At 38.4% G+C, this 288,358-nt stretch overlaps 1 protein-coding gene and 1 non-coding gene across 2 annotated transcripts; one reads left to right on the top strand and one right to left on the bottom strand.

The window, feature by feature from the left end:
* Positions 1-27,203: 27,203 nt before the first annotated feature.
* Positions 27,204-28,204, top strand: LOC140173651 (secreted RxLR effector protein 161-like). Its single transcript, XM_072198151.1, has 2 exons — positions 27,204-27,833; positions 28,130-28,204. Exons 1-2 carry the CDS (start codon positions 27,204-27,206, stop codon positions 28,202-28,204), a joined length of 705 nt encoding a protein of 234 aa, XP_072054252.1.
* Positions 28,205-100,779: 72,575 nt separating this feature from the next.
* On the bottom strand, positions 100,780-100,886 carry LOC112699707 (small nucleolar RNA R71). Its single transcript, XR_003152649.1, has one exon. It is a non-coding gene; the product is annotated as a small nucleolar RNA R71 (small nucleolar RNA).
* Positions 100,887-288,358: the final 187,472 nt, after the last annotated feature.

The following is a 288,358-nucleotide window of genomic DNA, read 5'->3' as shown; positions in this document are numbered from 1 at the left end:
GATTTATAGTATATTCTCTTCTTTTTATCCTAATTGATTTTCAGTTGCTTGGGGACAAGCAACAATTTAAGTTTGGTGTTGTGATGAGCGGATAATTTATACGCTTTTTGGCATTGTTTTTAGGTAGTTTTTAGTATGATCTAGTTACTTTTAGGGATGTTTTCGTTAGTTTTTATGCTAAATTCACATTTCTGGACTTTACTATGAGTTTGTGTGTTTTTTTGTGATTTCAAGTATTTTCTGGCTGAAATTGAGGGACCTGAGCAAAACTCTGATAGGAGGCTGACAAAGGACTGCTGATGCTGTTGGAATCTGACCTCCCTGCACCCAAAATGGATTTCCTGGAAGTACAGAACTTCAAATGGCGCGCTCTTAACGGCGTTGGAAAGTAGACATCTAGAGCTTTCCAGCAATATATAATAGTCCATATTTTATTCGAGATTTGATGATGTAAACTGGCGCTCAACGCCAGTTCCATGCTATATTCTGGAGTCAAACGCCAGAAACACGTCACGAACCAGAGTTGAACGCCCAAAACACGTCACAACTTGGTGTTCAACTCCAAGAGAAGCCTCAGCTCGTGGATAGATCAAGCTCAGCCCAAGCACACACCAAGTAGGCCCCGGAAGTGAATTTATGCATCAATTACTTACCTCTGTAAACCCTAGTAGCTAGTTTAGTATAAATAGAACTTTTTACTAGTTTATTAGATATCTTGGATTGTATTATTCAATCTTTGGACGTTTAGTTCTTAGATCGAGGGGCTGGCCATTCGGCCATACCTGGACCTTTCACTTGTATTTTCAACGGTGGAGTTTCTACACACTATAGATTAAGGGTGTGGAGCTCTGCTGTACCTCAAGTTTTAATGCAATTACTACTATCTTCTATCCAATTTGATTTATTCCTGTTCTAAGATATTCGTTGCACTTCAACTTGATGAATGTGATGATCCGTGACACTCATCATCATTCTCACCTATGAACGCGCGTGACTGACAACCACTTCCGTTCTACCTTAGGCCGGGCGCATATCTCTTGGATTCCTTGATCAGAATCTTCGAGGTATAAGCTAGAATTGATGGCGGCTTTCATGGGAATCCGGAAAGTCTAACCTTGTCTGTGGTATTCCGAGTAGGATTCCGGGATTGAATGACTGTGACGAGCTTCAAACTCCTGAAGGCTGGGCGTTAGTGACAGACGCAAAAGAATCACTGGATTCTATTCCAACCTGATTGAGAACCGACAGATGATTAGCCGTGCTGTGACAGAGCATTTGGACCATTTTCACTGAGAGGATTGGATGTAGCCATTGACAACGGTGATGCCCTACATACAGCTTGCCATAGAAAGGAGTGATGAAAAACTAGAAGGAAGAAGTAGGAAAGTAGAGATTCAGAAGGAACACAGCACATCTATACACCTATCTGAAATTCCCACCATTGAATTACATGAATAACTTTATCTTTATTTTCTGTTTTTTTTATTATCTTTATTTAAACCAACAATCTCTTAATCCAGTTAAGTCCGCCTGATTGGGATTTACAAGATGACCATAGCTTGCTTCATACCAACAATCTCTGTGGGATCGACCCTTACTCACATAAGGTATTACTTGGACGACCTAGTACACTTGCTGGTTAGATGTGCGGAGTTGTGACAAAGTGTGATTCATGTTTAAGAGCACCAAGTCTTTGGAGCCATTGTCGATGATCACAATTTCGTCTATCAGGTGTCTCTCCGGTAGTTGAATGAGGTGTAGTTCGGTAGGCCCATAATACTTGAGGAAGCTCCTCAGCCCAAGCCCCTTTTGCTTCTTGGAGCCTTTTTTTTCAATCCTGCCAGTATAACCTTGTTGGGTGCCTCGGCTTGCCCATTTTCCTGGGGATGCTCTACCGAGGTGAATTGGTGCTTGTTCTTCATGTTGGCTACTAAACTCTTAAATGTAGAGTCGATAAACTAGGTGTCATTATTGATGCGTGAGCATCTTGTCTATCTTTTCTTAGTGAATTTGCATCTAATTTGTTGAATTTAATTAAGAATTAATTATATTTTAGCCACTATGGATGCTATTTTGAGTTTTGTGCAATTTGATTGATTTTAGGTAGCATTCGGATGGAATTGATGAAGTTCTGCAGAGAAAGAGAAGAAACCAAGGAGATGACCAGCGAATACCGACGCGGACGCATGGCTCACGCGACCGCGCGGAATGGAGGAAGTCACAATGAGGCGATCGCGTGCCTGACGCGAACGCGTGGACTGAAATCTACACAAATGACGCGAACGCGTGGATGATGCGGACGCGTCACATGAACGATCTGGACAATTGACAGAAAACGCTGGGAGCGATTTTTGGGCTGTTTTTGACCCAGTTTCCAGCCCAGAAAACACATATTAGAAGCTGCAAAATGGACAATTCAAGTGGTCCCCATCCATCAATTGAAGATTTGATTATTTAAATTAATTCAAATTTAAATTCAAATTTTAATTCTAGGAAAAGATATTATTTTAATTTTTAGTTTTAGATATTAGATTTTAGATTATTAGGATTAGTTATAAAAGGGATCCCAACAGTGTGAAAAAAAAGGAGAACATTTTTTTCCACAATAATTTATTATCCTTATTTTCCCTCTCAATTATGAGCAACTAATCTCCCATTGTTAAGGTTAGGAGCTTTGTCTATTTGTATGGATTGATTTTATTACTTTTTCTATTTTAATTTATGTTTTAGATTTATATTTAAGAATTATTTTCGTTCTTTATATTATGAATTTGGGTGGAACGGAAGTATGACCCTCTTTCTATTTGAGTTCTTATATAACTTGGAAAAGCTCTATACTTGAACAATAGCTTGAAAACATATTCTCCTAAATTTTAATTATTTGGATTTAAGGGGATACGTGACATATAATCCCCTTATTTTTGGGTAATTAGAGTTTTTGTGGCATGAAAACTGAAAATTGATTTTTACCCTTTAATTGGAATTAATTGACCAAGGAATTGGCAGTTAATGAATTTTAGAGGAGACTAGGAAGGTCTAAGGAATTAGGGTCTAGTCACATATAGTTTGCCATAAATTAAATCCTACATAGTTAAAATAGTTAGTAAGAAAAGTTAATCCGGAAAAATAGATAACTCTGAAACCTTAACTATTTTCTACATATTTTATTCCCAACTCATTACTGCTTTTGCTTTCTGAAAGTCTAACATTACTGTTTAATGCTTTTGAACTTCCAACATCCTTTTCTGCTTGCCTAACTAATTCTATCAAATACTATTGTTGCTTAATCCATCAATCCTCGTGGGATCGACCCTTACTCACGTAAGGTATTACTTGGTACGACCTAGTGCACTTGCCGGTTAGTAAGTGTGGGTTATAAAATCCGCACCAGTTATCCGTGGTAATGTAGCGTGGGACCCCAAATCGAATAATGATATTCTTGTAAAGAAACTTCCGACTTCTTTGAGCTATAATGGTGGCTAATGGTTCTACTTGAACCCACTTTGTAAAATAGTCCACTCCCACTATTAGGTATTTTACTTCTCCAGACCCTTGAGGAAAAGGTCCGAGTAGGTCCAATCTCCATTTTGCAAAAGGCCATGGAAAAGTTATACTAATGAGCTCTTCGGTGGGAGCGACGTGGAAATCTGTATGCATTTGACAGGGCTGACATTTTTTAATTAAGTCGGTGGCATCCTTCTACAAGATCGGCCAGAAGAACCCGACTCATATCACCTTTCTGGCTAAGGACCTTACTCTGAGGTGATTTCCATAAATCCCGTTGTGTATCTCTTCCAAGACTTCTCCTGTCTTAGAGGTCGGGACACATTTTAACAGTGGTGTGGATATCCCTATTCTATAAAGGACGTTTTGTACCAAGGTATAGTTCTGCGCTTCCCTTCTAAGTTTTTGAGCCTCTTTTTGCTCTTCGGGAAGGATGTCAAATTTTAGATATTCGATTAGAGGTGTCATCCATCCGAGATCTAAGTCGGAGACTGGCAAGATGTCTAGCCTGTTATCCGTCTTTGCGACTGAAGTCTCCTTGAGAGTTTCTTGTATCAAGCTTCTGTTATTTCCTTCCAACTTGGTACTTGCTAGTTTGGAAAGAGCGTCTGCTCTACTGTTGAGCTCATTTGTTATATGCCTGACTTCAGTTTCAAAGAACTATCAAAGAAGCTCAATCTTTTTTTCCAGGTACATTTTCATGCTGGGATCTTCGCTTGATACTCTCTGTTAATTTGGGAAGTTACCACTTGAGGGTCGACGAAGATTATTACCTTGGAAGCACCGACTTCTTTGGCAAGTTTTAATCCCGCAATCAGAGCTTCATATTTAACCTGGTTATTGGAGGCTGGGAACTCAAATTTTAAGGATATTTCTTTTTGGGTTCCCTCCTTATTGACCAGTATGATACCAGCTCCACTTCCGACCTTATTGGAAGACCCATCCACATATATCTCCCAGATTGTGGAGGCCTCCTCTTGGTCACCTGCATACTCTGCTATGAAGTCGGTTAGGCACTGAGCTTTGATTGCTGTCCGAGCTTCGTATTTCAAGTCAAACTCAAATAATTCTATAGCCCACGGAACCATTCTGCCTGCAACGTCTATTTTCTGAAGGACTTGCTTCATGGGATGGTTTGTTCGAAATCTTATGGTGTGAGTTTGAAAATAGGGCCGAAGCCTTCTAGATGCTACAACTAAGGCATATGCAAACTTTTTAAGTTTTTGATACCTTAGCTCAGGACCTTGTAACACCTTGCGTGTAAAGTAGGTGGGATGCTGCACGACCTCGTCTTCCCGTATTAATGCTGACGCCACAGCTTTCTCGATGACAGCTAGACATAATACAAGTTCTTCCCTCGCTTTTGGCCGGGTAAGAATGGGAGGTTGGGTTAGAAATCTTTTAAACTCCTGAAAGACCTCTTCACATTCAGGAGTCCATTCAAACTGGCATCCATTTCTTAGTAGGGAAAAAGGTGGTAGGGATCTTAGTGCCGATACTGCAAAAAATCTAGATAGAGCTGCATGTCGGCCATTTAGCTGCTGGACTTCTTTTAGGCAGTATTCATATATCGGTTCGAGCTATAAAGGACCGGGTTGGCCGACCTCTTAGAAGGTAGGACCGGGTTGGCCAACCTCTTAGAAGGTTGGCCCATGACCAATCTCTTGGAAGGTTGGCCCATTACCGACCTCTTCTCAAAGAGTTCGGCCAAATCGCCATAAGAGACCCAAGCAGGCCTAAACAAAGGAATTTAGCTCAATCTAAAGGCAGCCAAAGCCTAGAAAGATAAAGGCTGGATAACTATCTTATCTCAAAGCAAGGTCACTCCACACTACTATAAATACACTGGAGCACCCATGTATAACTCATACTCTGATTCTACTAAAAACCTGCCTAAAGCACGTGCTAAGTTAAGCATCAGAGTCTCTTGCAGGTACCACCACGCTCCGGTGACGAAGGATCAGCAGCACCGCCAAGTCCAACAAGTCGAACACGGCAGCTCTAGCCACCAGATCCAACAAGTCAGACACGACAACTCTGACCACTAGATCCAAAAAGTCAGACGCAACAGTGCCGACTGCCACCACAGATCTCGTCCGAGATCGACCTACAGTTTCAGGTAACCCTCGGAACATTGGCACCGTTGCCGGGGAACCTGGAAGTCATCCCGTCACCATGGCAAACAACGATGATTCCGATTTGGAGAACAGAACGCCGCACAAAAATGCAGACAACACACCAAAAGATACATCTTAACTGAATAAAGATAAGAATTCGCAAAACAAAGAAATCATGGAGGCACTACAAGCTCAACAAGATCGTCTCAAACAGCTCGAAAAAGAGGCCGAGCATCAACAGAAAGCCAAGAAGGACCTTCGAAGAGAAACCAGGCGACGCCAAGAGCTAGAGGAGAAGCCCCTAAAACTCGAGGCTGATCTCAAAACTAAAACCATTCAATCTAGCCACAACGATAGCTCCCACAAAGATCAAGATCCCTTCACCAAAGAAATAATGAAAGCTAAAGTCCCAAAGGATTTTAAAGCTCCCGACATGAGCCCGTATGACGGTACCTCCGATCCAAGCCATTATCTCAGCAATTTTAGAAGCAGAATGTATCCCACGGACACTTTAAACGCTATTCGATGCAAAGCCTTCCTAACTATCCTAACAAAGACTACAATCAAGTGGTTTGACATTTTGCCTCCGAGATCCATCACAAGTTTTGACAACCTGGCCAAAACATTTCTTGTCAGATTCTCCATTCAAAAAGACAAAGTCAAATACGCTCCAAGCCTATTAGGGATCAAGCAAGGAGATCGGGAGAGTCTTTGCAACTACATGAAAAGATTCAACAAAGCATGTCTAGATATATAGAGTTTGCCAACAGAAGCAGCCATCATGGGTCTCATCAATGGCCTGTGAGAATGACCTTTTAGCCACTCCATATCAAAAAAGCATCCCACATCTTTAAATGAGGTACAAGAACAAGCAGAGAAAGACATCAACATGGAGGAAAACTCTCGATTAGGAGAGACCTCAAAATCCGGATTCTCCTACCCAACTCGAGACAGGGATAAAGAGTCCAAGAATAAAGAAGACCAACATAGAGAGAAGTCTAAAAAATACCACAATTACACCCCCTCTTAGGTTATCTCTTGTGAATGTTTACTGAGAAATATGCCACACTGAGAAGATCCCACCACCTCGGCCAATCAAAAGCAAAAAGGAGGGAGAAATCGGACAGAATACTGCGAGTACCACCGAATCTACGGACATCCTACCAACGAGTGTTTTGACTTAAAGAATGTCATAGAGAAATTGGCAAGAGAAGGATGACTAGATCGGTACTTGGCCAAAGCAGATGAGCCTAGAAAAAAAAGAGACAAAGAAGCCGAGTAGGCTAAGCGACACCCTCACACCCCCAGAGAGACATGTTCATATGATAAATGGAGGATTCACAGGAGGAGGGATCTCTAAATCATCTCGCAAATGATACCTTAAAAAAGTATATCATCTCTAAATCCCAGGACATGATGATCCCATGGTCATCACTATCATATTGGCCAACGCAAACCTTCACCGAGCATTGGTAGACCAAGGAAGCTCCGTGGATATTTTTTTAAATCCACCTTCAACAAACTCGACCTACAAGATAAAGAGCTCAGAGCATATTCAAACAGCATGTTCGGGTTGGGAGACACTCCCATTAAGCCACTCGGATTTATCTCACTACACACGACCTTTGGAAAAGGAACCCGGTCAAGGACACTTAATATAGATTACATCGTAGTTGACGTGAGCTCAGCTTACAATGCCTTAATAGGTCGGACAACACTAAACCAGCTCGCCGCAGTAGTATCGACAACACATCTATGCATGAAGTTCCCGACTCCAGAAGCTATCACCATGATAAAAGGAGACCAAAAAATTGTACGACTGATGAATTGGATTTTTGACGGTATAGAATTTCATAAATGAATTCTCGTTGCAAGTATAGTTTCCAAACCAATCAAAAATCCTTTCATACAAAAGATTGTTTGTCACTAGTACAAACCCCTAAAATTAATAACCGAAGTATTTAAACCTCGGGTCGTTCTCCCTAGGAATTACAATAAAGTGTCTTGTTATTGGTTGTGAGTTATTTTGGGGTTTTTGGATAAGAAGCATGAAGAGTAAATGGCAATGAAAATAAACCAACAACTATAAAAGGCTCTTGGCAAGGTATGAAAATTAGAAGTCCTATCCTAGTTATCCTTTTCAATTGTGATGAGAATTGTTCATTGCTACCACTTAGTTAACCCTTACTAAATAAAGGAAAGTCAAGTGGATGAATTGACTTGAGCCACAAGTCCTAGCCAACTCCCAAGGAAAGACTAGCTTTAGTGCACTCCAAACCAATTAGCAATCTCTCCAATTATCAATCAACAAGGGAATTAGATAACTCAAGTGTCACTAATTACTCTACCTAGGCCAAGAGGAACAAAATCTATACTATATCTAGAAGAGGCATTTCAACAAACACATAAAAGGCAATAAAAGTAAACAACATAAATTGAAAGAATTAAAGAGAGATCTAACTACAAAGGCAAGAGATCAACAATAGAAAAGCAAAGAAGAACAATTATTATGAATTACCTCTTATTGAATTGAAAGAAAATGGAAGGAACAATACTAGATCTACAACAAAATATAAGAACAACATAAAGGGAATTACAACAAAAGAGTAGAAGAAGATGAATGTAGCAACAAAGAATTGAGAGATAGAAGTGGAAGAAAGCAAAGATCAAAACCTAGATCTAAGAACTAATCATAATCCTAATCCTAGAGAGAAGTGAGAGCTTCTCTCTCTAGAAACTACTTCTAACTACTAAACTTAAGCTAATGGTAACTAACTTTTAAAGTATGAAAAGTATATTCATTCCCCCTTCAATCCTTGGCTTAAATAGCATCAGAAATGAGTTGGATTGGGCCCACAAGACTTCTAAAATCGCTGGCCACATTTTGCTTTAAGTGAACCAGGTGGCAGCAACGGTGCGTGCGCGTACTATGCGTGTGCGCGCCACCATACGTGTAGCAACTATGGCAAATCTTATATCGTTTCGAAGCCCCGGATGTTAGCTTTCTAACCCAACTGGAACCGCATCATTTGGACCTCTGTAGCTCAAGTTAGGGTCATTTAAGTGCGAAGAGGTCGGCTTGACAGCTTTCCGGTTCTTTCATTTCTTCATGAGTTCTCCAACTTTTCATGCTTCTTTCTTCATTCTCTTGATCCAATCTTTGCCTCCTAAACCTTAAATCACTTAACAAACATATCAAGGCATCTAATGGAATCAAGGAGAATTAGATTTGGCTATTTTAAGTCCTGAAAAGCATGTTTTCACTCTTAAGCACAATTAAAGGAGAATATACAAAACCATGCTATTTCATTGAATAAATGTGGGTAAAAGGTTATAAAATCCCCTAAATCAAGCACAAGATAAACCTTACAAATGGGGTTTATCAACCTCCCCACACTTAAACCAAGCATGTCCTCATGCTTAAGCCAAGAGAAAGCAAAGGGCATCAACATTTATTCAATGTAAATAAACTATATGCAACCTAAACTATATGCAACTAAATGCAAAATGGTTTTACCTTCTTGGTTAAAAATAAATCAATCCTCCAAGTGCATGTATAAATGGGTAGGGCTAAGATCATATGACGATTCATGAATCCTACCAATTCAAGTATGGAAATGAAGTTCAAATAGACTTGCGAGAAGAACGCTCATGAAAGCCGGGAATCAAGGAATTGAGCATCGAACCCTCACCGGAAGTGTTTGCACTCTAGTCACTCGGTGTTTGGGGTCGATTCACTCAATTCTCCCCTAATCATGCTTTCCAAGATTTGTTTTTCATCTAACAATTAACAATTATTCAATGTATGCATACATGTATCATGAGGTCTTTTCTTTAGGTTGTAATGGGGCTAGGGTTAAGGTAGGATGCATATTTGGTCAAGTGAGCTTGAAGTTTGAATCTTTGATAGGCTTAGACTTCCCACCTAACCTATGACATCCTATACAATTAAGTTCTAATCTAACTACCCATTCTTCACTTTTTCACATACTCATGCATTCTCTTTTCATTTCACAACACATATGCATTGACTTTTATTTGAGCTTTACTTTGGGGCATTTTGTCCCCTTTTTTGTTTTTCTTCTTTTTCTTTCTTTTCCTACTTTTTTTCTTTTCTTTTCTTTTTTTCTTTTTCACTTTTATTTCTTTTTCTTTTCATTTTTTATTTTTTTTCTTTCAAACTATACACAAGGACATCAATGCATAAGGTCTATACATTTAATCAATACATGAGTATGTACCAATTCCCCAATATAAAAATACAAAACACAAACACCCTTTTATCCCAACCAATGTCCCAAAGTTTTCCCACTCTTGGATGACACTCACACTCACTAGCCTAAGCCAATCAAAGATCCAAAGAAAGGACATTCATTGTTTTCCGCTTTAAGGCTTGTAATGTGCTAAAATAAGAACAAAGTGGGTTAAGCGTAGGTTTAAATTGGCTAACAATGGATGATAAAAGGTAAGGCTATTTGGGTAAGTGAGCTAATGAAATGATGGCCTCAATCATATAAATGCATGAATACACAAAATAATGGACATAAAGAATCAAACAAATCAAAGATTACAATCATAGGAAGAGAATAATGCACACAAGAAGTAAAAATAAGTGGTTATAAGATGTAACCACATCATTAGGCTCAAATCTCACAAGCTTGTGTTCTTAGCTCAAAAACCATGTTCCAAAATACATTCTTTCAAGCGAGTTCCACAAAGTATTTTTTTTTTCAAATTGGTAGGGTGCCCTAAAACAGTTTCTTGGAAAGGAAATCATCACCCTAACCAAGTAGTCCTAACAAAAAAAAGAAGTGGTAAAAATATGTACAAATTCTAACTAACATGCAACCTATCATGCAAATGCAATAACTAACTAACATTGGTGTTGAAAAAGAAAATTGTTACCCATGGAGATTGGTCGACGACCTCCCCACACTTGAAGATTGCACCGTCCTCGGTGCATGCAAAGAAGAGCAAGGTGGACGGGTTGCTACAATTGATGAGCTTCTTCACAAGGTTGTGCGGAGGACTTGTTTGTTGCCCCATTTAGAAACTTTTCCTTTTTCCCTTTCTTGGTGGCCAACCTAAAAGGATAGAAAAGGAAAGGAATATTAAGCCTATGACAAAGATATCAAAGCAATTAGAACATAGGCGGGGGCTAATGCCAAATAAGAGTATGGTTCTCTACTACATGGTAGCTACAACATGTAGAGGAGGAAACATTAAGAGAAAATGGCATATCAAGAGGCACCAAAATATGCAAGGAATCCTCAACAATTGAATAGAAAGATGCAACACCAGTATTAAAATGACTTAAAAAAACGAAAACATGCTGCAGAAACTAAATGAAAATGGGAAGAGTAGAAGTATACGACTTTGATAAGCAAAAGAAAATGGAAGGGGAGAAAAAAACTCTTTTTTTTTACGGACGCGTGTGCGTCATGCACGTTTACGCGTCAATGGGTAAATTGGTTGAAGGACGCGTATGCGCCAGGTGCGCGCACGCGTATGTCGAGTTAGGCCGGAGGCATAGTGTCGGCCCAAGTCGGGCACAACTCTCGGGTAAAAGTACCGGGGGTGCAGATTGTACAATCGACGCGCGCGCGCAGCGTGCGTGCGTGTGCATTGCGAACTTAAGATCGTTTGCGCGTACGCGCCGGGTGCGCGCACGCATGCATAGACTTGTGCCTTAGGCCCAATGTTCGCACAGTGCAGGCCTAACTCTCGGGTTTTTGGCTGGAGGTGAAATTTTGCATCCACGCGTACGCGTACAGTGCGCGTCCGCGTGGATGGTCGAAAAATGCTCAGGTGCGCGTACGCGTTATATGCGCGCGCGCGTGGATGGTGTTCTGTTTTTCAAAAAAAAAATTTTTTTAAGTTCTTGCACCAATCCAAGCCTTTCAATCCTCCAAACAGTTACCAAAACACCCTAGAACCTTATTCAACATACTATACCACTAACTAAACTCAATAAAACAATAAAAACAAGAGAGTAAACTAATTCTACCAATATGTACAAAGAAAGAAAATGAAAAGATGTTACCATGGTGGGGTGTCTCCCACCTAGCACTTTTGTTTATTGTCCTTAAGTTGGACTTATGGGGAGCTCCTCTCAAGGTGGCTTGTGCTTGTACTCGTCTTGGAACTCCCACCAATGCTTGGTTCTCCATTGTGCCCCAAGATTTCTCATGGATTGAACCAAGTGTTGATGGAGTTCTTCACAAGCTTGGGGCTCCCAAAGTTGATCCTCGTTTTCTAATCCGGGATCCCACACTTTATTTTCACACCCGTCTTGAAGTTGATTATCATTATTAGTCCATCCGGGTGGTAAGTAAGGTGAATTCTCTATATAGTGGCCAACAAACCTCCTAGACCTATCTATTTGAGCATTATTCCCACCTTTGTATTCAACTCTTGAAGTATCAACCAAAATGAGCCTTGATTTGCAACGCCAACCACGAAACATCTTTCGCTTACGCTTCATCCCGCAAAGCATCCGAAGTTGCCCATCCGTTTCAAGCAAGCCATACTCAAGTGGGACAATAAAGCTAATGGAAATGAATTTTACCCACTCAAGTGAAGGAGTAGATGACAACCTAGGCAAAGATGCTTCAAATGATCTTGACAAAGCGTATTCCACTCCCATCCTTCTATTTTTAAGGACTTCCACCTCTTCACAAGATTTCTCTAGTTCAATCCTTTATTTATTAATACTATCTAAGCCTTTTCCCTTAATCAAACTATAATTGGGAGGGTGGAAGAAGTTTACCTCCACAACATTTTCAAATGCACCGGGAGAAGGTTCTTCAAGTTCAAAGGATTCTCCACCACTAAGACTTGATGCTTGATCTTCATCACCAAGGGAACTCAATTCTTGCTCTATCCCATCCAAGTCTTCATATGGAATATGCCTTGGAAGGTGTGCACTTTCCTCCCTAGCATCAATTTCAATCATCTTAGAGGGGTTTTCTTCAGCTCTATGTTCCCATGGAGGCTCCGCATCTCCTAAGTCTTCTACCGCTTCTTCCTTGTCTTCAACAATTAAAGCTTCCTCCAATTGTTCCAATACAAAGCAACTTCCCTCATTTCCCACCGGAGTTTTCAATCTCTCCTTCATGCTATATTCTTCATTCGATTCTCCACATGTAGCCATGGGAGTTCCTTGAGTGTTCAAGCATTGGGAGGCTAATTGATTTGTTACCGCATCCAAGGCGGCCATGAAATTTTGCACATCCCTTTTTCATCTCTTCTTGCCCTTGAACAAGAACACCAAGGGTTTCATCTATTAGAGATTGGGATGGGTGGAAGGATTCATCATTTTGGGGGAAGGGTTCATAGTAGGAAGATGGTTCTTCTTGGTAGAGTTGTGGTGGTTCAATATTCTCCACTCTTTCCACTTGTTGCACAACACACTCCATGGTTGCTTGAAATTGATCCAATGCTTCCTTGAGGTGATCCCTTGACTCTTGTTCCTCTTGGATATCATGATAGGGATCATATGGATCTTGGATTGATGGACATGAGTATTCTTCCATGTGAGGTTGTGGTGAAAGGTAGAATTCATCTTGTGGTTGAAAATTTTCGTATATTGGAGGTGGTTCATCTTGGTAATAATGTGGAGGAGGTGGCTCTTGAAAATGTTGATGTTGGAATTGTGGTGGCTCTATATGTGGTTCATATGGCTCATATGGTTGTTGGTAGGATGGGTATGGATTAGGGTCATATGAAGGTGGTTGATAAGAAGGGGCTTGTGAGTATGGTTGAGAGTTATGTTGAGGATATGGATCATAGGCATATGGTGGTGGTTCTTGAAAGTCACAAAGAGATTCATCATAGCCATTTGATTGGTATGCATCATGGAATGGCTCTTCTTCATAGTGCATTGGTGGAGGTTGTTGCCAAGAAGATTGATCATATGCATATGGCTCCTCCCACCTTTGGTTGTCCCATCCTTGATACACATCTCCATTATAGTCCTCATCACCTACAACATAGTTGTAATCACACTCATAGCCAAAATGAGAATTCATAATGGAAAGAGAAAACAAAAATCAAAAGATAATGGAAAGTAAGAGAAATAAAATTCTACAACTAGCAAATAAAGCAAAAAGCAAGATATTCACACTATTCACATATATACAATAACCAATAACATAACACCATTGCAATTCCCCGGCAACGGCGCCATTTTGATGAATTGGATTTTTGACGGTATAGAATTTCATAAATGAATTCTCGTTGCAAGTATAGTTTCCAAACCAATCAAAAATCCTTTCATACAAAAGATTGTTTGTCACTAGTACAAACCCCTAAAATTAATAACCGAAGTATTTAAACCTCGGGTCGTTCTCCCTAGGAATTACAATAAAGTGTCTTGTTATTGGTTGTGAGTTATTTTGGGGTTTTTGGATAAGAAGCATGAAAAGTAAATGGCAATGAAAATAAACCAACAACTATAAAAGGCTCTTGGCAAGGTATGAAAATTAGAAGTCCTATCCTAGTTATCCTTCTCAATTGTGATGAGAATTGTTCATTGCTACCACTTAGTTAACCCTTACTAAATAAAGGAAAGTCAAGTGGATGAATTGACTTGAGCCACAAGTCCTAGCCAACTCCCAAGGAAAGACTAGCTTTAGTGCACTCCAAACCAATTAGCAATCTCTTCAATTATCAATCAACAAAGGAATTAGATAACTCAAGTGTCACTAATTACTCTACCTAGGCCAAGAGGAACAAAATCTATACTATATCTAGAAGAGGCATTTCAACAAACACATAAAAGGCAATAAAAGTAAACAACATAAATTGCAAGAATTAAAGAGAGATCTAACTACAAAGGCAAGAGATCAACAATAGAAAAGCAAAGAAGAACAATTATTATGAATTACCTCTTATTGAATTGAAAGAAAATGGAAGGAACAATACTAGATCTACAACAAAATATAAGAACAACATAAAGGGAATTACAACAAAAGAGTAGAAGAAGATGAATGTAGCAACAAAGAATTGAGAGATAGAAGTGGAAGAAAGCAAAGATCAAAACCTAGATCTAAGAACTAATCCTAATCCTAATCCTAGAGAGAAGTGAGAGCTTCTCTCTCTAGAAACTACTTCTAACTACTAAACTTAAGCTAATGGTAACTAACTTTTAAAGTATGAAAAGTATCTTCATTCCCCCTTCAATCCTTGGCTTAAATAGCATCAGAAATGAGTTGGATTGGGCCCACAAGACTTCTAAAATCGCTGGCCACGTTTTGCTTTAAGTGAACCAGGTGGCAGCAACGGCGTGTGCGCATACTATGCGCGTGCGCGCCACCATACATGTAGCAACTATGGTAAATCTTATATCGTTTCGAAGCCCCGGATGTTAGCTTTCTAACCCAACTAGAACCGCATCATTTGGACCTCTGTAGCTCAAGTTATGGTCATTTAAGTGCAAAGAGGTCGGCTTGACAGCTTTCCGGTTCTTTCATTTCTTCATGAGTTCTCCAACTTTTCATGCTTCTTTCTTCATTCCCTTGATCCAATCTTTGCCTCCTAAACCTTAAATCACTTAACAAACATATCAAGACATCTAATGGAATCAAGGAGAAATAGATTTGGCTATTTTAAGTCCTAAAAAGCATGTTTTCACTCTTAAGCACAATTAAAGGAGAATATACAAAACCATGCTATTTCATTGAATAAATGTGGTTAAAAGGTTATAAAATCCCCTAAATCAAGCACAAGATAAACCTTACAAATGGGGTTTATCAGCGACGATGTTACAACGAAAGTTTGAACCTTAAAGGAAAAGGAGAAGAAATCAACACTATCGAACTCGGGGGAGTCCGGGGTCGCGAAGAATTTCGTCCACATCTTAAAGGCAAGATCGAGGAAGTCCAGATTGGATAAGTCCCAGATAAAACAACAAATATTGGGGCAATCTTAAAGGGAGATATAAGGGAGTCCCTGATATAGTTCTTAAGGAATAATGCCGACCTCTTTGCATGGAAGGCCGTAGATATGCCGGGCATAGACCCCAAACTAATGTGCCACAGACTCGAAGTATACCCAGGATCTCGGCCGGTACAGCAGAGACGTAGGAAGCTCGGACCGGAAAGATCCTAAGCTGTGCAAGAACAGGTACAAGCCTTACTAGAGGCAGGATTCATAAGGTAGGTCAAGTACCCACTATGGCTAACCAACGTTGTCTTGGTGAAAAAATCAAATGGGAAGTGGCGGATGTGTGTACTGACTACACCGATCTCAACGAAGCCTCCAGATACAAATACCTCTCCTTTAAGGATGCTTACTCAGGATACAATCAAATCCTGATGTATCCATCTGATCAAGAAGAGACCTCATTCCTAACCCCAAAAGCAAATTGTTGTTATGTCGTCATGCCATTCGGACTAAAAAATGTAGGAGCTACCTACCAAAGATTGATGAACAAAGTATTCGCAAACCACATTGGGAAACTAATGGAGGTGTATGTAGACGACATGTTGGTAAAAACACAAAGTGAGAAATCTTTACTGTCCGACCTCACCAAAGTGTTCGACACCATAAGAAAGCATGGTATGTGACTTAATCCCGCAAAATGAACCTTTGCAGTAGAAGCTGGCAAATTCTTAGGCTTCATGCTCACACAAAAAGGAATTGAGGCAAATCCAGAAAAGTGTCAGGCTATACTTAACATGAAAAGCCCGACCTGCATCAAGGAGGTCCAATAGCTCAACGGAAGACTAGCCGCCCTGTCCAGATTTCTAGCTAGGTCGGCCATAAGATCTCTCCTCTTCTACGCCACGATAAGGAAGGAAAAGAGGTTTGAATGGACCACAGAATGTGAACAAGCCTTTCAAGATTTCAAAATATTCTTGGGGCAACCACCTATCCTTACCCGATCGCGGGAAGGAGAAACACTCATATTATACCTCGCAATGGGAAGTCGGGCAATAGCTTCAGCACTAGTCAGAGAGGACGAGCATGGGTAACAATCCATCTACTTCATCAGCAAAGCTCTACACAGGGCCGAACTAAACTATCAAAAGATAGAAAAGTTTGCTTACGCCCTCATTTTAACCTCTCAATGCCTTCACCCATATTTTCAAGCTCACACCATCAAGATTCGGACGAATCAGCCCATAAAGGGCATTCTACAGAAGACCGACTTAGCCGGAAGAATCCTACAGTGGCAGTCAAACTATCTGAGTTTGATCTTCAATATGAAGCTCGGACAGCCATCAAAATCATAGTATCTGGCTGACTTCATTACCGAGTATACTGACACCCCAAGAACTTCTACGAAATGGAACCTCTATGTAGACGGCTCTTCAAACAAGACCGGGAGTGGCACAAGGGTAATACTAGAAAGTGATCAAAGAACCCAAATCAAACTCCCCTTGAAATTTGAGTTCCCTGCTTCAAATAATCAGGCTGAATATGAGACATTACTAGCTGGTTTGAGATTGGCTAAGAAGGTTGGAGTTCAAAAGCTTATCATCTTCAGCGATTCACAAGTAGTCACCTCACAAATAGGAGGGAGTTACCAAGCTAAAGACCTTACCATGAAAAAGTACATGGACAAAACCAGAGAACAGCTTGGACAACTCGGAGAATACGAGGTCCACCATATACCTCAGGAACAGAATGCTCGAGCTGATGCACTTTTAAAACTAGCCAGCACCAAACCAGGGGGCAATAATAGAAGCTTCATCCAGAAAATACTGCAAAGTCCATCAATTGCGGATGAAGAAAAGATCCTAGCCATATCAAGTCAGGATCAAGGGTGGATGATCCCCAAAATCAAATACCTCTAGTCAGAGACGCTCCCCAAGATAAGAAGGAGGCAAAGAGGCTAAAGCGAGAAGCACAATACTACACCATAGTGGGCGATATCTTATATAGTAGAGGAATCTCAACTCCCCTCCTAAAATGTATACCGACTTCCAATACAAGAGAAGTCCTGGAAGAAGTACACAGCGGCATGTGTGGGAACCACTTGGGGGCACGAGCTCTCTCTAAAAAAGTACTCTGAGCTGGATTCTTCTTGCCAACACTGCAAAAAGAAGCGGCAGAATTCGTTAAGACATGCTCACCATGTCAAAAGCATGCTAACTTCCACATCGCTCCACCCGAAGATCTCATTGTGTAACGTCGCCCTGGCCATTTGCAAAATGGGGGCTGGACCTTCTCGGACCCTTCTCCCAGGGGTCAGGACAAGTCAAATTTCTCATTGTAGGGGTAGACTATTTCACAAAATGGATTGAGGCAAAACCCCTAGCCAATGCCACTTCACAAAGAAGTCAGAAATTCTTATACAGAAACATTGTTACGAGGTTTGGGATTTCTCACTCCATCACTACAGACAATGGCACTCAATTCACCGACACAGGTTTCAGAAAAATGGTAGCTGACTTGAAAATAAAGTACCAATTCACATCCATAGAACACCCACAAGCTAATGGACAGGCAGAAGCTGCCAATAAAGTCATTCTAGCCGGGTTAAAATGGAGACTACAGGACGCAAAAGGAGCTTGGGCTGAAGAGCTCCCACAAGTCCTATGGGCATATCAGATAACTCCACACTCCACCACAGGAGAATTACCTTTCCGATTAGCTTACGACATGGAGGCAATAATCCCAGTAGAGATCGAAGAAGGATCTCCTAGAATGATCCTCTACAATGAAGAGGAAAACTCCCAAAATCAACGGGAAGAACTTGACCTACTTCCGGAAGTCCGAGAAAGAGCTCGGATTTGAGGAAAAAAAAGCCTTAAAACGACAAATGGCCTCAAGATACAATCAAAAAGTAATCCAGCGAAGTTTTTCCAACAATGATCTTATCCTAATCCGAAATGACATCGGAAAAGGTCGATCAGGAGAGGAAAAGCTAGCAGCTAACTGGAAAGGACCTTACCGAGTTATAGAGGTACTGGGAAAAGGCTACTACAAGGTGTCCGACCTTGAGGGGCGAGAGCTACCAAGGTCATGGCACGCCTGTAACCTAAGGAGGTACTATAGTTAGGAGGTAATAAAGATCTTAGGTCAAGACGCACTCTTTTTCCTGAAAAGGTTTTTTAATGAGGCACCAAGCCAAGATCTACATAAATACCTGCATGTACATATTCTTGTTTATATTCCTAATTTTTATTTGAATAAAGTCTTTCAGATTCTCTACAAAGCTTTTCTTTTTTACCAAGACGCATTAATCTGAGCGCAAAATTCATCGCCCGATTACAAAGCTACAGGTCGACAAAGATGAGAAACAAACTCATCGCCCGATCACGACAAGGTCGGAAAGATGAAAACCAAATTCATCACCCAATCACGACAAAGTCGGCAAGATGAAAGCGACAAAACAGATTAATGCAAGAAGTTATAAAAAGTAATCCATAGAAAGAGGCCTAACGAGGTCTGAATAAAAATGGATTACTAAAAATAACTTAGAAAGGACCGACCAGAAGAAGTCGGACCAAACCAATCAAAGCAACAAAAGTTATAAAAAGTAATCCATAGAAAGAGGCCTGACGAGGTCTGAATAAAAATGAATTACTAAAAATAACTTAAGAAGGATCGACAAGAGAAGTCGGACCAACAAAAGCGTGTGCTAAAAGGGACATAGCTTTGCCCAAAAAGCCACGACTCCATGACAAGGCTATCAAAATTATTCAGACTAACTAAAAAGGTTCTACGAGAACACTAAAAAGTTGTCGAACAAGATAGCTCCAAGGATCATCTCACCCAAACAAGAAGATAGGCAAAACAAGAAGTGATCAAAAAGAGGTCAGACAACAAAGTACCAACACTCTACAAAGATTCACAAAAGGGACAAAGACATCTCGCAATGGCTAGAGGAAGGCCAGGAATGCTTTGCTGAAAGGTACGAAGTCTTGAACAAAGACACTACTTAAAAGGCAAAATCACAAATCAAAATGGCACTAAAAGGTCATCCAAACAAACTATAAAAAGGTTTCCCATCGGAATACTACCTAAAAAGTTGTTGGATTATGACTAAAAAGCCCGAGCAATGAAGACAAACAAGTCGGAAGAAGCCTGAAAAGTCCTCTCAAACAAGCTAAAAAGGGCAATACCAGACTCGCACAAGGAGAAACTATTCAAGATCGACCAAAGTCAGGATTCTTGAGTACGACTTCCCCAAAAAGATTGAAGCTTTGAAAGCACGATCTCACGGAAAGGTCCAAACTCAAGCAGGGGCACTGTTTATACATCGGTTCGAGCTATAAAGGACCGGGTTGGCCGACCTCTTAGAAAGTTGGCCCATTACCGACCTCGTAGAAGGTTGGCCCATGACCAACCTCTTGGAAAGTTGGCCCATTACCGACCTATTCTCTAAGAGCTCGGCCAAATCGCCATAAGAGGCCCAAGTAGGCCCAAAAAAAGGAATTCAGCCCAATCTAAAGGCAGCCAAAGCCTAGAAAGATAAAGGCGGTTCTCCTTAAAGATAAGATGAATTCACTCAAAGATAAGATAAGATAACTATCTTATCTCAAAGGAAGGTCACTCCACACTACTATAAATACACTGGAGCACCCAGGTATAACTCATACTCTGATTCTACTAAAAACCTGCCTAAAGCACGTGCTAACTTAAGCATCAGAGTCTCTTGCAGGTACCACCACCCTCCGGTGATGAAGGATCAGCAGCATCGCCAAGTCCAACAAGTCGGACACGGAAGCTCCGGCCACCAGATTCAACAAGTCGAACATGACAGCTCCAGCCACCAAATCCAACATGTCGGATGCAACAGCGCTGGCCGCCACCACAAATCTCGTCCGAGATCGACCTACAGTTTCAGGTAACCCTCGGAACAGGTAGGTTGGGCTCTTCATCTCCAAAACTGATCTACACTTATCGGGGTTAGCTTCAATCCCTCTCTGTGTTAGCATCAATCTTATAAATTTTCTGGCCTCCACTACGAAGGTGCACTTAGCGGGATTTAATCTCATCCAATGTATTCTTATGGTGTTGAAGACTTGCGAGAGATTGCTCAGGAGACGGGTGTCATCCTTGGTCTTCACTAGCATGTCATCTACATATACATCCCTCAAGTGTCAAAGGTGAGGTGTGAATACCATATTCATCAGCCATTGATATTTGGCCCCTACAATTTTTAATCCAAATGGCATGACCACATAGCAGTAATTCACTCTAGGCGTGATGAATGATGTCTTCTCCTGGTCCGTCTTGTACATCTGGATTTGGTTATATCCCGAGTAGACGTCCATGAATGACAAATATTGATACTCCAAGCTGGAATCCACTAGGGTATCAATACAGGATAGAGGGTACGGGTCCTTTGCACATGCTTTGTTAAGGTCGGTGTAGTCAACGCACATCCTCCACTTGCTATTCTGTTTCTTGACCAATACCACATTTACCTGCCAAGCTGGATACTTAACCTCTCTGATGAATCCGGCCTCTAGCAAGGCTTGTACTTGTTCTTCGACCACCTTAGCTCATTCTGGTCTGAGCTTTTGCCTTCTTTGCTGGACAGGTCGGGATCCCAGGTGGACAGCCAGTCTATATGAAATGAGCTCAGGATCTATACCAGGCATGTCAGAAGCTTTCTAGGCAAAGAGGTCAGAATTTTCTGGTAGGAGCTTTACGAGCTCTTGTTTCAACTCTTTCTTATATCGGCTCCTAAGTTGGTGGTTTTTCTGACCTCTTGTCCGATCTGGATCTCTTTCGTCTTACCTCCCGGATGCGGTCGTAACTCTTCTTTTGCTCGGACTCCTCTGAGCTCTAATGTATTAACTTCCTTGCCTTTACCTCTCAGGTTTAGGCTTTCATTGTAACACTTCTTTGCCAACTTTTGATCTCCCCTAATAGTAGCAATTTCCTCTGATGTCGGGAACTTCATGCAGAGATGATGGGTAGAAACAATTGCACCCAGCCGATTAAGAGTCGTTTTGCTTATCAGGGAATTATAAGCAGAGGCTACATCGACAACTGATGAATCCATATTTTACGATATATTTTGGTTTGATTTGAGTGGATTTCATCACATAAATCCACATTTATTCACCTACATAGTATGCTTTTGGGATTTCTTCCTAAAATTGCGTTGAAAGTGAAAACATGCTCTTTTGTGCTTAATTTAGTCAATTTTATTCACTTTAATCCCATTTGGTGACTTGATGTATTTGTTAAGTGATTTCAGGTTTTCAAGGCAAGTATGGGTTGAAGAAGTGAGGAAAAGAGCATGCAAAAGGGAAGAATTCAAGAAATGAAGGATTTGGAAAGCTGCCAGTCCTGACCTCTTTGTAATAAATTGGTCATAACTTGAGCTACAGAGATCCAAATGAGGCAGTTCCAGTGGCATTAGAAAGTTAACGTTCGGGGCTTCAAAATGATATACAATTTGCTATAGTGGAGATAAGTTTAAGTGTATGTATGCACACAACTTGTGCGTACGCACAAGTCAGAAAATAGCAAGTGTGCGTACGCACAAGTCATGGCACGTGACCTCATTAATTGAAACTCGCTGGCAGCGATTTCTGGGCCCCCAAAACCCAATCCAACTCATTTTCTGAAGCTATTTGAGGCCAAAGTGAAGAGGAATAAAAACAGGGGGGCAATTAGGTTTAGCTTTTATGATGTTTTCTCTTAGTTTCTAGAGAGAGAAGCTTGATGAGCGGATAATTTATACGCTTTTTGGCACTGTTTTTAGTGTGTTTTTAGTATGTTTTAGTTAGTTTTTAGTATGTTTTTATTAGTTTTTATTTAAAATTCACTTTTTTGGGCTTTACTATGAGTTTGTGTGTTTTTCTGTGATTTCAGGTAATTTCTGGCTGAAATTGAGGGACCTGAGCAAAAATCTGATTCAGAGGCTGAAAAAGGACTGCAGATGCTGTTGGATTCTGACCTCCCTGCACTTGAAGTGGATTTTTAGGAGCTACAGAAGCCTAATTGGCGCGCTCTTAATTGCGTTGGAAAGTAGACATCCTGGGCTTTCCATCAATGTATAATAGTTTATACTTTGCCCGAGATTTAATGGCCCAAACCGGCGTTGCAAATTAGCTTCAGAATTCCCGGCGTTTAACGCCGGAACTGGCACAAAAGTTGGAGTTAAACGCCCAAACTGGCACAAAAGCTGGCGTTTAACTCCAAGAAAAATCTCTACACATGAAAGCTTCAATGCTCAGCCCAAGCACACACCAAGTGGACCCTGGAAGTGGATTTTTACGTCGTTTACTCATTTCTGTATATCCTAGGTTACTAGTTCACTATAAGTAGGACCTCTTGACATTGTATCTTTACCTCATGACACTTTACACATTTCATACTGTACCTTCTACAGCATGAGCCTCTAAACCCCATGGTTGGGGGTGAGGAGCTCTGCTGTGTCTTGATGGATTAATGCAATTACTACTATTTTTTCATTCAATCACGCTTGATTCCATTCTAAGATATCACCTGTTCCTCAACTTGATGAATGTGATGATCCGTGACACTCCTCACCATTCTCACCTATGAACGTGTGCCTGACAACCACCTCTGTTCTACCTTAGATTGAGTGGATATCTCTTGGATCCCTTAATCGAAATCTTCGTAGTATAAGCTAGAATTGATGGCGGCATTCTTGAGAATCCGGAAGGTCTAAACCTTGTCTGTGGTATTCTGAGTAGGATTCAAGGATTGAATGACTGTGACGAGCTTCAAACTCGCGATTGTGGGGCGTTAGTGACAGACGCAAAAGAATCACTGGATTCTATTCCGACATGATTGAGAACCGACAGATGAATAGCTGTGCTGTGACAGAGCGCGTTGAACATTTTTACTGAGAGGATGAGAGGTAGCCATTGACAACAGTGAAATCCTACATACAGCTTGCCATGGAAGGAGCCTTGCGTGCATGAAGAAGAAGACAGTAGGAAAGCAGAGATTCAGAAGATAGAGCATCTCCAAAACCTCAACCTGTTCTCCATTACTGCAAAGCAAGTATCTATTTCATGTTCTTTTACTTTTCACAATTAAACCTGAGAATTATTGATATCCTGACTAAGAGTTACAAGATAACCATAACTTGCTTCAAGCCGACAATCTCCGTGGGATCGACCCTTACTCACGTAAGGTATTACTTGGACGACCCAGTGCACTTGCTGGTTAGTTGTGCGGAATCGCAAAAGTGTGATTGCGATTTCGTGCACCAAAGCTCCCCCCTCTCTCTAGAATTAGGGTTCTTTAGTTTAATTTCTTATAATTTATACTCTTAATTCTTGCTTCCATTTACTTTTTTCATTGTTATTTATTGTTATTGAATCTTTGTTCTTCTTCACTTCTCTTGTCATTTCCTTTATTTTTCTATTTTTATGTTCATGGATACTCTTGTTAACTTTAATTTTAATTAATGCAATTTATGTTTTCATGTCATTTATCACTTTCTTTAGTTGTCATTGTCATTTTCTTGCTTTTGGTATTTTAGAATTTATTTTTAATGCAATTTAATATACTTTATTTTTATGCACACCAAGTGTTTGATAAAATGCTTGGCTTAGTTTTTATTTAGTTTTTCTCCACTCTTGGATTGAAATTGATAACTTTGGTGACCCTTAAGTTATTGATGTCCATTCTTGTTTGATACATTAGAGTAGTTAGTTGATTTAGTCTCTATTGACTCTATGTGACCCTAAGTGTTGACATAGGACTTATGGATTTAAATCAACTATGCCTACTTGACTTATCCTCGATATAGGGTTGACTAAGTAGGATTAACTCTTCATAATCATCATGTGTTTGTGGTCAATGGCTAGGATAGGTAACCTTGGCTCTCAATTGCTTGCCAAGAGGTTTTATTGCATTTGAAGTTTCCTTTCCTTGCATTTAATTGCTTTGACTTTTATTGCTTTGATGCTTAAATTCTTGCATGTTTAGTTTCCACACTCTTGGTTTATTCTTAATTTGTGAATAAGTGTAGTAAAAAAAATCAACTGTCCGGGCATAGCATTATCCGGTGAATAAAAAAAATAAAAAATATTTTTGAAAAAAATAAAAAATTTTAAAAAATAAAATTTTTTATTTTTGAGTTTTTAAATTATATTATTAAATATTTTTTATTAAACAATAAAAATAAGATAAAGTCCAACAATATCTAATAAACAATAGATCTGTAAATTTTTTTTTTAATTTTTAAACTTAAAAAATATTTTTTGTAGTTGTAAAATATTAAAAAATTCCAAAAATATACAAAGAATAAAAAAATTAAAATTTTAAAATTTTTAGATAAATTTATTCTTAATTTGTGAACAAGTGCAGCTAAAAAAGTCAACTGTCTGGGTGTAGCATTATCCAGTGAATAAAAAAATAAAAAATATTTTTAAAAGATAAAAAATTTTAAAAAACTAATTTTTTTATTTTGAATTTTAAAATTATATTATTAAATGTGTTTTATTTAAATAATAAAAATAAAATAATGTCCAGCAAACTTCTTAATCCCTCAGCTCTCGCATAGAGTGTGCGAGCGCACATCTTCCCCTTTTCCACCTAGTGTGCGTACGCACACATGCCTGTGCGTGCGCACGCCCTTGTTCCTTTGCACTTGTAGCTCGAATGGAAGCCATTAGATTGATCCTAGCATATGCTACTCATTGCGACTTCAAGCAATTCCAAATGGGCATAAAGTGTGCATTCCTCAATGGTATAATAGATAGAGAGGTCTATGTGGCTTAACCTCCTGGATTTGAAAATAAAACTTTTCCTAACTATGTTTTCAAACTAGCTAAAGCCTTATATGGTTTAAGACAAGCTCCTTGATTAATCCATATTTGATGATAATTTTTTATTAGAATGGAATGGATTTTATCACATAAACTTGCGCTTATTCCCTAGAATAGCATGCTTTTGAACTTTCCTCCCAAATTGTGCTTGATTATGAAAATATGCTCTTTTATGCCTAATTTGATCTATTTTATTCCATTTGTCTTCTATTCGCTGCCTTGATGTTGTTTGTGAGTGATTTCAGGTGTATAAGGTAGGAATGGCTTGGAGAAAATGGAAGAAGAGCATGCAAAGTGGAGTAAACAAGAAGAATCAAAGGAGATGAGTTCAGAGACGTGTGCGTGCACACAGCCTCTTGTGCGTACGCACAGGAGCCCAAGCAGAACGCGTGGATCATTTCGAGCGCGTCGCGCGTCCAGCCAAGCATCGCCTGGTGTGCGTGCGCATAGCTACTTGTGCGTACGCACAGGAAGGGATTTTCGCAAAGTGTGCGGACGTAACATATTGGATTTGGAGGGCTTTGGAGGCCCATTTCTGAAGTCTTTTAGATCATATTGGAAGGGAAATGAAGGACATAACATAGGATATCATTAGTATAGTTTTGGAGTAGTGGTAGGAAGTTTTTAGTTTTAGTTTTCTCTAAGTTTTCTTCATCATCTCTACTAGGGTTTCTATTAGGGTTTTACATTCAAGTGCCATTTCCATTTTTGATCTTGGATTTTGCTAATTTCATTGTAAGTATTCTCTTGTTATTACTCCTTATAGTTACATTGTCATTACTCTTTCTTTTAATTCAAGCTATAGTTCAATTTTACTTCTCCTTTGTAATTTCAATTTCTTGTTGATGAATTTGATGTTTGATGTTTGTTTCATGCTTTCTTATGTTATTCTTGTTGATTGAGATCAATTGTTCCTTTTAGTTTCAAGTCTTTTCTCACTTTTCTTATGTTTAAGCTTTTTGCCCACCAAGTGTTTGACAAAATGTCAAACATGATTTTAGGCTAAATTTTTTTCTCTTGGCTTGGGTAAAGTGAGCAATTGGTTTCCTAGAGTTGGAATGTCCAACATTTAATGTCAATTCTTGGATTGTTAATTGTTCTTGTTCCTACTAACGCTAATTTGTTGCTAAGGCAATTAGCAAGCAATTTAGGATGTGTGGGTTAAGAACACTTATGCTCATTTAACTTACTTTCCGATGTAAGGGTTGATCAAGTGAGACTAATCCATCATAATTGTCATAGTTGGGGTTCCAACAAGGAAAGGACGCTTAGCTCACTCCAAGCTAAGGCTCTTTTTATGCTTTCAATCTTTCATACACTTCTATGTTAATCTCTTTTATACTTTACTTGTTTATATTACATAGTCGGTTCATATTTCTTCATTAGTTCAATCATTATAATTTTGCATGTTCTTTTATTGCTTTATATGTTTATTTCTTCATTGACAACCCCTTGATCACTATAACCGGAAATTGCACACCCATTACTCTCAATGATTCCTTGGGAGACGACCCGGAAGTCAAATACTCTCGGTTATAGGTTGGTTTTGAATTGTGACACATCTTTTGAACTTCCAATTTGATTGTGAGAGCTATTGTTGGTTTGGGCTATGCTACCAATGGATTGATTTCATGTTTTGATTGAATTCCAAACTGACACAAAATTCTCGCCTCATCACTCCTAAAGCTTGGTATGAAAGGCTTAGCTCATTTTTATTGGAAAAAAAAATCAAAGAGGAGCTATGGACACCACTCTATTTATTAAGAATTATCATGACCATTTTATTCTTGTACAAGTCCATGTTGATGATATCATTTTTTATTCAACTAATAAAGCTTTGTGTGCATATTTTATTAAGCTAATGACAACTGAATTTGATATGAGCATGATGGGAGAATTAACCTTCTTCCTAGGCTTACAAATCAAGCAAATTATAGGGGGCATTTTCATTCATCAAGAGAAATATGCAAAGGAACTTGTCAAGCAATTCGTGTTGGAGTGTGCCAAGCTAATGGGAACCCTTATGCATCCTAATATCAAGCTCGACAAAGATGAACATGCTAGAGATGCTGATGAGACACATTACAGAGGAATGATTAGTTCTTTAATGTATCTAACCTCCTCAAGGCTTGACATTATACAAAGCGTTGGTGTGTGTTCAAGATTTCAATCAAAGCCTAAGGAATCTCATCTCTCAACTTTCAAGAGGATCATCCGAAATGTGCTTGGTACCACAAACTATGGTTTATGGTATCCCAAAACTGATTCTTTTCAATTAGTGGGTTATTATGATGCAGATTTTGATGGGGACAAAATTGATAGAAGTACAAGTGGCATGTGTTGCTTCCTTGGCAAGTCTCTCAATGTATGGTCAAGTAAGAAGCAAGCATCAATGGCACTCTCCACTACCAAAGCTGAGTATATTGCAGCCTCCTCTTGTTGCTCTCAATTGTTATGGTTGAAAACTCAGTTACCTGATTATAAACTGAAAGTATCTAATATTCCATTATTTTGTGATAACATGAGTGCTATAAATATTTCAAAAAACCCTATTTTTCACTCAAGAACAAAGTACATTGAAGTTAGATTTCATTCTATAAGAGAACATGCGCAAAATGAAAATTTAGATATTCAATTTGTTAAATCTAAAGATCAACCACCTGATATTTTCACTAAACCATTGATAGAAGAGAGGTTCTGCAAATTATGAACTACTCTAGGCATTCTTGATTTAGCTATTTTTTCTTAGTCCTTCTGATTTTCTGGTTTAAGTGTTTTGTCTCATAGGTCAAGATAAAATTTTTCTGGGCAGATTATGATCAGGCTTCATTAACTCCTTGTGTTGCATTGCAGTCTCGTTAGAAGAAAGTTAGACTTGGTAGACCTGATATGTTTTCTGATTTATCATAATGGGCTATTTATGTCAAAGCTTTCTGGGCCCTCTCTAAACTTCCAATATCAACTTTTTTTGTCCCAAATCTAACATTTTTAAAGTGGGATTTCTTTTAAAATTGGTTTTCATGTATTTTTCAAATTGTTTTGAATTAAAGTTTCAGAAATAAATGCTGCCTTGGTTACAGCTGTGAATTTAATTAGTCTTCAAAGTTTTCATTTTTATCATCCTTTTCAAGCTGAGACCTTTACACTAACCAAGATCTATATTAACTCTCCACTCCTCTTAGTGGTGTGGTGCACGAAATTGAACTCCGCACAACTGAACCGGCAAGTGCACCACGTCATCCAAGTAATACCTCAGGTGAGTGACACTTGAATTCCATGGAGATTGTTGGATTGAGCAAACAATGGCTATCTTGTGAATCTTAGTCAGGTGATTAGAAAAGATGGTTGTTTGTTAAGAAGCATAAACGAAAAGTAAGGGAAACAAAATACCAGATTAGTGTAAAAGCAATGATAGATATTCAGTTAAGGCTTCGGAGATGCGTATTCTTTCTGGATTAACTTTTCCTACTCTCAACTTCAATAACGAATGATTTATTCAATGACAACCGTAATTGACTAACTCGTGTAGCATCCTCATTAAGTTAGTCTCTTCTAAACCATAGCAGTCCACCATATTCGAGCAACTCATGTAGCATCCTCATCAAATTAACTCATGGCTTCCCACTATGGCTGAAGGTGAAGACCTAAGCAATCTGCTTCCCTTCGCGATCCTACTCAAAATACCACAGACAAGGTCGGATCTTCTGGATCAGGGAACGCTGCTTCTTAGACTCTAGCCTTAATGCCACAGAAACCTAAGTAACCCACGGTCAACGGGATTATATGTCACGTATCCAAAGTCACCAAAGCACGCTCTTGGAATCTGCAGTGCAGTCTCTAGCTGTGGTTTAATGCTATCCGGGTCAGGACTCACACAGAACCCATGTAGAACAAGAATGATTGTCATGGGTCATCCTCAATTCATGAGATGAAGAACAAAAATGCACAAGAGAATGGAATCAAACCTGTATTAAAATAAAAACAGTAATATTATTAATCCATTAGAATTAGCAGAGCTCCTAACCTAACTTAGGAGGTTTAGTTGTACATGCTTTACAGAAAACAATGGAGAATGTACGAATGGTAAAGATGAGGCAGATGATAAACATGGGTGATCTCCTCCTTTAAATACTAATCTAATAACTAAGAAGTACAAAAAGTATGACAGACTAGACTAGAGGTGTGAAAATCCATCCTTGGGCCCACTTTGGTTGAGTACATAGGCTGAGTTTGGCATCCAACTTTGAGGAATGTCCATTGAACACCAATAAAGGTGGTGATTAGCACTTCCTTGCTTCTTGGTGGGCGTTGAACGCCCCAAAGGTGGTGGTCCTTGGGTGTTCAACGCTGGCTTTTCTCCATGTGGCGTTGAACGCCAGCCATGGGGTAGCTCCTTAGCGTTCAATGCCCAGTATGGGTAGGCTCCTTCGAAGAAAAGTATAAATTATTATATATTGCTAGAAAGCTCTAAAAGTTATCTTTCTAACACCGTTAAAAGCGTGTCATTTGAACCTTTGTAGCTCCAGAAATTTATGTTTGAGTGCATGAAGGTCAGATTCTGACAGCATCAGCTATGGTTTCCTTGCCTCTGAATCAGACTTTGCCAAAAGCTCCTCAATTTTAGCCAGAAATTACCTAAAATCATCATAAAACACAATAATTCAAATTAGAATCCAAAAATGTGAATTTTGCACTAAAACCTATGAAAATATAATGAAACTTAAACAAAACATAACTAAAATAATGTGAAAATGATACCAAAAAGCGTATAAAATATCCGCTCATCCTGATGCTCACTCTTCACATTCTCATCCCTCTTCTCCTACCACACTTCACTCAAAATCATCTCCTTCTCCCACTAACTCTCCTCCTCCATCTCCTCATAACACTGTTCCAAAAATGGCTCGCACTAAGACCACGGCTCGCCGTCCTGGCGTTACTCCATGCCTTACTCCCACTACTTCTAATGTCTCTCAGCCCAGCTCATCTCAACCCAGTTCTTCCTAGGGTAAGAGACCTCTTCATGAAGAAGACGAAGAGCTTCCCTCTTCTCAGGCTCGCCATACCTGTGGTACAGTTATCGACTTTCATCTTTGTTGTATTTCTGAACCAATACTCTCCAATCCTATTGTCTACAAATCTTTCTATGCTGACTTCCCCCAAAGAGTCGTTTGATAATTGCCATTTTAGTTCCCTTATGAACTATCTATTTTTCTGCAAAGACGTTTATAAGCGTACTCTCTATCCCTCTAAGCTTTTCAATTTAGATAAACTTCGTAGGAAAGGTTTGAACTTTACACCTGTATTTGCATGTCAAGGATGGATTCCCATCCTGTCCATTTGTGAGAAAATTTATCATGACCAGGTGAATCAGTTCTACAGCAACTTGTCCTACAAAGAATAGAGAATTGCTTCTTTTGTTAAAGGTAAAGTGATCATTCCTGACAAGTACCACATAAGCAAAGTCCTAAATTATCAGGGCCAGAGATTTGATGTGTATACTTCGGGTAAGTGGGACGAAACTCTCAATGTGTCATATTTTGAAGCCCTTAGTACTGTATGCGTTAATATTCCTCTCCTAGAAGGTACCACTTGATAAACCCCAATTTTGTGGTTTATCTTGTGCTTAATTTGGGGGAATTTTATCAACTTTTCTCACATTTAATCAATGAAATAGCATAGTTTTGTAATTCTCCCTAAATTTGTACTTAAGTGTAAAAACATTCTTTTTTGGCCTTTAATTTACTAGTTTTAATTCACCTTTGATTCCACTAGATGCCTTGATGTGTTTGTTAGTGAATTCAGGTTGAAAAGGCTAGGAATGGATCAAAGGAGTTAAGAGAAAAGAATGCAACATGGAGAATTCATGGAAAAACAAGGATTTGGAGTGCATACATTGATGCGCACGCATGATAGACAAGCACGCGTGGAGATGAGATCGCCAGGCGACACGTACGCATGACATGACGCGTATGCATGGGAAGTGAAATGCCAAGCAACGCGTACGCGTGACCCATGAGTAACCGTCACAGCTCGTTGATAAACCCCATTTTTAGGGTTTATCTTGTATTGAATTTAGAGAAATTTTATCAACTTTTCTCACATTTATTCAATGAATTAGCATGGTTTTGTAAATTCTCCTTTATTTGTGCTTAAGAGTGAAAACATGCTTTTAAGGTCTTAAAATAGCTAAATTTAATTCTCCATGATTCCATTAGATGCCTTGATATGTTTGTTAAGTGATTTCAGGTTTAGAAGGCAAAGATTAGATTGAGGGAAAGAAGGAAAAAGCATGTAAAAATGTGTAACACCCTACCATACAGAATCTTATGCTTAAGTCATAATTCAGAGATGGCAAGGTATTACGACCTCTAAAATAAAAATTTAGTACGTATAGTAGTATGAATAATTGATTATAACTAGGAGCCTTTGTAGAAAAAGGGGTAAACAAAAACCGCAACTCAAAAGCGCAACACTCCGATCGAAAACGTAACGAACAAGAATAACCAACGCGAGATTATATATATACAAAGGAGTGTCAAAAACAGGAATATCAAGACTCAAGATCCGGCTGCGAAGATAACCGGTCCGAGCATAACAATATATACATATGATAAAATAAGGAAAACCCCAAAGGAAACCCAAAGGGACACAAATACATAAAACCTATTCTCCAAAATCTCCCATAGGAGGAGTCATCACAGTCTGTATTATTAAATGGAGATAAAAGTATCTAAACAAAACATATAAACCAAAACATAGCCCCAAGAACAAAGGATCTTTGCAATAACAGAAGTCTCCAGCATGCATCAATGGGACACCTCACGTCCTGCATCTGAAAACCACAAAATCCGCATGGGTGAGAACCAGAGGTTCCCAGCAGGTAACAGTTTCCACATATATAATACATAATAATATAGGAAAGCCAAAGGCAATCCTAGAGCTTCCTCCAGATAATATCAAAGCTTATAAACAAGCTAAACCATATAAGGGCATCTGACTAAAGATTCTTCAGTCTAACTAATACTTCCCTTTCCAATTCCTTCAGACCTCCCAACCACCAGCAGGAGTATAATATAGCAAACACAGTTATATCAAACAAGGAATATACAAATAGGAGCAAGTAAGACATTTAGACAATTAGCAAGTTATATGCAGTCAAATAGGCAATCTCAAACAATTCACATAGTATGCATATGATGAATGCCTGTCCCTAGTGGCTGATGATATCATCTGTCGGTTATAGAGCCAACCCGACAAGTCCTGGTAGCTAACCATCAGACTGTCCCTCTGTCATGCATCCCCAACTCGAGTTATACTCGTCATAAACTTGATCATAATCATGATCTATATCCATCACCCTCACTGGTGAATATATACGGGGGCGAGCTCATCCGGGTCTTTCACAGTGCCCGGCCACACTTATGACATAGGGTCAGAAGAGTACCAAGTCTCAACCTGGAGCACGTGGTGGCTAGTCACTGCTACTACCCAGGGAAACTCGTAACTCTGAGAGTGGAAGTGCAAATCACAAATATCAATAATTCAGCATAAACATGCATGAATTCTCATCCATGGATCAACATCCATATCAGCCATCCGGCTCACGGTTAAATCCATAACCAGCCAATATCCATAGCATACACAGCTATTCCGGCTCACGGTTCAATCCAGAACCAGCCCATTCATAAACAATTACGGCCCTTCGGCCAATGGCATAACAAGCACTTCCACCACCATCCTCCAAATCTCACATATTCATCAATGATCTTCAATGATCATTCATTTTACCTTGTTTCACTCGCAAGTTACCACATCCACTAGCTCCTTCTCTCATAGCTAGGCATATCATACTGATTTAAGATATAAGTGGTGAGTTCGGAGGCTTAGAAGTATGAAATTTGGCTTTTAAAACTCAAAAATCAACTTTGAGATGAAAACAGGGCCACGCGTACGCGCACTCCACGCGCACGCGTGGATGGCCTTAAAAACTCATCGACGCGTAAGCGTCATGCACGCTAACGCGTGGATACCAAACTTGCCCATCGGCGCGCACGCGTCAACCACGCGTACGCGCGGGTGTTCTCGTGCCCCAGGCACAACACCGGCACAGTCCTGGCATAACTCTCTGGAAAATGGCTGGGCATTGGGTGCAGCACAATCGGCGCGCCCGCGCACATCACGCGTACGCGTGGATGGCACTTCTCGGAAGATCGGCGCGTACGCGCCAGGTGCGCCCACGCGCAAGGGGTCGTTCTGCTAAAAATTTTCTAAGTTAAAAGTTGCAGAATTTCACAGATTTACACCCCAATCTTCCAACGGACATAACTTCCTCATTTTAAATCGTTTTTCACCCGTTCTTCGAACGGCATGGACATCCCGGATCCAATTTCATTTCTAAACAGATTTGGTACAAAACGGAGATCTGTAGTCCAAGTTATGTCCCGTCAAAGTATGCCCAAAAACCATATTTTCATACAAAACTGCAATATGCCATTTTCAAAACAAACCATTTTCAACTCTTTCCAAAATCAACCAAAACATGCCAATTTCATCCCTTTTCTTTAAAATCAATTCAAACGTATCAAATTCAACATCAAGCCTCCTCAACTCACACATTGACACATAACCCACAATATACAAAATCACTATATCATCATTTTATCCCACTTCACCCAAGTGGCTCAAACTCAAACATATTGACATATCATATACTATTCCTCATGCCAATTCTCAACAACACCAATTCCAATAAATCATTATGGTACACAAACAACATCATACTCACCATCAACATGGTTCAACCCACAATTCAACCATAACCAATCATCAAGCATATATCACAACATGCATATTTCTCATACATCATACCACCAAGGCATCAATAATCATCATCACATATATGACCACATCATATATCTCAATCATTCAACAACATCAACCATTCAATGCCTATCTTAGGGCCTCTAGCCTAAGTATTTCCTACCACATTACATATTAGATACGGGAAACCGAAACCATACCTTAGCCGATTTTCCCAAGCTCCACCGGAGCACTTCCAAATCACTTATCCACAAGCTCTCAAGGCCTCAACACCTCCAAGAACGGATTTTTCACCACCAAACCCTTTCCAAGTTTTTCAAAATCACCAATCAAGCTCCAATATCCACACATACACAACCTAAGCCACAACCATCATACCCATACACAACATCTCAAAACCCAAACATCATAAAACAACAAAATACACTAGGGTTGAGAATCTTACCACACCCAAGGTCCAAGGAGACAAGATTAACCTTCTCCTTCAAGAGAGTTGGGTCCTATAACATCAAAGAACCCAAAATCTCAACATTTCACCCATAAAACTCGAAAATAGGGGCTGAGATTTCGAACAGCAAGGTGTGGCTTACCTCAAGATTGGTTGTATGGGTTTTGTAGAGCTCTCCACGGTGAACGCGTGGCCGCAAACGGGGCGGCAATCGGAGCTCTAGATCAAAAGTTATGGTGGTTTGAAGATCAACCAAGGGAGAGAACTTGAGAGAGTGTTCTTCCTCCCTTTCTTTCTAATTTCAGCTTGTGTGTGTAACAAATGAGGAGAGAGAGTGCTGAAAACTAGGGTTTTGGTTAAGTTATGTTGGGCCAAGGGCCCACTTTGGGTCCAATTGGCCCGGTTTGGCCCGTTCGGTCCAATCTTGGTCCGAATTCTATAAAATTGGTACCAAAATTCTCGTCTCAGTCTCCTCTATCACATTTAGCCATAAAAATCACGTTTTAGGCTTTCTAGAATAAATTCTCATTTATGGGTTAATTAGCCGTTAATTAACCGGGCTTTACAAAATGGAGAACTCATGAAGAAATGAAGGAATTGCCAAGCTGTCAACCCTGACCTCTTCGCACTTAATCGATCATAACTTGAGCTACAGAGGTCCAAATGAGGCGGTTCTAGTTGCGTTGGAAAGCTAACATCCGAGGTTTCAAAATGATATAAAAAATTTTATAGTTGCTTGGCATCTAAGGATGCGTACATGTCATTCCACGCGCACGCATTACAGGATCAACATGGGTCTATTTTAGCAATTCGTGGCCATTTTGGGCCCAATCCAACTCATTTCTGATGCTATTGAACCCAAGGATTGAAGGGAGATGAAGCAAGTAGTCATAGTTTATTTTTCATCATGTTTTAGAATAGAATTCTAGAGAGAGAAGCTCTCTCTACCCTCTAGGTTTTAGGGTTCTTAGTTTTATCTTCCTTTTTGGATCTAGATTTAATTCATGCTTTGATTTACTTTTCCTTTCTAATTTCTTGTTCCTTTACCTTTGCTTTCCTAGCTTAGTATTTTACTCTTTGTATTCGTTTTCTTTGTTGTTGATGAACTCTTGTTTCTTCTACTTTCCTTTAATGCAATTTATGTTTGATTTCTTTTATTGTTGATTTACTTTGTTGTTAATTTCCTTGCAATTGGTAGTTGTAGATTTATATTTCTTGCAATTTTTTCTTACTTTCTGATGAGCGGATAATTTGTATACTTTTTGGCATTGTTTTTAGTATGTTTTTTATGTGATCTAGTTAGTTTTTAGTATATTTTTATTAGTTTTTAGTTAAAATTCACTTTTCTGGACTTTACTATGAGTTTGTGTGTTTTTCTGTGATTTCAGGTATTTTCTGGCTGAAATTGAGGGTCCTGAGCAAAAATCTGATTCTGAGACCAAAAAGGACTGCAGATGCTGTTGGATTCTGACCTCCCTGCACTCGAAGTGGATTTTCTAGAGCTACAGAAGCCCAATTGGCGCGCTTTCAACGGCGTTGGAAAGTAGACATCCTGGGCTTTCCAGCAATATATGATAGTCCATACTTTGCCTAAGATTTGATGGCCCAAACCGGCGTTCAAAGTCACCTCAAGAAATCCCAGCGTTAAACGCTGGAACTGGCACCCAAATGGGAGTTAAACGCCCAAACTGGCATGAAAGCTGGCGTTTAACTCCAAGAAGAGTCTCTGCACGAAAAATGCTTCAATGCTCAGCCCAAGCACACACCAAGTGGGCCCGGAAGTGGATTTTTATGTCATTTACTCATTTCTGTACACCTTAGGCTACTAGTTCTTATAAGTAGGACCTTTTGCTATTGTATTAGAGACTTTGGTAGCTATCTTCATTTTTATGCTATCTTAGATCATTGGGAGGCTGGCCATTCGGCCATGCCTAGACCTTATGCTTATGTATTTTCAACGGTGGAGTTTCTACACACCATAGATTAAGGTGTGGAGCTCTGCTGTACCTCGAGTATTAATGCAATTACTATTGTTCTTCTATTCAATTTCGCTTGTTCTTGTTCTAAGATATCACTTGTTCTTCAACTTGATGAATGTGATGATCCGTGACACTCATCATCATTCTCACCCATGAACAAAGTGACTGACAACCACTCTTGTTCTACAAGCAACTAAGGCCATAGTGAATGTCTCTTGGATTCCTGATTGCATGATGCATGGTTGATCGCCTGACAACCGAGTGCTCGCCTGACAAACGAGCCAACCATTCCGTGAGATCAGAGTCTTCGTGGTATAGGCGAGAACTGATGGCAGCATTCAAGAGAATCCGGAAGGTCTAACCTTGTCTGTGGTATTCTGAGTAGGATTCAATGACTGAATGACTGTGACGTGCTTCAAACTCTTGAGGGCGGGGCGTTAGTGACAGACGCAAAAGAATCACTGGATTCTATTCCGGCCTGATTGAGAACCGACAGATGAATTCCGCTATGCTGTGACAGAGCATATGCAATCGCTTTCACTGAGAGGATGGGAGGTAGCCACTGACAACGGTGAAACCCTTGCTTAAGCTTGCCATGGAAAGGAGTAAGAAGGATTGGATGAAGGCAGTAGGAAAGCAGAGAGACGGAAGGGAAGGCATCTTCATGCGCTTATCTGAAGTTCCTACCAATGAATTACATAAGTATCTCTATCTTCATCTTTTATGTTATTTTCGTTCATCACCATATACATTTAAGTTTGCCTGACTAAGATTTACAAGATGACCATAGCTTGCTTCAATACTAACAATCTCCGTGGGATCGACCCTTACTCACGTAAGGTTTATTACTTGGACGACCCAGTGCACTTGCTGGTTAGTTGTGCGAAGTTGTGTAATGCCATGGTATTGAGCTACCACGTTTTTGGAGCCATTACCGGGGATTATGAGAGTTGTGAAAAAGTATTGTTCACAATTTCGCGCACCAAGTTTTTGGCGCCGTTGCCGGGGATTGTTCAAGTTTTGAGCAAGCTTTTGGTAACATCAGTGCCAAGATCCGGAAACAACACCAAGTTTTTGGCGTTATTGCCAGGGATTGTTCAGGCTGGACAACTGACGGTTCATCTTGTTGCTTAGATTAGGTATTTATTTTTTCGAAATTCTTGAAGATGAATTCTAGAGTTTCATGATGATTTGTTGAAATCTGGCTGGCTGAGAAGCCATGTCTAATTTCATTGGACCGAGGTTTCAACTTATCATCACAAGAGCTTGTTGATTTCTTATCAATCTTGCTTTTGGAGCAGTGATCTGCTAAGGCTTGGCTGGCTTTTGGCCATGTCTAGTGTTTTGGACCGAAGCTTTCTCTGAAAGCTTGGCTGGCTGTGAAGCCATGTCTAATTCCTGGACCGGAGTCTTAGACTAACATTGCACTGATTCCTGGAATTCTCATTAAGAATTTTGATATCTTTTTCCATTTAATTTTCGAAAAACACAAAAAAATTTTACAAAATCATAAAAACCAAAAATATTGTTGTTTCTTATTGAGACACTAGTCTCATCATAAGTTTGGTGTCAATTGCATGCATTCATATGTCTTAGTGATCTTCAAGATGTTCTTGATGATTTACTTGCTCTGATCTTTGAATTCTATTGACTTGAGTGTTTTGAGTGTCTCATATGCATTTTCATTTTGTTAGTGTCAGTAGTATACAAACTGCTAAGTTTGGTGTCTTGCATGCATTGTTATTTGATTCTTGTTGCATTTTGATTTTTCCTATTATCAAAAATCCAAAAAAATATTTTTAATTTGTGTCTTTTCAAGTCAATAATACAGAGAATTGAAGATTCAGAACATACAGCAGAGGAATTGCACAGAAAAAGCTGGGCGTTCAAAACGCCCAGTGAAGAAGGACAGACTGGCATTTAAACGCCAGCCAGGGTACCTGGTTGGGCGTTTAACGCCCAAAAGGGTAGCATTTTGGGCGTTAAACGCCAGAATGTGCACCATTCTGGGTGTTTAACGCCAGGATGGCTAAAGGGGAAAGTTTTTTTTTCAAATCAATTTTTTTTTAAGTTTTCAACATCTTTTCAAAATCAAATCTTTTTCAAATCAATTTTTCAATCAAATATTTTTCAAAATTAACTTCTTTCCTTTTTCAAGGATACTTACTATCAATTAATGATTTGATTCAACATTTCAAGTATGTTGCCTTATCTGTTGAGAAAGGTTTAATGATTGAATCATATCTTTTCTTGTTAGTCAAGTTTTTAATTTTCAAATCAAATCTTTTTAAAATGTTTTCAAATCATATCTTCTCAATCACATTTTTTTTTATCAATCATATCTTCTTAACCACATCTTTTTCAAAATAGTTTTCAATCAAATCTTTCTGATTTCTAATTTCAAAATCTTTTTCAAAAATCACTTGATTTCTTTTCCATCTTCATTTTCGAAAATTAAGTAATGTTTTTCAAAAATGTTTTCAAAATTTTTCACTTAATTTTCGAAAATTAGTTCCCTCCTTCTCACATCCTTCTATTTATGGACTAACACTATCCCTTAATGCAAAATTCGAACTCCATCTCCTTTGTCAAGTTCGAATTTTTCCACTTCTGTCTTCTACTCTTCTTTTCCTCTGACACCTAAAGGAATCTCTATACTGTGACATAGAGGATTCCACATTTTCTTGTTCCCTTCTCTTTCTTATGAGCAGGAGCAAAGACAAAAACATTCTTGTTGAGGCTGACCCTGAACCTGAAAGGACCTTGAAGAGAAAGCTAAGAGGAGCCAAAGCACAACTCTCTTTAGAGCACCTGAACGAACTCTTCAAAGAAGAAGAACAAATGGCAGCCGAAAACAACAACAATGCCAACAATGCAAAGAAGGTGCTGGGTGACTTCACTGCACCTACTCCCGACTTCTATGGGAGAAGCATCTCTATCCCTGCCATTGGAGCAAACAACTTTGAGCTTAAGCCTCAATTAGTTTCTCTAATGCAACAGAATTGCAAGTTCCATGGACTTCCATTGGAAGATCCTCATCAGTTCTTAGCTGAGTTCTTGCAAATCTGTGACACTGTCAAGACTAATGGGGTTGACCCTGAGGTCTACAGACTAATGCTATTCCCTTTTGCTGTAAGAGACAGAGCTAGGACATGGTTGGACTCTCAACCTAAAGAAAGCCTGGACTCTTGGGAAAAGCTAGTCAATGCCTTCTTGGCAAAGTTCTTTCCACCTCAAAAATTGAGTAAGCTTAGAGTGGAAGTCCAAACCTTCAGACAGAAGGAAGGAGAATCCCTCTATGAAGCTTGGGAAAGATACAAACAATTGATCAGAAAATGTCCCACTGACATGCTTTCTGAATGGAGCATCATAGGTATTTTCTATGATGGTCTCTCTGAACTGTCCAAGATGTCCTTGGATAGCTCTTCTGGAGGATCTCTTCATTTGAAGAAGACGCCTACTGAGGCTCAAGAGCTGATTGAAATGGTTGCAAATAACCAATTCATGTACACTTCTGAAAGAAATCCTGTGAACAATGGGACTAGTCAGAAGAAAGGAGTTCTTGAGATTGATACTCTGAATGCCATATTGGCTCAGAACAAAATATTGACTCAACAAGTCAATATGATTTCTCAAAGTCTGTCTGGAATGCAAAATGCACCAAGCAGTACTAAGGAAGCTTCATCTGAGGAAGAAGCCTATGATCCTGAGAACCCTTCAATCGAAGAGGTGAATTACATGGGAGAACCCTATGGAAACACCTATAATCCTTCATGGAGGAATCATCCAAATCTTTCATGGAAGGATCAACAGAGACCTCAACAAGGTTTCAATAACAATAATGGTGGAAGAAACAGATTTAGCAATAGCAAGCCTTTTCCATCATCTTCTCAGCAACAGACAGAGAGCTCTAAGCAGAATACCTCTGACTTAGCAACTATGGTCTCTGATCTAATCAAAACCACTCAAAGTTTCATGACTGAAATAAGGTCCTCCATCAGAAATTTGGAAGGACAAGTGGGTCAGCTGAGCAAGAAAATTACTGAACTCCCTCCAAGTACTCTCCCAAGCAATACTGAAGAAAATCCAAAAGGAGAGTGCAAGGCCATCAATTTGGCCGAATCCTGGGAGGAAGAAGAGGCAGTGAACGCCACTGAGGAAGGCCTCACCGGACGTCCACTGGCCTCCAATGAGTTCCCCAATGAGGAACCATGGGAATCTGAGGCTCAAACTGAGACCATAGAGATTCCATTGGACTTACTTCTGCCATTCATGAGCTCTGATGAGTATTCTTCCTCTGAAGAGGATGAGTATGTCACTGAAGAGCAAGTTGCTAAATACCTTGGAGCAATCATGAAGTTAAATGACAAGTTATTTGGAAATGAGACTTGGGAGGATGAATCCCCTTTGCTCACCAAAGAACTGGATGACTTGTCTAGGCAGAAACTGCCTCAAAAGAGACAGGATCCTGGGAAGTTTTCTATACCTTGTACCATAGGCACCATGACCTTCAAGAAGGCCTTGTGTGACTTAGGGTCAAGTGTAAACCTCATGCCCCTCTCTGTAATGGAGAAGTTAGGGATCTTTGAGGTGCAAGCTGCAAAAATCTCACTAGAGATGGCAGACAACTCAAGAAAACAAGCCTATGGACTTGTAGAGGATGTTCTGGTAAAAATTGAAGACCATTACTGATTTCATAGTCCTAGAGACTGGGAAGTGCATGGATGAATCCATCATCTTTGGCAGACCCTTCCTAGCCACAGCAAGGGCTGTGATTGATGTTGATAGAGGAGAGTTGATCATTCAAGTGAATGAAGAATCCTTGGTGTTTAAGGCCCAAGGATATCCCTCTGTCATCATGGAGAGGAAGCATGAAGAGCTTCTCTCAAAACAGAGCCAAACTGAGCCCCCACAGTCAAACTCTAAGTTTGGTGTTGGGAGGCCACAACCAAACTCTAAGTTTGGTGTTGAACCCCCACATTCAAACTCTAAGTTTGGTATTGGGAGGTTCCAACACGGTTCTGAGTATTTCTGAGGCTCCATGAGAAGCCCTCTGTCAAGCTAATGACATTAAAGAAGCGCTTGTTGGGAGGCAACCCAATGTTTTATACTTAATTATTTTCTTTTGTTATTTTATCTTTTTTGTAGGTTGATGATCATAAGAAGTCACAAAAACAATGAAAAAAGCAAAAACAGAATGAAAAACAGGAAGAAAAATAGCACACCCTGGAGGAAGATGCTGCTGGCGTTCAAACGCCAGTAAGCCTAGCAGTTGGGCGTTTAACGCACAGTCTGGCACCATTCTGGGCGTTTAACGCCAGAAAGGGGCACCAGACTGGCGTTAAACGCCAGAAAGGGGCAAGATGCTGGCGTTAAACGCCAGAAATGGGCACCAGCCCGGCGTTTAACGCCAGAAATGGCTCAAAACGTGAATTTTGATGCCATTTGGTGCAGGGATGACTTTTCCTTGACACCACAGGATCTGTGGACCCCACAGGATCCCCACCTACCCTACCATCATTCTCTCTCTTCTTCCCCCATTCACCAATCACCTCAACACCTCTTCCCCAAAAACCCTTCACCTATCAAATCCCATCTTTCTCTTCACCACTCACATCCATCCTTCATAAATCCCCACCAACCTCACCCTTCAAATTCAAACCACTTTCCCTCCCAAACCCACCCTTAATGGCCGAACCTTTACCCTCCTCTCTCCTATATATACCCTTCTTCAACCCTTCATTTTCACACAACCTAAACACCACTTCTCCCCCTCTTTGGCCGAACACACCACCATCTCCCTCTTCCTCATTTCTTCTTCTTCTACTCTCTTCTTTCTTCTTTTGCTCGAGGACGAGCAAACATTTTAAGTTTGGTGTGGTAAAAGCGTTGCTTTTTTTCGTTTTTCCATAACCATTATGGCATCCAAGGCCGGAGAAACCTCTAGAAAGAGGAAAGGGAAGGCAAAAGCTTCCACCTCCGAGTCATGGGAGATGGATAGATTCCTCTCAAGGGTGCATCAAGACCACTTCTATGAAGTTGTGGCCTTGAAGAAGGTGATCCCCGAGGTCCCCTTTTCACTCAAAAAGGGTGAATATCCGGAGATCCGACATGAGATCCGAAGAAGAGGTTGGGAAGTTCTTACCAACCCCATTCAACAAGTCGGAATCTTGATGGTTCAAGAGTTCTATGCCAATGCATGGATCACCAAGAACCATGACCAAAGTGTGAACCCGAATCCAAAGAACTATCTCACTATGGTTCGGGGGAAATACTTGGATTTTAGTCCGGAGAGTGTGAGGGTGGCGTTCAACTTGCCTATGATGCAAGGAGATGAGCATCCTTACACTAGAAGGGTCAACTTTGATCAAAGGTTGGACCAAGTCCTCACAGTCATATGTGAAGAGGGCGCACAATGGAAGCAAGATTCAAGGGGAAAGCCGGTCCAATTGAGAAGGCATGACCTCAAGCCCGTGGCTAGAGGATGGTTAGAGTTCATACAACGCTCAATCATTCCCACTAGCAACCGGTCCGAAGTTACCATAGATCGGGCTTTCATGATCCATAGCATCATGATTGGAGAAGAAATAGAGGTTCATGAGGTTATAGCCCAAGAACTCTATAAGGTGGCAGACAAGACCTCCACCTTGGCAAGGTTAGCCTTTCCTCATCTCATTTGTCACCTCTGTTATTCAGTTGGAGTTGACATAGATGGAGACATTCCCATTGATGAGGACAAACCCATCACCAAGAAAAGGATGGAGTACACAAGAGATCCCACTCATCATGAGATCCCTGAGATTCCTCAAGGGATGCACTTTCCTCCACAAGACTATTGGGAGCAACTAAATACCTCCCTAGGAGAGTTGAGTTCCAACATGGGACAACTAAGGGTGGAGCATCAAGAACACTCCATCATCCTTCATGAAATTAGAGAAGATCAAAGAATCATGAGGGAGGAGCAACAAAGACAAGGAAGAGACATTGAGGAGCTCAAGCACTCCATAGGATCTTCAAGAGCAAGAAAGAGCCGCCATCACTAAGGTGGACCCGTTCTTTGATTTCCTTGTTATTTGTTCTTCTGTTTTTCGAATTTTTAGTGCTTATGTTTATCCATGTTTGTGTCTTATGATCATTAGTGTCTTAGTGTCTATGCCTTAAAGTTATGAATGTCCTATGAATCCATCACCTTTCTTGAATAAAAATGTGCTTAATTGATAAAAGAAAGAATTGCATGAATTTTGAATTTTATAACAGTTTAATTATTTTAATGTGGTGGTAATATTTTTGTTCTCTGAATGTATGCTTAAACAGTGCATATGTATCTTGAATTTGTGGTTTATGAATGTTGGCTCTTGAAAGAATGATGAAAAAGGAGACATGTTACTGAGGATCTGAAAAATCATTAAAATGATTCTTGAAGCAAGAAAAAGCATTTCTATTCAAAAAAAAAAAATTCGAAAAAAAAAAGAAAAGAAAAACGAAAAAAAAAATAGAAAGAAATAAAGAGTTGTGATCCAAGGCAAATAAGAGTGTGCTTAAGAACCCTGTACACCTCTAATTGGGGACTTTAGCAAAGCTGAGTCACAATCTGAAAAGGTTCACCCAATTATGTGTCTGTGGCATGTATGTATCCGGTGGTAATACTGGAAGACAGAGTGCTTTGGGCCACAGCCAAGACTCAATAAGTAGCTTTGTTCAAAGAATCATAATACTTTACTAGGAGAATCATTAACACTATCTGGACTCTGAGTTCCTAAAGAAGCCAACCATTCTGAATTTCAAAGGATAGAGTGAGATGCCAAAACTATTCAGAGGCAAAAAGTAAAAGCCCCGCTCATCTAATTAATACTGATCTTCACAGATGTTTTTGGAATTCATTGCATATTCTCTTCTTTTTATCTTGTTTTATTTTCAGTTGCTTGGGGACAAGCAACAATTTAAGTTTGGTGTTGTGATGAGCGGATAATTTGTATACTTTTTGGCATTGTTTTTAGTATGTTTTTGATGTGATCTAGTTAGTTTTTAGTATATTTTTATTAGTTTTTAGTTAAAATTCACTTTTCTGGACTTTACTATGAGTTTGTGTGTTTTTTTGTGATTTCAGGTATTTTCTGGCTGAAATTGAGGGTCCTGAGCAAAAATCTGATTCTGAGACCAAAAAGGACTGCAGATGCTGTTGGATTCTGACCTCCCTGCACTCGAAGTGGATTTTCTGGAGCTACAGAAGCCCAATTGGCGCGCTCTCAACGGCGTTGGAAAGTAGACATCCTGGGCTTTCCAGCAATATATGATAGTCCATACTTTGCTCAAGATTTGATGGCCCAAACTGGCGTTCAAAGTCACCTCAAGAAATCCCAGCGTTAAACGCTGGAACTGGCACCCAAATGGGAGTTAAACGCCCAAACTGGCATGAAAGCTGGCGTTTAACTCCAAGAAGAGTCTCTGCACGAAAAATGCTTCAATGCTCAGCCCAAGCACACACCAAGTGGGCCCGGAAGTGGATTTTTATGTCATTTACTCATTTCTGTACACCTTAGGCTACTAGTTCTTATAAGTAGGACCTTTTGCTATTGTATTAGAGACTTTGGTAGCTATCTTCATTTTTATGCTATCTTAGATCATTGGGAGGCTGGCCATTCGGCCATGCCTAGACCTTATGCTTATGTATTTTCAACGGTGGAGTTTCTACACACCATAGATTAAGGTGTGGAGCTCTGCTGTACCTCGAGTATTAATGCAATTACTATTGTTCTTCTATTCAATTCCGCTTGTTCTTGTTCTAAGATATCACTTGTTCTTCAACTTGATGAATGTGATGATCCGTGACACTCATCATCATTCTCACCCATGAACAAAGTGACTGACAACCACTCTTGTTCTACAAGCAACTAAGGCCATAGTGAATGTCTCTTGGATTCCTGATTGCATGATGCATGGTTGATCGCCTGACAACCGAGTGCTCGCCTGACAAACGAGCCAACCATTCTGTGAGATCAGAGTCTTCGTGGTATAGGCGAGAACTGATGGCAGCATTCAAGAGAATCCGGAAGGTCTAACCTTGTCTGTGGTATTCTGAGTAGGATTCAATGACTGAATGACTGTGACGTGCTTCAAACTCCTGAGGGCGGGGCGTTAGTGACAGACGCAAAAGAATCACTGGATTCTATTCCGGCCTGATTGAGAACCGACAGATGAATTCCGCTATGCTGTGACAGAGCATATGCAATCGCTTTCACTGAGAGGATGGGAGGTAGCCACTGACAACGGTGAAACCCTTGCTTAAGCTTGCCATGGAAAGGAGTAAGAAGGATTGGATGAAGGCAGTAGGAAAGCAGAGAGACGGAAGGGAAGGCATCTTCATGCGCTTATCTGAAGTTCCTACCAATGAATTACATAAGTATCTCTATCTTCATCTTTTATGTTATTTTCGTTCATCACCATATACATTTAAGTTTGCCTGACTAAGATTTACAAGATGACCATAGCTTGCTTCAATACTAACAATCTCCGTGGGATCGACCCTTACTCACGTAAGGTTTATTACTTGGACGACCCAGTGCACTTGCTGGTTAGTTGTGCGAAGTTGTGTAATGCCATGGTATTGAGCTACCACGTTTTTGGAGCCATTACCGGGGATTATGAGAGTTGTGAAAAAGTATTGTTCACAATTTCGCGCACCACTTTCCTTTTGTGCCTTCCAAGTGTTTGACAAAATGCTTGGGAGGATGTTAGAGTAGCTTTTTGTGTTCTTGGCTTGGGATGGTAACTTAGGTGAACTTGAGTTATTAATGTCCAAGTGATTGATAATTGATGTCCATTGACACTAGCTTTCACTAAGTCAATTAGTGAAATTGTTAGGACTTATGGACTAGGATTGATAAAGCTCATTTGACTTTCCTTCACTTGGAGGATGACTTAATGAGATTGATCCTTGCAATTATCATATTGTGGTTAGTAATAAGGAAAGAGTTCCTTAACCATCAACCCTTGCCAAGGTTTTTTTATCGTTTGAGTTCCTTTACTTTCTTGTCATTTATGTTTCTTATCTCTTATATTAAAATCCTCAAAATATACAACTCATAACCAATAACAAGAACACTTCCCTGCAATTCCTTGAGAGACGACCTGAGGTTTAAATACTTCGGTTTATTTTTATTGGGGTTTGTACATGTGACAAACAAATTTTTTATTAAGGACTTGTTTGTTGGTTTAGAACTATACTTGCAACGAGATTGCATTTGTGAAATTCTTTACTAATAGACAATTTCCGCTCATCAAATTGGCGTCGTTACCGGGGAGTTGGGTCTGCCATGTTATTGGTTAGTGTAAATATGTACATAATAGCTTGATTTTTGATTTCTTTGTTTGTTTGCTAGTTTTAGAAATTTATTTTCTTTATTTCTTATTAGTTCTTGTTTTTATTTTCTATTTTTTCCATGAGTTCTCATCATTTTGGCTATGAGTTTGGTTACAATTATGTTGTAGGAAGTGGAGAGTACAATGAAGATATTCATCAATGATGGAACAATCAAAGGTGGGAGGAGCCATATGTTTGTGATCAATCCTCTTGGCAACAACCTCCAACATACTATGAGCAAGAGCCATCCCATGATGCATACCAAGACAATGGTTATGGTTATAGTGAACCCCCTTTTGGTTATCAACAACCACCACCATATGCCTATGAACTCCCTCCTCAACATAGTTTTGAACCACCATACTCACAAGCCCCATACCACCAAACACCTCAATATGACCTTAATCCATATCTACTATACCACCAACCATATGAGCCATACACACCACACTTAGAACTACAACAATTCCAACCTCAATACCTCCAAGAACCACTTCCTCGATACTATTACCAAGAAGAACCACCTCCAATGTATGAAAATTTTCAACCACAAGATGAATTTCCTTTTCCACCACAACCCTCCATAGGTGAATGTTCATATCCATCAATCCAAGAGCAACACAATCCTACTTATGATAGACAAGTGGAACAAGAGCCAATGGATCATCTCAAGGAAGCAATGGATTGACTTCAAGCAACCATCCATCAAAAGTTAGACTCATGGGACTCATGCCACAAGCAAAGCATTTCCATGGATAAATGTGAAAAATCAACCGAAGAGAGGAGCATGAAGGAGATTCTAGAATCTCAACATGAGGACAAGGAAATGGAATGTGTTTTGCAACAAGTGGAAAGGATGGAGATTGTTGAAGAAGAAGAAGTGGTTGAAGACCTAGGAGAAGTTGTACAAGAGGTGGATTTCAAGCTTGAGAACACTTCCACACCGAGCAATGTTGTTGATGATTTTGTGGAAGTTGTTGAACATTCTTAAATTAAGTTTGAAATTAATGTTGAGGAGGATAATATGCAACCTCCTACACATATTATGGAAGATGAAAAATTGGAAGAAGTTGAGCAAGCAATAAGTCATATTGTTGAAGTTAATTCCACACCAACTAATGTGCTATGTGAGATTGTTGAACCTTCCTCATTGTGTTGTGAAATTGATGTTGAGGAGACTAGTGCACAATCTCCAACACATGACTTGGGCATTGAGGAATGTATAGAAGAAGTTGGTGAACAAGGAATTGACATTGAAGAAGCTTGCCAAGAGGTGGAGGTAGTCAAAGAAGAGCACAAGGGAGTGGCACTTGCAAGATCATTGGGACCACCCCTTCCTAAGTCACCATCCAACACAGTATTCAAGTGGGTAAAATCTTTATCTCTAATCTTTACTTTCCCATTCGAATATGGTTTGATTGAAACAGATGGTCAACTTAGAACTTTGTGTGAATTGAAAAGTAAAGGAGAGTTGTGTAGTAGTTGGCAAAATGAGGTTAGGCTCATTAAGGTTGAACCCTCAAGTTGTAGGTTCCATGGTTGGAGTCATGCTACATTGAATGGGTCTAGGAAGTTGTTTGGAGGCTTCATTGAGAATTCATCTTGCTTACCACCCAAGTGGAGTAATGATAATCAACGCGAAGATGGGTGTGAAAACAAAGTATGGGATCCCGGATTACAAGAGGAGGATCAACTTTGGGAGCTCATGGTTTGTAAAGAACTCCATCAAAGCTTGGAGATATTAATCTTGAATGATGGAGTTTATTGGAAGTCCAAGCATTGGTGGATGTTCAAGGATGGATTCAAGCATAAGCCACCTTGATGAGGAGTTTCCCATAAGTCCAACTTAAGGACAATAAATAAAAGTGCTAGGTGGGAGACACCCCACCATGGTAAACTCTTTCCATTCTCTTGTATATATAGTCAATGAATGAATTGAGTTGCCATTGTTAGGTAGTTTTCTTCTTTGCATACTCTTGTTTTAGTGTTTTGGTTGCTAGTTTGTTTGATTAGATTTATGCCTTAAGTTGTAGAATAGTTATTGTTAAATTGTATTTTGCTTAAAGTGTAAGTTTTGTATGTTTTGTATTTGAAAATTTTTCAAAAACTAAAAAGATTTATTGTTAAATTTAAATTTTGATTGTTTTAGAATGCTTGTAGATTAAAAGAGTGCCCTGTTTCTATTTTCATAAAAAAAAATTTGCGAGTCATGCGTAAGTGTGGCCGACGAGAACGCGTCGTATGCCATATTGGAACTCCTGATACAAAAACCCAAGAGTTATGCTGGAGTGGCGCAGGATTTATGCGAAAATCACAATCTAGACCCACGCGTACGCGTGGGTGACGCTTATGCGTACCTGGACTTTCTGCGTTCCACGCGTCACTTGTCTCTTTTGCCTCCCACGCGCACGTGTGGGCGACGCGTACTGTTTTCCCCTATTTCTGCCCTGTTTTCTTTTTCCCTTCTTCTCTTCTTTTCTCTCTTCTTTCTCCTTTCTCCTTTCTTCTTCCTTCCTCTTTTTTCTTCTCTCCTTCTCCTCTCTTACTTTCTTACTTTTCTCTTTTCAAAATTCCACTTCTCATTTTTCTTAATTTTTTATTTTCTTTTATATGTTGCATTTGCATACTTTCATCCATTGCATTTTAATTTTGTTCTTATAACTTGTTTTTAGTTTCTTTTCTAAATTTCTTATTTATATAATGATGTTGAATTCTCTTACACAATTGGTGAGAATTTCTTGCATTATTTTGGTGTCTCTTGACTTGTTTGATATTAATGGGTGATGAAACTTTTAAATCAATGCTTAATCTTTTATGACTCTTTTGTTCTTTGTGCATTGATATGAACTCATATTATTTTTCATGATCCACTTTTTCTTATTTGAACTTGATGCTCAATATGCTCTTCATGCTTTGACTCTACTCTTGCATCAAGTATTAATATGCCTTAGCTTATATTGTGTTCTCACTCACATGCTTAGCTACCATGTCGTTGAGAATCTTACTCTTATTTGGCATTAGCCCCGCCTATGTTCTATTTGCTTTGTCTTTGTTGTAGGCTTAATTTTCTTTCTTTTTTTTTATCTCATTTTAGGATGGCCACCAAGAAGGAAAGGAAAAGCTTCAAAATGGGACAACAAACAAGTTCATCTACACAATCTTTTGAAGGAGCTCATCAGTTGTAGCAATCCATCCACCTTGCTCTTCTTTGCATGCACTGAGGACGGTGCAATCTTCAAGTGTGGAGAGGTCGTCCAACCGATCTCCGTGGGTAAAAATTTTCTTTTCCAACACCAATTTTTAATTTTCTTTGTTAGATAGTCATTGCATTGCATGATAGGTTGCATGTTAGTTATAATTTGTACATATTTTACCACTTCTTTCTTGTTAGGACTACTTGGTTAGAGTGATGATTTCCTTTCCATGAAATTATTTTAGGGCACCCCACCAATTTGAAAAATTGTGTGTTTTGTTGAACTTACTTGAAGAATTTATTTTGGAACATGATTTTTGAGCTAAGAACACAAGCATGTGAGTTTTGAGCCCAATTGTGTGGTAACATCTTATAACCACTTATTTCCATTCTTGTGTGCATTGTTCTCTTCCTATGATTGTAATCTTTAATTTGTTTGATTCTATATGTCTATTATTTTGTGTATACATGCATTTATATGATTGAGGACATCATTTCATTTAGCCCACTTACCCAAATAGCCTACCTTCATCAACCATTGTTAGCAAATTTTGAGCTTATTTTAATCCCCTTTTGTTCTTAATTTTAGCACATTACAAGCCTTAAAGCGAAAGACAATGAATGTCCTTTATTTGGATCTTTGATTAGCTTATGCTAGTAAGCGTGTGTATCATTTAAGTGTGGGAAAACTTGGGACATTGGTTGAGGTAAGAGTATTGACGTGGCGGAAATTAGCCAATTAATAAATTAGTATAGGAATAACGTTGCGAGTACAGTTCCTAACCGAAGAAAATCCGCTTATCAATTTAGAAAGGGTTGTCACAATTTTAGAATAAAAATACTGGGAGTAGAAATCACAGGTCGTCTCCCAACGAGTTGACAAAAGAGTGCTATTTTATTAGTCAGGGGTTTTCCGAGAAATTTTTGAGAGTTGAGGAACAGAAAGTTTAATGACGGTAAATTAAAGCAATGCGAATTAAAAGTGATTTATATATTCAAAGTAAAAGCCTTGACCGGGGGTAGATTAATTGGAAGTTCTATCCTTGTTGGATTTTCCTAAGTGGAATAGCAAGAGGTCGTTTTCACTTAGTTAACCCTTACTAAATAAAGGAAAGTCAAATGGTTGAGCTAACTCTTATTCACAAGTCCTAATCATCTCCCTTGAGAAGGGTTAGCGTTAGTGCCTAGAGAGTTAGCCAACAACTTCCAATTTAACTAATCACTTGAGTATTCCAACTGAAGGGTCTCCTTTTAATCAACCCCCAAGTTAAGTTGGGAGTCTACTCCGTTGACATGAGTACAACGTTCACAAACTTATAAGAAGAAGACATGATAAATTAGATAAAATAGGAACTGAAAATTAATTAAAGGTAAAAGTAATTCTTTGCAGTAATAAATTCCAAAATGCAACATCCTTATCTGAATAGAATTAATGGGCAATTAAAAGAGTAAAGGAATAAGGAAACAAACTAGAATAGCAACTTCAATGGAGGTAGTGACTCTTCTCAATATTCAAAGCAAAGCATCAAAAGCATCAAAACTAGAAATCTATGAATGTGAGGAAAATCTAGAGGAAGTAGTAATTTCTCTCTAAGATTCTAATCTAAAACTAAAACTATGCGAATGAGAATTTGTGTTGAGTCTCTGCCTGTCCCCTGGCTCTAGTCTGTGTTTCTGGGCCGAAAACTGGGTCCAAACTCAGCTTAAAATTGCCCTCAGCATTTTCTGCGATTTCTGCAGGTAGCGCATGTCACACGTACGCGTCGTTGGTCATCCTCGCGTGTCACGTGTACGCGTTAGGCATGCGCACGCATCGTCGTGTGAACTCCAATTCACGCGCACGCATCAGGTACGCGCACAGGTCACTCCTCGCTGGCTATCTCCTTTAATTCTTATGCTCATTCCATTTATGAAGGCTTCCTCTCCATCCTCTAAGCCATTTTTCTGCCCTATAAAGCTTGAAAACACTTAACGCACAGATCACAGCATCGAATGATATAAAGGGGAATTAAAATACATAATTTAAGGGCTTAGGAAGCAAGTTTTCAATTGTAGAACAAAACTAGGAAGGAGTTGTAAAACTATGCAAATTGTATGAATAAGTGTGCAAAGACTTTATAAAAACCACTCAATTGAGCACAAGATAAACCATAAAATAGTGTTTTACCAAGTATGTTGTTATTTTTATTAAAGATCTCTGGAATTGGGTACATACTCATGTATTAATTATGTTTAAACCATATGCATATAGAATTTGAATTAAAGAGAATGCATGAGTAAGTAGGACAAAAATGCTCCAAAGCAAAGTAATAATATCAATGCATATAGAATTTGAATTAAAGAGAATGCATGAGTATGTGAAAAAGTGGGAACCATGGGTAGCTAGGTATTGTTTTAGAATTGTATAGGTTGTTATATGTGTTTGGTGAGAGCTTAGGTTAATCCAAGATTCAAATTTCAAGCTCACTTGACCATATTTATCCCTACCTTTACCTTAGCCCCATTACAACCTATGAATAACTCCTCATGATAGATGTATGCATACATTGAATAATTGTTGATTGTTAGATGAAAAACAAATCTTGGAAAGCATGATTAGAAGAGAATTGAGTGATCAACCCTATATACTTGAGCGACTAGAGTACAAACACTTCCGGTGAGGTTTCGATGCTCAATTCCTTGTTCCCGGCTTTTATGAGCTTTCTTCTTGCAAGTCTATTTGTACTTCATTTTGATATTTAAATTGGTAGGATTCATGAATCATCATACTACTTGGCCCTATTTGTTCATGTATGTCTTGGAGATTGATTTACTCTTAACCAAGTAGATAGAGTCATATTGCATTTAGTTGCATGCATGTAGATAAGTTTATATAGTTCCTTTGCGTTGAATAAATGTTCATACCCCTTTTCTTGTCCTTCTTGGTTTAGCTTGAGGACATGCTATTGTTTAAGTGTGGGGAGGTTAATAAACTCTATTTTAGGGTTTATCTTGTGTTGAATTTAGAGGAATTTATCAACTTTTCTCACATTTATTCAATGAATTAGCATGGTTTTGTAAATTCTCCTTTATTTGTGCTTAAGAGTGAAAATATGCTTTTTAGGTCTTAAAATAGCTAAATTTAATTTACCTTAATTCCATTAGATGCCTTGATATGTTTGTTAAGTGATTTCAGGTTTAGAAGGCAAAGATTGGATTGAGGGAATGAAGAAAAAAGCATGTAAAAATGGAGAACTCAAGAAGAAATGAAGGAATTGCCAAGCTGTCAACCCTGACCTCTTTGCACTTAATCGATCATAACTTGAGCTATAAGGGTCCAAATGAAGCAGTTCAAGTTGCGTTGGGAAGCTAACATCTGTGGCTTCAAAATGATATGAAATTTATCATAGTTTCCTGGCGTTTAGAGATGTGTACACTTCGTTCTACGCACACACATCACAGGATCAGCGTGGGTCCATTTTAGCAATTCGTGGCCAGCGATTTCTAGCTAATTTTGGCTCCAATCTAACTCATTTCTGATGCTATTGAACCCAAGGATGAAAGGGAGATGAAGCAAGTAGTCATAGTTTAGTTTTCATCATGTTTTAGAATAGAATTCTAAAGAGAGAAGCTCTCTCTTCTCTCTAGGTTTTAGGGTTCTTAGTTTTTTTCTTCCTTTTCGATCTAGATTTAATTCATGCTTTGATTTACTTTTCCTTTCTATTTTTTTGTTCCTTTACCTTTGCTTTCCTAGCTTAGTATTTTACTCTTTGTATTTGTTTTCTTTATTGTTGATGCACTCTTGTGTCTTCTACTTTCCTTTAATGCAATTTATGTTTGATTTCTTTTATTGTTGATTTACTTTGTTGTTAATTTCCTTGCAATTGGTAGTTGTAGATTTATATTTCTTGGAATTTTTTCTTGCTTTCCTTTTATGCCTTCCAAGTGTTTGACAAAATGCTTGGGAGGATGTTAAAGTAGATTTTTGTGTTCTTGGCTTGGGATGGTAACTTAGGTGACCTTGAGTTATTAATGTCCAAGTGATTGATAATTGATGCCCATTGACACTAGCTTTCACTAAGTCAATTAGTGAAATGGTTAGGACTTATGGACTACGATTGATACATATCATTTGACTTTCCTTCACTTGTTGGAGGATGACTTAATGAGATTGATCCTTGCAATTATCATATTGTGGTTAGTAATAAGGATAGAGTTCCTTAACCATCAACCCTTGCCAAGGTTTTTTTTACCATTTGAGTTCCTTTACTTTCTTGTCATTTATGTTTCTTATCTCTTATATCAAAAACCCCAAAATATACAACTCATAACCAATAACAAGAACACTTCCCTGTAATTCCTTGAGAGACGACCCGAGGTTTAAATACTTCGGTTTATTTTTATTGGGGTTTGTACATGTGACAACCAAATTTTTTATTGAGGAATTGTTTGTTAGTTTAGAACTATACTTGCAACGAGATTTCATTTGTGAAATTCTTTACCAATAGACAATTTCCGCTCATCACTCGCACGTGACCTCATTAAATTGAAAACGCTGGGGGCAATTTCTGAGCTTTTCAGTCCCAAATCCAACTGATTCTAGAGACTATTTCATGCAGAATTCAAGATTGGAGAAAGGGGAGCACTTTGATTAGTTATTATAAGCCTTTATCTAGTTTTTTAGAGAGAGAAGCTCCCTCTTCTCTCTAGAATTAGGTTAGGATTAGGTTCAATTCTCTTAGATCTAGATTTAATTTCTTGTTTTCACCTTGTTCTCTTTACAATTTCTTGTTCTATTGTCTTTATTTCCCTATTTCCTCTTGTTAATTTCTCATTTTGGTTATTTTTATGTTATGAACACTCTTGTCAATGTCGATTTCCTTTAATGTAATTTGAGGTATTTCATGTTAATTTTGCTTTCCTTAGTTGTTGTTGTCGATTTCTTGTATTGGGTAGTAGTAAATTTCATTAATTCTTGCAATTTGTGATGTTTACTTTTATTGTACTCTAGGTGTTTGTTAAAATGTTTTCACTAGTTATTGAGTAGTTTTCTCTACTCTTGGCCTAGGCTAAGGGAATTGAGTGACCTTGAGTCATTGGGTCTAATTGAATTGGTGATTTGAGAACCCTATGTGGTCAATTTGATAACCATTAACACTAGCCTACTACTAAGTCAATTGGTAGCTAGGTTAAGATTTATGGATTGATGTTAGTTAAGCCATTTGACATACTTCAAGTATAGAAGTAGACTTAATGAGCTCGGTTCCTCATATTGTCAACACATGGTTTGTAGACAAGGATGGTGATCTCAATTTCCAAGTCTTAGCCAAGAGTTCTTTTCCTTTATTTCATTAGTTAATTATTTGCTTTATTTTCTTGCCATTTATTTTCTTGCCAATTACAAATCAAACTCCCCTTGTCTTTATAGTCAATAATTGATCACTTCATTGCAATTCCTTGTGAGACGACCCAAGGTTTGAATACTTTGGTTAATTTTCATTGGGATTTGTACTTGTGACAACCAAACAATTTAAATTTGATTTGATGATTGACTATTAGTTTGGGCTATGCTCACAATGAAATTATTTTGTTAAATTTCGTATAAATCTCTCTCATCACCACTCCTACTCATAAGGCTCTTGGTCCAATCTGTGCCCAGTTGCACAGGATTGTGAATCATATAATCCTACCTCAGAATGGTTCTTTTCAGCGAGTATCATTTTGTGACACACTGGTTTTATTTTCTCTTCTCTCTAAAATCCCAATTTCTTTTGCTTACTTGCTAGTGCGGCACATGCATACTTGTGTCAGTAGCTTTACCTTATGCAATGCTTCTCAAAAAAAAATTTTAATATTATAATATTGATTTTGGGGCTGAGATTTCCAAAGAATGTAACTCATACATCAAAGGGGATGGTGCAGTAAAGAAAACAGCACCCAGGCGCTGCAACACTGATGAAGGCACTGATGTTCCATTCTGGTGCACGAAATTGCAATCACACTTTTGCAATCCCGCACAACTAACCAGCAAGTGTACTGGGTCGTCCAAGTAATACCTTGCGTGAGCAAGGGTCGATCCCACAGAGATTGTCGGCTTGAAGCAAGCTATGGTTATCTTGTAAATCTTAGTCAGGATATCAGAAATTATCAGGATTGATTGTGAAAAGCAAAAGAACATGAAATGATTACTTGTTTTGCAGTAATGGAGAATAGGTTGAGGTTTGGAGATGCTCCATCTTCTGAATCTCTGCTTTCCTACTGTCTTCTTCTTCAAACACGCAAGTCTCCTTCCATGGCAAGCTGTATGTAGGGTTTCACTGTTGTCAATGGCTACCTCCCATCCTCTCAGTGAAAGCGATTGCATATGCTCTGTCACAGCATAGCGGAATTCATCTGTCGGTTCTCAATCAGGCCGGAATAGAATCCAGTGATTCTTTTGCATCTGTCACTAACGCCCCGCCTTCAGGAGATTGAAGCACGTCACAGTCATTCAATCATCGAATCCTACTCAGAATACCATAGACAAGGTTTAGACCTTCCGGATCCTCTTGAATGCCGCCATCAATTCTAGCTTATACCACGAAGATTCCGGTTAAAGAATCCAAGAGATAACTACTTAATCTAAGGTAGAACGGAGGTGGTTGTCAGGCACGCGTTCATAGTTGAGAATGATGATGATTGTCACGGATCATCACATTCATCCGGATTAAGAACAAGTATTATCTTAGAATGGAAACAAACATGATTGAATGAGAAACAGTAGTAATTGCATTAATCCATCAAGACACAGCAGAGCTCCTCACCCCCAATCATGGGGTTTAGAGACTCATGCCGTGGAAAGTACACAAAGAAAGGTGTAAAAATGTCATGAAGTTATCCGGTACCGTTACAATGTCAAAAGATCCTATTAATAGTAAACTAGTAGCCTAGGGTGTACAGAAATGAGTAAATGACGTAAAAATCCACTTCTGGGTCCACTTGGTGTGTGCTTGGGCTGAGCAATGAAGCAATTTCGTGTAGAGACCTTTTCTGGAGTTAAACGCCAGCTTTCATGCCAGTTTGGGCGTTTAACTCCAAGTTTTATGCCAGTTCCGGCGTTTAACGCTGGAATTTCTGAGGCTGTTTTGCCACGCCGGTTTGGGCCATCAAATCTTGGGCAAAGTATGGATTATCATATATTGCTGGAAAGCCCAGGATGTCTACTTTCCAACGCCGTTGAGATCGCGCCAATTGGGCTTCTGTAGCTCCAGAAAATCCACTTCGAGTGCAGGGAGGTCAGAATCCAACAGCATCTGCAGTCCTTTTTGGTCTCAGAATCAGATTTTTGCTCAGGACCCTCAATTTCAGCCAGAAAATACCTGAAATCACAGAAAAACACACAAACTCATAGTAAAGTCCAGAAAAGTGAATTTTAGCTAAAAACTAATAAAAATATACTAAAAACTAACTAGATTATACTAAAAACATACTAAAAACAATGCCAAAAAGCATACAAATTATCCGCTCATCACAACACCAAACTTAAATTGTTGCTTGTCCCCAAGCAACTGAAAATCAAAATAGGATAAAAAGAAGAGAATATACTATAGACTCCAAAATATCAAGGAAACATAGTTCCAATTAGATGAGCGGGACTAGTAGCTTTTTGCCTCCGAACAGTTTTGGCATCTCACTCTATCCCTTGAAGTTCAGAATGATTGGTATCTATAAGAACTCAGAACTCAGATAGTGTTATTGATTCTCTTAGTTGAGCATAATGATTCTTGAACATAGCTAGTGTATGAGTCTTGGCTGTGGCCCAAAGCACTCTGTCTTCCAGTATTACCACCAGATACAAACATGCCACAGACACATAATTGGGTGAACCCTTTCAGATTGTGACTCAGCTTTGCTAAAGTCCCCAATTAGAGGTGTCCAGGGTTCTTAAGCACACTCTTGTTGCCTTGGATTACAACTTTATTTCTTTTCTTTTTCTCTTTTCTTTTTTTTTTGAAATTTTTTTTTTTTGTATCCACTGCTTTTTCTTGCTTCAAGAATCAGTCTAATGATTTTAGATCCTCAATAACAGTTTTCTTTTTCCTCATTCTTTCAAGAGCCAACAATTTTAACATTCTCAAAACAACAAATTCAAGAGACATATGCACTGTTCAAGCATTCATTCAGAAAACAAAAAGTATTGTCACCACATCAAACTAATTCAACTAGTTTCAATGATAAATTTTGAAATCCTGTACTTCTTGTTCTTTTGTGATTAAAGCATTTTTCATTTAAGAGAGGTGATGGATTCATAGGACATTCATATCTTTAAGGCATAAAAATTCAATTTTATTAATTATGAATTAAAACAAGACTCAAAAATAGATATAAAATGAGACTAGAAAAATGAAAAATAAAAACAAAACAAAGGAAAAAAAATGCAAACATAGGCTCCTAATGATAGAGGTTTTCACAGAGTTAGGACTCAACAACCTTGATTTTGAGAAGTGGATGCTCCCTCAGCTTGAGAGGAGAACTTTTGGCGTTTCAATTCTTGGAGTTCACGCCCCTGCTTCTCTTGTTCCTTCAGCAATTTGCAGAGCATGCAGTTCTGATTCTGCTGTTCTTCCTTCAGTTGCTCCATAGTCTCTTGCAGCTTGGAGATGGATGCTTCTAGGCTGGTCCAGTAGTCAATTCTTGGGAATTCAGGGAGGAATTCCTGCGCCCTCCTCTTGATAGAGTTGTCTTGCACTTGTCCTTCCATTGACTTCTTGGTGATTGGGTGTTCAATGGGTATGAACTCATCTACTCCCATCTTCACCCCAGCCTCTTTACAGAGCAAGGAGATCAAGCTTGGGTAAGCCAGTTTGGCTTCAGTGGAATTCTTATTTTCAATTGTGTAGATCTCACAAGCAATCACATGATGAACCTCCACTTCTTTTCCAAGCATAATGCAATGAATCATCACTGCTCTCTTGATGGTGACCTCAGAACGGTTGCTAGTGGGTAGTATGGAACGCCCAATAAAGTCTAGCCACCCTCTTGCAATTGGCTTGAGGTCTCCCCTCTTGAGTTGGTTTGGGACACCCTTTGAATTGGTTATCCACTTAGTCCCAGGGAGGCATATGTCCTCTAGAACTTGATCCAACCCTTTATCTACTCTCACCATCCTCCTATTGAAGGAGTCAGGATCATCTTGCAGTTGAGGTAGTTTGAAGATTTCTCTTATTTTGTCCAGATGGAAGTACATAACTTTCCCTCTGACCATGGTTCTGTAGGTATGGTAAGCAGTTCCAGTCATTCTCTGCTTATCTGTTAGCCACAGATTAGAGTAGAATTCCTGAACCATGTTCCTTCCAACCTTTATTTCAGGATTGGTCAGAACTTCTCATCCTCTGTTTCGAATTTGCTCTTGGATCTCCGGATATTCATCTTCTTTCAGATCAAATTTAACTTCCGGGATCACTGACCTCAGACCCATTATTTTGTGATAATGGTCTTCATGTTCTTTGGTTAAGAACTTCTCTTGATTCCAAAGATTCTTTGGATTAGTCTCTTTCTTTTCTCTTGAGTTGGTTTGTTTTCCCTTAGGAGCCATGATCTTGATGAATCTTGGCTTAGTGATCACGGAAAAGCACACCAAACTTAGAGGTTTTGCTTGTCCTCAAGCAAAAAGAGAAGAAAGAAGAGAAGAGAGAGAGAGAGAGGAAGAGGAAATTCGAATGGTGTGGTGGAAAGAGGAAGCCAAACACGAATTTATAAGGTGAGGGGGAGAGTTTTTTTCGAAAAAAAAGAGAGATTTGAAAGGAGATTTGAGAAGATATGGAAAGAAATTGAGAAAAGGGTGAGTTTTTGAAGAAGATTTGGGATTAATTTGAAATAGATTTGAAGAATGGTTTTGATTTGTGATGATTTGAAAGTGAATGATGAAAGGTTGAAGTGCATTTATGTAGAAGAGTATGGGTAAAAAGAGGAAAGTTTGAAAAAATTTGAGTTGAAAACAAAAATGTTGTCCCCCCACCTTTCTGGCGTTAAACGCCCAGAATGGCACTCATTCTGGCGTTTAACGCCCAATTGGCACCCCTTTTGGGCGTTTAACGCCCAGCCAGGTGCCCTGGCTGGCGTTAAACGCCAGAAAGCCTTTATCACTGGGCGTTTTTCAAAACGCCCAGGATGCTGCACACCTGGCGTTAAACGCCCAGAATGGTGCCCATTCTGGCGTTTAACGCCCAAAATGGCACCATTCCTGGCGTTAAACGCCCAGAATGGTACCCATTCTGGCGTTTAACGCCCAAAATGCCCCTTACTGGCGTTTTTTCGCCTGTAAGCTCATTTTCTCTGCTTTTTGAGCTGAATCCTTCTGTAACTCTGTGAATTCCTTCATTTTTGATATTTGCCTCTGTAAGAACTAATCATACAACCTACTAATGACTGGGTTGCCTCCCAGCAAGCGCTTCTTTAATGTCTTTAGCTGGACCTTCACTGAGAATCATTCAAGTCTCAGTTTTGAGCATTCCTGCTCAAAATTTCCTTCAAGATAGTGCTTGATTCTCTGTCCATTAACAATGAACTTCTTGTCAGAATCAATATCCTGAAGCTCAACATATCCATATGGTGACACTCCTGTAATCACATACGGACCCCTCCAACGGGATTTGAGTTTTCCTGGAAACAGTCTGAGCCTAGAGTTGAAGAGCAGAACTTTTTGTCCTGGCTCAAAGACTCTGGTTGACAACTTCTTGTCATGCCATTTCTTTGCCTTTTCCTTATAAATTTTTGCATTTTCAAAGGCATTGAGTCTGAACTCCTCTAGCTCATTTAGCTGGAGCAGTCTTTTTTCACCAGCTAACTGTGCATCCATGTTTAGGAATCTGGTTGCCCAGTAGGCTTTATGTTCCAGTTCCACAGGCAAATGACAGGCCTTCCCATACACCAGTTGGTATGGAGAGGTTCCTATAGGAGTCTTGAATGCTGTTCTGTATGCCCACAGAGCATCATCCAAGCTCTTTGCCCAATCCTTTCTTTGGGCCATCACAGTCCGTTCCAGGATTCTCTTTAGCTCTCTGTTAGAGACCTCAGCTTGCCCATTTGTCTGTGGATGATACGGAGTTGCCACTTTGTGGCTAATTCCATATCTAACCATAGCAAGGTGTAGCTGTTTATTGCAGAAATGAGTGCCCCCATCACTGATTAGCACTCTGGGAACGCCAAATCTGCTGAAAATGTTTTTCTGGAGGAATTTCAGTACGGTCTTAGTATCATTGGTGGGTGTAGCAATCGCTTCTACCCACTTAGACACATAGTCTACTGCCACCAGAATGTAAGTGTTTGAGTATGATGGTGGGAATGGCCCCATGAAATCAATTCCCCATACATCAAACAGTTCTATCTCTAATATCCCTTGTTGAGGCATGGCATATCCATGAGGCAGGTTACCAGCTCTTTGGCAACTGTCACAGTTACGCACAAACTCTCGGGAATCTTTATAGAGAGTAGGCCAGTAGAAGCCACATTGGAGGACTTTAGTGGCTGTTCGCTCACTTCCAAAATGTCCTCCATACTGTGATCCATGGCAGTGCCATAGGATCCTTTGTGCTTCTTCTTTGGGTACACACCTGCGGATCACTCCGTCAGCACATCTCTTGAAGAGATATGGTTCATCCCAGAGGTAGTACTTGGCATCTGAAATTAATTTCTTTCTCTGCATGTAACTGTACTCTTTGGGTATGAACCTCACAGCTTTAAAATTTGCAATATCTGCAAACCATGGAGCTTCCTGAATGGCAAATAGTTGCTCATCTGGGAAAGTCTCTGAGATCTCAGTAGAAGGGAGGGACGCCCCAGCTACTGGTTCTATTCGGGACAGATGATCTGCTACTTGGTTCTCTGTCCCTTTTCTGTCTCTTATTTCTATATCAAACTCTTGCAGAAGCAACACCCATCTAATGAGCCTGGGTTTTGAATCCTGCTTTGTGAGTAGATATTTAAGAGCAGCATGGTCAGTGTACACAACCACTTTGGATCCCACTAGATAGGATCTAAACTTGTCGATGGCATAGACCACTGCAAGTAACTCTTTTTCTGTGGTTGTGTAGTTCTTCTGTGCATCATTTAGAACACGGCTGGCATAGTAAATGACGTGCAGAAGCTTGTTATGCCTCTGTCCCAACACTGCACCAATGGCATGGTCACTGGCATCACACATTAGTTCAAATGGCAATGTCCAATCTGGTACAGAGATGACTGGTGTTGTGACCAGCTTAGCTTTCAGGGTCTCAAACGCCTACAGACACTGTGTGTCAAACACAAATGGTGTGTCAGCAGCTAACAGGTTACTCAGAGGTTTTGCAATTTTTGAAAAATCCTTTATAAACCTTCTGTAGAACCCTGCATGCCCCAGAAAGCTTCTGATTGCCTTAACATTGGCAGGTGGTGGTAATTTTTCAATTACCTCTACCTTTGCCTTATCCACCTCTATTCCCTTGTTTGAAATTTTGTGCCCAAGAACAATTCCTTCAGTCACCATAAAGTGACATTTCTCCCAGTTTAAAACCAGGTTAGTCTCTTGGCACCTTTTCAGGACAAGGGCTAGGTGATTAAGACAGGAGCTGAATGAGTCTCCATATACTGAGAAGTCATCCATGAAGACTTCCAGAAATTTTTCTACCATATCTGAGAAGATAGAGAGCATGCACCTCTGAAAGGTTGCAGGTGCATTGCACAGACCAAAAGGCATCCTCCTGTAGGCAAACACGCCAGAAGGGCAAGTGAATGCTGTTTTCTCTTGGTCCTGAGGATCTACTGCAATTCGGTTGTAGCCTGAATAGCCATCCAAAAAGCAGTAATAATCATGGCCAGCTAGTCTTTCTAGCATTTGGTCTATGAATGGTAAAGGAAAGTGATCCTTTCTGGTGGCTGTATTGAGCCTTCTGTAGTCAATACACATGCGCCACCCTGTGACTGTCCTTGTAGGAACCAGTTCATTTTTTTCATTATGAACCACTGTCATGCCTCCCTTTTTGGGAACAACTTGGATAGGGCTCACCCAGGGGCTATCAGAAATAGGATAAATAATCCCAGCCTCTAGTAATTTAGTGACTTCTTTCTGCACCACCTCCTTCATGGCAGGATTTAGCCTCCTCTGTGGTTGGACCACTGGTTTGGCATTATCCTCCAATAGGATCTTGTGCATGCATCTAGCTGGGCTAATGCCCTTAAGATCACTTATGGACCACCCAAGAGCTGTCTTGTGTGTCCTTAGCACTTGAATCAGTGCTTCCTCTTCCTGTTAATTTAAAGCAGAGCTTATAATCACTGGAAAAGTGTCACCCTCTCCCAGAAATGCATATTTCAGGGATGGTGGTAGTGGTTTGAGTTCAGGCTTGGGAGGCTTATCCTCCTCCTGAGGAATTTTCGAAAATTCCTTTGCCTCCTCTAGTTCTTCTTGATCAGGTTGAGCATCTTTGAAGATGTCCTCAAGCTCTGATTCTAGGCTTTCAGCCATATTGATCTCTTCTACCAAGGAGTCAATAATGTCAGCGCCCATGCAGTCATTTGGTGTGTCTGGATGCTGCATGGCTTTTACAGCATTCAACTTGAACTCATCCTCATTGACCCTCAAGGTTACTTCCCCTTTTTGTACATCAATGAGAGTTCGTCCAGTTGCTAGGAAGGGTCTTCCTAGAATGAGAGTTGCACTCTTGTGCTCCTCCATTTCCAGCACCACAAAGTCAGTTGGAAAGGCAAATGGCCCAACCTTGACAATCATGTCCTCAATTATGCCTGATGGGTATTTAATGGAACCATCAGCAAGTTGGAGGCATATCCGGGTTGGTTTGACTTCTCCAGTCAACCCAAGCTTTCTGATAGTGGATGCAGGTATTAGATTGATGCTTGCTCCAAGATCACATAGAGCTGTCTTGGTGCAAGCACCTTCTAATGTGCATGGTATCATAAAGCTCCCTGGATCTTGAAGCTTTTCTAGTAAGCTCTTTAATATGACTGCACTGCATTCTTCAGTGAGAAACACTTTTTCAGTTTCTCTCCAATCCTTCTTATGACTTAAGATTTCTTTCATGAACTTAGCATAAGAAGGTATTTGCTCAAGTGCCTCTGCAAACGGAATCTTTATTTCAAGAGTCCTTAGATAGTCTGCAAAGCGGGCAAATTGCTTATCCTGTTCCGCTTGGCGGAGTTTTTGAGGATAAGGCATCTTGGCTTTATATTCTTCAACCTTAGATGCTGCAGGTTTATTCCTTACAGAAGTGGTTGAAGAAGCCTTGTTAGAGGGATTACTGTCAGCACTCTCAGGTGTCTGATTCTCCCCAGGCGTCTGAACGCTAGGAATGGGTGAAGTTTGGGCGTTAAACGCCAACTTTTCCCCCTTTTCTGGCGTTTGAACGCCAGAACTGGGCAAGGAATGGGCGTTTAACGCCAGCTTTCCTTCCCTTTCTGGCGTTTGAACGCCAATAGCATTCCTCTCTGGGCTCTTACTGTCCTCAGAGGGATTTTGAACAGTGGTTTGGTCGTCCTCTGTCAATTGTTCCTTGTTTGGCTTTTTACTCTTTTGAGCAGTGTTATTCAGGGTCTTCCCACTCCTCAATTGAACTGCTTGACATTCCTCTGTTATCTGTTTAGATATTTGCTGTTTTGCTTGATTCAACTGCAGTTCTATGCTCTTGTTAGCAACTTTAGTTTCATAGAGCATCTCTTTAAAGTCTGCTAACTGTTCTGTCATCAGGAGCAATTGTTGATTAAGCTCATTTATCTGTTCTTGAGGATTAGGGTCAGTGACTACTGTCAGGACTTCCTCTTTTGGAGAGAACTCATTGCTAGAATACAAATATTGGTTTCTAGCAACAGTGTCTATAAGCTCTTGAGCTTCTTCAATTGTCTTCCTCATGTGTATAGATCCACCAGCTGAGTGGTCTAAAGATATCTGAGCTTTTTCTGTAAGCCCATAATAGAAAATGTCTAACTATACCCACTCTGAAAACATTTCAGAGGGACATTTCCTTAGCATACCTCTATACCTCTCCCAGGCATTATAAAGGGATTCATTATCCTCTTGTTTAAAGCCTTGGATGTCCAGCCTTAACTGTGTCATCCTTTTTGGAGGGTAAAAATGACTCAGGAATTTGTCTGACAACTGTTTCCATGTCTTTATGCTTGCTGTAGGTTGGTTATTCAACCACCTTTTAGCTTGATCTTTTACAGCAAATGGAAACAACAATAGTCTGTAGACATCCTGATCTACCTCTTTATCATGTACTGTGTCAGCAATTTGTAAAAACTGTGCCAGAAACTCAGTAGGTTCTTCCTGTGGAAGACCGGAATACTGGCAATTTTGCTGCACTATGATAATGAGTTGAGGATTTAGTTCAAAGCTGCTTGCTTTGATGGGAGGTGTACAGATGCTACTCCCATATGCAGCTGTAATGGGGTTAGCATATGACCCCAGAGTCCTTTTGGACTGATTAATCCCACTTAAGTCCATGATGGACAAAAGGGAAATGATGATGATTGCAAAGAGATAAATTTTGTTGTTTGTTGTTTTTTTTTTTGAATAAACGAAAAACTAAAATAGAACAAAGGAAAATTAAAATAAAAATTCGAAAATCAAAAAGAAAATAAGATCTAAGTAAATTGAAAACTGAATCAATTAGTTAATCAAAAAGATTTTGAAAACAGCAATTAAAAAGATATGATTGAAAAAATTTTTATGAAAAAGATTTGATTTTGAAAAGAGGAAAGAGAAAAACACAAAAAGACACCAAACTTAAAATTTTAGAAAATCAAACACACAGTTTTCGAAAATTTTTAAGGGAAAAACACAAAGAGGACACCAAACTTAGAATTTTTGTAAATCAAAAAGGGACTAAAAACATGCAAAAATCGAAAATCAAAAGAAAAACAAAAGCATGCAATTGACACCAAACTTAGAATATGAAACTAGACTCAACTAAAAGACTCTAAACCAACAAAAATAAAAAAGTCCTAATCTAAGCAACAAGACAAGCCGTCAGTTGTCCAAACTCAACAATCCCCGGCAACGGCGCCAAAAACTTGGTGCACGAAATTGCAATCACACTTTTGCAATCCCGCACAACTAACCAGCAAGTGTATTGGGTCGTCCAAGTAATACCTTGCGTGAGCAAGGGTCGATCCCACAGAGATTGTCGGCTTGAAGCAATCTATGGTTATCTTGTAAATCTTAGTCAGGATATCAGAAATTATCAGGATTGATTGTGAAAAGCAAAAGAACATGAAATGATTACTTGTTTTGCAGTAATGGAGAATAGGTTGAGGTTTGGAGATGCTCCATCTTCTGAATCTCTGCTTTCCTACTGTCTTCTTCTTCAAACACGCAAGTCTCCTTCCATGGCAAGCTGTATGTAGGGTTTCACCGTTGTCAATGGCTACCTCCCATCCTCTCAGTGAAAGCGATTGCATATGCTCTGTCACAGCATAGCGGAATTCATCTGTCGGTTCTCAATCAGGCCGGAATAGAATCCAGTGATTCTTTTGCGTCTGTCACTAACGCCCCGCCTTCAGGAGATTGAAGCACGTCACAGTCATTCAATCATCGAATCCTACTCAGAATACCACAGACAAGGTTTAGACCTTCCGGATCCTCTTGAATGCCGCCATCAATTCTAGCTTATACCACGAAGATTCCGGTTAAAGAATCCAAGAGATAACTACTTAATCTAAGGTAGAACGGAGGTGGTTGTCAGGCACGCGTTCATAGTTGAGAATGATGATGATTGTCACGGATCATTACATTCATCCGGATTAAGAACAAGTATTATCTTAGAATGGAAACAAACATGATTGAATGAGAAACAGTAGTAATTGCATTAATCCATCAAGACACAGCAGAGCTCCTCACCCCCAACCATGGGGTTTAGAGACTCATGCCGTGGAAAGTACACAAAGAAAGGTGTAAAAATGTCATGAAGTCATCCGGTACCGTTACAATGTCAAAAGATCCTATTAATAGTAAACTAGTAGCCTAGGGTGTACAGAAATGAGTAAATGACGTAAAAATCCACTTCTGGGTCCACTTGGTGTGTGCTTGGGCTGAGCAATGAAGCAATTTCGTGTAGAGACCTTTTCTGGAGTTAAACGCCAGCTTTCATGCCAGTTTGGGCGTTTAACTCCAAGTTTTATGCCAGTTCCGGCGTTTAACGCTGGAATTTCTGAGGCTGTTTTGCCACGCCGGTTTGGGCCATCAAATCTTGGGCAAAGTATGGATTATCATATATTGATGGAAAGCCCAGGATGTCTACTTTCCAACGCCGTTGAGATCGCGCCAATTGGGCTTCTGTAGCTCCAGAAAATCCACTTCGAGTGCAGGGAGGTCAGAATCCAACAGCATCTGCAGTCCTTTTTGGTCTCAGAATCAGATTTTTGCTCAGGACCCTCAATTTCAGCCAGAAAATACCTGAAATCACAGAAAAACACACAAACTCATAGTAAAGTCCAGAAAAGTGAATTTTAGCTAAAAACTAATAAAAATATACTAAAAACTAACTAGATTATACTAAAAACATACTAAAAACAATGCCAAAAAGCATACAAATTATCCGCTCATCACATTCCATGATGAGGATCCATTGATTCCCCCATCAAACTCCACCAAGATCAGAGTTTTGACAGGCATAATGAAAAATGTGCTCCAAGAGTTCGTCAATCTCACAAACCTTCTCGTCACCCATAGAGCCAATCGCAAGAGGAATGAAGTCATGAAAGAAAATGCATTCAAGAAAACCAAAAGGAAGATTTGGATTCTGAGGGATTTTGTCGAGGATATAGAAGCTGGCCTTACAACCATTGACAATGAGGAGGATGATGATGATGAAGCCTCCGATGACTCCAACTCTGATGCTTAGAACATTTCATCTCGTCTATACTTTTGACTATTTTTTTTGAACTATTTCTATTTTATTTGGATTACTGTAACCTATAACCACCTTACTGGTTGATGATTTTTTGGTTAGCCACTAACAATGTTTTTTGCAGGGCCTTTTCCCTCCTTGATGACAAAAAGGGGAAAAAAGAAAAGAAAAGTTATATGTTAGCATTGGCTTAGGATATGGACAAGATTATGGACAATGATACTTAATATCTCTTATTGTGCTTAACTTTAATTGCCCTGTGTTTGGTGTTTTGTTACTGTGATATGTTGCTTGAAAAAATGTTCTTGGCTGTTTTAGGTTTTTATCCACTTAAAGATGTAAGGCATGATTAAGGGGGAGAAATGGTAACATTGAGGGGGAGCAACACACACTTCGAATGTCATCAAAGGGAAGTGCTCTCAACTCATTTAAATTAATTTCAAATTAAATTATCCTATTTTATCATGGTTGTCATCAAGGGGGAGATTGTTGAGCTTAGTTTGATTTTGGTCTAACATATGATGACAAACATTATTTGGGTCAAAATCCCAATTGTGGTTTAATGTGTGTTTTTAGTAATGCAGGCCTAAGTGTCCAAGTTCATGTTACTTCAGCCTAAGCTAGCATAGTTTCAGCTAATTAACATGCTACATATCCAACACTTAAGTTCATAATGCATCAGCTCTTTGTATTTGACTGAGTAATCAAATAAGCCAAAAGAGAGAGAGCATCGAATGCTAGTGGTTGGAACAGAAAGAAGAAAAATGACATCTGTCAATTATGAAGGACAGCTATAGCTCTAACAAAGCAAAATGGACACAAGAACAATAGAAAAAGCAACATTCAGAAATAGGAGAGCATAAACACAAACATGCAAGAAGAGAAAAGGTAATAGAGCAAAAGGAAAAGGAATACATGCCAAGGAAGAAAGCAAATCAAAAGGACAGCAGAGGTGGTGGATGGGTTCTTCAACTAGCAGGGATAGTGGAGCAGGATGAACAAAGACTGCATGCCCTCAGAGACAGCTCCAACGGGTAGCTGGAACAAGAAAATAGAAGAGACAAATTAGAGAGCAAGCTGAAGATATAAAACCAACCTCATTCCAACAGTTGAAGATAATAAAAGGGGAGCAAATTCAGAGCATCATCGATTCACTCTTGAGCTGAATTCTTTTTCTTCTACTAGTGCTTAAATTCTGATTTTCTTTGTTATGGCTATCTTGAGTCATTTTTTGTATTGAGAAAAAGACTAAAAATGTGAGTGAAAAAGTCATGATGAAAAAGGCAAAGGGTGCATGAAAGAGCCACTAAAATTCTATGTAATTGAGGTGTTGAACTAGGATTAGTTTCCTTGCCATGTTGGGTTAGCACTTGGTGAGTTTGAATCTGTGTAGATTCTCCTTCCAAGTTGGGATAACATTTTGGGTTGCTGAGCTTTGGTGAAGAAAGCTTAGTGGTAGATACTAGTTGAATTAGGTTGTAATTCAAGAGTATTAGTGATTGTAATCGATGGATTATAGTGAAAATTCCACTATGGTTTGTGGTGGAGACTAGACGTAGGATTTATTACACTTAGAATCCGAAGTAGGATATATGCTGGCCTCTTTCTCTTCCTCCCTTCTCTGTTTCTGTTCTGCACATGAGACAAAACAAAAAAATCTCCTACATTTTCTGCTTCTGTGAAAACAGAGGTTGAAAAGTTAAGTTTTGAGAAAACTTGATTCAACCCCTCCATCTTTTTATATCTTTTTCAAAACTTCTTTATCTTTCTTTAATCATTAAATTCAAAAATCCCACCCTTCCCTCCCTATATATATCCGTTTTCCACTTTCACTCATTCACCACCTCTCCATTCGAATTTTCTTCTGCTCTTCTCCTCTCCTTTGCTTTCTTCTTCTTATTTTCTTACCTTTTGCTCGAGGACAAGCAAAACCTTTTAAGTTTGGTGTGGAAGGATCCTTGTTCTCTCATTGAGATTCAAATCCCATGGCTCCAAGAAGTGGCAAGACCGCTCCAAGAAATAAGAAAGAAGATGACCCAACAGTTGTTTTCAAACCTGTTAGATTCTACACCAAGCAACATGAAGAACATTATCACAAAATAATGAGTAAGAGGTTAGTAATCCCTGAGGTCAAATTTGAATTAGGAGAATATGAATTCCCAGAGATTCAAGAGCAAATTCAAAAGAGAGGCTGGGAGATTCTAGCCAATCCTGAGATCACTGTTGGATTCAACATGATCCATGAATTCTATGAATGACAGATAAGCAAAAGAAAGATGGAACAGCATTCCATACTTTTTGCACTATGGTCAGGGAAAAGATCATCTATTTTGATCTGGATAGGGTGAGAGAGATCTTTAAATTAACCTTACAAAGGGATGACCCTGATTCCTACAATAGAAGGGTGGTAGCCAACCCAAAGCTGGATCAAGTCCTAGAGAACATCTGCCTGCTTGGAACTCAATGGATTGAGGATGCAAAAGGCAAGCCAAACCAGCTGAAAATAATGAATCTCAAGCCAATTGCTAGAGGATAGCTAGACTTCATTAGGCGTTCTATACTCCCTACTAGTAATCACTCTGAAGTCACTATTCAGAGATCTGTGATGATTCACTGCATCATGATGGAAAATGAGGTAGAAGTTCACCAAATAATCCCCTGTGAGATGTACAAGTTGGCAAACAGGATGTCTACTCATGCCATGCTGGCCTATCCAAACCTTATCTTTTGCCTATGCCAAGAGGCTAAAGTCATGATCCACGTGGATACATTTATTCTAGTGGAAAGCCCAATCATCAAGCAAGTGATGAAAAGCTCCAAAGTACCAGAGAATCATCTCAAAAGAAAGGAACTTGAGCCTTCCCAAGAGATCTCTCCAATTGAATATTTGGATCAGTTGAAAGCATCTGTAATGCAATTGCAAACCACCTTGGATCAACTAAGAAAAGAGCAGAAAGATCAGACTAGCATGATTTGCAAACTAGTCAAAGAGCAAGAGAAGCAGGGGCATGAGATAGAGGAGTTGACGCGCTAGAAGCTCTCCCCTGAAGAGCCCAGTGCCCCTAAAGCTTGAGGTTGTTGAGTTTCAGCCTTGTGACTATTCCAATTCCTGTTTTTCATATTTCTGCTATTCTAATTCCTATGTCTCATATTTAGGTTTACATTATCACTAGTAGTATTTAAGTTTCTATTTTATTTTTTTGCCTTTTAATTTAAGAGTTGCATAAGCATTAGTAATAATTGAGCTTTTATTTTCCAATTAGTTATAAAATATTCCTCTTATCATCATTAAACTTGAATAAAATAGTAATTTTTTTAGAAAAATTAGAGATGCATAAAGTTTTGAGTTTAATAATAAGAATAATCAATTACCTTAATGTGGTGGCATTGCTTTTATTTTCTGAATGTATGAATGAACAATGCATATTTGAAATTGGAATTAAGAACGTTGGCTCTTGAAAGAATGATGAAAAAGGAGAAGTATTATTGATAATCTGAAAAATCTAAAAATTGATTCTTGAAGGAAGAAAAAGCAGCAAAAAAGCAAGAAAAGAAAAAAAATATATGCTTGCGAAAAAAAAGAAATAAAAAGCAGAAAAAACCAATAGCTCTTTAAATAAAAAGGCAACAGAAAAAAGCCAATAACCCTTTCAACCAAAATGCAAGAGTAAAATGATCCAAGGCTTTGAGCATCAATGGTTAGGAGGGCCTAAAAGAAACAAAATCTTGGCCTAAGCACTTTAAATGTAAAGTGTCCCTAACTATATGCTTGTGGTGTGAAGGTGTCAAGTAAAATGCTTGAGACTGAGAAGTTAAAGTCGTGATCCAAAGCAAAAAGTGTGTGTTTAAGAACTCTGGACACCTCTATCTGGGGATTCTAGCAAAGCTGAATCAAAATCCGAAAGGGTTCACCCAGTTAAGTGACTATGGCATTTATGTATCCGGTGGTAATACTGGAAAACAAAGTGCTTAGGGAGATGGCCAAAACTCTAAAATCTGTGTTCAAGAATAAAAAAGAACGAAACTAGGAGAGTCAATAATATCATTTGGATTCTAAGTTCCTAAAGAGACCAACACTTTTGAGTTTCAATGGATAGTGAGATGCCAAAACTATTCAGAAGCAAAAAGCAACTAAGTCCCACTCATCTAATTGAAACTGAGCTTTATTGAAAACTCTAAGATTTATTATATCTTACTCTTCTTTTTATCCTACTTTGTTTTTAGTTGCTTGGGGACAAGCAACAGTTTAAGTTTGGTGTTCTGATGAGTAAATATTTTATATGCTTTTTGACATCATTTTCATCTGGTTTTTAGTATGTTTTGTCTAAGTTTTATTGAGTTTTCATAGGTTTTAGTGAAAAATTCACATTTTTGGATTCTACTTTGAGTTTTTGTGTTTTTATGCAATTTCAAATATTTTCTGGCTGAAATTAAGGAACTGGAGCAAAAATCTGATTCAGAGGCAGAGAAAGTGCTGCAGATGCTGTAAGGATCTGACTCTTTGCATTTGAAAGAGCTTTTCGGGAGCTATAGAAGGCCAAATGGAGCATTCTTAATGTCTATGGAAAGCTAACATCCCGGGCTTTCTAGAAATGTATAGTAGTTTATACTTTGCATCAGAATTAAAGGCCCAGAACTAGCGTTCAATGCCAGCCTCCTGCCCTATTCTGGCATCAAACGCCCACACGGTAGAGACCAGCATGCAACGTCCACAAAGGACCCCCCAAGCAGGTGTTCAACGCCCAAGGAGCCTCTTAACACGTGGATCTCAATCAAGCTCAGCCCAAACACTCACCAAGTGGGCCCCAGAAGTGGATTTTCGCACTAAAAAACTGTTTTACTGTTCTTATATAATCCTTAGTCATTAGTCTAGTATTTATTTGAGAACTTTTACAGTTATCAGAGCTTTTGACATTTTTACACGTTCATGTTATATTTTCTATCAGTATGAGTTTCTAAACCTCCTAGTTGAGGGGAGGAGCTCTGCTGAGTTTTATGGATTAATAAAGTACTACCGTCCTATCTCAATTCGTGTTTGATTCTCTATTCTAAAATGTATCTTCGTTCTTCATCATTATGAATGCGTTGAACCGGCACAAGGTTATCTCATTCTACATGGGTTCAGAGTAAGTCGTTCATCGGACAATAATGAACCACTAGCTTGATTACACATCATTTAGACAGCTAATCCACGACTTCATTGGGGACTTCTCGAGACACCAGTTCAGCCGACATATGGGGAGATTAGAGTCTTTGTGGTAAAGGATAGAACCAAAGGCGATGCATTCTCTGATGCGAAAGATTCAACCTTGTCCGTAGCGTTTTAAGTAGAATCACTAAGGAGAATGAACTGCAGGAGCTTCACCCTCAATCAGACTGGATCCGCACTAACCCTGGGGTTCAGATCTGGAGGAGCATTGACGACCTCTTAAGAAAGGCGTTGATCACATACAACCTGCCATAGAAGAAATCATTCACATTTGGAGTAGAGAGTAAGACCGAATTAATCCAGAAGAACAAAGCATCTCTAAGCCTTAACCATCTTCATATCATTGCATTTACCATCAACTGAGTAACGTTTTCTTTATTTTCTTTTTATGCGTTTAAACAATCAAACAACTTTTCTATCTGCCTGACTAAGATCTACAAGATAACCATAGCTTGCTTCAAATCACAATCCTCGTGGGATCGACCCTGACTCACTCAGGTATTACTTAGACGACCTAGTGCACTTGCTAGTTCAGTTGGGCGAAGTGTAATTCCTTGCACCAAGTTTTTGGCACCGTTGCCGGGGATTGTTCGATTTGGACAACTAACGGATTATCTTGTTACTTAGATTAGGTATTGTTTTTAATTTTGTTAGAGTTTTTTATTTTCTTTTTTTTTGGAAAAAAAAGCAAAACTTTTTCAAAAACCTTTTCTTTTCTTTATTAATCTTGATCTTTGGTTTGAGTGTTTTGTTCTTGTTCTTATTGAATTTTCGAATTTTTTGAGTCTTTTTTCAAAAAATTTTAAAAATAGTGTCTTTTGTTTGAGTCTTGTGTAAATCTTTAAGTTTGGTGTCTTCTTGAGTCTTTTCTTTAAAATTTTCGAAATTTGTGTCTTTGGTTTTCAAAATTTTTAAGTTTGGTGTCCTTTGCATGTTCTTATTTTCTTTGAATTCTTTGAGTTTTGTTCTTAGTGTTCTTCTTGATCTTCAAAGTGTTCTTATTTTTCTTCTTGTTTTGATCCTAAAATTTTTAAATTTGGTGTCTCTTTGTATTTTTCTTTGCAATTTTCAAATTCTAGGTGTCTTAGATCTAAAAATTTTAAGTTTGGTGTCTTTTTGTTGTTTTTCTCTTTCTTCATTAAATTCAAAAAGCAAAAAATAAAATATCTTTTCTTATCTTTATCTCAATTTTTGAAAAAAGAAACAAATTTTTCAAATTTTAATTTCAAAATCATTATCTTATCTTTATCTCAATTTTTGAAAAAAGCAACTAATTTTTCAAAATTTAAAATTTAATTTTCAAAATTCAAAATTTAAATTTCAAATTTCAAATTTCAAAAATCATATCTTTTTCAAATTCTTATCTTATCTTTTTGTCTTTCTTTAAAATTCAAAAATCTTATCTTATCTTATTTCAATTTCAAATTTCAAAATTCAATTTTCAAAATGTAAAATTTCAAATTTCAAATTTCAAACTTCAAAATCAAATCTTTTTCAAAAATCAAATTTCGAATCTTATCTCTTTCAAATCTTTTTCAACTTCTATCTTATCTTTTCTAATTCTAAATTTTAAATTCAAATTTTTTCTAATCTTCTATCTTATCTTGTTTTCAAATCTTTCTTAATTAGTTACTTGTTTTCTCTTTCTTCTTTTTCAAAACTTCCTAACTAATTCTTCTCTCTTCTAATTTTTGAAAATATCTTCTCTCTTTCTCTCTCTTCTTTTTAGAAATTCATTAATTAATATTCAAATATTCTTAATTAATTAAAATTTATTTTTGAGTTAATTAAATATATAAAATAAAAGCAAAAATATTTTAATCATAATTTACATCTTTATCCTTAATTCTTCTACTCCTTCTACCTTTCTTCATCATGAACCCAAATAGAAATCAAGAGTTCAGAAGAAATCTCATGTCATATACAACCCCCCACTACTGACTTCTATGGAAGAAGTATTAGCATACCCCCCATCAGAGCAAGCAACTTTGAGTTGAACCCTCAACTCATTACTCTGGTGCAGCAGAACTACCAGTACTCTGGACTTCCACAGGAAGAACCTACTGAGTTTCTGGCAGATTTTTTACATATTGCTAACATAGTACACAGTGAGGGAGTAGACCAAGATATCTTTGCTTTTTTCTTTTCCTATAAAGGACCAAGCAAAGAGGTGGTTGGATAACCAGCCTAAATCTAGCCTGAAAATATGAAAACAGTTAGTAGACAAGTTTATAAATCAATTCTTCCTTCTAAGAAAGTTAACCCAGCTAAGGATGGATATCCAAGGTTTCAAACAAGAGAGCAATGAATCTCTTCATTATGCTTGGGGGAGGTATAGAAGGATGCTAAAAAAATGTCCCACTGAAATGTTTTCAGAATGGGTACAATTAGATATCTTTTACTATGGACTTTCAGACATGGCTAAAATGTCTCGGGACCACTCTGCTAGTGGTTCCATGCATATGAGAAAGACCATTGAAGAGGCTCTCGAGCTTATTGAGACAGTTGCCACTAATCAGCATCTATACTTAGCTGTTGAGACTTTTATGAAAGGAGAGGTTAAGGCAATATCTACTGAACCTAACCCTCGAGAACAAGATGTCCCATTGACTCAGCAACTCCACGCCCTTGCCCAACAACTACTGGAATTGCAAGAGGCTTTGCGGGAAACTCAGGCTTCCAACAGGAATGTAGAAGCCCAGCTGAGTCAAACAAGACAACAGTTATCTAAGCAAATAACAGAGGAATGCCATGCTATTCAACTGAGGAGTGGGAAATCCTTAAACACCCAACCTCAGTACAACAAAAGATCAAAGGAAGAAAAGCTAACAGAGGAACATCAGACTGATGTCCAAGACATCTCTGAGGGCGTTGAACGCCCAAAGAAGAATGTCATTGGCGTTCAACACCAAGAAGGGGTATTCATCACTGGCGTTGAATGCCCAAATAGGGGCAGCAACCTTGGAGTTGAACACCAAAAAGGGGATGATGTCCCTGGTGTTGAACACTAGGAAGGGGCAGCAACAAGGGCGTTGAACACCCAAGCAAGGGTGGTCAGTCACCTATTGACAACACCCCTCATATAGCTAGTAACCCTCTTTCCAATGCACAAGGTACTCAACCTCCATCAACCAAGATTGATGAGTATAAGGCCAAGATGCCATTCCCGCAGAAACTCCGTCAAGTGAAGAAATATAAACAGTTTGTTCGCTTTGCGGATTATCTCAAAACATTAGAGATCAAAATCCCTTTTGCAGAGGCTCTTGAACAGATACCTTCTTATACTAAGTTCATGAAGGACATCTTAAGTCATAAGAAGGATGGGAGAGAGGCAGAAACAGTCTTCCTCACTGAAGAATGCAGTGCAGTCATTCAAAATAGCTTACTAGAGAAACTTAAGAATCTTGGGAGCTTTATGATACCATGCACTTTAGGGAATGCTTGCACAAGGACTGCTCTATGTGATCTTGGGGGAAGGATCAACCTAATACCTGCTTCATTAATAAAGAAGCTTTGCTTGACTAATGAAGTCAAACCAACCCGCATATGCCTTCAACTTGCTGATGGTTCTGTTAAGATCCCATCAGGAGTAGTTGAAAATATGATTGTTCGGGTTGTACCCTTTACTTTTCCCACTAACTTTGTGGTTTTGGATATGGATGGGCACAAGAGTGCATCCCTTATCCTAGGAAGACCCTTCCTAACTACAAGAAGAACCATCATTGATGTCTAAAAAGGAGAAGTAACCCTAAGAGTCAATGAGGATGAATAAGTGCTGAATGCTGTCAAAGTCATGCAGCATCCAAACATCCCAAAGGAGTGCATGAGCATTGATATCATGGACTCCTTGGTGGAAGAAGTGCACATGGTCACAAGGCTCAAGGAAGAGCCTGGTTGACATCTTCTATGATGCCCAATTCGAGTTGGAGGTAGCAGATGAAATCCAGGAGACTTTATGTGCTCCTAAAGAAGATGATAAGCTTCCAAAGCTCGAACTCAAACCGTTATCATCTTTCCTGAAATATGCGTTTCTAGGGGATGGAGACACTTATCATGTGATCATAAGCTCTACCTTAGAGCCACAGAAAGAAAAAACACTAATTCAAGTGCTCAAGACACATAAGACCGATATTTTCTTAATATTAAAATAATTATCCGCACACTTAGTGAATTGAATATCCGATGTATATATTGTTCACATTGTTTAATATTTTCATTGTTTACCTATACTTTTCCTTCAATATATCATTAAATACGTTAAATATGTTTTTTTTTAAGAACTGTTTATCTGTATAAAATCTTAATAGGTGTACTTAATAAGAGTTTCAAGATTAGTATTTGTTTGCTTGATTTTTTATTGGATTTTGACATAAGTGTTGATTAAATTTGTATTAAAGATCCCAATTCGAAAAACAAATATTCTAAAAACGTGAGCTCAACCAAATGTTTATTAACTTTAATGTCAAAATTAATTTTACAAGTAGTAAAAAAATAAAATTCTTGTATTATTAAGATTTTACCAAGTGTTTTTCTTTCTATTTCTTCGACTGACATCATCATCATCCCTTATTTTTGGTCGACGTCTTATAAGGTCATTTTATTTTATTAGTCGACCACGATGACTCATCATTCACTGTAATTGCTTTAGAATTTGCTATCGATCGACGTCAAACAAAATGTAGTCGAACTCTTTTTGGCATCAACAATATTATATAACAAAATTATATAATAAAAATAAAGTGATAATTAAATTTTTAAAAATTTAATTTAGAATTAATTAATTTTTGAAAAGAAAATATTAATTAAATCTTTTACAAAAATAAATAGTAGATATATATATCCTTTATTAATAAATTGTACAAAACGAAATAAAATTATTTATGTATTTTATTATTTACAGTGATGTGTGTCCCGTCACATATACATGAAAATGATATAGTTTTAGACAATAAAATATTTAATATCTTTTGAATTTCTATTAACGTTTATCAATTATATTTTATTTATCATAAATCTTATTAAAATAGGCAAAATTTTATTACAAAAATTATTATCTACACAATTATCTTTTATAAATAAATATATCACACTAATTAATGATACATATAAATATTATTAAATTTTACATAATAAATTAATAAAATAATATAATATATCCATCGTTTATTATCATAAAAGACTAAATTTTAATACTTATTTTTTTTAACTAATTAATCTAAAATCAAAATTTTCAAAAACCCAATTATTATTTTACTCGATAATAAAATAAGAAGCTAGAAAGTACTTTAATTACTCAGCAATGTTCATTAGTTTAACTTGCGTAGGGTGCAGAGACAGACCCACATGCAATAAAGAGGGTATCCCCCTCCCAAAGTTTTTAAAAAAACATAGTAATATTTATATACATTTATAGTTTATTATATATTTTTTTATGTTTTATGTTAAATTTTTCTTTGTTAAACTTAACATATAATAATGATTATATTATTAAATTTTTGTTAGTATAATAATAAAAAATAAATAAATAAATAAACTCAAAAAAATAGTGATAAATTTTATTATATTAGTTAATTAGTAAATAATTAAATTAAAATTTAATTTTTTAATTAAATACAGTTTAAATTATTAGTAATTTTTTAAAAAATTATGATAAAAAATATGTTATCGACATATTAATATATTATATTAATATTCATTATTAAAATAATACTGTAGTTAAAAATTTTATTTATACGATAAAAACTATAATAAATAGATTTACTTTTTACATACGAAATAATAAAAAATAAAATAATTATTTAAAAACATGTATAAAAAAATAATATTATCATGTTAAAAATAAAAAAAAATCATTATAAATTATTGTTTTTATTATTTTGAACATTATATTGTATATGTGAAATTATCGTTTTATTATTTTAAATATTATAATAAATAATTGTGTATATATTTTTAGTTTTTATCAACATGTATAAATAGTTCTAATTTAAAATTTTAAATATATCTAAACTAATTTGGGTTGGTCGAGTAAACAGCTTAGTCATATGTGTAAAAATTAATTAAGAGTTTGAATTTCGTCTCGTACGTATAACAACTTATTAACTAATTACATTTTTAATTCATTGAGTATTGTAAAAAATAAAAAAAATATATCTATATTTAAATTTCATTACATTTTTATCCTTCCTATAAATTTTTTCTGGTCCATCACTCTTTAGGTGTAGCCAGAATTTGACTACTATATGGAGATTATTCTTATTTCCGTAGAAAGCAGAGGATGTTCCAGAAGGTGACAAAACGCAGATCCAAAATTTCGGAGGAAATTAATATGGTGGTACGGTGAAGCAGCATGCAACAAGTAAGCAAGAAAACTCTGAATGACATTGCTGCCGCCCAAGCATATGGCAAAATTACATTTTTCTCGAAAATTGAACATTTCTTCAACAACCATAATAATGACGGGACAGAAAATGACCACGATTATTATGTTCCAGGATCTTCCCCAAATATTATATAAATTGATCCAGTTAACTTATTATTATTCCTTTTACTTAATGTCCATACAAACTTTCGGCAACCAAATTATGTTCAAACTAATTCAAATTGTCGCAGCACTTCAAGGATAATTAAATAAACAATAATGTTCGGAAACAATAAAATATAAATTTAAATAATTTAAAATTATTTTATTTAATATTTATTAATTATCACTAAAATAAATTTGTAATTTTAGATTTAAAAATATTATATATGTAAAAAAAAATTTTACAACATAAATCTCAATTCAACCGGCCAAAATTTAATAAATTTGAATTTTAAATCTGATATATACAGCATTTAAATTTTTAATATTTATTTATGAATACCAATAAACTAATTATTTGATCAATTTAAATTTGTTAAATCAAAGCAAGTAAATTTAACCAAATTTAATAACTAATTTTTTCCCTCTCATCACATGCATTCAAGGACACACTACTAGACATTACTAATTGACACATTAGTAGTACTTGTCTAGCATTTAGCTACGACAAGGCCAAGACAAATTAAATCCTACCATAACATATACAATTCTAAAAAAAGTTTCAATAAAAGTAATTAAGCTCCAGTGTTTGTTGCATAACGTGCAAGAAAGAACGTATTTAGCAACTAGCATTATCTCACTCTAATTAATGTTGTCCCTCCATGTCACTTTCAACAAAAATAACGCGTTATCTTTGTCGAATTTTGCTAACAATAAAGGCTTTAAGGACTATCTTAAGAGTACACTAGTGAAAGATATACCATGCATATACAACAAATTAAAGGGGAGAGGAGGCTTTCCAACGTAAAGACAATAATAATATTAAATTAAATTACGTTGACAGTTTTAGTAGTTACTTATCACAGTCACGTTGTATTATTTGGATAATTGCCGCCATATTCTGCTGTCGGCACGTAATGATAAAGTCAGCAAAGCTACATTCATTGCAATTCAAAAGGTATTGGAGAATGCCAAAGAGGCGCTTAATAGCAATGAAATAAAGAAATTGAGATCATCCGCAATGGGAATTTCATCTCAATTTTTGTTTATTACTCATCTGTTATAAATAGTAAATAGAAATTTAAATTTTTTTATTAAGAATAATTAATTTTAGTTTCTATTGTAATTTTATTTAATTAATTAATTAAAATACTTAAAATTAATATAATTATTTTTTTAATAATATGATTTAAATTTATAAATTTAAAAATAATTCATTATTAAAAATATTAATATTAAAAAAATTCATATATAACAATAATACATAATATATAATTCGAGATTACACTAATTTGTAAAATTACTTAATACAAACAAAACCATAATTAAGCTTTATCGTTGATCACAAGTATTGTGAAATTGCCATATGTGTTCAATCAAGTACTCTTTCAATTGTCTATACTGCGGCCTATTTTGAAGTTGGGTATTTTTTTGGAGAAATTGATAGTATAATGCAAAGTCTTCCTCTCCCAACTGAAGTTGTGATAAGTCATTTTTGACATCGTCATACTCTAAGCCTTGAACAAAATTTACTGCATAAGTGTCTCTTTCCAATGCCAGTATTGAATACTATCTTGCCTCTGATATTCAATATCATAATCATTGAGGTCGATGACATCTAATCCACAGGGTTGGCAAAATCTGAATATTGTAAATTTGGACTAGATTGTATCGGAGTCTGAGATAATGGGTTAGAAGAGCCACCAACACTAGATTAGTTATGTCTTGATGCACTGAATTGAATTGGAAACGACAAAAATATTGGAGTAACATTTCAGATAGATGGGTTAAATATGGATGAAAATAGAAAATATGGTGTTTGTGAATTTTGATTTTGTGGTTGGAATATAGGAAATTGATTATTATAAGGAGTTTGAAAATTGAAATTAGGAAGATTTTGTGGATTTGAATTTTGAAATGTATTTGGTAGTGTGAAGTTTTGATTTAGAACTTGAGAGTTTGAGGTTTGAGATTGTTGGGTATTTAGTGTTTGAGAAAAGTTTTGTAAATAATTGAAAAAAGAGTTAAGTTGGTTTGGATCCATTTTTTTGAATAAAAAATAATATTAGCAGAACTTTGATTTCGTAAACTTGGAAGAAGATGAAGAAAAGTAGAAGAATGTGTAAGAATAGAAGTGTATATAAGTGGTATATATAGAGTAATAAGATATTAATTTATTAATAATAACGATAACATAGTAACGGCTAGTTTCCAACGATTAATTTTGCAACTGCTATTACAACGGCTAATTTTAATAATGTGATTAGTATTTTAAATTTTAAAAATAAAAATAACCAACCCAATAAAAAATTATTTTGTAAAGTATAAAAATTAAATTTATTTTTTAATGTAAGTGAATTTAATTAATTATAATTTAATATAATAATATAAATAATATTCAATATTAATTATGACATAAATAGTTAATATAAATTATTAATTAAATATAAATTTAATGATTTAATCTAATTAATTATTATAATTATTAATAAATTAATTATGATTTAATTATTTGATTAATTATTATTTAAATAATTAATATAAATTATTAATTATATAGAAGTATAATTATTTAATATAATTATTTATTATAATTATTACTAATTTAATTATTTAATTATTTTAGATTTTATATAATTATTTATTTTTATAATAACTTGCCAAGTGGCAAGTTATTATTGGTAAATATGAGTCTCTTTGAATGAAACTTTCTCATTTTGAAATATGAGCAGGGACTCCATGTCTTTATGCTCTGAGGGTAAGTTTTCCTACATGTCAAAAAAAATTGAATAGAACTCGACTGTTGAAGATAATCTAAGTCCAAAAGTATTTTTTTAGATTGATTGTAATATTAAAATAATTTCTAAAATTTAGTTTCACAAATTATATTTTTAAAATTTAGTTTCACAAATTATATTTTTAAAATTGGTAAAATTAATATTTTAAAAATCATTTTAGTACACACAACTAATCTCATAAATTAGTTTGGTGCTTAACTTGAAATAAAGTGAGCTTAAGTGGTCTTAAGAGTCAAAATTTATAAATACTACCACTACCACACAAACGAAATTAGGCACAATACTTTAACCATGAATATTAAACTATGGCCAAACAAATGACAGTGTCTCATATTTGCTAAAAAAAAAAATAATATTACGTGTATACTAAAATCAGCTGCAAAAGTTAATTATCAGTATAAAATATATGTTAAAATATAAATACATATTAAAAATAAATTATTAAATCATACATATATTTATACATAAATATATTAATGGTTGATTTTAGTAGCTAATTTTAATGTACAAATAATATTTTTGTTTAAAATAATATATTTAAATAAAGTAAAAAAAAAGATATTTTTTAAATCTTAAAAAATTATCGATTCTTTCCTTGGTTAATATTTAGAATGATATATGTTTAAAAATTCTATTATTAAGAGGATAATCATTTCTCTTTTATTAACATTATTGGTTATTGATAATAATAATAAGGGTTAAGTACTATCTTTGTCTCTAAGGTTGACCTTTTTTGTTATTAAAATCATTCCTAACGTTACAAAACGTTATAAAATCGTCCTTTTGTTCATAAATAAAATTTTTCAGACAATTTTACCCTTTAAATAAAATAAAAAATATTAAAAAAAACACCCCACCCCTTGCCACCACCCCACCCCGCCCCTTCCCTTACCCCCACTCTATGAACATTTCTCAAAAGCAGTAGAAACCCTAAGCGATGAACTAAAGTTGATTTCTACATCAAATTTATGGAAAACATGAATGTGAACGAGTTCAACGCTCATCATGACAAGTACCAAAACAAGTATATAAAGAGAGTCATCAAGCTTTGCAGGAAGCTTCAGGTCTTGGATCAGCCTCATGCTCAAGATGCCTTCGATCTCGACAACAGGATTTGGGGTACCAGAAGCTTTGAGATGGGCTTCGAAGTTGAAGAATCGGAAGAATCAGACGATGATTTTAACGATATCAGTGATAATGAAAATAATTAAGATCAAGATGAAGTCATGTTTCCGATTGAAGAAGAACAAGTCCAAGAAAAAGAAAAAGATAAAGAAAAAGATAAACATAAAGAGGATGATCTTTTGAATAGGTACATGTAATAAGCTTTTTAATTTGGGAATTTGATTATTTTGGCTCCGTATAATAATACGTATTTGTGGGAGCGTATGTAGGTGTCCGTTCTTGAGAGGGACATTCAGGTTCGGGAGCGGAGTAGGGAGGATACCGATGATGTCGGAGAGAGCGGTGGAGAGTGCGGTGGGGTGCCTTGGGGAGAGTGCGGTGCAGAGGTGGGATGATAAGTGGAAGAATCTGCAGATTCAGGAGATGCAGAACTACTTGGCTAATGACTGATGATGCAGGGATAGTGGTGATAATGGGGGAGGATTTTTTTATTTTTGTTTAAGGGTAAATTTGTCTGAAAAATTTTATTTATGGACAAAAGGACGATTTTATAATGTTTTGTAACATTGGGGAAGATTTTAATAACAAAAAAAGGTCGGGGACGAATTTAATTTTAACCCCAAACCTTAGTGACGAAAACGGTACTTAACCTGTAACACTCTACCATACAGAGTCTTATGCTTAAGTCATAATTCAGAGATGGCAAGGTATTACGACCTCTAAAATAAAAATTTAGTACGTATAGTAGTATGAATGATTGATTATAACTAGGAGCCTTTGTAGAAAAAGGGGTAAACAAAAATCGCAACTCGAAAGCGCAACACTCCGATTGATAACGTAACAAACAAATGATAAGTCAACGCGAGATTATTTATATACAAAGGAGTGTCAAAAATGGGAATATCAAAACTCAAAATCCGATTGCGAAGATAACCGGTCCGAGCATAGCAATATATACATATGATAAAATAAGGAAACCCCAAAGGAAACCCAAAGGGACACAAATACAGAAAACCTATTCTCCAAAATCTCCTATAAGAGGAGTCATCACAGTTTGTATTATTTAATGGAGATAAAAGTATCTAAGCAAAACATATAAACCAAAACAGAGTCCCGAGAACAAAGGATCTTCGCTAATCCAAAGTCTCCAGCATGCCTCAGCGAGAAGCCTCACGTCCTGCATCTGAAAACCACAAAATCCGCATGGGTGAGAACCAGAGGTCCCCAGCATGGTAATAGTTCCCACATATATAACATGTAATAATAGAGGAAAGCCGAAGGCAATCCTAGAACTTCCTCCAGATAAAATCAAAGCTTATAAACAAGTTAAACCATAAGTGGCAACTGACTAAAGATCCTTCAGTCTAACTAATACTTCCATTTCCAATTTCTTCAGACCTCCAACCACCAGCAGGAGTATAATGTAGCAAACATAGTTATATCAAACAAGAGATATACAAATAGGAACAGATAAGGCATTTAGACTATTAGCAAGTAATATGCAGTCAAATAGGCAATCTCAAATAATTCATATAGTATGCATATGATGAATGCCTGTCCCTAGTGGCTGATGATATCATCTGTCGGTTATATAGCCAACCTGACAAGTCCATGTAGCTAACCATTGGACTGTCCCTCTGTCGTGTCTCCCTAACTCGAGTTATACTCAATATAAACTTGATCATAATCATGATCCATATCCATCACCCTCACTGGTGGATATTTATAGGGGTGAGCTCATTCGGGGCTTTCATAGTGCCCGGCCACCCTGACGACATAGGGTCAAAAGAGTTTCGAGTCTCAACCTGGAGCACGTGGTGGCTAGCCACTGCTTTCTCCCAGGGAAACTCTTATCTTCGATAGTGGAAGTGCAACATTCACAATTCATTCAACAACATATATGCATTTATACTTAACCATAATCATGGCTCCGCCATAACACGACAATAATCTAGCCATCCGACTCAAGGTTAAATACATAACCAGCCAATTCATTAACAATTACGGCCCTTCGGCCCATGGCATAACAAGCACTTCTACCGCCATCCTCCGCATCTCACATAATCATCTTTGATCCTCATTGATCATTCATTTTTCCCTTGCTTCACTCGCAAGTTACCACATTCACTAGCACCTTTTCTCATTGCTAGCCATATCATAATGATTTAAGACATAAGTGGTGAGATCAAAGGCTTAGAAGTATAAAATTTGGCTTTTAAAACTTAAAAATCAACTTTGGGATGAAAACAGGGCCACACGCACGTGTACTCCAGTGCACGCGTGGATGGCCACAAAGCTCATCGACGCGTATGCGTCATGCACGCGGACGCGTGGATTGAAAAATAGCTAAACGACGCGCACGCATCAGCCACGCGTAAGCGTGGGTGTTCTAGCGCCCCAGGCACAAAACTGGCACAATTCTGGCACAACTCTCGGGAAAATAGCTGGGCATTTGGTGCAGTGCATCGCGCACCCGCACATACCACGCGCACGCGTAAATGGTGCCTTCTTGAAGAACGACGCATACGCGCCAAGTGCGCCTACGCGTGGAGGGTCATTCTGCTAAAAATTTTCTAAGTTAAAAGCTGCAGAATTCACAGATTCAACTCCCAATCTTCCGACGGACATAACTTTCACATTTTAAATCATTTTTCGCCCGTTCTTCGAACTGCATGGACATCCCGGATCCAATTTTAAATAAATTTGGCACAAAACGAAGATCCGTAATTCAAGTTATGTCCCATCAAAGTATGCCCAAAAACTATGTTTTCATACAAAACCACAAAGTGCCATTTTCAAAACAAGCCACTTTCAACTATTTTCAAAATCAATCAAAACATGCCAATTTCATCCCTTTTCTTTGAAATCAATCAAAATATATCAAAGTCAATATCAAGCCTCCTCAACTCACATATTGACACTTTACCACAGTTCACAAAATCACCATCCCATCATTTAAACCCACTTCACCCAAGTGGCTCAAACTCAAACACATTCACATATCATATACTCTTTCTCATGCCAATTTTCAACATCACCATTTCCAATTAACCATTATTGTACATAATCAATATCATACTCACCATCAACATGGTTTCACCCACAATTCAACCTTAATCAATCATCAAGCATATATCACAACATGCATATTTCTCATACATCATACCATTAAGGCATCAATAATCATCATCACATATATGATCACATCATATATTTCAACCATTCAACAACATCAACAATTCAATGCCTATCTTAGGCCCTCTAGCCTAAGTATTTCCTTCTACATTACATATTAGATACGAGAAACCGAGACTATACCTTAGCCGATTTTCCAAGCTCAATTGGAGCTCTTCCAAACCACTTGTCCACAAGCTCTCAAGGTCTCAACACCTCTAAAAACAGATTTTATCACACCAAACCCTCTCCCAAGCTTTCTAAAATCACCAATCAAGCTCCAATAATCACATATACACAACCTAAGCCACAATCATCATACCCATACACAACATCTCAATACCCAAACATCATAAAATAACAAATTACACTAGGGTTGAGAATCTTACCACACCCAAGGTCCAAAGAGACAAGATTAACCTTCTCCTTCAAGAGAGTTGGGTCCTATAACATCAAAGAGCCCAAAATCTCAATATTTTTGCTCATAAAACTCGAAATCAAAGCTGGAAATTTGAAGATCAAACTGTAGATTACCTCAAGATTAATTGTATGAATTTTGTAGAGCTCTCCGCGGTGAACGCAAGGCCGCAAACGGTGCGGCAATCAGAACTCTAGATCAAAAGTTATGGTGGTTTGAAGATCAAATGAGAAAAAGAACTTGAGTGAGTGTTCTTCCCCCATTCCTTCTAATTTTCAGCGTGAAAGAGAGTGTGAGGAGGAGAAAGAGTAGTGAAAACTAGGGTTTTGGTTTAGTTTAGTTGGGCCAAGGGCCCATTTTGGGTTCGGTTGGCTCAGTTTGGCCTGTTTGGTCCAATCTTGGTCTGTTTTCTATAAAATTGGTACAGAAATTCTCGTCTCAATCTCCTCTATCACATTTTTGACTTTCTAGAATAAATTCTCACTTATAGGTTAATTAGCCATTAATTAACCGGATTTTACAATAATAATAATAATAATAATAATAATAATAATAATAATAATAATAATAATAATAATAATAATAAGGGTAAATGACCCATATAAACCATGCACTGCATAAATTTACATGATTCCACCAAAAAATATTACGAAATCCCACTAAGAGCACATTTTTATATAGTTCGAGTTGGTCTAATTCGAACTATACATTCACATTAATTTGAATCACCCTGATTCGAATTAGATACACACGCACTCAAACACTAATTCGAATCAAGCTGATTCGAATTACACATACACACTAACTCACACTAATTCGAATGGACTATTTCGAATTACTACCTGTTTTGCCTATATAACTAGTTTGAACTAGTCTCATTCCAATCACTTTTCTAAACCTATACCCCACCAAATTTTTTTTGTGGTATAATTTAATAAATTTATTAAAAAAATTTATTAAAAATTATATTACTCAAATTTCAAATATAATAATACTCTTTTACAAAATTAATAATTTAAAAATTAAAAAATTATTTTATTTCATGCGAAACACTTAAAAAAATTAAATTTAAATGCATATAATCATGTATGTATTCAAATTTTAAATAAAATACTCTACATAATCAATAATAATTTAAAAATTTAAAAGAATTATTTTATTCCATACAAAACCATTTAAAAAAAATAAGCTAATAAACTATTTAATTATGAGACTTTTTAAAAATATTTGTGAGCTATCAAGAATGGGTTGAAGAGTATTGTATAGAATTCGAATTGATAGCTTATCAATATTTTGAAAAAGTCTCGTAATTAAATATTTTGTTAGTTTTTTTTAATGCATGGAATAAAATATATTTTGTTTTATTTCTAAATTATTAATTTTTTTAATAAATTTATTTAAATAATATCAAAAAAATATTTTATTCCATGCAAAACAATTTTAAAAAATGAATTAAAAGATGTTAAGAGTACTATCAAAATTTATAATGTCCTAATAACTTAGGTAAATACATATATACTCAAAAATCTAAATAAAATACTCTACATAGTCTATAATAATTTAAAAAATATATTTTTATCATTTACTTACCTAAGTCACTGGGACATTACAAATTTTTACAGTACTCCTAACATCTTTTAAGTTATTTTTTTAAATTACTTTGCATGGAATAAAATATTTTTTAATTTTTAAATTATTATTGATTATGTAGAGTATTTTATTTAAAATTTAAATACATACATGAATATTTGTATTTAAATTTAATCTTTTTTTAATTATTTCGCATGAAATGAAATAATTTTTTTAATTTTTAAATTATTAATTATGTAAAAGAGTATTATTATATTTGAAATTTGAGTAAATATAAGTTTTAATAAATTTTTTTAATAAATTTATTTAAATTATACCACAAAAAAATTTGGTGGGGTATGGATTTGGAAAAGTAATTGGAATGAGACTAGTTCAGACTACTTATATAGGCAAAATAGGTAGTAATTCGAAACAGCATGTTTCGATTTACTATAGGCACAAAAACTAGACAAATTTGAAGCTAGCCCATTCGAATTAGTGTGAGTTAGTGTGTATGTGTAATTCGAATTAGTGCTTGAGTGCGTGTGTATGTAATTCGAATCGGTGTGATTCGAATTACTGTGAATGTGTAGTTTGAATTAGACTAATTCGAACTATATAAAAATGTGCTCTTAGTGGAACCTTGTAACATTTTTTGGTTTAGCGAAATCATGTAAATTTATGCAATGTATGATTTATATGGTCATTTACCCTAATAATAATAATAATAAATAAATAAATAAATAAATAATCATTTTGTGATTTCTTAGTTTAATTCATGCATACTTTTGGGGTAAAAGTAGGGCAGCAGATATAAGCAAAAGTTCAAATGTAAAACTCAGTATAGGCGGGAGAGGCATAGAATTAAAAAAATAAAGAAGTATAGACAAAATAAAGCTTGATTATAACCGTACTTACCCAATCTATGATTATTCAACTACAAGAAATCCCCTCCTTTGCCTCTTTTAACATAACCACTGACAACTTTCACTAATTACGCTCCAAAAAGTAGTGAGAAGCAAAACAAACTTTTGGGGGAAAATGGCTTTGTTAAACTTATAACGGCCATGCTTATTGGTTAGGAACAAGGTCAAAAAGAACTAAATGACCAAATTTATCAACAACAGGAATCACTTTTTTGTAGTAAGATTGTCAAAGACTTTTAAGGCTCAATTTTTGTTTTATTTGGGGCACATAGGCTGAGAGGAGGGTCCTTTCCTGATGAGTTCAGTTTCATCTTTACGGAACCATGAAAAAACAAAAGAAGAAAAAGCAAATTAAAAAGTGAAGAAAATTATAATTAAAGAAGAATTGATAGTCTCGACTTTTGGTGTATTTTGAAAAGAAAGAAAGTAATTGATTATAAGAAGACCGCGCGAAAGAAAGTTGTTACATTAAAAGAAAAAATTGAATAATTTTGATGATGCCATGTAACATGAAAGAGTTTTATATCATCATTTTATCATCATGATGTGCTTCTCTCTATAATACTTTTAAGATAATAAATTCAATTCTTTTTGTTAGTGTTGTTTCACTTGATTTTTTCTGTAACGTGGATGGGATATCTAAAACCAAATTTGTATTAAAATTTCAATTTAAAAAGTAGATACAACTTCTTTTAAAAGAGTGGAATTAGCCTGAAATTTACTTAGTGTTTGTATCCAAAAATATATAAAATGCTCAATAATATTAAACTATGGTAAATAATATAAAAAATTACAATAAAAAAATATGTAAAATAAATAAAAACTTTAAATAGATAAGTAAATAAAATTGGAATTGAAAGAAAGTAAAATGCTTGAAGAAAAGAAGTAAAAATAAAACACGTAAAGCAAAGAAATGAAAGAAAAATATGCAAAGAAAATAAATAAAAAATTGACTCGAAACATTCACATACACTTCCAATTCATGATTCTCCTTGGCCTCATTGTGACTTGAACTTTTGTAGAGTTTTGTGTAATGATAAAGTGTTTAGATTGAAGTCTTTTAGTTTTTCCAAACTTCTCCTATTTATGTGTCACAAGGGTGAGCTACAAAATGTTGAGTTGTATACTACTTCTCTTTTCACATTTCAACTTCTCATTTTTTCTCAGATTTTTGTACCCGATAACCTTACCTTGATTATGAAGGATTTTGTTCTTCAAAGTGGACATTCCACGTCCTTGCATTTACCTTGGTCATCAAGATCCACGTTCTGTCAAATTAAACCACGTGTAATTAACATATTTCGACCTTAATGTTTTCTCGACTCGACTCATATCCTATATGATGTGGTCGACACTCTGATTTATCATGGTTGAATTTGTACATCCAGTCAAACTTTTATACTAACAAATTGCTCTTTAAAATTTGTCTTTTTAAAAATTAAAATGATATGTTTTACTTGATCACATGCTAAGCATGTGCCAAATTTCAAATTTCAGAATTTGAAAAGACAGTTATATAGTTTCTGAAACAATATGCATGTTTTTCTAAAAATATGTAATGTTACCCCTGGCTTTAATGTGCCTTTCAATTTGAAACTTTTCACATTCTTTCAAAGGTATCATTACTTTGCTAATCCCATTCATTTCCATCATCATCATCGCTACTCATTTCTTAGAACTTTCTTTCTTCTACGAGATTTCTCTGAACCATGTTTATGGATTCTCAATCAGCCCACCAACAATTGACCTCACCTTCTACTACTACTACCACTTTTACTTCCGCTAATATTATGGTTCCTACTACTATTACCTCCTCCATTGCTCTTGTAACCATGGCTTCTATGCTTTCTTCTCTTCCAGTCATTGTCGCCACTGAAACAGTCTCTGCATCTAGTGTGGTGACTACCACTCAACAGCCTCCTTAACATCACAAGGAAGACGAGAGGTCCAAATTATTTCACCTCCCTTTTTTATAGCTGATGTGACACAATTTTACAATGAGCATGGAAGCTTGAGAGCCCCCAATCCGAATGTTGAAATCATAGAACTCTGGTCTCTGGAGAAGCTAGGTATTCCTTCTCTTCAAGGTTACTGGCATTCTATATTCATTAGAACCTCTTTCTACTCAAGAACAGATTGACTCTATTTTTCATTTTTTTCTTCTCCACCTAAACACCTTCCTCTTATTTTTTTGTAAAAATGTTAAAGCTTCCTATTTTGCTAGTTGAGATTTTTGGACTGCTCCCCTAAGAAGTCGAGTTCTTTTTGCTCGACTTGGATGTCGAGACTAGCTACTTTTGATATATTTGTTTGGAAAATAATAGAAATTATTTCTACTCTTAAATTAGACACATTTGACCAGCCGTGCACTGCAGCCATTTTAGGAGCTAGTTTGTAGTTTTAGTGTCCGACTACCAACAATTTTTATTTTTTTTATGGAATGATGGGTTCTACCTTGATGGAAGTATCTACCATGATTGCCATGTCTCTTGATGGGGAGTGTATGTGTCATGGGCTACTCAGTACCTTGATAATGCCTTTGACATCAACTTTGACTCGACTTCTACGTCAGGTTTTATTCAAAATAACATGAGGTCTCGTGATGAGCAAATTACTGATAGTGAGCATGCAGTATTTTTGCTTTTATGGCTTAATGGCTTTGTTTTCTACCCAAAGTCTATCTAGAGTTAGAAAAATAATTACCTTCCCTTAGTCATCATGGTTGATGACAAGTCATCATATACTCATTTTTCAAGCTAGTTTCACTTGTTTTATTAGTCTTTATGCACTTTCTTGCATCCTAAGTAAGTGATTTGGAATGAAAATGTATAACTTCTTTAAATCAAGCAACTACCATTAAATTGATACTAACTCATGAGGTTTAAACTAAATTTAATTGATTTTTAATTGATTTATAAGCCTTGTGAATTTAGTGATACTTTGAGTGGTTGTTTTGGTTTATTGTAGGTGAAGAAAAGAAGAAAAGAGGAAGCGTGGCTTAAGAAAGCGTGGCCCAAGGAGAAAAGAGTGTGGCGCATGGAAGGGAGGAAGCAAACATTGCCCTCCACAAGGGCACACTGCCCTCTAGGAGGGCAACATAAGGAAACAAGCCTGAGAAGCAACATTACCCTGCCCTCCTCAAGGGCGGAGCACAAATTGGTGCCATGGATCAAGGAGAGCAAAAACTCTGCCCTGCCCTCCTCAAGGGCAATATCGGGCTCATCAAAGGAATAAATTCAAGGAAAAAGCTCACCAATGCTTGCCACAAGGATCGAACACGGCACCATGAGGAAGCAAGGAACTAGGCCTCACTTTGGTGCCAAGAAAACCAAAGAAAAATAGTAGCGTGTGCATCGACCAAGTCTCGAACGCGGAGCTTCATTTTTGGAAACATTGCCCTGCCCTCCGCAAGGGCAGGGCAGCATTTTGTGGTGCACAGCCAGCGCACCAGAATGGCGCACCAAGGGAGCTTCGGCAGCAACAGCACGCATGCACGGGCAGAATCTGGCACCAAAAATTTCTGCCCTGCCCACCACAAGGGCAGGGCAGCATCCTGTAGCACCACACGCACCAAACACACACGCACAAGGCCGCACGCATCATTTTCTGCCCTGCCCTCCACAAGGGCAGGGCAGCCTCCTGGAAGCAACTTTTCTTGGGCTAAAAATTGGATTAAAAATCCAATTTAACTCATTTCTTCACCAAATCAAAAGCCCATCCAAATCCCAAGATCCAAGAATAGAAAGTGTATAAATAGGAGATAGTTTGATGTAATTAGGACCTTTCTTTGAAGCTTTTTGAATTTTTATTTTACTTTGAACTTTTGAACTTTCTCTTGGAGACTTCACTGAGATTTCAGAGAATTGGGGAGGAGAATTGATCTTTCTTCTTCCTCGTTCTTGCTTGAGCTTTTTTTTACTTTTCTTGTTTAAGTCTTGGGTGTGAAGAATTGAGGAATTTCTGTCTCAATCTCCATTCAAGATCTCTTTAATTTCTCTTCTGCACAATTGAGTTGAATTACAATTCCTTTACTGCTTCTTCTTCAATTTCTTGTTAATTGCTTTGTGAACTTGGATCTGGGAAGGCAATTGAGATCTAGACTTTGCTATCTAGTCTCTTGAGTCCTGAGATCCCATTTTCCTTTTTGGTTCTTCTGTGAACCTCTGCTGCAAGTTAATTTCCATTTCTATTTGGATTCTAGTTATTTCTAATTCAACTTCTGCTTTATTAATTGTTGCAATTTAATTTCCCTTGCTGAAATTCTGAATTCCCAATCCTCAAATCCCTTTTCCATTCAAGCAATTTATATTTCTTGCACTTTAAGTTACTGCTGCACTTTAAGTTTCAGTCATTTAATTTCTTGTTCTTTAAGATTCAGCATCTTTTACTTTCCTGCTCTTTAATTTACTGCAATTCTCTCCTCTCCCTTTACATTCCAAGTAATTTAGCTTCTGTTAATGTTAAACCACTCATCCAATACTTGATTCACTTGACTAAATCAACCACTGAACTAAAATTGCTCAATCCTTCAATCCCTGTGGGATCGACCTCACTCCCGTGAGTTTTATTACTTGATGCGACCCGGTACACTTGCCGGTGAGTTTTGTGTTGGATCGTTTTCCACACATCAATGGTACATCATAAAAAATACATCCACCTTCCTTCCCTGATTTTAAGTAAGTTGTATGAGACTTTGTTTTTAGTAGTTAGTGAAATCCGTCGAGGTGAAAATTAGATCAACCCTTTTATTCATCTTTGGATTGTAAAGTTATGGTTGAAAGCTGTTCTTGAATCTTGATTCACAACTTCTTGTTCTGAAATCCCAAAAACTCCAATTGATGGAATCTGACTCTGATGCGTGAGTATTTTGTACCTTTTTTCATAGCATTTTCATAGTGTTTCTGGTTATATTTTAGTGCAAAATTCACCTTTTGGATACTACTATGATTTTTTGTGTTATTTCTATGATTTTAGCTTATTTTTTTGGAAAATTTGACAGAATCTTGTTCAGAGACGAAGAAAGGATAGCAGATGCTATCAATCCTGACCTCCGTGCATTTCAACGAGCATATCTTGAGCTATAGAGGTCCGGTTGACGCGGTCTTAATGGCGTTGGAAAGCTAACTTCCAGAGCTTTTCAGAAATATATGATACTTTATACTTCTTTTCCAGAATGACTGCCCAAACTGGCGTTAAACGTCCACTTCTAGCGTTTAACGCTCAAGAAGGACCAGGCCCTAGCATTGAATGCCTAAGAAGGACCAGGCCCCAGCGTTGAACGCCCAAAACTGGTGTTCAACGCTAGCCAGGGAGCAGAAGACAGCGAGCTCACCCCCTAATGGGCATTCAACGTCCATATCCCAAGTTGAACACCAGGCTTGAATAAAACACATAACCAAAGTGGGCCCAAAGTGGATTTTAGCACTCCTTAGCTTATCTAGTCTTATCTTTGTACTTTTTAAATTTAAATTAACATCTTTTAAGGTTAGTATTTACTCTTTAAAGAGGAAATTATTGAGGTTTAGGTATCACTGAACATTATTTTTCTGATATTCTTTTACTTTTGTAGAGTATGAGTAACTAAACCTCCTGGTTAAAATTAGGAGCTCTGCATGTTTCTATAGATTAATATCATTACTTTTCTATTTTAATTAATGTTTGATTCAATTATAAGGTGTTTTTTTTGTTCTTAATCATATGAATCTGGGGTGGAACGACAGTATGACCCCTTATTCTACATGAGCACTTGTGATTCTCGAAGAGTTATCTCGCTTGGGCTACAGCTTGAAAGCACTCCTCCTAAATTGCGATTTATCTAGACTAATTATATATGTGACATATCATCTGGTTAACTTTGGGTAATTGAGGTTTTTGTGGTGCTAAACTAGATCTTTGAGCTTCACCTTCTGATCTAAGAGAATTGACCTTGTTTGTGGCGTTTTAGTAAGGTCAGGGAGATTAACTCGCTAAAACATTAGGTTTTAATCACTAGTGGTTTGCCATGGAATAAATCACTCATTGTTGGAATAGTGGGTAAGAAGTATTAATCCAGAAAGATAAGCACCTCCGAGGCCTTAACTTTGTTCACACATTACCTCTTCATCAATCTTTACTGCTTTCTCTATTTATCTTGTTTTATGCGGATTCAACAACAACAACTCTTTTTCTATTTGCCTGACTAAGTGCAACAGGATAACTATTGCTTGCTCAATCTAACAATCCTCGTGGGATTTACCCTCACTCACCTAAGTCATTACTTGGACGACCCGGTGCAGTTGCCGGTGATGAAGTTGTGCGAGTTCAAACTTCGCGTAACAAGTTTTCGGCGCCGTTGCCGGGGATTGTTCAAGATTGACAACTATCGGTTGTCTTGTTGCTTAGATCATGTACTTTTTACTAGTTTTCTTTTAATTATTTTCTTCTTAAATTTTCAAACCCTCTTTGTTTCTTTTCTTAAAAATTTAAAAAAAATCATCTTAGTCATCTTTTTCTCTTTTTTAAACCTTGTTCCAAATTCTAAGTTTGGTGTCTTTTGGTTTTGGTTGATTTTTCTTTTCCTGATTTTCGAAAATTAATCTTTTTGCTTTCTTCTTATTCGAAATTTTTAGTTATTTTCTGTTATTTGATTTCAAAATTTTTAAGTTTGGTGTTCTTTTAGTGTTTTTTCTTTAAATTTTAAACATTTATATTGTTTATCTTTCCCTTTTTAATTTTTGAATTTCTCTTGTTATCTTATTTTTATTTAATTTCAAATTCTAAGTTTGGTGCCTTTTTAGTGTTTGTTTTTCTTTTAAATTTCAAAAAAAAAACTTTTCTTTTAAATTTTCGAAAAAATCTTGAGTCTTTTTCAAATCGTGGTTTAAAATTTTAAGTTTTGTGTCCTGTTAGTAATCTTTTTGTTTAATTTAATTTTCTCTAATTACATCTTGTTTATCTTGCTTGATCTTTGATCTTTATCTTATCTTTTTCTATGATTTCCAAATTTTGATATCTTACCTAATCTTTATTTAAAATTCAAATTTTAAAAATTTTAGTATTTTGTTAGTCTCTCTTCCGTTAATTTTAAAATTCAAAATCTTTATTTGACCTTTTCCTTTTTTATTTTTCGAAAAGAAAAAAAATATTTTAAAAACAAATCTTCTATCTTTATTTTCAAATCTTTTTAATTAATTGTTTGCTGATGAGCGGATAATTTATACGCTTTTTGACATTATTTTTAGGTAGTTTTTAGTAAGTTCAAGCTACTTTTAGGGATGTTTTCATTAGTTTTTATGATAAATTCACATTTCTGAACTTTACTATGAGTTTGTGTGTTTTTCTGTGTTTTCAGGTAATTTTTGGCTGAAATTGAGGGACTTGAGCAAAACTCTGAAAAAGGCTGACAAAAGGACTGCTGATGCTGTTGGAATCTGACCTCCCTAGACTCAAAATAGATTTTCTGGAGCTACAGAACTCAAAATGGCGCGCTCTCAACGACGTTGGAAAGTAGACATTCAGAGCTTTCCAGAAATTTATAATAGTCCATACTTTAATCGGGAATTGACGACGTAAAGTGGCGCTCAATGCCAAGTACATGCTGCTGTCTGGAGTTAAACGCCAGAAACACGTCACAACCCGGAGTTGAACGCCAGAAACACGCTATAACTCGGCGTTCAACTCCAAAGGAAGCCTCAGCTGGTGGATAGATCAAGCTCAGCCCAAACACATACCAAGTGGGTCCCAGAAGTGAATTTATGCATCAATTACTTACTCATGTAAACCCTAGTAGCTAGTTTAGTATAAATAAGACTTTCTACTAGTATATTAGGGATCTTATCTTATCTGGTCTTTGACCATATTTTGGAACATATTGGGACGATTAGTCCTTAGACCATGGGGGCTGGCCATTCGGCCATGCCTGAACCTTTTACTTATGTATTTTCAACGGTGGAGTTTCTACACACCATAGATTAAGGGTGTGGAGCTCTGCTGTACCTCAAGTTTCAATACAATTACTATTATTTTCTATTCAATTCTCTTTTATTCTTATTCCAAGATATACGTTGCACAACAACTTGATGAATGTGATGATCCGTGACACTCATCATCATTCTCACCTATGAACACGCGTGACTGACAACCACTTCCGTTCTACCTTAGGCCGGGCGCATATCTCTTAGATTCCCCAATAGAATCTTCGTGGTATAAGCTAGATAGATGGCGGCATTCATGGGAATCCGGAAAGTCTAACCTTGTCTGTGGTATTCCGAGTAGGATTCCGGGATTCCGGAAAGTCTAACCTTGTCTGTGGTATTCCGAGTAGGATTTCGGTATTGAATGACTGTGACGAGTTTCAAACTCCTGAAGGCTGGGCGTTAGTGACAGACGCAAATGAATCAAAGGATTCTATTCCAACCTAATTGAGAACCGACAGATGATTAGCCGTGCTGTGACAGAGCATAGGACCATTTTCACTGAGAGGATGGGATGTAGCCATTGACAACAGTGATGCCCTACATACAGCTTGCCATGGAAAGGAGTAAGAAGGATTGGATGAATGTAATAAGAAAGTAGAGATTCAAGAGGAGCACAGCATCTCCATATGCCTATCTGAAATTCTCACCATGGAATTATATGAGTAACTATTTACTATTTTATTTTCTATTTATTATTTATTTTCAAACTTATCATAAACCATTTAATCTACCTAACTGAGATTTACAAGGTGACCATAGCTTGCTTCATACCAACAATCTCTGTGGGATCGACCCTTACTCACGTAAGGTATTACTTGGATGACCCAGTACACTTGCTGGTTAAGTTGAACGGAGTTGTGACCACACATAGTTGTAAACCATGGTATTGGCATCATGTTTTTGGCGCCATTGCCAGGGAAAGAAAAAGCAATGAATTTTACAAAATGCAATAACATATGAATCACAATTTCGTCCACCAAGTTTTTGGCGCCGTTGCCGGGGATTGTTCGAGTATGGACAACTGACGGTTCATCTTGTTGCTCAGATTAGGTAATTTTCTTTTCAAAAAGTTTTCAAAAATTTTTCTTTATTTTCATTTTTCTAAAGAATATTTTCGAAAAAAATTAATAAAAATGCAAAAAAATATCATAAAATCATAAAAACCAAAAATATTTTGTGTTTTTCTTTGAGTCTTGAGTCAGTTTTTAAGTTTGGTGTCAATTGCATGCTTTAAAAAATTTTTCTTGCATTTTTCGAAAATTCATGCATTCATGGTGTTCTTCATGATCTTCAAGTAGTTCTTGACAAGTCTTCTTGTTTGATCTTGATGTTTTCTTGTTTTGTGTTGTTTGTTGTTTTTCATATGCATTTTTTGTTTGTTAGAGTCCATGCATTAAAGATTTCTAAGTTTGGTGTCTTGCATGTTTTCTTTGCATCAAAAATCTTTCAAAATATTGTTCTTGATGTTCATCATGATCTTCAAAGTGTTCTTGGTGTTCATCTTGACATTCATAGTGTTTTTGCATGATTCTTTGTTTTGATCCATAAAGAAAAGAGAAAAACACAAAAATGACGTTTTTAATTTTTCTCTCTCATCATTAAAAATTCAAAAATAAAAAAATATCTTTTCCTTTTTTCTCTCAAAATTTCGAAAATTTGAGTTGACTTAGTCTAAAATTTTCAAAATTAGTTGTTTCTTACAAGTCAAGTCAAATTTTCAATTTTAAAAATCTTATCTTTTCAAAATCTTTTTCAAAAATCATATCTTTTTCATTTTTTTCTATTTTTTGAAAATTTTAAAAATCTTTTTCAAAATAATTTCAAAATCTTTTTTCTTATCTTTATATCAAATTTTCTAAAACTCACTAATAATTAATGTGATTGATTAAAAAATTTGAAGTTTGTTACTTTCTTGCTAAGAAAGGTTCAATCTTTAAGTTCTAGAATCTTATCTTGTAGTTTCTTGTTAGTAAAGTAAGTAATTTTAAAATTAAAAAAAAAATTAAAATCTTTTTTTTTTTTATCTTTTCTATCTTATCTTCTTATCTTATCTTTTTATCATATCTTTTTCAAAATTTTATCTTTTTCAAAAATTTGATTTCAAAATATCTTATCTAACTTCTTATCTTTTTATCTTTTCAAATTTGATTTTAATATCTTTTTCAACTAAACTATTTGACTTTTGTTTGTTTCTTATCTTTTTCAAAACCACCTAACCACTTTTCCCTCTCTAATTTTCGAAAATATCTCATCTCTTTTTCAAAAATTCTTTTTTTGTTTTAATTTTTAATTTTAATTATATCTTATCTTTAATTTTCGAAATTACTAACCATTTTTCAAAAAAATTAATTTTCGAATTTCTCTATCCCTTCTCCTCTTCTATTTAATTATTTATTTACTAACACTTCTCTTCACCTCTCTTCATCTGAAAATCCGAACCCATTCTTCTTCACTCTTCTCCCCTTTCTCCTTCTATTAACATAAAGGAATCTCTATACTGTGACATAGAGGATTCCTCTTCTTTTCTTGTTTTCTTCTCTTTCATATGAGCAGGAACAAGGAAAAAGGCACTCTTGTTGAAATTGATCCTAAACCTGAAAAGACTCTGAAGAGAAAACTAAGAGAAGCTAAATTACAACAATCTAAAGGTAACCTTTCAGAAATATTAGAACAAGAGAAGGAGATGGCAGCCGAACCCAACAACAACAATGCAAGGAGAATGCTTGGTGACTTCACAAAGCCAACGTCCAAATTTGATGGAAGAAGCATCTCCATTCCTGCCATTGGAGCCAATAATTTTGAGCTTAAGCCTCAACTAGTTGCTTTAATGCAACAGAACTGCAAGTTTTATGGACTTTCATCTGAAGATCCTTAACAGTTTTTAACTGAGTTCTTGCAGATTTGTGAGACTGTTAAGACGAATGGAGTTGATCCTAAAGTCTACAGGCTCATGCTTTTCCCTTTTGCTGTAAGAGACAGAGCTAGAATATGGTTGGATTCACAACCTAAGGATAGCCTGGACTCTTGGGATAAGCTGGTCACGGCCTTCTTGGATAAATTCTTTCCTCCTCAAAAGCTGAGCAAGCTTAGAGTGGATGTTCAGACCTTCAAACAAAAAGATGGTGAATCCCTCTATGAAGCTTGGGAAAGATACAAGCAGTTGACCAAAAGGTGTCCATCTGACAGGTTTTCAGAATGGACCATATTAGATATATTCTATTATGGTCTATCTGAGTTTTCAAAAATGTCATTGGACCATTCTGCAGGTGGATCTATTCACCTAAAGAAAACGCCTGAAGAAGCTCAAGAACTTATTGACATGGTTGCAAATAACCAATTCATGTACACTTCTGAGAGGAATTCCGTGAATAATGGGACACCTCAGAGGAAGGGAGTTCTTGAAATTGATGCTCTGAATGCCATATTGGCTCAGAACAAAGTGTTGACTCAGCAAGTCAACATGATCTCTCAAAGTCTGAATGGATGGCAAAATGCATCCAACAGTTCTAAAGAGGCAGCTTCTGAAGAACCCTGCAATGGCAGAGGTAAATTACATGGGTGAACCTTATGGAAACACCTAAAATTCATCATGGAGAAATCATCCAAATTTCTCATGGGAGGATCAACAAAAGGCTCAACAAGGCTTTAACAATGGTGGACGCAATAGGCTGAGCAATAGCAAGCCTTTTCCATCATCTTCTCAGCAACAGACAGAGAATTCTGAATAAAACACTTCTAATTTAGCCAATCTAGTCTCTGATCTGTCAAAGGCCACTTTCAGTTTCATGAGTGAAACAAGATCCTCCATCAGAAATCTGGAGGCACAAGTGGGCCAGCTGAGTAAGAAAGTCATTGAAACTCCTTCTAGTATTCTCCCAAGCAATACAGAAGAGAATCCAAAAGGAGAGTGCAAGGCCATTGATGTAATCAATATGGCTGAATGCACAAGGGAGGAGAAGGACGGAAATTCTAGTGAGGAAGACCTTCTGGGACGTCTCTCAAGCAAGAAGGAGTTTCCTATTAAGGATCCAAAGGAATCTGAGGCTCATATAGAGACCATAGAGATTCCATTAAATCTCCTTCTGCCATTCATGAGCTCTGAAGACTATTCTTCCTCTGAGGAGGATGAAGATGTGACTGGAGAGCATGTTACTCAATATTTAGGAGCTATCATGAAGCTGAATGCCAAGTTGTTTGGTAATGAGACTTGGAAAAGTGAACCTCCCTTGCTCATTAATGAACTAGATACCTGGATTCAGAAAATTTTACCTCAAAAGAGACAAGATCCTGGTAAGTTCTTAATACCTTGTACCATAGGCACCATGACCTTTGAAAAAGCTCTATGTGATCTTGGATCAGGGATAAATCTTATGCCACTCTCTGTAATGGAGAAGCTGGGGATCATTGAGGTGCAACCTGCCTTGTTCTCATTACAATTGGCAGACAAGTCATTGAGACAAGCTTATGGAATAGTAGATGACGTGTTAGTAAAGGTTGAAGGCCTTTACATCCCTGCTGATTTCATAATCTTAGACACTAGGAAGGAAGAGGATGAATGCATCATCCTTGGAAGACCTTTCCTAGCTACAGCAGGAGCTGTGATAGATGTCAACAGAGGTGAATTAGTCCTGCAATTGAATGGGGACTACCTTGTGTTTAAGGCATAAGGCCATCCCTCTGTGACAAAAGAGAGTGAGCATAAAGAGCTTCTCTCAGTTCAGAGTCAAGAAGAGCCCCCACAGTCAAACTCTAAGTTTGGTGTTGGGAGGCCACAACCAAACACTAAGTTTGGTGTTAAGACCCCATATCCAAACTCTAAGTTTGGTGTTGGGACTATACAACATTAACCTGATCACCTGTGAGGCTCCATGAGAGGCCACTGTCAAGCTAATGACATTAAAAGAGCGCTTGTTGGGAGGCAACCCAATTTTTATTTATCTAATTTTATTTTTATTTTATTGTTATTTTGTTTTATTAGGTGCATGATCATGTGAAGTCACGAAAAAAATATAAAAATTAAAAACAGAATCAAAAACAGCAGAAGAAAAATCACACCCTGGAGGGAGGACAGACTGGCATTCAACGCCAGTAAGAAGCATCTGGCTGGCGTTCAACGCCAGAACAGAGCATGAATCTGGCGCTGAACGCCAGAAACAATCAACATTCTGACGTTTGAATGCCAGGAATGTGCCTTGAGGAAAGCTGGCGCTGAACGCCAGTAACAAGCATGGAACTGGCGTTCAACGCCAGAAACATGCTATACATGGGCGTTGAACGCCCAGAACATGCTACACATGGGCGTTGAACACCCAGAACGTGCATAACCTCGGCGTTTAAACGCCAGAATGGTATGCAAAGGCATTTTGTATGTCTATTTGGTGCAGGGATGTGATTCCTTGACACCTCAGGATCTGTGGACCCCACAGGATCACCTCAGGATCTGTGGACCCCATAGGATCCCCACCTAACATATTCCCACCTTACCTCCTAATCCTATAACACTCTTCCCCATGTCACACTTCCCAACAACTTCAATCTCTCTCCCCATAAACCCCACCTACCTTCCAAATTCAAAAACACTTTCCCACCCAAGCCCACCATACATGGCCGAACCTACCCTCTCCCCTTTCCCTATATATACCCTTCCATTCTACTTCATTTTCACACAACACAAACCCCCTCTTCTACACCTTGGCCGAAACACCATCCCTCACTCTCCTCCGTATTTTCTTCTTCTTCTTCTTCTCTTCTTTCTTCTCTTGCTCGAGGGCGAGCAATATTTTAAGTTTGGTGTGGTAAAAGCATAAGCTTTTTGTTTTTCCATTACCATCAATGGCACCTAAGGTCGGAGAATCCTCTAGAAAAGGAAAAGGGAAGACAAAAGCTTCCACCTCCGAGTCATGGGAGATGGAAAGATTCATCTCCAAAAGCCATCAAGACCACTTCTATGATGTTGTGGCAAAGAAGAAAGTGATCCCTGAGGTCCCTTTCAAGCTCAAGAAAAATGAGTATCCAGAGATCCGACATGAGATCCGAAGGAGAGGTTGGGAAGTCCTAACCAACCCCATGCAACAAGTCGGAATCTTAATAGTTCAAGAGTTCTATGCCAATGCATGGATCACTAGGAACCATGATCAAAATATGAACCCGAGTCCAAAGAATTATCTCACAATGGTTTGGGGGAAATACTTAGATTTTAGTCCGGAGAATGTGATGTTGGCGTTCCACTTGCCCATGATGCAAGGAGATGTACGCCCCTACACTAGAAGGGTCAACTTTAATCAAAGGTTGGACCAAGTCCTAATGGACATATGTATGGAAGGAGCTCAATGGAAAAGAGACTCCAAAGGCAAGCCAGTTCAACTAAGAAGACTGGACCTCAAGCATGTGGCTAGAGGATGGTTGGAGTTCATTCAACGCTCCATCATTCCCACTAGCAACCGATCTGAAGTTACTGTGGATCGGGCCATCATGATTCATAGCATCATGATTGGAGAGGAAGTAGAAGTTCATGAAGTCATCTCTAATGAAATCTACAAAATAGCCGAAAAGCCCTCCACCATGGCAAGGCTAGCTTTTTCTCACCTTATTTGCCATCTATGTTACTCAGCTGGAGTTATCATAGAAGGAGACATCTCCATTGAGGAGGATAAGCCCATCACCAAGAAGAGGATGGAGCAAGCAAGAGAGACCCTCCACGGATCTCAAGAGATGCATGAGGAAGCTCATCATCAAGAAATCCCTGAGATGCCTCAAGGGATGCACTTTCCTCCCAACAACTATTGGGAACAACTCAACACTTCCTTAGAAGATTTGAGCTACAATGTGGAACAATTAAGGGTGGAACATCATGAGCACTCCATCATTCTCCATGAAATAAGAGAAGATCAAAGAGCAATGAGGGAGGAGCAACAAAAGCAAGGAAGGGACATAGAAGAGCTTAAGGACATTGTTGGTCCTTCAAGAAGGAGACGCCACTAAGGTGGATTCATTCCTTGTTCTTATTTCTTTCTGCTTTTCAGCTTTTATGTTGTGTTCATTTATGTTTTGTGTCTCTACTTCATGATTATTAGTGTTTAGTAACTATGTCTTAAAGTTATGAATAATTCCATTAATCCTTCACCTCTCTTAAATGAAAAATGTTTTTAATCAAAAGAACAAGAAGTACATGAATTTCAAATTTATCCTTGAATTTAGTTCAATTATATTGATGTGGTGACAATACTTTTGTTTTCTGAATGAATGCTTGAACAGTGCATATTTTTGATCTTGTTGTTTATGAATGTTAAAACTGTTAGCTCTTGAAAGAATGATGAACAAAGAAAAATGTTATTGACAATCTGAAAAATCATGAAAATTGATTCTTGAAACAAGAAAAAGTAGTGAAAAGTAAAAAGCTTGCGAAAAAAAGAAAAAAAATGGCAAAAAAATAGAAAGAAAAAGAAAAAGCAAGCAGAAAAAGCCAATAGCCCTTAAAACCAAAAGACAAGGGTAAAAAGGATCCAAGGCTTTGAGCATCAATGGATAGGAGGGACCAAGGAAATAAAATCCAGGCCTAAGCGGCTAAATCAAGCTGTCCCTAACCATGTGCTTGTGTCATGCAGGTCCAAGTGAAAAGCTTGAGACTGAGTGGTTAAAGTCGTGATCCAAAGCAAAAGAGTATGCTTAAGAGCTCTGGACACCTCTAACTGGGGACTCTAGCAAAGCTGAGTCACAATCTGAAAAGGTTCACCCAGTCATGTGTCTGTGGCATTTATGTATCCGGTGGTAATACTGGAAAATAAAGTGCTTAGGGCCACGGCCAAGACTCATAAAAGTAGCTGTGTTCAAGAATCAACATACTTAACTAGGAGAATCAATAACACTATCTGAAATTCTAAGTTCCTAGAGATGCCAATCATTCTAAACTTCAAAGGAAAAAGTGAGATGCCAAAACTGTTCAGAAGCAAAAAGCTACAAGTCCCGCTCATCTAATTAGAATTAATATTCATTGATATTTTGGAATTTATAGTATATTCTCTTCTTTTTATCCTATTTATTTTCAGTTGCTTGGGGACAAGCAACAATTTAAGTTTGGTGTTGTGATGAGCGGATAATTTATACGCTTTTTGGCATTATTTTTAGGTAGTTTTTAGTAAGTTCAAGCTACTTTTAGGGATGTTTTCATTAGTTTTTATGATAAATTCACATTTCTGGACTTTACTATGAGTTTGTATGTTTTTCTGTGATTTCAGGTAATTTCTGGCTGAAATTAAGGGACTTGAGCAAAACTCTGAAAAAGGCTGACAAAAGGACTACTGATGTTGTTGGAATCTGACCTCCCTGCACTCGAAATAGATTTTCTGGAGCTACAAAACTCCAAATGGCGCGCTCTCAACAGCGTTGGAAAGTACACATCCAGAGCTTTCCAGCAATATATAATAGTCCATACTTTAATCGGGAATTGACGACGTAAAGTGGCGCTCAACGCCAAGTACATGCTGCTGTCTGGAGTTAAACGCCAGAAACACGTCACAACCCGGAGTTGAACGCCAGAAACACGCTATAACTCGGCGTTCAACTCCAAAGGAAGCCTTAGCTCGTGGATAGATCAAGCTCAGCCCAAACACATACCAAGTGGGACCCAGAAATGGATTTATGCATCAATTACTTACTCATGTAAACCCTAGTAGCTAGTTTAGTATAAATAAGACTTTTTACTAGTATATTAGGGATCTTATCTTATCTGGTCTTTGACCATATCTTGGAACATCTTGGGATGATTAGTCCTTAGACCATGGGGGCTGGCCATTCGGCCATGCCTGAACCTTTTACTTATGTATTTTCAACGGTGGAGTTTCTACACACCATAGATTAAGGGTGTGGAGCTCTGCTGTACCTCAAGTTTCAATACAATTACTATTATTTTCTATTCAATTCTCTTTTATTCTTATTCCAAGATATACGTTGCACAACAACTTGATGAATGTGATGATCCGTGATACTCAGCATCATTCTCACCTATGAACACGCGTGACTGACAACCACTTCCGTTCTACCTTAGGCCGGGCATATATCTCTTAGATTCCCCAACAGAATCTTCGTGGTATAAGCTAGATAGATGGCGGCATTCATGGGAATCCGGAAAGTCTAACCTTGTTTGTGGTATTTCGAGTAGGATTCCGGGAATCTGGAAAGTCTAACCTTGTTTGTGGTATTCCGAGTAGGATTCCGGTATTGAATGACTATGACGAGCTTCAAACTCCTGAAGGCTGGGCGTTAGTGACAGACGCAAAAGAATCAAGGGATTCTATTCCAACCTGATTGAGAACCGACAGATGATTAGCCGTGCTGTGACAGAGCATAGGACAATTTTCACTGAGAGGATGGGATGTAGCCATTGACAACGGTGATGCCCTACATACAACTTGCCATGGAAAGGAGTAAGAAGGATTGGATGAATGTAATAAGAAAGTAGAGATTCAAGAGGAGCACAGCATCTCCATATGCCTATCTGAAATTCTCACCATGGAATTATATGAGTAACTATTTACTATTTTATTTTCTGTTTATTATTTATTTTCAAACTTATCATAAACCATTTAATCTACCTAACTGAGATTTACAAGGTGACCATAGCTTGCTTCATACCAACAATCTCTGTGGGATCGACCCTTACTCACGTAAGGTATTACTTGGATGACCCAGTACACTTGTTGGTTAAGTTGAACGGAGTTGTGACCACACATAGTTGTAAACCATGGTATTGGCATCATGTTTTTTGCGCCATTGCCAGGAAAAGAAAAAGCAATGAATTTTACAAAATGCAATAATGTATGAATCACAATTTCGTCCACCATTTGCCTTATCTTGTTTTAATTTTAAGTTTGGTGTTTCTTTAGTCTTTCTTTCTTTCAAATTTTAATTTCAAAATCTTTAAATTTTCAAATCTTATCTTATCTTGTTTCTTTCTCTTGACTTTTTCTTCCTAATTTTTGAATTTTAAAATCTTTAATTAACTTTTGCAAGTTTCAAAAATTATATCTTAAATCTCAAATCTTGCTTTATCTTATTTCAATTTTAAAATTTTGGTGCCTCTTTGATTTTTCTCTTTCTTCTCTTTTTCGAAAACTTCAAAACCTCTTCCTCTTTCTTTTATTTTTGAAAACTCTGTGAATTAAATCCACCTTCTTTATTCTTAATTCTTTTTATTTCCTATTCTATCTCAGTTGATATTTTCATTATAGTTTCTCATAAAGAGTCCTCTATACTCTGACATAGAGACTCCCATTTTTCCCTTTTTTTATTTTGTTTCTTCTTGTTTATGAGTAGAAATAGGAAAAGAGAACCTCTTCTTGATCCTAATCCTAAACTTGAGAGGACCTTGAGGTGACGATTGCAACAAGCTTAAGCTTGCAAAGCAGGAGGAAATCTCACAGAATCTCTTGAGCAAGAAGCTGAAGATACAGCAATGGCAGCCAATCCAAACAATGGAGGAGACGCAAGGAAGGTCCTTGGCTCCTATACTGCACCCACATCTGAATTTTATGAGCGCAGCATCTCCATACCTGCCATTGGTGCCAACAACTTCGAGCTCAAGCCTCAATTGGTTACTTTGGTACAATAGAACTGTCAATTTCATGGACTCTCGTAGGAGGACCTCAACAAGTTCATATTTGATTTTCTGCAAATCTGTGATACTGTCAAGACTAATGGAGTGAACCTAGAGGTTTATAAGCTCATGCTCTTCCCCTTTGCTGTAAGGGATAGAGCAAGGCTCTGGCTAGATTCTCAGCCAAAGGAGAGCCTGGACACATGGTAGAAGGTGCTCAATGGAATTTTGACCAAGTTCTTTCCACCTCAGAAGCTGAGTAAGCTTTGGGTGGAAGTCCAAAATTTCAGACAAAAAGAGGAAGAGTCCTTCTACGAAGCTTGGGAAAGGTACAAGCAGCTGATCAGGAGATGCTCTCACGACATGATCTCAAAGTAGACCATGTTGGAGATCTTTTACGATGGCCTCTCTGAGATGTCCAAGATGTCACTGGACCACTCTGCTGGTGGCTCACTCCACATGAAGAAGATGCCTGAGGAAGCGCATGAGCTTATAGAGATGGTTGCCAACAACCAATATATGTATACTTATGAGAGAAACCCAGTGAATACTGGGATTACTCAAAAGAGAGGAGTCATAGAGGTGGACACTCTGGACGCCATTTTGGCTCAGAACAAGCTCATGTCCCAGCAGATCAATATGATATCCCAGCACTTAAATGGGGTGGAAGAGGTAGCTTATGAGGTGGACGCTGGTGACATCGCTTGGACCCCCATGGAGGAGGTCAACTACATGGGAAATTCCTCCAGAAATTCCAATAATAATTCCTATTCAAAATTTTCAATCAGGGATGGAAGAATCACCCTAACTTTGGGTGGAGAGATCAGCAGAGGCCTTAGCAAGGCTTCAACAATAATCAGGGTGGAACCAATCATAACAGGTTCAATAACAGATAGTTCCAACCCTCTTAGTAGTAGATGGAGATGCCTACACAGAGCCTCTCTGACCTGGCTACCATAGTCTCTAACCTCTCCAAGACCACTCATAGTTTCATGGCAGAAACTAGGTCATCCTTTCAGAATTTAGAGATACAAATAGGTCAGCTGAGCAAGAGGATACCTGAGGCTCCCTCCAACACTCTTCCAAGAAACACAGAAGTAAATCCAAGGAAAGAGTGCAAGACCATCACTACAGAAACTGAGGCCAAACCCAAGAAGGCGCTTGCTACCAAGGAACTGAAGGAGAACAAAGCTCCAGAAGAGACTGAGAGTGTCACACCCCTCTGGAAATGAAAGATCCGGAAGAACAACCCTCTCTAACTTTGCTAGAGATTCCTGAGGATGAGCAACTTGCTCAATTCTTGGCAGTCCTCAGGAAGCTGCAAGTGAATATCTCATTTGCAGAGGTGTTGGAGAAGAAACCCCCTTATATGGCCTATCTGAAAAGTGCTATCTCTGAAAGATGGCCATACAGGGGATGAAACTGTGGTGCTGAACAAGGAGTGCAGCGCCCTGGTGCAAAAGAAGTTACCTTTGAAGATGCCAGATCCTGGAAGCTTCCTTATTCCATGTACCATAAGGACCATCACTTTTGAGAAGGCATTGTGCGACCTTGGCTCAAGCATTAATCTTATGCCTCTCTCCGTAATGAGGAAACTGGGGATCCAAGAGGTGCAGCCCACCAAGATCTTGCTGGAGATGGTAAATAAGTCCCTGAAATTGACATAGGGATTGGTAAAAAATGTCCTTGTAAAGGTTGAAGACCTTTACCTCCCTGCAGACTTCGGGAAACTAGACATTGGGGAGGACAGAGACAATTTCATCATCCTTGGACAGCCTTTCCTAGCTACTGCGAAGGCCTTGATTGATGTGGAAAAAGGAGAGCTGATTTTGAGGCTATGGGAAGATCATATACTGTTTAAGATTTCCAACCCTCACTCTCTCTTGGATAAACGAGGTACTACTATGCATCACTTAGTGTTCTGGCCTTCTCTCTCAGTGAAGAGCCTTCTAGAGCCCCCAAACATTAACCTAAGTTTGATGTCAGACAGTCAGCACTAACCACTAAGAATGGAGGCACCAAGAAGAAGGTACCCAAAAGCTGGCGGAACAAGAAGATTCCAACTGAAGACTTCTTACCGGGCATGAGAGTTGTCTTCACTAGAAGTCTAGTCATTCTATACACTGTGAACTGGATCCTGTCTTTGGAACATGTTGAGCTAATTCATGAGAGCACAGGAAGGAAGTTCACCGTAAGGGGTGAAGATTTGAGCCCCTATCAACCTCCAAAAAGGAGCTGTCCGTCAAGCTAATGACGGTAAAGAAGCACTTGTTGGGAGTCAACCCAACCATTTGTATAGTATACCTTAATTTTCTTTCATCATTCTAGTTTTGATTTCATAACATTTTATTTTCTATTGTTTTTAGTAGTTTCCCTCTTCTTTCTAACATTTGTGATCATGTGTAGCACCTAGAACAGAAGTAAAAACACTTAGGAGTGAAAAACAGAACACCCTGAAGAGAGCTCCTTGCTGGCGTTGAACGCCAGAATTGGCACCCAACGCCAGAAGGGGGAGGAAGCAAGGGTGTTCAATGCCCATTTCGGAGCACCAGGACCAATTTTTTGGTCCCATCTAGGCATTCAATGCCCATTTTTGGCATTGAATACCCCATTGATTCAAAAAATTAAATAAATAAAAATAAAAATAAAAATTTTGGTCCTTCCTTGGCGTTGAACGTCCAGAGGAAGGGGGACAGGGGCATTCAAATTCGAAGCTTTAAGAAGCCAGCGGGTCCCACCCAACCCCCAGCTACCCCACCTTTTCATTCACTCATTCCCTTCTCTCTCCTCTTACACCCAATATTCTATCCACATTCATGCATCGCATCCCCATCATTTTCCTTGATTCCCGCACCCCACTTTTCCTCTTCCCAATACCACTTATCAATCCTATCACCCACATCAAAATCAAATTCCCCCCACCTTTCCCTCTCTATATGACTGAACCCTTACCCTCCTCACTCCTATAAATACCCCTCATTTCTACCCCATTCACCACACCTTCACAATATTCTACCCCTCTTCCTCTTTATTCTTCATACACTTCCCTTCTTTCTTCTTCTTACCCCAAGGCCGCAGCCTCTCACCCCTCTCCTCACTATCTTATTCTTCTTTCTACTCTTGTTTTTCTTTCCTTTTACTTAAGTTTGGTGTTAAAAAGCTTTGCTTTTTCCTTTTTATTCTTATTCTCTATGACACCAAAAATGGGAGAATCCTCAAGGAAGAAAAAAAGAAAAGCCTCCGCTTTCGCCTCAAAATCATGGGAAAACTCAAGATTCCTCACCAAAACCCATCAACACCACTTCTATGATATGGTGAGATAAAAAAGAGTGATATCCGAGGTCCCCTTTAGGCTCAAGGAAGATGAGTATCTGGAGATCCTACACCAAATCTGGAGAAGAGATTGGAAAATTTTGGCCAATCTTATTTCTGCAGTTGGAGCATTAATGGTGTAAGAATTCTACGCCAATACTTGGGTCACCAAAAAGTATGACACTAGTGTGAACCTAGATCCCAAAAACTGGCGCACCATGGTCAGAGGGTAAATCATATATTTTAGCCCTGAAAGTGTAAGATTGGCATTGGAATTCCCTTAGTCACAAGGTGACCCGCACTCTTACCCTCGAAGGGTCAATTCTGACCAAAGACTGGAGCAAGTTCTTGCTGATATCTGTTGGCTGGAGCTCAATGGAGGAGGGACGCACAAGGCAATCCTTACCAACTAGGTAGGCTTGACCTCAAACCCGTGGCTAGAGGATGGTTGGAGCATATCAAATGCTCAATCATCCCTACAAGTAACCGCTCTGAGGTTACAATTGACAGGGCAATGATGATCCACTGCATCATGCTCGGGAATAAGGTGGAGGTACATGAGGAAATACCTCAAGAAATTTACAAAATAGCTGAAAAGGCCTACATCCAAGCACGGTTGACGTTCCCTCAATTGATACAAATAGGCCTATCACAAAAAGGGTTATGGAGCATGTCAGGGAGCTTGCACACAAACCACAGCAAGAGCCCATTCTGCCACCTCCAAAGGAGATCCCGGAGATACCTCAAGGGATGTACTTCCCTCTCCGTGACTATTGGGATAAATTGACTACATCTCTAGGAGAGCTGACTTCATCTGTGGATTAGCTGAGGATATAACATCAAGACCAGTCTGCCATCCTCCATCAGATGATGGAAGATCAGAGGAGCATGAGGGAGGAACAACTGAGATAGGGGCGCAATATTAAGGAGTTTAAATGCTCCAGAGGATTCCCCAGAGGGAGCAGTGGCTGCCATCACTAAGAAAGTCTAATTTCATTCTCCCTTTGTTTATTTTTCTGTTTTCTTTGTCCTTTATTTTATTATCCATTTTCTTGTTCTAGTGCATGATTGGTGCACGAAATTGCAATCACACTTTTGCAATCCCGCACAACTAACCAGCAAGTGCACTGGGTCGTCCAAGTAATACCTTGCGTGAGCAAGGGTCGATCCCACGGAGATTGTCGGCTTGAAGCAAGCTATAGTTATCTTGTAAATCTTAGTCAGGATATCAGAAATTATCAGGATTGATTGTGAAAAGCAAAAGAACATGAAATAATTACTTGTTTTGCAGTAATGGAGAATAGGTTGAGGTTTGGAGATGCTCCATCTTCTGAATCTCTGCTTTCCTACTGTCTTCTTCTTCAAACACGCAAGTCTCCTTCCATGGCAAGCTGTATGTAGGGTTTCACCGTTGTCAATGGCTACCTCCCATCCTCTCAGTGAAAACGATTGCATATGCTCTGTCACAGCACGCGGAATTCATCTGTTGGTTCTCGGTCAGGCCGGAATAGAATCCAGTGATTCTTTTGCGTCTGTCACTAACGCCCCGCCTGCTAGGAGTTTGAAGCACGTCACAGTCATTCAATCATTGAATCCTACTCAGAATACCACAGACAAGGTTTAGACCTTCCGGATTCTCTTGAATGCCGCCATCAATTCTAGCTTATACCACGAAGATTCCGATTAAAGAATCCAAGAGATAATTACTTAATCTAAGGTAGAACGGAGGTGGTTGTCAGGCACACGTTCATAGTTGAGAATGATGATGATTGTCACGGATCATCACATTCATCCGGATTAAGAACAAGTATTATCTTAGAATGGAAGCAAGCATGATTGAATGAGAAATAGTAGTAATTGCATTAATCCATCAAGACACAGCAGAGCTCCTCGCCCCCAACCATGGGGTTTAGAGACTCATGCCGTGGAAAGTACACAAAAAAATGTGTAAAGTGTCATGAGGTGCAGATACAATGTCAAAAGATCCTATTAATAGTAAACTAGTAACCTAGGGTGTACAGAGATGAGTAAATGACTTAAAAATCCACTTCTGGGTCCACTTGGTGTGTGCTTGGGCTGAGCAATGAAGCATTTTCGTGTAGAGACCTTTTCTGGAGTTAAACGCCAGCTTTCATGCCAGTTTGGGCGTTTAACTCCAAGTTTTATGCCAGTTCCGGCGTTTAACGCTGGAATTTCTGAGGCTGATTTGCCACGCCGGTTTGAGCCATCAAATCTTGGGCAAAGTATGGACTATCATATATTGCTGGAAAGCCCAGGATGTCTACTTTCCAACGCCGTTGAGAGCGCGCCAATTGGGCTTCTGTAGCTCCAGAAAATCCATTTCGAGTGCAGGGAGGTCAGAATCCAACAGCATCTGCAGTCCTTTTTGGTCTCGGAATCAGATTTTTGCTCAGGACCCTCAATTTCAGCCAGAAAATACCTGAAATCACAGAAAAACACACAAACTCATAGTAAAGTCCAGAAAAGCGAATTTTCGCTAAAAACTAATAAAAATATACTAAAAACTAACTAGATTATACTAAAAACATACTAAAAATAATGCCAAAAAGCATACAAATTATCCGCTCATCACAACACCAAACTTAAATTGTTGCTTGTCCCCAAGCAACTGAAAATCAAAATAGGATAAAAAGAAGAGAATATACTATAGACTCCAAAATATCAAGGAAACATAGCTCCAATTAGATGAGCGGGACTAGTAGCTTTTTACCCCCGAACAGTTTTGGCATCTCACTCTATCCCTTGAAGTTCAGAATGATTGGCATCTATAAGAACTCAGAACTCAGATACTGTTATTGATTCTCTTAGTTGAGCATAATGATTCTTGAACATAGCTAGTGTATGAGTCTTGGCTGTGGCCCAAAGCACTCTGTCTTCCAGTATTACCACCGGATACATACATGCCACAGACATGTAATTGGGTGAACCCTTTCAGATTGTGACTCAGCTTTGCTAGAGTCCCCAATTAGAGGTGTCCAGGGTTCTTAAGCACACTCTTGTTGCCTTGGATCACAACTTTTTTTTTTCTCTTTCTTATTCTCCCATTTTTTTCGAAATTTTTTTTTTGCTTTTTCTTACTTCAAGAATCAATTTGATGATTTTTCAGATCCTCAATAACAGTTCTCTTTCTCCTCATTCTTTCAAGAGCCAACAATTTTAACATTCTCAAAGCAACAAATTCAAAAGACATATGCACTGTTCACGCATTCATTCAGAAAGTAAAAAGTATTGTCACCACATCAAACTAATTCAACTAGTTTCAATGATAAATTTCGAAATCCTGTACTTCTTGTTCTTTTGTGATTAAAGCATTTTTCATTTAAGAGAGGTGATGGATTCATAGGATATTCATATCTTTAAGGCATAAAATTTCAATTTTATTAATTATGAATTAAGAACACGACTCAATAATAAATATAAGATGAGACTAAAAAATAAAAATAGAAAACAAAACAAAAGAAAAAGAAAACGCAAAAACATAGGCTCCTAATGATAGAGGTTTTCACAGAGTTAGGACTTAACAACCTTGATTTTGAGAAGTGGATGCTCCCTCAGCTTGAGAGGAGAGCTTTTGGCGTTTCAACTCTTGGAGTTCACGCCCCTGCTTCTCTTGTTCCTTCAGCAATTTGCAGAGCATGCAGTTCTGATTCTGCTGTTCTTCCTTCAGTTGCTCCATAGTCTCTTGCAACTTGGTGATAGATGCTTCTAGGATGGTCCAGTAGTCAATTCTTGGGAATTCAGGGAGGAATTCCTGCGCCCTCCTCTTGATAGAGTTGTCTTGCACTTGTCCTTCCATTGACTTCTTGGTGATTGGGTGTTCAATGGGTATGAACTCATCTACTCCCATCTTCACCCCAGCCTCTTTACAGAGCAAGGAGATCAGGCTTGGATAAGCCAATTTGGCTTCAGTGGAATTCTTATTTGCAATTGTGTAGATCTCACAAGCAATCACATGATGGACCTCCACTTCTTTTCCAAGCATAATGCAATGAATCATCACTGCTCTCTTGATGGTGACCTCAGAATAGTTGCTAGTGGGCAATATAGAACGCCCAACAAAGTCTAGCCAACCTCTTGCAATTGGTTTGAGGTCTCCCCTCTTGAGTTGGTTTGGGACACCCTTTGAATTGGTTATCCACTTAGTCCCAGGGAGGCATATGTCCTCTAGAACTTGATCCAACCCTTTATCTACTCTCACCATCCTCCTATTGAAGGAATCAGGATCATCTTGCAGTTGAGGTAGTTTGAAGATTTCTCTTATTTTGTCCAGATGGAAGTACATAACTTTCCCTCTGACCATGGTTCTGTAGGTATGGTAAGCAGTTCCAGTCATTCTTTGCTTATCTGTTAGCCACAGATTAGAGTAGAATTCCTGAACCATGTTCCTTCCAACCTTTATTTTAGGATTGGTCAGAACTTCCCATCCTCTATTTTGAATTTGCTCTTGGATCCCCGGATATTCATCTTCTTTCAGATCAAATTTAACTTCCGGGATCACTGACCTCAGACCCATTATTTTGTGATAATGGTCTTCATGTTCTTTGGTTAAGAACTTCTCTTGATTCCAAAGATTCTTTGGATTAGTCTCTTTCTTTCCTCTTAAATTGGTTTGTTTTCCCTTGGAGCCATGATCTTGATGAATCTTGGCTTAGTGATCACAGAAAAGCACACCAAACTTAGAGGTTTGCTTGTCCTCAAGCAAAAAGAAAAGAAAGAAGAGAAGAGAGAGAGAGAGGAAGAGGAAATTCGAATGGTGTGGGGAATGAGGGGTGAGAAAACGTTTATTTATAGAGTGGGGGGGAGAGATTTTCGAAAAAAAGAAAAATTTGAAAGGAGATTTGAGGAGATATGGAAAGAAATTGAAAGAAGGGTGAGTTTTTGGACAAAATTTGGGAATGATTTGAAGAATGATTTTAAATTTTTGAAAATTTGAAAGTGAATGATGAGAGATTGAAATGTATTTTTGTGAAAAATATGGGTGAGAAAAGGAAAGTTTGAAAAAATCTGATTTGAAAACAAAATTGTAGTCCCCCCACCTTTCTGGCGTTAAACGCCCAGAATGGCACTCATTCTGGCGTTTAACGCCCAATTGGCACCCCTTTTGGGCGTTTAACGCCCAGCCAGGTGCCCTGGCTGGCGTTAAACGCCAGAAATCTTTTAGCACTGGGCATTTTTCTGAACGCCCAGGATGCTGCACACCTGGCGTTAAACGCCCAGAATGGTGCCCATTCTGGCGTTTAACGCCCAAAATGGCACCATTCCTGGCGTTAAACGCCCAGAATGGTACCCATTCTGGCGTTTAACGCCCAAAATGCCCCTTACTGGCGTTTTTTCGCCAGTAAGCTCTTTTTCTCTGCTTTTTGAGCTGAATCCTTTTGTAACTCTGTGAATTCCTTCATTTTTGATACTTGCCTCTGTAAGAACAAATCATACAACCTACTAATGACTGGGTTGCCTCCCAGCAAGCGCTTCTTTACTGTCTTTAGCTGGACCTTCACTGAGAATCACTCAAGTCTCAGTTTTGAGCATTCCTGCTCAAAGTTTCCTTCAAGATAATGCTTGATTCTCTGTCCATTAACAATGAACCTTTTGTCGGAATCAGTATCCTGAAGCTCAACATATCCATATGGTGACACTCCTGTAATCACATACGGACCCCTCCACCGGGATTTGAGTTTTCCTGGGAACAGTCTGAGCCTAGAGTTGAAGAGCAGAACTTTTTGTCCTGGCTCAAAGACTCTGGTTGACAATTTCTTGTCATGCCATTTCTTTGCCTTTTCCTTATAAATTTTTGCATTTTCAAAGGCATTGAGTCTGAACTCCTCTAGCTCATTTAGCTGGAGCAATCTTTTTTCACCAGCTAACTGTGCATCCATGTTTAGGAATCTGGTTGCCCAGTAGGCTTTATGTTCCAGTTCCACAGGCAAATGACAGGCCTTGCCATACACCAGTTGGTATGGAGAGGTTCCTATAGGAGTCTTGAATGCTGTTCTGTATGCCCACAGAGCATCATCCAAGCTCTTTGCCCAATCCTTTCTTCGGGCTATCACAGTCCGTTCCAGGATTCTCTTTAGTTCTCTGTTAGAGACTTTAGCTTGCCCATTTGTCTGTGGATGATACGGAGTTGCCACTTTGTGACTAATTCCATATCTAACCATAGCAGAGTATAGCTATTTATTGCAGAAATGAGTGCCCCCGTCACTGATTAGCACTCTGGGAATGCCAAACCTGCTGAAAATGTTTTTCTGGAGGAATTTCAGTACGGTCTTGGTATCATTAGTGGGTGTAGCAATCGCTTCTACCCACTTAGATACATAATCCACTGCCACCAGAATGTAAGTGTTTGAGTATGATGGTGGGAATGGCCCCATGAAGTCAATTCCCCATACATCAAACAATTCTATCTCTAATATCCCTTGTTGAGGCATGGCATATCCATGAGGCAGGTTACCAGCTCTTTGGCAACTGTCACAGTTACGCACAAACTCTCGGGAATCTTTATAGAGAGTAGGCCAGTAGAAGCCACATTGGAGGACTTTAGTGGCTGTTCGCTCACTTCCAAAATGTCCTCCATACTGTGATCCATGGCAATGCCATAGGATCCTTTGTGCTTCTTCTCTGGGTACACATCTGCGGATCACTCCGTCAGCACATCTCTTAAAGAGATATGGTTCATCCCAAAGGTAGTACTTGGCATCTGAAATTAATTTCTTTCTCTGCACGTAGCTGTACTCTTTGGGTATGAACCTCACAGCTTTATAATTTGCAATATCTGCAAACCATGGAGCTTCCTGAATGGCAAAGAGTTGCTCATCTGGGAAAGTCTCAGAGATCTCAGTAGAAGGGAGGGACGCCCCAGCTACTGGTTCTATTCGGGACAGATGATCAGCTACTTGGTTCTCTGTCCCTTTTCTGTCTCTTATTTCTATATCAAACTCTTGCAGAAGCAACACCCATCTTATAAGCCTGGGTTTAGAATCCTGCTTTGTGAGTAGATATTTAAGAGCAGCATGGTCAGTGTACACAACCACTTTGGACCCCACTAGATAGGATCTAAACTTGTCAATGGCATAGACCACTGCAAGTAACTCTTTTTCTGTGGTTGTGTAGTTCTTCTGTGCGTCATTTAGAACACGACTGGCATAATAAATGACGTGTAGAAGCTTGTTATGCCTCTGTCCCAACACTGCACCAATGGCATGGTCACTGGCATCACACATTAGTTCGAATGGCAATGTCCAATCTGGTGCAGAGATGACTGGTGCTGTGACCAGCTTAGCTTTCAGGGTCTCAAATGCTTGCAGACACTGTGTGTCAAACACAAATGGTATGTCTGCAGCTAACAGGTTACTCAGAGGTTTTGCAATTTTCGAAAAATCCTTTATAAACCTTCTGTAGAATCCTGCATGCCCCAGAAAACTTCTGATTGCCTTAACATTGGCAGGTGGTGGTAATTTTTCTATTACCTCTACCTTTGCCTTATCCACCTCTATCCCCCTGCTTGAAATTTTGTGCCCAAGGACAATCCCTTCAGTCACCATAAAGTGACATTTCTCCCAGTTTAAAACCAGGTTAGTCTCTTGGCACCTTTTCAAGACAAGTGCTAGGTGATTAAGACAGGAGCTGAATGAGTCTCCATATACTGAAAAGTCATCCATGAAGTCTTCCAGAAATTTCTCTACCATATCTGAGAAGATAGAGAGCATGCACCTCTGAAAGGTTGCAGGTGCATTGCACAGACCAAAAGGCATTCTCCTGTAGGCAAACACGCCAGAAGGGCAAGTGAATGCTGTTTTCTCTTGGTCCTGAGGATCTACTGCAATTTGGTTGTAGCCTGAATAGCCATCCAAAAAGCAGTAATAATCATGGCCAGCTAGTCTTTCTAGCATTTGGTCTATGAATGGTAAAGGAAAATGATCCTTTCTGGTGGCTGTATTGAGCCTTCTGTAGTCAATACACATGCGCCACCCTGTGACTGTCCTTGTAGGAACCAGTTCATTTTTTTCATTATGAACCACTGTCATGCCTCCCTTTTTGGGAACAACTTGGACAGGGCTCACCCAGGGGCTATCAGAAATAGGATAAATAATCCCAGCCTCTAGTAATTTAGTGACCTCTTTCTGCACCACCTCCTTCATGGCAGGATTTAGCCTCCTCTGTGGTTGGACCACTGGTTTGGCATTATCCTCCAATAGGATCTTGTGCATGCATCTAGCTGGGCTAATGCCCTTAAGATCACTTATGGACCACCCAAGAGCTGTCTTGTGTGTCCTTAGCACTTGAATCAGTGCTTCCTCTTCCTGTGAATTTAAAGCAGAGCTTATAATCACTGGAAAAGTGTCACCCTTTCCCAGAAATGCATATTTCAGGGATGGTGGTAGTGGTTTGAGTTCAGGCTTGGGAGGCTTATCCTCCTCCTGAGGAATTTTCGAAAATTCCTTTGCTTCCTCTAGTTCTTCCTGATCAGGTTGAGCATCTTTGAAGATGTCCTCAAGCTCTGATTCTAGGCTCTCAGCCATATTGATCTATTCTACAAGAGAGTCAATAATGTCAGCGCCCATGCAGTCATTTGGTGTGTCTGGATGCTGCATGGCTTTTACAGCATTCAACTTGAACTCATCCTCATTGATCCTCAAGGTTACTTCCCCTTTTTGTACATCAATGAGAGTTCGTCCAGTTGCTAGGAAAGGTCTTCCTAGAATGAGAGTTGCACTCTTGTGCTCCTCCATTTCCAGCACCACAAAGTCAGTTGGAAAGGCAAATGGCCCAACCTTGACAATCATGTCCTCAATTATGCCTGATGGGTATTTAATGGAGCCATCAGCAAGTTGGAGGCATATCCGGGTTGGTTTGACTTCTCCAGTCAACCCAAGCTTTCTGATAGTGGATGCAGGTATTAGATTGATGCTTGCTCCAAGATCACATAGGGCTGTCTTGGTGCAAGAACCTTCTAATGTGCATGGTATCATAAAGCTTCCTGGATCTTGAAGCTTTTCTGGTAAGCTCTTTAATATGACTGCACTGCATTCTTCAGTGAGAAACACTTTTTCAGTTTCTCTCCAATCCTTCTTATGACTTAAGATCTCTTTCATGAACTTAGCATAAGAAGGTATTTGCTCAAGTGCCTCTGCAAACGGAATCTTTATTTCAAGAGTCCTTAGATAGTCTGCAAAGCGGGCAAATTGCTTATCCTGTTCCGCTTGGCGGAGTTTTTGAGGATAAGGCATCTTGGCTTTATATTCTTCAACCTTAGATGCTGCAGGTTTATTCCTTACAGAAGTGGTTGAAGAAGCCTTGTTAGAGGGATTACTGTCAGCACTCTCAGGTGTCTGATTCTCCCCAGGTGTCTGAACGCCAGGATTGGGTGGAAATTGGGCGTTTAACGCCAGCTTTCCTTCCCTTTCTGGCGTCTGAACGCCAATGACATTCCTCTCTGGGCTCTTACTGTCCTCAGAGGGATTTTGAACAGTGGTTTGGTTGTCCTCTGTTAATTGTTCCTTGTTTGGCTTTTTGCTCTTCTGAGCAGTGTTATTCAGTGTCTTCCCACTCCTCAGTTGAATTGCTTGACATTCCTCTGTTATCTGTTTGGATATTTGCTGTTTTGCTTGCTTCAACTGCAGTTCTATGCTCTTGTTAGCAACTTTAGTTTCATGGAGCATTTCTTTAAAGTCTGCTAACTGTTCTGTCATCAGGAGCAATTGTTGATTAAGCTCAATTATTTGTTCTTGAGGACTAGGGTCAGTGACTACTGCCATGGCTTCCTCTTTTGGAGAGAACTCATTGCTAGAGTACAAATATTGGTTTCTAGCAATAGTGTCTATAAGCTCTTGAGCTTCTTCAATTATCTTCCTCATGTGTATAGATCCACCAGCTGAGTGGTCTAAAGACATCTGAGCTTTTTCTGTAAGCCCATAGTAGAAAATGTCTAACTGTACCCACTCTGAAAACATTTCAGAGGGACATTTCCTCAGCATACCTCTATACCTCTCCCAGGCATTATAAAGGGATTCATTATCCTCTTGTTTAAAGCCTTGGATGTCCAGTCTTAACTGTGTCATCCTTTTTGGAGGGTAAAAATGATTCAGGAATTTGTCTGACAACTGTTTCCATGTCTTTATGCTTGCTGTAGGTTGGTTATTCAACCACCTTTTAGCTTGATCTTTTACAGCAAATGGAAATAGTAATAGTCTGTAGACATCCTGATCTACCTCTTTATCATGTACTGTGTCAGCAATTTGTAAAAACTGTGCCAGAAACTCAGTAGGTTCTTCCTGTGGAAGCCCGGAATACTGGCAATTTTGCTGCACTATGATAATGAGTTGAGGATTTAGTTCAAAGCTGCTTGCTTTGATGGGAGGTGTACAGATGCTACTCCCATATGCAGCTGTAATGGGGTTAGCATATGACCCCAGAGTCCTTTTGGACTGATCAATCCCACTTATGTCCATAATGGACAAAAGCGAAATGACTATGATTGCAAACAGATAAATTTTGTTTTTTTTTTTTGGATTTACGAAAAAAAATAGAAAAAAATAGAATAAAACAAAATAAAATTAAAATAAAAATTCGAAAATCAAAAAGAAAATAAGATCAAAGCAAATTGAAAACTGAATCAATGAGTTAATTAAAAAGATTTTGAAAACAGCAATTAGAAAGATATGATTGAAAAATTTTTATGAAAAGGATTTGATTTGAAAAGAGGAAAGAGAAAAACACAAAAAGACACTAAACTTAAAATTTTTAGAAAATCAAACACACAGTTTTCGAAAATTTTTAAGGGAAAAACACAAAGAGGACACCAAACTTAGAATTTTTATGAATCAAAAAGGGACTAAGAACATGCAAAAATCGAAAATTAAAAGAAAGGCAAAAGCATGTAATGGACACCAAACTTAGAATATGAAACTAGACTCAACTAAAAGACTCTAAACCAACAAAAAATAAAACAGTCCTAATCTAAGCAACAAGATAAGCCGTCAGTTGTCCAAACTCAACAACCCCCAGCAACGGCGCCAAAAACTTGGTGCACGAAATTGCAATCACACTTTTGCAATCCCGCACAACTAACCAGCAAGTGCACTGGGTCGTCCAAGTAATACCTTGCGTGAGCAAGGGTCGATCCCACGGAGATTGTCGGCTTGAAGCAAGCTATGGTTATCTTGTAAATCTTAGTCAGGATATCAGAAATTATCAGGATTGATTGTGAAAAGCAAAAGAACATGAAATAATTACTTGTTTTGCAGTAATGGAGAATAGGTTGAGGTTTGGAGATGCTCCATCTTCTGAATCTCTGCTTTCCTACTGTCTTCTTCTTCAAACACGCAAGTCTCCTTCCATGGCAAGCTGTATGTAGGGTTTCACCGTTGTCAATGGCTACCTCCCATCCTCTCAGTGAAAACGATTGCATATGCTCTGTCACAGCACGCGGAATTCATCTGTCGGTTCTCGGTCAAGCCGGAATAGAATCCAGTGATTCTTTTGCGTCTGTCACTAACGCCCCGCCTGCTAGGAGTTTGAAGCACGTCACAGTCATTCAATCATTGAATCCTACTCAGAATACCACAGACAAGGTTTAGACCTTCCGGATTCTCTTGAATGCCGCCATCAATTCTAGCTTATACCACGAAGATTCCGATTAAAGAATCCAAGAGATAATTACTTAATCTAAGGTAGAACGGAGGTGGTTGTCAGGCACACGTTCATAGTTGAGAATGATGATGATTGTCACGGATCATCACATTCATCCGGATTAAGAACAAGTATTATCTTAGAATGGAAGCAAGCATGATTGAATGAGAAACAGTAGTAATTGCATTAATCCATCAAGACACAGCAGAGCTCCTCGCCCCCAACCATGGGGTTTAGAGACTCATGCCGTGGAAAGTACACAAAGAAAACGTGTAAAGTGTCATGAGGTGCAGATACAATGTCAAAAGATCCTATTAATAGTAAACTAGTAACCTAGGGTGTACAGAGATGAGTAAATGACTTAAAAATCCACTTCTGGGTCCACTTGGTGTGTGCTTGGGCTGAGCAATGAAGCATTTTCATGTAGAGACCTTTTCTGGAGTTAAACGCTAGCTTTCATGCCAGTTTGGGCGTTTAACTCCAAGTTTTATGCCAGTTCCGGCGTTTAACGCTGGAATTTCTGAGGCTGATTTGCCACGCCGGTTTGGGCCATTAAATCTTGGGCAAAGTATGGACTATCATATATTGCTGGAAAGCCCAGGATGTCTACTTTCCAACGCCGTTGAGAGCGCGCCAATTGGGCTTCTGTAGCTCCAGAAAATCCATTTCGAGTGCAGGGAGGTCAGAATCCAACAGCATCTGCAGTCCTTTTTGGTCTCGGAATCAGATTTTTGCTCAAGACCCTCAATTTCAGCCAGAAAATACCTGAAATCACAGAAAAACACACAAACTCATAGTAAAGTCCAGAAAAGTGAATTTTAGCTAAAAGCTAATAAAAATATACTAAAAACTAACTAGATTATACTAAAAACATACTAAAAACAATGCCAAAAAGCATACAAATTATCCGCTCATCAATGATCACATTTCGTTCTTTTCTAGTATCATTTTCTTTTCTTTTTTTCGATATAAGATGCCTTATGTATCCCTGATGAGCGGATATTTTATACGCTTTTTGGTAATGTTTTCATATAGTTTTTAGCATGTTTTATTCACTTTTTGATATGTTTTTACTAATTTTTATTCAAAAATCACATTTCTAGACTTCACTATAGGTTTGTGTATTTTTCTATAATTTCAAGTATTTTCTGGCTGAAATTGAGGGACCTGAGCAAAAGTCTGATTTAGAGGCTGAGAAAGGACTGCAGATGCTGTTGGGTTCTGACCCTCCTACATAAGCTTAATTGGCACGCTCTCAATTGCGTTGGAAAGTAGACATGCTGGGCTTTCCAGCAATGTATAATAGTCCATACTTTTTCTGAGATTTGATGGCCCAAATTGGCATTAAACGCCAGCCAGAAACCCTTTTCTGGCATAAAACGCCAGAACTGGCACCAAAACTGAAGTTAAATGCCCAAACTGGCACCAAAGCTGGTGTTTAACTCCAAGAATGGCCTATGCACGTGAAAGCTTCAAAGCTCAGCCCAAACACTCACCAAGTGGACCCCGGAAGTGGATTTCTGTACTATCTGCACTTAGTTACTCATTTTCTGTAAACCCAGGTTACTGGTTTAGTATAAAAACTACTTTTAGAGATTCATTTGAGGACTTATGACATTTTTCTACATTTCATATTGTATCTTCTACAGCATGAGTCTCTAAACCCCATAGGTGGGGGTGAGGAGCTTTGCTGTGTTTCAATGAATTAATGCAATCATTACTATTTTCTATTCAATCACGCTTGCTTCCGTTATAAGATACCCACTCGTACTTCAATAGAATGAATGTGATGATCCGTGACAATCATCATCATTCTCAAACTTATGAACATGTGCTTGACAACCACTTCCGTTCTATCTGAGCTCAACGTAGTCATTGGGCAACAGCTTGGGTGCATATCTCTTGGTTTCTGATCCACGATTTTGACTTGCCTCTCCTGACAACAGAGCATTCAAATCCGTGAGATTAGAATCTTTGTGGTAGAGGCTAGAACCAATTGGCAGCATTCCTGAGATCCGGGAAGTCTAAACCTTGTCTGTGGTATTCCGAGTAGGGTCTGGGAAGGGATGACTATGACGAGCTTCAAACTCACAAATGTTGGGCGTAGTGACAGTGTGCAAAAGGATAAAGATATCCTATTCCAACAAAGGTGAGAACTGACAGATGATTAGCCATACAAAAACTGTACCTGGACCATTTTCACTGAGAGGACAAATGGTAGCCATTAACAATGGTGATCCACCAACATACAGCCTGCCATAGAAGGAGCCTTGCGCGTTTGAGAGAGGAAGACAATAGGAAAGCAGAGATTCAGAAGGCAGAGCATCTATGATACCTCAAACTGTTCTCCATTACTGAATAACAAGTATCATTCATTTCATGCTCTTTACTTTTTGCAACAAAATCCTTTTTATCATTAATCTCCTAAGAGTTACAAGATAACTATAGCTTGCTTCAAGCTGGCAATCTCCGTGGGATCGACCCTTACTCATGTAAGGTATTACTTGGACGACCCAGTGCACTTGCTGGTTAGTTGTGCGGAGTTGTGAAAAGTGTGATCACAATTTCGTGCACCAAGTTTTTGGCGCTGTTGCCGAGGATTGTTCGAGTTTGGACAACTGACGGTTCATCTTGTTGCTTAGATTAGGAATAATTTATTTTTGTTGGTTTAGAGTTTTTTGTTTGAGTCTAGTTTCATATTTTAAGTTTGGTGTCCTTTGTGTTTTTGTTTTCTTAAAAATTTTCAAAAAGTGTTCTTGGTGTTCATCTTAACATTCAAAGTTTTCTTGTTGTTTCTTTATTTTGATCTAAAAATTCTAAGTTTGGTGTCATTTTACTGTTTTTCTCTTTCCTCATTAAATTCAAAAAAATATATCTTTTCCTTTAGTTACTCATCATTTTCGAACTCATTAGGTTGACTTAGTCAAAATTTTTCAAAATTTGGTAGTTTCTTGTTAGTCAAGTCAAGATTTCAATTTTTAAAATTTTATCTTTTTAAATCTTTTTCAAAATAAATTCTTTTTCAATTTTCTTTCTATATTTTTCGAAAATCTCTTATAAAATTTTTTTAAAATCCTTTTTCTTTTTAAATTTTCAAATTACTTGTCCCATTTTATTAGTTTGATTGAAAAATTTTAAGTTTGGTGTTTTCTTGTTAAGAAAGTTTCAATCTTTAAAATTTTAAATCATATCTTTTCCAAATCTTTTCTTTTCTTACAAGTATTAATTTTCAAGTATCTTTAATTTTAGGACATATCTTTTTCAAAACTTCCTAACCACTTTCTCTCCTCATTTTTTCGAAAATCCACAAAATAAATTTTCAAATCTTTTTAATTAATTAATTAGTTTAGTTTTCTTAAATTTTTTAATTTCTTTTTTCCTTCTTAATTTTCAAAATTGACATTCAATTTTTCATTTATTTTATTTTACTTTTTTTCTTTTTAATTTCGGTTTTCAAAAAAAAAGAGAGAAAATTATTTATTTACAATTCACATTATCTCCCTTTCTCCATCATGGACCTAAGTGGAAATGAACAGTCCAGAAGGACTCTGGGGTCATATGCTAACCCCACTACTGTTTCATATGAAAGTAGTATCTTTATACCCTCCATCAGAGCCAGTAGTTTTGAGTTAAATCCTCATCTCATTATCATGGTGCAGCAAAATTGCCAGTAGTCCGGTCTTCCACAAGAAGAACCTACTGAGTTTCTGGCACAGTTCTTACAAATTACTGACACAGTATGTGATAAGGAAGTGGATCAGGATGTCTACAGATTATTGCTGTTTCCATTTGCTGTAAAAGACTAAGGTAAGAGGTGGTTAAACAACCAACCAAAAGCCAGCATAAGAACATGGAAACAGTTATCAGACAAATTCCTGAATCAATATTTCCCCCAAAAAGGATGACACAGCTAAGGCTGGACATCCAAGGCTTTAAACAAGAGGATAGTGAATTCCTTTATGATGCCTGGGAGAGGTACATAGAGATGCTAAGGAAATGCCCCTCTGAAATATTTTCAGAGTGGGTGCAGTTAGATATCTTCTATTACGGGCTTACAGAAAAGGCCCAGATATCTTTTGACCACTCAGGTGGTGGATCTATACACATGAGAAAGACAATTGAAGAGGCTCAAGAGCTCATAGATACAGTTGCTAGAAATCAGCATCTGTACTTAAGTAGTGAGTCCTCCATGAAAGAAGAGGGTAAAACAATATCCACTGAACTTAGTCCCTCTGAACAAGTTACTGAATTCAGTCAGCAACTATTTTCTATAACAAAACAGTTAGCAGAATTTAAGGAGATGCTACAAGAGACCAAAGATGCTAACCAGAATGTAGAAAAATAATTGAATCAGACAAAACAGTAGTTATCTAAACAGATAATAGAAGAATGCCAAGTTGTTCATTTAAGAAGTGGAAAGACATTAAATGCCTCAACTCAAAGCAGCAGAAAGCCAAGAAAGGAACATCTGACAGAGGATAACAAATTCACTGCCCAAAATCCCTCTGAGGACAGTAAGAGCCCAGAGAGGAATGATTCTGGCATTCAAACGCCCGAACAGGGTAGGAACATGGCGTTAAACGCCCAAAAAGCACCCAGTTTTGGCGTTCAAACGCCAATGAGGGATCAGACACCTGCACGTGCTGATAACAACCCCCTTAAGCAGGCTTCTCCAACCACTTCTGTAGGTAATAAACCTACAGCAACTAAGGTTGAAGAATATAAAGCCAAGATATCTTATCCTCAGAAACTCCGCCAAGCAGAATAGGATAAACAATTTGCCCACTTTGCAGACTATCTCAGGACTCTTGAAATAAAGATTCTGTTTGCAGAGGTACTTGAGTAAATACCCTCTTATGCTAAGTTCATGAAAGAAATCTTAAGTCATAAGAAGGATTGGAGAGAAACGACAAAAGTTTTCCTCACTGAAGAATGTAGTGCAGTCATTCTGAAAAGCATACCAGAGAAGCTTAAGGATCCCGGGAGCTTTATGATACCATGCACATTAGAGGGTGCGTGTACCAAGACGGCTCTGTGTGATCTTGGTGCAAGTATCAACCTGATATCGGCATCCACTATCAGAAAGCTGGGTTTGACTGAAGAAGTCAAACCAACCCGAATATGTCTCCAACTTGCTGATGGCTTGATGAGTGAATAATTTATACGCTTTTTGGCATTGTTTTTAGGTAGTTTTTAGTAGGATCTAGCTACTTTTAGGGATGTTTTCATTAGTTTTTATGCAAAATTCACATTTCTGGACTTTACTATGAGTTTGTGTGTTTTTCTGTGATTTCAGGTATTTTCTGGCTGAAATTGAGGGACCTGAACAAAAGTCTGATAGGAGGCTGACAAGGGACTACTGATGCTGTTGGATTCTAACCTCCATGCACTCGAAATGGATTTTCTGGAGTTGCAGAACTCCAAATGGCGAGCTCCTAACGGCGTTGGAAAGTAGACATCCAGAGATTTCCAGCAATATATAATAGTGTATACTTTATTCAAGTTTAGATGACGCAAACTGGCGTTCAACTCCAGTTCCATGCTGTATTCTGGAGTAAAACGCCAGAAACACGTCACAAATCAGAGTTAAACGCCAAAAATACGTTACAACTTGGCGTTTAACTCCAAGAGAAGTCTCTGCACGTGTAAAGCTCAAGCTCAGCCCAAGCACACACCAAGTGGGCCCCAGAAGTGGATTTCTGTATCATTCACTCAATTCTGTAAATCCTAGTAGCTAGTCTAGTATAAATAAGACATTTTACTGTTGTATTAGACATCGAGGTATCTATCTTTGACGTTTAGTTCTTAGACGTTGGCGGCCACTCTTGAGAATCTAGAAAGTTTAAACCTTGTCTGTGGTATTCCGAGTAGGATTCAAGGATTGAATGACTGTGACGAGCTTCAAACTCGCGATTGTTGGGCGTGGTGATAGACACAAAATAATCAATGGATTCTATTCCAACATGATCGAGAACCGACAGATGATTAGCCGTGCTGTGACAGAGCATTTGGACCATTTTCACTGAGAGGATGGGAAGTAGTCATTGACAACAGTGACGCCCTACATACAGCTTGCCATGGAAAGGAGTGTGAAGGATTGAAGGAAGGCAGTAGGAAAGCAGAGATTCAACAGGGACAAAGCATCTCCATACACTTATTTGAAATTCCCACCAATGATTTACATAAGTAACTCTATCTTTATTTTATGCTTTATTTATTATTATTTTCGAAAACCATTATAATCATTTGAATCAGCCTAACTGAGATTTACAAGATGACCATAGCTTGCTTCATACTAACAATCTCCGTGGGATCGACCCTTACTCACGTAAGGTTTATTACTTGGACGACCCAGTGCACTTGCTGGTTAGTTGTGCGAAGTTGTGAAGAATGTGAGTGAACCATAGTAGTGTGCACCGAGTTTTTGGAGCCATTACTAAAAATTGTTCGAGTTATGAAAAGAGTAAATCACAATTTTGCCTATCATGGCTCTATTAAAATGCCATCAGGCGTAATTCAAAACATGATTGTCAAGGTTGGACCATTTGCCTTTTCCACTGACTTTGTAATGCTAGAAATGGAGGAGCACAAGAGTGCAACTCTCATTCTAGGAAGACCCTTCCTAGCAACTGGACGAACTCTCATTGACGTTCAAAAAGGGGAAGTAACCTTGAGAGTCAATGAGGATGAGTTTAAGTTGAATGTTGTTGATGAGCGGATAATTTGTATGCTTTTTGGCATTGTTTTTAGTATGTTTTTAGTATAATCTAGTTAGTTTTTAGTATATTTTTATTAGTTTTTAGCTAAAATTCACTTTTCTGGACTTTACTATGAGTTTGTGTGTTTTTCTGCGATTTCAGGTATTTTCTGGCTGAAATTGAGGGTCCTGAGCAAAAATCTGATTCTGAGACCAAAAAGGACTGCAGATGCTGTTGGATTCTGACCTCCCTACACTCGAAGTGGATTTTCTGGAGCTACAGAAGCCCAATTGGCGCGCTCTCAACGGCGTTGGAAAGTAGACATCCTGGGCTTTCCAGCAATATATGATAGTTCATACTTTGCTCAAGATTTGATGGCCCAAACCGGCGTGGCAAAACAGCCTCAGAAATTCCAGCGTTAAACGCCGGAACTGGCATAAAACTTGGAGTTAAACGCCCAAACTGGCATGAAAGCTGGCGTTTAACTCCAGAAAAGGTCTCTACACGAAATTGCTTCATTGCTCAGCCCAAGCACACACCAAGTGGACCCAGAAGTGGATTTTTATGTCATTTACTCATTTCTGTACACCCTAGGCTACTAGTTTACTATTAATAGGATCTTTTGACATTGTAACTGTACCGGATGACTTCATGACATTTTTACACCTTTCTTTGTGTACTTTCCACGGCATGAGTCTCTAAACCCCATGGTTGGGGGTGAGGAGCTCTGCTGTGTCTTGATGGATTAATGCAATTACTACTGTTTCTCATTCAATCATGTTTGTTTCCATTCTAAGATAATACTTGTTCTTAATCCGGATGAATGTGATGATCCGTGACAATCATCATCATTCTCAACTATGAACGCGTGCCTGACAACCACCTCCGTTCTACCTTAGATTAAGTAGTTATCTCTTGGATTCTTTAACCAGAATCTTCGTGGTATAAGCTAGAATTGATGGCGGCATTCAAGATGATCCGGAAGGTCTAAACCTTGTCTGTGGTATTCTGAGTAGGATTCGATGATTGAATGACTGTGACGTGCTTCAATCTCCTGAAGGCGGGGCGTTAGTGACAGATGCAAAAGAATCACTGGATTCTATTCCGGCCTGATTGAGAACCGATAGATGAATTCCGCTATGCTGTGACAGAGCATATGCAATCGCTTTCACTGAGAGGATGGGAAGTAGCCATTGACAACGGTGAAACCCTACATACAGCTTGCCATGGAAGGAGACTTGCGTGTTTGAAGAAGAAGACAGTAGGAAAGCAGAGATTCAGAAGATAGAGCATCTCCAAACCTCAACCTATTCTCCATTACTGCAAAACAAGTAATCATTTCATGTTCTTTTGCTTTTCACAATCAATCCTGATAATTTCTGATATCCTGACTAAGATTTACAAGATAACCATAGCTTGCTTCAAGCCGACAATCTCTGTGGGATCGACCCTTGCTCACGCAAGGTATTACTTGGACGACCCAGTACACTTGCTGGTTAGTTGTGCGGGATTGCAAAAGTGTGATTGCAATTTCGTGCACCAAGTTTTTGGCGCCGTTGCCGGGGATTGTTGAGTTTGGACAACTGACGGCTTATCTTGTTGCTTAGATTAGGACTGTTTTATTTTTGTTGGTTTAGAGTCTTTTAGTTGAGTCTAGTTTCATATCTTAAGTTTGGTGTCAATTGCATGCTTTTATTTTTCTTCTAATTTTCGAATTTGCATGTCCTTAGTCCCTTTTTGATCCTTAAAAATTCTAAGTTTGGTGTCCTCTTTGTGTTTTTCCCTTAAAATTTTCGAAAAATTAGTGTTTGATTTTCTAAAAATTTTAAGTTTGGTGTCATTTTGTTGTTTCTCTCTTTCCTCTTTTTAAAAATCAAATCTTTTTCATAAAAATTTTTCAATCATATCTCTCTAATTGCTAATCTCAAAATCTTTTTCATTAACTAATTGATTCAGTTTTCAATTTACTTAGATCTTATTTTCTTTTTGATTTTCGAATTTTTATTTTAATTTTCCTTTGTTCTATTTTAGTTTTTCGTTTATTCAAAAAAAAAAAAAAACAACAAAAGCAAAATTGATCTCTTTGCAATCATCATCATTTCCCTTTTGTCCATCATGGACTTAAGTGGGATTAATCAGTCCAAAAGGACTCTGGGGTCATATGCTAACCCCATTACAGCTGCATATGGGAGTAGCATCTGTACACCTCCCATCAAAGCAAGCAGCTTTGAACTAAATCCTCAACTCATTATCATAGTGCAGCAAAATTGCCAGTATTCCGGTCTTCCACAGGAAGAACCTACTGAGTTTCTGGCACAGTTTTTACAAATTGCTGACACAGTACATGATAAAGAGGTAGATCAGGATGTCTACAGACTATTGTTGTTTCCATTTGCTGTAAAAGATCAAGCTAAAAGGTGGTTGAATAACCAACCTACAGCAAGCATAAAGACATGGAAACAGTTGTCAGACAAATTCCTGAGTCATTTTTACCCTCCAAAAAGGATGACACAGTTAAGGCTGGACATCCAAGGCTTTAAACAAGAGGATAATGAATCCCTTTATAATGCCTGGGAGAGGTATAGAGGTATGCTAAGGAAATGTCCCTCTGAAATGTTTTCAGAGTGGGTACAGTTAGACATTTTCTATTATGGGCTTACAGAAAAAGCTCAGATGTCTTTAGACCACTCAGCTGGTGGATCTATACACATGAGGAAAACAATTGAAGAAGCTCAAGAGCTTATAGACACTGTTGCTAGAAACCAATATTTGTATTCTAGCAATGAGTTCTCTCCAAAAGAGGAAGTCATGACAGTAGTCACTGACCCTAATCCTCAAGAACAGATAAATGAGCTTAATCAACAATTGCTCCTGATGACAGAACAGTTAGCAGACTTTAAAGAGATGCTCTATGAAACTAAAGTTGCTAACAAGAGCATAGAACTGCAGTTGAATCAAGCAAAACAGCAAATATCTAAACAGATAACAGAGGAATGTCAAGCAGTTCAATTGAGGAGTGGGAAGACCCTGAATAACACTGCTCAAAAGAGTAAAAAGCCAAACAAGGAACAATTGACAGAGGACGACCAAACCACTGTTCAAAATCCCTCTGAGGACAGTAAGAGCCCAGAGAGGAATGCTATTGGCGTTCAAACGCCAGAAAGGGAAGGAAAGCTGGCGTTAAACGCCCATTCCTTGCCCAGTTCTGGCGTTCAAACGCCAGAAAAGGGGGAAAAGTTGGCGTTTAACGCCCAAACTTCACCCATTCCTAGCGTTCAGACGCCTGGGGAGAATCAGACACCTGAGAGTGCTGACAGTAATCCCTCTAACAAGGCTTCTTCAACCACTTCTGTAAGGAATAAACCTGCAGCATCTAAGTTTGAAGAATATAAAGCCAAGATGCCTTATCCTCAAAAACTCCGCCAAGCGGAACAGGATAAGCAATTTGCCCGCTTTGCAGACTATCTAAGGACTCTTGAAATAAAGATTCCGTTTGCAGAGGCACTTGAGCAAATACCTTCTTATGCTAAGTTCATGAAAGAAATCTTAAGTCATAAGAAGGATTGGAGAGAAACTGAAAAAGTGTTTCTCACTGAAGAATGCAGTGCAGTCATATTAAAGAGCTTACCAGAAAAGCTTCAAGATCCAGGGAGCTTTATGATACCATGCACATTAGAAGGTGCTTGCACCAAGACAACTCTATGTGATCTTGGAGCAAGCATCAATCTAATACCTGCATCCACTATCAGAAAGCTTGGGTTGACTGGAGAAGTCAAACCAACCCGGATATGCCTCCAACTTGCTGATGGCTCCATTAAATACCCATCAGGCATAATTGAGGACATGATTGTCAAGGTTGGGCCATTTGCCTTTCCAACTGACTTTGTGGTGCTGGAAATGGAGGAGCACAAGAGTGCAACTCTCATTCTAGGAAGACCCTTCCTAGCAACTGGACGAACTCTCATTGATGTACAAAAAGGGGAAGTAACCTTGAGGGTCAATGAGGATGAGTTCAAGTTGAATGCTGTAAAAGCCATGCAGCATCCAGACACACCAAATGACTGCATGGGCGCTGACATTATTGACTCTCTGGTAGAAGAGATCAATATGGCTGAAAGCCTAGAATCAGAGCTTGAGGACATCTTCAAAGATGCTCAACCTGATCAAGAAGAACTAGAGGAGGCAAAGGAATTTTCGAAAATTCCTCAGGAGGAGGATAAGCCTCCCAAGCCTGAACTCAAACCACTACCACCATCCCTGAAATATGCATTTCTGGGAGGGGGTGAAACTTTTCCAGTGATTATAAGCTCTGCTTTAAATTCACAGGAAGAGGAAGCACTGATTCAAGTGCTAAGGACACACAAGACAACTCTTGGGTGGTCCATAAGTGATCTTAAGGGCATTAGCCCAGCTAGATGCATGCACAAGATCCTGTTGGAGGATAATGCCAAACCAGTGGTCCAACCACAGAGGAGGCTAAATCCTGCCATGAAGGAGGTGGTGCAGAAAGAAGTCACTAAATTACTAGAGGCTGGGATTATTTATCCTATTTCTGATAGCCCCTGGGTGAGCCCTGTCCAAGTTGTTCCCAAAAAGGGAGGCATGACAGTGGTTCATAATGAAAAAAATGAACTGGTTCCTATAAGGACAGTCACAGGGTGGCGCATGTGTATTGACTACAGAAGGCTCAATACAGCCACCAGAAAGGATCACTTTCCTTTACCATTCATAGACCAAATGCTAGAAAGACTAGCTGGCCATGATTATTACTGCTTTTTGGATGGCTATTCAGGCTACAACCAAATTGCAGTAGATCCTCAGGACCAAGAGAAAACAGCATTCACTTGCCCTTCTGGCGTGTTTGCCTACAGGAGGATGCCTTTTGGTCTGTGCAATGCACCTGCAACCTTTCAGAGGTGCATGCTCTCTATCTTCTCAGATATGGTAGAGAAATTTCTGGAAGTCTTCATGGATGACTTTTCAGTATATGGAGACTCATTCAGCTCCTGTCTTAATCACCTAGCCCTTGTCCTGAAAAGGTGCCAAGAGACTAACCTGGTTTTAAACTGGGAGAAATGTCACTTTATGGTGACTGAAGGAATTGTTCTTGGGCACAAAATTTCAAACAAGGGAATAGAGGTAGATAAGGCAAAGGTAGAGGTAATTGAAAAATTACCACCACCTGCCAATGTTAAGGCAATCAGAAGCTTTCTGGGGCATGCAGGGTTCTACAGAAGGTTTATAAAGGATTTTTCAAAAATTGCAAAACCTCTGAGTAACCTGTTAGCTGCTGACACACCATTTGTGTTTGACACACAGTGTCTGCAGGCGTTTGAGACCATGAAAGCTAAGCTGGTCACAGCACCAGTCATCTCTGCACCAGATTGGACGTTGCCATTTGAACTAATGTGTGATGCCAGTGACCATGCCATTGGTGCAGTGTTGGGACAGAGGCATAACAAGCTTCTACACGTCATTTACTATGCCAGCCGTGTTCTAAATGATGCACAGAAGAACTACACAACCACAGAAAAAGAGTTACTTGCAGTGGTCTATGCCATTGACAAGTTTAGATCCTATCTAGTGGGATCCAAAGTGGTTGTGTACACTGACCATGCTGCTCTTAAATATCTACTCACAAAGCAGGATTCAAAACCCAGGCTCATTAGATGGGTGTTGCTTCTGCAAGAGTTTGATATAGAAATAAGAGACAGAAAAGGGACAGAGAACCAAGTAGCAGATCATCTGTCCCGAATAGAACCAGTAGCTGGGGCGTCCCTCCCTTCTACTGAGATCTCAGAGACTTTCCCAGATGAGCAACTATTTGCCATTCAGGAAGCTCCATGGTTTGCAGATATTGCAAATTTTAAAGCTGTGAGGTTCATACCCAAAGAGTACAGTTACATGCAGAGAAAGAAATTAATTTCAGATGCCAAGTACTACCTCTGGGATGAACCATATCTCTTCAAGAGATGTGCTGACGGAGTGATCCGCAGGTGTGTACCCAGAGAAGAAGCACAAAGGATCCTATGGCACTGCCATGGATCACAGTATGGAGGACATTTTGGAAGTGAGCGAACAGCCACTAAAGTCCTCCAATGTGGCTTCTACTGGCCTACTCTCTATAAAGATTCCCGAGAGTTTGTGCGTAACTGTGACAGTTGCCAAAGAGCTGGTAACCTGCCTCATGGATATGCCATGCCTCAACAAGGGATATTAGAGATAGAACTGTTTGATGTATGAGGAATTGACTTCATGGGGCCATTCCCACCATCATACTCAAACACTTACATTCTGGTGGCAGTAGACTATGTGTCTAAGTGGGTAGAAGCGATTGCTACACCCACCAATGATACTAAGACCGTACTGAAATTCCTCCAGAAAAACATTTTCAGCAGATTTGGCGTTCCCAGAGTGCTAATCAGTGATGGGGGCACTCATTTCTGCAATAAACAGCTACACCTTGCTATGGTTAGATATGGAATTAGCCACAAAGTGGCAACTCCGTATCATCCACAGACAAATGGGCAAGCTGAGGTCTCTAACAGAGAGCTAAAGAGAATCCTGGAACGGACTGTGATGGCCCGAAGAAAGGATTGGGCAAAGAGCTTGGATGATGCTCTGTGGGCATACAGAACAGCATTCAAGACTCCTATAGGAACCTCTCCATACCAACTGGTGTATGGGAAGGCCTGTCATTTGCCTGTGGAACTGGAACATAAAGCCTACTGGGCAACCAGATTCCTAAACATGGATGCACAGTTAGCTGGTGAAAAAAGACTGCTCCAGCTAAATGAGCTAGAGGAGTTCAGACTCAATGCCTTTGAAAATGCAAAAATTTATAAGGAAAAGGCAAAGAAATGGCATGAAAAGAAGTTGTCAACCAGAGTCTTTGAGCCAGGACAAAAAGTTCTGCTCTTCAACTCTAGGCTCAGACTGTTTCCAGGAAAACTCAAATCCCGTTGGAGGGGTCCGTATGTGATTACAGGAGTGTCACCATATGGATATGTTGAGCTTCAGGATATTGATTCTGACAAGAAGTTCATTGTTAATGGACAGAGAATCAAGCACTATCTTGAAGGAAATTTTGAGCAGGAATGCTCAAAACTGAGACTTGAGTGATTCTCAGTGAAGGTCCAGCTAAAGACAGTAAAGAAGCGCTTGCTGGGAGGCAACCCAGTCATTAGTAGGTTGTATGATTAGTTCTTACAGAGGCAAATATCAAAAATGAAGGAATTCATAGAGTTACAGAAGGATTCAGCTCAAAAAGCAGAGAAAATGAGCTTACAGGCGAAAAAACGCCAGTAAGGGGCATTTTGGGCGTTAAACGCCAGAATGGGTACCATTCTGGGCGTTTAACGCCAGGTGTGCAGCATCCTGGGCGTTTTGAAAAACGCCCAGTGATAAAGGCTTTCTGGCGTTTAACGCCAGCCAGGGCACCTGGCTGGGCGTTAAACGCCCAAAAGGGGTGCCAATTGGGCGTTAAACGCCAGAATGAGTGCCATTCTGGGCGTTTAACGCCAGAAAGGTGGGGGGACAACATTTTTGTTTTCAACTCAAATTTTTTCAAACTTTCCTCTTTTTACCCATACTCTTCTACATAAATGCACTTCAACCTTTCATCATTCACTTTCAAATCTTCACAAATCAAAACCATTCTTCAAATCTATTTCAAATTAATCCCAAATCTTCTTCAAAAACTCACCCTTTTCTCAATTTCTTTCCATATCTTCTCAAATCTCCTTTCAAATCTCTCTTTTTTTTTTGAAAAAACTCTCCCCCTCACCTTATAAATTCGTGTTTGGCTTCCTCTTTCCACCACACCATTCGAATTTCCTCTTCCTCTCTCTCTCTCTCTTCTCTTCTTTCTTCTCTTTTTGCTTGAGGACAAGCAAAACCTCTAAGTTTGGTGTGCTTTTCCGTGATCACTAAGCCAAGATTCATCAAGATCATGGCTCCTAAGGGAAAACAAACCAACTCAAGAGGAAAGAAAGAGACTAATCCAAAGAATCTTTGGAATCAAGAGAAGTTCTTAACCAAAGAACATGAAGACCATTATCACAAAATAATGGGTCTGAGGTCAGTGATCCCGGAAGTTAAATTTGATCTGAAAGAAGATGAATATCCGGAGATCCAAGAGCAAATTCGAAACAGAGGATGGGAAGTTCTGACCAATCCTGAAATAAAGGTTGGAAGGAACATGGTTCAGGAATTCTACTCTAATCTGTGGCTAACAGATAAGCAGAGAATGACTGGAACTGCTTACCATACCTACAGAACCATGGTCAGAGGGAAAGTTATGTACTTCCATCTGGACAAAATAAGAGAAATCTTCAAACTACCTCAACTGCAAGATGATCCTGACTCCTTCAATAGGAGGATGGTGAGAGTAGATAAAGGGTTGGATCAAGTTCTAGAGGACATATGCCTCCCTGGGACTAAGTGGATAACCAATTCAAAGGGTGTCCCAAACCAACTCAAGAGGGGAGACCTCAAGCCAATTGCAAGAGGGTGGCTAGACTTTATTGGGCGTTCCATATTGCCCACTAGCAACCGTTCTGAGGTCACCATCAAGAGAGCAGTGATGATTCATTGCATTATGCTTGGAAAAGAAGTGGAAGTCCATCATGTGATTGCTTGTGAGATCTACACAATTGCAAATAAGAATTCCACTGTAACCAAATTGGCTTATCCAAGCCTGATCTCCTTGCTCTGTAAAGAGGCTGGAGTGAAGATGGAAGCAGATGAATTCATACCTATTGAACATCCAATCACCAAGAAGTCAATGGAAGGACAAGGGGCGTGAACTCCAAGAAACGCCAAAAGCTCTCATCTCAAGTTGAGGGAGCATCCACTTCTCAAAATCAAGGTTGTTGAGTCCTAACTCTGTGAAAACCTCTATCATTAGGAGCCTATGTTTTGCGTTTTTATCTTCTTCTATTTTGCTTTATTTTTTTTCTCTAGTCTCATTCTATATCTATTTTTGAGTCTTGTTTTAATTCATAATTAATAAAATTGAATTTTTATGCCTTAAAGATATGAATGTCCTATGAATCCATCACCTCTCTTAAATGAAAAATGCTTTAATCACAAAAGAACAAGAAGTACAGGATTTCAAAATTTATCATTGAAACTAGTTGAATTAGTTTGATGTGGTGACAATACTTTTTGTTTTCTGAATGAATGCTTGAACAGTGCATATGTCTCTTGAATTTGTTGTTTTGAGAATGTTAAAATTGTTGGCTCTTGAAAGAATGAGGAAAAAGAGAACTGTTATTGAGGATCTAAAATCATTAGACTGATTCTTGAAGCAAGAAAAAGCAGTGGATACAAAAAAAAAATTTCAAAAAAAAAAATTTTTTCGAAAAAAAAAGAAAAGAGAAAAAGAAAAGAAATAAAGTTGTAATCCAAGGCAACAAGAGTGTGCTTAAGAACCCTGGACACCTCTAATTGGGGACTTTAGCAAAGCTGAGTCACAATCTGAAAGGGTTCACCCAATTATGTGTCTGTGGCATGTATGTATCCGGTGGTAATATTGGAAGACAGAGTGCTTTGGGCCACAACCAAGACTCATACACTAGCTATGTTCAAGAATCATTATGCTCAACTAAGAGAATCAATAACACTATCTGAGTTCTGAGTTCTTATAGATGTCAATCATTCTGAACTTCAAGGGATAGAGTGAGATGCCAAAACTGTTCGGAGGCAAAAAGCTACTAGTCCCGCTCATCTAATTGGAACTATGTTTCCTTGATATTTTGGAGTCTATAGTATATTCTCTTCTTTTTATCCTATTTTGATTTTCAGTTGCTTGGGGACAAGCAACAATTTAAGTTTGGTGTTGTGATGAGCGGATAATTTGTATGCTTTTTGGCATTGTTTTTAGTATGTTTTTAGTATAATCTAGTTAGTTTTTAGTATATTTTTATTAGTTTTTAGCTAAAATTCACTTTTCTGGACTTTACTATGAGTTTGTGTGTTTTTCTGCGATTTCAGGTGTTTTCTGGCTGAAATTGAGGGTCCTGAGCAAAAATCTGATTCTGAGACCAAAAAGGACTGCAGATGCTGTTGGATTCTGACCTCCCTGCACTCGAAGTGGATTTTCTGGAGCTACAGAAGCCCAATTGGCGCGCTCTCAACGGCGTTGGAAATTAGACATCCTGGGCTTTCCAGCAATATATGATAGTCCATACTTTGCCCAAGATTTGATGGCCCAAACCGGCGTGGCAAAACAGCCTCATAAATTCCAGCGTTAAACGCCGGAACTGGCATAAAACTTGGAGTTAAACGCCCAAACTGGCATGAAAGCTGGCGTTTAACTCCAGAAAAGGTCTCTACACGAAATTGCTTCATTGCTCAGCCCAAGCACACACCAAGTGGACCCAGAAGTGGATTTTTATGTCATTTACTCATTTCTGTACACCCTAGGCTACTAGTTTACTATTAATAGGATCTTTTGACATTGTAACTGTACCGGATGACTTCATGACATTTTTACACCTTTCTTTGTGTACTTTCCACGGCATGAGTCTCTAAACCCCATGGTTGGGGGTGAGGAGCTCTGCTGTGTCTTGATGGATTAATGCAATTACTACTGTTTCTCATTCAATCATGTTTGTTTCCATTCTAAGATAATACTTGTTCTTAATCCGGATGAATGTGATGATCCGTGACAATCATCATCATTCTCAACTATGAACGCGTGCCTGACAACCACCTCCGTTCTACCTTAGATTAAGTAGTTATCTCTTGGATTCTTTAACCGGAATCTTCGTGGTATAAGCTAGAATTGATGGCGGCATTCAAGAGGATCCGGAAGGTCTAAACCTTGTCTGTGGTATTCTGAGTAGGATTCGATGATTGAATGACTGTGACGTGCTTCAATCTCCTGAAGGCGGGGCGTTAGTGACAGACGCAAAAGAATCACTGGATTCTATTCCGGCCTGATTGAGAACCGACAGATGAATTCCGCTATGCTGTGACAGAGCATATGCAATCGCTTTCACTGAGAGGATGGGAGGTAGCCATTGACAACGGTGAAACCCTACATACAGCTTGCCATGGAAGGAGACTTGCGTGTTTGAAGAAGAAGACAGTAGGAAAGCAGAGATTCAGAAGATGGAGCATCTCCAAACCTCAACCTATTCTCCATTACTGCAAAACAAGTAATCATTTCATGTTCTTTTGCTTTTCATAATCAATCCTGATAATTTCTGATATCCTGACTAAGATTTACAAGATAACCATAGCTTGCTTCAAGCCGACAATCTCTGTGGGATCGACCCTTGCTCACGCAAGGTATTACTTGGACGACCCAGTACACTTGCTGGTTAGTTGTGCGGGATTGCAAAAGTGTGATTGCAATTTCGTGCACCAGTTGTCAAAGCTATGCATCATCCAAACACATCAAATGACTGCATGAGCATTGATATTATTGAATCCCTGGTGGAAGAGGTCAATATGACTGAGAGTCTCGAATCAGAGCAAGAGAAAATTTTTAAAGATGTTCAGCCTTATCTGGAGGAATCAGAGAAAATAGAAGAACATCTAAAAACTCCTTAGGAAGAGGAGAAGCCTCCTAAGTTCGAGCTCAAACCACTACTACCATCCTTGAAATAAGCATTTCTGGGAGAAGATGACACTTTTTCGATAATCATAAGCTCCGCTTTAGAGCCACAGGAAGAGCAAGCACTAATTCAGGTGCTAAGGACACACAAAACAGCTCTTGGGTGGTCCATAAGTGATCTTAAGGGCATTAGCCTAGCTAGATGCATGCACAAGATCCTATTGGAGGATGATGCTAAGCCAGTGGTTCAACCACAGAGGCGGCTGAATCCAACCATGAAGGAGGTGGTGTAGAAAGAGGTCACTCAGTTACTAGAGGCTGGGATTATTTATCCTATTTCTGATAGCCCCTGGGTGAGCCCTGTCCACGTTGTCCCCAAGAAGGGAGGCATGACAGTGGTTCATAATGAAAAGAATGAACTGGTTCCTACAAGAATAATTACAGGGTGGCGTATGTATATTGACTACAGAAGGCTCAATACAACCACCAGAAAAGATCATTTCCCGTTACCATTCATAGACCAGATGCTAGAGAGACTAGCAGGTCATGATTACTACTTCTTTTTGGATGGCTATTCAGGCTACAACTAAATTGCAGTAGATCCCCAGGACCAAGAGAAAACAACATTCACATGTCCATTTGGAGTATTTGCCTACAGAAGGATGCCATTTGGGCTGTGCAATGCACTTGCAACCTTCCAGAGATGCATGCTTTCTATCTTCTCTGATATGGTGGAGAAATTTCTGGAAGTCTTCATGGATGACTTCTCAGTATTTGGAGACTCATTCAGTTCCTGTCTTGACCATCTAGCACTTGTTCTGAAAAGGTGCCAAGAGACTAACTTGGTTTTAAACTGGGAGAAATGTCACTTTATGGTGACTGAAGGAATCGTCCTTGGGCACAAAATTTTGAACAAGGAAATAGAGGTGGATCAAGCTAAAGTAGAGGTAATTGAAAAATTACCACCACCTGCCAATGTTAAGGCAATCAGAAGCTTTCTGGTGCATGCGGGATTCTACATGAGGTTTATAAAATATTTTTCGAAAATTGTAAAACCTCTGAGCAATCTACTAGCCGCTGACACACCATTTGTCTTTGACACAGAGTGTCTGTGGGCCTTTGAGACTCTGAAATCCAAACTCATCAATTCCAAACCAAGCTTAAAAGAAAAAAAATTTATTAAAAAGAGAAGCAGTGAAACACACAAGGTCTCGAGTTATAACATAAGTTATTCCAATTACTTTTGATGTAGTGGCCTTATCTTTTGAATGTATGAAATAACTGGTTATATTTGACCTTGGAGTTGAGCATATTGGCTCTTGAAGAATAGTGAATTTAGAGAAGTATTATTGGTTCTCTGAAAAATAAAAAAGATTGATTCTTGAAGCTCAGAAATTGCCTCCAGTGAATTCACTTTAATGACGTCACGTGACCAGCGTCACACGTGCGCGTGTGGCCAAAATACCTCCTCATGCATACGCATGGGTGATGCGTGCGCGTGGCTTTCAAATCTCCTCTCATGCGTACGCGTGGGTGACATATGCGCGTGACCTTCAATTCTTCAAATGCTCATTTCCTCATAAATTCTCCACTTTGCATGCTTTTCTCTTCACTTCTTCCATCCAATACTTGCCTTATGAATCTGAAATCACTTAACAAACATATCAAGGCATCGAATGGAATTAAAGTGAATTAAATTTAGCTATTTTAAGGCCTAAAAAGCATGTTTTCACTCTTAAGCATGAATTTAGGGAGAATTACAAAACCATGCTATTTCATTGAATAAATGTTAGAAAAGCTGATAAAATCCCTTAAATTAAGCACAAGATAAACCACAAAATTAGGGTTTATCACAAGTTCAGGCTTATTTCAAAAGAGACAAGCTTTATGCGAGTAAGGAATAGGATTAGAAGAATGATGAATTCGGTTTCCCAGGAAGAAATTCAAGATAGAGTTTTCAACGTAAGCTATAAAAGAAAGGTTAGATCAGGTCACGAAGACTAGTTAGCACACCCTCTCTCTCGCGTAGTGCTTCCTGTTGTTGTCTTTCCTCTTCACTTGACATTACCAGTACCTCCCATAGGGAAACACTTGGTCGAACGGGTTTCTTTCTGCTACCTCCTTTAATTGTCTCCAAAATTCTGTCGATTATCACGAGGTCTTCCATCATGGTGCAACCGAAGATAATCCGGCTTCCAGCACTAAGTTTATTGCAAACTCACTCTTAAGATAGATATTCTGGTATACCTTCAAGAATTACCCCGAGAACTTTCTCGCAATAGGGACTTGGCCTCATCTTCACTCACCTCTTAAATAATTTGTAGCTAAAGGTTGAATCCGATCCATTCCTCTTCCTCGTAGTTTACCATCGCTGAGTTTCGAACAATAAATTTGCGTAGCTCTCAACACTTTTGAATCCTTAGATATAATCCAATATGCTTCTGCTGCATCACTCTGATTCTTAAGCTTCAAGAACTTAGCCACTCTTTTAAGTTAAATAAATATCGCTCTGTCTCAATAACTGGAAGTCATCGATCGATCATTCGTTTAGAAACCACGATTAGCACAACGTACCGCGTGTTAAAATTGAAGCTAGATGCCAATATCATGCAAGGCAGTTAAAAATTCAGCGACTAATTTACCATTACCTCGGGTTTGAGAATCAAACTTGACTGCGTCCCAACTCTTTCTATGTGAACAATCTTGGGAAAAATGCCCTGGCTTCCCGCACTGGTAACATATGCCTAGTTCGGCCCTGCATGGTTTGTTTGGATGATACTTTTTGTATCTCAGACACTTTAAGTCTTCCAGTTATGTAATAGTCTGCTCTTCTGAATCCTGCCCTTGACGGTTGTCATTCCTTCAGTCATTGTTCTGGCACTGAGAATGTGAAGTGACATAATGACCCCTTTTGAAACTTTGGCTCCGAGGTGTAATCTTTTTTCCCTTTTTCTTTGTGAAGGATTTCCAGCGGTCACTCATTGCCACCACAGTTCTTCTTGAGCTTTCTCCCGTTGCTTAACCCGTGTTAACTAACTCCAGGTAATTTACTATTTCTACTGGTACCACTGTACTCATGACATTATTTCTGCCTTTATATTCATTACCACCATCGTTTCCAACTCTAGCTTGTTGTTCCATCCTACCCATCACTCGGATGGTCGCAACAGCAATAACACCAATGGTAGCAGCAGCAGCACTCGTCATCGTGGTCACGAAATTGGTCAAACTAGCTACCCGTATGGTTACCTCATTACCTCTTTATCCCCGACCTTGATTACGCCCACAACCGCACCCACGAGATGCCATTTGGTTCCTGTTCACACCCAACAAGTGATATCAAGGTGATCAGTCTCAATATCGCAAGTCTAGTACTTCAAAGTTTCAAATTCAAGCTCGTGAACATTCATGCCATATATATCAGTTAGATATCCTAATTAGCATGTATAGACATAGCCAGAGTATGCTCAGAAGCATAGTTAGTCCATCCCTCAGGCTCTATAGGAACGAACTGCTCTGATACCATAATGTAACACCCTACCACACAAAGCTTTATGCTTAAGTCGTAAAACAGAGGTGGTGTGGTATTACGACCTCTAAATTGTAAAATCAAAAAGCGCAACACTCAGGAAAAAGGATTATTTGCGAACGAAGAAAACTAAGATACACAAACATATGTATCTAAATAGTGAGAGTAGAGAGTCAAGGTACAAAATATCAAGCTCCGAACATAGCCTGCGAAGCTAAGACTGGCTAGAGAATAGTCATATATATACATATAAGAAACCATAACCCAAAATACATAAAGGTAACCTTAGTTCTCCATAGACCGCTACGAGGTACAAAAGTAAAACATATACACATATGGAGAATCTATACAAATAGACATAACAAAATAGATCAAAAGTAGAATTCCAAAAAAATCCCACTTTCCTGTAGAGAACTCCAGACGCCTAGCGAGGTGCCTCTCAACCATGGAATGAGAATCGGGGGTTCTCAGCATGGTAAAGGTGTTGCATACATAAGATATAAGGTCCCGAGAAAGCCAGAGGCAATCCTAAAACATCGAAACTCAGATTGTAAAACTTAAGAATTAAAACAGAAACCATAAATCAGGGTGGTTGATTAGCGGATATTTTATACGCTTTTTGGCATCGTTTTCCTATTGTTTTAGTTATGTTTTGTTTAAGTTTTATTATGTTTTCATAGGTTTTAGTGCAAAATTCACATTTTTGGATTATACTTTGAGTTGTTGTATTTTATGGTGACTTCAGGTAATTTCTGGCTGAAATGAAGGAGTTTTGGCAAAGTCCAGTTCTGAGGCAAGGAAAGCGTAGCAGATGCCATCAGATTCTGACCTCCATGTACTCAAGCGAGCATTTCTGGAGCTACAGAGTTCCAAATGACGCGTTCTAAATGGTGTTGGAAAGCTAACTTTCAGAGCTTTCCATCAATATATGATGGTTTATACCTTTCTTTGAAGGAGCCTGCCCATATTGGGCGTTGAACACCAAGGAGCTACCCCGTGGCTGGCGTTCAACGCCCCAAGGGGACAAGCCAGTGTTGAATGCCCAAGAACCACCCCATTCCTAGCATTCAACGCCCACCAAGACACAAGGCAGCACCAATCACCCCCTAATAGGCATTCAATGCCTATTAGTCAAAGTTGGATGCTAAACTCAGCCAAGTACTCAACCAAAGTGGGCCCAAGGATGGATTTTCGCACCTCTAGTCTAGCATGTCATACTTTTTGCACTTCTTAGTTATTAGAGTAGTATTTAAAAGGAAATATCACCCATGTTTAGGATCTTCTTCCTCATCTACACACTATTTTCTTATTATATTATTTCTCTGTAAGCTATGAGCAACTAAACCTCCTAAGTTGGAGTTAGGAGCTCTGCTGATTCTCATGGATTAATAATATTACTGTTTTATTTCAATACATGTTTGATTCCATTCTCTGGAGCATTTTTGTTCTTCATTTCATGAATTGAGGATGACCCATGACAATTATCCTTGTTCTACATGGGTTCCATTTGAGTCCTGTCTAGATAGCTTTGAACCACAAGCTAGAGAATGCACTGCGGATTCCAAGAGCGTACCTGGGCGCTTTGGATATGTAAAATATAATCCTGTTGACCGTGGGATACTGAGATTTCTGTAGCATTAAGGCTAGAGCATGAGAAGCAGCGTTCCCTGATCCAGAAGATCCGACCTTGTCTGTGGCGTTTTGAGTAGGATCGCGAAGGGGAGTGGATTGCTTAGGTCTTCACCTTCGACTATGGTGAGAAGCCATGAGTTAACTTGATGAGGATGCTACATGAGTTGTTCGGATATGGTGAACTATTATGGTTTAGAAGAGACTAACTTGATGAGGATGCTACATGAGTTAGTCAATTATGGCTGCCATTGAATGAATCGTTCGTTATTGAAGTAGACAGTAAGAAAGGTTAATCCAGAAAGAATACGCATTTCCGAAGCCTTAACCAATTATCCATCATTACTCTTACACTAATCTGGTATTTCATTCTTTACTTTTCATTTATGCTTCTTAACAAACAATGATCTTTTCTAATCGCCTGACTATGATTTACAAGATAGCCATTACTTGCTCAATCCGACAATCTCTGTGGGATTCGACCCTCACTCACCTGAGGTATTACTTGGACGACTCGGTGCACTTGCTGGTTCAGTTGTGCAAAGTTCAATTTCACGCACCAGTGGTTCTCTAAGGCTTCCCAAACTTAACCCAAACATTAATCTAACCCTCTATCATCCACTTTCCTCCAAAACCTCCATCTTCGATGGAATCACACAGACAAGCAAGCATACAATGACAAACACAATTAGGATACAAATAATGCAGATAGCATGTAAGATAATTAAGCATATTAAAACCACATAAGCCCTCCCAATTAGAGCATAAGAAAGCAATTCAAACATATGCATATGATGCATGCCTGTCCTATGGCTGATGAGTCTTATCTGTTGGTTATCAAGTCAACCCAATAAGTCCGGCTGCTAAACCCTGGACTGTCCCTTGATGCGTATTCTCAAGAGTCTATGCATATCTTTTTCTCATATATAAAATTTTCTCATTTGGGGATATACTTCCCAGAAATTTATACGTACCCGGTCACTCTTACATCGTAGAGACAATAGAGTATCGAATCTCAACCTGGAGCACGTGGTGGCAAGCCACTGCTCTTTGCCCAAGGAAAGTCATATCTCATAAAATAAGTGCATAAATCTCATTTTCATTCATATTCATTCATAATCATTTCATAATCATTCATTATAACCATAACATCACTTATACATCATATATATGCACTTTTATACATAGTTCATCACTTCTCAAGCTTTCTTCATCTCCAAGTTACCACTTCCTCCTAACTTCTTCTCATCAATCAACACATAACTAAGGTTTAGGGGCTAAAAGAGTAAAAATAGAGGTTTAGAGGTTAGAAATTAGGTTTCAAAACAAAAAAATCCACTTTGCAAAAAACAGGGGACACGTGTACGTGTGGGTACGCATTTTTCATTGCTCGCGTATGCAAGATGTCTAACCCGAAAGGATTGGTCGCATCGTGTGTAATTGTCGCGTACGCAAGATATGCAGAGTGGCAAAAATGTTGAATTTTGCACTCCAAATTTTTAACGCGCATAACTTTTTCGTTTTAAAACATTTTTCATCTGTTCTTCGAATGACACAAACTTCACAGACCCAATTTTCATATGAAATAAGTTTGAAACAATTTCAGGATCTGAAAGCTGAGTTATGGCTCATCGAAGTTGAAACAAAAATTAGTCTTTCACAAATTATTAGACCTCTATTTTCACCAAAATTCAAACTCAATACCAACATTCTACTCATACAAATAGCACCATAACATACCATTTACAACATCACATTCTCAACATCCTACCACAACCAACCATACCTCAATTTTAAACAATTCTGATACGTAAATACCTCAATTATACCAACAAGATAATCAATATATCACCACCTACTCATATTCATTCATATCATCTTGTCAATCATCATTAACTCATTACTTAGAGTCCTATTTTCATCATAAACAATAATCACCAAACAAGTACTCAAACCATATCAACAATTATCATCAAAGGTACTAAGAATTTAACAAACTCATTTATTCCAACCTATCCTATGGTCATGTAGCCTAAGCTTTCACAAGACATTATATATTAAATACGAGAAACCAAAATCATACCTTAGCCAATTTCTCGTATAACCCATAGACACTATCAAATGGCACAAAACTTAGTCCCAAGGATTCTCAATCTCCAAGATGATGGAACCAAAGCTCCACCAAGCATCCAACATTCACAACTATGCTCCAATTCACATATGTAAACACCTAACACATATTATCACATATACATACACAAAATTTAATAACCAACACACTTATTCAAAGAATTAACTAGGGTTCAAGGATTTCCACCTTACCCAAGCACCAATAAAGCAAGATTAAGCATTTTTCTCAAGCTAATCGAATCCTATAACATAAAAGAACCAAAATCTCAACACCCACTATATCCAATTTTTGAAAATTTGAGGAAGGAAGAACTGAGATTGAAATTGAGACTTCCTTACCTTACTTCTTATTGGGTTTTGTAGAGCTCGACGCTGCGATCGCGTGGCCGCAAATGATACGACAATCAGAGCTCGGAGTGAGAAGTTATGGCAAATTGATTTGGGAGCAAGGGTTTGAAGCTCAAGGTTCCTCCACCAAATGTGTTTGCAGCGTGTGTTTTATATGGGGAAGAGAAGGAAGCTCAATTCTTATGATTTGGTGGGTTGGGTTGGGCCTTTGGGCTCGGCTCGTCCGGTTCGGTCCTTTTGGTCCAATCTTGGGTTAAATTCTTTAAAATTAGTGTCAAAATTCTTATTTCAATTAGTTCTATCTCATAAAACTATAAAATTCATATTTCTAATCTCTTTTATTAAAAATTAATTTATTGACTACTTATTCGCTAATTTTACGGGGTTTACATGAGTTACTAAATTTGAGATAGTTTAAGTGGTTTACATACAAGAATGAGTCTCTTAGAATTGATATTTATAATTCATATTGATTATAGTAGAAACTCTACCACTATTGTGGTGGAGACTAGACATAGGTTACATCCACTACAAGAAACATTATAATTATCGACGGCTAAGTTTTCTGTCGATATTTTTCGACGGCTTGTCGTCGATAAAATGAAAAAGAGATGGTTAAAAATAAAATATTAAAATCGAAGACAATGTCGTTTATTATTTTAACAAAATTTTAACATTTTACTGCTATCATCACGTTATCAACGAAACAGAGGTCGAAAATTTTTTTCTTTAAAATCGATGGACTGGTTGTCTATTTTAATAATTAAAATATCGACAGTTTTTGTCATCGATAAATTTAGACGATAGAGATCTCTTTTTAAAGTTGAATGAACGGTATAGATTTATTATATAAGCTAGATGGATAGAGTGTTGATTTATATTTTAACTAAAATCGACAAAATAGCCGTCGATTTTTATCAACAAAAAGACATTCCCGCGTTTGTGATGAGCGGATAATTTATACGCTTTTTGGCATTGTTTTTAGGTAGTTTTTAGTAAGTTCAAGCTACTTTTAGGGATGTTTTCATTAGTTTTTATGTTAAATTCACATTTCTAGACTTTACTATGAGTTTGTGTGTTTTTCTATAATTTCAGGTAATTTCTGGTTGAAATTGAGGGACTTGAGCAAAACTCTGAAAAAGGTTGACAAAAGGACTGCTGATGCTGTTGGAATCTGACCTCCCTGTACTCGAAATGAATTTTCTGGCGCTACAGAACTTCAAATGGCACGCTCTCAACGGCGTTGGAAAGTAGACATCCAGAGCTTTCCAACAATATATAATAGTCTATACTTTATTCGGAAATTGATGACGTAACTTGGCGTTGAACGCCAAGTACATGCTGCTGTCTGGAGTTAAACGCCAGAAACACGTCATGAAGGGTGGAACATCAAGAGCACTCCATCATTCTCCATGAAATAAGAGAAGATCAAAGAGCAATGAGGGAGGAGCAACAAAGGCAAGGAAGGGACATAAAAGAGCTTAAGGACATTGTTGGTCCTTCAAGAAGAAGACGCCACTAAAGGTGGATTCATTCCTTGTTCTTATTCCTCTGTTTTTCGTTTTTTATGTTATATGTCTATTTATGTTTTGTGTCTCTACTTCATGATTATTAGTATGTAGTAACTATGCCTTAAAGCTATGAATAAAATCCATTAATCCTTCACCTCTCTTAAAAGAAAAATGTTTTAATTCAAAAGAACAAGAAGTACATGAATTTCGGATTTATCCTTGAATTTAATTTAATTATATTGATGTGGTGACAATACTTTTTGTTTTCTGAATGAATGCTTGAACAGTGCATATTTTTGATCTTGTTGTTTATGAATGTTAAAACTGTCGGCTCTTGAAAGAATGATGAACAAAGAGAAATGTTATTGATGATCTGAAAAATCATGAAATTGATTCTTGAAGCAAGAAAAAGCAGTAAAAAGTAAAAAGCTTGCAAAAAAAAAAGAAAAAAATGGCGAAAAAAATAGAAAGAAAAAGAAAAAGCAAGCAGAAAAAGCCAATAGCCCTTAAAACCAAAAAGGCAAGGGTAAAAAGGATCCAAGGCTTTGAGCATCAATGGATAGGAGGGCCCAAGGAAATCAAATCCAGGCCTAAGCGGCTAAATCAAGCTGTCCCTAACCATGTGCTTGTGTCATGAAGGCCCAAGTGAAAAGCTTGAGACTGAGTGGTTAAAGTCGTGATCCAAAGCAAAAAGAGTGTGCTTAAGAGCTCTGGACACCTCTAACTGGGGACTCTAGCAAAGCTGAGTCACAATCTGAAAAGGTTCACCCAGTTATGTGTCTGTGGCATTTGTGTATCCGGTGGTAATACTGGAAAACAAAATGCTTAGGGCCACGGCCAAGACTCATAAGTAGCTGTGTTCAAGAATCAACATGCTTAACTAGGAAAGTCAATAACACTATCCGAAATTCTAAGTTCCTAGAGAAGCCAACCATTCTAAACTTCAAAGGAAAAAGTGAGATGCCAAAACTGTTCAGAAGCAAAAAGCTATAAGTCCCGCTCATCTAATTATAATTAATATTCATTGATATTTTGAAATTCACAGTATATTCTCTTCTTTTTATCCTAATTGATTTTCAATTGCTTGGGGACAAGCAACAATTTAAGTTTGGTGTTGTGATGAGCGGATAATTTATATGCTTTTTGCCATTGTTTTTAGGTAGTTTTTAGTAAGTTCAAGCTACTTTTAGAGATGTTTTCATTAGTTTTTATGTTAAATTCACATTTCTAGACTTTACTATGAGTTTGTGTGTTTTTCTGTAATTTCAGGTAATTTCTGGCTGAAATTGAGGGACTTGAGCAAAACTCTGAAAAAGGCTGACAAAAGGACTGCTGATGCTATTGGAATCTGACCTCCCTGCACTCGAAAATGATTTTCTGGAGCTACAGAACTCCAAATGGCGTTCTCTCAACGGCGTTGGAAAGTAGACATCCAGAGCTTTCCAGCAATATATAATAGTCTATACTTTATTCGGAAATTGACGACGTAACTTGGCGTTGAACGCCAAGTACATGCTGCTGTCTGGAGTTAAACGCCAGAAACACGTCATGATCCGGAGTTGAACGCCCAAAACACGTTATAACTCCGCGTTCAACTCCAAGAAAAGCCTCAGCTCGTGGATAGATCAAGCTCAGCCCAAGCATACAGCAAGTGGGCCCCAGAAGTGGATTTATGCATCAATTACCTACTCATGTAAACCCTAGTAGCTAGTCTAGTATATATAGGATATTTAACTATTGTATTAGACATCTTTTGACAGTTTAATCTTTGACTGTTCTAGTCTTTGATCATTCAGTCTTTTGATCATTCAGGGGGCTGGCCATTCGGCCATGCCTGAACCTTTCACTTATGTATTTTCAACGGTGGAGTTTCTGCACACCATAGATTAAGGGTGTGGAGCTCTGCTGTACCTCAAGTTTCAATACAATTACTATTACTTTTTATTCAATTCTCTTTTATTCTTATTCCAAGATATACGTTGCACAACACTTTGATGAATGTGATGATCCGTGACACTCATCATCATTCTCACCTATGAACGCACGTAATTGACAACCACTTCCGTTCTACTTTAGGCCGGGCGCATATCTCTTAGATTCCCCAACAGAATCTTTGTGGTATAAGCTAGATAGATGGCGGCATTCATGGGGATCCGGAAAGTCTAACCTTGTCTGTGGTATTCCGAGTAGGATCTTGGGAATCCGGAAAGTCTAACCTTGTTTGTGGTATTTCGAGTAGGATTCCGGTATTGAATGACTGTGACGAGCTTCAAACTCCTGAAGGCTGGGCGTGATGACAAATGCAAAAGAATCAAGGGATTCTACTCCAACCTGATTGAGAACCGACAGATGATTAGCCGTGCTGTGACAGAGCATTTGGACCATTTTCACTGAGAGGATGGGATGTAGCTATCAACAAGGGTGATGCCTCCAGACGATTAGCCGTGCAGTGACGGCGCATAGGACCATTTTCCCGAGAGGATTAAAAGTAGCCATTGATGATGGTGATTCCCTACATACAGCTTGCCATGGATAGGAGTAAGAAGGATTGGATGAAAGCAATAGGAAAATAGAGATTCGAAAGGATTCTAGCATCTCCACACGCCTATCTGAAATTCCCACTATTGATTTACATAAGTATTTCTATCCTATTTTATTTTCTATTTATTTATTATTTTCGAAATCATCATAAATCAATTAATCTGCCTAACTGAGATTTACAAGGTGACTATAACTTGCTTCATACCAACAATCTCTCTGGGATCGACCCTTACTCACGTAAGGTATTACTTGGATGACCCAGTACACTTGCTGGTTAAGTTGAACGGAGTTGTGAGCTTCTCTAACAGTGCCTAGAACTCTTTGATCACAATTTCGTCCACCAAGTTTTTGGCGCCGTTGCCGGGGATTGTTGAGTTTGAACAACTGACGGTTCATCTTGTTGCTCAGATTAGGTAATTTTCTTTTCAAAAATTTTCAAAAATCTTTTTCAAAATTTTCTTTTCTTTTTCGTTTTTCCAAAAAATTTTTGAAAAAAATTAATAAAAATCATAAAAATAAAAAAATATTTGGTGTTTCTTGTTTGAGTCTTGAGTCAATTTTTAAGTTTGGTGTCAATTGCATGCTTTAAAAATTTTTCTTGCATTTTCTTCGAAAAATTCATGCATTCATGGTGTTCTTCATGATCTTCAAGTGGTTCTTGATAAGTCCTCTTGTTTGATCTTGATTTTTCCTTGTTTTGTGTTGTTTGTTATTTTTCATATGCATTTTTCGTTTGTTAGAGTCCATGCATTAAAGATTTCTAAGTTTGGTGTCTTGCATGTTTTCTTTGCATCAAAAATTTTTCAAAATTATGTTCTTGATGTTCATCATGATCTTCAAAGTGTTCTTGGTGTTCATCTTGACATTCATAGTGTTCTCGTATGCATCTTGTGTTTTGATCCAAAATTTTCATGTTTTGGGTCATTTTTGTGTTTGTCTCTCTCATAATTAAAAATTCAAAAATCAAAAATAAAAAATATCTTTTCCTTATTTTTCTCATAATTTTCGAAAATTTGAGTTGACTTAGTCAAAAAATTTTCAAAATTAGTTGTTTCTTACAAGTCAAGTCAAATTTTCAATTTTAAAAATCTTATCTTTTCAAAATCTTTTTCAAAAATTATATCTTTTTCATTTTTTTCTATTTTTCGAATATTTCAAAAATCTTTTTCAAAATATTTTCAAAATCTTTTTATTATCTTTATATCAAATTTTCGAAAATATGCTAACAATTAATGTGATTGGTTCAAAAATTTGAAGTTTGTTACTTTCTTGTTAAGAAAGGTTCAATCTTTAAGTTCTAGAATCTTATCTTGTAGTTTCTTGTTAGTAAAGTAAGTAATTTTAAAATTTTTGAATTAAATCTTTTTATCTTTTATCTTATCTTTTTTCAAAAATTTTATCTTTTTCAAAAATTTGATTTCAAAATATCTCATCTAACTTCCTATCTTCTAATCTTTTCAAATTTGATTTTAATATCTTTTTCAACTAAATTTTTGACTTTGTGTTTGTTTCTTATCTTTTTCAAAACCACCTAACTACTTTTCCCTCTCTAATTTTCGAAAATATCTCATCTCTTTTTCAAAAATTCTTTTTTGTTTTAAATTTTAATTTTAAACTTATCTTATCTCTAATTTTCGAAAATTACTAACACCTTCTTTAAAATTATTTTCGAAATTCTCCCTCTCTTTTCTTATTCTATTTAATTATTTATTTACTAACACTTCTCTTCACCTCTCTTCATCTAAAAATCGAACCCAATATATCCCTTGTGTTTGGATTCTTCACTTTTCTTTCTTCTACCCCCTTCTTTTTCTACTAACATAAAGGAATCTTTATACTGTGACATAGAGGATTCCTCTTCTTTTCTTGTTTTCTTCTCTTTCATATGAGTAGGAACAAGGAAAAAAAGCACTCTTGTTGAAATTGATCCTGAACCTGAAAGGACTTTGAAGAGGAAACTAAGAGAAGCTAAATTACAACAATCCAGAAGTAACCTTTCAAAAAATTTCGAACAAGAGAAGGAGATGGCAGCCGAACCCAATAATGATAATGAAAGAAGGATGCTTGGTGACTTTACCAAGCCAACGTCCAAGTTTGATGGAAGAAGCATCTCCATTCCTGCCATTGGAGCCAATAACTTTGAGCTGAAACCTCAGCTAGTTGCCTTAATGCAACAAAACTGCAAGTTTTATGGACTTCCATCTGAAGATCTTTATCAGTTTTTAACTGAGTTCTTGCAGATCTGTGAGACTGTTAAGACGAATGGAGTAGATCCTGAAGTCTACAGGCTCATGCTTTTCCCTTTTGCTGTAAGAGACAGAGCTAGAATATGGTTGGATTCACAACCTAAGGATAGCCTGGACTCCTGGGATAAGCTGGTCACTGCCTTCTTGGATAAATTCTTTCCTCCTCAAAAGCTGAGCAAGCTTAGAGTGGATGTTCAGACCTTCAAACAAAAGATGGTGAATCCCTCTATGAAGCTTGGGAAAGATACAAGCAGTTGACCAAAAGGTGTCCATCTGACATGTTTTCAGAATGGACCATATTAGATATATTCTATTATGGTCTATCTGAGTTTTCAAAAATGTCATTGGACCATTCTGCAGGTGGATCCATTCACCTAAAGAAAACGTCTGAAAAAGCTCAAGAACTAATTGACATGGTTGCAAATAACCAATTCATGTACACTTTTGAGAGGAATTCCGTGAATAATGGGACACCTCAGAGGGAGGGAGTTCTTGAAATTGATGCTCTGAATGCCATATTGGCTCAGAACAAAGTGTTGACTCAGCAAGTCAACATGATCTTTCAAAGTCTGAATGGATGGCAAAATGCATCCAACAGTACTAAAGAGGCAGCTTCTGAAGAAGCTTATGATCCTGAGAACCCTGCAATAGCAGAGGTTAATTACATGGGTGAACCTTATGGAAACACCTATAAATCATCATGGAGAAATCATCCAAATTTCTCATGGAAGGATCAACAAAAGCCTCAACAAGGCTATAACAATGGTGGACACAATAGGCTGAGCAATAGCAAGCCTTTTCCATCATCTTCTCAGCAATAGACAGAGAATTCTGAACAAAGCACTTCTAATTTAGCCAATCTAGTCTCTGATCTGTCAAAGGCCACTTTCAGTTTCATGAGTGAAACAAGATCCTCCATCAGAAATCTCGAGGCACAAGTGGGCCAGCTGAGTAAGAAAGTCATTGAAACTCCTCCCAATATTCTCCCAAGCAATACAGAAGAGAATCCAAAAGGAGCGTGCAAGGCCATTGATATAATCAATATGGCCGAATGCACAAGGGAGGAGGAGGACGAAAATCCTAGTGATGAAGACCTCCTGGGACGTCCCTCAAGCAAGAAGGTGTTTCCTATTAAGGATCCAAAGGAATCTGAGGCTCATATAGAGACCATAGAGATTCCATTAAATCTCCTTCTGCCATTCATGAGCTCTGAAGACTATTCTTCCTCTGAAGAGGATGAAGATGTGACTGGAGAGCAAGTTGCTCAATATTTAGGAGCTATCATGAAGCTGAATGCCAAGTTGTTTGGTAATGAGACTTGGGAAAGTGAACCTCCTTTGCTCATTAGTGAACTGGATACCTGGATTCAGCAAATTTTACCTCAAAAGAGACAAGATCCTGGCAAGTTCTTAATACCTTGTACCATAGGCACCATGACCTTTGAAAAAGCTCTGTGTGATCTAGGGTCAGGGATAAATCTTATGCCACTCTCTGTAATGGAGAAGCTGGGGATCATTGAGGTACAACCTGCCTTGTTCTCATTACAATTGGCAGACAAGTCATTGAGACAAGCTTATGGAATAGTGGAGGACGTGTTAGTAAAGGTTGAAGGCCTTTACATCCCTGCTGATTTCATAATCTTAGACACTAGGAAGGAAGAGGATGAATGCATTATCCTTGGAAGACATTTCCTAGTCACAGCAGGAGCTGTGATAGATGTCAACAGAGGTGAACTAGTCCTTCAATTGAATGGGGACTACCTTGTATTTAAGGCACATGGCCATCCCTCTGTGACAAAAGAGAGTAAGCAGGAAGAGCTTCTCTCAGTTCAGAGTCAAGAAGAGCCCCCACAGTCAAACTCTAAGTTTGGTGTTGGGAGGCCACAACCAAACTCTAAGTTTGGTGTTAAGACCCCATATCCAAACTCTAAGTTTGGTGTTGGGACTATGCAACATTGACCTGATCACCTTTGTGGCTCCATGAGAGCCACTGTCAAGCTATTGACATTAAAGAAGCGCTTGTTGGGAGGCAACCCAATTTTATTTATCTAATTTTTATTTTATTTTATTCTTATTTTGTGTTTTATTAGGTACATGATCATGAGGAGTCACAAAAAAATCATAAAAATTAAAAACAGAATCAAAAACAGCAGAAGAAAAATCACACCCTGGAGGAAGCACAGACTGGTGTTCCACGCCAGTAAGGAGCATCTGGCTGGCGTTCAACACCAGAACAGAGCATGAATCTGGCGCTGAACGCCAGAAACAAGCAACATGCTGGCGTTTGAATGCCAGGAATGTGCCTAAAGGAAAAGCTCGCGCTGAACGCCAGTAACAAGCATGAAACTGGCGTTCAACGCCAGAAACATGTTACATGTGGGCGTTGAACGCCTAGAACGTGCACCAATGGGCGTTTAAACGCTAGAATGGTGTGCAAAGGCATTTTACATGCCTATTTGGTGCAGGGATGGAATTCCTTGACACCTCAGGATCTGTGGACCCCACAGGATCACCTCAGGATCTGTGGACCCCACAGGATCCCCACCTACTATATTCCCACCTTACCTCCTAATCCTATTTTACTCTTCCCCATGTCACACTTCCCAAAACCCTTCACCAATCACCTCAATCTCTCTTTCCAATTACCCTCTTCACCATTCACATCTATCCACTCTTCCCCATAAACCCCACCTACCTTTCAAATTCAAATTTTCTTTCCCACCCAATCCCACCCTAAATGGCCGAACCTACCCTCTCCCCTTTCCCTATATAAACCCCTCCATTCTACTTCATTTTCACACAACACTACCCCCTCTTCTATACCTTGGCCGAATCCATCTCCTCTCACTCTCCTCCATTTTCTTCTTCTTCTTCTTCTCTTCTTTCTTCTCTTGCTCGAGGGTGAGCAATATTTTAAGTTTGGTGTGGTAAAAGCATAAGCTTTTTTTTTTTTGTTTTTCCATTACCATCAATGGCACCTACGGCCGGAGAATCCTCTAGAAAAGGAAAAGGGAAGACAAAAGCTTCCACCTCCGAGTCATGGGAGATGGAAAGATTCATCTCCAAAAGCCATCAAGACCACTTCTATGATGTTGTGGCAAAGAAGAAGGTGATCCTTGAGGTCCCTTTCAAGCTCAAGAAAAATGAGTATCCGGAGATCCGACATGAGATCCGAAGAAGAGGTTGGGAAGTCTTAACCAACCCCATGCAACAAGTCGGAATCTTAATGGTTCAAGAGTTCTATGCCAATGCATGGATCACTAGGAACCATGATCAAAGTATGAACCCGAATCCAAAGAATTATCTCACAATGGTTCGGGGGAAATACTTAGATTTTAGTCCGGAAAATGTGAGGTTGGCGTTTCACTTGCCCATGATGCACGGAGATGAACGCCCCTACACTAGAAGGGTCAACTTTAATCAAAGGTTGGACCAAGTCCTTTCGGACATATGTGTGGAAGGAGCTCAATGGAAGAGAGACTCCAAAGGCAAGCCAGTTCAACTAAGAAGACTGGACCTCAAGCCTATGGCTAGAGGATGGTTGGAGTTCATTCAACGCTCCATCATTCCCACTAGCAACCGATCTGAAGTTACTGTGGATCGGGCCATCATGATTCATAGCATCATGATTGGAGAGGAAGTAGAAGTTCATGAGGTCATCTCCAATGAAATCTACAAAATAGCCGACAAGCCCTCCACCATGGCAAGGCTAGCTTTTCCTCACCTTATTTGCCATCTATGTTACTCAGCTGGAGTTATCATAGAAGGAGACATCCTCATTGAAGAGGACAAGCCCATCACCAAGAAGAGGATGGAGCAAGTAAGAGAGACCCTTCACGGTTCTCAAGAGATGCATGAGGAAGCTCATCATCAAGAAATCCCTGAGATGCCTCGAGGGATGCACTTTCCTCCCAACAACTATTGGGAACAACTCAACACTTCCTTAGAAGATTTGAGCTACAATGTGGAACAATTAAGGGTGGAACATCAAGAGCACTCCATCATTCTCCATGAAATAAGAGAAGATCAAAGAGCAATGAGGGAGGAGCAACAAAGGCAAGGAAGGGACATAGAAGAGCTTAAGGACATTGTTGGTCCTTCAAGAAGAAGACGCCACTAAAGGTGGATTCATTCCTTGTTCTTATTTCTCTGTTTTTCGTTTTTTATGTTATATGTCTATTTATGTTTTATGTCTCTACTTCATGATCATTAGTATGTAGTAACTATGCCTTAAAGCTATGAATAAAATCCATTAATCCTTCACCTCTCTTAAAAGAAAAATGTTTTAATTCAAAAGAACAAGAAGTACATGAATTTCGGATTTATCCTTGAATTTAATTTAATTATATTGATGTGGTGACAATACTTTTTGTTTTCTGAATGAATGCTTGAACAGTGCATATTTTTGATCTTGTTGTTTATGACTGTTAAAACTGTTGGCTCTTGAAAGAATGATGAACAAAGAGAAATGTTATTGATGATCTGAAAAATCATGAAATTGATTCTTGAAGCAAGAAAAAGCAGTGAAAAGTAAAAATCTTGCGAAAAAAAAGAAAAAAATGGCGAAAAAAATAGAAAGAAAAAGAAAAAGCAAGCAGAAAAAGCCAATAGCCCTTAAAACCAAAAAGGCAAGGGTAAAAAGGATCCAAGGCTTTGAGCATCAATGGATAGGAGGGCCCAAGAAAATCAAATCCAGGCCTAAGCGGCTAAATCAAGCTGTCCCTAACCATGTTCTAACTGGGGACTCTAGCAAAGCTGAGTCACAATCTGAAAAGGTTCACCCAGTTATGTGTCTGTGGCATTTGTGTATCCGGTGGTAATACTGGAAAACAAAATGCTTAGGGCCACGGCCAAGACTCATAAGTAGCTGTGTTCAAGAATCAACATGCTTAACTAGGAAATTCAATAACACTATCCGAAATTCTAAGTTCCTAGAGAAGCCAAACATTCTAAATTTCAAAGGAAAAAGTGAGATGCCAAAACTGTTCAGAAGCAAAAAGCTATAAGTCCCGCTCATCTAATTATAATTAATATTCATTGATATTTTGAAATTCACAGTATATTCTCTTCTTTTTATCCTAATTGATTTTCAGTTGCTTGGGGACAAGCAACAATTTAAGTTTGGTGTTGTGATGAGCGGATAATGTATACGCTTTTTGGCATTGTTTTTAGGTAGTTTTTAGTAAGTTCAAGCTACTTTTAGGGATGTTTTCATTAGTTTTTATGTTAAATTCAAATTTCTGGACTTTACTATGAGTTTGTGTGTTTTTCTGTAATTTTAGGTAATTTCTGGCTGAAATTGAGGGACTTGAGCAAAACTCTGAAAAAGGCTGACAAAAGGACTACTGATGCTGTTGGAATCTGACCTCCCTGCACTCGAAATAAATTTTCTGGGGCTACCGAACCCCAAATGTCACACTCTTAACGGCGTTGGAAAGTAGACATCCAGAGCTTTCCAGAAATATATAATAGTCCATACTTTATTCGGAAATTGACGACGTAACTTGGCGTTGAACGCCAAGTACATGCTGCTGTCTGGAGTTAAACGCCAGAAACACGTCATGATCCGGAGTTGAACGCCCAAAACACGTTATAACTCGGCGTTCAACTCCAACAAAAGCCTCAGCTCGTGGATAGATCAAGCTCAGCTCAAGCATACACCAAGTGTCCCCAGAAGTGGATTTATGCATCAATTACCTACTCATGTAAACCCTAGTAGCTAGTCTAGTATATATAGGACATTTAACTATTGTATTAGACATCTTTTGACAGTTTAATCTTTGACTGTTCTAGTCTTTGATCATTCAGTCTTTTGATCATTCAGGGGGCTGGCCATTCGGCACACCATAGATTAAGGGTGTGGAGCTCTGCTGTAACTCAAGTTTCAATACAATTACTATTACTTTTTATTCAATTCTCTTTTATTCTTATTCCAAGATATACGTTGCACAACACTTTGATGAATGTGATGATCCGTGACACTCATCATCATTCTCACCTATGAACGCGCGTGATTGACAACCACTTCCGTTCTACTTTAGGCCGGGCGCATATCTCTTAGATTCCCCAACAGAATCTTCGTGGTATAAGCTAGATAGATGGCAGCATTCATGGGGATCCGGAAAGTCTAACCTTGTCTGTGGTATTCCGAGTAGGATCTTGGGAATCCGGAAAGTCTAACCTTGTCTGTGGTATTCCGAGTAGGATTCCGATATTGAATGACTGTGACGAGCTTCAAACTCCTGAAGGCTGGGCGTGATGACAAACGCAAATGAATCAAGGGATTCTACTCCAACCTGATTAAGAACCGACAGATGATTAGCCGTGCTGTGACAGAGCATTTGGACCATTTTCACTGAGAGGATGGGATGTAGCTATCAACAAGGGTGATGCCTCCAGACGATTAGCCGTGCAGTGACAGCGCATAGGAACATTTTCCCGAGAGGATTAAAAGTAGCCATTGATGATGGTGATGCCCTACATACAGCTTGCCATGGAAAGGAGTAAGAAGGATTGGATGAAAGCAATAGGAAAATAGAGATTCGAAATGATTCTAGCATCTCCACACGCCTATCTGAAATTCCCACTATTGATTTATATAAGTATTTCTATCCTATTTTATTTTCTGTTTATTTATTATTTTTGAAATCATCATAAATCAATTAATCTGCCTAACTGAGATTTACAAGGTGACCATAGCTTGCTTCATACCAACAATCTCTGTGGGATCGACCCTTACTCACGTAAGGTATTACTTGGATGACCCAGTACACTTGCTGGTTAAGTTGAACGGAGTTGTGAGCTTCTCTAACAGTGCCTAGAACTCTTTGATCACAATTTCGTCCACCAGTTTGCTTCCCGCGTCCCTACTCGTTTCACTTATTTTCCCAAAATGTAACCCAGGAACCTTTAGAGAATCAGAGTAGAGTTACGCTTCTTCTTCTTCTCCAACTCCCCAAAGTAGAGACCGGATTGGAGTCACGGTCACGGAGAGAGGCACAGAGCAGAGCTTCTTCTTCTTCTTCTTCTTCTTCTTCTTCTTCTTCTTCTTCTTCTTCTTCTTCTTCTTCTTCTTCTTCTTCTTCTTCTTCTTCTTCTTCTTCTTCTTCTTCTTCCTCCTCTTCTTCTCCTTTTCCTCCTCTACCGAGCCCGCGGTTTTCTTCTTTCCAATCCGCGGCAACAGCGCCATTTGATGATTAGATTTTTGACGGTTTAGAATTTCACTAATGAAATCTCGTTGTAAAGTATAGTTTCTAAACCAAACAATAATCCTTTCATACAAAAAGTTGTTTGTCACTAGTACAAACCCCTAATTTTATAAACCGAAGTATTCAAACCTCGGGTCGTTCTCCCTAAGAATTACAATAAAGTGTCTTGTTATTGGTTGTGAGTTATTTTGGGGTTTTTGGATAAGAAGCATGAAAAGTAAATGGCAATGAAAATAAACTAACAACTATAAAAGGCTCTTGGCAAGGTATGAAAATTAGAAGTCCTATCCTAGTTATCCTTCTCAATTGTGATGAGAATTGTTCATTGCTCCCACTTAGTTAACCTCTTACCATGGACAAAAGTCAAGTGGATGAATCAATTTGATTCCTCAAGTCCTAATCAACTCCTAAAGGAAAGACTAGCTTTAGAGGCATTGAAATCAATTAGCAACTTCTAATTATCAATCAACAAAGGAATTAGATAACTCAAGAGTCACTAATTACTCTACCTAGGCCAAGAGGAACAAAACCTACACTAAAATCCAACCAAGCATTTCATCAAACACTTGGAAGGCATAAAAGGAAAACATAGTAAATCAACAACAAGAATAGAATCTAACAACAATTATTGAAAGGAATTAACAACAACAATCAAGGAAATCACAATTATCATGAATTACCTCAAATTGCATTATTGAAAGAAACAAAGGAACAACAATCTATCCAAAACAAAATGAAGGATTACAATTATTAAAGCACATAACTAGAAAGAGGAAGAGGAGAAGATTAAGGATTGGTAAATGAAAAGTGAATCAAAGCATGAATTAAACCTAGATCTAAGAAGAGAGATTAACCTAAACCTAATCCTAATTCTAGAGAGAAGTGAGAGCTTCTCTCTCTAAAACTAACTCTAAACTAATCCTAATTATGCTATATGATTCCTAGAGTCAATAATAATTGCCTTCCCCTCAATCCTTGATCCTTTTATTCCTTTCTATCAGCATTTGGCGCCAAAAATGGGTTCAGAAACCCTCTCAAATCGCCAGGCACGTGTTGCATTAATGAAGTCATGTGCTGTCACCGGTGCGTGCGTGCACGGTACGCGTGCGCGTCCCTGGTCGATTCTGTAATGTGCGCGCGAGCGCCTTGTGCGCGTGCGCGTGCTTGGCCGACTTTGCTTCTTTGACTTTTTATGCTTCTCTCCACTTGTATGCTTCCTTCCTTGCTTCCTTTGATCCATGCCTAGCCTATTTCAATCCTGGAATTACTAGCAAACACATCAAGGCATCTTATGGAATCAAGGAGAAATTAGAATTCATCAAAATAAGGCTTAAAAAGCATGTTTTTACACTTAAGCATAAATATGGGAGAGATAACAAAACCATGCTAATTCATAGGCTAAATGTGATAAAAGGTTATCAAAATACTCTAAATTCAATACAAGATAAACCCTAAAAATGGGGTTTATCAACCTCCCCACACTTAGACCTTAGCATGTCCTCATGCTACAGTAAGAAGGAACTAAGGGGTATGACATTTATTGAATGCAACTATACTACATGAGTCCTATCTAAATGCAACTACCTAAAGTAAATGCAAATGCTTAGTTCAAACAAATCAATTCCCAAGAGACATGTGTAAGCACAATAATTAAGGCAATAGGAGTCAAGTCCAAACCACAACTGTATTGAATTATCAAAAAGTGTTCAAACTTGCAAGAATATAGATAATATGGGTGAATACATGTAATTGAACTTTTGAACCCTCACCGGATGTGTATCCGCTCTATTCACTCAAGTGTTTAAGGGTTAATTCACTCAATTCTCTTCTATTCAAGCTTTCCAAAATTTGATTTTCTTCTAACAATCAACACTCATTCAATGCATGCATACATTCATCATGAGGTCTTTCATTTAGGTTGTAATGGGGTTAGGGTCAAGGTAGGTTCATTTATGGTTAAGTGGACTAGGATTTGAATCTTTGATTAGCATAGACTTTCCCACCTAACTATATAATGACCTATACAAATTCAAACTATTCTAACTACCCATTCTTCACTTTTTCTTACATACTCATGCATTCTATTCTTTAATTCATAACACTTATGCATTGATTCCTTTTGGTTGAACTTCACCTTGGGGCATTTTGTCCCCTTTTTATTATTTTTCTTCTTTTCTTTCTTTCTTTCTTTTCTCTTTTTTTTTCTTTTCTATTCTTTTGTTCTTCTCATTTTCACTCTTATTTCTTTTTCTTTTCACTATACACAAGAACATCAATGCATAAGGTTTTATACATTCAATCCATACATGAACATGTTCCCAATTCTAAAATATGAAAGTGTACTACCCTTTTTATCCCATCCAATATTCCCAAGCCTCACCAACTTTGAATAGTAAACACTCTCACTAGCCTAGACTAATCAAAGATCCATACAAGGACTTTCATTGGTTTTCTGCCTTGGGCTTGTAATGTGCTACAATGAGAATAAGTTGGTTAATCATAGGCTCAAAATTGGCTAACAATGGGGAGTAAAAGGTAAGCTATTTGGGTAAGTAGGCTAATGAAATAATGGCCTCAATCATACAAATGCACAAATACAAGAAATAAATGGACATATAGAATCAAGCAAATCAAGGATCACAATCATAGAAAGAGAACAATTTCACACAAGAATGGAAAATAAGTGGTTTATAAAATGTAACCACATAAATAGGCTCAAGTCTCACAAGCTTGTGTTCTTAATTCAATACATGCTTCACAAAGTATAAATTCAAGCAATTTTCACTAAAAATTTTCTTTCAATCAATTGGGTTAATGCCCTATATTTAAATTTCTTGAAAGAATCTCAATACTTGACTTAGCATTGTTGTGATTGAAAAATTCAAAAATTCCATTAGTTTACCCTTTCCTTTTCCACTTAAAACCAATTTCTTATGCAAAAAGGGTGACTAAGTGTTTGCAATTCAAAGTATGATTTCTAATCATAACCACAAACTAAAAAGAAAGATATGCAAAAAATGTATAGAGAAAAATCCAGCTAAAAGTATGGAATCTATCATCTAAAACATCTAAAAATATCCATAGGCATCAAAATATCTAAAATCCAAAATAAGCAGTAAAAGTATCCAAAGTGAACTCAAAATGCATCAAAATATATACAAGAGATATGCAAAACTAAGAGAAAACTAAGAGAGTAGCCAAAATGTTCACCGGTTCCCTCCCCACACTTAAGATCAAGCATCGTCCTCGATGCTAAACTGGAGGATCAGTGGAAGGGACAACGGTAGGTGCTGAATCTGTCTGAGGCGGTGGGATCGGCTCCGCATGGGGCTGTGGTGGCTCTGTAGTGGCTGAGGCATCTTACTAAGTCGGTGCCGCCGCATCCTCCTCCTGATGATCCGACTCATCGGAGGCCGGAGAGTCGGGAAGCGGAGGTAACTCAGCACCCAGAGAAATAAGTGCCTGGTTCATCCGATCTAATCGGCGTCTGACATGGAGTCTCTCTCGCTCTAAAAACCGGAATAGACGCTGGACCAATAGGTAAGTAGGCTCAGGTGCTGCCGGTGGAGCTGTAGATGAAGATGGAGTTGCTGTAGTAGAAGAGGATGGGGCTGCAGTAGGGGCTGATGGTGAAGGTGTCCCTACTACTGCTCGAGCTCTAGAGCGGCGTCTAGCTGGGGGCTTCTCGTGCACCCAACCACCCCAGGGAATAGTAACCTCCCTGTCATATGCATCAGGGGGTGGTGGTGTCACATCATCGTCCAGCCAGGGTACCTCAGCGAGGGACGCCATACTCGTGACCAAGGTAGGAAATGGAAGTAGGCCACGAATATGCGCCCGCCACATACACTGTCGGATGAGTCGAGGAAAAGAGACATCCTTCCCCTCCATAACACACCCAATCAGCAGAAGCATCTCCATGGGGATCTCAGAGAAGTGAGTGGTAGGCAAGACATAGTGGGCAAAGATCATCTGCCAAGTCTTGGCCTCTCTAGTCAAGTGAGCAAATAGCATCCCCTTAGGCTTGGTATTGTTTGCATCCATAACCCATGTAGCATCTGGTAAACCAATGACGCTCCTAAGTGCCTCATAATCAAAAGTCATGGTATGGATAGCCATATTTGCCTGTTGATGGGCACACAAGTCATCAGGAATATGCCGGCACTGTAATGCCTCCCCGATGGCAGTCTCAGTAATCATGATCTCTCTACCCCTCACCTGAACCGAATCCAAAGTGGGACGGAAGAAGTTGCAGTAGAATTCCTTAACCCAAGAAATGTTGATATCTCCCAAATCTCTATCAACAAAATCGAGACCCAACTCAAGTATCCGGCTAGTAATGGACCGTCGGACATCATTGGGCAGAACAAGCTTCTTCTCGATATTCAGTTTTGTTGTTTGATACTTGGAAAATCGAAGCTCACAGTAGAGATTGGGGAAGTTAGTCGGATAGGTAGAAGGTAACTGCTGATTTTCTTTTTCTTCGTCATTCAGAGGATTCTTAGCATAGTTTTTATAAATGGAGGGAATAGAGGGTGTAGAGTGTTTCCTTTTCTTAGAGGCAGTGGCTATAGCTTTCCCTTTATCCGACATCCTGAAAGAGAAATATAATGGAATATAAGCAATAAGACACTTAGCATGTAGCAGAAAGCAAAGAAAGCATGTTCAGGATACAATCGGCTAATAACAATCATGATGTTGAAATGAACTTGAAAAGACTTGGTGAACAAGTAAGCATAAGTGAACAAGTAAACCAAGAATGCAAGCTTCATTAAAATCAACAACTCATACTTATTAAGCATAAAATCATCATACCTTAGAAAGAATGGTTAAATAGGGCTAAAGGTGAATAGAAGTTAAATGGTTAAAGAAATTAGTAAGTTAGAAAAGTGGATTAGTTGGCATGATGATATTTTTGCTCAAAGACACGAGAAGTTGCAGTTCATATTCACAATGATTGGTGCAAATCCGGAAAGTTAAAAGGAAGCGGAAATTGGCCCAAAATTGAAATAAAGACCAAAATGAAAGTAATTTTCTTGAAAATTGGGCAGCATTCCGGCTTAAAATTGGATGTTTCCGAATAGCAAAATAGCACAAATAGCATGATCACAACATCAATCAAGTACAGCAGCAATGGTATAGCATGCAGGTAACACAATTTGCACACAGAGCACTCTATTGTGGCACTTATCAAACAAATGTACAAGCGGAAAATAAACACAAACGGAGCACTTATCAGGCCTAGAATCCTCTATCCAGTCCTAGCTACCTAACAGCAAATATTTCTATCTAACCTAACATGCAACATTTGAATTCAAACTAACTAACAGACAATTACAGTAATTAACAGAAATGAACAATTAAAAGGAAAAACAGAAAAAAAATAGAAATGGAGCAGGAACCTGGGAGCTGGGAAGAACTGAGAATGGTAGGGGGGCTAGGATAGGGGCAGGGGCGGTGAATTGCGCCGCGTGGGTGGTGGCAGTGAGGATGGCCGGCTGTGGTGGTTTGGCTGAAAGGAAGATGAGGTAGGGAGTGATAGGGGAATTTGAAATGATGAAAGAGAGGGAAGGGGCCGCCGAGTGCTGTCGCCGGCAGTGATGGTGGAACGACGGCGGTGGTGGCGACGGGCAGAGGTGAGGGTGAGAGACTGAGGCGGAGAGAGAGAGAGTGGATGAGAAGGAGAGAGAACGAAGTGAGTGGAGGAGAGAGAGGGTTGATGGGCACCGGTAGTGGCTGCCGCTGCTGCGCGGTGGTTATGGCAGAAGAGAAGATGAAGATGAAAATGGAGGTTGGGAGGGAGAAGAGAGAAGGTGCGCGACTGCGCAGTGTGCGTCGCGCATTAAGGTTATCCTATCTCTGAATCGACGCGAGCGCGCATCTTGCGTGTCCGCGTTGGTGCGCGAAATTGTGAACAATACTTTTTCACAACTCTCATAATCCCCGGTAATGGCTCCAAAAATGTGGTAGCTCAATACCATGGCATTACACAACTTCGCACAACTAACCAGCAAGTGCACTGGGTCGTCCAAGTAATAAACCTTACGTGAGTAAGGGTCGATCCCACGGAGATTGTTAGTATTGAAGCAAGCTATGGTCATCTTGTAAATCTTAGTCAGGCAAACTCAAATGTATATGGTGATGAACGAAAATAACATAAAAGATGAAGATAGAGATACTTATGTAATTCATTGGTAGGAACTTCAGATAAGCGCATGAAGATGCCTTCCCTTCCGTCTCTCTGCTTTCCTACTGCCTTCATCCAATCCTTCTTACTCCTTTCCATGGCAAGCTTAAGCAAGGGTTTCACCGTTGTCAGTGGCTACCTCCCATCCTCTCAGTGAAAGCGATTGCATATGCTCTGTCACAGCATAGCGGAATTCATCTGTCGGTTCTCAATCAGGCCGGAATAGAATCCAGTGATTCTTTTGCGTCTGTCACTAACGCCCCGCCCTCAAAAGTTTGAAGCACGTCACAGTCATTCAGTCATTGAATCCTACTCAGAATACCACAGACAAGGTTAGACCTTCCGGATTCTCTTGAATGCTGCCATCAGTTCTCGCCTATACCACGAAGACTCTGATCTCACGGAATGGTTGGCTCGTTTGTCAGGCGAGCACTCGGTTGTCAGGCGATCAACCATGCATCGTGCAATCAGGAATCCAAGAGACATTCACTATGGCCTTAGTTGCTTGTAGAACAAGAGTGGTTGTCAGTCACTTTGTTCATGGGTGAGAATGATGATGAGTGTCACAGATCATCACATTCATCAAGTTGAAGAACAAGTGATATCTTAGAACAAGAACAAGCGGAATTGAATAGAAGAACAATAGTAATTGCATTAATACTCGGGTACAGCAGAGCTCCACACCTTAATCTATGGTGTGTAGAAACTCCACCGTTGAAAATACATAAGCATAAGGTCTAGGCATGGCCGAATGGCCAGCCTCCCAATGATCTAAGATAGCATAAAAATGAAGATAGCTACCAAAGTCTTCTAATACAATAGCAAAAGGTCCTACTTATAAGAACTAGTAGCCTAAGGTGTACAGAAATGAGTAAATGACATAAAAATCCACTTCCGGGCCCACTTGGTGTGTGCTTGGGCTGAGCATTGAAGCATTTTTCGTGCAGAGACTCATCTTGGAGTTAAACGCCAGCTTTCATGCCAGTTTGGGCGTTTAACTCCCATTTGGGTGCCAGTTCCAGCGTTTAACGCTGGGATTTCTTGAGGTGACTTTGAACGCCGATTTGGGCCATCAAATCTTAGGCAAAGTATGGAATATCATATATTGCTGGAAAGCCCAGGATGTCTACTTTCCAACGCCGTTGAGAGCGCGCCAATTGGGCTTCTGTAGCTCCAGAAAATCCACTTCGAGTGCAGGGAGGTCAGAATCCAACAGCATCTGTAGTCCTTTTTGGCCTCTAAATCAGATTTTTGCTCAGGTCCCTCAATTTCAGCCAGAAAATACCTGAAATCACAAAAAAACACACAAACTCATAGTAAAGTCCAGAAAAGTGAATTTTAACTAAAAACTAATAAAAATATACTAAAAACTAACTAGATCATATCAAAAACATACTAAAACAATGCCAAAAAGTATACAAATTATCCGCTCATCACAACACCAAACTTAAATTGTTGCTTGTCCCCAAGCAACTGAAAATCAAACAAGATAAAAAGAAGAGAATATGCAATGAATTCCAAAAACATCTGTGAAGATCAGTATTAATTAGATGAGCGGGGCTTTTAATTTTGCCTCTGAATAGTTTTGGCATCTCACTCTATCCTTTGAAATTCAGAATGGTTGGCTTCTTTAGGAACTCAGAGTCCAGATAGTGTTAATGATTCTCCTAGTAAAGTATGATGATTCTTTGAACAAAGCTACTTATTGAGTCTTGGCTGTGGCCCAAAGCACTCTGTCTTCCAGTATTACCACCGGATACATACATGCCACAGACACATAATTTGGTGAACCTTTTCAGATTGTGACTCAGCTTTGCTAAAGTCCCCAATTAGAGGTGTCCAGGGTTCTTAAGCACACTCTTATTTGCCTTGGATCACAACTCTTATTTCTCTCTTTTTTTTTTCGTTTTTCTTTTCCTTTTTTTTTTCGGTTTTTTTTTTTTTGAATAGAAATGCTTTTTCTTGCTTCAAGAATCATTTTAATGATTTTTCAGATCCTCAGTAACATGTCTCCTTTTTCATCATTCTTTCAAGAGCCAACATTCATAAACCACAAATTCAAGATACATATGCACTGTTTAAGCATACATTCAAAGAACAAGAGTATTGCCACCACATCAAAATAATTAAACTGTTATAAAACTCAAAATTCATGCAATTCTTTCTTTTTCAATTAAGCACATTTTTATTTAAGAAAGGTGATGGATTCATAGGACATTCATAACTTTAAGGCATAGACACTAAGACACTAATGATCACAAGACACAAACATGGATAAACATAAGCATAAAATTCGAAAAACAGAAGAACAAAGAACAAGGAAATCAAAGAACGGGTCCACCTTAGTGATGGCGGCTCTTTCTTCCTCTTGAAGATCCTATGGAGTGCTTGAGCTCCTCAATGTCTCTTCCTTGTCTTTGTTGCTCCTCTCTCATGATTCTTTGATCTTCTCTAATTTCATGGAGGATGATGGAGTGTTCCTGGTGCTCCACCCTTAGTTGTCCCATGTTGGAACTCAACTCTCCTAGGGAGGTATTTAGTTGCTCCCAATAGTCTTGTGGAGGAAAGTGCATCCCTTGAGGAATCTCAGGGATCTCATGATGAGTGGGATCTCTTGTGTGCTCCATCCTTTTCTTGGTGATGGGCTTGTCCTCATCAATTGGGATGTCTCCCTCTATGTCAACTCCAACTGAATAACAGAGGTGACAAATGAGATGAGGAAAGGCTAACCTTGCCAAGGTGGAGGTCTTGTCCGCCATCTTATAGAGTTCTTGGGCTATAACCTCATGAACCTCTATTTCTTCTCCAATCATGATGCTATGGATCATGATAGCCCGATCTATGGTAACTTCGGACCGGTTGCTAGTGGGAATGATTGAGCGTTGTATGAACTCTAACCATCCTCTAGCCACGGGCTTGAGGTCATGCCTTCTCAATTGGACCGGCTTTCCCCTTGAATCTTGCTTCCATTGTGCGCCCTCTTCACATATGACTGTGAGGACTTGGTCCAACCTTTGATCAAAGTTGACCCTTCTAGTGTAAGGATGCTCATCTCCTTGCATCATAGGCAAGTTGAACGCCACCCTCACACTCTCCGGGCTAAAATCCAAGTATTTCCCCCGAACCATAGTGAGATAGTTCTTTGGATTCGGGTTCACACTTTGGTCATGGTTCTTGGTGATCCATGCATTGGCATAGAACTCTTGAACCATCAAGATTCCGACTTGTTGAATGGGGTTGGTAAGAACTTCCCAACCTCTTCTTCGGATCTCATGTCGGATCTCCGGATATTCACCCTTTTTGAGTGAAAAGGGGACCTCGGGGATCACCTTCTTCAAGGCCACAACTTCATAGAAGTGGTCTTGATGCACCCTTGAGAGGAATCTATCCATCTCCCATGACTCGGAGGTGGAAGCTTTTGCCTTCCCTTTCCTCTTTCTAGAGGTTTCTCCGGCCTTGGATGCCATAATGGTTATGGAAAAACGAAAAAAGCAACGCTTTTACCACACCAAACTTAAAATTTTTGCTCGTCCTCGAGCAAAAGAAGAAAGAAGAGAGTAGAAGAAGAAGAAAGGAGGAAGAGGGAGATGGTGGTGTGTTTGGCCAAAGAGGGGGAGAAGTGGTGTTTAGGTTGTGTGAAAATGAAGGGTTGAAGAAGGGTATATATAGGAGAGAGGGGGGTAAAGGTTCGGCCATTAAGGGTGGGTTTGGGAGGGAAAGTGGTTTGAATTTGAAGGGTGAGGTTGGTGGGGATTTATGAAGGATGGATGTGAATGGTGAAGAGAAAGATGGGATTTGATAGGTGAAGAGTTTTTGGGGAAGAGGTGTTGAGGTGATTGGTGAATGGGGGAAGAAGAGAGAGAATGATGGTAGGGTAGGTGGGGATCCTGTGGGGTCCACAGATCCTGTGGTGTCACGGAAAAGTCATCCCTGCACCAAATGGCATCAAAATTCACGTTTTGAGCCATTTCTGGCGTTAAACGCCGGGCTGGTGCCCATTTCTGGCGTTTAACGCCAGCATTTTGCCCCTTTCTGGCGTTTAACGCCAGTCTGGTGCCCCTTTCTGGCGTTAAACGCCCAGAATGGTGCCAGACTGGGTGTTAAACGCCCAACTGCTAGGCTTACTGGCGTTTGAACACCAGCAGCATCTTCCTCCAGGGTGTGCTATTTTTCTTCCTGTTTTTCATTCTGTTTTTGCTTTTTTTTCATTGTTTTTGTGACTTCTTATGATCATCAACCTACAAAAAAGATAAAATAACAAAAGAAAATAATTAAGTATAAAACATTGGGTTGCCTCCCAACAAGCGCTTCTTTAATGTCATTAGCTTGACAGAGGGCTTCTCATGGAGCCTCAGAAATACTCAGAACCGTGTTGGAACCTCCCAACACCAAACTTAGAGTTTGAATGTGGGGGTTCAACACCAAACTTAGAGTTTGGTTGTGGCCTCCCAACACCAAACTTAGAGTTTGACTGTGGGGGCTCATTTTGGCTCTGTTTTGAGAGAAGCTCTTCATGCTTCCTCTCCATGATGACAGAGGGATATCCTTGGGCCTTAAACACCAAGGATTCTTCATTCACTTGAATGATCAACTCTCCTCTATCAACATCAATCACAGCCCTTGCTGTGGCTAGGAAGGGTCTGCCAAGGATGATGGATTCATCCATGCACTTCTCAGTCTCTAGGACTATGAAATCAGTAGGGATGTAATGGTCTTCAACTTTTACCAGAACATCCTCTACAAGTCCATAGGCTTGTTTTCTTGAGTTGTCTGCCATCTCTAGTGAGATTTTTGCAGCTTGCACCTCAAAGATCCCTAACTTCTCCATTACAGAGAGGGGCATGAGGTTTACACTTGACCCTAAGTCACACAAGGCCTTCTTGAAGGTCATGGTGCCTATGGTACAAGGTATAGAAAACTTCCCAGGATCCTGTCTCTTTTGAGGCAGTTTCTGCCTAGACAAGTCATCCAGTTCTTTGGTGAGCAAAGGGGATTCATCCTCCCAAGTCTCATTTCCAAATAACTTGTCATTTAACTTCATGATTGCTCCAAGGTATTTAGCAACTTGCTCTTCAGTGACATACTCATCCTCTTCAGAGGAAGAATACTCATCAGAGCTCATGAATGGCAGAAGTAAGTCCAATGGAATCTCTATGGTCTCATTTTGAGCCTCAGATTCCCATGGTTCTTCATTGGGGAACTCATTAGAGGTCAGTGGACGTCCAGTGAGGTCTTCCTCAGTGGCGTTCACTGCCTCTTCTTCCTCCCAGAATTCGGCCATGTTGATGGCCTTGCACTCTCCTTTTGGATTTTCTTCAGTATTGCTTGGGAGAGTACTTAGAGGGAGTTCAGTAATTTTCTTGCTCAGCTGACCCACTTGTCCTTCCAAATTTCTGATGGAGGACCTTGTTTCAGTCATGAAACTTTGAGTGGTTTTGATTAGATCAGAGACCATAGTTGCTAAGTCAGAGGTATTCTGCTTAGAGCTCTCTGTCTGTTGCTGAGAAGATGATGGAAAAGGCTTGCTATTGCTAAACCTGTTTCTTCCACCATTATTATTATTGAAACCTTGTTGAGGTCTCTGTTGATCCTTCCATGAAAGATTTGGATGATTCCTCCATGAAGGATTATAGGTGTTTCCATAGGGTTCTCCCATGTAATTCACCTCTTCTATTGAAGGGTTCTCAGGATCATAGGCTTCTTCCTTAGATGAATCTTCCTTAGTACTGCTTGGTGCATTTTGCATTCCAGACAGACTTTGAGAAATCATATTGACTTGTTGAGTCAATATTTTGTTCTGAGCCAATATGGCATTCAGAGTATCAATCTCAAGAACTCCTTTCTTCTGACTAGTCCCATTGTTCACAGGATTTCTTTCAGAAGTGTACATGAATTAGTTATTTGCAACCATTTCAATCAGCTCTTGAGCCTCAGTAGGCGTCTTCTTCAAATGAAGAGATCCTCCAGAAGAGCTATCCAAGGACATCTTGGACAGTTCAGAGAGACCATCATAGAAAATACCTATGATGCTCCATTCAGAAAGCATGTCAGTGGGACATTTTCTGATCAATTGTTTGTATCTTTCCCAAGCTTCATAGAGGGATTCTCCTTCCTTCTGTCTGAAGGTTTGGACTTCCACTCTAAGCTTACTCAATTTTTGAGGTGGAAAGAACTTTGCCAAAAAGGCATTGACTAGCTTTTCCCAAGAGTCCAGGCTTTCTTTAGGTTGAGAGTCCAACCATGTCCTAGCTCTGTCTCTTACAGCAAAAGGGAATAGCATTAGTCTGTAGACCTCAGGGTCAACCCCATTAGTCTTGACAGTGTCACAGATTTGCAAGAACTCAGCTAAGAACTGATGAGGATCTTCCAATGGAAGTCCATGGAACTTGCAATTCTGTTGCATTAGAGAAACTAATTGAGGCTTAAGCTCAAAGTTGTTTGCTCCAATGGCAGGGATAGAGATGCTTCTCCCATAGAAGTCGGGAGTAGGTGCAGTAAAGTCACCCAGCACCTTCCTTGCATTGTTGGCATTGTTGTTGTGTTCGGCTGCCATTTGTTCCTCTTCTTTGAAGAGTTCGTTCAGGTGCTCTAAAGAGAGTTGTGCCTTGGCTTCTCTTAGCTTTCTCTTCAAGGTCCTTTCAGGTTCAGGATCAGCCTCAACAAGAATGCCTTTGTCTTTGCTTCTGCTCATAAGAAAGAGAAGAGAACAAGCAAATGTGGAATCCTCTATGTCACAGTATAGAGATTCCTTTAGGTGTCAGAGGAAAAGAAGAGTAGAAGACAGAAGTGGAAAAATTCGAACTTGACAAAGGAGATGGAGTTCGAATTTTGCATTAAGGGATAGTGTTAGTCCATAAATAGAAGGATATGAGAAGGGGGGAACTAATTTTCGAAAATTAAGTGAAAAATTTTGAAAACATTTTTGAAAAACATTACTTAATTTTCGAAAATGAAGATGGAAAAGAAATCAAGTGATTTTTGAAAAAGATTTTGAAATTAGAAATCAGAAAGATTTGATTGAAAACTATTTTGAAGAAGATGTGGTTAAGAAGATATGATTAATTAAAAAAAAAGTGATTGAGAAGATATGATTTGAAAACATTTTAAAAAGATTTGATTTGAAAATTAAAAACTTGACTAACAAGAAAAGATATGATTCAATCATTAAACCTTTCTCAACAGAAAAGGCAACATACTTGAAATGTTGAATCAAATCATTAATTGATAGTAAGTATCCTTGAAAAAGGAAAGAAGTTAATTTTGAAAAAGATTTGATTGAAAAATTGATTTGAAAAAGATTTGATTTTGAAAAGATGTTGAAAACTTAAAAAAAAATTGATTTGAAAACAAAATCTTCCCCCTTTAGCCATCCTGGCGTTAAACGCCCAGAATGGTGCACATTCTGGCGTTTAACGCCCAAAATGCTACCCTTTTGGGCGTTAAACGCCCAACCAGGTACCCTGGCTGGCGTTTAAACGCCAGTCTGTCCTTCTTCACTGGGCGTTTTGAACGCCCAGCTTTTTCTGTGCAATTCCTCTGCTGTATGTTCTGAATCTTCAATTCTCTGTATTATTGACTTGAAAAGACACAAATTAAAAATATTTTTTTGGATTTTTGATAATAGGGAAAATCAAAATGCAACAAGAATCAAATAACAATGCATGCAAGACACCAAACTTAGCAGTTTGTATACTACTGACACTAACAAAATGAAAATGCATATGAGACACACAAAACAATCAAGTCAATTGAATTCAAAGATCAGAGCAAGTAAATCATCAAGAACATCTTGAAGATCACTAAGATACATGAATGAATACATGCAATTGACACCAAACTTATGATGAGACTAGTGTCTCAATAAGAAACAACAATATTTTTGGTTTTTATGATTTTGTAAAATTTTTTTGTGTTTTTCGAAAATTAAATGGAAAAAGATATCAAAATTCTTAATGAGAATTCCAGGAATCAGTGCAATGTTAGTCTAAGACTCCGGTCCAGGAATTAGACATGGCTTCACAGCCAGCCAAGCTTTCAGAGAAAGCTTCGGTCCAAAACACTAGACATGGCCAAAAGCCAGCCAAGCCTTAGCAGATCACTGCTCCAAAAGCAAGATTGATAAGAAATCAACAAGCTCTTGTGATGATAAGTTGAAACCTCGGTCCAATGAAATTAGACATGGCTTCTCAGCCAGCCAGATTTCAACAAATCACCATGAAACTCTAGAATTCATCTTCAAGAATTTCGAAAAAAATAAATACCTAATCTAAGCAACAAGATGAACCGTCAGTTGTCCAGCCTGAACAATCCCTGGCAATAACGCCAAAAACTTGGTGTTGTTGCCGGATCTTGGCACTGATGTTACCAAAAGCTTGCTCAAAACTTGAACAATCCCCGGCAACGGCGCCAAAAACTTGGTGTTGTTGCCGGATCTTGGCACTGATGTTACCAAGAGCTTGCTCAAAACTTGAACAATCCCCGGCAACGGCGCCAAAAACTTGGTGCGCGAAATTGTGAACAATACTTTTTCACAACTCTCATAATCCCCGGTAATGGCTCCAAAAACGTGGTAGCTCAATACCATGGCATTACACAACTTCGCACAACTAACCAGCAAGTGCACTGGGTCGTCCAAGTAATAAACCTTACGTGAGTAAGGGTCGATCCCACGGAGATTGTTAGTATTGAAGCAAGCTATGGTCATCTTGTAAATCTTAGTCAGGCAAACTCAAATGTATATGGTGATGAACAAAAATAACATAAAAGATGAAGATAGAGATACTTATGTAATTCATTGGTAGGAACTTCAGATAAGCGCATGAAGATGCCTTCCCTTCCGTTTCTCTGCTTTCCTACTGCCTTCATCCAATCCTTCTTACTCCTTTCCATGGCAAGCTTAAGCAAGGGTTTCACCGTTGTCAGTGGCTACCTCCCATCCTCTCAGTGAAAGCGATTGCATATGCTCTGTCACAGCATAGCGGAATTCATCTGTCGGTTCTCAATCAGGCCAGAATAGAATCCAGTGATTCTTTTGCGTCTGTCACTAACGCCCCGCCCTCAGGAGTTTGAAGCACGTCACAGTCATTCAGTCATTGAATCCTACTCAGAATACCACAGACAAGGTTAGACCTTCCGGATTCTCTTGAATGCTGCCATCAGTTCTCGCCTATACCACGAAGACTCTGATCTCACGGAATGGTTGGCTCGTTTGTCAGGCGAGCACTCGGTTGTCAGGCGATCAACCATGCATCGTGCAATCAGGAATCCAAGAGACATTCACTATGGCCTTAGTTGCTTGTAGAACAAGAGTGGTTGTCAGTCACTTTGTTCATGGGTGAGAATGATGATGAGTGTCACAGATCATCACATTCATCAAGTTGAAGAACAAGTGATATCTTAGAACAAGAACAAGCGGAATTGAATAGAAGAACAATAGTAATTGCATTAATACTCGAGGTACAGCAGAGCTCCACACCTTAATCTATGGTGTGTAGAAACTCCACCGTTGAAAATACATAAGCATAAGGTCTAGGCATGGCCGAATGGCCAGCCTCCCAATGATCTAAGATAGCATAAAAATGAAGATAGCTACCAAAGTCTTCTAATACAATAGCAAAAGGTCCTACTTATAAGAACTAGTAGCCTAAGGTGTACAGAAATGAGTAAATGACATAAAAATCCACTTCCGGGCCCACTTGGTGTGTGCTTGGGCTGAGCATTGAAGCATTTTTCGTGCAGAGACTCTTCTTGGAGTTAAACGCCAGCTTTCATGCCAGTTTGGGCGTTTAACTCCCATTTGGGTGCCAGTTCCAGCGTTTAACGCTGGGATTTCTTGAGGTGACTTTGAACGCCGGTTTGGGCCATCAAATCTTGGGCAAAGTATGGACTATCATATATTGCTGGAAAGTCCAGGATGTCTACTTTCCAACGCCGTTGAGAGCGCGCCAATTGGGCTTTTGTAGCTCCAGAAAATCCACTTCGAGTGCAGGGAGGTCAGAATCCAACAGCATCTGTAGTCCTTTTTGGCCTCTGAATCAGATTTTTGCTCAGGTCCCTCAATTTCAGCCAGAAAATACCTGAAATCACAGAAAAACACACAAACTCATAGTAAAGTCCAGAAAAGTGAATTTTAACTAAAAACTAATAAAAATATACTAAAAACTAACTAGATCATATCAAAAACATACTAAAAACAATGCCAAAAAGTATACAAATTATCCGCTCATCACGCGTACATTGAGGAAAATGGAGATCTACGCGTGAGCATGCAGTGCGCTCTAGCGTGGGTTGGCAGATCATGCAAGGGCGCGTGTGCGTACAATGCGCGCACGCGTACATGGAATTGGGCCTGAGGCTTAGAGTGGACTTAACGCACGCCCAACTCTCGGGTCAGAAGCCTAGAGTGGCGGCAGCATGTAAGGGACGCGTGAGCGGCAAGCGCGCGTCTACATACATTGGTAATTCGTGATAAGGTGCGCTAGCGCAATGCGTGCGCTCGCGTCTATTCCTTCCTGGGCACATGGGCACGCACGCGGCAAGTGCGCGTCCGCGCAGATCAAGTTGGGCCAGAGGCTTAAAGCTAGCCCAGATCCGGCTCAACTCTCTGGGGGCTTGGCTTAAAAATTTGCAGCAGCAAATCGGCGCGGGCGCGGCTTGTGCGCGTCCGCGTACATGTTCTTGTTCTCATGATTGGTGCGCACGCACGTAGGGCGCGTCAGCGTGGGTCAGGTTGGGCTCAGGGCATAATGTTTGCCCAAGAGAGGCCTAACTCTTGGGTACGTGGGTGATGATGCATCCACACAGGGACGCGTGCGCGTACATTGTGCGCGCGCGTCCACCTCCTTTTTTTTCAGAAAAAATTATGCTGGGTGCTCCCCATACTGCTCACAACTCTTTATTCAATAAACCATCATACAATTCACAAAAATGCAATTTGATATTATTCATCTACTACTAAACACAACATGCATGTGACTAAGCTAACACTTAAGTTGTACAAAAAAAATTATGTGAAACATCTACCTACAATGGTAACTCAAATCACTTATTAAGCAAAAATAAAAGAGAGTGGAAAGAGTTTACCATGGTGGGGTGTCTCCCACCTAGCACTTTTAGTTTAAGTCCTTAAGTTGGACATTTTGAGGGGCTTATTGTCATGGTGGCTTATGTTTGTACTCATCCTTGAATCTCCAAGGATCCATGCTCTTCAATTGGTTGACATAATTTCCAACCATCTTCATTAAGCTTGGGCAGAGTTCCACCAAAGATATGAGTTCACATAGTTGGTCTTCACATAGCAAACCGGGATCCCATATCTTATCTTCACACCCGTCTCCAATTTGATCTTCATACTTTTTCTTTCCGGGTGGTTGGCATAAGGGCGATCGACACATAGAATTCTCTTTAACATACCAAGCCTTCCGTCGGTACCCTTGTAAAGTGGCATTCTTCCAATCATCGCTCCTATACCTTAAAGCTTTTACCTTGATGAGCCTAATTCCTAACTTGCAACCACTACACAACTCATTCTTGCTTTTAGTTCCACAAAGAGCTCTAAGTTGACCATCATTTTCAATTAAACCATATTCAAGTGAGAAAATAAAGCTTAGGGATAAGAGTTTTACCCACTTGAATGTTGTGTTGGATGGTGACTTGGGAAGGGAGACTTCCCCACACTTAGACAATGCAAGGTCTATTTCTTTAGGCTCTTCTTTGTGTACTTCCACCTCTATGCGAGCTTCCTCACCTTTCCCTTTTTATCACATGGCTTGGTGTTGTCTTCAAGAACTTCATCTTGCCCAATGGGAGGTGATTCAATTTTGGATAGGAATTCATTGATGAATAAATCCATCTCTTGATCAACCTCTTCATATTCTTCAATTTCAATATACACCATGCCATTTTCGTTTTCCTTGGGAGGTTGTGCACACTCTTTTATAGTTTCAACTTCATGTCCAATGGGAGAGGATTCCATTGTAGAGAGAAATTCATCCATGATTGAATCCATTTCTTGATAAGCCTCTTCTAAGTCTCCAACGATGATATGCTTTGGAGGTTGCGCACCCTCTTCAACATCAATATCAAGCTTCTTGGGAGAGTGCTCCATGATGCTACATTCCATTGGACTTTCAACATCTCCTAAATCTTCAACCACCTCTTCCTTTTCTTCAATGATCATAGGCTCCTCCAATTGTTCTAACACAAAATTTGACTCTTCCTTTTCTACCGGATTGTCCAATTCTCCTTCATACTTTGCTCTTCTTTTGACCTTTCACATGTGGTCATGGAAGTACCTTGAGTATTCAAATATTGGTGGGCTAAAGTGTGCACCACCTTGGTCAAATTGGTCACAAACTCAAGTGTATCCCGCTTCATGGCTTCTTGTCCTTGGAGTAACAAAGTGAGAGGATCGTCTATTGGGGCTTGGGGTGGGTAAGAAGGTTCATTATTTTGGAGAGAGAGTTCATAATAGGAAGGTGGTTCCACTTGATGAAATTGTGGAGGTGGTGTGCATTGAGGTGGTTCTTGGGAATAATCTTGATAGGGTTGTGGTGGTGCTAAGGGTTCTTGCTCATAATGGTCATAAGAGTATGATATGGATGATTGGTCATATGATGGATATGGATTATAGGAAGGTGCTTGATGTGGAGAGGCTTGTGAGTATGGTTGAGAGTTATGTTGAAGGTATGGTTCATAGGCATATGGTGGTGGTTCTTGAAAGTCACAAGGAGATTCACCATAGCCATTGGATCGATATGCATCATAGAATGGCTCTTCTTCATAGTGCATTGGTGGAGGTTGTTGCCATGAGGATTGATCATAAGCATATGGCTCCTCCCACCTTTGGTTGTCCCATCCTTAATACACATCCTCATTGAAGCTCTCATTACCTACAACATAATTAGAACCAAACTCATAGCCAAAATAAGAATTCATGGTGGAAAGAGAAAATAAAATTCTACAACTAGCAAATGAAGCAAAAAGCAAGATATTTACACTATTCACATATGTACAATAACCAATAACATAACACCATTGCAAATCCCCGGCAACGGCGCCATTTTGATGATTGGATTATTGTTGGTTTAGAGACTATACTTTACAACGAGATTTCATTAGTGAAATTCTAAACCATCAAAAATCCAATCATCACCGTCGCTGTGCGCCCGTCGCCATAGCACATCGCCATCACAGCTTCTTGTAAGTTCCTCTCTGTCTCTCTCTGATTATTATATTTATTTTTACAATTTTTGTATCTACTATTTTCATCATGAAATTCTGAGTTTTCTGTTTGTTAAACCTAATTAGAATATTCAATTCATTAAACCTAATTATTATTGATGTTGAATTTTCTTTAGATTAACAAATAACAACCCCGGTGTAAATTTCAATAAAAGGAGTGGTTTGGTTTATATTCCCGGCGGAGGTTCGCTTTCTAATTTCGATGCCATGTTTAGGTCTTCTTATCTAAATTTATGAGGATTATATACATGTTAAGATTTGTGACATATGGTGCATTTATAGATAGAACTAAAAGTAGAGTAGTCCCTCATATCTATGCTAATTCCTAAGCAGTTTGGCTTTTTACAGTTGAACTTAAATGCATTCAAGAGTATAATAATTAATAAAATTAGTTTCATGCTTATGAATGTATATTTCAAATTAGTTTATCAGGAATTGTAAATATTGAGACAAATTTCTCATATTTTTTTTCATTTCACTTTCCAGATGAAAACGGCAACTATGCGCCTCTTCGCCCAATGTATTGTTCTTTAAAGTTAAAACCTTTTTGGTTCATGTAATTCTCTAATAACTTGCTAATCTTTATGAATGTATTGTCATTTTCCCTTTCAGATCTGGAGGTTTGTCCATTCTCAATCAGAAGAAAGTAGTCTTATTGATAATTGTTTACACTCAAATTTGATGCCAATACCGAACCCAGAGTAAGGATATAATAGTACTACTTTCTGCTCATATTTTGTTCTTGTAGAACAGGTCTACCAGGTAGGGTTATTGCTGGAATATCTGTTGGAGTTGTAGCAGTAGTTCTGTTATTAGCATTTTGTGTTTGTATTAAATGTTGCGAAAGGAAGAAGAAAAAACTGAGAACAGAATATTTCGGTGGGAACACTACTCGAGCTAGGGAAGGTATGGATTTTGCACATATTTCATACTTGTTCAAAGTTTGAAACTCCCTCAAATAGACCTTTAATTTGAACATGGAGAAGTACTTAAAATTTTTAATGATTTGGTTGGTTTTACATTCCAAAAATGTAATGCTACCATATAAAATAGAGTCAAATGCTTAGTTTGTACCTCTGAAAAAGAAAATGTTAAAAGAATGGTTTGACAACTCTTTTTCTTAGAGATAGTTTCCTTTCCAGTTTCTTGATGGCTTTAGTATAATTTATGTTGCATATCATGCAAGAATGGTGAACATGAACAGTCGAGTAACTCTTACTTATCATCCTTTTTTCAGATAAAGCCTCTGATAGATTTGTAAACACAAGTGTAGAAAAATCAGCAGAGTAAATTGAAATAGAATAGGTGTGAAAAAAACTGTAAATGAAATATGTATAAAGAAGGAATTCTATATTTGCCTGAATGTATAGTGTGGTACTATTACTTACACCAGCAATACGGGAAGTGAATTGAGCATGCCAAAATAAATAAAAAATGTAGAACAACATAATCCATTTGATAGATTATGATCTAATTATTTTCTTACTCCTTCATAGCCATTACTAATAAATATGGAATTTACCTGTGAAGAGGAAAATTACATAAGTAGTCTAAGGAAGCTTCTTGTTTAAGTAGTTCTAAATCATCTTGTTCCACTTCATCATTGTTCAGCCCATTAGTTTGCATATTAGACAATTCATTAGAAGTTTTGGACTTAAAAATCAAATCAAATAGACTTTCATCAGAAGCTTCAAGTCTTGTTTGAGTTTGTCTTAAAAATTAGACTTTCTAATAATGCTATCAAGTATAATGACAATGCCAAGTTTGGGTATGCTGCAATGGGACAATCGCATTTGAGATATAGCTGATAGAGTGAAGGCCGGAGGGGAGCTAGACGTGGCAAGCAACAAAGGCAAATATGACATTGCTGGAGACCATAGCATGATCGATGGTTACTAAGCTGGTGGAAGAGGCATGAAACATTATGCTTCTTTCTGGTGGAAGAAGCATGAATTCAATGAGCATCTTGCTAAGTGGTATTTACTATTTTCCTCACTTTTTGATATTCTAATAACAATTAATATATTCTATACTCCTTGCATCATGCAAACTTCTATTTTTTTCTTGAGTGTTTAGGGCTATCCATGCAAAAAGTCACACTTCTCCTTTGAGCTTATTCCACTTTTGTCCTAGGTAAAACTTTTTGCAGATCTTTGAGTGTTTTACAAGAATCTGTTCTTGTCCCAATATTTGTCATTTGATTTCATTGATTGAGATGTCTCTTCATTATAAGATAAAACTAAATGAGTAAATGACCTTTTTCTCATAGGAAGCTAGAGCTTTACTAATTACTAGGAAGGCTTGGATATCAAAAGGGTAATTTTGAAGCTGCACTTCATGTATTTGAAAGAATAGATATTGCTGCTATTGCTCCAAAGATGAAAATTTCTATATCTAGAAGATGTGAATGGAATATGAATAGACGCCATTCTTTGAGTGATTGATGAGCGGATAATTTATACGCTTTTTGGCATTGTTTTCATATAGTTTTTAGTAAGTTTAAGCTACTTTTAGGGATGTTTTCATTAGTTTTTATGATAAATTCACATTTCTGGACTTTACTATGAGTTTGTGTGTTTTTCTGTGATTTCAGGTAAATTCTGACTGAAATTGAGGGATTTGAGCAAAACTCTGAAGAAGGCTGACAAAAGGACTGCTGATGCTGTTGGAATCTGACCTCCCTGCACTCGAAATGGATTTTCTGGAGCTACAGAACTCCAATTGGCGCGCTCTCAACGGCGTTGAAAAGTAGACATCCAGGGCTTTCCAGCAATATATAATAGTTCATACTTTATTCGAAGAATGACGACGTAACTTGGCGTTAAACGCCAAGTACACGCTGCTGTCTGGAGTTAAACGCCAGAAAAACGTCATGATCCGGAGTTAAACGCCCAAAACACGTCATAACTCAAAGTTTAACGCCAAGAAATGCCTTAGCTCGTGGAATGATCAAGCTCAGCCCAAGCATACACCAAGTGGGCCCCGGAAGTGAATTTATGCATCAATTACTTATTCATGTAAACCCTAGTAGCTAGTTTATTATAAATAGAACATTTATCTACTGTATTAGACGTCTTTGACCAGATCCTGGATTGTATTTTGATCCTTGATCACATTAGAGAGGGCTGGCCATTCGGCCATGCCTGAACTCTTTGCTTATGTATTTTCAACGGTGGAGTTTCTGCACACCATAGATTAAGGGTGTGGAGCTCTGCTGTACCTCAAGTATTAATGAAGTTCTATTTTCTTTTATTCAAATCTCTTCTATTCTTATTCCAAGATATTCATTCGTACCCAAGAACATGATGAATGTGATGAGTCAAATTACCCTCATTATCATTCTCACTTATGAACGTGCGTGATTGACAACCACTTCCGTTCTACATGCAACAGAGCTTGAATGCGTATCTCTTAGATTCCCCAACAGAATCTTCGTGGTATAAGCTAGATAGATGGCGGCATTTATGAGGGTCCGGAAAGTCTCACCTTGTCTGTGGTATTCCGAGTAGGATCCTGGGAATCCGGAAAGTCCAACCTTGTCTGTGGTGTTCCGAGTAGGATTCCGGTAATGAATGACCGTGACGTGCTTCAAACTTTAACCTGCTGGGCGTTCGTGACAGACGCAAAAGAGGGATTCTATTCCAGTAGGAGCGGGAACCAACCGGTGATTAGCCGTACTGTGACAGAGTGCGTTAGCATAGTTTTCACTGCGAGGATGGGATGTAGCCATCAGCCATGGGTGATGCCTCCAGACTGGTTAGCTGTGCGAGTGACAGCCGCACAGGTTATTTCCCCGTGAGGAATGAAAGTAGCCACAGTTGATGGTGAACCCCTATACAAAGCTTGCCATGGAAAGGAGTAAGAAGGATTGAGTAGAAGCAGTAGAAGAGCAGGCGTGCTTGAGCCATACAGCATCTGCATATACTTAACTGATACCTCTACTAATGAATCTGCATAAGTGTTCTATCCCTTTTATTATTTCTTCTTTTTATTATTTCTATTTTCAAAAACCCATAAACTATTTTAATCTGCCTAACTGAGATTTGCAAGGTGACCATAGCTTGCTTCATACCAACAATCTCTGTGGATTCGACCCTTACTCACGTAAGGTTTATTACTTGGACGACCCAGTACACTTGCTGGTTAGTTGAACGAGATTGTGAAGGAAATAAACAATGCCCTCAGAGTATACATCCTACAAGTAGAAAGAACAAGTGATCACAATTTCGTCCACCAAGTTTTTGGCGCCGTTGCCGGGGATTGTTCGAGTATGGACAACTGACAGTTCATCTTGTTGCTCAGATTAGGTAATTTTCTTTTCAAAAATCTTTTTTTTCAAAAATTTTTCTTTTATTTTTCGTTTTTCCAAAAATGTTTTTCGAAAAAATTAATAAAAATACAAAAAAATTAGAAAATCATAAAAATCAAAAATATTTTGTGTTTCTTGTTTGAGTCTTGAGTCAATTTTTAAGTTTGGTGTCAATTGCATGCTTTCAAAATTTTTTCTTGCATTTTTCAAAAATCTCATGCATTCATAGTGTTCTTCATGATCTTCAAGTTGTTCTTGACAAGTCTTCTTGTTTGATCTTGATGATTTCTTGTTTTGTGTCTTTTCTTGTTTTTCATGTGCATCTTTGCATTCATATTTTCCATGCATTAAAGATTTTTAAGTTTGGTGTCTTGCATGTTTTCTTTGCATCAAAAATTTTTCAAAAATATGTTCTTGATGTTCATCATGATCTTCAAAGTGTTCTTGGTGTTCATCTTGACATTCATAGCATTCTTGCATGCATCTTGTGTCTTGATCCAAAATTTTCATGTTTTGGGTCATTTTTGTGTTTTTCATTCAAAATTTGATTTCAAAAAAATATCTTTTCCTTATTTCCCTCCAAATTTTCGAAATTTTGGGTTGACTTGGTCAAAAATTTTTTAAAATTAGTTGTTTCTTACAAGTCAAGTCAAAATTTCAATTTTAAAAATCTTATCTTTTCAAAATCTTTTTCAAAAATCATATCTTTTTCATTTTTTATATAATTTTCGAAAATTTCAAAATTATTTTTTAAAATATTTTCAAAAATCTTTTTCTTATCTTTATATCAAATTTTCGAAAATTAGCTAACAATTAATGTGATTGGTTCAAAAATTTGAAGTCTGTTACTTTCTTGTTAAGAAAGGTTCAATCTTTAAATTCTAGAATCTTATCTTGTAGTTTCTTGTTAGTCAAGTAATTTTTAAAATTAAATCTTTTTCAAAATATCTTTTTCAAATATATCTTTTTATCTTTTATCTTATCTTTTTCAAAAATTTTATCTTTTTCAAAATTTGATTTCAAAATATCTTGTCTAACCTCTTATCTTCTTATCTTTTTCAAAATTTGATTTCAAATCTTTTTCAATCAACCAACTAACTCTTTGTTTGTTTCTTATCTTTTTCAAAAACACCTAACTACTCTTCCCTCTCTTATTTTCGAAAATTCTCCCTCTCTTTTTCAAAAATTCTTTTTGTTTTAAATTTTAATTTTAATTATACTTTGTCTTTGATTTTCGAAAATTACTAACCCCTTTTTCAAAGTTATTTTCGAAAATCCCTTCCCTCTCTTCTCTTCTTCTATTTAATTAATTAATTACTAACACTTCTCTTCACCTCTCTTCATCCACAAATCCGAATCTCCCTCTTCATTCTTCTACCCCTTTCTTCTTCTACTAACATAAGGGAATCTCTATACTGTGACATAGAGGATTCCTCTTTCTTTTCTTGTTTTCTTCTCTCTTTCTTATGAGCAGGAACAAGGATAAAGGCACTCTTGTTGAAGCTGATCCAGAACCTGAAAGGACTCTGAAGAGAAAATTAAGAGAAGCTAAATTACAACAATCCAGAAATAACCTTTCAGAAATTTTCGAACAGGAGAAGGAGATGGCAGCCGAAAATAATAATAATAATAATGCAAGGAGAATGCTTGGTGACTTCACAAAGCCGACATCCAAGTTTGATGGAAGAAGCATCTCCATTCCTGCCATTGGAGCCAATAACTTTGAGCTTAAGCCTCAACTAGTTGCATTAATGCAACAAAACTGCAAGTTTTATGGACTTCCATCTGAAGATCCTTATCAGTTCTTAACTGAGTTCTTGCAAGTCTGTGATACTGTAAAGACGAATGGAGTTAATCCTAAAGTCTACAGACTCATGCTTTTCCCTTTTGCTGTAAGGGACAGAGCTAGAATATGGTTGGATTCACAACCTAAGGATAGCCTGGACTCCTGGGATAAGCTGGTCACTGCCTTCTTGGATAAATTCTTTCCTCCTCAAAAGCTGAGCAAGCTGAGAGTGGATGTCCAAACCTTCAAACAAAAAGATGGTGAATCCCTCTATGAAGCTTGGGAAAGATACAAGCAGCTGACCAAGAGATGTCCATCTGACATGTTTTCAGAATGGACCCTATTATATATATTCTATTATGGTCTCTCTGAATTTTCAAAAATGTCACTGGACCATTCTGCAGGTGGATCTATTCACCTGAAGAAAACGCCTGAAGAGGCTCAAGAACTCATTGACATGGTTGCAAACAACCAATTCATGTATACCTCTGAGAGGAATTCCGTGAATAATGGGATACCTCAGAAGAAAGGAGTTCTTGAAATTGATGCTCTGAATGCCATATTGGCTCAGAACAAAATGTTGACTCAACAGGTCAACATAATCTCTCAAAATCTGAATGGATTGCAACATGCATCCAACAGTACTAGAGAGGTAGCTTCTGAAGAAGCTTATGATCCTGAGAACCCTGCCATGGAAGAGGTTAATTACATGGGTGAACCATATGGAAACACCTATAACCCATCATGGAGAAATCACCGAAATTTCTCCTGGAAGGATCAACAAAAGCCTCAACAAGGCTTTAATAATGGTGGACGCAATAGGCTGAACAATAGTAAGCCATTTCCATCATCTTCTCAGCAACAGACAGAGAACCCTGAACAAAATAATTCTAATTTAGCTAATATAGTCTCTGATCTGTCAAAGGCCACCTTCAGTTTCATGAATGAAACCAGATCCTCCATTAGAAATTTGGAGGCACAAGTAGGCCAGCTGAGTAAGAAAGTTATTGAAACTCCTCCCAGTATTCTCCCAAGTAATACAGAAGAGAATCCAAAAGGAGAGTGCAAAGCCATTGATTTAATCAACATGGCCGAATGCATCAAGGAGGAGGAGGACGAAAATCCCAGTGAGGAAGACCTCCTGGGACGTCCTCCAAGCAAGAAGAAGCTTCCTATTAAGGATCCTGAGGAATCTGAGGCTCATACAGAGACCATAGAGATTCCACTAAATCTCCTTCTGCCATTCATGAGCTCTGACTATTATTCATCCTCTGAAGAGGATGAAGATGTGACTGGAGAGCAAGTTGCTCATTATCTAGGAGCTATCATGAAACTGAATGCCAAGCTATTTGGTAATGAGACTTGGGAAAGTGAACCTCCCTTGCTCATTCGTGATTTGGATACTTGGATTCAAGAAACTCTACCTCAAAAGAAACAAGATCCTGGCAAGTTCTTAATACCTTGCACCATTGGCACCATGAGCTTTGAAAAAGCTCTGTGTGATCTTGGGTCAGGGATAAACCTTATGCCACTCTCTGTAATGGAGAAGCTGGGAATCATTGAGGTACAACCTGCCTTGTTCTCATTACAATTGGCAGATAAATCCATGAGAGAAGCTCATGGGATAGTAGAGGACGTGCTAGTAAAAGTTGAAGACTTTTACATCCCTACTGATTTCATAATCCTAGATACTAGGAAGGAAGATGATGAATGCATCATCCTAGGAAGACCTTTCCTAGCCACAGCAGAAGCTGTGATAGATGTCAACAGAGGAGAGTTAGTCCTTCAACTAAATGGAGAATACCTTGTGTTTCAAGCACATGGCCATCCCTCTGTGACAAAAGAGAGTAAGCATGAAGAGCTTCTCTCAGTTCAAGGTCAAGAAGAGCCCACACAGTCAGACTCTAAGTTTGGTGTTGTGAAGCCACAACCAAACTCTAAGTTTGGTGTTCAAACCCCATATCCAAACTCTAAGTTTGGTGTTGGGACTAGACAACATTGACTTGATTGCTCTGTGGCTCCATGAGAGCCACTGTCAAGCTATTGACATTAAAGAAGCGCTTGTTGGGAGGCAACCCAATTTTATTTATCTAATTTTATCTTATTTTGTTTTGGTGTTATTTTTGTGTTTAATTAGGTACATGATCATGAGGAGTCACGAAAAAATCAAAAAAATTAAAAACAGAGTAAAAAAAAACAGAAGAAAAAATTTTCACCCTGGAGGACGCACGGGCCGGCGTTCAGCGCCCAGAAGATGCATCTGGCCAGCGTTCAGCGCCAGAACAGAGCATCTTCCTGGCGCTGAACGCCCAAAACAAGCTACATCCTGGCGTTTAACGCCAGGATGCGCACGCAGAGGACAATCTGGCGCTGAACGCCAGAAACAAGCTTGAAACTGGCGTTCAACGCTAGAAACAAGCATCACATGGGCGTTTAACACCCAGAACATGCACCAATGGGCGTTTGAACACCAGAATGATGCATAAAGGCAATTTACACGCCTATAGGGTGAAGGAATGGTATTTCTTTTCACCTCAGGACCTGTGGACCCCACAGGATCCCCACCTCAGGATCTGTGGACCCCACAGGATCCCCACCTACCCAATTCTCACCTTCCCTCTTAATCCTACTTTTGTGATTTGAATATCCATGTCACAATTCCCAATACCCTTCACCAATCACCTCAATACCTCTTCCCAATTACCCCATGCACCATTCACATCAACCTCCTCTTCCCCATAAACCCCACCTACCCCCACTACATTCAAATTCAATTCCCCACCCTTTCCCACCCAAAATGGCCGAATCCCAACCCCCTCTCCCTATAAATACATCTCCTTTCTTCTTCATTTTCACACAACACAAACCCCTTCTTCTCTCCTATAGCCGAACCCCTCTTCTCCCTCTCTACTCAAATTCTCTTCTTCTTCTTCTACTCTTCTTTTTCTTTTTTTTTTGCTCGGGACGAGCAAATTTTAAGTTTGGTGTGGTAAAAAGCCTAAGCTTTTTATTTTTCATTCACCATCAATGGCACCCAAGACCGGAGTTTCCTCAAGAAAAGGAAAAGGGAAGGCAAAAGCTTCCACTTCCGAATCATGGGAGAAGGAGAGATTCATCTCCAAGAGCCACCAAGACCACTTCTATGATGTTGTGGCAAAGAAAAGGGTGATCCCTGAGGTCCCCTTCAAGCTCAAAAAGAATGAGTATCCGGAAATCCGACATGAGATCCAAAGAAGAGGGTGGGAAGTCATAACCAACCCCATGCAACAAGTCGGATTACTGATGGTTCAAGAGTTCTATGCTAATGCATGGATCACAAGGAACCATGATCAAAGTATGAACCCGAATCCGAAGAACTACCTCACAATGGTTCGGGGGAAATACTTAGATTTCAGTCCGGAAAATGTGAGGTTGGCGTTTCATCTACCCATGATGCAAGGTGATGAACGCCCTTACACAAGAAGGGTCAACTTTAATCAAAGGTTGGACCAAGTCCTTGCGGACATTTGTGTGGAAGGCGCCCAATGGAGAGTAGACTCCAAAGGCAAACCGGTCCAACTAAGAAGACTGGACCTCAAGCCTGTAGCTAGAGGATGGTTGGAGTTCATCCAAAGATCCATCATCCCTACAAGCAACCGATCTGAAGTTACTGTGGATCGGGCCATCATGATCCATAGCATCATGATTGGAGAGGAAGTAGAGGTTCATGAAGTCATAGCCAATGAACTCTACAAAATAGCTGACAAGCCTTCATACATGGCACGGCTAGCCTTCCCCCACCTCATATGCCATCTATGTTATTCAGCTGGAGTTATCATAGATGGAGATGTCTCCATTGAAGAAGACAAGCCCATCACCAAGAAGAGGATGGAGCAAACAAGGGAAGTTCCTCACGGCCCCCAAGGAGAACATGAGGAAGTTCATCATCAACAAATGCCTCATGGAATGCACTTTCCTCCCAACAACTATTGGGAGCAACTCAGTACCTCCTTAGAAGACTTGAGCCAAAACGTGGAACAACTAAGGGTGGAACACCATGAACACGCCCTCACTCTTCAAGAAATAAGAGAAGATCAAAGAGCCATGAGGGAGGAGCAACAAAGGCAAGGAAGGGACATAGAAGAGTTGAAGAACATCATTGGTCCTTCAAGAAGAAGACGCCACTAGAGGTGGATTCATTCCTTGTTCTTTATTTTCTTTCTGTTTTCGGTTTTTAAGTGTTATGTTTGTCTATGTTTTTGTGTTTCTACTTCATGATCATTAGTGTGTAAACCATGCCTTAAAGCTATGAATAAAATCCATTAGTCTTTCACCTCTCTTAAAAGAAAAAATGTTTTAATTCAAAAGAACAAGAAGTACATAATTTTCGAAATTATTAGTGAATTTAATTTAATTATATTGATGTGGTGGCAATAATTTTTGTTTTCTGAATGAATGAATGAACAGTGCATATTTTTGATCTTGTTGTCTATGAGTGTTAAAATTGTTGGTTCTTGAAAGAATGATGAACAAAGAGAAATGTTATTGATGATCTGAAAAACATCATGAAATTGATTCTTGAAGCAAGAAAAAGCAGTGAAAAAAAAAAGAGAGAAAAAAAAAGTGGCGAAAATTTTAGCAAAGATCCAAGGCTTTGAGCATTAATGGATAGGAGGGCCCAAGGAAATAAAATCCAGGCCTAAGCGGCTAAATCAAGCTGTCCCTAACCATGTGCTTGTGTCATGAAGGTCCAAGTGAAAAGCTTGAGACTGAATGGTTAAAGTCGTGATCCAAAGCTAAAGAGTGTGCTTAAGAGCTCTGGACACCACTAACTGGGGACTTTAGCAAAGCTGAGTCACAATCTGAAAAGGTTCACCCAGTTATGTGTCTGTGGCATTTGTGTATCCGGTGGTAATACTGGAAGACAAAGTGCTTAGGGCCACAGCCAAGACTCATAAAATAGCTGTGTTCAAGAATCAACATGCCTAACTAGGAAAGTCAATAACACTATCTGAAATTCTAAGTTCCTAGAGAAGCCAATCACTCTAAACTTCAAAGGAAAAAGTGAGATGCCAAAACTGTTCAGAAGCAAAAAGCTACAAGTCCCGCTCATCTAATTAAATTAATATTCATTGATATTTTGGACTTTATAGTATATTCTCTTCTTTTTATCCTACTTGATTTTCAGTTGCTTGGGGACAAGCAACAATTTAAGTTTGGTGTTGTGATGAGCGGATAATTTATACGCTTTTTGGCATTGTTTTCATATAGTTTTTAGTAAGTTTAAGCTACTTTTAGGGATGTTTTCATTAGTTTTTATGATAAATTCACATTTCTGGACTTTACTATGAGTTTGTGTGTTTTTCTGTGATTTCAGGTAAATTCTGACTGAAATTGAGGGATTTGAGCAAAACTCTGAAGAAGGCTGACAAAAGGACTGCTGATGCTGTTGGAATCTGACCTCCCTGCACTCGAAATGGATTTTCTGGAGCTACAGAACTCCAATTGGCGCGCTCTCAACGGCGTTGGAAAGTAGACATCCAGGGCTTTCCAGCAATATATAATAGTCCATACTTTATTCGAAGAATGACGACATAACTTGGCGTTAAACGCCAAGTACACGCTGCTGTCTGGAGTTAAACGCCAGAAAAACGTCATGATCCGGAGTTAAACGCCCAAAACACGTCATAACTCAAAGTTTAACGCCAAGAAATGCCTTAGCTCGTGGAATGATCAAGCTCAGCCCAAGCATACACCAAGTGGGCCCCGGAAGTGAATTTATGCATCAATTACTTATTCATGTAAACCCTAGTAGCTAGTTTATTATAAATAGAACATTTATCTACTGTATTAGACGTCTTTGACCAGATCCTGGATTGTATTTTGATCCTTGATCACGTTAGAGAGGGCTGGCCATTCGGCCATGCCTGAACTCTTTGCTTATGTATTTTCAACGGTGGAGTTTCTGCACACCATAGATTAAGGGTGTGGAGCTCTGCTGTACCTCAAGTATTAATGAAGTTCTATTTTCTTTTATTCAAATCTCTTCTATTCTTATTCCAAGATATTCATTCGTACCCAAGAACATGATGAATGTGATGAGTCAAATTACCCTCATTATCATTCTCACTTATGAACGTGCGTGATTGACAACCACTTCCGTTCTACATGCAACAGAGCTTGAATGCGTATCTCTTAGATTCCCCAACAGAATCTTCGTGGTATAAGCTAGATAGATGGCGGCATTTATGAGGGTCCGGAAAGTCTCACCTTGTCTGTGGTATTCCGAGTAGGATCCTGGGAATCCGGAAAGTCCAACCTTGTCTGTGGTGTTCCGAGTAGGATTCCGGTAATGAATGACCGTGACGTGCTTCAAACTTTAACCTGCTGGGCGTTCGTGACAGACGCAAAAGAGGGATTCTATTCCAGTAGGAGCGGGAACCAACCGGTGATTAGCCGTACTGTGACAGAGTGCGTTAGCATAGTTTTCACTGCGAGGATGGGATGTAGCCATCAGCCATGGGTGATGCCTCCAGACTGGTTAGCTGTGCGAGTGACAGCCGCACAGGTTATTTCCCCGTGAGGAATGAAAGTAGCCACAGTTGATGGTGAACCCCTATACAAAGCTTGCCATGGAAAGGAGTAAGAAGGATTGAGTAGAAGCAGTAGAAGAGCAGGCGTGCTTGAGCCATACAGCATCTGCATATACTTAACTGATACCTCTACTAATGAATCTGCATAAGTGTTCTATCCCTTTTATTATTTCTTCTTTTTATTATTTCTATTTTCAAAAACCCATAAACTATTTTAATCTGCCTAACTGAGATTTGCAAGGTGACCATAGCTTGCTTCATACCAACAATCTCTGTGGATTCGACCCTTACTCACGTAAGGTTTATTAATTGGACGACCCAGTACACTTGCTGGTTAGTTGAACGAGATTGTGAAGGAAATAAACAATGCCCTCAGAGTATACATCCTACAAGTAGAAAGAACAAGTGATCACAATTTCGTCCACCAGTGATGCAGCACCTCCTATGTCCATTCATGCTGTTAGTCTACTTCTTGAAGCTGTTTTGCTCAAGGCAAAGTCATTCCAGATTCTTGGAAGGTTTCAAGGTGCCTCTTTATTCTTGGATTCATCTATGCTTAGTTAATGAGAAAATCAACAAATTCATATTATATTGCTAGTTACATATTATGTTAAATTTCTCATCATTGATTCAAATTCGCACTTTACTTTCTGGAATGCAACTTGAACTACCATGTAAATTTCGGCTAAGTTGCAGTTCTGATTTCATTTGTGAATTTATGAATTTCGCAAAAACTGCTAAATCTTGTCTATCAATTCCTATTTGTAAAATTCATGTAACTTATATAAAATATTAGTTATATGAATTTATGAATTTATGATCCCATTTCAAGTAATTAAAAATTATATAAAATATTAGTTATATGCTATTTAAAAGTTTATTTGCATTAATTTTTACTATTTTTCAAATAAAAAAATTAAAAAATATAGCTATCAAAATCGACGGTAGCGTTGTCGCTTTTTAAATTTAAAATCGACAACTATTGTGTTGATTTTATTAAATCAAATATCGACAAAGACATTGTCGATTTTATATAATAATATCGACGACAATGTTGTCGATTTTATTAAACAGGTAAAATTCACAAACTCATATTATAGACGAAAATATTGTCGATTTTATTAAGAAGGTAAAATTCTCAAACTCATATTACAGAACGAAATATTGTCAATTTTATTAAATTATTATCGACGGTTAGGGTCAAGCCGTCGATTTTATTAGAATTCTATAAAATCGACAAGTTTAATAGTGACCACCTCTGCCGTCTATTTTGCCGTCAATTTTTAATATTATCGACGGTTTAGCCATAAATTTTAACGATATTTCTTGTAGTGATCGTACTTCGTGGTCAAACTAGGATATATCAAGATTTCACTCTTCTCTTTTTCTATTTTCTGCACGGATTTAGATTCTTTAAATTTTGAATTTTTATTTTAGAGGGTAAAGTGTGATCTTCTACCCTTCAATGATTTCTCTCTCATATTTACTCTTGGCCCTACCTATAAAATAAATAGTGAGAGATCATACTTTACTCTCTAAAGTGAAATTCAAACTTTAGAGGATCCAAATCCTTTCTGCACTAACGACGAAATAAAATCACAAACAATCTCCCAAAATCACAAGTTCTGCATAATGTGTTTTTAATCATTATAAATTATTTCTTGATTCAACCTTTCTTCTCAATTCACTTGAAAACTTTTACAGATTCTTACGAGAATTAATAGCTTGAATTTCTTTCATATTTTGTTAGTTCGCATTATTTTTATTTTGTTTAGTACTTTATTATGTAACATTTCTTTTATTTTATACATTTAGTTTGATATAAAAAGAATTAACATTTATTGTTTTTATAAAAAATAAGATTTAATTTCTATTATGTTTAACAGTAATTTAAAGATTGTTTGTGAAAATACTGATTCAGACAATATTAATTCTAAAAACATATGGTATGAATATTGTTTGTATTTAATAAAAGATTATTTTTTATTAATTAGGACATTAGCATCGGATTTATAAAGAGAATATTCCGATTGTAATTAATTATTTCAAATTTTTAAAATTAAAATTATCTAATTATTATCGTAGGAATTACCAATGAAACTGTTCGACGATAATTATCGTCGGATTAATTCCGACCGTAGTAATTAAATAGATTCGTCCATAAACATAATGTCCATGCATGTTTACGGTTGTATTGATCCGACGGATATTATAAGAAATTCAAGAGTAAATCTAACTGATTTGGCAAATTCTTTGTATTGATTTATTTGATGCCATATTATTTGACCTTACAACCATGCAACTATTTGAGTAGGATTAGAACTTAGAAGTAATTAAAAACAGGAAACGTCTAATTTTGGGGCAAAACAGATAGAAGAACACATGTAATTCACTAGTTGCATGTATTAATTTGTTTTTGAGTAGTTTATTAAACAAGAATAATGTTATAAAATTTGTATAATTTATTATTTTTAATTAATGATTAATTAATAATATTTAAAAATATTAACTAAAAGAATAATATTAAAATATTAAATTAAAAATACTAACTAATATAAATTAAAATTATTAGCCTTGAATTTTTGTCATTTAATAGTGCGGCAAAATAAAAAAGAAGTTGAGAGCCACGAGTTTTGCAACAACAGGGGGCCACGTGTCAGGACCACCCCACTGAGGATTAAAAAGTGTAAGCATTTGACTGGCCACACAATGTCACATACACACAGAGACATCAATGAATGTGAGTGCATCTGAATCTTATGATGGACCATTATGGTGGTGCTTCCTGCTCTCTGTCTCATTCAACGCTCATCATTATGCATCATTATTGCTATCTTTACAAAAATACATTTCAATTGTTTTGCTTCATCCAAATTAATCAAAGTTATACATGGCTAGTGGAAATGGATTATCTTAATTGTTAAAAAGGGTAAAAATATAAAGTGTGATTTTTAATTTTTATTATTTTGTTAATATTTATTTTTAGTTTTATTTATAAAATTAATAATAAAAAATTATACTTTATTCTTTTAATTATTAAAAAAAATTGAGAGAATTCAGTTTTGTGTTACGTTGATGTCGCTTCAATAGTCTCATATATCACCCACAGCTTGTCATCTCTCCTCACTCCACATTGGTATAAATTCTATGCTAAAACCATGTAATAAAACGTAATTAAACGGGACAAGAAGATTTTAAGATTTTTTTTTAAGTGGTGAGCTATCTTATGCTTCTTATATATATCTTTTTCAAAGTTGGCATCCAGCCAATAGCGTGTGACCTCATTTTCCAAAAAAAAAATATATTAGACAATCATTAAAATTTATTTTTAGTTATTAATTAATTATTAATAGTTAAAAATATAAAATAAAATATATTATTATATTATTAAATTTAAAAAATTACACTAAAAAAATTAAATAAATAACTAAATAATTATCAAAAATAATAAATTTCATTACCTCTTAATATTTTTCTTTGCAAAATTTATTCGGTCAGATTCAACCTTTTTGTTATTAGATGTAATCCTTTTTTTTTTCCGAGGTTTAATCATACCTTTAAATTTGTGGCAGAATTTTTATATATGGGAGGAAATATTATGAAATTCTAAAATATTAGAGTTTTTGTGTTTTACCAAAATATAGAAGGCAACTTATAAAATAAAAAATTATAGGTGGCGATTTGTAATTTTTTTATTTTAATTTTAAAATACTTAAATTAACAGAGCAATTTTTAATATTTTTAAATAAAAAATATATAAACAAAAATGATAAGAGGCCATTTTTAATTTGTGTTACTTTGTTTGTTATTTAGTGTTGACCTTTTTTTACATGATTCGTGGAATACTCGTATTTGAGTTCATGAATCCAATATTATTAATTATGAAATTAAAAAATTTGTCATCTTAAAAAATTATTATTATTATTATTATTATTATTATTATTATTATTATTATTATTATTATTATTGGTCTTAATAGTTTTACTAAATTATCACTTAATTAGGTTCTTATATTTTTTTAATTATGTTTCTACATTGTTTTTAATTATTAGATCTTTTTCATGTCAAAAATATTAAAATTAACAAAATATTTCTTCCAAAATATATGTGGTAAAAAATTTAATTAAATTTTTAATTATAAATACATTCAATTTGTAAAAAAATATTTAATTAACTCTAATATTTTTACACTACTAGGAAGTACCTAATTGTAAAAATTATAAGTAGTGTAGAGAACCAATTGAAAAGAAAAAAGTATAGAGACTAAATTGTAAATATTGTAAAACTACAAGGATCAACAGAATAACACTACAAGAAAGTCACCGGACACCATTGAATTTAGCGGCGGAATAACTCTGACGGTATAAACCTTGTCGATAACTACTTACCGGTAGATTTTTTCGTCCGCTGCTAATTATCGATGGATATAAACTATTAGTTAGCGTAATTCTGGAGCTTATTACTGTCGGATTTTTTCTTCGGTAAATCTGACAATAATATATTATTCATTATTAATAATTAAATTGATAGTTATCGGCGGGTTTCACTGACGGTGAAATCGACGGTAAACTTAAACTTTAATTTTTTAAAAAAAATTATTTGAAATATCAATATATAATTTTAAATATTTAAATTTAAAAATTTTTAAACTTAACAAATTTAAAAAATTTTACAATTGTTTATAATAATTTGTCTATAATTTTTAGTTAAAAATTCACAAATAAGTTTAAATATCAAAATACAAGTAAAAGAGTAACAAAAATCCCACTTGAACATGAACAAATAAGAACAAATCTTTTGGTATTTTATCTTTAGTTTTAAGCTCTTCCACTAAGAACACTGCCCCTTGTAATACATAATTTCTAGTAGCATACTACCTAATAATATAGTTTAAGAAATAGATTAGAAACTAAAATCTTTAATGAGTTATGACAATAAGAGAATGTGTAAGTGACGGTTGAATGAAAGATATTATTTGCATTTTAAAAATCAATCAAATTAAAATTATAGACATAGATAAAAAAAAACAACTAAGGCTAAGGTAAGTAAAATAAACTATAAAAGATATAATGAGATCAGTAATAGTGGAACTCAATCGGAAGCAATTTGGTGCTTATGATACCAAATTTAATCGCATAAACTATAAGTGAATTCAGATACAATCTTTAATATAGTTATTCAATTGAATACCTTCTTTTATATTATCCATCATGTACCTAAGTTAAATAAAACTCATAATAGGTTGATTGGTTTCAAATTAAAATTCAACTGAATACTATGTGTATCCAAATTTGGACGCAATTTTGTTCCATCGTAATGAATGACTAGCAAAATACAAATTTTGCAAATGTTTTACGGTTATTAATGATAATTATTTCTAGCAGTCGATAAAAACTACCACATTCTATATAGTGTAAACTACATACATAGAGTTAACAACAATCACCTTACATGGAGTAAAATTTTTCAAATGGAAAAATCATTCACACTTGAGATAGCAAGTAGAATAATAAGTAGGCATGCAGTATGTATTGCAGCAGGAAGATCACTTTCGCCAAATACATACACAAGAAGTCACTGACAAAGAAAAAATTCGGTAAAGATTTTCACAAAAATATTGCGTTGTAAGTATAGTTCTAAACCAGCAATTAAACCTCAATCAACGTTTAGATTGTTTGTCACAAATACAAATCCAATAAAATTAACCGAAGTATTCAAATCTCGAGTCGTCTCTCAAAGAATTGCAGAAAAGTATATTTATTATTGGTTATGAAAAAGTATATTTTTGGGGTTTGTAGTAAGAAACAAGAAAGTAAAATGGCAAGAAAATAAACTAATAACAAAGAAAGCTCTTAGTAAGGAAAGAGAATTAGAAGTCCTAATGGTAAATGTGAATTGCCTTCACTTAGTTAACCTCTAACCAATGGAGGAAGGTCAAGTGCATACAAGCAACTTGAGTTTACAAGTCTTAATCAACTCATAGTGAGAGACTAGCTTTGGTGAAGTTCAAGTTAATTGGCAATCTTCAATCACCAATCAACAAAAGACTTTTGATAACTCAAAAGTCTCTAAATAATCAATCCAAGTCAAGAACATAAAAATCTAAATTAAAATCCACCAAAGTATTTTATTAAACACTTGGAAGGCACAAAATAAAAGCATAGAAAAGTAATAAGAGAAGGTAAAATCTAAGACCAACAATTGCAAGGAATTAATAATAACAAATGAAGAAAGAAGCAATAAACATGAAATACCTCAAATTGCATTAAAAGAAAATTGAATCTAACATGAAGAGTTCATAAACTAAATTGGAAAAATAAAGAAATCAACAAGAGAAGATAAACTAAGATGCTAGAATAATAGAATGTAGAAGAGAAACTAAATTAAAGCAAGATGAAAATTTGAATTGGAGAAGAAATAAAACAAAAAACCCTAAAACCTACTAGAAACCTACATCTAAACCTAAAAATTATGAATGAATGAAAAGTGAATGCTTGAATCCTGCATTCTGCTCCACTCCGCAGCCTCTAATCTATATTTTCGAGCCTGAAACTGGGTCAAAAGTAGCCCAGAAATTGCCCCCAGTATTTTCTGTTAATTGCAGCACGTGTCGCTTGTCACACGTACGCGTCAGCCACGCGTGCGCGTCGCTGGACTTTTCATTGGCCACGCGTAGGCGTCAGCCATGCGTGCGCGTCAATTTTCTGCTGCATTGATGAGCGGATAATTTATACGCTTTTTGGCATTGTTTTTAGGTAGTTTTTAGTAAGTTCAAGCTACTTTTAGGGATGTTTTCATTAGTTTTTATGTTAAATTCATATTTCTGGACTTTACTATGTGTTTGTGTGTTTTTCTGTGATTTCAGGTAATTTCTGGCTGAAATTGAGGGACCTGAGCAAAACTCTGAGAAGGAGGCTAACAAAGGACTGCTGATGCTGTTGGAATCTGACCTCTTTGCACTCGAAATGGATTTTCTGGAGCTACAGAACTCCAAATGGCATGCTCTCAACGGCGTTGGAAAGTAGACATCTAGAGCTTTCCAGCAATATATAATAGTTTATACTTTATTCGGGAATTGATGACGTAAAGTGGCGTTCAATGCCAAGTACATGCTGCTGTCTGGAGTTAAACGCCAGAAACACGTCACGACCCGGAGTTGAACGCCCAAAACACGTTATAACTTGGTGTTCAACTCCAAGAGAAGCCTCAGCTCGTGGATAGATCAAGCTCAGCTCAAACATACACCAAGTGGGCCCTGGAAGTGAATTTATGCATCAAATACTTACTCATGTAAACCCTAGTAGCAAGTCTAGTATAAATAGGATAATTTACTATTGTATTAGACATCTTTGGTCTCAGTTTTGTTTTATTCTTCATCTTAGGAGGCTATTGATCATTCAGGGGGCTGGCCATTCGGCCATGCCTGAACCTTTCACTTATGTAATTTCAACGGTGGAGTTTCTGCACACCATAGATTAAGGGTGTGGAGCTCTACTGTACCTCAAGTTTCAATACAATTACTATTACTTTCTATTCAATTCTCTTTCATTCTTATTCCAAGATATACGTTGCACAATACTTTGATGAATGTGATGATCCGTGACACTCATCATCATTCTCACCTATGAACGTGCGTGACTGACAACCACTTCCGTTCTACTCTAGGCCGGGCGCATATCTCTTAGATTTCCCAACAGAATCTTCGTGGTATAAGCTAGATAGATGGCGGCATTCATGGGGATCCGAAAAGTCTAACCTTGTCTGTGGTATTCCGAGTAGGATCCCGGGAATCCGGAAAGTCTAACCTTGTCCGTGGTATTCCGAGTAGGATTCCAGTATTGAATGACTGTGACGAGCTTCAAACTCCTGAAGGCTGGGCGTTAGTGACAGACGCAAAAGAATCAATGGATTCTATTCCAACCTAATTGAGAACCGACAGATGATTAGCCGTGTTGTGACAGAGCATCTGGACCATTTTCACTGAGAGGATGGGATGTAGCTATTGTCAAGGGTGATGCCTCCAGACGATTAGCCATGCAGTGACAGCGCATAGGACCATTTTTCCGAGAGGATTAAAAGTAGCCACTGATGATGGTGATGCCCTTACATACATCTTGCCATGGAAAGGAGTAAGAAGAATTGGATGAAAGCAATAAGAAAGTAGAGATTCGAAAGGATTCTAGCATCTCCACACGCCTATCTGAAATTCCCACTATTGATTTACATAAGTATTTCTATCCTTTTTTTATTTTATTTATCTTTTAATTATCTAATCCAATTACATTTGACCATATGAATCCACTTAACTGAGATTTACAAGGTGACCATAGCTTGCTTCATACCAACAATCTCTGTGGGATCGACCCTTACTCACGTAAGGTATTACTTGGATGACCCAGTACACTTGCTGGTTAAGTTGAACGGAGTTGTGTCCACACATAGTTGAAAAAGCAATGAATTTTACAAAATACAATAACAAATGAATCACAATTTCGTCCACCAAGTTTTTGGTGCCGTTGCCGGGGATTGTTCGAGTATGGACAACTGACGGTTCATCTTGTTGCTCAGATTAGGTAATTTTCTTTTCAAAAAGTTTTCAAAAATCTTTCAAAAATATTTTTTTATTATTATTTTCGTTTTTCTAAAGTATATTTTCGAAAAAATATAATAAAAATACAAAAAGATCATAAAATCATAAAAATCAAAAATATTTTGTGTTTCTTGTTTGAGTCTTGAGTCAATTTTTAAGTTTGGTGTCAGTTGCATGCTTTAAAAATTTTTCTTGCATTTTTCGAAAATTCCATGCATTCATAGTGTTCTTCATGATCTTCAAGTTGTTCTTGACAAGTCTTCTTGTTTGATCTTGATGATTTCTTGTTTTGTGTTGTTTGTTGTTTTTCATGTGCATCTTTGCATTCATATTTTCCAAGCATTAAAAATTTCTAAGTTTGGTGTCTTGCATGTTTTCTTTGCATCAAAAAATTTTTTTTTTTCAAAATTATGTTCTTGATGTTCATCATGATCTTCAAAGTGTTCTTGGTGTTCATCTTGACATTCATAGTGTTCTTGCATGCATCATGAGTTTTGATTAATAATTTTCATGTTGTGAGTCATTTTTGTTGTTTTTCTCTCTCATCATTAAAAAAAATTCAAAAAAATAAAAAAATATCTTTTCCTTATTTCCCTCCAAATTTTCGAAATTTTGGGTTGACTTGGTCAAAAAATTTTAAAAATTAGTTGTTTCTTACAAATCAAGTCAAATTTTCAATTTTAAAAATCTTATCTTTTCAAAATCTTTTTCAAAAATCATATCTTTTCCATTTTTTCCTTTTTTTTCGAAAATTTCAAAAATCTTTTTCAAATTATTTTCAAAATCTTTTTCTTATCTTTTACATCATATTTTCGAAAATTAGCTAACAATTTATGTGATTGATTCAAAAATTTGAAGTTTGTTACTTTCTTGTTAAGAAAGGTTCAATCTTTAAAATTCTAGAATCTTATCTTTTAGTTTCTTGTTAGTTAAGTAATTAATTTTAATTTCAAAAAATTAAATCTTTTTCAAAACTAATTTCAATCATATCTTTTTAAAACCATATCTTTTAAAATCATATCTTTTCAAAAAATATCTTTTTAATCTTATCTTTTTCAAAAATTTGATTTTAAAATATCTTATCTAACTTCTTATCTTCTTATCTTTTCAAATTTGATTTTAATATCTTTTTCAACTAACTAATTAACTTTTTGTTTGTTTCTTATCTTTTTCAAAATCACCTAACTACTTTTCCCTCTCTAATTTTCGAAAATACCTCCCTCTTTTTCAAAAATTCTTTTTAATTAACTAATTGTTTCAAATGTTAATTTTAATTTTAATTCATCTTTAATTTTTGAAATTACTAACTCCTTTTCAAAAATATTTTTGAAAATCCCTCTCTCATCTTCTTCTATTTATTTATTTATTTACTAACACTTCTCTTCATCTCTTATCACCTCCCCTATGCTTACTCTTTATACAGACTATTCATCCCTCTCCTTCCATTATCCCCTTTCTTCTTCTACTAATAATAAGGATCCTCCTTACTGTGACATAGAGGATTCCTCTTCCTTTTCTTTTCCTCTTCTCTTTCATATGAGCAGGAACAAGAAAAAAGGCACTCTTGTTGAAGCTGATCCTGAACCTGAAAAGATTCTGAAGAGGAAGTCAAGAGAAACTAAAAATCAACAATTCAGAGAAACCTTAAAAAAAAAGAAAAAAAAGAGAAAAGGGAAGACAAAAAGCTTCCACCTCCAAGTCATGGGAGATGGAGATATTCATCTCAAGGGTCCATAACTCAGTAGAAGAGAAATTGACTGCACATCAAGAGAGCATGAGAAATTCCCTCATCAAGAAATCCCTGAGATACCTTAGGGGATACATGTTCCTCTACATAATTATTGGAAGCAACTAAGGGTAGGAACACCAAAATCACTAGGGATCATGCAACAGAAGCAAGGAAGAGACATAAAGGAGCTCAAAAAGCACCATTGGTTCTTCAAGAGGGCGCCACCCTCACTAAGGTGGACTCATTCCTTGTTCTTATTTCTCTGCTTTTTTGGTTTTTATCCTTCATGTCTATCTATATTTTGTGTCTCTACTTCATGATCATTAGTATGTAGTAACTATATCTTAAAGCTATGAATAATTTCTATAAATCCTTCACCTCTCTTAAATAAAAAAAAGTTTTTAATTCAAAAGAACAAGAAGTACATAAATTTCGAAAATTATCCTTGAATTTAATTTAATTATATTGGTGTGGTGACAATACTTTTTGTTTTCTGAATGAATGCTTAAACAGTGCATATTTTTGATCTTGTTGTTTATGAATGTTAAAATTGTTGGCTCTTGAAAGAATGATGAACAAAGAAAAATGTTATTGATGATCTGAAAAATCATAAAATTGATTCTTGAAGCAAGAAAAAGCAGTGAAAAAGCAAAGGCTTGCGAAAAAAAATTTGGCGAAAAAAATAGAAAGAAAAAGAAAAAGCAAGCAGAAAAAGCCAATAGCCCTTAAAACCAAAAGGCAAGGGTAAAAAGGATCCAAGGCTTTGAGCATCAATGGATAGGAGGGCCCAAGGAAATAAAATCCAGGCCTAAGCGGCTAAATCAAGCTGTCCCTAACCATGTGCTTGTGTCATGAAGGTCCAAGTGAAAAGCTTGAGACTGAGTAGTTAAAGTCGTGATCCAAAGCAAAAAGAGTGTGCTTAAGAGCTCTGGACACCTCTAACTGGGGACTCTAGCAAAGCTGAGTCACAATCTGAAAAGGTTCACCCAGTCATGTGTCTGTGGCATTTATGTATCCGGTGGTAATACTGGAAAACAAAGTACTTAGGGCCACGGCCAAGACTCATAAAAGTAGCTGTGTTCAAGAATCAACATACTTAACTAGTAGAATCAATAACACTATCTGAAATTCTAAGTTCCTATAGAAGCCAATCATTCTAAACTTCAAAGGAAAAAGTGAGATGCCAAAACTGTTCAGAAGCAAAAAGCTACAAGTCCCGCTCATCTAATTAGAATTAATATTCATTGATATTTTGAGACTTATAGTATATTCTCTTCTTTTTATCCTAATTGATTTTTAGTTGCTTGGGGACAAGCAACAAGTTAAGTTTGGTGTTGTGATGAGCGGATAATTTATACGCTTTTTGGCATTGTTTTTAGGTAGTTTTTAGTAAGTTCAAGCTACTTTTAGGGATGTTTTCATTAGTTTTTATGTTAAATTCATATTTCGGGACTTTACTATGTGTTTGTGTGTTTTTATGTGATTTCAGGTAATTTCTGACTGAAATTGAGGGACCTGAGCAAAACTCTGAGAAGGAGGCTAACAAAGGACTGCTGATGCTGTTGGAATCTGACCTCCTTGCACTCGAAATGGATTTTCTGGAGCTACAGAACTCCAAATGGCGCCCTCTCAATGGCGTTGGAAAGTAGACATCTAGAGCTTTCCAGAAATTTATAATAGTTCATACTTTATTCGGGAATTGATGACGTAAAGTGGCGTTCAATGCCAAGTACATGCTGCTGTCTGGAGTTAAACGCCAGAAACACGTCACGACCCGGAGTTGAACGCCCAAAACACGTTATAACTTGGTGTTCAACTCCAAGAAAAGTCTCAGCTCGTGGATAGATCAAGCTCAGCCCAAACATACACCAAGTGTGCCCCGGAAGTGAATTTATGCATCAAATACTTACTCATGTAAACCCTAGTAGCTAGTCTAGTATAAATAGGATAATTTACTATTGTATTAGACATCTTTGGTCTCAGTTTTGTTTTATTCTTCATCTTAGGAGGCTATTGATCATTCAGGGGGCTGGCCATTCGGCCATGCCTGAACCTTTCACTTATGTATTTTCAACGGTGGAGTTTCTGCACACCATAGATTAAGGGTGTGGAGCTCTACTGTACCTCAAGTTTCAATACAATTACTATTACTTTCTATTCAATTCTCTTTCATTCTTATTCCAAGATATACGTTGCACAATACTTTGATGAATGTGATGATCCGTGACACTCATCATCATTCTCACCTATGAACGTGCGTGACTGACAACCACTTCCGTTCTACTCTAGGCCGGGCGCATATCTCTTAGATTTCCCAACAGAATCTTCGTGGTATAAGCTAGATAGATGGCGGCATTCATGGGGATCCGGAAAGTCTAACCTTGTCTGTGGTATTCCGAGTAGGATCCCGGGAATCCGGAAAGTCTAACCTTGTCCGTGGTATTCCGAGTAGGATTCCGGTATTGAATGACTGTGACGAGCTTCAAACTCCTGAAGGCTGGGCGTTAGTGACAGACGCAAAAGAATCAATGGATTCTATTCCAACCTGATTGAGAACCGACAGATGATTAGCCGTGCTGTGACAGAGCATATGGACCATTTTCACTAAGAGGATGGGATGTAGCCATTGTCAAGGGTGATGCCTCCAGACGATTAGCCATGCAGTGACAGCGCATAGGACCATTTTCCCGAGAGGATTAAAAGTAGCCACTGATGATGGTGATGCCCTTACATACAGCTTGCCATGGAAAGGAGTAAGAAGAATTGGATGAAAGCAATAAGAAAGTAGAGATTCGAAAGGATTCTAGCATCTCCACACGCCTATCTGAAATTCCCACTATTGATTTACATAAGTATTTCTATCCTTTTTTTATTTTATTTATCTTTTAATTATCTAATCCAATTACATTTGACCATATGAATCCACTTAACTGAGATTTACAAGGTGACCATAGCTTACTTCATACCAACAATCTATGTGGGATTGACCCTTACTCACGTAAGGTATTACTTGGATGACCCAGTACACTTGCTGGTTAAGTTAAACGGAGTTGTGTCCACACATAGTTGAAAAAGCAATGAATTTTACAAAATACAATAACAAAGGAATCACAATTTCGTCCACCATGCATCAATCACGTGTATGCGTCGTCCATGCGTGCGCATTACTACCAGATTCTAAAATCCTTAATTTCTTGTGTTCCGTCCACTTTTGCATGCTTCTTTTTCATCCTCTGAGTCATTCCTGCCCTATAAACCCTGAAAACACATAACACAGATATCACGGTATCGAATGGTAATAAGAGAAGATTAAAAATTAGCAATTTTAAGGCCAAAGAAGCATGTTTTCAATCATAGCACAAATTCGGTAGGATTTATAAAACCATACAATTTATATGAATATGTGTAAGAATAGTTGATAAAATCCACTCAATTCAATACAAAATAAACTGTAAAATAGTGGTTTATCAATCTTCCTACACTTAAACATTAGCATGTTCTCATGCTAAGCTCAAGAGAACTAAAAGAATAAAGGGAAAATGGTAAGACTTATGCAATGCAACTTATCTAGATAGATGCAACTACATGTGAAATGCTTCTACCTACTTGGTTAAAAGTAAATAAATATTTTATGAACAAATATGAACTGGATTCCACTAATTCAAATCATAAAATGAAGTACAAATAGACTTGAGTATCGAACCCTCACCGGAAGTGTATACACTCTAATCACTCATGTGTTTAAGGGTCGATTCTCTCAGTTCTCTACTAATCTTGCTTTCTAAAGCTTGCTCTTCTTCTACCAATCAACAAAAATTTAATACACGAATACACATATCAAGAGGTCTTTTCAACGGTTGTAATGGGGCTAGGATCAAGGTAGGAATGTATTTGGTTAAGTGGACTAAAATCTGAATTCTTGATTAACCTAAACTTCCCACCTAACCTAAGACAATCCATGTAATCAAAATACAAAACTTAACTACCCATTAACTATCTTTTCCACATATTCATGCATCCCAAATTTGAGTACAATACATATGCATTGCTACTACCATCTACTTTGGGGCATTTTGTCCCATTTTATTGTTTTTCATATTTTTTTCTTATTCTTTTATTTTCTTTTCTTTTCTTTTTTTTTTTCAATGCATATGATTAAGGTATTGAATGGAAGAATATGTGCTCAACTATCTTTTTCACATTTTCATAAAAATATACAGTACCCAATTCCCAAACCAAATATTTCAAACCCAATTTCCCCACACTTAAATCATGAACACTCTCACTAGTTTGAGCTAACCAAGGATTCAAATTAAGGACATTATTATTTTCCACTTAGAGTTAGTAATGAGCAAAAGTAAAGAGCAAATGGGGTAAAAAAGAGCTAAATATTGGTTTGCAAAGGATAATGAAATGATAAGGCCATATGGGTATGTGAGCTATAGTGAAACAAAGGCCTTGATGATTAGATTTTTGATGGTATAGAATTTTACAAATGAATTCTCGTTGCAAGTTGGTGCACGAAATTGCAATCACACTTTTGCAATCCCGCACAACTAACCAGCAAGTGCACTGGGTCGTCCAAGTAATACCTTACGTGAGTAAGGGTCGATCCCACGGAGATTGTCGGCTTGAAGCAAGCTATGGTTATCTTGTAACTCTTAGTCAGGATATCAATAATTATCAGGGGTGATTGTAAAAAGCAAAAGAACATGAAATAAGTACTTGTTTTGCAGTAATGGTGAACAGGTTGAGGTTTTGGAGATGCTCTATCTTCTGAACCTCTGCTTTCCTACTGTCTTCTTCTTCAAGCACGCAAGGCTCCTTCCATGGCAAGCTGTATGTAGGGTTTCACCGTTGTCAATGGCTACCTCCTATCCTCTCAGTGAAAATGTTCAACGCGCCCTGTCACGGCACGGCTAATCATCTGTCGGTTCTCAATCGGGTTGGAATAGAATCCAATGATTCTTTTGCGTCTGTCACTAACGCCTAGCCCTCAGGAGTTTGAAGCTCGTCACAGTCATTCAATCCTTGAATCCTACTCAGAATACTACAGACAAGGTTTAGACCTTCCGGATTCTCTTGAATGCCGCCATCAATTCTAGCTTATACCACGACGATTCTGATTAAGGAATCCAAGAGATATCTACTCAATCTAAGGTAGAACGGAGGTGGTTGTCAGGCACACGTTCATAGGTGAGAATGATGATGATTATCACAGATCATCACATTCATCAGGTTTAGGAACAAGTGATATCTTAGAATGGAAGCAAGCATGATTGAATGAAAAACAGTAGTAATTACATTAATCCATCAAGACACAGCAGAGCTCCTCACCCCCAAACATGGGGTTTAGAGACTCATGCTGTAGAAGATACAATGAGAAATGTGTAAAGTGTCATGAGGTACAGATACAATATCCAAAGGGTCCTATTAATAGTGAACTAGTAACCTAGGGTATACAGAAATGAGTAAATGACGTAAAAATCCACTTCCGGGGTCCACTTGGTGTGTGCTTGGGCTGAGCATTGAAGCTTTCATGTGTAGAGGCTTTTTCTGGAGTTAAACGCCAGCTTTTATGCCAGTTTGGGCGTTTAACTCCAATTTTTGTGCCAGTTCCGGCGTTAAACGCCGGGAATTCTGAAGCTGATTTGCAATGCCGGTTTGGGCCATCAAATCTCGAACAAAGTATGGACTATTATACATTGCTGGAAAGCCCATGATGTCTACTTTCCAACGCCGTTGAGAGCACACCAATTGGGCTTCTGTAGCTCTAGAAAATTCATTTCGAGTGTAGGGAGGTCAGAATCCAACAACATCTGCAGCCCTTTTCAGCCTCTAAATCAGATTTTTGCTCAGGTCCCTCAATTTCAGCCAGAAAATACCTGAAATCACAGAAAAACACACAAACTCATAGTAAAGCCTAGAAAAGTGAATTTTAACTAAAAACTAATCAAAATGTATTAAAATTATCCGCTCATCACAACACCAAACTTAAATTGTTGCTTGTCCCCAAGCAACTGAAAATCAAAATAGAATAAAAAGAAGAGAATATACTATAGACTTCAAATTATCAAAGAAACTTAGCTCCAATTAGATGAGCGGGACTAGTAGCTTTTTGCTTCTGAATAGTTTTGGCATTTCACTTTATCCTTTGAAGTTTAGAATGATTGGAATCTATAGGAACTCAGAACTCAGATAGTGTTATTGATTCTCCTAGTTAAGTATGATGATTCTTGAACATAGCTACTTTATGAGTCTTGGCCGTGGCCCAAAGCACTCTGTTTTCCAGTATTACCACCGGATACATCCATGCCACAGAGACATAACTGGGTGACCCTTTTCAGATTGTGACTCAGCTTTGCTAGAGTCCCCAATTAGAGGTGTCCAGGGTTCTTAAGCACACTCATTTTGCTTTAGATCACGACTTTAACTGCTTAGTCTCAAGTTTCCACTTGACACCTTCACGCCACAAGCACATGGTTAGGGACAGCTTGGTTTAGCCGCTTGGGCCAGGATATTATTCCTGTAGGCCCTCCTATCCATTGATGCTCAAAGCCTTGGATCCTTTTTATTACCCTTGCCTTTTGGTTTAAAGGGCTATTGGCTTTTTCTGCTTGCTCTTTCTATTTCTCTTTTTTTTCTTTTTTTTGCAAGCTTTTCATTGCTTTTTCTTGCTTCAAGAATCATTTTTATGATTTTTCAGATCCTCAATAACATTTCTCCTTTTCCACCATTCTTTCAAGAGCCAACAATTTTAACATTCTTAAAACAACAAATTCAAAAGACATATGCACTGTTCAAGCATTCATTTAGAAAACAAAAAGTATTGTCACCACATCAAACTAATTCAACTAGTTTCAGAGATAAATTCGAAATCCTGTACTTCTTGTTCTTTTGTAATAAAAACATTTTTCATTTAAGAAAGGTGATGGATTCATAGGACATTCATAGCTTTAAGGCATAGACACTAAGATACCAATAATCATGTAATAAGACACAAACATAGATAAACATAAGCATAAAAATTCGAAAAATAGAAAATAAAGAACAAGGAGATTAAAGAACGGGTCCACCTTAGTGATGGCGGCTTGTTCTTCCTCTTGAAGATCTTATGGAGTGCTTGAACTCCTCAATGTCTCTTCCTTGCCTTTGTTGCTCCTCTCTCATGATTCTATGATCTTCTTTAATTTCATGGAGGAGGATGGAATGTTCTTGGTGCTCCACCCTTAGTTGTCCCATGTTGGAACTCAATTCTCCTAGGGAGGTGTTGATTTGCTCCCAATAGTTTTGTGGAGGAAAGTGCATCCCTTGAGATGAATATCTCCATCTCCCATGGCTCAGAGGTGGAAGCTTTTGCCTTTCCTTTCCTCTTTCTAGAGGTTTCTCCGGCCTTAGGTGCCATAAATGATTATGGAGAAACAAAAAGCAATGCTTTTACCACACCAAACTTAGAAGGTTTGCTCGTCCTCGAGCAAAAGAAGAAGGAAGAGAGAGAGTGGTGGGGTAGGTGAGGATCCTGTGTGGTCCACAGATCCTGAGGTGGCAAGGATAATTCATCCTTGCACCAAGTGGTGAGCAAAAATGCTCCTTCTACCAATCCTGGCGTTAAATGCCGGGCTGGTGCCCATTTCTGGCGTTTAACGCCAGCTTGGTGCCCATTCCTGGCGTTTAACGCCAGTCTGGTGCCCCTTTCTGGCGTTAAACGCCCAGAATGGTGCCAGACTGGGCATTAAACGCCCATTTGCTGCCCTTATTGGCATTTAAACGCCAGCAAGTTTTCCTCCAGGGTGTGCTATTTTTCTTTCTGTTTTTCATTTTGTTTCTGCTTTTTCAATTGATTTTGTGACTTTCCAGGATCATCAACCTATAGAAAACATAAAATAACAAAGGAAAATAATAAATATAACATTGGGTTGCCTCCCAACAAGTGCTTCTTTAATGTCAGTAGCTTGACAGTGGGCTCTCATGGAGCCTCACAGATACTCAGAGCCATGTTGGAACCTCCCAACACCAAACTTAGAGGTTGGTTGTGGCCTCCCAACACCAAACTTAGAGTTTGACTGTGGGGGCTCTGTTTGACTCTATTTTGAGAGAAGCTCTTCATGCTTCCTTTCTATGGTTACAGAAGGGGAACCTTGAGTCTTATAGTTTGCACTGTCTGTAAGCCACGGAGCTTCCTGAATAGCAAATAATTGCTCATCCGGAAAGGTTTCAGAGATCTCAGTAGGAGGGAGGGATGCTCCTGCTACTGGTTCTATCCGGGACAGGTGATCAGCTACTTGATTCTCTGTCCCTTTTCTGTCTCTTATTTCTATATCAAATTCTTGCAGAAGCAACACCCATCTTATGAGCCTGGGTTTTGAATCCTGCTTTGTGAGTACATATTGAAGAGCAGCATGGTCAGTGTACACAATCACTTTTGATCCTAATAAATAAGATCTGAACTTGTCAATGGCATAAACCACTGCAAGTAACTCCTTTTCTGTGGTTGTGTAGTTCTTCTGTGCATCATTTAGAATATGGCTGCCATAATAAATGACGTGCAGAAGCTTACCATGCCTTTGTCCCAATACTACACCAATGGCATGGTCACTGGCATCACACATTAGTTCAAATGGTAATGTCCAGTCTGGTGCAGAGACGACTGGTGCTGTGACCAGCTTAGCTTTCAGAGTCTCAAACGCCTGCAGACACTCATTATCAAAAATAAATGGAGTGTCAGCAGCTAGCAGATTACTCAGAGGTTTGGCAATTTTTGAAAAATCCTTTATAAACCTTCTGTAGAATCCTGCATGTCCCAGAAAGCTTCTGATTGCCTTAACATTGGTAGGTGGTGGTAATTTTTCAATTACTTCAACTTTAGCTTGATCCACCTCTATTCCTTTGTTTGAAATTTTATGCCCAAGGACAATCCCTTCAGTCACCATAAAGTGACATTTTTCTCAGTTTAAAACTAGGTTGGTCTCTTGACATCTTTTCAGAACAAGTGCTAGATGGTTAAGGCAGGAACTGAATGAGTCTCCAAATACTGAAAAGTCATCCATGAAGACTTCCAGAAATTTCTCTACCATATCTGAGAAGATAGAGAGCATGCACCTCTGAAAGGTTGCAGGTGCATTGCACAGACCAAAAGGCATCCTTCTGTAGGCAAATACTCCAGAAGGACATGTAAATGCTGTTTTCTCTTGGTCCTGAGGATCTACTGCAATTTGGTTGTAACCTGAGTAGCCGTCCAAAAAGCAGTAGTATTCATGACCTGCTAGTCTCTCTAGCATCTGGTCTATGAATGGTAAAGGAAAATGATCCTTTCTGGTGACTGTATTGAGCCTTCTGTAGTCAATACACATGCGCCATCCTGTAACTGTTCTTGTAGGAACCAGTTCATTCTTTTCATTATGAACCACTGTCATGCCTCCCTTCTTGGGGACAACGTGGACAGGGCTCACCCAGGGGCTATCAGAAATAGGATAAATAATCCCAGCCTCTAGTAACTTAGTGACCTCTTTCTGCACCACCTCCTTCATGGCTGGATTTAGCCGCCTCTGTGGTTGAACCACTGGCTTAGCATCGTCTTCCAATAGGATCTTGTGCATGCATCTTGCTGGGCTAATTCCCTTAAGATCACCTATGGACCACCCAAGAGCTGTCTTGTGTGTCCTTAGCACTTCAATTAGTGCTTTCTCTTCCTGTAGATTTAAAGCAGAGCTTATGATCACTGGAAAAGTGTCACCCTCTCCCAGAAATACATATTTCAGGGATGGTGGTAGTGGTTTGAACTCGGGTTTAGGAGGCTTATCTTATTCCTGAGGAATTTTCAGAATTTCTTTTATTTCCTTTAGTTCCTCCAGATCAGGCTGAACATCTTTAAAGATGTCATCTAGCTCTGATTCAAGACTTTCAGTCATATTGACCTCCTCCACCAAAGAGTCAATAATATCAGTGCTCATGCAGTCATTTGATGTGTCTGGATGCTGTATAGCTTTGACAACATTCAACTTGAACTCATCCTCATTGAATCTCAGGGTTAATTCCCCTTTTTGGACATCAATGAGGGTCCGTCCAGTTGCTAGGAAAGGTCTTCCTAGAATGAGAGTTGCACTCTTGTGCTCCTCCATTTCCAGCACTACAAAGTCAGTGGGAAAGGCAAATGGCCCAACCTTGACAATCATGTCCTCAATTATGCCTGATGGGTATTTAATGGAGCCATCAGCAAGTTGGAGACATATCCTGGTTGGTTTGACTTCTTCAGTCAAGCCAATCTTTCTGATAGTGGATGCAGGTATTAGGTTGATACTTGCCCCAAGATCACATAGAGCTTTCTTGGTACAAGTACCCTCTAATGTGCATGGTATCATAAAGCTTCCAGGATCTTTAAGCTTCTCTGGTAAGCTCTTTAATATGACTGCACTGCATTCTTCAGTGAGAAAAACTTTTTCAGTTTCTCTCCAATCCTTCTTATGACTTAAGATCTCTTTCATGAACTTAGCATAAGAAGGTATTTGTTCAAGTGCCTCTGCAAACGGAATCTTTATTTCAAGAGTCCTTAGATAGGCTGCAAAGCGGGCAAATTGCTTATCCTGTTTCGCTTGGCGGAGTTTCTGAGGATAAGGCATCTTGGCTTTATATTCTTCAACCTTAGTTGCTGCAGGTTTATTTCCTACAGAAGTGGTTGGAGAAGCCTGCTTAAGGGGGTTGTTATCAGCACTTGCAAGTGTCTGACCCCTTTGTGGTGTTTGAACGCCAGGATTGGGTGCTTTTTGGGCGTTTAACGCCAGATTGCAACCCTTTTTTGGCGTTTGAACGCCAGAAGTGGCTACCCATTGGGCGTTTAACGCCACTTTCTTACCCTTTTCTGGCGTTTGAACGCCAAAATCATTCCTCTCTGGGCTCTTACTGTCCTCAGAGGGATTTTGGGTAGTTGGTTAGTCATCCTCTATCAGTTGTTCCTTTCTTAGCTTTCTGCTGCTTTGAGTTGATACATTCAATGTCTTCCCACTCCTTAATTTAACAGCTTGTCATTCTTCTGTTATCTGTTTAGATAGTTGCTGTCTTGTCTGATTCAATTGTGCTTCCATATTCTTGTTAGCATTTTTAGTGTCTTGGAGCATCTCTTTAAATTCTGCTAATTGTTTTGTCATAAGGAGTAATTGCTGATTAAGCTCAACCATCTGTTCTTGAGGGTTAGGATCAGTAGTTACTGCCATAGCTTCTTCTTTTATAGAGGACTCACTGCTTGAGTATAAATGTTGATTTCTAGAAACCGTATCTATGAGCTCTTGAGCCTCTTCAATCGTCTTCCTCATGTGTATAGATCCACCAGCTGAGTGGTCTAAAGACATCTGAGCTTTTTCTGTAAGCCCATAGCAGAAGATGTCTAACTGTACCCACTCTGAAAACATTTCAGAGGGGCATTTTCTTAGCATACCTCTGTACCTCTCCCAGGCATTATAAAGGGATTCATTATCCTCTTGTTTAAAGCCTTGGATGTCTAGCCTTAGCTGTGTAATCCTTTTTGGAGGATAAAATTGATTCAGGAATTTGTCTGATAACTGTCTCCATGTTTTTATGCTTGCTATGGGTTGGTTATTCAACCACCTCTTAGCTTGATCTTTTACAGCAAATGGAAACAGCAATAATCTGTAGACGTCCTGATCCACCTCTTTATCACGTACTGTGTCAGTAATTTGTAAGAACTGTGCCAGAAACTCAGTAGGTTCTTCCTGTGGAAGACCGGAATACTGGTAATTTTGTTGTACCATGATAACGAGTTGAGGGTTTAGCTCAAAGCTGCTTGCTTTAATGGGAGGTATACAGATGCTACTCCCATATGCAACTGTAATGGGGTTAGCATATGACCCCAGAGTCCTTCTGGACTGCTCAATTCCACTTAGGTCCATGATGGACAAAGGGAATATGATATGGATTCACAACTAAAGTAAATTTTTTTTATTTTATTTAATTAAAAGTGACCGAAAATAACAAAATAAAATAAATGAAAAATAAAATAAAATTTCGAAAACTAAAAGAAAATAAAATCAAAGCAAATAAAAACTAAATTAATTAATTAATTAAAAAGATTTTGGAATTAGCAATTAAAAAGATATGATTGAAAATTATTTTGAAAAAGATATGATTGAAGAAATTAAAAAGATTTGATTTTTGAAAAAGATTTGAAAAGATCAATTTTTGAAATTAGGATTTTGACTTGACTAAAAAAAAAAGATATGATTTTGAAAATCTTTGACTAATTTAATGCAAAATTTTGAAAATTATGAGTAAAATAAGGAAATGATATTTTTTTTATTTTTTTAAAATTTAATGAGGGAAGAGAAAAACAACAAATCGACACTAAACTTAGAAATTTTAGATCAAAACGAAGAGAACAAACAAGAAAACTTTGAATGTCAAGATGAACACCAAGAACAAATTTTTGAAAAATTTTTAAGTGAATAAAAGCACAAAAGACACCAAACTTAAAATTTTTTAGAAAATCAAACACAAATTTTCGAAAACTTAAAGGAAAACACAAGGAAGAAACTAAACTTAAAATATGAAACTAAACTCAAATAAAAGACTCTAAACCAACAAAAATAAAACAGTCCTAATCTAAGCAACAAGATAAACCGTCAGTTGTCCAAACTCGAACAATCCCCGGCAACGGCGCCAAAAACTTGGTGCACGAAATTACAATCACACTTTTGCAATCCCGCACAACTAACCAGCAAGTGCACTGGGTCGTCCAAGTAATACCTTACGTGAGTAAGGGTCGATCCCACGGAGATTGTCGGCTTGAAGCAAGCTATGGTTATCTTGTAACTCTTAGTCAGGATATCAATAATTATCAGGGGTGATTGTAAAAAGCAAAAGAACATGAAATAAGTACTTGTTTTGCAGTAATGGTGAACAGGTTGAGGTTTTGGAGATGCTCTATCTTCTGAACCTCTGCTTTCCTACTGTCTTCTTCTTCAAGCACGCAAGGCTCCTTCCATGGCAAGCTGTATGTAGGGTTTCACCATTGTCAATGGATAACTCCCATCATCTCAGTGAAAATGTTCAACGCGCCCTGTCACGTCACGGCTAATCATCTGTCGGTTCTCAATCGGGTTGGAATAGAATCCAATGATTCTTTTGCGTCTGTTACTAACGCCCAGCCCTCAGGAGTTTGAAGCTCGTCACAGTCATTCAATCCTTGAATCCTACTCAGAATACCACAGACAAGGTTTAGACCTTCCGGATTCTCTTGAATGCCGCCATCAATTCTAGCTTATACCACGACGATTCTGATTAAGGAATCCAAGAGATATCTACTCAATCTAAGGTAGAACGGAGGTGGTTGTCAGGCACACGTTCATAGGTGAGAATGATGATGAGTGTCACAGATCATCATATTCATCAGGTTTAGGAACAAGTGATATCTTAGAATGGAAGCAAGCATGATTGAATGAAAAACAGTAGTAATTGCATTAATCCATCAAGACACAGCAGAGCTCCTCACCCCCAACCATGGGGTTTAGAGACTCATGCTGTAGAAGATACAATGAGAAACGTGTAAAGTGTCATGAGGTACAGATACAATATCCAAAGGGTCCTATAAATAGTGAACTAGTAACCTAGGGTATACAGAAATGAGTAAATGACGTAAAAATCCACTTCCGGGGTCCACATGGTGTGTGCTTGGGCTGAGCATTGAAGCTTTCATGTGTAGAGACTTTTTTTGGAGTTAAACGCCAGCTTTTATGCCAGTTTGGGCGTTTAACTCCAATTTTTGGATGAATTGACTTGAGCCACAAGTCCTAGCCAACTCCCAAGGAAAGACTAGCTTTAGTGCACTCTAAACCAATTAGAAATCTCTCCAATTATCAATCAACAAAGGAATTACATAACTCAAGTGTCACTAATTACTCTACCTAGGCCAAGAGGAACAAAATCTATACTATATCTAGAAGAGGCATTTCAACAAACACATAAAAGGCAATAAAAGTAAACAACATAAATTGCAAGAATTAAAGAGAGATCTAACTACAAAGGTAAGAGATCAACGATAGAAAAGCAAAGAAGAACAATTATTATGAATTACCTCTTATTGAATTGAAAGGAAATGGAAGAAACAAAAGTAGATCTACAACAAAACACAAGAACAACATAAAGGAAATTACAACAAAAGAATAGAGGAAGATGGATGTAACAACAAAGAATTGAAAGGTAGAAGTAGAAGAAAGCAAAGATTAAAACCTAGATCTAAGAACTAAACCTAATCCTAATCCTAATCCTAGAGAGAAGTGAGAGCTTCTCTCTCTAGAAACTAACTCTAACTAAAACTATGACTAATGGTAATGAACTTCTCTCCCTTTGCTCTTCAATCCTTGGCTTTAAATAGCATCTTTGGCACCAAAGTTGGTTGAGATTGGGCCCCACAACCCTTGAGAATTCGTTGGTCACGTTTTCATTAAAAAAATCATAAACCAGCACCGACGCGTACGCGTCCATGGGGTGATTTGCAAGGTGCGCGCAAGCGCCAGGTACGCGCGCGCGTCCATGGGCGAGTTCAACTTCTTTGACTTTTCATGATTTCTCCACTTTGCATGCTTTCCCTCTTCACTCCTTTGATCTATTCCTAGCCCTTTTCAATCTGAAATCACTAACAAACATATCAAGGCATCTAATGGAATCAAGGAGAGTTAGATTTAGCTATTTTAAGTCCTAAAAATCATGTTTTCACATCTAAGCACAAATAAGGAGACAATCACAAAACCTATGCTAATTCAATGGATAAATGTGGGTAAAAGGTGATAAAATCTCTTAAAATCAATACAAGATAAACCGTCAAAACGGGGTTTATCAGGCCTCAATCACGCAAGTGCATGCATACATCAAACAATGAAAATATAGAATCAAGCAAGACAAAGATCATAATTTTAGAGTGAATAACACACACCAAATCAAAATATTGGTTGATAAGATGCAACCAATCAAATAGGTTCAAAAATCTCACTAGGTTTTGTGTGTTCAAGCTCTAAAACCATGTTCCAAATTAAATTTCTTCAAACAAGTTCAACAAAAGTTTTAATTCAAATTAGTGAATTGGTATAAAATAGTTTCTTGGAAAAGAGTTCATCACTTCAACCAAGTAGGACATAAATGCAAGCAACTAACTACACATGCAATCTATCATGCAATGCAATAAATAACTAACAAAAAAAATTAAAAATTGGTGACGGGGAAAGAAAAATTGTTTCCCACGGAAGTCGGTATTGACCTCCCCACACTTAAAGATTGCACCATCCTCGGTGCATGCAAAGATGTGCAAGTGGACGGGCTACTACAACTGATGAGCTTTCTTCAAAAGATTGTGCGGAGGAACTTGTTTGTTACCCCATTTCAAAGTTTTTCGTTTTCCTTCTTGGTGGCCATCCTGAAAGAAGAGAAAAAGGAAGAAGAATAACCCACAAACAAAGATATGCAAACAAATAAAATATGGGTGGGCCAATGCCAAATAATAATGAGGTTCACAACTACATGGTAGCTACAACATGCAAGTGAAAAAATAATATAGGCAAATAGCATATCAATAGTGCAAGAATTGCAACAACGAGGGAAAGAGAGCGGGTCATGAAAGACTATATAAGTTCATATCAATACAAAAGGAATACAAGTGGCATAAAAGATTAGCATTGACCTATAAAAAATATCACCCAACAATATAAAACAAGTCACTAAGCACCAAAACAATGGAAGAAATATTCGACAGATGAGTAAGAACATTTAACACCAATGTTAAAACAACAAATATAGAAAAAAAAGGGGGAACAAACAACAAAGTTAAAATGCAATGAATGCAAGTATGCAAATGTAATAAGTAAAAGAAAAGAAAGATAAGAAAAAAAATGAGAAGTAAAATTTTGAAAAGTGAGAGAAGAATAAAGTAAGAAAGGAAGAAGAAAAGGAAGAAGAAAGAAAAGAGGAAAGAATAAGAAAGGAGAGAAGAAAGAAGAAGAAAATAAAAAAAAGCGACGCGTAAGCGTCGTCCACGCGCACGTGTGGGTTGCAGAATGACGAGGTGACGCGTACGCGTCAGTCACGCGTATGCGTGAAAAGCAGAAAAGAGAAGGTGATGCGTACGCGTCAGTCACGCGTGGGTTTGAATTGTGCTCCTCACACACCACTCGCACAATTCCTGCGTAAGTCTATGTTTTTTGTACCAGGGATGGCAGTATGAAGATACGACGCGTGCGGGTCGTCCATGTCCATGTGTGGGAGGCAAAAATTGCAAATGACCCAAACGCATACGCGAGGGTTGTGTTGTGCGCCTGGCACCCCCCCGCACGGTTCTAGCACAACTCTCTGATTTTTGTACTCGAGAGCAATATTCAATATGACGCGTGCGCGTCGGCCATGCGCACGCGTGACACAATTTTTTTAACATAACTCAGAACAAAAGGGAAACATGCTTACTTGAAAATTAACACAAACACCTAATGAAACAAATATAAGCATATAAATAAAATAGAACTAAAAAAAGGAAGATCATACCATGGTGGGTTGTCTCATACCTAGTACTTTTAGTTAAAGTCTTTAAGTTAGACATTTGGTGAGCTCCTTGTCATGGTGGCTTGTGCTTGAACTCATCTTGAAACTTCCACCAACGCTTGGACTTCCAATAAGTTTCAACATTTCCAAGTGAATTCACCAAGCCTTGATGAAGTTCTTCACAAGCTCTGAGCTCTCAAAGTTGATCCTCTTGTATGCCAGGATCCTAAATCTTGTTTTTACACCCGTCGTTAAGTGGATCATCATTGTTCCAACCGGGTGGCAAGCAATCCGAATTCTAAATAAAGTACCAAACTCTTCTCTTAGATCCAACCAATTGATCACTAGTCCAACCCGTGCATCTAGCTCTTGAAATCTCAACCTTGATGAGTCCTGATTTGTAACTCCAACCACTAAACATCCTTCTCTTATGCTTCATTCCACAAAGCCTCCTAAGTTGGCCATTTGTTTCAAGAATACCACACTCAAGTGGGACAATAAAGCTAAGAGAGATAAGTTTCACCTACTCAAATAAAGCAGTAGACGGCAACCTAGGTAAAGAAGTCTCCAACGATCTTGACAAAGCATATTCAACTCCCGTCCAACCTTGCCGAAAGACTTCCACCTTTTGAAAAGATTCTTCACTTTCAATCTCTTCCTCACTGAAATCATCCAACTCTTCTCCGTCACTCAAATCACAAATATGAGGTTGAGAGAAATGTACCTCAATGTTGCTTTCAATTTCATCAGGAGAAGGTTCTTCAAACTCAAGGGGTTCACTTGTGGATGCAAATTCATCACTAGGAAGACTTGATTCATGATCATCATCACCAAGGGAACTTGCATCTTGATCTATTCCATCCAATTCTTCATAGGGAATATGCCTTAGAGGTTGTGCACTACCCTCTTCAACATTAATTTCAAGGTTCTTGGAGGAATACTCTACAACTCTAGATTCCCATGGAGGTTCAGCATCTCCTAAGTCTTCGACTACTTCTTCCTCTTCAACAATTATTCCTTCCTCCAATTGTTCCAATACAAAGTCACATTTCTCACTTTCAACCGGAGTTTCTAATCTCTCTCTCATGCTCTATTCTTCATTAGATTCTCCACATGTAGCCATGGGAGTTCCTTGAGTGTCCAACCGTTGGGAAGCAAATCGACTTACTAACTCGGACAAGGAAGCTGTGAATTCTAGTGTCGTCCTTTGCTTCTCTCTTTGCCCTTGAAGTAGTGAAGTGAGAGAATCACTATTGGGGCTTGGGTTGGATAGGAGAGTTCATTATATGGGAAAAATGGCTCACAATAGGAAGGTGATTCATCTTGATAAGGATATAGAGATGGTGTATATTGAGGTGGTGGTTCTTGGAAGTAATTGTGTTGGAATTGGGGAGGTTCTATGTATGGTTCATATGGCTCATAAGGTGGTCGGTATGAGGGATATGGATTAGGGTCATATGGAGGTGTTTGGTGGTATGAGATTTGTGAGTATGGTGGTTCAAAGCTATGTTGAAGAGGAGGTTCATAGGCATATGGTGGTGGTTGTTGGTAGTCACAAGGAGGTCTACCATATCCATTGTCTTGAGATGCATCATGGAATGGTTCTTGCTCGTGGTACATTGGAGAGGGTTGTTGCCACAGAGGTTGTCCATAAGCTTGAGGCTCCTCCCACCTTTGATTGTCCCAACCTTGATACATGTTTTCATTGTAGCTTCCATTCCCTACAACATAATTTGAACCAAACTCATAGCCAAGGTGGTGAGAATTCATAGTAACAAAAGAAAATAAAAACAAAAACTTAACAAGAAATAAAGAAATTAAACTCTTAAAACTAGCATCAACTAACAAAGAAACAAAAGGCAAACATATTCACAATAACCAATAATAAGGGAATCATTTGCAATTCCCTAGAAACGGTGCCAAAAACTTGACGGATGAAAAATGTCGGCAAAGATTTTCACAAAAATATCGTGTTGCAAGTATAGTTCTAAACCAACAATTAAACCTCAATCAACGTTTAGATTGTTTGTCACAAATACAAACCCAATAAAATTAACCGAAGTATTCAAACCTCGGGTCGTCTCTCAAGAAATTGCAGGGAAGTGTATTTATTATTGGTTATGAAAAAGTATATTTTTGGGTTTTGTAATAAGAAAAAAGAAACTAAAATGTCAAGAAAATAAACTAATAACTAAGAAAGCTCTTAGCAAGAAAAGAGACTTAGAAGTCCTATCCTCATTATCATCATCAATTGTGATGGTAAATGTGAATTGGCTTCACTTAGTTAACCTCTAACCAATGGAGGAAGGTCAAGTGCATACAATCAACTTAAGTTCACAAGTCCTAGTCAACTCATAGTGAGAGACTAGCTTTGATGAAGTTCAAGCTAACCAGCAATCTTCAATCACCAATCAATAAAAGACTTTTGATAACTCAAGAGTCTCTAAATAATCAATCTAAGTCAAGAACATAAAAATCTAAATTAAAATCCACCCAATCATTTTATCAAAAACTTGAAAGGCACAAAATAAAACCATAGAAAAGTAATAAGAGAAGGTAAAATCTAAGACCAACAATTGTAAGGAATCAATAACAACAAATGAAGAAAGAAGCAATAAACATGAAATACCTCAAATTCCATTAAAAGGAAATTGAATCTAACATGAAGAGTTCATAAACTAAATTGAAAAAATAAAGAAATCAACAAGAGAAGATAAACTAAGATGCTAGAATAATAGAATGTAGAAGAGAAACTAAATTAAAGCAAGATGGAAATCTGAATTGGAGAAGAAATAAAACTAAAAACTCTAAAACCTAAAGAGAGGAGAGAGCCTCTCTCTCTAGAAACCTACATCTAAACCTAAAAATTGTGAACGAATGAAAAATGACTGCTTGAATCCTCCATTCTGCTCCACTCTCCAGCCTCTAATCTGTATTTTTGGGCCTGAAACTGGGTCAAAAGCATCCCAGAAATTGCCTCCAGTGTTTTCTGTTAATTGCAGCACGTGACCTCGTCACACGTACGCGTCGCTGGAATTTTCATTGGCCACGCGTAGGCGTCAGCCACGCGTGCACGTCAATTGTCTGCTGAACCAATCACGCGTATGCGTCGTCCATGCGTGTGCGTCACTATCAGATTTTGAAATCCTTAATTTCTTGTGTTCCTTCCACTTTTGCATGCTTCTTTTCCATCCTCTAAGCCATTCCTGCCCTATAAACCTTGAAAACACTTTAACACACATATCACGACATCGAATGGTAATAAGAGAAGATTAAAAATTAGCAATTTTAAGGCCAAAGAAGCATGTATCATAGCACAAATTCGGAAGGATTTTTAAAACCATGCAATGTATATGAATAAGTGCTAGAATAGTTGATAAAATCCACTCTATTCAATACAAAATAAACCATAAAATAGTGGTTTATCAGTCACGGATAAGTTGAATAATCTACTGAAAATTGCTAAAATCTAGATTTTGATCATTTACTACATAACCCTAAATTTACAACAGCTCTAATGTTAAATTATTGTATTAATCATTTTATTTTTCAAATCAAAGCAACAAATTTAGAAATTATCCCATTTTAAGTACTTGAATTTTCCTTTGACCATGGTATTTCAAAAAATAAATTTCTAAAAGTTTTGGTCATTTTCATCAAATAGTCATAGAGTTACACCTTGATGGCGACGATGGCTAGAGTCGTGGGATGTAGTTGACGATGGTAAAACGACGGTGAATAATAACAATGTAAGGGGCTGACAGCAAGAGAGGGGGAGAGAAAGGGGAGAGAAGTGAGGTTAATAATGTTACAAAAGTGGAAAGAAAGGGTTCGCAAATTTGAATTTATGGTCAATTTTTTGGTATATTTATTGTGGAAAAAATCTGCAGTTAACGTACAAGTTGTGACCAAAACGGCGTATTTTATTTAATTATCTTACTATTGAATTCCCCCCTAAAACTGACGATAATGATCGCGCCAATTTTCTTTTTTTCTCCAATCATTACCGGTAAATTTACCGTCCGAAAACTAAATCTAATAGTAACTTTTTATTCAATGATTTTTTTCAAATTCACCAGTAAATCCACCACTAACTTCCGATGTTAAAACTAACGGTATTTAAGTTTTTTCTTGTAATGTAATTAAATATTATTATTGTCTATTCAACCTCTATCGTATAAAAATTATATTGCTTTTTTGGTACATAATAATAATATAAGAATTATATGTTATGTTGATGTGTGTCAATTAAATTTTGCCAAAAAATTTATTTACACAATTTAGTTTAGGTTTAATTACTCTGTTAGTCTCTATAGTTTGCCCGAATTTTTAATTAGGTCCCTATAGTTTTTTTCCTTTTAATTGAGTCCCTATACCAATTTTTTTTGTTTTAATTGGGTCCCTATTCACAGTCAACGTTAAATAAAACGTTGACCTGTGTTAAATTTACCAAAATACCCATGTGTATAATCCTACATAATCCTTGCCCTCATCCTAAAACTCCAGAACCCTATTCTGTTCGTCGTTCTCCTCTTCTCCCTTTCTTCTTATTTGTTGCTAAAATTTTCTAACCTTGCATGGATTCCACCCAACGTTCTTCGAGAATTTTGAGTTCAAGAAGTTTCAACAAGAGAAGATATTTATGTTATTGTGGGGAGGCAGTTGTTGTTCTGTCTTCTTCTGAAGTGGCCAGCCATGGAAGGAAGTATGTAGCTTGTGGACGAGTGCCAAGGTGCAGTTTTTTTGAGTGGATTGATAATGAAGATGATATGAAAGGTGAGTGGTTGAAGCAGAAAGAGAGGAGGAGTCGTTGCTTCTGTGGAGACTCTCTGATTCTGAAAAGTTCTAATACACTCAAGAATCCAAATAGAAGGTTTATGTCTTGCCCAAGTAGAAGATGTAAATTTTTTGAATGGGTTGATGAAGAAAAGAAGGTTGGTGATGTTTGCTTATTGTCTTCACAGTATCACTCTGGTCGGGTAGAGGGTGAAATTAGGGGTGAAAATGCTCAAGAAAGGAGGGTTGATAGACTTAGTGTTGACACGGAGAGGTTAAAGGTGAAGATTGGAGAAGTTGATGACTGTGTTGAAAGAATCTGTGTAGAGTTGAATTTGGTCCAGGAGGAACTTCGAAAGTTGGAAGAAAACATGAAGAAGCAGAGCAAGATGCAGATGATGTTGTTTTTTTGTTTTGTAATCCTAATAGTTGCAGTGCTGTGTGGTAAAGTTAATTGATGAAGTGGTCATATTATCCTTACTTTTTGTTGATCCGACATGAATACCCATCTTCTTGATTCACCGATATCATCCAGCAACAAATCAAGGAACCATCCCCAGCTTTCCTTTGTTTCTGGCTCCACTGCTACAACCGCAATTGGAAAATAATTGTCATTAGGATCCCTCCCTACTGCAACTAGTAGCTGTTGACCATGGTCCCCTTTTAAGTGACACCCGTCCACTCCTATGATCGGCCTACAAATAGCCAAAAAGCCCTGCTTCACCGATTCAAGGCACATGTACATCCTCATGAATCACGGTTGGTGTGTTAAAGATGGCCTATCCACAACAATAGTAAGCTTGGACCCCGGATTTACTCTTAATATCTCAACACAATGTTTCCTCAATTTGGCATATTGTAGTATGGCCCTTCCATGTACTTCTTCCCTTGCTTTTCTCCTTGCCCAGTAAGCCTTTCCAACACTAACATTTGCCATATACTTGTCCTGAATTGTTTGAATAATAGTGGCCAGCCGCATATCTTCTCCACGACTAATGTTGTTGACAATCTCTTTTGATATCCACTCACTAGAAGCAAGCCTACCACTATAACTTCTCCCACAGGTATGCTTGCCCTTCAAGGTTTTTATCCTAAAACAATTAGATCCTCCTACCTTACTTGCAAAGCAAATCCACTTGCACTTTTCTTTTTGTCCCTTACAACTACTCTGCACCTCAACTTGTCGTTCTTCTTGTACCTAACGTCTCTCCCATTCAATAAGACATGCTTCTTAATTGCATCTTTAAACTGGGAAAATGTTTTGAACTCCAACCCAACTTTAAACTCATATTCTCTACACATTTCTGCCACATCATACTTAAAAAACCTTTTTTTCTTAATCATGTCATCAGAATCTCCCTCGTAACTATCTATGTCTTCAGTTTCATAACCATCCGAAATGTCTCCAATTTCTTCATCCATCTCTCCAGCAGCTTCATTATCCTCAGCACCCTTATCTGTTGTGCCTTCTTGATTTAGCGGGCCATTGAACCCACCAAACGCATTTGATTGTCCACCATCAACACCATCCTCTACATCGAACCCAAAGTAATCCTCATGTTCACCATCATCAGCACTGTCATCAAACCTATCCTCCTCAGTAGAAGGTTCTGACTCAGCATCAACTTCTACTTCTATCAGTCCACTATCTTCGCCTTCATTTAGGACATAATCTGGATCCATTGATCTGATTTCAATCCCATTACGTTCTCTGTAACCATTGGTGCACGAAATTGCAATCACACTTTTGCAATTCCGCACAACTAACCAGCAAGTGCATTGGGTCGTCCAAGTAATACCTTACGTGAGTAAGGGTCGATCCCACGGAGATTGTTGGCTTGAAGCAAGCTATGGTTATCTTGTAACTCTTAGTCAGGATATCAATAATTCTCAGATTTAATTGTGAAAAGTAAAAGAACATGAAATAAATACTTGTTTTGCAGTAATGGAGAACAGGTTGAGGTCTTAGAGATGCTCTATCTTTTGAATCTCTGCTTTCCTACTGTCTTCTACTTCATGCACGCAAGGCTCCTTCCATGGCAAGCTGTATGTAGGGTTTCACCGTTGTCAATGGCTATCTCCCATCCTCTCAGTGAAAATGTTCAATGCGCTCTGTCACAGCACGGCTAATCATCTGTCGGTTCTCAATCAGGTTGGAATAGAATCCAGTAATTCTTTTGCGTTTGTCACTAACGCCCAGCCCTCAGGAGTTTGAAGCTCATCACAGTCATTCAATCCTTGAATCCTACTCAGAATACCACAGACAAGGTTTAGACCTTCCGAATTCTCTTAAATGCCGCCATCAATTCTAGCTTATACCACGAAGATTCTGATTAAGGAATCCAAGAGATATTCACTCAATCTAAAGTAGAATGGAGGTGGTTGTTAGCCACACGTTCATAGGTGAGAATGATGATGAGTGTCACGGATCATCATATTCATCAAGTTGAGGAACAAGTGATATCTTAGAATAGAAGCAAGCGTGATTGAATGAAAAATAGTAGTAATTGCATTAATCCATCAAGACACAGCAGAGCTCCTCACCCCCAACCATGGGGTTTAGAGACTCATGCCGTAGAAGATACAATAAGAAACGTGTAATGTGTCATGAGATACAGATACAATAGCAAAAAGTCCTATTTATGGTGAACTAGTGACCTAGGGTTTACAAGAATGAGTAAATGACGTAAAAATCCACTTCCAGGGTCCACTTGGTGTGTGCTTGGGCTGAGCATTGAAGCTTTCATGTGTAGAGACTTTTCCTGGAGTTAAACGCCAGCTTTTGTGCCAGTTTGGGCGTTTAACTCCAACTTTTGTGCCAGTTCCGGCGTTAAACGCCGGGAATTCTGAAGCTGATTTGAAACGCCGGTTTGGGCCATCAATTCTTGGGCAAAGAATAAACTATTATATATTTCTGGAAAGCCCAGGATATCTACTTTGCAACGCAATTGAGAGTGCGCCAATTGGGCTTCTGTAGCTCCAGAAAATCTACTTCGAGTGCAGGGAGGTCAGAATCCAACAGCATCTGCAGTCCTTTTTCATACTCTGAATCAGATTTTTGCTCAGGTCCCTCAATTTCAGCCAGAAAATACCTGAAATCACAGAAAAACACACAAACTCATAGTAAAGTCCAGAAAAGTGAATTTTAAATAAAAACTAATAAAAATATAACAAAAACTAATTAAAACATACTAAAAACATACTAAAAACAATGCCAAAAAGCGTATAAATTATCCGCTCATCAACCATCAGCAGCATAAATTGTTGCTTGTCCCCAAGCAACTGGAAATCAAATAGAATAAAAAGAAGAGAATATACTATAGACTGCAAAATATCAATGAAACTTAGCTCCAATTAGATGAGCGGGACTAGTAGCTTTTTGCCTCTGAACAGTTTTGGCATCTCACTTTATCCTTTGGAGTTTAGAATGATTGGCTTCTATAGGAACTCAGAATCCAGATAGTGTTATTGATTCTCCTAGTTAAGTATGTTGATTCTTGAACACAGCTACTTCATGAGTCTTGGCGGTGGCCCAAAGCACTCTGTTTTCTAGTATTTTCACCGGATATATATATGCCACAGACACATAAATGGGTGAACCTTTTCAGATTGTGACTTAGCTTTGCTAGAGTCCCCAATGAGAGGTGTCCAGGGTTCTTAAGCACACTCTTTTTTTCCTTGGATCACGACTTTAACCGCTCAATCTCAAGTTTTCACTTGACACCTTCACGCCACAAGCACATGGTTAGGGACAGCTTGGTTTAGCCGCTTAGGCCATGATGTTATTCCTGTAGGCCCTCCTATCCACTGATGCTCAAAGCCTCGTGTTCCGAGGGTTACCTGAAACGTGTAGCTCGGTCGTCTGGAGAGGCCCGAGGTGGGGGTTCAGGGACCCGAGCTTGATAAGCAGAGTGGTTGGTGGTTGTACCTGCAATGACACTCCGATGCTTAAGTTAGCATGGGTCCAAGCAGATATGTGTAGAATGTGGAATGAATGCCATACCTGGGTGCTCCAGTGTATTTATAGTAGTTGGCCGTGATCTTCCCTGGATAAGATATTCTTATCTTATCTTATCTTTTGGGAGTTTTATCTCTATCTTTGTGGAACCGCCTTTTCTAGGCCTTTTCGGCCTTTAGGTTTTGAGGCTGCGTTCCTTTTGATGGGCCTTCCTTGCTTCATTGTCCGAGGTCCGACCTTTAGGCGTGAGCCTTAGGACGAGGTCGGACCTTTTATGATTTTGCTGAGTTTGGAGGAGTCCGGTCAGGGTATGAACAGTGCCCCTGCCCGAGTTCGTCCTTTTTGGGAGGTCGAGCTCGGGCACAGTAGTTTTTCAAAATTTCAAAAAATGGCCGTTCCTGCATTTATTGCATTTTACCGTTTTTCCTCGATTTCCGTTCGGGCTCTGTGAAGGCTTTATTTATTTGCCCCTTTCCTCCTTTTTTCTGCGTTTTTTGTTGTTCTTTATCTTCTTCGAGCACTGCTTCTTCTTTTCTCTTTGCTCTGCTTTCCCGAATCTCTCCGTGTGCCGTCGTTTCGTTCTCCTTGCTTCAGAGCTCGTCGTCTTCGTTTCTTTCTTCCAGGTTTGTTCCCATGCTTTCTCTTTTCTTTGTGCACATATGCTTCTGTTCTTTGTGTGGCCCTTGTTTGTTTCTTTTTCTTTATGCCTGGGTTGCCCCGAAAAGAGGCGCCGCCATTGCTTGTTGTTTGTATATGGGGGGGTTCTTTTTTGTTCTCTGGTATTTTTTTGTTCCGGGTTGCCGTATTTTCTTCGTGGGGTTTTTGTTTCTTGCTTGGCTAACTGGGTTTTCGCTGTCTTCTTTATGTGATTTTTGCTTGCTGTTGTTTTCTTCTTTGTAGGTAAGAATTTTATGTCTCGAAAGGTTCTTCAAGCGATGTCGACTAAGATTCCATGTGGTCTTGGTTGGGTAGACCCTCTTCCTCTAAGAGTCCCTTCTGTGGTAGATTCTGAGTATTTAGCTAGGTTTCGTAGGCACTGTAGCATATGTGAAAATAGAGAGTCTGAGAGGGATTATGAACTAGTAGCCCCGGATTCCGAGGAGAGAGTGTGCTTCCCGCCCTTAGATAGTTCCGAGAAGCTCTTCTTTTATGCTTATGATTGTTTTTTCTCTAAGCTGAGTGTCCGAATTCCTTTTACCGATCTGGAGTCTGAGGTGTTATGGTCTTGTAACCTTGCCCCTACGTAGCTCCATCCAAATTCTTGGGCGTTTTTAAAGCTGTTTCAACTTTTGTGTCAGTTTTTGGGCGTCTCTCCCTCTATTTCTCTTTTTTCCTATTTGTTTGTGTTGACGAAGCCGGGGTCGGGTGGAGGGAAGGTATCTTGGGTCTCTTTTAGGGCTAACCAGGGAAGGAAGTTTTGTACCCTGTATGATGAGTCCTTTCATGATTTTAAGAACTTTTATTTCAAGGTCCGGGCTACTGGAGACGTCCGACCTTTCTTTCTAGATGAGAGTGGGGAGCCTTCTTTTCCTCTTTGTTGGCAGGAGAATGTAGTGTCGGCTAAGTATACCTTTGAGAGTCTAGATGAGGTGGAGCAGGCTTTTGTGGGTGTGGTGAGCAGTTTATGGGGTCGGGCACCTCACTTGGACACGAAGAAAATGTTGGGAGATCCAAGCCTTCTCCGTTCCGAGTTAGGTAGTTCCCGACCTCTTCGAGATTCATCTTTTTTAGTATTTTGGTTTTGCTTGTTTTGGTGGAATTTCTGTTGTGGTAATCCTTTTTCTTTTATTTCTGCAGAGATGTCTTCTCAAGCGGATTCCATGAAGTTCCTTCGTCGGACGAAGAAGTCTGTGGCTGCTCGAAATATCGAGGCTGGGGAGGCTTCTGCCCGATCTTCTCCGAAGAAGACTACCGTGGGTGTCACTACTCGGTCGAAGGCTATTCCGACTCCCCAGTTCTGACCTATAAGTCAGGATCCTTCGACCTCTGGGCCTGCTACCTCTTCTCCTCCTTCGTCCTCGGGTCCTCCTCCCAAGAAGCAGAAGACCTCTCAAGAGCTTGCGGGTTTTAATGACAAGGATTTTGATGCTCTTGGTTGGATTGAACGGCATATTCTCCCTCAGACCTTTATTTCTACTGATGATGTGTCTATGGAACACCATTTTCAGTATATGGCGCGGAGTTGTGTCCGGATGGCTAGTCTTCATGCTGCTATTGCCCGGGAGTTCAAGAAATCCCCCATTGGTGCGACCAGCTCCCGACTTGAGAAGGTTCAGTCTGAGTTCGAGAGGATTAGTGAGCTGAAGGCTGCTAGGATAACTGAGCTGGAGGCCTCTTTGGAGAAAGAGAAAGCTAAAGCTACCGCGGCTGTGGCGGCAGCGAAAGCATCTGAGGAGATGGCGAAGGCGGCGACGGAGAATTATACTCGGATATATGCCGAGCTTGTGGAGACAAAGGAGAGGTTGCAATCCGCTCAGGATGATTTTTACGAGCTAGAAGGTCATGTGGCTAAGGGTATGGATGCTATGTTTGAAAATTTGAAGGCTCAGGTCCGGGTTCTTGCTCCTGACCTGGAACTGAGCTTTTTTAGTACGGATAACGTTGTTGTGGAGGGAAAGATTGTTCCTGCTCCCAACGAGGATGAGGTTCCGGTGTTCGACCCCAAAGTTCCGTTGCGAACCCGACTTCACCTTTGGCCGGGGATGGATCTGGTGTGGAGGTTTTAAACCGGGATGACGGTGCCGTCGATGCAGTCCCGATTTCTATGTTTCCTCCGCAGCCTTCTGTTGATGTGGAGTCCGGAAAGGACCTTGATCCTCTGTAATCTTTTATTTTTGGTTTTTTGCCCGGCCTGTGGGCTCTTTTGTTTTTGGATGGTTTTTGTGAACGCTTTGGACGCCTTTTTGCTATTAGCTACTTGTGGTAACTTTTTAGCTTATTATGCGGTGTTTTGTTCGCGTTTTGACTTTTTGTTCCGCTTTTATGCTTTTTAGTTGTTTTTGGATAACAACTTTTTAGCTAGCGCTTGAAACTTTTGTTTTACCCCTTCCTTTGATTTCGTTTTGTCGCTTGTACCTTTTAGTTGTTTTTGTATAGCAACTTTTTAGTAAGCGTTTTTCGAAACCTTTGCTTTCGCCGTTTTAAGGCTTCTTTCTTGGATCCGGGCTTTTTCTCGGACCTCGGGCGTTCGAGTACCTCCCTTTGTTGGGTCCGACCTTGTCGTTGGTCGGCCTTTTAAGTTATTTTTGTAATCTCTTTTTATTTGGCTTTTTGAGCCTTTTCAGAGTTTGCTTTATAACTTCTCACATTAATTTGAACCTCGTCGCTTTATCTTTGCCGACCTTGGGTGGTCTCTTGGCAAATGATTTTTTGCGTTTTGCCGAGCATAAATTAATGCGCCTTGGCGGGGTACTTTCTAGGATTTGTTTCATCATGAGGAAGAAGAAAAGAAAATAGAAAAATTCGATTAGTATAAAAAAAAAAGAATATTTACAGAGTGTTTACCCTTGGCTAGGTCGGGTGCCTTATTTGACCGGGTGTCTCATTAAAAAACCCTTGTAGGGAAAAAGAGTACACCTCGGGTTAAATTTTTCTAGCTGTAGTACCGTCTTAGATTACAGGCGTGCCAGGCCCTGGGCAGCTCATTGCCTTCTAGGTCGGATATTTTATAATAGCCTGTCCCTAAGACTTCTGTTACCTTGTAGGGTCCTTTCCAATTTGCAGCTAGCTTTCCTTCTCCCGACTTTTGTGTTCCGATGTCATTTCGGATTAGAATCAGGTCGTGAATGGAGAAGCTTCGCTTTATTACTTTCTGATTGTATCTGAGGGCCGTTCGCCGTTTTAAGGCTTCTTCTCGGATCCGGGCTCTTTCTCGGACCTCGGGGAGGAGGTCGAGTTCTTCCTTTTGTGCCTGCGGGTTACCTTCTTCGTTGTAGAAGATGACTCTGGGTGACCCTTCATCTATTTCGATAGGAATCATTGCCTCCATCCCGTAAGCTAGTCGGAATGGCGATTCTCCCGTTGTAGAGTGTGGGGTTGTCCGATATGCCTATAGTACCTGGGGGAGCTCCTCGGCCCATGCCCCTTTGGCCTCTTGGAGTCTTCGTTTTAACCCGGCCAAGATGACTTTATTTGCGGCCTCTGCTTGTCCATTGGCTTGTGGGTGCTCGACTGAGGTGAATTGCTATTTGATTTTTAGTTCGGCCACCAAGTTCTGAAAACTTGTGTCCGTGAACTGTGTTCCATTGTCCGTTGTGATGGAGTAGGGGACTCCGAACCTTGTGACAATGTTTTTGTATAGGAATTTGCGGCTTTTCTGAGCCGTAATGGTGGCTAAGGGTTCAGCTTCGATCCACTTCGTGAAGTAGTCGACCCCTACTATGAGGTATTTGACTTGCCCCGGTCCTTGGGGGAACGGGCCGAGTAGGTCAAGTCCCCATTTTGCGAAGGGCCATGGTGCGGTGATGCTGATAAGGTCTTCTGGTGGTGCCTTGTGGAAATTGGCGTGTTTTTGGCAGGGGGGCATATTTTCACAAATTCCGTTGCGTCTTTCTGCAAGGTCGGCCAGTAGAACCCGGCTCGGACTACTTTTTTGGATAATGCCCGAGCTCCGAGATGGTTCCCACACATGCCTCCGTGGACTTCTACGAGGACGTTTTTTGTTTCTGAGGTCGGGACGCACCTAAGGAGGGGATTTGAGAATCCTCTTCTGTATAATACGTCGTGAATTAGTGTATAATTCTGGGCGTCTTTCGTGAGTCTTTTAGCTTCCTTTCTTTCGGCGGGAAGAGTTCCCGACTTCAGGTAGTTGAGTATGGGGGTCATCCATCCTTGCTGTTGGTTGGATATATTTAGCGTTTCTTCCTCTCTTAGCACGGAGGGGGATTGTAAGGTTTCCTGGAGGAGACTTCTGTTGTTGCCTCCGGGCTTGGTGCTGGCGAGCTTTGAGAGGGCGTCTGCCCGGGCATTTTGTTCCCGAGGTATGTGCTGAATCTGTATCTCTGAAAAGTGGCGTAGTTGTGCCTGTGTTTGGTCCAGGTATTTTTTCATGGTGGGGTCTTTGGCCTGGTAGCTTCCATTTACTTGTGATGTGACGACCTGGGAGTCGCTGAAGATCGTGATTTTCTGGGCTCCGACCTCTTCGGCTAGCTTTAGACCTGCTAGTAGGGCCTCGTATTCGGCTTGGTTGTTCGAAGCTTGGAACTCGAATTTTAGGGATAGTTCTATCCGCGTTCCTTGGTCGCTTTCGAGTATAACCCCGGCTCCGCTTCCAGTTTTGTTTGAGGACCCGTCGACATACAGGTTCCATGAGAGTGGGGTTCCAGGGGTCTCAGCGTATTCTGCGATGAAGTCGGCTAGATACTGAGATTTTATGGCAGTCCGGGTTTCATAGTGGAGGTCGAACTCGGACAGCTCCACCGCCCATTGCAGTATTCGTCCTGCCAGGTCTGTTTTTTGGAGGATGTGTCTCATGGGTTGGTTTGTCCGGACTTTGATGGTGTGGGCTTGAAAGTAGGGACGGAGCCTCCGAGCTGTGAACACTAGGGCGTAGGCGAATTTTTCTATCTTCTGATAGTTTAATTCGGCCCCTTGTAGTGCCTTGCTTACAAAGTATATGGGGCGTTGTCCTTGGTCATTTTCTCGTATTAATGCTGAAGCGACTGCTCGATGTCCAACCGAGAGGTATAGTACGAGCTCTTCTCCTTTTAAAGGTCGGGTAAGGATTGGTGGCTGCCTGAGGAATTCCTTGAATTCTTGAAAGGCTTTTTCGCACTCCGGGGTCCATGAGAAGGGCTTCCCTTTCTTTAGGAGTGAGTAGAGAGGTAGTGACTTTATTGCTGATCCTGCCAAGAATCTTGATAGGGCGGCTAGCCTTCCATTCATTTGTTGTACTTCTTTGACACACGTCGGGCTCTTCATATTGAGTATCGCTTGGCATTTGTCCGGGTTTGCTTCGATGCCCCTTTGAGTCAGCATGAAGCCTAAGAATTTTCCGGCCTCTGCGGCGAAGGTGCACTTTGTTGGGTTAAGTCTCATGTTGTGTTTTCTGAGGGTACCGAAGATACTGGTGAGGTCGGTCAACAAGTTTTTGTCTTCTTGTGTCTTTACCAGCATGTCGTCGACATACACCTCCAGCTGTAATCCGATGTGCTCTGAGAACACTTTGTTCATTAGCCTCTGGTAGGTTGCCCCTGCGTTCTTCAGCCCGAAGGGCATTACTACGTAGCAGTAGTTTGCCCTTGGGGTTATGAACGAGGTCTTTTCTTGGTCGGGTCCGTACATCGGGATTTGATTGTATCCCGAGTATGCGTCCATGAAGGAGAGATATCTATAGCCTGAGGCTGCGTCTACTAAGGCGTCGATGTTTGGTAGTGGATATGGGTCTTTGGGGCAGGCTTTGTTGAGGTCCGTGTAATCGACGCACATCCTCCATTTTCCATTGGGCTTTTTCACCAGGACCACGTTTGCGAGCCATAGGGGGTATTTTACTTCCCTAACGAACCCTGCATCTAGCAGTGCTTGTACTTGTTCTTCTATTGCTTGCATGCGCTCGGGTCCGAGCTTTCGGCGTCTTTGTTGGACAGGTCGAGATCCCGGGTAAACTGATAGCTTATGGCACATCAGGTCGGGGCTTATGCCTGGCATGTCGGAGGCTTTCCAGGCGAAGAGGTCGGAATTCTCCTTTAAGAGGGTTATGAGTTTCTCTTTTAGGCTTGCTTCGAGGTTTGCTCCTATGCTTGTTATTTTTTCAGGTGTGTTCCCAATCTGGACTCTTTCGGTTTCTCCCTCTGGTTGTGGCCGAAGATCTTCTCGGGATTGAACTCGTCCGAGTTCTATTGTGTTGACCTCTTTCCCTTTTAGGCTCAGGCTTTCGTTGTAACATCGCCGTGCTAGTTTTTGGTCGCCTTTTAGGGTAGCAATTCCTTTTGCGGTAGGGAACTTCATACAGAGGTGTGGGGTCGAGACTATAGCTGCCAGTCTGTTTAGGGTTGGTCGCCCAATGAGGGCATTGTATGCTAAAGTGACGTCGACTATAATGTAGTCGATGCTTAATGTTTTAGATTGCTCGCCTCTTCCAAAGGTGGTGTGTAGCGAGATGTATCCTAAGGGATGGATCGGGGTATCCCCTAGCCCAAATAGGTCGGTGGGATAGGCTTTTAGTTCTTTTTCTTCAAGTCCGAGCTTGTCGAAGGCTGTTTTGAACAGGATATCTGCTGAGCTTCCCTGGTCAATCAGGGTTCGATGTAAGTTGGCGTTTGCTAGGACAATGGTGATTACCATTGGATCGTCATGCCCGGGTATTATCCCTTGAGCATCTTCTCGGGTAAATGAGATAGTAGGTAATTCGGGCAGGGGACTGTCTTCTCGGACGTGATAGACTTCTTTGAGGTGTCTTTTTCGCGAGGATCTGGATGTTCCTCCGCCTGCAAAACCTCCATTTATCATGTGAACGTGCCTTTCAGGGGTTCGCGGGATTTGTTCGGCCCGATCTTCGTTATCTCCCCGCCTTCTCTTCCTGGTTTCTTCTCCTTTCTCTGCTATGTATCTGTCGAGTTTTCCTTCTCTGGCTAGCTTTTCTATAACATTTTTTAGGTCGTAGCAGTCGTTAGTAGAATGACCGTAGAGCTTGTGATATTCACAGTATTCGGACCGATCTCTCCCTGCTCTCTTGTGTTTTAGCGGTCGAGGCGGGGGGATCTTTTCGGTGTGGCATACTTCTCTGTAGATGTCTACCAGGGAGACTCGGAGGGGGGTGTAGTTGTGGTACTTCCGTGGCTTGTCCGAGTTGGGTTCTTCTTTCTTCTTCTGTTCCCGATCTCGATCTCGGAGTGGGTAGGTTGATTCCTTCTTAGAAGAGTCTCTTAGCTGGGAGGTTTCCTCCATGTTGATATATTTTTCTGCCCGCTCCTGTACCTCGTATAGGGAGGTCGGATATCGTTTGGATAGGGATTGGCTAAACGGTCCCTCTTTTAGGCCGTTTGCTAGTCCCATGATGGCTGCTTCAGTGGGCAAGTGTTGTATGTCCAGGCAGGCTTTGTTGAATCGCTCCATGTATTCTCGGAGAGTTTCTTGGTTACCTTGTTTGATCCCGAGTAGACTGGGGGCATGTTTTGTTTTGTCCTTTTGAATAGAGAACCTTGTTAGGAATTTTTTGGTTAGGTCTTCGAAGCTGGTGATTGATCTTGGTGGCAGGTTGTCGAACCACTTCATGGCTGACTTGGTGAGAGTGGTGGGGAAGGCTTTGCACCGAATCGCGTCGGAGGCGTCGACTAGGTACATTCTGCTTCTGAAGTTGCTGAGGTGGTGACTTGGATCGGTGGTGCCGTCGTAGGGATCCATATCGGGTGGTTTGAAGTTCCGCGGTACCTTCTCCTTCATGATCTCTTGCGTGAAGGGATCATGGTTACCTTCGGGGGTGGTGCCGCGTTCTGTCCGGTCTTTCAGGTTGGCCTCTATTTTCCGCAGTTTTTCTTCTAATTCTCTGCGCTTTCGAGTCTCCCTTCTCAGATCTTGTTCAGTTTCTTTCTGCTTCTTTATGTCCTCTTCGAGTTGTTTCAGTCGGTTTTGTTGTGCCCGGACGGCTTCTAGAATTTCCGAGCTCTTCTCTTTTTCGGAATTTTGTGGATCTTTGTTTGGGAGTGATGTCTTTGGGCGATTCTGTTTGTTTCCTCCTGGAGTGCGTGGTGACAGAGGGCTGTCCGGTCGTTCTCCGGTGTCAATTTCGTCCTCTTGTTCAGATGCAGCGCGGTCATTGTTGTGAGGGTTGTCCGCCATGGTAGAGGGATGACTTCCAGGTCCCCGGCAACGGCGCCAATGTTCCGAGGGTTACCTGAAACGTGTAGCTCGGTCGTCTGGAGAGGCCCGAGGTGGGGGTTCAGGGACCCGAGCTTGATAAGCAGAGTGGTTGGTGGTTGTACCTGCAATGACACTCCGATGCTTAAGTTAGCATGGGTCCAAGCAGATATGTGTAGAATGTGGAATGAATGCCATACCTGGGTGCTCCAGTGTATTTATAGTAGTTGGCCGTGATCTTCCCTGGATAAGATATTCTTATCTTATCTTATCTTTTGGGAGTTTTATCTCTATCTTTGTGGAACCGCCTTTTCTAGGCCTTTTCGGCCTTTAGGTTTTGAGGCTGCGTTCCTTTTGATGGGCCTTCCTTGCTTCATTGTCCGAGGTCCGACCTTTAGGCGTGAGCCTTAGGACGAGGTCGGACCTTTTATGATTTTGCCGAGTTTGGAGGAGTCCGGTCAGGGTATGAACACCTCGGATCCTTTTTATTTTTACCCTTGCCTTTTGGTTTAAAGGGCTATTGGCTTTTCCTGCTTGTCCTTTTTTTTGTATTCATTGCTTTTTCTTGCTTCAAGAATCAATTTGATGATTTTTCAGATCCTCAATAACAGTTCTCCTTTTCCATCATTCTTTCAAGAGCCAACAATTTTAACATTCTTAAAACAACAAATTCAAAAGACATATGCACTGTTCAAGCATTCATTCAGAAAACAAAAAGTATTGTCACCACATCAAACTAATTCAACTAGTTTCAAAGATGAATTTGAAATCCTGTACTTCTTGTTCTTTTGTGATTAAAGCATTTTTCATTTTAAGAGAGGTGATGGATTCATAGGACATTTATAACTTTAAGGCATAGACACTAAGACACTAATGATCATGTAATAAAGACATAGACATAGATAAACATAAGGCATAAAAATTTGAAAAACAAAAAATAAAAAACAAGGAAATTAAAGAACGGGTCCACCTTAGTGATGGCAGCTTGTTCTTCCTCTTGAAAATCTTATAGAGTGCTTTTGAGCTCCTCTATGTCTCTTCCTTGTCTTTGTTGCTCTTCCCTCATAGCTTATAGATCTTTTCTAATCTCATGGTGGATGATAGAATGCTCTTAGTGCTCCATCCTTAGTTGTCCCATGTTAGAGCTTAATTCTCCTAGGGAGGTGTTGATTTGCTCCCAATAGTTTAGTGGAGGGAAGTGCATCCCTTGAGGCATCTCAGGAATTTCTTGATGAGGAATTTCATCATGCTCTTGTTTGCTCCATCCTTTTCTTAGTGATGAGCTTTTGAGATGAATTTCTCCATCTCCCAGACTCAGAGGTGGAAGCTTTTGCCTTCCCTTTTCTCTTTCTAGAGGTTTCTCTGGCCTTAAGTGTCATACATGGTTATGGAAAAACAAAAAGCAACGCTTTTACCACACCAAACTTAGAAGGTTTGCTCGTCCTCGAGCAAAAGAAGAGAAGAGGCAGTAGAAGAAGAAGAAAATAGATGATATGGAGAGGTGTGAGTGGTTCGGCCAAGGGGAGTTTTAGGTGGTTATGATGTGGGAAAAGGAAGGAGTGATGGTTTGAATTTGAGTGGGTGGGTGTAGGTGGGTTGTATGATGGTTTTGGAGGATTAATGGAGGTTATTTTCGGGAAGAGTGTTATGGAAGGGTGTGAAGAGGAGAGAAGAAGAGGTGAGGTAGGTGGGATCCTGTGGGGTCCACAGATCATGAGGTGTCAAAGATTTCTCATCCCTGCACCATGTGGCGTGCAAAATGCCACTTGTCTGCCAATCCTGGCGTTAAACGCCAGGTTGCTGCCCATTTCTGGCGTTTAACGCCCACTTCTTGCCTTTTTCTGGCGTTAAACGCCAGTCTGGTGCCCATTTCTGGCATTAAACGCCCAGAATGGTGCCAGACTGGGCGTTTAACGCCTATTCTGCAACCCTCACTGTCGTTTAAACGCCAGCAAGTTTTTCCTCCAGGGTGTGCTGTTTTCCATTCTGTTTTTCATTCTGTTCTTGCTTTTTCAATTGTTTTAGTGACTTTACATGATCATCAACCTAAAGAAAACATAAAATAACAATGGAAAATAAATAGATATAATAAAATTGGGTTGCCTCCTAACAAGCGCTTCTTTAATGTCAATAGCTTGACAGTGTGCTCTCTTGGAGCCTCACAGATAATCAGAGCAGGGTTGGGGCCTTTCAACACTAAACTTAGAGTTTGGTTGTGGCCTCTCAACACCAAACTTAGAGTTTGATTGTGGGGGTTTTGTTTGACTCTGTATTGAGAGAAGCTTTTCATGCTTCCTCTCCATGGTTACAGAAGGAGAACCTTGAGTCTTATAGTTTGCACTGTCTGCAAGCCACGGAGCTTCCTGAATAGCAAACAATTGCTCATCCGGAAAGGTTTCAGAGATCTTAGTAGGAGGAAGGGATGCTCCTGCTACTGGTTCTATCCGGGACAAGTGATCAGCTACTTGATTCTCTGTCCCTTTTCTGTCTCTTATTTCTATATCAAACTCTTGCAGAAGCAACACCCATCTTATGAGCCTGGGTTTTGAATCCTGCTTTGTGAGTAAATATTTAAGAGCAGCATGGTCAGTGGTGGCCGAAATTGTGATTCATGCTTGAATTGTTGTTCGAAATTAATTCCCCAGTAATGGCCCCAAAAACTTGGTGCTCAATACTATGGTCTAAATATAACCTCACAACCTCGCTCAACTAACTAGCAAGTGTACTGGGTCGTCCAAGTAATACCTTACGTGAGTAAGGGTCGATCCCACAGAGATTGTTGGTATGAAGCAAGCTATGGTCATCTTGTAAATCCCAGTCAGGTAAAGTCAAATGTAATTGGATTAGATATTTAAAAGATAAATAAAATAAAGGGATAGAAATACTTTTGTAAATTAATAGTGGGAATTTCAGATAAGCGTATGGAGATACTGTGCCCTTTCTTTTTCTACTTTCCTACTTCTTCCTTCAATCCTTCTTACTCATTTCCTTCAATCCTTCTTGCCATGGTGGAGGACTTGTCGGCTATTTTGTAGATTTCATTGGAGATGACCTCATGAACTTCTACTTCCTCTCCAATCATGATGCTATGAATCATGATGACCCGATCCACAGTAACTTCAGATCGGTTGCTAGTGGGAATGATGGAGCGTTGAATGAACTCCAACCATCCTCTAGCCACAGGCTTGAGGTCCAGTCTTCTTAGTTGAACTGGCTTGCCTTTGGAGTCTCTTCTCCATTGAGCTCCTTCCACACATATGTCCATTAGGACTTGGTCCAACCTTTGATTAAAGTTGACCCTTCTAGTGTAGGGGCGTTCATCTCCTTGCATCATGGGCAAGTGAAACGCCAACCTCACATTTTCCGGACTAAAATCTAAGTATTTCCCCCAAACCATTGTGAGATAATTCTTTGGATTCGGGTTCATACTTTGATCATGGTTCCTAGTGATCCATGCATTGGCATAGAACTCTTGAACCATTAAGATTCCGACTTATTGCATGGGGTTGGTTAGGACTTCCCAACCTCTTCTTCGGATCTCATGTCGGATCTCCGGATACTCATTCTTCTTGAGCTTGAAAGGGACCTCAGGGATCACCTTCTTCTTTGCCACAACATCATAGAAGTGGTCTTGATGGCTTTTGGAGATGAATCTTTCTATCTCCCATGACTCGGAGGTGGAAGCTTTTGTCTTTCCTTTTCCTTTTCTAGAGGATTCTCCGGCCTTAGGTGCCATTGATGGTAGTGGAAAACAAAAAAGATTGTGCTTTGACCACACCAAACTTAAAATATTGCTCGTCTTCGAGCAATAGAAGAAAGAAGAGAAGAAGAAGAAGAAGAGAATATGGTAGAGAGGGAGAGATGTAGGTTCGGTCAAGGTGAAGAAAAGGGGGTTGTGTTGTGTGAAAATGAAGTAGAATGGAAGGGTATTTATAGGGAGAGTTGGGAGTGTATGTTCGGCCATTTAGGGTGGGAATGGGTGGGAAAATGGTTTTGAATTTTTGAAGGTAGGTGGGGTTTAAGGGGAAGAGTGGATGGATGTGAGTGGTGAAGGAGGTGATTGGGAAGAGGGATTGAGGTGATTGGTGAAGAGTGTTGGGAAGTGTGACATGGGGAAGAGTAATCACAAAAATAGGATTAGGAGGTAAGGTGGAAATATAGTAGGTGGGGATCCTGTGGGGTCCACAGATCCTGAGGTGATCCTGTGGGGTCCACAGATCCTGAGGTGTCAAGAAATTCCATCCTTGCACCAAATAGGCATGTAAAATGCCCTTGCACACCATTCTGACGTTTAAACGCCGTGTGGTGCATATTCTGGGCGTTCAACGCCCATGCAAAGCATGTTTCTGGCGTTAAACGCCAGTTTGATGCTTGTTACTGGCGTTCAGCGCCAGCTTTTCTTCTCTAGGCACATTCCTGGCGTTCAGCACTAGAATGTTGCTTGTTTCTGGCATTCAGCGCCAGAATGATGCTCTGTTATGGCGTTGAACGCCAGCCAGATGCATCTTACTGGCGTTGAACGCCAGCCTGTGCGTCCTCCAGGGTGTGAATTTTTTCTTCTGCTGTTTTTGATTCTGTTTTTACTTTTTATGATTTTTTCGTGACTCCTCATGATCATGTACCTAATAAAACACAAAATAATAATAAAATAAAAATTAGATAAATAAAATTGGGTTGCCTCCTAACAAGCGCTTCTTTAATGTCAATAGCTTGACAGTGGCTCTCATGGAGCCACAAGGTGATCAGGTCAATGTTGTATAATCCCAACACCAAACTTAGAGTTTGGATATGGGATCTTAACACCAAACTCAGAGTTTGGTTGTGGCCTCACAACACCAAACTTAGAGTTTGACTGTGGGGGCTCTTCTTGACTTTGAACTGAGAGAAGCTCTTCATGCTTACTCTCTTTTGTCACAGAGGGATGGCCATGTGCCTTAAACACAAGGTAGTCCCCATTCAATTGAAGGACTAGTTCACCTCTGTTGACATCTATCACAGCTTCTGCTGTGGCTAGGAAAGGTCTTCCAAGGATGATGCATTCATCCTCTTTCTTCCTAGTGTCTAAGATTATGAAATCAGCAGGGATGTAAAGGCCTTCAACCTTTACTAACACGTCCTCCACTATTCCATAAGCTTGTCTCAATGACTTGTCTGCCAATTGTAATGAGAACAAGGCAGGTTGTACCTCAATGATCCCCAGCTTCTCCATTACAGAGAGTGGCATAAGATTTATCCCTGACCCTAGATCACATAGAGCCTTTTCAAAGGTCATGGTGCCTATGGTACAAGGTATTAAGAACTTGCCAGGATCTTGTTTCTTTTGAGGTAGAGTTTTCTGAATCTAGGTATCTAGTTTACTAATGAGCAAGGGAGGTTCACTTTCCCAAGTCTCATTACCAAATAGCTTGGCATTCAGCTTCATGATAGCTCCTAAATATTGAGCAACTTGCTCTCCAGTCACATCTTTATCCTCTTCAGAGGAATAGTCTTCAGAGCTCATGAATGGCAGAAAGAGATTTAATGGAATCTCTATGGTCTCTGTATGAGCCTCAGATTCCTCTGGATCCTTAATAGGATGCTTGAAGGACATCCCAAGAGGTCTTCCTCACTAGGATTTTCGTCCTCCTCCTCCCTTGTGCATTCGGCTACATTGATCACATCAATGGCCTTGCACTCTCCTTTTGGATTCTCTTCTGTATTGCTTGGGAGAATACTGGGAGGAGTTTCAATGACTTTCTTACTCAGCTGGCCCACTTGTGCCTCCAGATTTCTGATGGAGGATCTTGTTTCATTCATGAAACTGAAAGTGGCCTTTGACAGATTAGAGACTATATTGGTTAAATTAGAAGTGTTTTGTTCAGAATTCTCTGTCTGTTGCTGAGAAGATAATGGATATGGCTTGCTATTGCTCAGCCTATTGCGTCCACCATTGTTAAAGCCTTGTTGAGGCTTTTGTTGATCCTTCCATGAGAAATTTGGATGATTTCTCCAAGATGGATTATAGGTGTTTCCATAAGGTTCACCCATGTAATTAACCTCTGCCATGGCAGGGTTCTCAGGATCATAAGCTTCTTCAGAAGCTGCCTCTTTAGTACTGTTGGATGCATTTTGCCATCCATTCAGACTTTGAGAGATCATGTTGACTTGCTGAGTCAACACTTTGTTCTGAGCCAATATGGCATTCAGAGTATCAATTTCAAGAACTCCTTTCTTCTGAGGTATCCCATTATTCACAGAATTTCTCTCAGAAGTGTACATGAATTGGTTGTTTGCAACCATGTCAATGAGTTCTTGAGCCTCTTCAGGCGTTTTCTTTAGGTGAATAGATCCACCTGCAGAATGGTCCAATGACATTTTTGAAAATTCAGACAGACCATAATAGAATATATCTAATATGGTCCATTTTGAAAACATGTCAGATGGACATCTTTTGGTCAGCTGCTTGTATCTTTCCCAAGCTTCATAGAGGGATTCACCATCTTTTTGTTTGAAGGTTTGAACATCCACTCTCAGCTTGCTCAGCTTTTGAGGAGGAAAGAATTTATCCAAGAAGGCAGTGACCAACTTATCCCATGAGTCCAGGCTATCCTTGGGTTGTGAATCCAACCATATTCTAGCTCTGTCTCTTACAGCAAAGGGGAAAAGCATGAGTCTGTAGACTTCAGGATCAACTCCATTCGTCTTTACAGTCTCACAGATCTGCAAGAACTCAGTTAAAAACTGGTAAGGATCTTCAGATGGAAGTCCATAAAACTTGCAGTTTTGTTGCATTAAGGCAACTAGCTGAGGTTTCAGCTCAAAGTTATTGGCTCCAATGGCAGGAATGGAGATGCTTCTTCCATCAAACTTGGACGTTGGCCTTGTGAAGTCACCAAGCATTCTCCTTGCATTATTATTATTTTCGGCTGCCATCTCCTTCTCTTGTTCGAAATTTTCTGAAAGGTTACTTCTGGATTGTTGTAACTTAGCTTCTCTAAATTTTCTCTTCAAAGTCCTTTCAGGTTCTGGATCAATTTCAACAAGAGTGCCTTTATCCTTGTTCCTGCTCATATGAAAGAGAAGAAAACAAGAAAAGAAAGAGGAATCCTCTATGTCACGGTATAGAGATTCCTTTATGTTAGTAGAAAAAGAAAGTGGAGAAGAAAGTAGAAGAGGGGATTCGGATATTTAGATGGAGAGAGGTGAAAAGAAGTGTTAGTAATTATATAATAAAATAGAATAAGAAAAGAGGGAGAATTTTGAAAATAATTTTAAAAAGGTGTTAGTAATTTTCGAAAATTAAAGATAAGATAAGATTAAAATTAAAATTTAAAACAAAAAGAATTTTTGATAAAGAGATGAGATATTTTCGAAAATTAGAGAGGGAAAAGTAGTTAGGTGGTTTTGAAAAAGATAAGAAACAAACAAAAAGTCAAAGAGTTAGTTAAAAAAGATATTAAAATCAAATTTGAAAAGATAAGAAGATAAGAAGTTAGATAAGATATTTTGAAATCAAATTTTGAAAAAGATAAAATTTTTGAAAAAGATAGGATAAAAGATAAAAAGATTTAATTCAAAAATTTTTAAAATTACTTACTTCACTAACAAGAAACTACAAGATAAGATTCTAGAACTTAAAGATTGAACCTTTCTTAACAAGAAAGTAACAAACTTCAAATTTTTGAATCAATCACATTAATTGTTAGTGAGTTTTCAAAAATTAGATATAAAGATAAGAAAAAGATTTTGAAAATAATTTAAAAAAAGATTTTTGAAAATTTTTGAAAAATAAAGATAAAATTGAAAAGATATGATTTTTGAAAAAGATTTTGAAAAGATAAGATTTTTAAAATTGAAAATTCGACTTGACTTGTAAGAAACAACTAATTTTGAAAATTTTTGACTAAGTCAACTCAAATTTTCGAAAATTTGGAGAGAAATAAGGAAAATATATTTTTTTGATTTTTGAATTTTTAATTATGAGAGAGAAAAACACAAACATGACCCAAAACATGAAAATTTTGGATCAAAACACAAGATGCATGCAAGAACACTATGAATGTCAAGATGAACACCAAGAACACTTTAAAGATCATGATGAACATCAAGAACACATTTTTGAAAAGTTTTTGATGCAAAGAAAACATACAAGACACCAAGCTTAGAAATCTTTAATGCATGGACTCTAACAAACGAAAAATGCACATGAAAAACAACAAACATCACAAAACAAGAAAACATCAAGATCAAACAAGAAGACTTGTCAAGAACAACTTGAAGATCATGAAGAACACCATGAATGCATGAAATTTTCGAAAAATGCAAGAAAAATTTTTGAAGCATGCAATTGACACCAAACTTAAAAATTGACTCAAGACTCAAACAAGAAACACAAAATATTTTTTATTTTTATGATTTTATAATTTTTTGTATTTTTATTATATTTTTTTTTGAAAATATTTTTGGAAAAACGAAAAAGAAAAGAAAATTTTGAAAAAGATTTTTGAAAAGAAAATTACCTAATCTGAGCAACAAGATGAACCGTCAGTTGTCCATACTCGAACAATCCCCGGCAACGGCGCCAAAAACTTGGTGGACGAAATTGTGATTCATGCTTGAATTGTTGTTCAAAATTAATTCCTCAGTAATGGCCCCAAAAACTTGGTGCTCAATACTATGGTCTAAATATAACCTCACAACCTCGTTCAACTAACCAGCAAGTGTACTGGGTCGTCCAAGTAATACCTTACGTGAGTAAGGTTCGATCCCACAGAGATTGTTGGTATGAAGCAAGCTATGGACATCCTGTAAATCCCAGTCAGGTAAAGTCAAATGTAATTGGATTAGATATTTAAAAGATAAATAAAATAAAGGGATAGAAATACTTATGTAAATTAATAGTGGGAATTTCAGATAAGCGTATGGAGATACTGTGCCCTTTCTTTTTCTACTTTCCTACTTCTTCCTTCAATCCTTCTTACTCCTTTCCATGGCAAGCTGTATGTAGGGCATCACCGTTGTCAATGGCTACATCCCATCCTCTCAGTGAAAAAGGTCCAAATGCTCTGTCACAGCACGGCTAATCATCTGTCGGTTCTCAATCAGGTTGGAATAGAATCCCTTGATTCTTTTGCGTCTGTCACTAACGCCCAGCCTTTAGGAGTTTGAAGCTCGTCACAGTCATTCAATCCCGGAATCCTACTCGGAATACCACAGACAAGGTTAGACTTTCCGGATTCCCATGAATGCCGCCATCAATTCTAGCTTATACCACGAAGATTCTGATTAAGGAATCCAAGATATATGCGCCCGGTCTAAGGTAGAACGGAAGTGGTTGTCAGTCACGCGCGTTCATAGGTGAGAATGATGATGAGTGTCACGGATCATCACGTTCATCAAGTTGAAGTGCAACGAATATCTTAGAATAGGAATAAAGAGAATTGAATAGAAAATAGTAGTAATTGTATTGAAACTCGAGGTACAGCAGAGCTCCACACCCTTAATCTATGGTGAGTAGAAACTCCACCGTTGAAAATACATAAGAAGGGTTCAGGCATGGCCAAATGGCCAGGCCCCCAAAACGTGATCAATGGCCTCCTAAGATGAAGAATAAAACAAAACTGAGACCAAAGATGTCTAATACAATAGTAAATTATCCTATTTATACTAGACTAGCTAATAGGGTTTACATGAGTGAGTAATTGATGCATAAATCCACTTCCAGGGCCCACTTGGTGTGTGTTTCGGCTGAGCTTGATCTATCCACGAGCTGAGGCTTCTTTTGGAGTTTAACGCCAAGTTGTAACGTATTTTGGGCGTTCAACTCCGGGTCATAACGTGTTTCTGGCGTTTTACTCCTGACAGCAACATGGAACTGGCGTTGAGCGCCAGTTTACGTCGTCAATTCCCAAATAAAGTATGGACTATTATATATTGCGGGAAATCTCTGGATGTCTACTTTCCAACGCCATTGAGAGCGCACTATTTGGAGTTTTGTAGCCCCAAAAAATTTATTTCGAGTGCAGGGAGGTCAGATTCCAACAGCATCAGCAGTCCTTTGTCAGCCTCCTATCAGAGTTTTGCTCAAGTCCCTCAATTTCAGCCAGAAATTACCTGAAATTATAGAAAAACACAAAACTCATAGTAAAGTCCAGAAATGTGAATTTAACATAAAAACTAATGAAAACATCCCTAAAAGTAGCTTGAACTTACTAAAAACTACCTAAGAACAATGCCAAAAAGCGTATAAATTATCCGCTCATCAGTCAGTGTACACAATCACTTTTGATCCTACTAAATAAGATCTGAACTTGTCAATGGCCTAAACCACTGTAAGTAACTCCTTTTCTGTGGTTGTGTAGTTCTTCTGTGCATCATTTAGAATACGGCTGCCATAATAAATGACGTGCAGAAGCTTGTTATGCCTTTGTCCCAATACTGCACCAATGGCATGGTCATTGGCATCACACATTAGTTCGAATGGTAATGTCCAATATGGTGCAGAGATGACTGGTGCTGTGACCAGCATGGCTTTCAGGGTCTCAAACGCCTGCATACACTCTGTGTCAAACACAAATGGCGTGTCAACAGCTAGCAGGTTGCTTAGAGGTTTTGCAATTTTTGAAAAATCTTTTATGAACCTCCTGTAGAATCCTGCATGTCCCAGAAAGCTTCTTATTGCCTTTACATTTGCAGGTGGTGGTAATTTTTCAATCACCTCCACCTTGGCTTGATCCACCTCTATTCCCTTGTTCGAAATTTTATGCCCAAGGACAATTCCTTCAGTCACCATAAAGTGACATTTTTCCCAGTTTAAAACTAGGTTGGTCTCTTGGCATCTTTTCAGAACAAGTGCTAGATGGTTAAGGCAGGAGCTGAATGAGTCTCCAAATACTGCAAAGTCATCCATGAAGACTTCCAGAAATTTCTCTACCATATATGAGAAGATAGAGAGCATGCACCTCTGAAAGGTTGCAGATACATTACACAGACCAAAAGGCATTATTCTGTATGCAAATACTCCAGAAGGACATGTGAATGCTGTTTTGTCTTGGTCCTGAGGATCTACTGCATTTTGGTTGTAACCTGAATAGCCATCCAAAAAGCAGTAATATTCATGACCTGCCAGTCTCTCTAGCATCTGGTCTATGAATGGTAAAGGAAAATGATCCTTTCTGGTGGCTGTATTGAGCCTTCTGTAGTCAATACACATACGCCACCCTGTAACTGTTCTTGTAGGAACCAGTTCATTCTTTTCATTATGAACCACTGTCATGCCTCCCTTCTTGGGGACAACGTGGACAGGGCTCACCCAGGGGCTATCAGAAATAGGATAAATAATCCCAGCCTCTAGTAACTTAGTGACCTCTTTCTGCACCACCTCCTTCATGGCTGGATTTAGCCGCCTCTGTGGTTGAACCACTGGCTTAGCATCGTCTTCCAATAGGATCTTGTGCATGCATCTTGCTGGGCTAATTCCCTTAAGATCACCTATGGACCACCCAAGAGCTGTCTTGTGTGTCCTTAGCACTTCAATTAGTGCTTTCTCTTCCTGTAGATTTAAAGCAGAGCTTATGATCACTGGAAAAGTGTCACCCTCTCCCAGAAATACATATTTCAGGGATGGTGGTAGTGGTTTGAGCTCGGGTTTAGGAGGTTTTTCCTCTTCCTGAGGAATTTTCAGAGGTTCCTTTATTTCCTTTAGTTCCTCCAGATCAGGCTGAACATCTTTAAAGATGTCCTCTAGCTCAGATTCAGGACTTTCAGTCATATTGACCTCCTCCACCAAAGAATCAATAATATCAGCGCTCATGCAGTCATTTGATGTGTCTGGATGCTGCATAGCTTTGACAACATTCAACTTGAACTCATCCTCATTGACTTTCAGGGTCAATTCCCCTTTTTGGACGTCAATGAGGGTTCGTCCAGTTGCTAGGAAAGGTCTTCCTAGAATGAGAGTTGCACTCTTGTGCTCCTCCATTTCCAGTACTACAAAGTCAGTGGGAAAGGCAAATGGCCCGACCTTGACAATCATGTCCTCAATTATGCCTGATGGATATTTAATGGAGCCATCAGCAAGTTGGAGGCATAGTCGGGTTAGTTTGACTTCTTCAGTCAAGTCAAGCTTTCTGATAGTGGATGCAGGTATTAGGTTGATACTTGCCCCAAGATCACATAGAGCTTTCTTGGTACAAGTACCCTCTAATGTGTATGGTATCATAAAGCTTCCAGGATCTTTAAGCTTCTCTGGTAAGCTCTTTAAAATGACTGCACTGCATTCTTCAGTGAGAAAAACTTTTTCAGTTTCTCTCCAATCCTTCTTATGACTTAAGATCTCTTTCATGAACTTTGCATAAGAGGGTATTTGCTCAAGTGCCTCTGCAAACGGAATCTTTATTTCAAGAGTCCTGAGATAGTCTGCAAAGCGGGCAAATTACTTATCCTGTTCCACTTGGCGGAGTTTTTGAGGATAAGACATCTTGGTTTTATACTCTTCAACCTTAGTTGCTGCAGGTTTATTTCCTACAGAAGTGGTTGGAGAAGCCTCCTTAAGGGGGTTGTTATCAGCACTTGCAAGTGTCTGACCCCTTTGTGGCATTTGAACGCCAGGATTGGGTACTTTTTGGGCGTTTAACGCCAGCTTGTAACCCTTTTCTGGCGTTTGAACGCCAGAATTGGCTACCCATTGGGCGTTTAACGCCACTTTCTTACCCTTTTCTGGCGTTTGAACGCCAGAATCATTCCTCTCTGGGCTCTTACTGTCCTCAGAGGGATTTTGGGTAGTTGGTTGGTCATCCTCTGTCAGTTGTTCCTTTCTTAGCTTTCTGCTGCTTTGAGTTGATACATTCAATGTCTTCCCACTCCTTAATTTAACAGCTTGGCATTCTTCTGTTATCTGTTTAGATAGTTGCTGTCTTGTCTGATTCAATTGTGCTTCCATATTATTGTTAGAATTTTTAGTGTCTTGGAGCATCTCTTTAAATTCTGCTAATTGTTTTGTCATAAGGAGTAATTGTTGATTAAGCTCAATAATCTGTTCTTGAGGATTAGGATCAGTAATTACTGCCATAGCTTCTTCTTTTGTAGAGAACTCACTGCTTGAGTATAGATGTTGATTTCTAGCAATAGTATCTATGAGCTCTTGAGCTTCTTCAATCGTCTTCCTCATATGTATAGATCCACCAGCTGAGTGGTCTAGAGACATTTGAGCTTTTTCTGTAAGCCTATAGTAGAAGATGTCTAACTGTACCCACTCTGAAAACATTTCAGAGGGGCATTTTCTTAGCATACCTCTGTACCTCTCCCAGGAATTATAAAGAGATTCATTATCCTCTTGTTTAAAGCCTTGGATGTCCAGCCTTAGCTGTGTCATCCTTTTTGGAGGGTAAAATTGATTCAGGAATTTGTCTGATAACTGTCTCCATGTTTTTATGCTTGCTGTGGGTTGGTTATTCAACCACCTCTTAGCTTGATCTTTTACAGCAAATGGAAACAGTAATAATCTGTAGACATCCTGATCCACCTCTTTATCACGTACTGTGTCAGCATTTTGTAAGAACTGTGCCAGAAACTCAGTAGGTTCTTCCTGTGAAAGACCGGAATACTAGCAATTTTGCTGCACCATGATAATGAGTTGAGGATTTAGCTCAAAGCTGCTTGCTTTAATGGGAGGTATACAGATGCTACTCCCATATGCAGCTGTAATGGGGTTAGCATATGACCCCAGAGTCCTTCTGGACTGCTCAATTCCACTTAGGTCCATGATGGAAAAAGGGAAATGATATGGATTCACAAGTAAAGTATAAAATACTTTTTTTTAGGAATGACCGAAAATAATAAAATAAAATAGAAAATAAAATAAAATAAAATTTTGAAAACTAAAAGAAAATAAAATAAAAGCAAATTGAAAACTAGATTAAAAAGATTTTAGAATTAACAGTTAAAAAGATATGGTTGAAAATTGTTTTGAAAAAGATATGAGTGAAAAGATATAATTTTGAAAATTAATGTAAATTTTGGAAGAATTAAAGGAGAATACAAAGAAGACACCAAACTTAGAAATTTTAAAGATCAAGAAGGGACTAAGAACATGCAAATTCGAAAAACTAAAAGAAAACAAAAGCATGCAATTGACACCAAACTTAAAATATGAAACTAAACTCAAATAAAAGACTCTAAACCGACAAAAATAAAACAGTCCTAATCTAAGCAACAAGATAAACCGTCAGTTGTCCAAACTCGAACAATCCCCGGAAACGGCGCCAAAAACTTGGTGCACGAAATTGCAATCACACTTTTGCAATTCCGCACAACTAACCAGCAAGTCTACTGGGTCGTCCAAGTAATACCTTACGTGAGTAAGGGTCGATCCCACGGAGATTGTTGGCTTGAAGCAAGCTATGGTTATCTTGTAACTCTTAGTCAGGATATCAATAATTCTCAGATTTAATTGTGAAAAGTAAAAGAACATGAAATAAATACTTGTTTTGCAGTAATGGAGAACAGGTTGAGGTTTTAGATATGCTCTATCTTCTGAATCTCTGCTTTCCTACTGTCTTCTTCTTCATGCACGCAAGGCTCCTTCCATGGCAAGCTGTATGTAGGGTTTCACCGTTGTCAATGGATACCTCCCATCCTCTCAGTGAAAATGTTCAACGCGCTCTGTCACAGCACGGCAAATCATCTGTCGGTTCTCAATCAGGTTGGAATAGAATCCAGTGATTCTTTTGCGTCTGTCACTAACGCCCAGCCTTCAGGAGTTTGAAGCTCGTCACAGTCATTCAATCCTTGAATCCTACTCAGAATACAATAGACAAGGTTTAGACCTTCCGGATTCTCTTGAATGCCGCCAACAATTCTAGCTTATACCACGAAGATTCTGATTAAGGAATCCAAGAGATATTCACTCAATATAAAGTAGAACGGAGGTGGTTGTCAGGCACACGTTCATAGGTGGGAATGATGATGAGTGTCACGGATCATCACATTCATCAAGTTGAGGAACAAGTGATATCTTAGAATAGAAGCAAGCGTGATTGAATGAAAAATAGTAGTAATTGCATTAATCCATCAAGACACAGCAGAGCTCCTCACCGCCAACCATGGGGTTTAGAGACTCATGCCGTAGAAGATACAATAAGAAACGTGTAATGTGTCATGAGATACAGATACAATAGCAAAAAGTCCTATTTGTGGTGAACTAGTGACTTAGGGTTTACAAGAATGAGTAAATGACGTAAAAATCCACTTCTGGGGTCCACTTGGTGTATGCTTGGGCTGAGTATTGAAGCTTTCATGTGTAGAAAATTTTCCTGGAGTTAAACGCCAGCTTTTGTGCCAGTTTGGGCATTTAACTCCAACTTTTGTGCCAGTTCCGGCGTTAAACACTGGGAATTCTGAAGCTGATTTGAAACGCCGGTTTAGGCCATCAATTCTTGGGCAAAGCATGAACTATTATATATTGCTGGAAAACTCAGGATGTCTACTTTCCAACGCAATTGGGCTTTTGTAGCTCCAGAAAATCTACTTCGAGTGCAGGGAGGTCAGAATCCAACAGCATCTGCAGTCCTTTTTCGGCCTCTGAATCAGATTTTTGCTCAGGTCCCTCAATTTCAGCCAGAAAATACCTGAAATCACAGAAAAATACACAAACTCATAGTAAAGTCCAGAAAACCAAATTTTAAATAAAAACTAATAAAAATATAATAAAAACTAATTAAAACATACTAAAAACAATGCCAAAAAGCGTATAAATTATCCGCTCATCAACCATCAGCAGCATACACTATACCATGCTTCATTCACAGAATCAGTAACTAAAGCCCTAGCCATTTTAACGGCATCCCCATCTGACTTTAACTCTTTGAGACCTAACTTCAACTCCATTCCAGGTTCATTCCACCATAGCTTCGCATAACCCTTGTAGCCTAGACCCTTCAGCAAACTCACTATCTCTTGCAGAGACCATTCATTTAGTTCAAAATGCAAGTCTTTCACAACCAACCCACCTAAATATTCTAGTTCATGTTCTGTGTCAATAAATTTTCCTCCGTGATGGAGCTCTATTGTGAACTCTGATTCTCCCATTGCTACACAACAAAAAACGAAAAATGCTAATTAGTGATCCCCTAATCAAACATCACCAACAATGCTAATGACTTTAACGCCATAACGTTCGGCAACTTTTGGAAGAATGAAGAATGGAAAAGAATGTAAAAAAGTGTAACACGTACCTTTGCAACAACAACGACAGCAGCTCCTTCGACAAAGGAGGCCACTAAAGACAATAACAAACCTCGATCACACGGTAGTGGAATGCAAATGCGTTATCCAACAATCAGAAACTGAGATGGGTGAAGTGGAAGGGTTTCTTTTGCCTCAGTGAAAAAGGAGGAAGAACAAGAGTTATTTTTTCATTACTAAAGATCAAGGGTTATTCCTTTATTAAGGTAGGAGCATTTTTGACAATATAAAATAAGTAAATATATTGATGATTATAAAAAACGTTTGTAATTAGGTATATCCAATTTTAAAACAGAATATTCCGTTAACCCAAACGTTTTTTGTCACTGTAAGAACCCAATTAAAACAAAAAAATTAGTATAAGAACTCAATTAAAAGAAAAAAAAATTATAGGGACTTAATTAAAAATTTGGTCAAACTATAAAGACCAACAGAATAATTAAACCTTTAGTTTACTCAAATTTAATTTTACAAAGTATAATCCAAATCCACACTAGTTTGCAATGTTTTAAGCTTCATATCTAACCAGGCATGGCAACAACGCTGGCACCGAGAGAGTAATTTATTTAATTTCAACCATACCCTGTCCGCAGCAGAGATAAGCTACAAAGTTATGGAGATTTCATGACAAACAGATAAGCAAATTCATGCATTGGAAAAACGAAAGCAGAAATAAAGTTACGTGAACTCAAAAAAGAGTGTTAACTCACTATTTTCCTTTTATTTTATTTTATTCTTTTGTCTTTCTGTAAAAATGAATCTAACCCATTTTCTGTATTCCAATAACATTACTATATAAAAAAAATAAATAAATAAAGAATTGCTTTATTTGATGATTAAACGGTGGTGCTTTTCGGGATTTTTTTTTCCCCATGAAAAAGTACGCATTAGAAATGAAAATTGTAATTTTCAGGATGCGTTTAAAGTAAACACAATTGTACGTATTAGATATGCCATATTTTTATAAATTATTAAATTTTATTAAATATAAATTAAAAATTATTATAAAAAAAGTATATTAATAAATTTTAATAAATATAGAATATATTAAACATGAATAGTACATAAATAAATAAATATTTTTTAATATAAAAATTTAAATGACAAATATATATAATATTTTATTTTTTAATAATAAATATAAAACATAAAAAAACAAAAAATATAATTTTTTTATTTATAAGATCAATTATCATCTAATAAAATGTTTATAATATTAAAAAGATATATTAAAATTTATATTTTAAATTTTAACATAAAAAATAAAATAATTAAATTTTATTTTATGTTACTTGAAAAATAATTAAATTATTATATTAAAATTTTATTAACTAATTAATTTGTTAAAATATTATTATATAATATAAATTTTTATTAAAATATAATTTATTTTAAATATTATATATAATACATAGAAATATTGACTTTTAATTTTTTTAATATTTTTAAGTAAAGTTAATTTGAATAAAAACAGGGAAAAAGAAAATAAGGAATATGCATATCTTTTATGAAAAAAGAAAAAGAGAAAGAGAAAAACTATTTAAAAGTCACGTTTGTTGTGATAAGATTTGTTATGTGGATGTTCATTTATGATGGGCGGTGCAGTAGTTTCAAGAAAGAATGCTTTTAATAAGTGTTTGAAAAGAGTTACCTCATATACCTATATAAATAGAGGCTCAAACCTCTGATAGTAACACAATACTAAGAATATTAAAACATTTTTCGCTTTCTCTTTTTCATATTATTCTCCTTCTTACATACTTTATAATATTATTAAATATATTAATTGATATAGTAGTTCTAGTTAATATTATTACTATAGTTATCTAATTATATTTCCATATTTTATATGTTACCTCTTTCTTATTTATTTAATTATTTTACAACACGTTATCAGCACGAGACTCTGATCAAACTTTTAGGAAGACTCAGGTAACAAATTTTCATTATGTTGAAACTTTCTCATCTTGAATTCCATACTCTTGATATATCTGGAAATAATTATTTATCATGGATATTAGATGCTGAAATCCATCTTGATTCAATGGATCTTGAAAATACCATTAAGGCTGAAAATAATGCATCCCAGAAGGATAAAGCCAAAGCTATGATCTTTCTTCGTCGTCATTTTGATGAAGGATTGAAAAATGAATATCTCACATTAAAAGATCCTGCAGATCTTTGGAAAGACCTTGAAGAAAGGTATAATCATCAGAAAACGGTGATACTTCCTCAAGCCCGATATAAATGGACGCACTTGCATTTACAAGATTTTAAATCCATAAATGAATATAATTCTGTAATGTTTCGAATCACCTCACGAATAAAATTACGTGGGGAAAAGATAACTGACCATGATATGTTGGAGAAAGCTTTCTCAACCTTTCATGCCTCGAATGTGCTCCTGCAGTAGCAGTATCGAGAAAAAGGGTTTAAAAAATATTTTGAGTTAATTTTTTACATTCTTGTTGCTGAACGCAACAATGAGTTGCTCTTGAAAAATCATGAAGCGCGCCCAGCTGGCGCCGCCACATTTCCTGAAGTAAATGCGGCAAATTACCCTAGAAGTGGTAAATGGAAAGGTTTTAATAACAAGAAAAATTATGGAAGGAAAAAGAATTATATTCAAAAGAAAGGATCTCACCAGAAGTGGGTTAAAGAAAGAAATATTGGGCAGAATAAATCGACAGAGGATAAGTGTTTCAGTTGTGGTGGAAAGGGCCATTGGTCACGTACCTGCCGTATCCCAAGGCACCTAGTCGATCTTTATCAGACATCCTTGAAAAAGGACGACAAGGGAAAATAGTCGAATTTCGTTTCAAATGATGCTGAAAATTCCACCACTCATTATGATGTATCTGATTTCTTTGAGAATCCTGAAGGAAATATTGGTCATTTGAGCAATGATGGAATAGTTTAATGTGTAAGATTGTTAAGTATTCATGTAAATAAAGAATGTAAAGAACTTATTATTTAAGTTTTATTTTCTATGTATTTAAGTTTCAAATATGATGTATATAAATATTGAAATATTAATGTTTATGAATTTTGAAATCATTAAATATGTCATGTTTTAAAATAAAATTTTAGTATATGATATTATTTTTATGTACAGTATTTCTCAGAAAAATAATTCCGATCAAGTATTCAATTTAACTGTGCATACTACTCATTTTATTATTATTTGTCTTTGAAGAGAATGGCAAGGATATTTAATGAAGATGTATGCCTTGCGGATAGTGCAAGTTCGCACACTATTCTCAAACGTGATATATATACTTTACCCATCTTGTGCCAAAAAAAGAATGTGTTAATACTATTATTGGCTCAGGCAATGTGATTGAAGGCTCCGGAAGAGCTATAATTTTGTTTTCCGGAGGAACAAAATTCATAATAGATAATGCACTGTTGTCTACCAAGTCTCGAAGAAACTTGTTGAGCTTTAGAGATATTCACCGAAATGAATATCATATTGAGACTATGAATGAGGGAAGTCATGAGTACTTATGTATCACAATTCATGATTCAAATAAAAAGGTTATATTAGAAAAGTTACCCTCACTTTCATTTGGGTTATATTATACCAAGATTAGTGCAATTGAATCACATGCCACTATAAACCAGAAGTTTACTAGCCTAAATGAATTCATAACTTGGCACAACCAATTGGGTCATCCGGGAACAACCATGATAAGAAGAATTCTTGAAAACTCCCATGGACATTCACTAAAGAACCAGAAGATTCTTAAAACTAGTGAATTTTGTTGTGCTGCATGTTCTCAAGGAAAGTTAATTTTAAGGCCATCACCAGTAAAGATTGGATTTGAGTCCCCTGAATTTCTAGAAAGGATTCAAGGTGATATATGTGGACCTATTCATCCACCATGTGGATCTTTTAGATATTTTATGGTCCTAATAGACGCATCTTCGAGATGGTCGCATGTGTGCTTATTATCTTCTCGCAACCTAGCGTTTGCGAAATTACTGGCTCAAATTATTCGATTAAAAGCACAATTTCCAGAAAATCCAATCAAAGCAATTCGTCTTGATAATGCTGGTGAATTTACTTCCCAAGCTTTTGATGCTTATTGTATGGCTAATGGAATAAGTGTTGAACATCCAGTAGCTTATGTTCACACACAAAATTTGTTAGCAGAATCACTTATTAAACGCCTCCAATTAATTGTTACACCCTTACTTATGAGAACAAATCTCCCAACCTCTATTTGGGGGCATGCTGTTTTACATGCTGCAGCACTTATTCGTTTGAGGCCAACTAGTTACCATCAGTTCTCTCCTATGCAATTAGCATTTGGCCAGCAGCCAAATGTTTCACATTTAAGAATATTTGGGTGTACGATATATGTTCCCATTGCACCACCTAATCGCACTAAAATGGGATCCCAAAGAAAATTGGGGATATATGTTGGATAAGATTCTCCCTCTATAGTGAGGTATCTTGAAATACAAACTGGAGATGTATTTAAAGCCCGGTTTGCAGATTGTCATTTTGATGAATCAAAATTTCCAACATTAGGGGGAGAGAATAAGCTTCCTGAAAAGGAACTTAATTGGAATGCATCATCCTTGATGCGTTTAAATCCTCGATCAGGGCAATGTGAACTAGAAGTTCAAAAGATTATACATTTGTAAAGAATAGCAAATGAATTTCCTGATGCATTTTCCGATACAAAGAGGATAACCAAGTCGTATATACCAGCGAAAAATGCCCCAATTCGAATTGATGTCCCAATCGGACAAATTGCCACCGAAGCAAATACACGCCAGAAGCGTGGCAGGCCTGTCAGTTCCAAAGACAAAAATCCTCAAAAGAAAAAAGAGGTAAATAATATTCCTGTTGAAAAAGATATAGTAGAGACACCTGCAGTTATCCAAAATTCTGATATAGTTTTAATGCCAGAAGACGTTCAGGTACCTGAAAATTGTGAAAATGACGAGATTTTGATAAATTATGTCTTTACAGGAGAGAAATGGGAACGAAATAAGTGATGATTGGATTTTTGACGGTTTAGAATTTCACTAATGAAATCTCGTTGTAAAGTATAGTCTCTAAACCAACAATAATCCTTTCATACAAAAATTTGTTTATCAGATGTCCAAACCCCTAAAATCTATAAACCGAAGTATTTAAACCTCATGTCATCTCTCAAAGGACTTGCAGGGTAGTGTTCTTGTTATTGGTTATGGACTTGTATATTTTGGGGTTTTGAATGAGAAACATGAAAAGTAAATGGTAATGAAATTCTAATAACAAAACGATCTTGGAAAAGGTTGGTTGTCAAGGGTCTCTATCCTTATCACTAACCACAATTATGATACTTGCAAGGAACAATCCCACTAAGGCATCCTCTAACAAGTAGCAAGGAAAGTCAAGTGAGTTATATCAATCCAAGTCCATAAATCCTAACTTTCCACTAATAGAATTAATGAAGGCTAGAGTCAATGGCTATCAACTATCAATCACTTGGACATTAGTAACTCAAGAGTTCCTAAGTTACCTTCCCAAGCCAAGAACATAAAACTCTAATCTAACATCCTTCCAAGCATTTCATCAAACACTTGGAAGGTACAAAAGAAAGGCATAGTAAATCACAACAAGAATGAATTCTAACAACAATCAAATGCAAAGAATTAACAACAACAATCAAGGAAATCACAATTATCATGAATTACCTCAAATTACATTAAAAGAAAATAAGAGAAACAAAAGTAGATCCACAACAAAGTAAAGAATTACAAGGATTAAAGTATAAAACTAGAGAGAGGGAGAGTAGAGGAGTAAGAATTGATAAAGGAATAGTAAATCCAAGCATGAATTAAATCTAGATCTAAGAGGAGAGATTAACCTAAACCTAATCCTAATTCTAATTCTAGAGAGAAGTGAGAGCTTCTCTCTCTAAAACTAATCCTAATGTGTATGAATGAACTAAAAATGCTAGAATGATAGAATGATGATGATGCCTTCCCCTTCAATCCTTGGTCCTTTAAAGCACTTTGGCGCCAAAATTGGTTATAATTGGGCCCACAGCTTCCCAGAAATTGCTGGGCACGTTTTCTATTTAAAAATCACGTGCGGCCTTTGGCGCGGACGGGCACAGTGCGCGTGCGCGTCCATGGGTCAGTTTGCAATCCGCGCAGAGGCGTGCAGTGCGCGCGCGCACCCATGGCGTTTTCCAATTCTTTGGCTCTTCATGATTTCTCCACTTTGCATGCTTTTCTCTTTACTCCTTTGATCCATTCCTATCCCTTTTCAATCTGAGATCACTAACAAACACATCAAGGCATCTAGTGGAATCAAAGGAAGATTAAAATCATCAAGTTAAAGGCTTAAAAAGCATGTTTTCACATCTAAACACAAATAAGGAGACAATCACAAAACTATGCTAATTCATTGACCAAATGTGAGGAAAAGTTATCAAAATACTCTAAATTCAACACAAGATAAATTCCCAAAACGGGGTTTATCAACCTCCCCACACTTAAACCTTAGCATGTCCTCATGCTAAATTAAGAAGGAACTAAAGGGTATGACATTTATTAAATGCAACTAAATTACATGTAAACTATCTAAATGCAACTACCTATAATGAATGCACTTGCTTGGTCAAAACAAATCAATTTCCAAGAGATCATATACAAGCACAAAGGCTTAGAGCAATAGGAATCAAATCCAACCCACAATTGTATTGAAACTATCAAAAGGATTTATAAACTTGCACGAATATAGATGATAGTGGTGGAAACATGCAATTGAGCATCGAACCCTCACCGGAAGTGTTTACACTCTATTCACTTGGTGTTTGGGGTTGATCCACTCAATTCTTCCCTAATCATGCTTTCCCAGAATTTGTTCCTCATCTAATAATCAACAACCATTCAATGCGTGCATACAACTATCATGAGGTATTTTCATTGGTTGTAATGGGGCTAGGGTCAAGGTAAGATCATATATGGATAAGTGGACTAGAATTTGGATCTTTGAGGAGCTTAAACTTTCCCACCTAACCTATATAATGACCTATATAATTGAGTTCTAACCTAACTACCCATCTTTCACTTTCCACATACTCATGCATTTTCTTTCCATTTCACAACACTTATGCATTGATCTTTTATTGAGCTTCATTTTGGGGCATTTTGTCCCCTTTGTATTGCTTTTCTTCTCTTTTCTTTCTTTTTCTAGCTTTTTCTTTTTCACATTTATATATTTTTTTCTTTTTTTCATCTTTGATTTTCTTTTGTTCTTTCCATTTTTTTTCTTTCAAGCCTTATACAACATCATCAATGCACAAGGTCTATACATTTGGTTAATACATGAGCATGCACCCAATTCCCAAATATATAAATACAAAACATCCCTTTTATTCCAATGATGAGCGGATAATTTATACGCTTTTTGGCATTGTTTTTGTATAGTTTTTAGTAAGTTTAAGCTACTTTTAGGGATGTTTTCATTAGTTTTTATGTTAAATTCACATTTCTGGACTTTACTATGAGTTTGTGTGTTTTTCTGTGATTTCAGGTAAATTCTGACTAAAATTGAGGGATTTGAGCAAAACTCTGAAGAAGGCTGACAAAAGGACTGCTGATGCTGTTGGAATCTGACCTCCCTGCACTCGAAATAGATTTTCTGGAGCTACAAAACTCCAATTGGCGCGCTCTTAACGGCGTTGGAAAGTAGACATCCAGGGCTTTCCAGCAATATATAATAGTCCATGCTTTATTCGAAGAATGACGACGTAACTTGGCGTTGAACGCCAAGTTCATGCTGCTGTCTGGAGTTAAACGCCAGAAAAACATCATGATCCGGAATTGAACGCCCAAAACACGTCATAACTCGGAGTTCAACTCCAAGAAATGCCTCAGCTCGTGGATTAATCAAGCTCAGCCCAAGCATACACCAAGTGGGCCCCGGAAGTGAATTTATGCATCAATTACTTACTCATGTAAACCCTAGGAGCTAGTCTAGTATATATAGGACATTTATCTATTGTATTAGACATCTTTGGTCTCAGTTTTGTTTTATTCTTCATCCTAAGAGGCTATTGATCACGTTTTGGGGGGCTGGCCATTCGTCCATGCCTGAACCCTTTTTGCTTATGTATTTTCAACAGTGGAGTTTCTGCACACCATAGATTAAGGGTGTGGAGCTCTGCTGTACCTCAAGTATTAATGAAATTCTATTATCTTTTATTCAATTCTCTCTTATTCTTATTTCAAGATATTCATTTGTACCCAAGAACATGATGAATGTTATGAGTCAGATTACCCTCATTATCATTCTCACTTATGAACGCGCGTGATTGACAACCACTTCCGTTCTACATGCAATAGAGCTTGAATGCATATCTCTTAGATTTCCCAACAGAATCTTCGTGGTATAAGCTAGATAGATGGCGGCATTTATGAGGATCCGGAAAGTCTCACCTTGTCTGTGGTATTCCGAGTAGGATCCTGGGAATCCGGAAAGTCTCACCTTGTCTGTGGTATTCCGAGTAGGATTCCGGTAATGAATGACTGTGACGTGCTTCAAACTTGTAACCTGCTGGGCGTTAGTGACAGACGCAAAAGAATCAAGGGATTCTATTCCAGTAGGAGCGGGAACCAACCGGTGATTAGCCGTACTGTGACAGAGTGCGTGAGCATTAGTTTTCACTGCGAGGATGGGATGTAGCCATCAACCATGGGTGATGCCTCCAGACGATTAGCCGTGCGACTGACAACCGCATAGGATCATTTTCCCGAGAGGATGAAAGTAGCCACAGCTGATGGTGAACCCCTATACAAAGCTTGCCAGGGAAAGGAGTAAGAAGGATTGAATAGAAGCAGTAGGAGGGCAGGCGTCCTTGAGCCATACAGCATCTCCATCCGCTTATCTGAAATTCCCACCAATGAATCTGCATAAGTCTTCTATCCTTTTATTTAATCTATTCTTTTATCTTTATTTTCGAAACCCATAAACTATTTTAATCTGCCTGACTGAGATTTACAAGGTGACCATAGCTTGCTTCATACCAACAATCTCTGTGGGATCGACCCTTACTCACGTAAGGTTTATTACTTGGACGACCCAGTACACTTGCTGGTTAGTTGAACGGAGTTGTGAATTCAACCAGTGCCATAATAAAGCTTTCATACAAAGACAAACAACTTAAAGAGAATTGATCACAATTTCGTCCACCACCCAACCAATGTTCCCAAATCATAAAATTTTTCTTTTATTTTTCGTTTTTTTCTAAACATGTTTTTCGAAAAAAATTAATAAAAATACAAAAAAATTAGAAAATCATAAAAATCAAAAATATTTTGTGTTTCTTGTTTGAGTCTTGTGTTAATTTTTAAGTTTGGTGTCAATTGCATGCTTTCAAAATTTTTCTTGCATTTTTCGAAAATCTCATGCATTCATAGTGTTCTTCATGATCTTCAAGTTGTTCTTGGCAAGTCTTCTTGTTTGATCTTGATGATTTCTTGTTTTGTATCTTTTGTTGTTTTTCATGTGCATTTTTGCATTCATATTTTTCCAAGCATTAAAAATTTCTAAGTTTGGTGTCTTGCATGTTTTCTTTGCATAAAAAAATTTTTCAAAATTATGTTCTTGATGTTCATCATGATCTTCAAAGTGTTCTTGGTGTTCATCTTGACATTCATAGCATTCTTGCATACATTCATTGTTTTGATCTAAAAATTTCATGCATTGAGTATTTTTGTTGTTTTTCTCTCTCATAATTAAAAATTCAAAAATCAAAAAAATATCTTTTCCTTATTTTCCTCCAAATTTTCGAAATTTTGGGTTGACTTGGTCAAAAATTTTTAAAATTAGTTGTTTCTTACAAGTCAAGTCAAAATTTCAATTTTAAAAATCTTATCTTTTCAAAATCTTTTTCAAAAATCATATCTTTTTCATTTTTTATAATTTTCGAAAATTTCAAAAATCTTTTTCAAAATATTTTCAAAATCTTTTTCTTATCTTTATATCAAATTTTCGAAAATTAGCTAACAATTAATGTGATTGGTTCAAAAATTTGAAGTTTGTTACTTTCTTGTTAAGAAAAGTTCAATCTTTAAGTTCTAGAATCTTATCTTGTAGTTTCTTGTTAGTGAAATTATTTTTAAAATTAAATCTTTTTCAAAATATCTTTTCATTAAAATTTTTATCTTATCTTTTTATCTTTTATCTTATCTTTTTCAAAATTTTATCTTTTTCAAAATTTGATTTCAAAATATATTATCTAACTTCTTATCTTCTTATCTTTTTCAAATTTGATTTCAAATCTTTTTCAATCAACTAACTAACTTTTTGTTTATTTCTTATCTTTTTCAAAACCACCTAACTACTTTTCCCTCTCTAATTTTCGAAAATTCTCCCTCTCTTTTTCAAAAATTCTTTTTGTTTTAAATTTTAATTTTAATTATATTTTGTCTTTAATTTTCGAAAATCACTAACCTATTTTCAAAAATTATTTTCGAAAATCCTCTCCCTCTCCTCTCTTCTTCTATTTAATTATTTAATTACTAACACTTCTCTTCACCTCTCCTCATCCAAAAATCTGAATCCTTCCTTCTTCTTTCTTATACCCCTATCTTCTTCTACTAACATAAGGGAATCTCTATACTGTGACATAGAGGATTCCTCTTTCTTTTCTTGTTTTCTTCTCTTTCATATGAGCAGGAACAGGGAAAAGGGCACTCTTGTTGAAGTTGATCCATAACCTGAAAGGACTCTGAAGAGAAAATTAAGAGAAGCTAAATTACAACAATCCAGAAATAACCTTTCAGAAATTTTCGAACAAGAGAAAGACATGGCAGCCGAAAATAATAATAATAATAATGCAAGGAGAATGCTTGGTGACTTCACAAAGCCAACGTCCAAGTTTGATGGAAGAAGCATCTCCATTCCTGCCATTGGAGCCAATAACTTTGAGCTTAAGCCTCAACTAGTTGCATTAATGCAACAAAACTGCAAGTTTTATGGACTTCCATCTGAAGATCCTTATCAGTTCTTAACTCAGTTCTTGCAGATCTGTGAGACTGTAAAGACAAATGGAGTTGATCCTGAAGTCTACAGACTCATGCTTTTCCCTTTTGCTGTAAGAGACAGAGCTAGAATATGGTTAGATTCACAACCTAAGGATAGCCTGGACTCCTGGGATAAGCTGGTCACTGTCTTCTTGGATAAATTCTTTCCTCCTCAAAAGCTGAGCAAGCTGAGAGTGGATGTTCAAACCTTCAAGCAAAAAGATGGTGAATCCCTCTATGAAGCTTGGGAAAGATACAAGCAGCTGACCAAAAGATGTCCATCTGACATGTTCTCAGAATGGACCATGTTAGATATATTCTATTATGGTCTCTCTGAATTTTCGAAAATGTCATTGGATCATTCTGCAGGTGGATCTATTCACCTGAAGAAAACGCCTGAAGAGGCACAAGAACTCATTGACATGGTTGCAAACAACCAGTTCATGTATACCTCTGAGAGGAATTCTGTGAATAATGGGATACCTCAGAAGAAAGGAGTTCTTGAAATTGATGCTCTGAATGCCATACTGGCTCAGAACAAAGTGTTGACTCAACAGGTCAACTTGATCTCTCAAAATCTGAATGGATTGCAACATGCATCCAACAGCACTAGAGAAGCAGCTTCTGAAGAAGCTTATGATCCTGAAAATCCTGCCATGGCAGAGGTTAATTACATGGGTGAACCATATGGAAACACCTATAACCCATCATGGAGAAATCATCCAAATTTCTCCTGGAAGGATCAACAAAAGCCTCAACAAGACTTTAACAATGGTGGACGCAATAGGCTGAACAATAGTAAGCCATATCCATCATCTTCTCAGCAACAGACAGAGAACTCTGAACAAAATACTTCTAATCTAGCAAATATAGTCTCTGATCTGTCAAAGGCCACTTTCAGTTTCATGAATGAAACAAGATCCTCCATTAGAAATTTGGAAGCACAAGTGAGCCAGCTGAGTAAGAAAGTAATTGAAACTCCTCCCAGTATTCTCCCAAGCAATACAGAAGAGAATCCAAAAGGAGAGTGCAAGGCCATTGATTTAATCAAAGTGGCCGAATGCACTAAGGAGGAGGAGGACGAAAATCCTAGTGAGGAAGACCTCCTGGGACGTTCCTCAAGCAAGAAGGAGTTTCTTATTAAGGATCCACAGGAATCTGAGGCTCATACAGAGACCATAGAGATTCCATTAAATCTCCTTCTGCCATTCATGAGCTCTGAAGACTATTCTTCCTCAGAAGAGGATGAAGATGTGACTGGAGAGCAAGTTGCTCAATACTTAGGAGCTATCATGAAGCTGAATGCCAAGTTATTTGGTAATGAGACTTGGGAAAGTGAACCTCCACTGCTCATTAGTGAACTAGATACTTGGATTCAAAAAACTCTACCTCAAAAGAAACAAGATCCTGGCAAGTTCTTAATACCTTGCACCATTGGCACCATGAGCTTTGAAAAAGCTCTATGTGATCTTGGGTCAGGGATAAATTTGATGCCACTCTCTGTAATGGAGAAGTTAGGGATCATTGAGGTACAACCTGCTTTGTTCTCATTACAATTGGCAGACAAGTCCATGAGACAAGCTTATGGAATAGTAGAGGACGTGCTAGTGAAGGTTGAAGGCCTTTACATCCCTACTGATTTCATAGTCTTAGACACTCGGAAGGAAGAGGATGATTGCATCATCCTTGGAAGACCTTTCCTAGCCACAGCAGGAGCTGTGATAGATGTCAACAGAGGTGAGTTAGTCCTTCAATTGAATGGGGACTACCTTGTGTTTAATGCACATGGCCATCCCTCTGTGACAAAAGAGAGTAAGCATGAAGAGCTTCTCTCAGTTCAGAGTCAAGAAGAGCCCACACAGTCAAACTCTAAGTTTGGTGTTGTGAGGCCACAACCAAACTCTAAGTTTGGTGTTCAAATCCCATATCCAAACTCTAAGTTTGGTGTGGAGACAACACACTAAATTGATTTGATCATCATGTGGCTCCATGAGAGTCACTGTCAAGCTATTGACATTAAAGAAGCGCTTGTTGGGAGGCAACCCAATTTTATTTATCTAATTTTATTTTATTTTGTTTTAGTGTTATTTTTGTGTTGAATTAGGTACATGATCATGAGGAGTCACGAAAAAAATCAAAAAAATTAAAAACAGAGTCAAAAACAGAAAAAAAAAAATTTTTCACCCTGGAGGCAGCGCAGACTGGCGTTCAACGCCAGTAAGATGCATCTGGCTGGCGTTCAACGCCAGAACAGAGCACCATTCTGGCGCTGAACGCCAGAAACAAGCAACAACCTGGCGTTTAACGCCAGGATGTGCACACAGAGGACAATCTGGCGCTGAACGCCAGAAACAAGCATGAAACTGGCGTTCAACGCCAAAAACATGCATTACATGGGCGTTTAACGCCCAGAACATGCACCAATGGGCGTTTGAACGCCAGAATGATGCATGGAGGCAATTTACATGCCTATATGGTGAAGGAATGGTATTTCTTTTCACCTCAGGATCTGTGGACCCCACAGGATCCCCACCTCAGGATCTGTGGACCCCACAGGATCCCCACCTACCTTTTCTTTTAATCCTAATCACACTCTCCTAATCCAAATCTCATTTTCACTCTTCCCCATATCACACTTCCCAAAACCCTTCACCAATCACCTCAACTCCTCTTCCCAATTACCCCATTCACCATTCACATCAACCTCCTCTTCCCCATAAATCCCACCTACCCTCATAAAATTCAAATTCAATTTCCCACCCTTTCCCACCCAAAATGGCCGAACTACCACCCTCCTTCTCCCTATAAATACCCTTCTTTTCTTCTTCATTTTCCCACAACACAAACCCCTTCTTCCCCCATATAGCCGAAACCAATTCTCTCCCTCTCTACCCAATTCTCTTCTTCTTCTTCTACTTTTCTTTTCTTTCTTGCTCGAGGGCGAGCAAAATTTTAAGTTTGGTGTGGTAAAAAGCCTAAGCTTTTTGTTTTTCATCACCATCAATGGCACCTAAGACCGGAATTTCCTCAAGAAAAGGAAAAGGGAAGGCAAAAGCTTCCACCTCCGAGTCATGGGAGAAGGAAAGATTCATTTCCAAAAGCCATCAAGACCACTTCAATGATGTTGTGGCAAAGAAGAAGGTGATCCCCGAGGTCCCTTTCAAGCTCAAAAAGAATGAGTATCCGGAAATCCGACATGAAATCCAAAGAAGAGGTTGGGAAGTCATAACCAACCCCATGCAACAAGTCGGAATATTGATGGTTCAAGAGTTCTATGCCAATGCATGGATCACTAGGAACCATGATCAAAGTATGAACCCGAATCCAAAGAACTATATCACAATGGTTCGGGGGAAATACTTAGATTTCAGTCCGGAAAATGTGAGGTTGGCATTCCATCTACCCATGATGCAAGGTGATGAACGCCCCTACACAAGAAGGGTCAACTTTAATCAAAGGTTGGACCAAGTCCTAAGGGATATATGTGTGGAAGGCGCCCAATGGAGAATAGACTCCAAAGGCAAACCGGTCCAACTAAGAAGACTGGACCTCAAGCCTGTAGCTAGAGGATGGTTGGAGTTCATCCAAAGATCCATCATCCCTACAAGCAACCGATCTGAAGTTACTGTGGATCGGGCCATCATGATTCATAGCATCATGATTGGAGAGGAAGTGGAAGTTCATGAAGTCATCTCTAATGAACTCTACAAAATAGCCGACAAGCCTTCACACATGGCACGGCTAGCCTTCCCCCACCTTATATGTCACCTATGTTACTCGGCTGGAGTTATCATAGATGGAGATGTCTCCATTGAAGAAGACAAGCCCATCACAAAGAAGAGGATGGAGCAAACAAGAGAAGTTCCTCACGGCCCTCAAGAAGAACATGAGGAAGTTCATCATCAACAAATGCCTCAAGGAATGCACTTTCCTCCCAACAACTATTGGGAGCAACTCAGTACCTCTTTAGAAAATTTGAGTCATAATGTTGAACAACTAAGGGTGGAACATCATGAGCACTCCATCATTCTCCAAGAAATAAGAGAAGATCAAAAAGCAATGAGGGAGGAGCAACAAAGGCAAGGAAGGGACATAGAAGAGCTTAAGGACATTGTTGGTCCTTCAAGAAGAAGACGCCACTAAGAGGTGGATTCATTCCTTGTTCTTTATTTCTTTCTGTTTTCGGTTTTTAAGTATTGTGTTCATTTATATTTTGTGTCTCTACTTCATGATCATTTGTGTGTAACCATGCCTTAAAGATTATGAATAAAATCCATTAGTCCTTCACCTCTCTTAAAAGAAAAATGTTTTAATTCAAAAGAACAAGAAGTACATAATTTTCGAAAATTATTATTGAATTTAATTTAATTATATTGATGTGGTGACAATACTTTTTGTTTTCTGAATGAATGATTGAACAGTGCATATGTCTTTTGATATTGTTGCTTATGAGTGTTAAAATTGTTGGCTCTTGAAAGAATGATGAACAAAGAGAAATGTTATTGATGATCTGAAAAACATCATGAAATTGATTCTTGAAGCAAGAAAAAGCAAAAAAAAAAAAAGAAAGAGAGGGCGAAAATTTTAGAAAGAAAAAGCAAAGGATCCAAGGCTTTGAGCATTAATGGATAGGAGGGCCCAAGGAAATTAAATCCAGGCCTAAGCGGCTAAATCAAGCTGTCCCTAACCATGTGCTTGTGTCATGAAGGTCCAAGTGAAAAGCTTGAGACTAAGTGGTTAAAGTCGTGATCCAAAGCAAAAGAGTGTGCTTAAGAGCTCTGGACACCGACTAACTGGGGACTTTAGCAAAGCTGAGTCACAATCTGAAAATGTTCACCCAGTTATGTGTCTGTGGCATTTGTGTATCCGGTGGTAATACTGGAAGACAAAGTGCTTAGGGCCACAGCCAAGACTCATGAGTAGCTGTGTTCAAGAATCAACATGCTTAACTAGGAAAGTCAATAACACTATCCAAAATTCTAAGTTCCTAGAGATGCCAATCACTCTAAACTACAAAGGAAAAAGTGAGATGCCAAAACTGTTCAGAAGCAAAAAGCTACAAGTCCCGCTCATGTAATTAAATTAATATTCATTGATATTTTGGACTTTATAGTATATTCTCTTCTTTTTATCCTATTTGATTTTCAGTTGCTTGGGGACAAGCAACAATTTAAGTTTGGTGTTGTGATGAGCGGATAATTTATACGCTTTTTGGCATTGTTTTTGTATAGTTTTTAGTAAGTTTAAGCTACTTTTAGGGATGTTTTCATTAGTTTTTATGTTAAATTCACATTTCTGGACTTTACTATGAGTTTGTGTGTTTTTCTGTGATTTCAGGTAAATTCTGACTGAAATTGAGGGATTTGAGCAAAACTCTGAAGAAGGCTGACAAAAGGACTACTGATGCTGTTGGAATCTGACCTCCCTGCACTCGAAATGGATTTTCTGGAGCTACAGAACTCCAATTGGCGCGCTTTCAACGGCGTTGGAAAGTAGACATCCAGGGCTTTCCAGCAATATATAATAGTCCATACTTTATTCGAAGAATGACGACGTAACTTGGCGTTGAACGCCAAGTTCATGCTGCTGTCTGGAGTTAAACGCCAGAAAAACGTCATGATCCGGAGTTGAACGCCCAAAACACGTCATAACTCGGAGTTCAACTCCAGGAAATGCCTCTGCTCGTGGATTAATCAAGCTCAGCCCAAGCATACACCAAGTGGGCCCCGGAAGTGAATTTATGCATCAATTACTTACTCATGTAAACCCTAGGAGCTAGTCTAGTATATATAGGACATTTATCTATTGTATTAGACATCTTTGGTCTCAGTTTTGTTTTATTCTTCATCCTAAGAGGCTATTGATCACGTTTTGGGGGGCTGGCCATTCGGCCATGCCTGAACCCTTTTTGCTTATGTATTTTCAACAGTGGAGTTTCTGCACACCATAGATTAAGGGTGTGGAGCTCTGCTGTACCTCAAGTATTAATGAAATTCTATTATCTTTTATTCAATTCTCTCTTATTCTTATTTCAAGATATTCATTCGTACCCAAGAACATGATGAATGTTATGAGTCAGATTACCCTCATTATCATTCTCACTTATGAACGCGCGTGATTGACAACCACTTCCGTTCTACATGCAATAGAGCTTGAATGCATATCTCTTAGATTCCCCAACAGAATCTTCGTGGTATAAGCTAGATAGATGGCGGCATTTATGAGGATCCGGAAAGTCTCACCTTGTCTGTGGTATTCCGAGTAGGATCCTGGGAATCCGGAAAGTCTCACCTTGTCTGTGGTATTCTGAGTAGGATTCCGGTAATGAATGACTGTGACGTGCTTCAAACTTGTAACCTGCTGGGCGTTAGTGACAGACGCAAAAGAATCAAGGGATTCTATTCCAGTAGGAGCGGGAACCAACCGGTGATTAGCCGTACTGTGACAGAGTGCGTGAGCATTAGTTTTCACTGCGAGGATGGGATGTAGCCATCAACCATGGGTGATGCCTCCAGACGATTAGCCGTGCGACTGACAACCGCATAGGATCATTTTCCCGAGAGGATGAAAGTAGCCATAGCTGATGGTGAACCCCTATACAAAGCTTGCCAGGGAAATGAGTAAGAAGGATTAAATAGAAGCAGTAGGAGGGCAGGCGTCCTTGAGCCATACAGCATCTCCATCCGCTTATCTGAAATTCCCACCAATGAATCTGCATAAGTCTTCTATCCTTTTATTTAATCTATTCTTTTATCTTTATTTTCGAAACCCATAAACTATTTTAATCTGCCTGACTGAGATTTACAAGGTGACCATAGCTTGCTTCATACCAATAATCTCTGTGGGATCGACCCTTACTCACGTAAGGTTTATTACTTGGACGACCCAGTACACTTGCTGGTTAGTTGAACGGAGTTGTGAATTCAACCAGTGCCATAATAATGCTTTCATACAAAGACAAACAACTTAAAGAGAATTGATCACAATTTCGTCCACCTCCCAAGGAGCTGAGGAAGAAGGAGCTGCTGCCGTGGAGGACGAAGGTCTAGCTGGCTCTACGACCGCTCTAGCCGCCTCTACGACCGCTCTAGCCTGAGAACGGCGTCTGGCCGGGGGCTTCTCGTGCACCCAGCCACCCCATGAAATAGTAATCGGCTTGTTGTTGTCATCTGGAGGTGGTGGCGTCACATCATCATCTTGCCACGGAACATCGGCTAGCTCAGCCATGCTGGTGACTAGTGTAGGAAACGGGAGTAGGCCACAAATATGTGCTCGCCACATGCTATGCCGGATCAACCGGGGAAAATATACCTCCTTGCCCTCCATGACACAGCTAATCAGAACTAACATTTCCATCGGGATCTCAGAAAAATGAGTGGTGGGCAGGACATAGTGAGCAAATATCATCTGCCAACTCTTAGCCTCCTTAGACAGATAAGTGAACAGCATCCCTTTGGGCTTCTTGTTGCCCGAATCCATCACCCATGGAGCATCTGGTGTGGCAATCACGCGCTTAAGTGCCTCATAATCAAAGGTCATGCAGTGGATGGCTACCTCTGCCTGCTGGTAGGTGCATGGACCATTAGTGGGAGGTCGGCAAAGTAATGCCTCTCCAATGGCTGCCTCAGTGATTAAGATCTCCCTACCCCGCAGGTGGACCAAATCAAGAGGGGCGCGAAAGAAGTTGCAGTAGAACTCTCTCACCCATGAAATGCTTATCCTCCCCAAATTTCTGTCAACAAAATCCAAGCCCAACTCTGGAATACGGGCATTTATGGCTTGCCTCACATCATTAGGAAGGTCCAATCTCTTCTCAATATTCAGATTTGTCTTTCGGTATTTAGGGAAGCGAAGCTCACAGTAGAGGTTGCAAAATCTGATTGGGTCGGTGGATAGTAGCAACTGATTCCCTTTGTCCGCGTCATTCAGCGGATTTTTAGCATAGTTGGCATAAGAGGAAGGGGTGGAAGTTTTAGAGCACTTCCTCTTCTTTGTGGAAGTTTCGATGGCTTTTCTTTTTTCTGACATCCTGAAAAATAGATATGTGATATGATATAAGCAACTAGCCAAATAGATGTAAAGCACTCAAAGTAAGGTAGAGAGGCATGAAGTGAGTAAAGAAAAGAGAATTCTTGGGGTGCAAGTAACAAAACGCAGAATGCAAATTAAGTCACAAACCAAGAATTCAAACTACGATTGCACAATGCTTGTTCATGGAGCCTAAGAAACACCATATTCAAAAGAATGATTAAAGGATTTATGTTCAAAACAAAAGGAAGAAATCAGTTGGTTAATCAAGTTAGAATTTGGAAATTATGTCAAAAATCAGTGATATGACGGTTAGGAGCTCAACTAAAAGAAGTTCACAAAATATAGAGAACAAGCATGCTCACAATCATGAGGGAAAAAGCAATCATTGATGATGAAATATGCAAGTGCAAAAGAAGCAAATGATTGAAAGAAAGTCATCAATTACTGGCGTGGTCACGAGGTTTGCAATAGTTGGCATTGACATCAGGAAAGGACACCTTGTGTAACTAAGACAAGTTAGAAACCACTTTGAGTGAAAACGGGTTACACAAGTTGAACGAGCCAATAGTCGCGAAAGAAAGAACCATATTCAGAAAGATCGTCAAGTCAAACCAAATGATGAATGAACATAAGTCAAAACATTTGATTATCTTGAAAAGCGAAAGCTTAGAACGGTTCAAAACAAGTCATGGGAAACATATGAAACACGGAGAGCCTACCCAAAGTTGCCTACGAATTGAACTTGGTGTAACTAGTTGAATGTTCAATGTCAAAAGCAATAAGTTCAATTGTAGGTGACACATTTAAAGATAAAGCAATTTCTAGAAATTTGGGCAGCATTTCGTCAGTAATTCGGACATTCTCGGATAGTAAACAACTGCAGAAATTAGTCACATGAGCACATATCAATGGGCAAGCAAGTAAAAGATGCGCATGACTCAGACAGCAATAAGCAGACAAAACAGCAGTGAGACAGAACACAAAAGCAGAGTAGCATGTAGCATTCAAACAGATAATCACAAATGGAGCACTTATCAGGCCTAGAATCCTCTAACCACATCCTAGCTACCTAACAGCAAGTATCTCTATCTATCCTAGCAATCAAAATCAAATTCTAACTAACTACTATGATGGACTAACAGTAAGGTAAGAAAACAGAGCAGAGGCAGTGAAAAGAAACCTGGGAGCAGAGACAGGGGAGAAAGGAACTGGGAGGTGGGATGGAGGGGGCAAAACCAAAATGCGGCCCAAGATTAGTGGCAGCCTGCGAAGCTGGCGACAGTGCAGGAAGCAGAAGAACAGGGTGGTGGGGCAGTGGAACAGGGCAGCCTGGTGCATGGTGGTAAATTGATGAGTGTGAATGGTGAAGAGAGAGAGAGTAGAAGAAGAAAATGGAAAGGGAGAGGGGTGTGCGGCAGTTGTAAGGTTCGCCGGCGGTGGCGACGGTGTCGCGGTGGGGGCAGCAGAGAAGGGGGTAGAGAGAAGAGAGGGGAGAAGGAGAGGGAAAGAGAGAGAGGAGGGATGATGGTGATGGCGGCGGCGACAGCGTCGCCGAAGGTTTGGTGTTGTGGCGGAGAGGGAGCTTGGAGGGATGGCTATGGAGGAGAGGAAGAGACGTAGGGGGTGGAATGTTTGCGCGACTACTCTGGCTGGTCTCGCGTAGTTAGGGTTATACTTTTTGAATCCGCGCGCTCACGCACCGTGCGCGGATTGGCGAGAAGAGTAACTGGCGTGTTGGCGCCATGTGCTCCTTCGCGTGGAAGAAATGTGTAGTCATGGCCGTGGATGCGTACAGCGCACATCTGCGCCATAGGGGTTGGGCCAGAGGCTTAGCGTGAGCATAGGGTTTGCACAACTCTCTGGATTTTGGCCTGGATGCCACGTTAATGGATCGGAGCGCACGCGGCATGTGCGCGGGTGCGCATATTCCCTTATAAACTCATGGGTGCGTAGGCGCGCAGTGTGCGCCCGCATGACGGAGGTTAGGCCAGGAGCTTAATACAGGCTAAGGGAGGCCCAACTCTCTGGAAAATGTATGGGCTGCATTCACTTATTTTTTTTTTCGGACAGCTTAAAATGCTCAAAAGCTCCCTATCAACACATACAGCTCCTAACCAACCAAAAAGTGTACAATTCACAAAAAATGCATATTGGTTTAAAATTTATTCAACTACTAACAAGCACAACATACATGTCAAAATGCTAAGAATCAATTTATTAAAGCAACTAAAATGAAATGGAAAACTACCTACAATGGTAACTCAAATCACTTATTAATGAAATTTGCAAGAGAGTGGAAAGAGTATAACATGGTGGGGTGTCTTCCACCTAGCACTTTTATTTTAGGTCCTTAACTTGGATATTTGAGAGGCTTATTGTCATGGTGGCTTATGCTTGTACTCATCCTTGAATCTCCAAGGATCTTTGCTTCTCAATTGGTTGACAGAATTTCCAACTATCTTCACCAATCTAGGATAGAGTTCTACCCAAGATATGAGTCCCCATAGTTGGTCTTCACATAGCGAACCGGGATCCCATATCTTATCTTCACACCCATCCGCAAGTTGAATTTCATGATTTTTCTTTTCGGGTGGTTGACAAATAGAATTCTCTTTAGCACTCCATGCTTTCCTTCTAGACCCATATAAAGTGGCATTCTTCCAATCATGGTTCCTATACCTTGAAGCTTTAACCTTAATGAGCCTAATACCAAATTTCCAACCACTACACAATTCCTTCTTACCCTTAGTTCTACAAAGAGCTCTAAGTTGTCCATCCGTTTCAATTAAACCATATTCAAGTGAGAAAGTAAAGCTTGAAGATAAGAGTTTTACCTACTTGAATGTTGTATAGGATGGTGACTTGGGAAGGAGAGCCTCCCCACACTTAGACAATGCAAGGTCGACTTCTTTATGCTCTTCTTTGACTATCTCCACCTCTTCGCAAGCTCCTTCAATTTCAACCTTTTTTCCTTTATTACTTGGCATGGTGTTGTCTTGAAGAACTTCGATTTCTTGCCCAATGGGAGGTGATTCAATTTTGGATAGGAATTCATTGATGAAAATTAACCTCTTCATATTCTTCAATTTCAATATACACCATGCCAACTTGTTCCTCTTGGTAGCTTGCTTTCGACTCGTTTTCTTCATTGTTCACCAAGACTAAGGGAAGTTGTGCACATTCTTCTATGATTTCAACTCCATGTCTACTGGGGAAGGATTCAATTGTGGATAAAAATTCATCCATGATCGAATCTATATCTTGATCAACCTTCTCATACTCTTCAATCTGGATCTGCTCCGGAGGTTGTTGAGATTCACATGGTAGTTCCGCATCTCCTAAATCTTCGACCACTTCCTCCTTTGTTTCGATAATCATAGGCTTCTCCAATTGCTCCACTACTACTACCAATTCTTCCTTTTTCACCGGATTCTCCGATGTCTTCTTCATGCTTTGCTCTTCCTTTGACTTTTCACATGTGGCTACGGGAACAAGTCGAGTATTCAAACATTGGTGGGCTAAAGTGTGCACCACCTTGGTCAAGTTGGTCACAAACTCAAGTGTATCCCGCTTCATGGCCTCTTGTCCTTGAAGTAACAAAGTGAGAGAATCGTCTATTGGGGTTGGGGTGAATAGGAAGGTTCATTATTTTGGAGAGAGAGTTCATGGTAGGAAGGTGGTTCCGCTTGGTAAAATTATGGAGATGGTGTGCATTGAGGTGGTTCTTCATAATAATCATGATAGGGTTATGGTGGTTCTAAAAGTTCTTGCTCATAATGATCGCAAGAATGTGGTATGGGTGATTGGTCATATGATGAATGTGGATCATAAGGAGGTGCTTGGTACGGAAAGGCTTGTGAGTATGGTTGATGTACATGTTGAGGATAGGATTCATAGGCATATGATGGTGGTTGTTGAGTGTCACACAAGGAGTCACCATAGCCATTGAATTGGCATGCATTAGGATGTGAATTATACTTATAAGTATCCGGAGGTTATTGTCAACAGGAGTGATCAATTCCTTGAGGCTCCTCCCATCTTGGAGTGTTCCATCCTTGGTGTATGTTATCATTGAAGTTCATATTTCCTACAACACAATTAGAACCAAACTCATAACCAAAGTGAGAATTCATTATGGAAAAACAAAATAAAACCAACAAAAACTAGTAAACAAGCAATTAACAAACCTATTTACACTATTCACATATATACAATAACCAATAATGCAACACCATTGCAAGTCCCTGACAACAGTGCCATTTTGATGATTGGATTTTTGACGGTTTAGAATTTCACTAATGAAATCTCGTTGTAAAGTATAGTCTCTAAACCAACAATAATCCTTTCATACAAAAATTTGTTTGTCAGATGTACAAACCCCTAAAATCTATAAACCGAAGTATTTAAACCTCGGGTCGTCTCTCAAAGGACTTGCAGGGTAGTGTTCTTGTTATTGGTTATGGACTTGTATATTTTGGAGTTTTGAATGAGAAATATGAAAAGTAAATGGTAATGAAATTCTAATAACAAAACGATCTTGGCAAAAGTTGGTTGTCAAGGGTCTCTATCCTTATCACTAACCACAATTATGATAGTTGCAAGGAACAATCCCACTAAGGCATCCTCTAATAAGTAGTAAGGAAGGTCAAGTGAGTTATATCAATCCAAGTCTATAAATCCTAACTTTCCACTAATAGAATTAATGAAGGCTAGAGTCAATGGCTATCAACTATTAATCACTTGGACATTAGTAACTCAAAAGTTCCTAAGTTACCTTCCTAAGCCAAGAACATAAAACTCTACTCTAACATCCTTCTAAGCATTTCATCAAACACTTGGAAGGTACAAAAGAAAAGCATAGTAAATCACAACAAGAATGAATTCTAACAACAATCAAATGCAAAGAATTAACAACAATCAAGAAAATCACAATTATCATGAATTACCTCAAATTGCATTAAAAGAAAATAAGAGAAACAAAAGTAAATCCACAACAAAGTAAAGAATTACAAGGATTAAAGTATAAAACTAGAGAGAGGGAGAGTAGAGGAGTAAGAATTGAAAAAGGAATAGTAAATCCAAGCATGAATTAAATCTAGATCTAAGAGGAAAGATTAAACTAAACTTAATCCTAATTCTAATTCTAGAGAGAAGTGAGAGCTTCTCTCTCTAAAACTAATCCTAATGTGTATGAATGAACTAAAAATGCTAGAATGATAGAATGGTGATAATGCCTTCCCCTTCAATCCTTGGTCCTTTAAAGCACTTTGGCGCCAAAATTGGTTGTAATTGGGCCCACAGCTTCCCAGAAATTACTGGGCACATTTTCTATTTTAAAATTACGTGCGGCTTTCGGCATGGACGTGCACAGTACGCGTGCGCGTCCATGGGTCAGTTTGCAATTTGCGCGGAGGCGTGTAATGCGCGTGCGCGCCCATGGCGTTTTCCAATTCTTTGGCTCTTCATGATTTCTCCACTTTGCATGCTTTTCTCTTTACTCCTTTGATCCATTCTTAGCCTTTTTCAATCTAAGATCACTAACAAACACATCAAGGCATCTAGTGGAATCAAAGGGAGATTAAAATCATCAAGTTAAAGGCCTAAAAAGCATGTTTTTACATCTAAGCACAAATAAGGAGACAATCACAAAACTATGCTAATTCATTGAATAATTGTGAGGAAAGGTTATCAAAATACTCTAAATTCAACACAAGATAAACCCCCGAAATGGGGTTTATCAATAAGACAATTGTCAATGAAATATTTTCATATAACGTGGCATTAAATATCATGCATGGAAGTAAGGATCTTGAGCCAAGATCAGTCGAAGAATGTCGACAAAGGGATGATTGGCCAAAATAGAAAGAGGCCATGAAGGCTGAGTTAGACTCACTTGCAAAACGTGAAGTCTTTGGACCTGTAGTCCGTACACCAGAAGATGTAAAACCTATTGGATACCGATGGGTATTTATGAGAAAACGAAATGAGAAAAATGAAGTTGTGCGCTACAAAGTCCGACTTGTGGTACAAGGTTTTTCACAAAGGCCCAGTATAGATTATGAAGAAACATATTCCCCTGTAGTGGATGCCATAACATTGCATTATTTGGTCAGTTTATCTGCATATCATAAACTACATATGCATTTAATGGATGTGGTAACAGCCTATTTATACGGCTCATTAGATCGGGATATCTATATGAAAGTTCCTATTTATACGGCTCATTAGGACTAAAGATATCTAAACCATCCAATGAATATTCGCAAGGGTTATACTCAGTCAAATTGCAAAGATCTTTATACGGTCTAAAGCAATCTGGACGAATGTGGTATAATCGTCTTACTAAGTATCTGGCCAAAAACGGATTCAAGAATGATGATATCGATCCATGTGTTTTCATAAAGAAATCTGCATCTGGGTTCATTATAATTGCTGTGTATGTTGATGATTTAAATATCATTGGAACTCCTAAAGAGATTCCAACAATTATAAAAACTCTAAAAGAAGAGTTTGATATGAAAGATCTTGGAAGAAATAAATTTTATCTCGGCCTGCAGATCGAGCATGTAAAAGATGGGATCTTTATTCATCAAATAACATACACAAATAAGATCTTGAAGAGATTTTATATGGATAAGTCACATCCCTTGAGTACCCCAATGATCGTAAGATCTTTGGATGTGAAAAAGGATCAATTCTACCCTAACGAAGAAAATGAAGATATTATTGGTCTAGAAGTACCATATCTTAGTGCCATTGGAGTGTAACACCCTAACTACCAAAGCTCACGCTTCCGGCTGTGCAACTCTGATAGCTCGGACATTACGATGACACTTATACTATTTAATACTAAAATATGAGCCTGTTTAAAACTTTAAACCGTAATACCACTCCCAAAATACTTTCGTTATTCAACATCCATCCGTACATACAATACACTTACAACAACTAACAAAGAGTACACACACACACACACACACACACATACACACACACACACACACACACACACACACACACACACATATATACACACATACATAATATTACATTCATTATCCAATGCAATTCCTATCCCTCTTACAGAAGTATAAAGATAAAGGCGAAGGGACAAAAATATACTAAAGCAATACAGAGCATCTCAACAACAACTAAAGAAACTCTTCGTGACTTCTACACCCATATCATGAAAGGAAAAAATGTAGGGGGTGAGAACATCATCCTCGAAAGGGTTCTCATTAGAGGGTTTTTGAGAATTACTGTAATAGGATACGTGAAGATAAACCGTACCAGTGATTAATAACCGTCTTATGTCCCTTTTCAAAAACAACAGTTTTCAATAAAAGTAAAGTCGGAAATCTTTTCTAAACGAGGAACCATTCAATTCTCAAAAACTCAAAAGCCCTTCAAAAGGTTTATCTATGCCAAACCAAAAATAGCCTTTCATACTATTCCAAATCAGAAACACAAAACCGAAACAACCATCGGTCCATCTCATTTCAACCACGGCCCTAGGCCCAAACAATTCAACAACAACCAATCACCACAGTCCAACAGAGTCCCAGTTGCAAACACAAGTAGGAGGTTCAAGCACAAACAAACAGTTACAGTAAGTAGAGCAAGTAGCAGTTAATCACATAGGCAAACCAAGTACAATATGCACACCCAAACAATGTCACATAGATGCATATGATGCATGCCTGTCCCTAGTGGCTGATGATATCATCTGTCAGTTATAGAGCCAACCCGACAAGTCCTGGTAGCTAACCATTGGACTGTCCCTCTGTCGCGCATCCCCAACTCGAGTTATACTCATCATAAACTTGATCATAATCATGATCCATATCCATCACCTTCATTGGTGAATATTTACGGGGGCGAGCTCATCCGGGACTTTCACAGTGCCCGGCCACACTTACGACATAGGCTCAACAGAGTCTCGAGCCTCCACCTAGAGCACGTGGTGGCTAGCCACTGCTTTCTCCCAAGGATCTCGTGCCTCTGATAGTGGAAGTGCAAATCACAATTATCAATAATTCAGCATATACATGCATTCATTCCCATCAATGGATCAACATCCATCACAGCCATCCGGCTCACGGTTCAGTCCAGAACTAGCCAATATTCATATCATACACAGCCATTCTGGCTCACGGTTCAATACAAAACCAGCCAATATTCATAATCATACACAGCCATCCCAGCCCATAACAAAACAGCATTTCCACCATCAAACATCATCAAATTCATAAAATCGGCATTTAAGCCATAAATCACTTTTTCTCAAATCGTTTCACTTTGAAATCAAGTTTCAACTCTTTTCAGCCTTGGCTTTTAGAAATCTCGTTCCTCTCAAATCATCTCAGGCTCATAAGCCAAATTTACTCAAAGTGAGTTCCCTTTTTAAAACAGAGCCACTCTCGGCATTCTCTTTCCAAAACTTCCAAAATCATGGCAAGTTAAGGATTTATTTCAAAGTATTCAAAATCACCCATCTATCAATGGGATTTTATAACAAAAGTTTCTCGGCAGAGTCCCAAGTCTTTAGGGAAGGCCAACCTATATCAATTCCTTAAAATTCATTGAAACTCTTAAAATCATAGATTCTCGGTTCAAGTAAATAAAACTGAATTTACTATAAAACCAGCCATACAAAATCACAAGTTCCAACCCGGTCCAAAAATCAACTCATTTGAAATAGAACCGGCTCATTTGAATCAAACCACTTTTAGGTTTCTTTTTGGAACCCATCTTTCTAACTCTTCCAAATTACCTCAAACTTGATTACCCAATCAAAAGTCTAGATTCCTTTAAAATCACTAAAAGCTCCTTTTTATATTGAAATCAATATTAGAGCATCATTCTTTCCTTCAGTGATTCAAACGGTAAAAATAGTTCATTTCTAAATAAGCCAAACTCAACACATAAAGTTCATTAAACAAATTAAGCTTGAAAACATAAATATTCTCTTAATAAATCAAATAATACAATTTCTCAAATCCAACCTTTTTAAATAACTTTTCAAACAAGACTGGGATTTTGCAGAAATTTTGGCAGCACCTCCCCTAAAACTTGGACTTTTGCCACCCAGTTCGGGTCCCAACTAAACCGTTTCTCATTCCTTTTCAACAGCTCAAAACCATAAATTAATTCAAAAGCAAGCTAAATCCAACAATCGCCTCAGTGGCATATCTCAAGGAAACCATTTCAAAAATCAACTAATATCAATCGATTTAACTCATTTCTAAAGCTTTAAAGAAACGGCTCAGTAACAAATCATTTGCTCAAACCAAGTCAATTAAAGTAAACCAGGCTAAATTCAAAAGTGCATTCGACTTTTCACATCATCAAAATAATTAACTCAATTCAAATCAATCCTCAATGGATTAAACTCAGATTTCAAATCTTTAAAGAATCAACTTCAAAATATTACATTTCACAAAGCCGCACAACAATTCAGCCAAATCAACATCCATAATCATTCGAGTCAATCAAATAATACATAAGGCAATTACAATCACCAAATACACAATATCTCACATCAGTATCCATATGTAATAATTATAATACATCAAATATAGTTTTTGGAAAGCGCTCTTATCTCAAAACGCAAATTCATAACCCAAACGTCTCACAGAGTCCTTTCCTCCTCAACCCGAACTCATGGCAACCAAAACCTCAGCTCCCAGCCACTTTCGCAATAACCATAGCAACACTAATCACAACATTCGATAATCAGGACTCAACCCCACGCTATCAAAACTCATATACATTAACCATACACAACAAAATACAAACGTGAGGCTTTTTGACATATACTTACTTACCGAAACTAAGAAAGAACGGCCAAAAGAAGCAACAGTAGTCCCGGTGATGGTTCTGGCAACAATCGCACTACACCAGATGACCAAAATGGCAGCAATCAGAACTCGAACCTATGTTACCAAACCTCGGAGTCTTTAACCAAGCATAACAGAATACTGACTAAAAGGGCTTTCCGAAATGAACATGCTTACCGCAACAAGGGAAGAACTACAACGAGTAGTGGCAGCCCCGATGGTGGTTTCATTAACATCCGCGCCACTCCCGGTGAGCAGCACGGTAGAAGCAGCGATGCAGCCACTCCGAATGGCAATCACGGCGACGGACAACACCAGCGGCGGTGACTGGCAGTAACTCCGGTGTGGGTCTGGCGGTGGCAACTCACGATAATTCCTAGCACAAACAGCCTCAGTACAACTCTCATGGCATAAACAAATTTTAATAGATAAGGAAGCTGAAGACGGTTTAGTGCTTACCAAACGACACCGCTTCAGTGGAGATTTCCGGCAGACAGGCACGGCGGCGCGGCTCCAGATGGCAGAGGCGATAGCAGCACCTTCCTCTACCCTGTGCGTGCGCTCTCGGTGCGTGAGCCGTCAAGGACGGCGATGAAGGAGGCCTTGGCAGCGACAATAACTCAGCTCCAAGGTGGCGGCAGGAACCTCGAAGGTGTTCAGACTCCACCGCGATGGCGAGTTCGTGGCGGGCGCGGCGGTGGCTTCTCCTTCCCAGGCCTGGCTCGCTCTCGTCACCCTCTTTCATGGCTCGTTTTGATCTCTCTCTCACTCTCTCTCTCTCTCAGCCGGGTTCGGCGACATCAGCAGCGGGACAGACTCGACGGAAAGCAGAACGACGAGGCTGATCACAGAAGGCGCATCGGCAACTGTGGCGGCGGTGAGGCCCTGGCTATGGCGCCATCCCTGCCTCTTTGATTCCTTCTTCTTTGCGACGGCGTTGGTGGCACGGCGGCAATGGCTCCTCGTCGGCGCCATACCTCCCCTCTTACCTCTCTTTCCGGTCTTCCTCCTAACCCTTTTCTTTCTTTCCGTTTCATTTGATGGCAGCTGCTGCTGCCACTGCATATTGAATTGGAAGAAGGGGAAAGTGTGTCTCTGCTGCTGGGTTTAGGGTAACCGGGTAATGGGTTAGGTTTTTTGAGAAAATTAGGCTAAGAGCATTTTAGTAATAAAAATTGGGAATAATATAGTAATTGAAATCCAAATTAAATCCAACACTAATTGTATATAGAAAATACTATTTGATCATCAATTTTTACAAATTACTTTCAATAAAATGCTCAAATCAAATAATTAGAAATAATATACTTAATTTTTTTATTTTCCAAAATAGTAGTATTAATATTTAAAATATTACTTATCTAATCCAAATCATATAAAATCCTTATTATTTCATAACTATCAACTTTATAATTCAAATGTAGAAAATTATCCAAGAATCATAAAATTAGATAATAATCATAACTCATCTCAAATTCAATAAATCAAAACTTGCCTTAATTATCTTTAATAAAATAATTTCTGAAATTAAGGCTATAAATGACTATATGATTTGAGACTTGATCATCATAAGACTTTTCAAAAGCTTTTGGTCTTACATGGAGCGCTAATGTATCTTGCTAATAATACACGACCCGATATATCATTTGCTGTGAACTTACTAGCAATGTATAGTTCCTCTCCAACCGGAAGACATTGGAGCGAAATCAAGCAAATCTTTCGATATCTTCATGGAACGGTTGATATGGGATTATTTTATCCCTATGGATCCAAGTCACAACTAGTTGGCTATGTAGATGCTGGCTACTTGTCTGATCCACATAAAGGGAGATCTCATACAGGATACCTGTTCACATATGGTGGTACAGCTATATTATGGAGGTCCACGAAATAGACGATAGCATCAACCTCCTCTAATCATGCTGAAATACTAGCGATTCACGAAGCTAGTCGCGAGTGTTTTTGGCTGAGGAGTCTGATTCAATATATTATGTCATCATGTGCACTGATTGATCATAAGATAGCTCCAACTGTCCTGTTTGAAGATAATACAGCATGCATTGCTCAACTTAAAGGAGGATACATCAAAGGTGATAGAACAAAGCATATTTCTCCCAAATTTTTCTTCACTCGTGATCTTCAAAATCAAGGGACAATTGATGTCCAACAAATCCCCGCTCAAGCGACAATCTAGCAGATTTATTTACAAAGTCACTCCCAAAATCTTCCTTTGAAAGATTGGTGCATAAGATTGGGATGCGTCGATTTTGAGATATTAAATGATGTTGGCAAGAGGGGGAGACTGTACTCTTTTTTCCTTGATTAGGTTTTTCCCATTGGATTTTTCTTGACAATATTTTTACTGAGGCAGTTCCAATCACAAAGGATAATGTACTCTTTTTCCTTCACTAAAATTTTTTTTCTCATTGGGTTTTTCTTTAGTAAGGTTTTAACGAGGCATAATCCTAAATGGACATCCAAGGGGGAGTGTTGTGACAAGATTTGTTACGTGGATGCCCATTTATGATGGGCGGTACAGTAGTCTCAAGGAAGAATGCTTTTAATAAGTGTTTGAAAAGAGTTACCTCATATACCTATATAAATAGAGGCTCAAGCCTCTGATAGTAACACAATAATAAGAATATTAAAACACTTTTTGCTTTCTCTCTTTCATATTATTCTCCTTCTTACATACTTTATAATATTATTAAATATATTAATTGATATAGTAGTTCTAGTGAATATTATTACTATAGTTATCTAATTATATTTCTATATTTTATATATGTTACATCTTTCTTATTTATTTAATTATTTTACAACAACGTTTAATTTGTTGCGGGGTTGTGCCTTATGTATTCATTTTTTCCTTTTTTATTCAAAACAGTTTTTCTTCAAATAATTGAAAAATAAAAATGTTAACATTTCTATGTATTATATATAATATTTTAAATAAATTATATTTTAATAAATATTTTAATAAAAACTTGCATTGTATTATATAACAATATTTTTAACAAAATAATTAGTTAATTAATTATTTGTCAAATAATATAAAATAAAATTTAATTATTTTATATTTTATGTTGTAGTTTAGAATATTATTTTAATATAATTTTTTAATATATAAAAATTTTATGATGTTAATAAATAAAAAATTATATTTTTTGCATTTATATGTTTTATATTTCTTATTTAAAAATAAAAAATTATGTTTGTCATTCAAAATATTATATATTAAAATATACTTATTTATTTATGTATTAGTAATATGTAATATATTTTATATTTATTACAGTCTATCAATACCCTTCTTTTATAGTTGCTTTTGATTTACATTTAATAAAATCTAATTATTTATAAAAATGTGGCGCGTTCAATATGTACAAAGTTGTGCTTATTTTAGACATACCCAATATTCAAACAGTCCTGCTACACATACAAGACTTTTTGCTAAATAAGTCCAACCAAGTTGGTCCAAACCCAATAAAAACTAACATCGGATTAGAGTGCGTGTAAACACGCATTTTTCCCAACTATTGAATAGCATTAGCGTTATTATGAAAAACGGTTCTTCTCCTAAGATCAAAACCGCAACGCTCAAAATTTCAACCAGGCTCAAAATCTCTCAAAAATATCTCAAAATCGTCGCGAAATGTCAAGAAAATTTCAAAGCTAAATTAGAAATCATCACCAAGAAACACAGAAAGAAAATGCGAAAGATTATTGAAGGTATTGTTCACTAATCGTCCAATTTTCTTATTTTTTTGTTCTCATTTTGATCGCGAAATATTATATAGTCATAATTCTGTTTATTTAGTACAATCATTTCGTGTTCTTGCCTTGAAGTACATATTACTGTTCTCATTATACACTTCATTTGGTGAAAACTATGTTAGGTCGGTGTATTTTATTTGTCTTTTAGTGTATTTTGTGTAAATTGAGGTGCACCTAGTGCTCTTGTTACGTATTAACCTTTTTTATTTCTTACAGAAAAAATGGCAAAAAAGAAAGCACTAAAATATAATATAAGCATATATATGTTTGAACAACTCAATTTATTTTGTATAAATATAGTTTATTTACATTATTTTTATTTATTTA

This window comes from Arachis hypogaea, chromosome 6, assembly GCF_003086295.3.
Source record: "Arachis hypogaea cultivar Tifrunner chromosome 6, arahy.Tifrunner.gnm2.J5K5, whole genome shotgun sequence".
Taxonomy (NCBI): domain Eukaryota; kingdom Viridiplantae; phylum Streptophyta; class Magnoliopsida; order Fabales; family Fabaceae; genus Arachis; species Arachis hypogaea.
Note: the sequence above shows the minus strand (reverse complement) of the source record. Positions and strands in the feature narration are given on the sequence as shown.

Excerpts from the sequence above, each read along its gene's own strand:
- LOC140173651 (XM_072198151.1), top strand. The coding sequence starts at position 27,204 with ATGACAACTGAATTTGATATGAGCATGATGGGAGAATTAACCTTCTTC. Across the intron at positions 27,834-28,129 it reads TACCTGATTATAAACTGAAA|GTCAAGATAAAATTTTTCTG; the intron begins GTATCTAATATT and ends TTTGTCTCATAG.